Source organism: Salmo salar, chromosome 10 (assembly GCF_965601325.2).
Source record: "Salmo salar chromosome 10, fSalSal1, whole genome shotgun sequence".
In the NCBI taxonomy this organism is placed as follows: Eukaryota; Metazoa; Chordata; class Actinopteri; order Salmoniformes; family Salmonidae; genus Salmo; species Salmo salar.
The window spans coordinates 52,139,799-52,428,156 of record NC_138300.1 but is presented as its reverse complement, the minus strand read 5'-3'; the positions used below and the strand labels follow the sequence as shown (position 1 = coordinate 52,428,156).

Genomic DNA, 288,358 nt, shown 5'->3' with positions numbered 1-288,358 from the left:
GCACGGTGACACGGTTACCAGGTGTACGGTGTTTCCTCCGACACATTGGTGCGGCTTGCTTCCGGGTTGGATGGGCATTGTGTCAAGAAGCAGTGCGGCTTGGTTGGGTTGTGTTTCAGAGGACACATGGCTCTCGACCTTCACCTCTCCCGAGTCTGTACGGGAGTTGCAGCGATGAGACAAGACTGTAACTACCAATTGGAAACCACGGAATTGGGGTGAAAAAAAGGGTGTAAAAAAAATTGAATAAAAAAATGAATAACTAAAAGAAGTCAAACATTACTAGTGTGTTTCCAATCAACTAAATATTTTGTTCAACAAATAAGAAATGAAACTGATCTACATACAGTTATATATTTGTTAAAAATATTTTAACACATTAAATAGCGTCATAACAGAAGACTGCTCTCTGCAGATAAGAAAACACACGTCCCAACACGTTATTTAAAATAACATTGAATCATCATCTTCTAACAAGCTTTACGTTTTAAGACTAAGCATTACCATAACACCCTGAGGCAGACACAACAGTTTGGACATCGGTGTCCATCTCCATTTCCTCTCTCCTGTTAAATCTCCATTTCCAATCTGTTGTTCAGTAGTTACTGTGGACGGATGGAGCGGAAGGCAAGACAGTGGAGAGCGGGTTAGCTGAGGCCAGGCAGACAGAGGCCCTGGCTAACGGGTCTAAGACATCTCAGAGTTAAACTAACTGGATTATCAGCCAGCCCAGCAGACAGGAACCACTCCCCTCCATGGCCTTCACCTCTCCAGACCTTAGTCCCATAATCCACCTCTTTACAGAGAGGCTGAAGCGCTAAATGACCTTAATTAGGTTGGTTGCTCTCCGTGATGGCCTTATCTGGGACCCGACATGATCAGGGCTTAGGTTTCATCCCAAATGGCACCCTATTCCCTATATAGTGCACCACTTAGTGCCATAGGGATCTTGTCAAAAGTAGTGCACTATATAGGGAATAGAGTGCCATTAGGGACAAACATTTGGTTATAAAGCCCTTTAGGTCATTGAATGTAGGCTAAATCCTACTACACCCTACAAAAGCAACTTGTTGTTGTAGGCTGCCCTGGTTCCAGTCCTGTGTGTCTGATAAGGAAGTGGCGAGACCCATTTGTGACTATTATAATGGTCGGCCATTGTGTTTCTGAACAGACGCGTGTGTGTGATTGTGTTGTGGAGTTGCCTGGGTCACCCTATCTGTCTGGGCTCAGTAATGACGGGATCATTTGGCTGTTGGCGATGTGGATTGTCGGGCGTCATTACGCGCGTGGGCGAGAGCACAAAGCGGATGTGATAGGTCATTTTAAATCGACGTCAGAGAAAATCTCTGACCCCTCTATAGTGCTCTGCCCTGGCAGGCTGTGTCATCATATCACTAGTCAGGGTATTGTAACGTTACAGGGGGAGAACAGAGAGGGTGCAGGGAGAGAGAGAAAGAGGGATAGCCGCTGAAAGAAAGGAGCAGGGAACAGCCGGTGATCTCTTTATACGGCTTAGCAGGACAATTTATTTAAATGACATACGGATGCAGAGAGTAAATGAGGTGACCTTCAACCCTAGGGTTATTGCCCTCTGTGTGTGTGATTGACAGCCTCTGTCATTGTGTAATAATGTTCCCAGGCATCTACAGATCCCCTTTTTCCCTATCCTCAATCTGTTCACAGATCATTTTTGTACATGGCGGTGGTGTGGAACATTTTTGATATATCCCTTATGCAAAGCAAACACACTTCATATCCACATTTCCTGCATTACATCATTACATCAGGATTATATTAAACTTGTACTTTTTCAAATAGATTCAATATGTCTTTCAGTAGCATGATTTCATTCCAAACCAAGGAGATAAGATCATTCAATAATTCAACACAGTCATTGTGAAACACATTCCAGTTCATGAAAATACATGATCATCAGCTGGACCCTATCATACAGCAGCTGAATCCTGAGACTGTAGAGGAATCACACATTACTATAATGACATAAGCCCAAGGGTTCTTTCCACATGATGTTTAGTGTAACAACGCTATAGATATGGGTGAGTGCATCAATATCTCCTTCTCTTTTCCCTTCTCTTTTCCCCTTCTCTTTTCCCCTTCTCGTGACATCTTTTGCCAGGAAAGCGGAGTCAACCAGAGGTTAGAACCTGGATTGAGACCCTTTGATGAGCAGGAGGTAAACGAACAGCAGTGAGAACGAGAGAGAGAAAGAAACAGAGACAGAGCGAGAGAGAGACAGAGACAGAGAGGGGGGAGAGCGAGGGAGACAGAGAGAGAGAGACAGAGAGAGAGAGGGCGAGAGAGAGGGAGAGAGAGAGACAGGGTTGAGAGAGAGAGGGTGGAGAAAGAGAGAGAGAGAGAGAGAGAGAGAGAGAGAGAGAGAGAGAGAGAGAGAGGGGAGAGTGAGAGGGGGAGAGAGAGAGAGAGGGGGAGAGAGAGGGGGAGAGAGGGGGCGAGAGAGAGAGGGGAGACAGGGAGAGAAAGAGAGAGAGAGAGAGAGAGAGAGAGAGAGAGAGGGGGATAGAGACAGAGAGAGAGAGGGAGAGAGGGGGAGAGAGATAGAGAGAGGGGGGAGAGAGGGGGGAGAGAGAGGGAGAGAGAGGGGGAGAGAGAGAGGGAGAGAAAGGGGAGAGAGAGAGGGGGAGACAGGGAGAGAGAGATGGAGAGAGAGAGAGAGAGGGAGAGAGAGAGAGAGAGAGAGAGAGAGAGAGAGAGGGGGGAGAGAGAGGGAGAGAGAGGGGGAGAGAGAGAGGGAGAGAAAGGGGAGAGAGAGAGAGAGAGGGGGAGACAGGGAGAGAGAGATGGAGAGAGAGAGAACAAAATGGAATGATATTCGTATACTATGTTCTAATAGCAGCTATTATAACAATGGTCATTAAGACCCAGGGAGACCCAGGGAGACCCAGGGTGACCCAGGGTGATCCAGGGAGACCCAGGGAGATCCAGGGAGACCCAGGGAGATCCAGGGTGGCCCTGGGAGACCCAGGGAGACCCAAGGAGACCCAGGGAGACCCAGGGAGATCCAGGGAGACCCAAGGAGACCCAGGGAGAGGGGAACAGGGCAGCAGACCCACCCTGATGACCCCTGCTGCCATAGAGGGCAGGCTCAGGCAAGAGTCAGGGTAGCAGGGGCTCACCTCCTAGTCTGGCCCCCTGAACCCTCCATTCAGAGGTTGACACAACAGCCAGGCACCGCTGTGACCCGGTGGGTGTGACACTCAACCTTTGCCTTAACCTCCTGACCGCTGGTCACAGCTGCAGCTGGCCGGCCGCCTCAGACAGGGCAGAGGGGGAGAGAGGGAGATGAATGAAGAGAGGGCGGGAGAGAGAGATGGGGAGAGGAGAGAAGGAGAGTGAATGAGATGGAGGGGGGGGGGCAAGAAGATGGAGAAAGATGAAGAAAGGGAAAAGGCGAGGGAGAGAGGGAAATGATAGAGGGAGAGAGCCTGAGAGAAAGAAAGAAAGAAAGAAAGAAAGAAGAGGGAAGAGAGAGATAAAGATTGTGAAAAAGCACCAAAAACAAGACCAGCGGTGAGCGTGGACACATCAGATCTGATCACTTCTCCACTGTCAGATCAGAGGAGCAGGTCCAGGATTCATAGAGTCAGGCTGTGTGGGAAAATAACCCATGACCTCAGGGTCAAATCCTAACCAGGCTCAGAGCTGCTGCTTACAGCTCTCTGGATCTGAGCATGTGGATAATGCTGTCATTTTCTTGAATGAAGATAGCACACCATCGTCTCTCTATGGCCAGAATTGAGGCAGGGCTGGCAAGAGGAGTTGCCTCTAACCACAGATCAAGGATCAGATTATTTGATCATCAGTCCAATCCTTACTTGGCCTCGTACTACCATCCTGATTTCGCAAGCTTAGTAAAGTAGATTAGTAAAGTAGCTTAGTAAAGTAGCTGTATTTATTTCACCTTTATTTAACCAGGTAGGCTAGTTGAGAACAAGTTCTCATTTGCAACTGCAACCTGAAGTAAAGTAGCTGTAGTAAAGTAGCTGTAGTAAAGTAGATGTAGTAAATTAACTGTAGTAAAGTAGATGTAGTAAATTAGCTGTAGTAAAGTAGCTGTAGTAAAGTAGCTGTAGTAAAGTAGATGTAGTAAATTAACTGTAGTAAAGTAGCTGTAGTAAAGTAGCTGTAGTAAAGTAGATGTAGTAAATTAACTGTAGTAAAGTAGCTGTAGTAAAGTAAATGTCGTATAGTAGTTGTAGTAAAGTAGCTGTAGTAAAGTAGCTGTAGTAAAGTAGATGTAGTAAAGTAGCTGTAGTTAAGTAGCTGTAGTTAAGTAGCTGTAGTCAAGTAGCTGTAGTAAAGTAGCTGTTGTAAAGTAGCTGTAGTAAAGTATATGTAGTAAAGTAGTTGTAGTAAAGTAGATGTAGTAAAGTAGCTGTAGTAAAGTAGCTGTAGTAAAGTAGATGTAGTAAAGAAGCTGTAGTAAAGTAGTTGTAGTAAAGTAGCTGTAGTAATGTACAGTTGAAGTCAGAAGTTTATATACACTCAGGTTGGAGTCATTAAAACTCGTTTTTTAACCACTCCACAAATTTCTTGTAAACAAACTATAGTTTTGGCAAGTCGGTTAGGACATCTACTTCGTGCATGACACAAGTAATTTTTCCAACAATTGTTTACAGACAGATTATTTCACTTATTATTTCACTGGATCACAATTCCAGTGGGTCAGAAGTTTACATACACTAAGTTGACTGTGCTTTTAAACAGTTTGGAAAATTCCAGAGAATGATGTCATGGCTTTAGAAGCTTCTGATAGGCTAATTGACATAATTTCAGTCAATTGGAAGTAAACCTGTGGATGTATTTCAAGGCCTACCTTCAAACTCAGTGCCACTTTGCTTGACATCATGGGAAAATCAAAAGAAATCAGACAAGACCTCAGAAAAACAATTGTAGCCCTCCACAAGTCTGGTTCATCCTTGGGAGAAATTTCCAAATGCCTGAAGGTACCACATTCATCTGTACAAACAATAGTACGCAAGTATAAACACCATGGGACCACGCAGCCGTCATACCGCTCAGGAAGGAGACGTGTTCTGTCTCCTAGAGATGAACGTACTTTGGTGTGAAAAGTGCAAATCAATCCCAGAACAACAGCAAAGGACCTTGTGAAGATGCTAGAGGAAACGGGTACAAAAGTATCTATATCCACAGTAAAACGAGTCCTATATCGACATAACCTGAAAGGCCGCTCAGCAAGGAAGAAGCCACTGCTCCAAAACCGCCATAAAAAAGCCAGACTACGGTTTGCAACTGCACATGGGGACAAAGATCATACTTTTTGGAGAAATGTCCTCTGGTCTGATGAAACAAAAATAGAACTGTTTGGCCATTATGACCATCGTTATGTTTGGAGGAAAAAGGGGGAGGCTTGCAAGCCGAAGAACACCATCCCAACCGTGAAGCACGGGGGTGGCAGCATCATGTTGTGGGGGTGCTTTGCTGCAGGAGGGACTGGTGCACTTCACAAAATAGATGGCATCATGAGGAGAGAAAATTATGTGGATATATTGAAGCAACATCTCAAGACATCAGTCAGGAAGTTAAAAGTTGGTCGCAAATGGGTCTTCCAAATGGACAATGACCCCAAGCATACTTCCAAAGTTGTGGCAAAATGGCTTAAGGACAACAAAGTCAAGGTATTGGAGTGGCCATCACAAAGCCCTGACCACAATCCCATAGAAAATTTGTGGGCAGAACTGAAAAAGCGTGTGTGAGCAAGGAGGCCTACAAACCTGACTCAGTTACACCAGTTCTGTCAGGAGGAATGGGCCAAAATTCACCCAACTTATTGTAGAGAGCTTGTGGAAGGCTACCCGAAACGTTTGACCCAAGTTAAACAATTTAAAGGCAATGCTACAAAATACTAATTGAGTGTTTGTAAACGTCTGACCCACTGGGAATGTGATGAAAGATATAAAAGCTGAAATAAATCATTCTCTCTACTATTATTTTGACATTTCGCATTCTTAAAATAAAGTGGTGATCCTAACTGACCTAATACAGGGAACTTTTACTAGGATTACATGTCAGGAATTGTGAAAAACTGAGTTTAAATGTATTTGGCTAAGGTGTATGTAAACTTCCAACTTCAACTGTAGATGTAGTAAAGTAGCTGTAGTAATGTAGATGTAGTAAAGTAGCTGTACTAAAGTAGCTGTAGTAAAGTATATGTAGTAAAGTATATATAGTAAAGTAGCTGTAGTAATGTAGATGTAGTAAAGTAGATGTAGTAAAGTAGATGTGGAAAAGTAGATGTAGTAAAGTAGAGGTAGTAAAGTAGCTGTAGTAAAGTAGTTATAGTAAAGTAGCTGTAGTAAAGTAGATGTAGTAAAGTAGCGGTAGTAAAGTAGCGGTAGTAAAGTAGCTGTAGTAAAGTAGGTGTAGTAAAGTAGATGTAGTAAAGTAGATGTAGTAAAGTAGCTGTAGTAAAGTAGCTGTAGTAAAGTAGATGTAGTAAAGTAGCTGTAGTAAAGTAGGTGTAGTAAAGTAGCTGTAGTACAGTAGGTGTAGTAAAGTAGATGTAGTAAAGTAGCTGTAGTAAAGTAGCTGTAGTAAAACATATTTTATGTAAACTCGCGAGATCAGGATGGTAGTACGAGGCTAATCCTAACTCTCAAATCCCAATTTCATCCTAACCATTTTTGGAGGATAATATCTGACCCTGTACCAGAAGTTAGGACCAATGTCCCAGAAGCTGACCTCAGCTCAGTCAGAGTACAGTCTCCTCCCTCCTGCACTCCATGGCCTCCAGCGTGGCCTTCAGGGCCCCGATCTGGGTCATGTGACGATCTGACATTGCTGACACCTGACTCTCCAGCCTCCACAGCTTCTCCCTGTACTTCCTGCGAGCGTTCCGGTACGACCCTGTGGCCTTGCTGCAAAACAGAGACAGATGGCTGTCAGAGCCACTCACTAAGTTTATTGATTGATTGAATTGATTAGCTAATTAAAAGTTACAGGATGCTCTAGCCAGAGACAACATTATAAAACAGAGAAAGATGGCTGTCAGAGTCATGCGAAACCGGATTTAACTCCAGCTCTAATCTAGCTAACATCTGACTCCATTTATCAGCTGCACATCAATACCTTGAATAACTGAATCAGGTGTTTTAGTGTAGGGATACAGCAAGAAACCTGCACACCCACTCGCTCTCTGTATGTCAAAGAGATACTATAGAGAGCGAACTGGAAGTAGTCATAGAGGTAGGTAGTGGACAGGAAGTGGTCATATAAGAAGGAAGTGTGTTTCCTGGTTACCTGTGAGCTTGTGCGAGCCGAGCCATCTGCTCATCATTGTCTCTCTTGCGAGAGGAGCTGTCGGAGAGAACCAAGTCCAGAGACTCCCTCACCGCCGACACCCTCCTCTTCAGCACCTGCTCCCTGGGAGAGCCCAACACCAAAACCACAACACAGGGGTGACTTTACTGTTCCACAAAGCTTCGTAATGGATGTGGTCCTTCATTTCCCTCAACATGACGACCCAGCCCCATTACTGCAAGTAAAGCAGGGTGCATTTTTTAAGTATTTGAACAAGGCCTGAGGCACAACAAAACACTCTCTCATTCCACACACACCCAACTTCAAGGACCCTCAGTGCTGATCTGGAAGGTATAACCCCCCCAACAGTAAGCCCCAGTAGACAGCCAGTAACAATTTACATCCTCAGTCTGCATTTCTCCTGATACCGTTCCTAAGCAACAGTCTAACACCCGGCAACAGATGCCCTGAGAGATGGCCTGTATGGGCTGAAGTGATTCTGATCAGCTGAATACCTCTTTGTAAGTACACACACACACACACACACACACACACACACACACACACACACACACACACACACACACACACACACACACACACACACACACACACACACACACACACACACACACACACACACTACAGAAGACCTTTTAAGACCTTTTGTTTAAGATACATGCTCAATGCAAGTAAAGCTAGTACCCCATGATGATAAACATGCCTTTAGGGTACAGTCAGTTAAGGACTTCTTTTCTCGTTATACATTCTATATTCAATGTAAAGTACCAATACTATATGTCTACAAACAGATAGGCCTCCAGGGAAGGTTGTGATCTGGCGGAGAGACACAGCTAGTTTGGATCCCTGAACCCGTCACTGGGAATTGTGCTCCAGAGTTCTATTTGTCCTCAGTGTTCTGAGAATGTCCCTTAGAGAACATTCCAGAGCAGTAACATTTGGGTAATGTTACTTTGACCTTGATTCATGGAGCAATTTTTCTTTGACATTGTTTGGAACATTTCTGGAACTTCACACTTGACTACAAAGTAGTGTCATCTTAAAATGTTATCCCATAACCTGGAAACCATATGAAAATATTCCCTTATATATTTTTTTAAGTGTTTCTGACCGTTGCAGGACAGCCTGTAGCTCTCGAAGGATGGTGCGGTTTTGAGGCCCAGGGATGTCTCCATCGCTGCTTAGCTTATCCTCGTTCTCAGAAGTCCTCTGGAACACACAACAGGCAAATAGATGACAGGTAATTAGATCCTCATTAGCTTGTAGCGTGCTAAGCTGTATATCCCTCTGATGCAATATGGTGTCATAGGTCATCTACAATAACAGCAACAGAAACACATTGGGCCTGTGTCATTGAACACATGACTTCAGTTAAAGTTAAAGGATGCGATTAAGGGGGAATTCCCAGACCAGGGTTTGAACCTGCTACACAACAGACGCAAAGCATTGGTAAGATGTAGTGATTCTACAGACAGACAGACAGACAGACAGACAGACAGACAGACAGGGCAGGGAGGGAGGGAGGGAGGGAGGGAGGGAGGGAGGGAGGGAGGGAGGGAGGGAGGGAGGGAGGGAGGGAGGGAGGGGCTACCCGTCTATTATTTATAATTTTTTGGTACATTGTTTGTTGTTTAAACAATAGAAAACATACACATGTAAACAGCATACAGACAGACGCACACCAACATCAACAACATCACACCTGCCCAGACCCACCTGCTCACACCCTGCCCAGACCCACCTGCCCAGACCCACCTGCTCACACCCAGCCCAGACCCACCTGCCCAGACCCACCTGCTCACACCCTGCCCAGACCCACCTGCCCAGACCCACCTGCTCACACCCTGCCCAGACCCACCTGCCCAGACCCACCTGCTCACACCCTGCCCAGACCCACCTGCCCAGACCCACCTGCTCACACCCTGCCCAGACCCACCTGCCCAGACCCACCTGCTCACACCCTGCCCAGACCCACCTGCCCAGACCCACCTGCTCACACCCTGCCCAGACCCACCTGCCCAGACCCACCTGCTCACACCCCCATCTCCAGCTCCTGCATCACTCTCCACCACATGACCTCAAACTGCACCATTTTGTTTCTCTCCGTCGCCCACAAACTTTCAACATTTAGATAATAAAGCATGTGACCTTTCCGTTGTGTTAACGATGGAGGATTGGTTGATTTCCACTTAAGTACACGTTTTTCCAAGATTATTGACGAGAAATTCAGATTTTAAATCATCTCTGTAGGTCTAATAAATCACTGTGTTTATTTCATGAAAACCACCTTCAAATATATATTTTTTATAATGTATTTCCCTGAGCCTCCTTTTGAAATGCTCAGACTAATTCTGTGGGTGTTGGTACATTTTCACAACTCCTAGTACAAAACTCATAACAGATCATTAAAAAGGCAGTTATTTCAAAACTATACGCATATTTTCAATTGACTAAGTACAACACACACAATCATAAAGTTACTTTTCTACCAAACGTAATCAGTGTTTCATCTGGAAATACACAGTTCACATTACAAGACATATCAAGTAATTATATAAAGTAATTTCCTTTCGGCATGCTCACATTACTTTTTATAGAATTGTCTTGTCATTTGTTCAAATGCATTTTACTATTACTTAATCACACTGCTCTTAATAAATCATTTATGCCTATAGATTTTAAAGTAGTTTGTCTACTACAGATTGAGAACTACATAATGAAAATGTATGTTTGTAAAGTATAAAGAATTTAAGTATGATATATACTGTAAAGTATTATTATGATATTGACAAGAGATGAGATGCACTGTATGTTACAAATGGCCTGTACAGTAAACATGTATCCAACATGAAGTTGCTGGGGTCTTCTTGATAGAGGGTTTCACACCGCTTTACTAAAACTGCATTGGCCAATACTGTACTGTAACACCATAATATATGTAATTTACATAGCAGACGTCACACTTTATCCAAAGTGATAACAATACATTGTCCTATTTGACCCCAGTGGGAATCGAACCCACAACTCTGGTGTTTCTAGTGCTATGCTCTTACTAATTGAGCCAGACAGGTCCACAAGTACAATACAATACGGTAAAATATAAATATAGGATTACTATACATGTGAAAGGATCATGTTTTCCATCCCCAATGAGCCACCCTCCTTCTGGCCATTGATGAGGCACACGATGATGACATCAATTCAGACCAATGTCAAGCTTGGATTCGCCATGCCGAAAGGTTTTCCCCCCAGCTGCGTGAACAATGAGGACATTTACTGCGATATCGATGAGAACCTATGGCCAAAGGCTCAAGACAAGCTTGATGCAAATCAGTGCCTGCTAAATGTTATGTTTCTTTTCTTTCATTACATTTCATTTGATTACAGTACATCTATGCTGTAATGATATTGGAACAGTACATTTACTTTTCGCATCAATGATTGTGAAAGACGTCTTCAAGTATCCCACCTTGGATCACACACGGCATAGAGATGATGGAAATTGGATTTTCAGTCAATGTTGATGGGTAGTGCCTAAAGTGCTGTAATTTACAGCACTGTGGCATATTAAATTCAAAGGTCAATTTTGAGACACGTACTGTATCTTGCCTATTGGATTAACTGGTTGTTATATCAACTAAATTGAGATGTTAACGTTGTTGTGTTTTGGTGATTTACATCAATGTTCTCATGGTATTTTACAGTAAACTTATATTTTGGATCAATGGTTGTGTAGTGAAAGATGTCTCCAAACAAAAGGAACGCACAATAAAAGGCTTTGAATATAAGACTTGCTGCATTACAAGTATTACCAGCCTGGTCTCATAGACTAGATGTAATATAGTACATGTAAATCCAGGGGACTGGAATTAGTATGATATATTTTGTTTGGTATGGTCACATGAGACAGATGGTTACTTAAGTAGGGTGGTCAGGGTTGATGGGTGAGCTTATAACGCGAACCCAAAGGTTAAGAGTTCAAATCTCATCACGGACAACTTTAGCATATTTTGCTAATTAGCAACTTTTAAACTACTTTCTATTTTTTAGCTACTTTGCAACTCCTTAGGGTTACAGTTAGGGGAAGGGTTAGCTAGGGTTAGGAGGATACATATGCAAGTAAAAGATGACTGGTCATTGATCAGAAGAATCAGATCAGATTGTGATGTCCTGCTACCTGCTGTTCTGTCCTGCCCTCTATCTCCTCAGTGAGGCTCTCAGGTGGTTAGGTTAAGGTTAAATTAAAGTTAGGGATAGGTTAGGGTTGTTACCTGCTGTTCTGTCCTCCTGTCCGCTATCTCCTCAGCGAGGCTCTCAGAGATCAGGGCTCCAGCTGCATCCTGGGCCTTCTGGGCCATTAGACTCCAGTCCAGACACCTCCGCTCCTTCTCCGTCAGACGGATTAAACCTCGCAGCTCCGACATCTCCTCCTGTATAATAGATCATATAATAATGGATTCCCTTCAGCAGACGCTTTTATCCAAAGCGTCTTGTCTTACAGTCAGTCAGTCATACATGTTTTACCTATGGGTGGTCCCGGGAATAGACCCCACTATCGTGACAATGCAAGCGTCACACTCTACCAACTGAGATAAAGAGGTTCACAAAGATAAGACATGACCACCTAGTCAAGCTCAGACATTTCTCGAAGACACACTAGTTGTTAGTGAATGATTCCTTTTAGGTCGAGACAAAAAAAGTGGGTCGAGACTATAAATATTGGTTTTGTTTTTTTGTGCATCAGAGGAAGCTTCCAAAGGGCTCACAGCATAAAAAAAGGTGTTAAGACAAGCACTAATATAGACTCAATTGGTCCGTCCAGAAATATCTGTCTGGAAATAGCTGTCTGGAAATATCTGCCTCTATAAATAGTTTGGCCTCTCCTGGCTATATGCAAATGAAGATGAATTAAGCAGCCTTCTGAATTTAAACAACTCAATTATTCTTCTGAAATGATTATTCTGATTCCACACCATGGTTCTGGGCTATGCTCATTACACTGTGATTATTTTGTTCATATCTTCATCTCTGGATCTTACAGTCTACTACTGTGTAGTTGCTTGTAAAACAAAAAAGACAGTCATTGTATCTCTCTTTGATCAAAACTATACACACCATGTATATAGCAAAGTTATAGTTATACTGTTGGATAATCAAAGACAGAAATAGTCTGTGCAAAATTAGAGTATTCAGATTCATATTTCATGAATTGAATGTAAAGCCGACACAGTACAGTAAAGTGTATAGTACAATATATATCACCCACCCTGACAGTGACCAGGTCATAGAGCAGAACAGCCTTCTCTCTCTTGGTGCTCTGGGGGTTGGAGGTGTCCTGGCCCCCCTGTGCTCCGCGGCTCCCTCTAAGCCCAGCCAGGGTGCCTGTATCTGGGCTGAGATTCCCCTCTCCCCCAGGCCCTGGCTTAGGGACACACACTGCTGCCCTGTCGTGCTTCAACCGCTCAATACGCTCCCGAATGTCCGCCTCGCACCCCTCTACCTCGGACCCCCTGTGGTGAGAGTAGGTCGTGTTTTATCAGACAATGTTTTGATGTTGTTTCAGTTTTAAATGTTTGTCAATGTTATTGCATGAAGCCAAAGGGAGATGTCCACATGTTGTGGACAATAACAGTTTTTCTATTATAGTCAGAAAATGCTATTTGATCTGCCACAGACAGACCTGGCTGGATAATAAAGATGGAACCTGGTCTGGATGTGTGTTTCTGTCTCAACAGCACCCCCTGGTGTTGAGAAGGAGGTTGACAACTCCTCAGTTCTCAGACTCCTAAGGGACGGCCTGGGACTTTTGGCCTGCTGACTCTCCATGACCGGGCCTGGGAAGAGGAATTAACTGCTATGAGTGTGTGTGTGTGTGTGTGTGTGTGAGTGTGTGTGTGTGTGTGCGTGCGTGTGTGCGTGCGTGCGTGTGTGTGTGTGTGTGCGGTGCGTGTGTGTGTGTGTGTGTGTGTGTGTGTGTGTGTGTGTGTGTGTGTGTGTGTGTGTGTGTGTGAGTTAGCCACCTGCTGTGTGTCTCCAGTGTGGTATGACCTGCTGTCTCCTGCCCTCGTACACAGACAGTAACTCACTGTAGGCCTCCTCACACTCCTCGCTGTCGATCAAACAGGGAAAACGTTTCATCAGTATATATAGCAGCAGCATAACACTCTCAAAGCACATGGTCATAGAGGAACAGGTGTCACCACGGAATGTATGTAAATGTAACACAGATGTAGGTTACAGTGCTACATAACCTCCCCAGGCTCCATTGCTACCACATATGTTTGCTAGAGAAAGAGCCGGCTGGTGGACGTAGCGTACGACTCCAAACACCATCATCAAGTTCACTGACGACATGACCGGCGGTAGGACTGATCAACGATGACGAAGAAGGCAGCCAACAGGGAGGAGGTCCGAGACCTGGAACTGTGCTGCCAGGACAACAACCTCTCCCTCAACGTCAGAAAGACGAAGGAGCTGATGGTGGACTACAGGAAACGTAAGGGGCGAGCACGCCCCTCATCCACAGCGATGGTGCTGTGGTGGAGCAGGTCTTACACATTCGAGTTCCTCAATGTGTCCACATCACTGAGAAATGAACATGGTCCACACAGTTGTGAAGAAGGCACGACAATGCCTCTTCCCCCTCAGGAGGCTGAAAAGATTCACCATGGGCCCTGAGATCCTCAAAAACATTGACAGCTGCACCAATGAGAACATCTTGACGAGCTGCATACCCACTTGGTACGACAACTGCAAGGCGCTACAGAGGGTAGTGCGTATGGCCCAGTACATCACTGGGAATGAGCTCCCTGACATCCAGGACCTCTTTACCAGGCGGTGTCAGAAGAAGCCCCAACACTTGTCAAAGACTCCAGCCACCCTAGTCATAGACTGTTCTCTCTGCTACCACACGGCAAGCGGTACCAGGAACCAACAGGACCCTGAACAGCTTCTACAACAAAGCCTTAACTAAACAAGACTGCTAAATAGCTAATCAAAGGGCTACCCAGACTACCTGCATTGACCCTTTTTTGCACTAACTCTCTTTCACTCTATATACACACACTGGACTCTACCCACACACTGGACTCTACCCACACACTGACACATACTGGACTCTACCCACACACTGACACATACTGGACTCTACCCACACACTGACACATACTGGACTCTACCCACACACTGACACATACTGGACTCTACCCACACACTGGACTCTACCCACACACTGACACACACTGGACTCTACCCACACACTGACACATACTGGACTCTACCCACACACTGACACATACTGGACTCTACCCACACACTGACACACACTGGACTCTACCCACACACTGACACATACTGGACTCTACCCACACACTGACACATACTGGATTCTACCCACACACTGACACATACTGGACTCTACCCACACACTGGACTCTACCCACACACTGACACACACTGGACTCTACCCACACACTGACACTTACTGGACTCTACCCACACACTGACACACACTGGACTCTACCCACACACTGACACACACTGGACTCTACCCACATACTGACACACACTGGACTCTACCCACACACTGGACTCTACCCACACACTGACACACACCGGACTCTACCCACACACTGACACACACTGGACACTACCCACATACTGACACACACTAGACTCTACCCACACACTGACACATACTGGACTCTACCCACACACTGACACACACTAGACTCGACCCACATACTGGACTCTACCCACACACTGACACATACTGGACTCTACCCACATACTGACACACACTGGACTCTACCCACACACTGACACACACTAGACTCTACCCACACACTGACACACACTGGACTCTACCCACATACTGACACACACTAGAATCTACCCACACACTGACACACACTGGACTCTACCCACACACTGACACACACTAGACTCGACCCACATACTGGACTCTACCCACACACTGACACATACGGGACTGTACCCACACACTGACACACACTGGACTCTACCCACATGCTGATACACACTGGACTCTACCCACACACTGACACAAACTGGACTCTACCCACACACTGACACATACTGGACTCTACCCACACACTGACACATACTGGACTCTACCCACACACTGGACTCTACCCACACACTGACACACACTGGACTCTACCCACACACTGACACACACTGAACTCTACCCACACACTGACACATACTGGACTCTACCCACACACTGACACACACTGGACTCTACCCACACACTAACACACACTGGACTCTACCCACACACTGACACACACTGGACTCTACCCACACACTGACACATACTGGACTCTACCCACATACTGACACACACTGGACGCTACCCACACACTGACACACACTGGACTCTACCCACACACTGACACACACTAGACTCTACCCACACACTGACACTTACTGGACTCTACCCACACACTGACACACACTGGACTCTTCCCACACACTGACACTTACTGGACTCTACCCACACACTGACACACACTGGACTCTACCCACACACTGGACTCTACCCACACACTGACACACACTGGACTCTTCCCACACACTGACACTTACTGGACTCTACCCACACACTGACACACACTGGACGCTACCCACACACTGACACATACTGGACTCTACCCACACACTGACACATACTGGACTCTACCCACACACTGGACTCTACCCACACACTGACACACACTGGACTCTACCCACACACTGACACATACTGGACTCTACCCACACACTGACACATACTGGACTCTACCCACACACTGACACACACTGGACTCTACCCACACACTGACACATACTGGACTCTACCCACACACTGACACATACTGGATTCTACCCACACACTGACACATACTGGACTCTACCCACACACTGGACTCTACCCACACACTGACACACACTGGACTCTACCCACACACTGACACTTACTGGACTCTACCCACACACTGACACACACTGGACTCTACCCACACACTGACACACACTGGACTCTACCCACACACTGACACACACTGGACTCTACCCACACACTGACACATACTGGACTCTACCCACACACTGGACTCTACCCACACACTGACACACACCGGACTCTACCCACACACTGACACACACTGGACACTACCCACATACTGACACACACTAGACTCTACCCACACACTGACACATACTGGACTCTACCCACACACTGACACACACTAGACTCGACCCACATACTGGACTCTACCCACACACTGACACATACTGGACTCTACCCACATACTGACACACACTGGACTCTACCCACACACTGACACACACTGGACTCTACCCACACACTGACACACACTGGACTCTACCCACATACTGACACACACTGGAATCTACCCACACACTGACACACTCTGGACTCTACCCACACACTGACACACACTGGACTCGACCCCACACTGACCCCTGGACTCTACCCACACACTGACACATACGGGACTGTACCCACACACTGACACACACTGGACTCTACCCACATGCTGATACACACTGGACTCTACCCACACACTGACACAAACTGCCGACCCCTCTGGACTCCCCACACACTGACACATACTGGACTCTACCCACACACTGACACACACTGGACTCTACCCACATGCTGATACACACTGGACTCTACCCACACACTGACACACACTAGACTCGACCCACATACTGGACTCTACCCACACACTGACACACACTGAACTCTACCCACACACTGACACACACTGGACTCTACCCACACGCTGACACACACTGGACTCTACCCACACACTGACACACACTGGACTCTACCCACACACTGACACACACTGGACTCTACCCACACACTGACACATACTGGACTCTACCCACACACTGACACACACTGGACTCTACCCACACACTGACACACACTGGACTCTAACCACACACTGGACTCTACCCACACACTGGACTCTAACCACACACTGGACTCTACCCACACACTGGACTCTACCCACACACTGGACTCTAACCACACACTGGACTCTAACCACACACTGGACTCTACCCACACACTGACACTTACTGGACTCTACCCACACACTGACACACACTGGACTCTTCCCACACACTGACACTTACTGGACTCTACCCACACACTGACACACACTGGACTCTACCCACACACTGGACTCTACCCACACACTGACACACACTGGACTCTTCCCACACACTGACACTTACTGGACTCTACCCACACACTGACACACACTGGACGCTACCCACACACTGACACACACTGGACTCTACCCACACACTGACACACACTAGACTCTACCCACACACTGACACTTACTGGACTCTACCCACACACTGACACACACTGGACTCTTCCCACACACTGACACTTACTGGACTCTACCCACACACTGACACACACTGGACTCTACCCACACACTGGACTCTACCCACACACTGACACACACTGGACTCTACCCACACACTGACACACACTAGACTCTACCCACACACTGACACTTACTGGACTCTACCCACACACTGACACACACTGGACTCTTCCCACACACTGACACTTACTGGACTCTACCCACACACTGACACACACTGGACTCTACCCACACACTGGACTCTACCCACACACTGACACACACTGGACTCTACCCACATACTGACACATACTGGACTCTACCCACATACTGACACACACTGGACTCTACCCACACACTGACACACACTAGACTCTACCCACACACTGACACACACTGGACTCTACCCACACACTGACACATACTGGACTCTACCCACACACTGGACTCTACCCACACACTGACACACACTGGACTCTACCCACACACTGACACACACTGGACTCTACCCACACACTGACACACACTAGACTCTACCCACACACTGACACACACTGGACTCTTCCCACACACTGACACTTACTGGACTCTACCCACACACTGAAACACACTGGACTCTACCCACACACTGACACGCACTGGACTCTACCCACATACTGACACACACTGGACTCTACCCACACACTGACACACACTAGACTCGACCCACATACTGGACTCTACCCACACACTGACACACACTGGACTCTACCCACACACTGACACAAACTGGACTCTACCCACACACTGACACACACTGGACTCTACCCACACACTGACACAAACTGGACTCTACCCACACACTGACACTTACTGGACTCTACCCACACACTGACACACACTGGACTCTACCCACACACTGACACTTACTGGACTCTACCCACACACTGACACACACTGGACTCTACCCACACACTGACACTTACTGGACTCTACCCACATACTGACACACAATAGACTCTACCCACATACTGACACACACTAGACTCTACCCACACACTGACACACACTAGACTCGACCCACATACTGGACTCTACCCACACACTGACACATACTGGACTCTACCCACACACTGACACACACTGGACTCTACCCACATGCTGATACACACTGGACTCTACCCACACACTGACACACACTAGACTCGACCCACATACTGGACTCTACCCACACACTGACACACACTGGACTCTACCCACACACTGACACACACTGGACTCTACCCACATGCTCATACACACTGGACTCTACCCACACACTGACACACACTAGACTCTACCCACACACTGACACACACTGGACTCTACCCACACACCGACACATACTGGACTCTACCCACACACTGACACACACTGGACTCTACCCACACACTGACACACACTGGACTCTAACCACACACTGGACTCTACCCACACACTGGACTCTAACCACACACTGGACTCTACCCACACACTGGACTCTACCCACACACTGGACTCTAACCACACACTGGACTCTAACCACACACTGGACTCTACCCACACACTGACACACACTGGACTCTACCCACACACTGACACATACTGGACTCTACCCACACACTGGACTCTACCCACACACAGACACATACTTACACTGACACTTCAACACACACACACTGGACTCTACCCACACACTGGACTCTACCCACACACTGACACATACTGGACTCTACCCACACACTGACACATACTGGACTCTACCCACACACTGGACTCTACCCACACACTGACACACACTGGACTCTACCCACACACTGTCACACACTGGACTCTACCCACACACTGACACATACTGGACTCTACCCACACTGGACTCTACCCACACACTGGACTCTACCCACACACTGACACACACTGGACTCTACCCACACACTGACACACACTGGACTCTACCCACACACTGACACACACTGGACTCTACCCACACACTGACACAAACTGGACTCTACCCACACACTGACACTTACTGGACTCTACCCACACACTGACACACACTGGACTCTACCCACACACTGACACTTACTGGACTCTACCCACACACTGACACACACTGGACTCTACCCACACACTGACACTTACTGGACTCTACCCACATACTGACACACAATAGACTCTACCCACATACTGACACACACTAGACTCTACCCACACACTGACACACACTAGACTCGACCCACATACTGGACTCTACCCACACACTGACACATACTGGACTCTACCCACACACTGACACACACTGGACTCTACCCACATGCTGATACACACTGGACTCTACCCACACACTGACACACACTAGACTCGACCCACATACTGGACTCTACCCACACACTGACACACACTGGACTCTACCCACACACTGACACACACTGGACTCTACCCACATGCTCATACACACTGGACTCTACCCACACACTGACACACACTAGACTCTACCCACACACTGACACACACTGTACTCTACCCACACACCGACACATACTGGACTCTACCCACACACTGACACACACTGGACTCTACCCACACACTGACACACACTGGACTCTAACCACACACTGGACTCTACCCACACACTGGACTCTAACCACACACTGGACTCTACCCACACACTGGACTCTACCCACACACTGGACTCTAACCACACACTGGACTCTAACCACACACTGGACTCTACCCACACACTGACACACACTGGACTCTACCCACACACTGACACATACTGGACTCTACCCACACACTGGACTCTACCCACACACAGACACATACTTACACTGACACTTCAACACACACACACTGGACTCTACCCACACACTGGACTCTACCCACACACTGACACATACTGGACTCTACCCACACACTGACACATACTGGACTCTACCCACACACTGGACTCTACCCACACACTGACACACACTGGACTCTACCCACACACTGTCACACACTGGACTCTACCCACACACTGACACATACTGGACTCTACCCACACACTGGACTCTACCCACACACTGGACTCTACCCACACACTGACACACACTGGACTCTACCCACACACTGACACACACTGGACTCTACCCACACACTGACACACACTGGACTCTACCCACACACTGGACTCTACCCACACACTGGACTCTACCCACACACTGACACACTGGACTCTACCCACACACTGACACTCACTGGACTCTACCCACACACTGGACTCCACCCACACACTGACACACACTGGACTCTACCCACACACTGACACACACTAGACTCTACCCACACACTGACACTTACTGGACTCTACCCACATACTGACACACACTAGACTCTACCCACTTACTGACACACACTAGACTCTACCCACACACTGACACACACTGGACTCTACCCACATACTGACACACATTGGACTCTACCCACACTGACACACACTGGACTCTACCCACACACTGACACACACTGGATTCTACCCACACACTGACACTTACTGGACTCTACCCACACACTGACACACACTGGACTCTACCCACACACTGACACACACTGGACTCTACCCACATACTGACACACACTGGACTCTACCCACACACTGACACACACTGGACTCTACCCACACACTGACACACACTGGACTCTACCCACACACTGACACACACTAGACTCTACCCACATACTGGACTCTACCCACACACTGACACATACTGGACTCTACCCACACACTGACACACACTGGACTCTACCCACATGCTGATACACACTGGACTCTACCCACACACTGACACATACTGGACTCTACCCACACAGTGGACTCTACCCACACACTGACACACACTGGACTCTACCCACACACTGGACTCTACCCACACACTGGACTCTACCCACACACTGACACTCACTGGACTCTACCCACACACTGGACTCTACCCACACACTGACACACACTGGACTCTACCCACACACTGACACACACTAGACTCTACCCACACACTGACACTTACTGGACTCTACCCACATACTGACACACACTAGACTCTACCCACATACTGACACACACTAGACTCTACCCACACACTGACACTTACTGGACTCTACCCACATACTGACACACACTAGACTCTACCCACATACTGACACACACTAGACTCTACCCACACACTGACACACACTGGACTCTACCCACATACTGACACACACTGGACTCTACCCACACACTGACACACACTGGACTCTACCCACACACTGACACACACTGGACTCTACCCACACACTGACACTTACTGGACTCTACCCACACACTGACACACACTGGACTCTACCCACACACTGACACACACTGGACTCTACCCACATACTGACACACACTGGACTCTACCCACACACTGGACTCTACCCACACACTGGACTCTACCCACACACTGGACTCTAACCACACACTGGACTCTAACCACACACTGGACTCTAACCACACACTGGACTCTACCCACACAGTGACACACACTGGACTCTACCCACACACTGACACATACTGGACTCTACCCACACACTGGACTCTACCCACACACAGACACATACTTACACTGACACTTCAACACACACACACTGGACTCTACCCACACACTGGACTCTACCCACACACTGACACACACTGGACTCTACCCACACACTGTCACACACTGGACTCTACCCACACACTGACACATACTGGACTCTACCCACACACTGGACTCTACCCACACACTGACACACACTGGACTCTACCCACACACTGTCACACACTGGACTCTACCCGCACACTGGACTCTACCCACACACTGACACACACTGGACTCTACCCACACACTGACACACACTGGACTCTACCCACACACTGGACTCTACCCACACACTGGACTCTACCCACACACTGACACACACTGGACTCTACCCACACACTGACACTCACTGGACTCTACCCACACACTGGACTCTACCCACAACCTGACACACACTGGACTCTACCCACACACTGACACACACTGGACTCTACCCACACACTGAACTCTACCCACACACTGACACACACTGGACTCTACCCACACACTGACACACTGGACTCTACCCACACACTGACACATACTTACATTGACACCTCAACACACACATACAGACTTCAAACGCCTGCACACACTTAACACATACACACATGTGTACTGATGCCACACACACACACACACTCACACATACACACACTCACACATACACACACTCACACACACTTTCACCCTCACCACATACACTGCTGCTACTGTTTATTATCTATCTTGTTGCCTAGTCATGTACATAGCTACCTCAATTACCTCCCCTCCTCCTGCACATGGACTCGATTTTTATACTTCCTGTATATAGCCATGTTATTGTCTACTTCCTGTATATAGCCATGCTATTGTGTACTTCCTGTATATAGCCATGTTATTTTCTACTTCCTGTATATAGCCATTGTATTGTCTACTGCCTGTATATAGCCATGTTATTTTCTACTTCCTGTATATAGCCATTGTATTGTCTACTCCCTGTATATAGCCATGTTATTGTAACGGTCGTCGTAGGTAGTGGACCAAAATGCAGCGGTTTGAGTGCTCATTTTAACTTTATTAGAACACTTACTAAACAAAACAAGAAAAACTAACTGACGACAAACAGTAATGCAGGCTACACACAGCTATGCAATAACAACCTCCCACAATTCCCATAACAAACACACCCCTAATTATAGGACCTTCAATCAGAGGCAATGAGAAACAGCTGCCTCCAATTGAAGGCCCCAATCCCAATAAACTAAACATAGAACTAAACACCCTAGATCAGACATAGAAATACACAACATAGAACGTAACCAAAAACCCCGGACTAATCTAATCAAACACCCCTCTACATAAACACATACTCTAACACACCCCGAACCACATAAAACAAACAGCCCCTGCCACGTCCTGACCAAACAATAATAACAAAATAACCCCTTTACTGGTCAGGACGTGACAGTTATTTTCTACTCCCTGTATATAGCCATGTTATTGTCTACTTCCTGTATGTAGCTATGTGTGTGTCTGTACCAGTATTGGAGAGCCATCTGCAGGGCTGTGCTGTCAGCTTCGTGTCTGCTGAGCGTCATACTGATCTGCTCAGACTCTCCCTTTCTCCTGTCCAGAGCTGCAGTCAGACGCTCGTTCCGGGCCTTCAGCCTTTCTATACACCTGTGGGGGTTATCGAGGGAGGTCAGGGTCACGACACCCAACACACCACACACCACACACCACACAACACAACACACACAACACACCACACAACACACCACACACCACACACCACACCACACAACACACACCACACAACACAACACAACACACAACAACACAACACACACCACACAACACAACACACAACACACAACACACAACACACAACACACAACACAACACACGCAACACACCACACAACACACCATACATCACACAACACACACAACACACCACACAACACACCACACACCACACCACACACCACACAACACAACACAACACACACCACACAACACACAACAACACACACAACACACCACACACCACACACCACACAACACACCAGTTGGGAAACACTGACCCACACCACCATGTTGTAATTTAACCCTCTCAGTTGTACGTACCTCTGTAGTCTGTCTGTCTCACCCTCCAGGCTGACGCTGGGGCTGGGGCTAGGGCTACGACAGGGGCTGCCTTGTGGGACACTCCCAGGCCAGGGGGAGGGTGATGGAGAGGCCGAGGAGGATATGTCCCCCCCAGTTGAGAGGGCCGGGAAGATCCCCATGGCGATGGGTCTCCTGAGGAACAGAGGTGACCCGGGGAAGGGAGGAGAGCCAAGGAATGAAGGGGAACCAGGGGAACCAGGGGAGGCCCAGCCAGGACTCAGAACCACACCACTGGAGCTCCCTGAGGAGCTGTAGGGAGGAGAGAGGCTGCCTGTTCGCCACGCTTTATGGAGACCCAGTAACTGGCACCAGACCCATAGACAGAGAGAGTTTAGCCATTCGCCAGCAGACAGACATAGTTTGACCATTGTGGTTTCAACCAAAGCATTATGATGCTAGATCAGAAAGATACAGTAAACTATATGGTCATAGCTCTCCCTAGCTCCCTGATTGGCTAGTTTGTGGAGTTTTCACCAAATTGATTACACAAATCCTTTTAGATCTAGGATTATTGAGATGTAGCCTGTTGCACTTCCACCTACCCTCTCATGTAGACTGTTCCTCTCAACCTCTATGTCTCCCACCGTGACCTTTGCCCCCTCCAGTTCTTCCTGTCTGCTTTGCAGGCTGCTGCGCAGGTCACAGTTCCGCTGGTGAAGTGCCAGGATGTCCTTCTGGTATTGCTGACGCTCCTCAGGGGGCAGACCAGACGGGTACGAGATCCCAAACTCTCTCTCCATCTCCTCTAAGACCTGAGGAGAAGTTTGAGGTCACACATAACTTAATTAGTTAGGCATGATTCCAGGGTAATTAGGTTTTGAGGCCCACGTGGTAATTAGCCTACATAGGTCACTCAACTGGTAGTTACAGCACTGTAGCCCGTGTTTCGAAAATATCCTGTTAGTGTGTCAAAATAAAGTTACAAGTTTAAATATAGTTCACATTGATAAAGTGTTATTCCAACGAGCTTGTTACATGGTAATAAAAAATGATGTAACATCACTCCTTGTCACCTGAGATTGTGACCATGTCTCACCTGTGTGACTTGTACCCAGCTGTCCCTGGTGGCTGTGAGGTGTTCCGTCTGTCTGTCCTGCCCACAGGCAGTGTGAGAGGCAGCCCAGGCCCTCCTGGTGTTGATGGAACCCTCCAGAACAGACATGACTCCCTGGAGTTCTGACCATACTTCACCACTACCCTCTGCAGGACAACACAGAGCAGACACGCTATTACTGTCATCACTAAAGATCTGTACACCATTTAGAAAGTCTATATATTCTATTCATTATAAATGTTGTGAAAGGATGTGGATAACGTACTGATGGCTACTCTTTGTAGTCAACTGCTAACATTTGGATATTGGTAATCCCGTACCCAGGCAGCTCTGCAGTAGCAAACAATTAAGCCTGGGGATGAGGTTAGGATATGGGTAAACTGAGCCTGGGGATGAGGTTAGGATATGGGTAAACTGAGCCTGGGGATGAGGTTAGGATATGGGTAAACTGAGCCTGGGGATGAGGTTAGGATATGGGTAAACTGAGCCTGGGGATGAGGTTAGGATATGGGTAAACTGAGCCTGGGGATGAGGTTAGGATATGGGTAAACTGAGCCTGGGGATGAGGTTAGGATATGGGTAAACTGAGCCTGGGGATGAGGTTAGAATATGGGTAAACTGAGCCTGGGGATGAGGTTAGGATATGGGTAAACTGAGCCTGGGGATGAGGTTAGGATATGGGTAAACTGAGCCTGGGGATGAGGTTAGAATATGGGTAAACTGAGCCTGGGGATGAGGTTAGGATATGGGTAAACTGAGACAAGTATGAATGTTTTCTACTGTTTCTAAACGAGCATTCAGAAGATTATGACCAAGAAACAAAAACAGGCAGATTACCAAGAAAATGAAAACCTCCCAAATGATAGAGGCTGTTCTTTTCTTTGGACACACAAATAGATTATGTTTGGTCTGGCACAGTAGCCAGAACTACAACCATCATCCCTTTCTGCTCAATGCTACAAAGCACAGCACACACAGAGAGAGAGAGATGGATGTGTGGGTATTGTGAATTGTGAAGTCATGCCATGGAGCCTATGCCAACCTCTGTTGGTTACTGGTGTTTTAGATGCGGTGCCAGTGCGTTTCTCTGGGTTGCAGAGGGATGGAGGAGGGCTGGACAGGGAGGCTGGAGCCGGAGGGAGGATGACTGGCTCCTGTGGTTTAAGGTCATCTGGATCACTGAAGAGGAAAGAAGTACATCTTTCTATGAGCACGCAGCTCAGGGCAAGTCTAGTGATATTTTACAGCTCCATGAAGAATGTTCTCTCTCTCTAACACACACCTTGGTGCTTGTAATGCGCCCATTTTCCTGTTGAGTTCAGCAATGATGCTGAGTAGAGTTCCGACCTCCGCCTCACACTGAGCCAGCTCTGCCTGGGAGGGCTCAGAGTTCACCTCGGGGTCAGGGGTCATTGTGGCTACCAGGGTAACCGGGGTCATCTCCTCACCCTCTGACTGTATGTTCAAGGTATCAGATCTCCCTCGTTTGAACTCCTGTGTGGAAATAATGGACATTTTTTCTGACTACATTTTGTTTCATAAAATATATTGGACCTGAGTCAATTCAATGACCTTTGTTTTTTACTGTAAACAAACACTAAGGATTTGATATGGCCTTTGATTTTTACTGTAAACAAACACTAAGGATTTGATATGACCTTTGCTTTTTACTGTAAACAAACACTAAGGATTTGATATGACCTTTGTTTTTTTACTGTAAACAAACACTAAGGATTTGATATGACGTTTGTTTTTTACTGTAAACAAACACTAAGGATTTGATATGACCTTTGCTTTTTACTGTAAACAAACACTAAGGATTTGATATGACCTTTATTTTTTACTGTAAACAAACACTAAGGATTTGATATGACCTTTCCATAGAGCTCTCCATTAAATTACTGACAGCTGCTGTGCTCGTGACATGGAGGTTATTGTTGTTCTCTTTGGACAACCATTGTTTTGAGAAGCGGAAATGGAGGAAACAGAAGCATCCTGCAAAACCACTTCCCGCTCAGAAATATGTAGCCCAAAAAACACCTATAAGTCATGCCAAACTGAAAACAACATCACTCTTTTACAACTACTTGCTTTAATTCTGATAGTGTATAAAATGTACAAATCAACCTACTTGAACTGTTAAACACAGTTGTCTTTTAAGCAACGTATAAGGGACATTTGTGACTGTAGTACCTGTACAACACACACAGTAAGCAGTGGACAGAAGGATGTGGAAGGTTAGAGTTTGAACCACAGATGATATCAAGCTCTCAAAGACAATCATACAACCAGATAGATACACAGACAGACTTGAAAGTAATAAAAGAAGCTGGTCCCTGCATTATCTGACACACAAATGTGTCCAATGAAAGACATCAATGGTGTGAGTTCATTGCAAAATGTGGGTTACTGTACAGGTACACTTAGCCTTCACGGTAAAAAAAACACTCTAATATGACTGTTAAGAAGGCTACCCCTCAAATGTTTTCGTGCTAGCAGTCAGCACCTTTGAATGTGTGTCATGCTTGGTTTGGTACAAGATCAAATTGACAACCCCTCCCCCCAAAAAAAAAATCAGTTAGCAAAGAGGACATGATAGACTTACCTCCATGGCTTCTGTGTCAGAAGTTCACTGTGATTCTCCTGCTTCTATCTGTTGTCCACTAACTTCCATTAAACACTCGAGAACTGAGCTAACCTCTGTGGTGCTGCTGCAGCCAGACACTGCTATCCTGTTGCCTGTAGTTTTGTATAATTATACCTTCCAATGGTTCCTCCGTTTCTCTCTGTTGTAAAACTTCTGCCTGCCTGTGTGCTGCCTACCCGCTCGACTGCCCCCCCATCTCTCTCTCTCTCTCTCTCTCTCTCTCTCTCTCTCTCTCTCTCTCTCTCAGACACTCACCATTTCTCTCTCTCTTTCTGTTTCTCTATTTCTGTATCTCTCTATCTGTGTGAAGCCTCTGGTGTATTGGTATTTTAGTTTTAGGAGTTCAGTGACATCACTCTGTCTGTTCCAGCTCCATCTCAGCTCCAGGATATCACAATACATAGAATAGGGCGTTTTGGCATCTAGTAGCAAATGGAAAAAACATCAGATAGTGATCCCAACCCAACCCTTGTTCTCCCTCGCATTGGATCTCTTCCTGTCTGTCTCTGATTTTATACTGTGTTTTTATCTCCGTTGAGATGCCCACTTTCAGAAGCTAAGCATAAGTATTTGAGTGACGATATGGTTGGTAATCCTTCTTAATGCGCTTCCAAGTCCACTTCATGTTTATGAACACTCCAGTGTTTAATTGCTAAATTGTAATTATTTCGTCACTGTGGCCTATTTATTGCCTTACCTCCCTAATCTTACTACATTTGCACACACTGTATATAGATTTTTCTATTGTGTTATTGACTGTATGTTTGTTTATACCATGTGTAACTCTGTGTTGTTTGTGTCGCACTGCTTTGCTTTATCTTGGCCAGGTCGCAGTTGTAAATGAGAACTTGTTCTCAACTGGCTTACCTGGTTAAATAAAAAATATTAACTAATAAACTTCAAGTTGCTTTATTATTTACTTGAATTGTGTCATCATATAAAGGGGAAGTTACTTGTTTGCTGAAAATAAGTGGACCCATTGACATAATATTAGCAACAATGTATGTGATTACACACATACAGTATTATATGATTTTACAGGACAATTTCATATTCGGACTACAATAACCACAATTCCCCGCTGCCGGAATTCCTGAATGACATCCTTCCGATCAGGAAGATGGCCGTACACAAGAAATAGTTAGCGAAATATGAACTATATTTCATTCGTTTTCTTAGTTTTATAGACGTATAACCGAGGTATTTCCTGGAGAGAAAAAAATGTAAGTTAGCGTTTTAAATATAACTATGTTTACGCATATCTATGCTTTAGTTTCGATGCTGAGATTGCTAACGTTAGCTAGCCAGCCTGCTGCCTGAGCCGGTGTCTTGATTGTGTTCATTTACATTGCTAGTTCCAATATTTAGCTAGCTGGTTTGCTAGCTATGGATTTATCTTGATTCATCCCCTGTATGTATTCAATATGCAGCCTCACGCGCTGTTTTTGAGATTAGGCTCACATTTTGCCCTGTCCGGCAACGGTTGTACAGTGAAAAGGGAACTGCTATTTGATTCACTGTTGCTGTCGAGAGGCTGGCTGCTGCGTCACTGACTGCCTGCACCTGGCATCTTTTTTTTCTGTTGGGATTCATTTGGCCCCCTGACAGCCGAGAGGATTTCTGAGGAAGGGTTGTGAACGTCTAGACTAGAGGATGCGCCCTGGTTCCCGACACTCTCACTAGGGCTACAGGCCAAATATATCACCTCTCCCCCCGACACCAAATCCAGTAGCAGGCCAGCCAATGCATCACACGGATTGATGTCTGAACAGGTTCCTTGGGACGTCACCCCATTGAAGTTGACATTTAAAAGGATTAGAGTAGGGGTTAGACTTCAGTGATGTCTCAAGGAGCACTAACCCACACGGATGCATCACACGTGTCATTCATTGTGTCCATATTTTAAGCTCATCTGTTTCCATCAAATAACCTTTCAAATAAAGTAATAACTAAAATATGTGATGATATATCCCCGCAGAAACCAGTATCCATGGAGACCCCACAGCCCGGCCCAGCAGACGGAGAGGAGCGATCAGTGGAGCTGCGGCCCAGAACACGCTCCAACCCGGAGGGTGCAGAGGACCGGCGCAGCAGCACTGGTAGCCTAGGCAACAGCAACCCCAGCACCCCGCAGCCCGCAGTGGGCAGCCGAGTGGAGGGAGAGGGGGAGGCCTCGACCAGCGACAGTCCTCCTAGCTCCACCACCACCACAGTCTCTGCCACCACAGCCCAGACCGTAGCCCCTATAGTGGCAGCTACGGTCAATGCCATAGTAGGCCTGCCCACCCCTACGCCAGTGGCCAAGGACAGGCCCAAACCCACCCAGGCTCCTCCTCCTCTGACGCCCCCCATCCCTCCCACGGCAGAGTTCCAGCTACGAGCACCCCGCGTCAACTGTCCAGAGAAAGTGGTGCGTGGTCCTGTATTGTTGATGACTAGAAACGGAATGAGATCAAAGGGATGTCATTGTGAGAGATATTGGGCTAATGAAGTTCACTCCTGGGATTTAGGCTAGATGAAAGGACGTGCAAAGGGGTTGGCTCAGACCATGTTGTTATAAGATTGTAATCCTATATTTTTTATTATGACAGATCATCTGTTTGGATCTCTCTGAAGAGATGTCATCACAAAAGCTGGAGTCCTTCAATGGGTGTGTTCTACTTCTGGTCTTGTTGACATATTTTTATTTTTTAATTAACCTTTATTTAACTAGGCAAGTCAGTTAAGAACAAATTCTTATTTACAATGACAGCCTAGGAACAGTGGGTTAACTGCCTTGTTCAGGGGCAGAATGACAGATTTGTACCTTGTCAGCTCAGGGATACGATCAAGCAACCTGTCGGTTACTGGCCCAACGCTCTGACCACTAGGCTACCTGTCGCCCCATATCTTTATCTGCTTGACGACATGTGAAGTGGCCACTCTCTAACTATGTCCAAGTTCTGAATCCTTTCCCCTCTCCCTTCAGATCCAAGACCAACGCTCTCAATATTTCCCAGAAGATGATTGAGATGTTTGTGAGAACAAAGCACAAGATTGACAAGCGCCATGAGTTTGCCCTGGTGGTTGTTAATGATGATGCCTTGTGGGTGAGTGTTGTTGACCCATTCACTTTAAGTAAATGTATTTTTCCTGAAGGCCACAACCAAACCGTTATTATTATGCTCAGTTATCACATGGTACTGTATTTCCAATCTGAGTCTAATACTATTCCATCCTTTCCGTATGCGTGTGTGTGTGTGTGTGTGTGTGTCGCTCTCTCTTAGCTGTCAGGTTTCACCTCTGACCCCAGGGAGCTGTGCAGCTGTCTCTATGACCTGGACACCAACGTGTGTGAAACCTTCAGTATCCTTCCTCTGTCACAACAACAACAAGCCATTCAGCCTGTAGTGTAGTCTAGCGTGGTATTGTATTACTGTTGGGGCTAAACATCCTGGAAGTTGTCTCCTTAATATCATTCACCAGATCTAGAGGATCTTCTTAGTGTTATGTAAGTTACATCACTTCCTCCTTTAATCACCTCTACTTTTCCCTTCTGTTGTGGTTAACTGTTGTCCTGTATCCTCTGCTGTAGTTGTAACTGCTGTCCTGTACCCTCTGCTGTGGTTGTAACTGTTGTCCTGTATCCTCTGCTGTGGTTGTAACTGCTGTCCTGTATCCTCTGCTGGGGTTGTAACTGCTGTCCTGTATCCTCTGCTGGGGTTGTAACTGCTGTCCTGTATCCTCTGCTGTGGTTGTAACTGCTGTCCTGTACCCTCTGCTGTACTCTGCTGTCCATGTAACTGCTGTCCTGTATCCTCTGCTGTCCATGTAACTGCTGTCCTGTATCCTCAGCTGTCCGTGTAACTGCTGTCCTGTATCCTTTGCTGTGGTTGTAACTGCTGTCCTGTATCCTCTGCTGTGGTTGTAACTGCTGTCCTGTACCTCTGCTGTACTCTGCTGTCCATGTAACTGCTGTCCTGTATCCTCTGCTGTGGTTGTAACTGCTGTCCTGCACCCTCTGCTGTACTCTGCTGTCCATGTAACTGCTGTCCTGTATCCTCTGCTGTCCATGTAACTGCTGTCCTGTACCCTCTGCTGTCCATGTAACTGCTGTCCTGTACCCTCTGCTGTCCATGTAACTGCTGTCCTGTATCCTCTCCTGTGGTTGTAACTGCTGTCCTGTATCCTCTGCTGTGGTTGTAACTGCTGTCCTGTATCCTCTGGGGGCTGTGCCGGTGTGGAGACGTCAGAAGATAGATCTTCCTCTCATGGATAACATCCAGACCATCCCCCCTCCGTTTGTAGTCAGGACTCTCCTCATCTACAGTAGACACGCTGGACAGCTGCAGTTCAGCCCCTCAGACGCTGTCAATGTAAGGGACAATACTGGACCACCACTGTATCAACCTACTACTGTCTACTGTTAACTCTACTACTATACCACCACTATCAACCTACTACTGTTAACTCTACTACTATACCACCACTATCAACCTACTACTGCTAACTCTACTACTATACCACCACTATCAACCTACTACTGTCTACTGTTAACTCTACTACTATACCACCACTATCAACCTACTACTGCTAACTCTACTACTATACCACCACTATCAACCTACTACTGTCTACTGTTAACTCTACTACTATACCAACACTATCAACCTACTACTGCTAACTCTACTACTATACCAACACTATCAACCTACTACTGTCTACTGTTAACTCTACCACTATACCAACACTATCAACCTACTACTGCTAACTCTACTACTATACCACCACTATCAACCTACTACTGCTAACTCTACTACTATACCACCACTATCAACCTACTACTGTCTACTGTTAACTCTACCACTATACCAACACTATCAACCTACTACTGCTAACTCTACTACTATACCACCACTATCAACCTACTACTGTCTACTGTTAACTCTACCACTATACCAACACTATCAACCTACTACTGCTAACTCTACTACTATACCACCACTATCAACCTACTACTGCTAACTCTACTACTATACCACCACTATCAACCTACTACTGTTAACTCTACTACTATACCAACACTATCAACCTACTACTGTTAACTCTACTACTATACCACCACTATCAACCTACTACTGTCTACTGTTAACTCTACTACTATACCAACACTATCAACCTACTACTGCTAACTCTACTACTATACCACCACTATCAACCTACTACTGTTAACTCTACTACTATACCAACACTATCAACCTACTACTGTTAACTCTACTACTATACCAACACTATCAACCTACTACTGTTAACTCTACTACTATACCAACACTATCAACCTACTACTGCTAACTCTACTACTATACCACCACTATCAACCTACTACTGCTAACTCTACTACTATACCAACACTATCAACCTACTACTGCTAACTCTACTACTATACCAACACTATCAACCTACTACTGTTAACTCTACTACTATACCACCACTATCAACCTACTACTGCTAACTCTACTACTATACCACCACTATCAACCTACTACTGCTAACTCTACTACTATACCACCACTATCAACCTACTACTGTCTACTGTTAACTCTACTACTATACCACCACTATCAACCTACTACTGCTAACTCTACTACTATACCACCACTATCAACCTACTACTGTCTACTGTTAACTCTACTACTATACCACCACTATCAACCTACTACTGCTAACTCTACTACTATACCACCACTATCAACCTACTACTGTCTACTGTTAACTCTACTACTATACCAACACTATCAACCTACTACTGCTAACTCTACTACTATACCACCACTATCAACCTACTACTGTCTACTGTTAACTCTACTACTATACCAACACTATCAACCTACTACTGTCTACTGTTAACTCTACTACTATACCAACACTATCAACCTACTACTGTTAACTCTACTACTATACCACCACTATCAACCTACTACTGTTAACTCTACTACTATACCACCACTATCAACCTACTACTGCTAACTCTACTACTATACCAACACTATCAACCTACTACTGCTAACTCTACTACTATACCAACACTATCAACCTACTACTGCTAACTCTACTACTATACCAACACTATCAACCTACTACTGCTAACTCTACTACTATACCAACACTGAATCAATGACCTTATCAGATGTCTACTGCTCTGACTCGTCACTGAATACTATTATGTACAGCTGTGTATCACGTGTCTTATATCTGTCGTGAGACCTAGCTCTTTCAGTGTTTGTGTTATTATACGAACAGAGACACTAACTGTCCTTGTCTCATCCTGTAGAGCATGCTGCTGTCTCCCTACTTCTTCTTTGATGTGGTTTACCTTCACAACGGGGCTGAGGAGCAGGGGGATGAGGCCAGCTGGAGGGTGAGTGGTTGAGGAGAGGGAGGGGATGGAGGGATTCAATGAGAACAACGGCACAGACATTCATCCAAGCTCTGAAATGTTACTATGTAAGATTGTGATGCCTGCTGAAAAACACTTCCATCTTTTAGTGGCACCTTACAGCTCATGTACAGTACATGACCAAAAGTAAGTGGACACCTGCTCGTCTTACATCTCATTCCAAAATCATGGGCATTAATTTGGACTTGGTCCCCCCTTTGCTGCTTTAACAGCCTCCACTCTTCTGGGAAGTCTTTCCACTAGATGTTGGAACATTGCTGCGGGGACTAGCTTCACAAGAGCATTAGTGAGGTTGGGCACTGATGTTGGAGCGATTAGGCCTGGCTCGCAGTCGGCGTTCCAATTCATCCCAAAGGCTCTGTGCAGGCCAGTCAAGTTCTTACACACCGATCTCGACAAACCATTTCTGTATGGATCTCGCTTTGTGCACGGGGGCATTGTCATGCTGAAACAGGAAAGGGCCTTCCCCAAATTGCTGCCACAAAGTTGGAAACACAGAATTGTCTATAATGTCATTGTATGATGTAGCGTTAAGATTTCCCTTCACTGGAACTAAAGGGCCTAGCTCGAACCATGAAAAACAGCCCCAGACATTATTAATCCTCCACCAAACTTTACAGTTGGCAGTACTATGCATTGGGGCAGGAAGGGTTCTCCTGGCATCCACCAAACCCAGATTCGTCTGTTGGACTGCCAGATGTTGAAGCATGATTCATCAAATCAAATGTTATTAGTCGAATACAACAGGTGTAGACCTTACAGTGAAATGCTTACTTATGAGCTCCTAACCAACAATGCAGTTTAAAATAAAGAAAAAGGTAATTAAGGTAATATGTACATGTAGGTAGAGTTATTAAAGTGACTATGCATAGATGATAATAACAGAGAGTAGCAGCGGTGTAAAGGGGGGGGGGGGCAATGCAAATAGTCTGGGTAGCCATTTGATTAGATGTTCAGGAGTCTTATGGCTTGGGGGTAGAAGCTGTTTAGAAGCCTCTTGTACCTAGACTTGCCGTGCGGTAGCAGAGAGAACATTCTATGACTAGGGTGGCTGGAGTCTTTGAACATTTGTAGGGCCTTCCTCTGACACGGCCTGGTATAGAGGTCCTGGATGGCAGGAAGCTTTGCCCCAGTGATGTACTGGGCTGTACGCAGTACCCTCTGTAGTGCCTTGCGGTCGGAGGCCGAGCAGTTACCATACCAGGCAGTGATGCAACCAGTCAGGATGCTCTCTCTGGCGCAGCTGTAGAACCTTTTGAGGATCTGAGGACCCATGCCAAATCTTTTCAGTCTCCTGAGGGGGAATAGGTTTTGTCGTGCCCTCTTCACGACTGTCTTGGTGTGCTTGGACCATGTTAGTTTGTTGTTGATGTGGACACCAAGGAACTTGAAGCTCTCAACCTGCTCCACTACAGACCCGTCAATGAGAATGGGGGCGTGCTCGGTCCTCCTTTTCCTGTAGTCTACAATCATCTCCTTTGTCTTGATCACATTGAGGGATTCATCATTCCAGAGAACGTGTTTCCACTGTTCCAGAGTCAAATGGCGGCAAGCTTCACACCACTCTAGTTGACGCGTGGCATTGCGCATGGTGACCTTAGGGTTGTGTGCAGCTGCTCAGCCATGGAAACCCATTTCATTAAGCTCTCGACGAACAGTTCTTGTGCTGACATTGCTTCCAGAGGCAGTTTGGAACTTGGTAGTGAGTGTTGCAACCGAGGACAGACGATTTTTCAGCACTCGGCGGTCCCGTTCTGTGAGCTTGTGTGGCTTACCACTTTGCGGCTGAGACGTTGTTGTTCCTAGACGTTTCCACTTCACAATAACAGCACTTAGAGTTGACTGGGGCAGCTTGAGCAGGGCAGAAATTTGACAAACTGACTAGTTGGAAAGGTGGCATCCTATGACGGTACCATGTTGAAAGTCACTGAGCTTCTCAGTAAGGCCATTCTACTGCCAATGTTTGTCTATGGAGATCGCATGGCTGTGTGCTTGATTTTATACACCTGTCAACAACGGGTGTGGCTGAAGTAGCCAAATCCACAAATTTGAGGGGGGGTCCACATACTTTTGTACAGTGCATTCGGAAAGTGTTCAGACCCCTTGACTTTTTCCACATTTTGTTATGTTACAGCAGTTTTCTAAAATTGATTTAAATTGGGGTTTTTTCCTCATCAATCTACACACAATACCCCATAATGACAAAGCAAAAACAGATTTTTTAGACATTTTTGCAAATGTATAAATAAATAACATCGCTGCACAGCTATTTCCAGGTCTCTTCAGAGATGTTCGATCCAGTTCTAGTCCGGGCTCTTGCTGGGCTACTCATGGAAATTCAGAGAATTTTCCTGCTTTGTCTTGGCTGTGTGCTTAGGGTCATGAGCGCTCTGGAGCAGGTTTTCATCAAGGATCTCTCTGTACTTTCATCCGTTTATCTTTCCCTTGATCCTGACTAGTCTCCCAGTCCCTGCCGCTGCAAAACATCCCCACAGCATGATGCTGCCACCACCATGCTTCACCACTTGGCATTCAGGCCAAAAAGTCTGAGAGAATCTTGTTTCTCATGGTCTGAGAGTCCTTTAGGTGCCTTTTGGCAAACTCCAAGTGGGCTGTCGTGCCTTTTACCGAGGAGTGGCTTCCGTCTGGTGTAGTGCTACAGAAATAGGAGAACCTTCCAGAAGGACAGCCATCTCCACAGAGGAACTCTAGAGCTCTGTCAGAGTGACCATTGGGTTCTTGGTCACCTCCCTGACTAAGGCCTTTCTCCCCCTATTGCTCAGTTTGGCCGGGTGGCCAGCTCTAAGAAGAGTCTTGGTGGATCCAAACTTCCATTTAAGAATGACGGAGGACACTGTGTTTTTGGGGGCTTTCAATGCTGCAGAAATGTTTTGGTACCCTTCCCCCAGATTGTGCCTCAACACAATCACCTGAGCTCAATTTCGAGTCTCGTAGCAAAGGGTCTGAATACTTATGTAAATAAGGTATTTCTATTTTTTAGAACTTCGCAAACATTTTCATTTTTTCCCCCATACATTTTAGAATAAGGCTGTAATTCTGAATACTTTCCGAATTCACTTCCTGTTCTATCACTGAAACCTGAAAAACTTTTCCACTTAGAGGAGATATACTTTCACAATTACAAACTGTAATTTCTTCCGTGTATTTTCTCTCTGTAGGACATCTACACATCGTTCTGTAACCTGGACTCTAAAGGCACCTGTTACCACTTCGAGGTATCTCTGTGTGGGCCGGCCATCGAGCTCCACAACTGCATGGCCAAGCTGCTGTCCCACCCCCTCCAGAGACCCTTCCAGAGCCATGCCTCCTACAGCCTGCTAGAGGGAGATGACCCCCAGGATGTAGAGGCCACCGTCTAACTGGAGGTGCCTGGTAGAGCGACGGACCCCCAGGGGAGGCCAGTGTTTAACTGGGGGTCTTCAGAGTACCCTGGTCCTGGAGAGTTACAGGGTCTGCAGGCTTTTACTCATTTGACACTGAATCAAGAGGAATGTTAGTGCAGGGCTGGCGCAAAAGCCTGTTGAGTCAAGTGTGTTAGCGCTGGACTAAATGTCTGCATACGTTGTAGCTCTCAAGAACCAGGCTTGGAGAACAATGCTCTAACTGGACAAGGAGATGGGTTGCTAGGAGATGACAATGGGGGAAATTAGGAAGCATGTGTGTATGTATTCCATTTTGTTTTAAACCTGATCTGGGGACAGTGTTTTCCTTACAAGTCTTAAAGAGTGAAATCCATGGCAGCACTTCTAGGCCTACACAATAGATGTCACCCATTTCCATGGCAATAACTAAATATAGCTATATACACTGTCAGGAGCAAGGTTGTTGTAATGGGCTGTTTGGGAAGGGTTGTAAACTGATTCATTTTCTTGTTTTTACATCAGTACACCCTCTGATGGGTACATTTGCCTTGTCAGATCAACTGTTTATATTCCCACTTATGTTGCTTGTTTTGTTTTGTCAATTGTATTTTCGTTGATCTGTATCTGATGATTAAAAGATAAATGTTAGGTTTAATCTACATGTTGTTTTTGTGTCCCAGTCCCAGTATGTCTTTTCACCACTAGGTGGTAGTATGTATATGTGTCCTTTAGAAAGTTTACCCATGTACTCAAGGGGCTACAGTCTCTTTTTAATGTTTCACTGGTAATATACTGCTTTGTAGGGGTATATATTGAGATTAGAGACCCAGGTATAATTAAATATTTGATTTAAAAGGCAAGGATAAACATCCCTCAAGGACCACAATCTTATTTTAGTTACGGAGCCAAAGGCTCAGAGATGTCAGTCCCTCTGACCTGTATCTCATAACACTTCAACATTTATCATGTTTTTATAAGCATCTCCTATCTTGAGAGGTTATGGCTTCAACAAAAAACATCACAAATCACAGCCTCTCTAAAATGGATTTAAGAACAGAAATCAAATATGTCAGTAGCCAGCCACTGGGCACACCCTGGTTCAATCATTGTAATTTGTCAACGTATTGTGACGTGGAATCAGGGCCTAAAACTAACTTTTTTGTATACCAGGCACTGGCAGGTAGATATAATAATAATAATCTACCAGCCACTATAATCTACCAGCCTCAATATTTGTTTCCACCATAATTACACCAAAAAATAGATGAGCACGCTTAGCAATGTTTGTAAAACATGAAATGTATTACTAGTAAGAAGTAATGTGGTATATTGCTCGATTTCATTTAATATTCTGTGATCTGAGTCTTCTAACCAAAATATCACAGACAAAATGTTTCGGCTGCTGCTTTGAGCCAGCGGCATACCACCCTGCACCCCACTGCTGGCTGGCCTCTGAAGCTAAGCAGGGTTGGTCCTGGATGGGAGACCAGATGCTGCTGGAAGTGGTGTTGGGGGGGCCAACAGGAGGCACTTTTTCTTTCCTCTGGTCTAAAACAAATATCCCAATGCCCCAGGGCACTGATTTGGGATATTGCCCTGTGTAGGGTACTGTCTTTCGGATTAGACGTTAAACAGGTGTCCTGACTCTGTGGTCACTAAAGATCACGTTGCACTTATAGTAAGAGTAGGGTTGTTAACCCCGGTGTCCTGGATAAATTCCCAAATCTGGCCCTCCGACCACCACGGCCACCTAATCATGCCAAGGTTACAATTGGCTCATTCCTCCCCCTCCTCTCCCCTGTAACTATTCCCCAGGTCGTTGCTGTAAATGAGAATGTGTTCTCAGTCAACTTTACCTGGTTAAATAAAAAATGAAGGTTACCTTGGTAACAGGTCCAGTGAGTAACTTGTAGAGGTCTTTTTTTGCTAGCAGTGGAAGCAAACTGAAACATTGAAAAGCATCCTAGCTTGAGAACAAATCAATGTAAATAGCCAAGAAACACAAGAACAAAGTCTCACTTTAGTAGACTTTGCAGTATATTAGACCAAGTTTTATGCCTGTACGCATTGCTTCTAAAAAACAAATCTTTCAGCACTTCACTCACAGTGCTCACAGCAGCCCCCCAGACACAGGCATTCTCTTCAATCATCTTGAAATAACATGTACTTAAACACTGGAAATCAACCAAAGGTCAAATGCTTTATTATCTAAATGTTGAAAGTGTGTGGGCAACAGAGAGAAACAATATTGTGCAGTTTGAGGCCATTTGGCAGAGAGGAGATGGGGGGGTGAGCAGGTGGGTCTGGGCAGGGAGATGTGCATGTTGGTGTCTGTATGTTGTAGTTTTGTATGTGTATGTTTTATATTGTAAAATATTTGAACAATCGTACAAAATTATATTACAAAACAGAAATTCCAGTAACTTCTGATTAATTATAGACAATCACAATTCGGAGTAAAACGGCAGATATCACGCTAAACAACTCAAATGCCAAATTCCTGATCCCATTCCATCCACAAATGAATGAACAATGTGATCCACACATGCAGATGCTATTTCCTGTTCCCCAGGCAGCACACAGACACAGGGGCAGCTACGATAGAGGAGTTAACAGAACAACAATAAGGAACTGTCCTCCTCTCAGGGATCACAAAATAACAACTATTCCCCACAGTGCTGCACGGGCCACGTCCACATTTGGTGTCTAGGAGGGGCGAGAGAGGTCTGACTGTGAGAAGCCTGGGCTGGTGTCTTGGAGGGGTGAGAGAGGAAGAATACAGAGCCTGGGCTGGTGTCTGGGAGGGGCGAGAGAGGTCTGACTGTGAGAAGCCTGGGCTGGTGTCTTGGAGGGGCGAGAGAGGTCTGACTGTGAGAAGCCTGGGCCGGTGTCTTGGAGGGGCGAGAGAGGTCTGACTGTGAGAAGCCTGGGCTGGTGTCTTGGAGGGGCGAGAGAGGTCTGACTGTGAGAAGCCTGGGCTGGTGTCTTGGAGGGGCGAGAGAGGTCTGACTGTGAGAAGCCTGGGCTGGTGTCTGGGAGGGGTGAGAGAGGAAGAATACAGAGCCTGGGCTGGTGTCTGGGAGGGGTGAGAGAGGAAGAATACAGAGCCTGGGCTGGTGTCTAGGAGGGGTGAGAGAGGAAGAATACAGAGCCTGGGCTGGTGTCTGGGAGGGGTGAGAGAGGAAGAATACAGAGCCTGGGCTGGTGTCTAGGAGGGGTGAGAGAGGAAGAATACAGAGCCTGGGCTGGTGTCTGGGAGGGGTGAGAGAGGAAGAATACAGAGCCTGGGCTGGTGTCTAGGATGGGTGAGAGAGGAAGAATACAGAGCCTGGGCTGGTGTCTGGGAGGGGTGAGAGAGGAAGAATACAGAGCCTGGGCTGGTGTCTAGGAGGGGTGAGAGAGGAAGAATACAGAGCCTGGGCTGGTGTCTGGGAGGGGTGAGAGAGGAAGAATACAGAGCCTGGGCTGGTGTCTGGGAGGGGTGAGAGAGGAAGAATACAGAGCCTGGGCTGGTGTCTAGGAGGGGTGAGAGAGGAAGAATACAGAGCCTGGGCTGGTGTCTGGGAGGGGTGAGAGAGGAAGAATACAGAGCCTGGGCTGGTGTCTAGGAGGGGTGAGAGAGGAAGAATACAGAGCCTGGGCTGGTGTCTGGGAGGGGTGAGAGAGGAAGAATACAGAGCCTGGGCTGGTGTCTGGGAGGGGTGAGAGAGGAAGAATACAGAGCCTGGGCTGGTGTCTGGGAGGGGTGAGAGAGGAAGAATACAGAGCCTGGGCTGGTGTCTAGGAGGGGTGAGAGAGGAAGAATACAGAGCCTGGGCTGGTGTCTGGGAGGGGTGAGAGAGGAAGAATACAGAGCCTGGGCTGGTGTCTAGGAGGGGTGAGAGAGGAAGAATACAGAGCCTGGGCTGGTGTCTAGGAGGGGTGAGAGAGGAAGAATACAGAGCCTGGGCTGGTGTCTAGGAGGGGTGAGAGAGGAAGAATACAGAGCCTGGGCTGGTGTCTGGGAGGGGTGAGAGAGGAAGAATACAGAGCCTGGGCTGGTGTCTAGGAGGGGTGAGAGAGGAAGAATACAGAGCCTGGGCTGGTGTCTAGGAGGGGTGAGAGAGGAAGAATACAGAGCCTGGGCTGGTGTCTAGGAGGGGTGAGAGAGGAAGAATACAGAGCCTGGGCTGGTGTCTAGGACACAACATATCTCCCAACATGATATCTCAACCTCATTTCTAATAATTTTTTTGTAATGCTTTTTATTTTCAAATGAAATAACTGGTATCTCAGCTCCTATTGGGTTGACATGATAAAACAATAAGATAGATGTTCCCACTAACATACCAAGGTAGATGGATCAGTCCTTCAGCCATGCCCCATCTGCAAATAACTCATGACATTACTGTATGGATTTACCCTGTCTATGCACATTGTTGTTTTATTTCAATATATTCAATATGTTATTCTGTGATGTTAGTCTCTGACAGTTGTAGGAGGGCTGTGCAGTGCTAGCAATGTGAATGTGATGTGAGCCCAGACGTCCCTGCTGACTGCAGGGCAGGGTGAAGTTATGATAACCTCTGGAGCGGTGCGCTGGCTGGGCCGGGCTACCCAGGGGCCAGGGGAGGGCCAGGAAGGAGTCACAGCGTAGGAAGTGTGCCTCAGTGTTAATAAACCTGGTCCTCAGGGTCACCCTTTACATAGATACGGGACTACTGACAAAGAGAATTTGACTCTTGCTCGTTTTAGACTTTAGTAACCTAAGAGTTTACTCATTTTGAGGCTACAGCACCTTTTGAGAGAGCACCAAGAGAGCTTTTGAAGGAGGGAAATTCCCCTGAGAAACCAAAGAGACCTCCATTGACTTTTCAATACCCTCGTCTTGACCACACCGACATCCAGCAGAGATGTACAGCAGCAACAGCTACTCACAGGCCAAGTTTGGCCTGGAGGCCAAGGACATCCACAAGGCAAAGGGAAAGAGCTGCGGCTATTACATGAGGGTGGTCTTCTTCTTCTCCTCTCTGATCCAGTCCCTCATCATCGTGAGCCTAGTGCTGTTCCTGGTCTACGGCCAGCCAGAGAAGTCTGCTGAAGAGAGGAGAGTAGAGGAGCTGGAGCAGAGTTTGAACAAGATCAGCGAGAACAACATTAACCTGAGGAAGGATAAAGCTGACCTGGGAGCTGCGCTGGTGGCCAGGAAGGCTGAGAAGACAGCCCTGGAGGGAGAAGTGGCTGTGCTAAAGAAAGCAGCTAATGCCTCCGGGGTGCAGATCAAAGCCCTCATACTGAAAGCGGTGAGGAGATGGGACTGTAACATTATGATGCAATATAAATAGATACTAGCTAATTTTTTGTTCATTTTGTTATTGTGAGCTGACATACAGCACTAGACACATTTAGTGTGCAGGAATTACTTTGGCATTAGATCTGAGAAATAATTAATATACAGAGAAAATTCTACATTTATGAACAATTTGTTAAACTGGTTCTGCTGCAGAAATGGTATCAGTTCTCTCTTGTGAAATTGATTTATGTTTTATCTCAGAGCTTAGATAAAAAGGTTAGATAAAAACAAATGTTTTTGCACTTACATGACTATAATGCAAGGATATCTGCACACTAACTTTTCTCCCAAAAAGTGACAGTTCATTTCAATTAGTGGAGCATAGCTAACATTTATGAAGACAAAACCTGACACTTTCTTTCTTTCCTCCACAGAGCCAGTGTGAAGCAGACAAGAAGAAAATAGAGATGAGCCATGTCCGGGGTCCCAGCACCCCTCTTCAAAACACTTTCATCGTCACCACTCCTAACAGTACGTTACTATTTCCCCTTTGTCACTCAGGCTTAGGCAGAGCGTTCTATCCTAATACTGTGATAGAGACCTGACACAGTGAAACAGTACATTGACCCAAACATTTCAATCTAATAACAACAAGTAACAACAATTTCTGCTGTAATATCTTTTCTCCTCAGCTGAGGTAAAAACCCTCCAGTCTCTGAACTCCCAGCAGGCATCAATAATCAAACTGATCGAAGCCAACTTCACCAAGACCAGCCAGTACATCCGCATCGAGAGGGACAATGCCATCAAGGACCGTGACGCCCACAACCTTGAGACCATCTCTCTGCGGAGGGAGAACAACAACCTGAAGGAACATCTGACTCTCTACACCCAGAAGTGTAAAGAGGACTTTGCCAAGTCTCTGGAGGGGATCCAGATGGTGACCAGTAACTTCCTGGTGCGCATCGACAACCTGTTCCCCCATTCCATGACCTTTCACCTGACCTGTGAGAAGCAGACAGAGCAGATGGAGAACATCAGGGCCAGATGCTCCAACCTGTCTAAAGAGGTAGAGGACAAGTTCCAGAGATACCTGGACAACGTGGGGAACAAGGTATGTAGAGTACACCAGACCTGGGTCAAATATATATGTAACATACTTTGAAAGTATTGGTATGTTCAATTTAGCTTGGAGTTTACAGGTTAGCCAGTGTCCCAGTTTGTTTCTGCTTTACCCAACTGCCTACAATATCAATCAATTAATCAATAAAAGTATATTTGCATATCGCTTTCTACAAACAAACATACAGCAACCTGCCTCTGTAGAGCATCTTAATGAAACATAATATAGTGACCTTAAGCCAACACCTAGCGACCTTGTCAAGAGGTTCGGACCTCTTAGCGTAACAGTTAAGGTGTTGGCTTGACAGTCGCTGGACCCGGGTTCAAGTCCCGGTTGGGGATACCCCAAGAATTTGCTACAATATGTTAACATCTTCATCCAGGTGGCAAACATCCAGGCCCAGTCCAGTCGCCTGGAGGTCCAGAACAGCCACCTGACCCTTGACCTCCAGCAGTGTCATCAAAATCGCAGCGTGACAGCGGCGGAGGGCAGCAGGCTGCTGCTAGAGATCCGGGAGAACCACGATAGGCAGGTAGAGACCCTGCTGAAGGAACAGAACCGGCTGAGGGAGGAGAAGAGCCTGCAGGGAGAGAGACTGGTTTTGAGGGAGGCTGAGGTCAAAACACTCAATGGGAAGGTCGAGTCACTCACCACTGCTATAACCAGCTGTAACCCTAAGGTAAGAGAATAATAACTGTGCACACTATCAGAACTGTAAATAACTTTAGATAGCAAGCAGATCCAACCAAAGAAGCTTGTTATCAGTGAGGACCGTATGGTATGAGTCAACTACATTACCAGCACACTACAACCCTACATTAGCAGTTGAGCAATGTAACCCAAGGAAACACTGTGACCCTACCAGCCTCTGGAATGGGATTTGTGGCCTTCAATAATGATTGTCCCGGTGCATAGTTGAGGAGAAAGACTCAGTCAGCATAATAGTGGTGTCGGGGGGGAACACAGGAAGAGACAGACAGACTAGATAAATGAAGGGATGGACAGACAATAACAACCACACGTCAGGAGGAAGCACAGTTTGACCGATGGTTTGTCGGTAGCTACGGGCTATGGAGGTCTCATGCCGATTAAGAAATTCACTGTTTCAAGTGTGTGTGTCTGTGCATTTTTTATATATTTTTGGCTACTTCACAAGTATTATGACGAGTCCATAAAGCGTTGTGGATGAGGAGGATCTGCTGTAAAACTCAATCCGTTTGTGATGTTTTGTCTGTAATGCAGCTCACCGGCCAAAAGCCTGCTGGACTGATGTCAGCCTGGAAGGGGGGGCCATCCATTGCAGCACCAGTGATCAGTAAACCCCCCATGGTGCATACACACCACTGACTCTCATAGTCACTGGTGTTACACTCACTGTCAACTGCAGAAATAAAGGTTCAATAAATAACTCATTACATGTTCAAAAGATCAGTTTGAGCTGATCTCCTAATGCTAGACGTTAGTAATGATAAACCCAGTTTAGGTATTAAAATGGAATCAATCAGACACCACATCGTAATCATGTTACTGATGGCGGCTATGTTTGGTCCTTCAGGTGAGGTGAGGAGAGACGGGTGTGAGGAAGATGCCCCACTCACACAGCTCTACCTAGGCCATGACAGAGTGAGAAAATGAAGGCACTTACTGATATGGTCCCTGGAGAATTGGGTGTGGTGCCTTTCAGTGATCAACGTGTGCTGTTAGACCTTAAAATGTCCATGTGTAAATACTACAGACACTATAGGTTGTATCTACTGTCCTACATCATGTACACTGAACAAAAATATCATTGCAACATGTGAAGGTGTTAGTGCCATTTTTCATGAGCTGAAATAAAAGATCTCAGAAATGTTCAATACGCACAAAGAAAACGTATTTCTCTCAAATTGTGCACAAATTTGTTTACATCCCTGTTAGTGAGCATTTCTCATTTGCCAAGATAATCCATCCACCTGACAGGTGTGGCATATCAAGAAGCTGATTAAACAACATGATCATTACACAGGTGCACCTTGTGCTGCAGACAATAAAAGGCCACTCTAAAATGTGCAGTTTGGTCACACAACACAATCCTACGTTTTGAGGGAGTGTGCAATTTGCATGCTGACTGCAGGAATGTCCACTGGAGCTGTTGCCAGAGAATTGAATGGTAATTTGTCTACCATAAGCCACTTCCAACATCATTTTATCGAATTTGGCAGTACATCCAACCGGCCTCACAACCGCAGACCACGTGTAACCACGCCAGCCCAGGACCTTTACATCTAGCTTCTTCAAGGGATCGTCTGGGGGGGGGAGATGCTGAAGAGTATTTCTGTGGGGAAAAACTCATTCTGATTGGCTAGGCCTGGCTCCCCAGTGAGTGGACCTGTCTCCCAAATGGGTGGGCCTATGCCCTCCCAGGCCCACCTATGGCTGTGCCCTTTCCCAGTCGTGAAATCCATAGATTAGGGCCTAATGAATATTAATATTCCTTCTATGAAGTGTAACTCAGTAAAATCATAGAAATTGTTGCATGTTGCGGTTATATTTTTGTTCAGTCTAAAAACTGTATCTACAAATGTACGCTGAGTGGACAAAACATTATGAACACCTGCTCTTTCCATGACATAGACTGACCAGGTGAATCCAAGTGAAAGCTATGATCCCTTATTGATGTCACTTGTTAAATCCACTTCAATCAGTGTAGATGAAAGGGAGGAGACAGGTTACCTTCAACTCAATATCAGGATGGTGTCCTTAATATTTTGTACACTCAGTGTATACAGTACATATCGCTTTTAAATGTAATTCATTTAATAATGAATTTAATAGGGTTGACTTTATCCTTGTAATTCCACTTGTATTTGATTGCTGAGTTTAGGCTGGGAATTCACTGTCTACTGGCATTCACCGTTTACTGGGAAAAGCGTTGGTGTTCTCCTTTAACTCTATACTCAGGTTAAAGAACAATAAATGTGTACAAATAAAGTTAATGTGATTATATGTAAATAATTTTTCCTAAGACGCAATTCAATGTTTATTAAATGTTTCTGAAAGTGTGTTGGTTTTGAGAAAATACAATTTTGAATTTGCAGTTCTTTAAAGAATATTCTTCCTCTTTGAATGTGAGTGATCTTTGTTATACACGTGTAATCCTCACCACCAGTTGAAGAACCGCAGCAGTGGCCTTTGTGAAACACATATATTTTTATTTTTTTGGCAAATTTCAAAGAATAGTGGAAGAATTGGAGAGAAAATAATGTCTATAGCCTTGTTATGCAAAATGAAGTCTGTAAATAGCTCCACATGGGAAAACTGTTATCACAGCTAGTATAACAGAGGTGAAATCCCATGATGGCTATGTCTATACACACATCCGTAAATCCATACATAATGTATCTACATCCTGGTCTGGGATGTCTATATATCCATACATAATGTATCTACATCCTGGTCTGGGGTGTCTATATATCCATACATAATGTATCTACATCCTGATCTGGGATGTCTATATATATCCATACATAATGTATCTACATCCTGGTCTGGGGTGCCTATATATCCATGCATAATGTATCTACATCCTGGTCTGGGGTGTCTATATATCCATACATAATGTATCTACATCCTGGTCTGGGGTGTCTATATATCCATACATAATGTATCTACATCCTGGTCTGGGGTGTCTATATATCCATACATAATGTATCTACATCCTGGTCTAGGGTGTCTATATATCCATACATAATGTACCTGTTGTCCCAGTGTATCTAACCTGTTACTAGCTACTCCATGTTGTCCTACTTTAGCTACTCCATGTTGTTCTACTCTAGCTACTCCATGTTGTCCTACTCTAGCTACTCCATGTTGTCCTACTTTAGCTACTCCATGTTGTTCTACTCTAGCTACTCCATGTTGTCCTACTCTAGCTACTCCATGTTGTCCTACTCTAGCTACTCCATGTTGTCCTACTTTAGCTACTCCATGTTGTGCTACTCTAGCTACACTGTGCTGTCCTACTTTAGCTACTCCATGTTGTTCTACTCTAGCTACTCCATGTTGTCCTACTCTAGCTACTCCATGTTGTCCTACTCTAGCTACTCCATGTTGTCTTACTTTAGCTACTCCATGTTGTTCTACTCTAGCTACTCCATGTTGTTCTACTCTAGCTACACTGTGCTGTTCTACTCTAGCTACTCCATGTTGTTCTACTCTAGCTACTCCATGTTGTTCTACTCTAGCTACTCCATTTTGTCCTACTTTAGCTACTCCATGTTGTCCTACTCTAGCTACTCCATGTTGTGCTACTCTAGCTACTCCATGTTGTCCTACTTTAGCTACTCCATGTTGTTCTACTCTAGCTACTCCATGTTGTCCTACTTTAGCTACTCCATGTTGTTCTACTCTAGCTACTCCAAGTTGTTCTACTCTAGCTGCACTGTGCTGTCCTACTTTAGCTACTCCATGTTGTTCTACTCTAGCTACTCCATGTTGTGCTACTCTAGCTACTCCATGTTGTCCTACTTTAGCTACTCCATGTTGTTCTACTCTAGCTACTCCATGTTGTCCTACTTTAGCTACTCCATGTTGTTCTACTCTAGCTACTCCAAGTTGTTCTACTCTAGCTGCACTGTGCTGTCCTACTTTAGCTAGCTAGAGTTGGTATAGCGGAACAACAACAACAACAAAAAATACACAATTACAAAATTAAAACACAATATTGGCAACTTTTTCATGTATTTTGATGCACCAGTACATAGTATGTACATTTACATCAGAATTCGGCAAAGTGCATATTTATGGAAGTTTTATAACTTTAACATCAAAACAGGAAAAAAAACTTTGTGCTTGGGGGGGGTAGCTTCCTGTTTGAAGCTTGCTCTGCCGCACTCTTATGATGTTGCAAACATGAAGTGATGTGATTTTTATCATGTGGTTTGTCTGCAAGGGCTTAGTAACATACAGCCACTCTATACCCTAATAACATACAGCCACTCTATACCCTAATAACATACAGCCACCCTATACCCTAATAACGTACAGCCACTCTATACCCTAATAACGTACAGCCACTCCATACCCTAATAACATACAGCCAATCCATACCCTAATAACATACAGCCAATCCATACCCTAATAACGTACAGCCACTCCATACCCTAATAACATACAGCCAATCCATACCCTAATAACATACAGCCACTCTATACCCTAATAACATACAGCCACTCTATAGCCCAATAACATACAGCCATTCTATAGTCTAATAACATACAGCCACTCTATAGTCTAATAACATACAGCCAATCCATACCCTAATAACATACAGCCACTCTATACCCTAGTAACATACAGCCATTCTATAGTCTAATAACGTACAGCCACTCTATAGCCCAATAACGTACAGCCACTCTATAGTCCAATAACATACAGCCACTCTATACCCTAATAACGTACAGCCACCCTATAGCCTAATAACGTACAGCCACTCTATAGTCCAATAACGTACAGCCACTCTATAGTCCAATAACATACAGCCACTCTATAGTCCAATAACATACAGCCACTCTATAGCCCAATAACATACAGCCACTCTATACCCTAATTTTTACATTTACATTTACGTCATTTAGCAGACGCTCTTATCCAGAGCGACTTACAAATTGGTGCATTCACCTTATGATATCCAGTGGAACAACCACTTTACAATAGTACATCTATATATTCTTTTGGGGGGGTTAGAAGGATTACTTTATCCTATCCCAGGTATTCCTTAAAGAGGTGGGGTTTCAGGTGTCTCTGGAAGGTGGTGATTGACTCCGCTGTCCTGGCGTCGTGAGGGAGCTTGTTCCACCATTGGGGTGCCAGAGCAGCGAACAGTTTTGACTGGGCTGAGCGGGAACTGTGCTTCCGCAGAGGTAGGGGGGCCAGCAGGCCAGAGGTGGATGAACGCAGTGCACTTGTTTGGGTGTAGGGACTGATCAGAGCCTGAAGGTACGGAGGTGCCGTTCCACTCACAGCTCCGTAGGCAAGCACCATGGTCTTGTAGCAGATGCGAGCTTCAACTGGAAGCCAGTGGAGTGTGCGGAGGAGCGGGGTGACGTGAGAGAACTTGGGAAGGTTGAACACCAGACGGGCTGCGGCGTTCTGGATGAGTTGTAGGGGTTTAATGGCACAGGCAGGGAGCCCCGCCAACAGGGAGTTGCAGTAATCCAGACGGGAGATGACAAGTGCCTGGATTAGGACCTGCGCCGCTTCCTGTGTAAGGCAGGGTCGTACTCTGCGAATGTTGTATAGCATGAACCTACAGGATCGGGTCACCGCCTTGATGTTAGTGGAGAACGACAGGGTGTTGTCCAGGGTCATGCCGAGGCTCTTAGCACTCTGTAGGAGGACACAATGGAGTTGTCCACCGTGATGGCGAGATCATGGAAAGGGCAGTCCTTCCCCGGGAGGAAGAGCAGCTCCGTCTTGCCGAGGTTCAGCTTGAGGTGGTGAGCCGTCATCCACACTGATATGTCTGCCAGACATGCAGAGATGTGATTCGCCACCTGGTTATCAGAAGGGGGAAAGGAGAAGATCAATTGTGTGTCGTCTGCGTAGCAATGATAGGAGAGACCATGTGAGGATATGACAGAGCCAAGTGACTTGGTGTATAGCGAGAATAGGAGAGGGCCTAGAACTGAGCCCTGGGGGACACCAGTGGTGAGAGCACGTGGTGCGGAGACGGATTCTCGCCACGCCACCTGGTAGGAGCGACCTGTCAGGTAGGATGCAATCCAAGAGTGAGCCGCGCCGGAGATGCCCAACTCGGAGAGGGTGGAGAGGAGGATCTGATGGTTCACAGTATCAAAGGCAGCAGATAGGTCTAGAAGGATGAGAGCAGAGGAGAGAGAGTTAGCTTTAGCAGTGCGGAGAGCCTCCGTGACACAGAGAAGAGCAGTCTCAGTTGAATGACCAGCCTTGAAACCTGACTGATTTGGATCAAGAAGGTCATTCTGAAAGAGATAGCAGGAGAGCTGGCCAAGGACGGTACGTTCAAGAGTTCTAATAACATACAGCCACTCTATAGCCCAATAACATTCAGCCACTCTATACCCTAATAACATACAGCCACTATATAGCTCAATAACATTCAGCCACTCTATACCCTAATAACATACAGCCACTATATAGCCCAATAACATACAGCCACTCTATACCCTATTAACATACAGCCACTCTATAGCCCAATAACATACAGCCACTCTATACCCTAATAATGTAGAGTGACCACTCTTGGAGGAGAATAATAGTTAAACTAAAAAGTGATTGTTTATAAGATACATCTTGCTGGGACTGCGTCTGTTCATCATGCATGACAGAACTACAGGTGAAGGAGCATTTACTGTTCTCAGGAAATCCTTTGTTTAAGGACTGTTTTTTTCCCCCTGTGCGGTCAGTCAAAAACACACACACACACACACACACACACACACACACACACACACACACACACACACACACACACACACACACACACACACACACACACACACACACACACACACACACAGTCTGTCTTACCCTGGGTCAAACAGGGGGAGTGCGCACACAGAGCACATCTGTGAATGTGAACCCGAATGCCCCCAATTACACTCTATTGCCACCCTGTTCCTCACAACACAAGTACATGCTCACAGACGCACAAACACCTCCGTCAGAGGAAACACAATTACCACACAGGTTCAACTACACTCATCACTCAACCATGACACGTCCATTGGTGTCTTGTCATAAAGGTCATGTTGAAAACGTCCATATAATAGAGAAACAAGAATATTCAATTATGTTCTTGTTTTCATCACTTTGTTGTAAAAGCACACGTTTATCCTGGTAATCACTAAGCCGAATTCCAGGTGTTCTTCACCTAGGTAAAATATTTTTTTATATTAGATATTCGGTTCTCTCATCAATAGCTATTGAACCAAGCATGCCATGCCAATGAAGATGGTATATTCTGAATCAGGGGTGGATGGACAAAAATCCATGTGTTTTTTAAAACTTTTTTTTTTGCTTTCAATCTTCAATAGCTCTTACACAAAAGCCCCTGCCCCCAGAATAAAATCAAAATGTCTACAAAAAAGGTGTGGATTGTTGTCCATCCTCCCCCGATTCAGAATATATCCTTTTCATAGTCACAGAAGGCATTGTTTACAGGGGCGAAAATCTGATATCCACTTTGGAGGGGACAATTACATGACATTTTCTCAAGAGCAATTCCTGAGGGGGACACCAAAAGTAGTGCTGTAACACATAGCCTACATTGTAATATGGTAAATGTATATTGAGGAACCAAAGAAATAAAGTGTTTGCCGTACTCCTAACTACCGGTACCCAAAACTACACAACTAATCACAACAGCAATACCATTGCCTTTAACAAATCTTAGTTCAGTCACCAGTTTAAGTTGAGAGTGGGGGTATCCATGGCATTTTCCAATTATGTTCCTATTTTACAAGTCAAAAAAATTGAGAACCTTTCATAATGTTGCCAAACAAAGACTCAACAAACTTACCTGAGACTCCCTGTCTCTGCCAGTCTGTCCCTGCATATCTGTCCCCAACTCTGCTGTCTGTGTGCCATCTGTTGCCTGCTCTACCTAATGACATTATTGTGAAACATTTCCATTAGAATTTCATTTCTTTCTTATGAACATTTTATCAACTAGTCTGAGATATTAGGCTACTATGAGATATTAGGTACTTACTATGCGTTTTGGTGTATTGAAAAATACTCTGATGTCCGTCTTTTATTTTTCTGCCATTTTTCTACCTGGCTGGCTACACACACAGTGTGTAGGTTATTTACAGTAGGAGATGGGCTTCTATCATCTTCAATCATTTTATATGGGCTTCGATCTAAAAGGTAGCTAGCAAATGTGAAACGGATTAAAATGACAAGAGTTGACAGCTGTATGAGTTCACCATTTACACAACTTATGCTGCAACCTTTTGTAATTTTAATAGTTTGTTTCATATTGGCTGGCTTCCAACAATAGCTGAATTTGCAAAGCTAGCGAGCACCAATTCAGTTTCAGTGGTGTTTACTATAATCTTTGCTACCCGGGTTAAATAAAGGTGAAATAAAATAAATAAATAAAAGTTCCCTTGCGACAATTTAGCTTTTGCAACGAGACCATTAAATCTATTTAAGACAATGGTAGAAGAGAGTGTAGTTCTGTTCAGTTTGGACTTCAGTTTATCGCTAACCTTATCACAGGGACTTTGAAGCACTAACTTACATCATCTGCATGCTGATTCCATCTTTGACGACGCCACATAAATGGAATAGGTACTAGCTAGCTTAATAGTTAATATTTGCGCGCAAGCTCTGCATATTCAGCTAGTGTGTGTGTGCGCGATTGACTGGATGAACCTCACGGCAGTTACGTAGCAAGCTAAGGAACTGGCAGTGGATCAAACCATTGTGAGGCAAAGGGCGGGGGGGTCGCAATCTTTTGAAACTTAAAAACGCGCTATTAAGTGTCTGTAATCAGCACAATTGCTTTCATTGCGTATTATTAATATTATTTAAATTACATAGTTATGTTTCAGTGATATATTGGGGAGGACAAATCATATTTTTCCCAGGATGGGGGGTCGTGTCCCCCCCGGGATTTCCGCCCCTGATTGTTTAAGACCATCTTCATAGATGACGGTTTGCTTGGTTCAATGCTATTGATGAGAATATCCACCGAGTATCCAATATAAAACGAATTTTACCTTGGTGTGTTCTTCCAGTTCTAACAAATCAAATGTATTTATATAGCCCTTCTTACATCAGCTGATATAACAGACTTATTAAAAATAGATTACAATACTAAATGGTCTTTTTTTTTTTTTTTATCAAACACTTATCAGGAACATTGTTTCTCAGAAGATCAGAGAATTCCAGGTACCAACAATCCAGTTTCCAAGGAAAAACAAGCAGCCTTTTCCAGGATTTCCAAGGTTAATGATAATAACATATCAACTGGTTATCATTATCAAAATGTCGGCTCATTGCCACCCATACATGTAGACTTCCTTAATTCCAATAACTTGCCTTTTGTTTTGTTACTTACTGTTCTCCATTGTGCTCTATTGATTCAGCAGTATTATACAGCTGGGTTAAACACATCCCCTAACTGCTGGAGAAAACATCAAGGCCTGAGTAGATGCCAAACAGAAAGGCATTTCAATATAGAGGTCTGCGCGCCACTGATTTATTCATCCCTCTCCCACAGTTTTTCATATCGCACCAGGAATAACTGGACCTGAACTCAACCGTAGGCCCGCAACGTTCATTTAGGCGTATGTGAGGACACAACTCACTTGTCAGCTATGGTCCAGCAATTTTGCGCCCTATAGGCAATATCAAAATCCATCCAAAATAACCTAAGAAATAGTTTAAATTACCAGAGATTCTCACGAATCAGCCAAGAGGGTAGATGTAGTTTACTGAGTTGGAGACGTTTGCACTTTCTCTTAAGCAACATTTTATAGCCTACCTTTTAGGAGTGGGACGATTTTCAGACAGAGACAAATATGGGTGATCAATAATTATTTTTAGGCAATGTAGTAAACTATAGCCTAATCATATTTAGGAAGTACATTTCCTTGGAAAGATATCTGCCCCATTCTTCTCCCACCCCAGCATAGGCAGTCTACTCTATTGCATTGGGACCACACCTACACTGAGTGTACAAAACATTAAGGACACCTTCCTAATATTGAGTTGCATCCCAAAGTTGTCTGGTTTGACCGGCCGCTCCCGACCGCAGCATGAACAATACAGACTGCGCCACAATGATCTCTGTCGGGACCCACAGCCCTCTACTTCAACACCCGCAGTAAACAATGTGACAGAAAGACAATGTGACAGAGAGACAGTATGACAGAGAGACGGTGTGTGCCTGCACGGTAAAGCAGGGTCTATGTCGTCATAGAGACGGTGTGACAGAGAGACGGTGTGACAGAGAGACGGTGTGACAGAGAGACTGTGTGACAGAGAGACGGTGTGACAGAGAGACGGTGTGACAGAGAGACGGTGTGACAGAGAGACGGTGTGACAGAGAGACGGTGTGACAGAGAGACTGTGTGACAGAGAGACGGTGTGACAGAGAGACGGTGTGACAGAGAGACTGTGTGACAGAGAGACGGTGTGACAGAGAGACTGTGTGACAGAGAGACGGTGTGACAGAGAGACGGTGTGACAGAGAGACTGTGTGTACGTGCACAGCCGAGCAGGGCCTATGTGACAGAGGTGAGAAGGAGTAAACTGGGGAAGAGGGGTGAGGAGTTCAGCGAGGAAACATAAATATTTAATCAAGGCCAGATTGAGGGAAAGGGCACAGAGATGATCGCCTACCAAACCGTCTCTTTCCCACAGAACAGAGACGATTATTTATTTCCCACAGAACAGAGATTATCGCTTACCAAACAGTTTATTTCCCACAGAACACAGAGATGATCACCTACCAAACAGGTTATTTCCCACAGAACACAGAGATGATCACGTACCAAACAGGTTATTTCCCACAGAACACAGAGATGATCACCTACCAAACAGTTTATTTCCCACAGAACACAGAGATGATCACCTACCAAACAGTTTATTTCCCACAGATCACAGAGATGATCACCTACCAAACCGTCTCTTTCCCACAGATCACAGAGCGTGATCCATCTATATCTGGAGATTAGATTGCTGTTTAGAAAGGATTTTAGCAGCTAACAAATGCCATTTCTATATCGTAACACTAGATCCTTTAACATCAAAATGAAGAAACGTTTCTGCCTGGTGTAGTGGGCTATCAACAAAGCTGAAGAAAAGAATGTTATGCTGAATGTCCCTCCCACTACCCACAGAGGGGTACAGGAGTTCTGGGAGGTGGGCTTGTTGTCCAGAGTGGACCAACTTAAACATCTGTTTGACATAATAAATGATTGTGCCCCAGCCCCTGGTTATATGACAAACCACATTGACAGGGTCTATAACCAGCACAGTTAAACCACATTGACAGGGTCTATAACCAGCACAGTTAAACCACATTGATATGGTCTATAACCAGCACAGTTAAACCACATTGACATGGTCTATAACCAGCACAGTTAAACCACATTGACAGGGTCTATAACCAGCACAGTTAAACCACATTGATATGGTCTATAACCAGCACAGTTAAACCACATTGACATGGTCTATAACCAGGACAATTAGGGTCTATAACCAGCACAGTTAAACCACATTGACATGGTCTATAACCAGCACAGTTAAACCACATTGACAGGGTCTATAACCAGCACAGTTAAACCACATTGATATGGTCTATAACCAGCACAGTTAAACCACATTGATATGGTCTATAACCAGCACAGTTAAACCACATTGACATGGTCTATAACCAGCACAGTTAAACCACATTGATATGGTCTATAACCAGCACAGTTAAACCGCATTGATATGGTCTATAACCAGCACAGTTAAACCACATTGACATGGTCTATAACCAGCACAGTTAAACCACATTGACATGGTCTATAAACAGCACAGTTAAACCACATTGAGATGGTCTATAACCAGCACAGTTAAACAACATTGACATGGTCTATAACAAGCACAGTTAAACCACATTGATATGGTCTATAACCAGCACAGTTAAACCACATTGATATGTTCTATAACCAGCACAGTTAAACCACATTGATATGGTCTATAACCAGCACAGTTAAACCACATTGACAGGGTCTATAACCAGCACAGTTAAACCACATTGATATGGTCTATAACCAGCACAGTTAAACCACATTGACATGGTCTATAACCAGCACAGTTACAGTACCAGAGCTAGTGTTATGTCCCAAGACTAAACAGTAATGTGAAGAACACGTTTTTCTATACAGGCATTTGCCTATGGAATAGCCTTCCCTTAGAGATCAAGCCAACGGATAACAGAAATAGCTTTAAAAAGCAGGCAAAGGGTTTCATTTGGACCAGGTTGTCTAAGAGAAACCACTCCAGTACCCCCTTCATTACTTCTACTGCTGGTCAGGTTCTATTTTGTAACAGATAGGAATGATGTGCAATGAATTAGGTTGGATTTTTTAGTTTAGAGTTAAAGTACCACTTTTTAGGATGTCAATTTGATTTAATGTAACGTGTTTGTTTGTAATTTTGTCGTGTCTTTTAATTATTATATGTTCTATATGGTTTACAAGAGGACCACTTTGGAAACAAGTGTTTTCATTAATACTTTTAAGTGCTATCCTCTGGGTACACATTGTGTTGTATGTCTTTTGCCCAAATAAAATTCACTGATCACCCACCAAACCGTTTCTTTCCCACAGAACAAAGATGATCGCCTACCAAACCGTTTCTTTCCCACAGAACAAAGATGATCGCCTACCAAAACTGTTTCTTTCCGACAGAACAAAGATGATCGCCTACCAAAACTGTTTCTTTCCGACAGAACAAAGATGATCGCCTACCAAAACTGTTTCTTTCCGACAGAACAAAGATGATCGCCTACCAAAACCGTTTCTTTCCGACAGAACAAAGATGATCGCCTACCAAAACCGTTTCTTTCCCACAGAACAAAGATGATCGCCTACCAAAACTGTTTCTTTCCCACAGAACAAAGATGATCGCCTACCAAAACTGTTTCTTTCCCACAGAACAAAGATGATCGCCTACCAAAACTGTTTCTTTCCCACAGAACAAAGATGATCGCCTACCAAAACTGTTTCTTTCCCACAGAACAAAGATGATCGCCTACCAAAACCGTTTCTTTCCGACAGAACAAAGATGATCGCCTACCAAAACCGTTTCTTTCCACAGAACGAAGATGATCGCCTACCAAAACCGTTTCTTTCCCACAGAACAAAGATGATCGCCTACCAAAACTGTTTCTTTCCACAGAACAAAGATGATCGCCTACCAAAACCGTTTCTTTCCACAGAACAAAGATGATCGCCTACCAAAACCGTTTCTTTCCCACAGAACAAAGATGATCGCCTACCAAAACTGTTTCTTTCCCACAGAACAAAGATGATCGCCTACCAAAACCGTTTCTTTCCCACAGAACAAAGATGATCGCCTACCAAAACCGTTTCTTTCCGACAGAACAAAGATGATTGCCCACCAAACCGTTTCTTTCCCACAGAACACAGAGCGATGATGACTCAAACAGTGACTCAGTAGAGAGTCACAGATGATCTGCTAAGATGTTTACACTTCTTCAGTCTGGCTGTGGCTAGAGTTGAGATCTACCAGTTCAAATGATCAGGACGAACAATGAAATACACAAGTTACATTTTGGTATATTGCTAGAGTAACTACATTTAAAGTCTGTGTTAGTGTTCCACCCTGTCACATGATCTAGTGTGAGGGTGTCCTTTCTGCATGACATGTATCCATGTTCAACCATTTATTTCCCTATACAGAAGTCTCTGAATATGATGTCCAGGATCTCTTCGGCTCCGACCCGTCCTGTAATGCGTCCCAGGTGGGTGAGGGCGAGGCGGACCCCCTCTGCGGCCAGGGCCAGGTCCTGGTCTCTATACTGGTGGTACTGGTTCAGGGCCTGGACACTCTGCTGGAGGTGGGCTCTGTGACGAGCCTGGGTCAGACTGGGAGCTCCGCTCAGAGGGTCACCACACCTGGATGGAACAGATGTGTTATAACTGATGTACTGTATGTAGGTGAGCCGGCCGGCGCTGCCAAATGTTTCAAAAGAATGGGGTGTTTGATCTTCAGTCTGGGAGCTGCTATCAGCGTTACTTTCTTGAAAGACTCAGGATGTATACAATCTAATCAGAGTTTATTCCTCATATCCACAGGATACGGCGGGCTGTAAACGACACAATGAAACTCTTACCGTAGGGTAAGCACAGGGTGTATAACGTTATGACAAGTCATGCATGATATTATCAAATGCTTAGGACCAATCCTAACTTACTTGCAACATAAAAGTGTTACCTAAGTTTAATTTTGAATGAATTGCACAATCTATCAATCAGAGTTAGGATTCCGCCCATGGTGACTACCTGATATACAGGAAAACCATTTAAAAAACCTACGTAGAAGCATACAGTAACATTCACACAGAACTGTACTCTATACTCACAGAGTCTTGACCCGGCTCTGCAGCACAGTGAGGAAATCCTCCAGCCCTGTACTGGTATAGCAGGACAGAAAACATGCAGGAGGGAGACCCGGGCTCTCTCTCAGCTCTCCCTCTGTTCTCTCCCTCTGCTCCTCAGGTACCAGATCACTCTTGTTGAGCACCAGCAGGACCCTGTCTGAGGCAGCCTTCATGCCGGCCTTAGGGCTGAGGCTGGGCAGCACAGTGCTGAGGTGCTCCTGGAGGAAGGCTGGTACTAGCTGAGGGTCTGGGGGTAGCTGGGTGGAGTCCACCACTACTAGGGTCAGATCAGCCTGCTCCACCCTGAAGGGAAAATGCACAATCAAATAAAATGTTATTTCTCACATGCTTCGTAAACAACAGGTGTAGACTAACATGCTGACTAGACCGGGCGCGCGAAGGCGTGCCTCCACGTGCACCATCGCACGCATGTTGATTTTGTCCACACACACCAGACGTGATCTGGACATGCAAGTTGAAATATCAAAACGAACTCTGAACCAAATATATTAATTTGGGGACAGGTCGAAAAGCATTAAACATTTATGGCAATGTAGCTAGCTTGCTGTTGCTAGCTAATTTGTCCTGGGATATAAACATTGGGTTGTTATTTTACCTGTAATGCACAAGGTCCTCTACTCTGACAATTAATCCACAGATAAAAGGGTAAACCTCCTTCCTCTTCTTCTTCTTCTTTGGACTTTATATGGAAACCAACTTTAATGTGCATTACCACCACCAACTGGATTGGAGTGTGGACCTCAGTTCATCTTTCAATCACCCACGTGGGTATACAGTATGCTCCTAAAAACCAATGAGGAGAAGGGAGAGGCGGGACTTGCAGCGCGTCAAGCGTCACAAATAGAACCAAGTTCTATTGTAGCGCCTGGCTACGCAGACGCTCATTAACACGCACGAGCAGTTAAGAGCAATGATTGAATAACATGTCTAAATTTGTTTTGCAACGCTCGCGCAAGTATCGTGAGCGCTGTGGTCAGCATGTAACAGTGAAATGCTTACTTACCGGCCCTTCCCAACAACAGAAAATAATGTAAACAAATAACACGAATAATAAATATGTGATGAGTAACGATAACTTGACTATATACATGGGGTACCAGTACCGAGTCAATGTGTAAGGGTACTAGGTAATAACTTGGCTATATACACGGGGTACCAGTACCGAGTCAATGTGTAAGGGTACTAGGTAATAACTTGGCTATATACATGGGGTACCAGTACCGAGTCAATGTGTATGGGTACTAGGTAATAACTTGGCTATATACACGGGGTACCAGTACGAGGGTACAAGGTAATTGAGGTAGATATGTACATATACACTACATGACCAAAGGTATGTGGACACCTGCTCATCAAACATCTCATTCCAAAATCATGGGCATTAATATGCTGCTATAACACCCTCCACTCTTCTGGGAAGGCTTTCCACTAGATATTGGAACATTGCTGCGGGGACTTGCTTCCATTTAGATGTTGAAGTGTGATTCATTACTCCAGAGAACGCGTTTCCACTGCTCCAGAGTCCAATGGCGGCGAACTTTACACCACTCCAGCCGACGCTTGCCATTGTGCATGGTGATCTTAGGCTTGTATGCGGCTGCTCAGCCATGGAAACCCATTTCATGAAGCTCCCAGACAAACAGTTCTTGTGCTGACTTTACTTCGAGAGGCAATTTGGAACTCGGTAGTGAGTGTTGCAACCGAGGACAGATGATTTCAGTGGTCCCGTTCTGTGAGCTTGTGTGTCCTACCACTTCGCATTTGAGCTGTTGTTGCTCCTAGACCTTTTCACTTCACAATAACAGTACTTACAGTTGACCAGGGCTGCTCTAGCAGGTCAGAAATTTGATGAACTGACTTGTTGGAAAGGTGGCATCCTATGACGGTGCCACGTTGAAAGTCACTGAGCTCTTCGGTAAGGCTATTCTACTGCCAATGTTTGTCTATGGAGATTGCATGGCGGTGTGCTCGATTTTATACACCTGTCCGCAACGGGTGTGGCTGACATAGACGAATCCACTAATTTGAATGGGTGTCCACATACTTTTGTACATATAGTGTAGGTAGGGGTCCTGTTCAGGGTCCTGTTGATTCCAGACTTGGTGCATCGGTACTGCTTGACGTGCGGTAGCAGAGAGAGCAGTCTATGACTTGGGTGGCTGGAGTTTGAATTTTTAGGACCTTCCGCCTGGTATAGATGCCCTAGATGGCAGGGAGCTAGGCCCCAGTGATGTACTGAGCTGTACGCACTACCATCTGTAGCGCCTCGCAGTTGCCATACCAGGTGGTGATGCAGCCAGTGAAGATGCTCTTGATGGTGCAGCTGTAGAACTTTTTGAGGATCTGAGGGCCCATGGTGAATCTTTTCAGCCTCCTGAGGGGGAAGAGGCATTGTTGTGCCTTCTTCACGACTGTGTTGGTGTGTGTGGACCATGTTAATTCCTTAATGATGTAAACACTGAGGAATCTGAATCTCTCGACCCGCTCCACTACAGTCCTGTCTATGTGGATGGGGGCGTTAGAACATCCAGAGTAAGGAGAACGTCCAGAGGAAGCAGAACGTCCAGAGGAAGCAGAACGTCCAGAGCTACCGACTCGTTGAAGTACAAACTGCCATCCAAATGGAGGTTAGTGATCGCTGTTCTGATCTCCAGAAGGTCATAGGAAATGATGGTGGAGACATTATGTAAAAACATTTTTAAGATCAGCGTAAAAAAACACAAAATAGCAGAACTGGTCAGGAGTCTGTAAATTTGTTGCTATCCACTGCAGTCCCACTTTATAATCCCCCAGAAAAGAATAGAATTGCACAGCATTGTCAATTTTTTATGTCCATTTTTGTTGAAACAGAAAAGCATAGGTAGGGAATCTAGAGACAGTCACATAATTAACTGTATCTCTGTGGGGACCCCCCTCCCCAGAGACTGTTCCCCCTCCCCAGGGACTCTCCCCTGCCCCCAGGGACTAGCAGCAGCAGTAGCAGCAGGATGCTTATTCTGACTACTTCCTTCCTGCCCTCTCCCAGGTCATGAGCCCTGGATCCCCTGACAGACATACAGAAAGTCCCTTTAAGCACAAGAACTGCTTGCACTTCCTACTCTCCCCTCTATCCCTCCCCTCTCCCTCCCTCCCCTCTCTCTCTCCCCTCTCGTCAGCCTGGCCAAGTCTGTGGAGGGTGTGTGTGTGTGTGTGTGTGTGTGTGTGTGTATATATTCAGGGAGGGGTATATACATTGCTGCTGCTATTCTACACTGGTGTAAACAATGGAGGCAGCCGTCAGGATGGAGTGCTCCGGTATGTATGTATTTGACTCTGTCACTGTGTGTGTGTGTTTGCCTCACCCTCTGTATGGTAAATATTAATGTGCATAGTGCCACATCCTCCCACCTCCTGAGTGTGTTTACGTCTGGTATTTATATCCATACATTCTCTTTACACTGAGGAACAGGAACTGGAGCCAAAATACAACATATGGAAAAAGCCTTGAATTATTTATTTGTATTCGAGGATTTTCAAGTATCTTGTTCATTTTGTTCATATTGCCCATACAATGTAGACAACACTAGGCTTTGTTCTGTACAGAAGTCACAATTCACAGGAAGAGACTCCCAATAATTCGCCATAACGTATTGTTTAACGTCTTCCCATATCCTAGTCCTGATGATAAGAATTAGTGTATTCATTTTACATTTACATTTAAGTCATTTAGCAGACGCTCTTATCCAGAGCGACTTACAAATTGGTGCATTCACCTTATGATATCCAGTGGAACAACCACTTTACAATAGTGCATCTAAATCTTTTAGGAGGGGGGGGGGGGGGGGGGTAGAAGGATTACTTTTATTTTAGGTGAAATGCATAACAAAGATATTCAATTAGTTGAAATGGAACATGCATTTTGACCATAATGCTTTGTACCATATACAGTATGTGGTGTAGTGTATACACGTTGATATTGATTGATAAGCACCTACCTCTGGCGGGCTCTGCGGACCCCCTCTCTCTCCACGCTGTCTGAGGAGTCTCTGAGCCCTGCGGTGTCACTCAGGAGGACAGGGAAGCCCCCAATGTCCAGAGAGGTTTCCACAATGTCCCTGGTGGTGCCCGCGATGGGGGACACGATGGCTGCTGGACGCTGGCCTGGACAGAGAGGAATGAAGAGAAAGATGGAGATAGACAGAGAGATGGAGAGGGAGAGAGAGATAAAGAGGAATTGGGATATGGAGAGAGAGAGAGAAAGAGACAGACAGACAGACAGACAGACAGACAGACAGACAGACAGACAGACAGACAGACAGACAGACAGACAGACAGACAGACAGACAGGGAGAGAGGGAGAGAGGGAGAGGGAGAGAGGGAGAGAGAGGGAGAGAGAGAGGAATTGGGATAGAGAGATGGAGACAGACAGACAGACAGACAGACAGACAGACAGACAGACAGACAGACAGACAGACAGACAGACAGACAGACAGACAGACAGACAGACAGACAGACAGACAGAGGGAGGGAGAGACAGAGGGAGAGAGAGGAAGTGGGATAGACAGACAGACAGACAGACAGACAGACAGACAGACAGACAGACAGACAGACAGACAGACAGACAGACAGACAGACAGACAGACAGACAGACAGACAGACAGACAGACAGACAGATGGAGAGAGATAGAAAGGAATTGGGATAGAGAGATGGAGACAGACAGACAGACAGACAGACAGACAGACAGACAGATAGACAGACAGACAGACAGAGAGAGAGAGAGAGAGAGAGAGAGAGGGAGAGATAGAAAGATGGAGAGAGAGAGACAGACAGACTGAGATTTTTTTATTTATTTCCCATATATCTTCTCTTCTATTAAAACCTCTATAACTAAATATATTCATGGGAAATACTAACCATTGAAGTGTCCTATTCTTGGTTATTTGGAATCAAAATAAGATCCTCGACAAACTCATCAACCTTCTCCTGCCATGGGATATTTTCATCCAGAACCACACCTCTGTTCAGTGGACCTACGTATATAGAGTAAAGTGCTGTACGGTAGAATCCCTCCCTCCCCACTGTCCAGCCAAACAACTGACAGCCCAGTCCGGCCCATTAATCTGTGTTAAGAGCTGTGGCCGTGAGTCAGGCCCTGGGAAAGACCAAGCTCAATAGGAAACAATAACAGGATTTTATCTGGAAGCTGATAAATACGTGTATTATTCTGATAGGAAGCCCTGTGGTGTAGCAGCTAAACGACCATTCCACATGGTTTATACAAAGCTTAATGATGCAGGATGTCATATCTCAAACTCATGAGCACATGACTGATAAACCAAAAACTGTTTCATAAGAAACAGGTTCATTAGAAACAGGTTCATTAGAAACAGGTTCATTAGAAACAGGTTCATTAGAAACAGATTGGTTAGAAACAGGTTCATTAGAAACAGGTTAATTAGAAACAGGTTCACTAGAAACAGATTCATTAGAAACAGGTTCATTAGAAACAGGTTAATTAGAAACAGGTTCATTAGAAACAGATTAATTAGAAACAGGTTCATTAGAAACAGGTTCATTAGAAACAGATTCATTAGAAACAGATTCATTAGAAACATATTCATTAGAAACAGGTTCACTAGAAACAGATTCATTAGAAACAGGTTCATTAGAAACAGGTTCATTAGAAACAGATTGGTTAGAAACAGGTTCAATAGAAACAGGTTCATTAGAAACAGGTTCATTAGAAACAGATTGGTTAGAAACAGGTTCATTAGAAACAGGTTCATTAGAAACAGGTTCATTAGAAACACTTAGATACTCCACGGTGGCATAAGGTGTCCTTAGGAAGTTATTTTCTCTTTAAGGGACATGGGACTAAAGCAGTGTCGTGAATCGTCAGTGTGTGGTCATTGTGTCGTTCTAAAGTGTGTGTGTATTAGGTGTGTATTAGGTGTGTATCGGGTGTGCACCGGGTGTGTATTGGATGTGTATTTGGTGCGTATCGGGTGTGTATTGGGTGTGTATTGGGTGTGTATTAGGTGCCTATCGGGTGTGTATTGGGAGTGTAGCGGGTGTGTATTGGGTGTGTATTAGGTGTGTATTGGCGAGTGTATTGGGTTTGTATTGGTAGTGTATTAGGTGTGTATTAAGAGTGTATTGGGACTGTATTATGAGTGTATTAGGAGTGTATTAGGTATGTATTGGGAGTGTATTAGGTGTGTATTAGGAGTTTATTAGGTGTGTATTGGGTGTGTATCGGGTGTGTGTTAAGAGTGTAGCGGGTGTGTATTGGGTGTGTATTGGGTGTGTATTGTGAGTGTATTGGGTGTGTGTCAGGTGTGTATTATGTGTGTATTGGGAGTGTATTGGGACTGTATCGGGTGTGTATTGGGAGTGTATTAGGTGTGTATTAGAAGTGTATTAGGTATGTATTGGGTGTGTATTAGGTGTGTATTAGGTGTGTATTAGGAGTGTATTAGGAATGTATTAGGAGTGTATTGGGTGTGTATTAGGTATGTATTGGGTGTGTATTAGGTGTGTATTAGGAGTGTATTAGGAGTGTATTAGGAGTGTATTAGGAGTGTATTAGGTGTGTATTAGGAGTGTATTAGGAGTGTATTAGGTGTGTATTAGGAGTTTATTAGGTGTGTATTAGGAGTGTATTGGGTGTGTATTAGGTGTGTATTAGGAGTGTATTAGGAGTGTATTAGGAGTGTATTAGGTGTGTATTAGGAGTGTATTAGGAGTGTATTAGGAGTGTATTAGGTGTGTATTAGGAGTGTATTAGGAGTGTATTCGGTGTGTATTAGGAGTGTATTAGGAGTGTATTAGGTGTGTATTAGGAGTGTATTAGGAGTGTATTAGGTGTGTATTAGGAGTGTATTAGGTGTGTATTAGGTGTGTATTAGGAGTTTATTAGGTGTGTATTAGGAGTGTATTAGGAGTTTATTAGGTGTGAATTCTCTAGATTAAAAAAGGGAGAATCATGCTTTATTTTATTTTTTTACAAGCAAATCTCTATTTCACTTGTTTTTGAGAAACGTACACCAACCAACGATTCACTTCTTCATCCTCGTTGTGTCGTACAGGGGCTCTGAAAAAACATGAACAAATGATCCAAAAACCTTTTAGAAACACCCAGTATAGTGACGCGGGGCTTTAGACGTTCTGCACATGAAATTGTGTAATTCTGAACTTTATCCGTAATATTATATTCCATTTTGTTTGCGACTCAAATGCTATACAGAATGGAACAGCTGGACTGGAGAAACAGCTCAACGTCACACAACATGGAATACAATGCTGCGGATAGAGCCCCCATACTGCAAAACGAGGAGAAGGAATTGAATCGCTGGTTGGTGTACGTTTCTCAAAAACAAGTGAAATAGCAACAAACAAAAACAAACATGTCTGGAACCTTCTAGAACATGCCATTTACATCAGAAATTGAGATTTGGTCAATAAAAAAAAGCTCATTTTTCCTTTAAGTGTAGGTGTATGACTGAGTGCACTCATACATGGCTGTCGATAGAAATGAGGATTCGCCCTGCAATGTGTCATACTTTGTGTGTGTGTGTGCGTGTGTGTGTGTGTGTCTGTATTATGCTTACAGAGTGTGTTGAGCAGACTGCTCTTCCCAGCGTTGGTAGCTCCTGCTATGACCACCTGTACTCCAGTGCGCAGCCGCTCTCCTCTCCTCTCATCCTTTAGGTGTCTCTCTATCTCTGTCTCCAGCTGGCACACTGAACTGTCCACTGGGAAGGGAAGACGGGTAGGGACAGGACAACAGGGAGTCAAGTTCAATTTCATGGTCGCTTTCCAAATAACCAATGCCATGTAAACAGGAGAAACTCTCTCTGCTCTGTAACATGTGAAACTAATCACTTAATGTCAACAATATTGTGACATATTTATAATGTGTCTCATGTGAAACAACCTTTTTCAATGCCGATTACATGAGATGAAATAATTTCACCCATCGTGTAGACCCCTGTCCACTTAGCTATAAACCAGAGGTGGCTCTGACTTCTCCTCTGAGAGGAAAGGACCCAATGGCGTGCCACCAAAACAAATGCCACTCAGCAAAGCATCTGTCCATAAATCAAAAGATCAGAGACTTCTGTTCTCTCAGCTGCCCCACCAGACTGCAGCAGGCGACACTGAGGGCAATTTCCCTTCCCTCCCCTTCCTCTCACTCTCCCCTTCTCCCCCCACACAATGGGCAACACAGAGAGCCAGAGAGACAGAGAGAGACAGAAAGAGAGAGAGAGGGAAGGAACGAGACAGAGAGAAGGAGAGGGAGGGGAGAGGAGAGAGACAATGGAAGACAGATAGGTGTTAGAGAGAGAGAGAGAAAGAGAGGGAGGGAGAGAACCAGACAGAGAGAACCAGAGAGAGAGACAGACAGAGAGACACAAAGAGAGAGACAAATAGGTGGTAGAGAAAGACAGAGAGAGAGACAGAGAGATAGATAAATAGAGAGACAGAGAGATAGAGAGAGAGACAGAGAGAGACAGACAGAGAGACAGAGAGAGGCAGAGAGAAAGAGAGACAGAGAGAGACAGACAGACAGACAGAGAGCGAGAGAGAGGTGGTAGAGAGCGAGACAGAAAGGTGGTAAGGAGAGAGAGACAGAGCGAGAGAGAGAGAGAGAGAGAGAGAGAGAGAGAGAGAGAGAGAGAGAAGGGGGTAGGAGAGAGGTGAGAGACAAAGAGAGAGACAATGGAAGACAGAGAGGTGGTAGAGAGAGAGAGGAGAGAAGGAGAGAACCAGAGAGAGAGAGAGAGAGACAGAGAAAGAGAGACAAAGAGGTGGTAGAGAGAGAGAGAGAGAGAGAGATAGATAAATTGAGAGACAGAGAGACATAGCGAGAGACATAGAGAGAGACAGACGAGAGAGAGAGAGAGAGAGAGAGAGAGAGAGAGAGAGAGAGAGCGAGGTGGTAGAGAGAGAGAGACAGAGACACCACTGTCAGATCACAGCCAGATCAACATGTTTCTGAAGAAATGAACTGTCAATATTCATTTAAAAAAAACAGCCCAATAAACTCTATAACATAAACCATTCGTACAGATGGGCTCAAAACAGTGCAGAGAGATTCATTGAAACATTGAACTGAAATGAAATGATGAACTCTATACAGTTCTTCAATAACTCACAATACCAACACAATAAAGAAGGTGTCAATTCGGCTACTCAAAACATCAATTGCCTATTCCAAAAAGAAGCATCAAAAGCAAATTTGAGAAAACCAAAGAAATGCAACATCAGAAACAAAAAACTAAATGTTTCTGAAAAATGGTTTGATAAATAATGTAAAACAATTTGAAAACACCTAAGACAAATGTCAAATGAAAAACATAAGCAGCAAAACAACCCAAAGCTGCGATATGAATACTTAGAAACTGTGAAACAGTAGAAACATACACTGAAACGCAAGAAATCGAATTATACCAACAAGACACTTGATGAAATTGAAAACGCAATCGACCAAAATCAGTTCTGGGATATGTGGAACGATTTAAGCATGACAAAGCCGCAAGAATTAACCATAGAAAATGAAAGAATTTGGAAAACTTATTTTGATAATCTATTCAAAAACATCCCACAAAAAGACTTACAACAGAACCAATTAGAAATTCAAGAAAAATTGAACATCCTTGAATCAGTCATTAAAAACAATAAAAATTCATTAGATTACCTAATAACCCAACAAGAACTAAATGAAAAGCTCAAATCTATAAAATCAAAGAAGTCTTGTGGTCTAGATAACATCAGAAATTAAATGCTGAAAAACAGCACACCTGAGTTGCAAAATGCTGTGCTTAAATTGTTCAACATGGTATTAACTTCTGGCTGCTTCCCTGATGTCTGGAACCAGGGGCTCATCTCCCCTATCCACAAAAGTGGAGACAAATCAGACCCCAATAATTACAAGGGAATTTGCGTAAACAGCAACTTGTAGCAACCTGTAGCATTTTGAATGCAAGAATTCAAACCTTTCTTAAAGAAAAAAAATGTAATAAGTAAATGTCAAATTCACTTTCTCCCCAACCATCGTACTACTTACCAAACCTTACACTAATTAATAAACACATCCATCAAAAAAAGAGGGAAAAATCTTTGCTTCTTTATTGACTTTAAAAAAAGCATTTGATTCTATTTGGCACGAAGGGCTATTCTACAAAATTCTCCAAAGTGGGCATGGTGGTCAGGTGTATGACTTAATAAAATGTACAGTTGAAGTCGGAAGTTTATATACACAAGGCCCACCTTCAAAGTCAGTGCCTCTTTGCTTGACATCATGGGAAAATCCAAAGAAATCAGCCAAGATCTCAGAAAATAATTGTAGACCACCACATGTCTGGTTCATCCTTGGGAGCAATTTCCAAATGCCTGAAGGTACCACGTTCATCTGTACGAACAATAGTACGCAAGTATAAACACCATGGGACCACGCAGCTGTCATACCGCTCAGGAAGGAGAAGCGTTCTGTCTCTTGGAGATGAACGTACTTTGGTGCAAAAAGTGCAAATCAATCCCAGAACAACAGCAAAGGACCTTGTGAAGATGCTGGAGGAAACAGGTACAAAAGTATCTATATCCCCAGTAAAACAAGTCCTATATCGACATAACCTGAAAGGCCGCTCAGCAAGGAAGAAGCCACTGCTCCAAAACCGCCATAAAAAAGCCAGACTACGGTTTGCAACTGCACATGGGGACAAAGATCGTACTTTTTGGAGAAATGTCCTCTGGTCTGATGAAACAAAAATAGAACTGTTTGGCCATAATGACCATCGTTACGTTTGGAGGAAAAAGGGGGAGGTTTGCAAGCCGAAGAACACCATCCCAACTGTGAAGCACGGGGGTGGCAGCATCATGTTTCAAAGTTGTAATTATTTTTGCCTCTATGGCCTATTTATTGCCTTACCTCCCTACTCTTCTACATTTGCACACAGTGTACATTGATTCTTTCTATTTTTCTTTTCTTTTGTGTTATTGACTGTACATTTGTTTATCTGTAACTCTGTTGTTTTTGTCAGTGTGTTATGCTGTCAGTACTGTTGAGCTGTCAGTATTTTCTTGTTTTGTAGTGTTCCAGTGATCTTTTTTTTAAATTAAATGATGCTGAACACTAACTCTGCTGCATTTTGGTCCACTTCTTCTCTCCATGACGACAGTTGTGACAGAATTACCCACCAAACCAGGACCAAGCAGCAGAGGAACGAGGAGGAAGGATGGACGTGGGCAGAGCTAAGGAGGAGCGTTTCCAGGGCTATGGAAGAGTTTAGTAAACTCGAGAGGCAGCCCCAATAATTTTTTGGGGGGGGTCACAAGGGCAGTTTTGCGGGGCAAGAATGGAGCCCCAAGCCAGCTCCCCGCACTAGCATGGAGGTGCGTGTCTCCAGGCTGGCACGTCCAGTACCAGCCCCACGCATCAGGCATCTAGTGTGTCAGCCCAGCCTTGCCAGTCAGGAGTCGCCAGAGCTGCCTGCCGGTCGGGAGTCGCCAGAGCTGCCTGCCGGTCGGGAGTCGCCAGAGCTGCCTGCCGGTCGGGAGTCGCCAGAGCTGCCTGCCGGTCGGGAGTCGCCAGAGCTGCCTGCCGGTCGGGAGTCGCCAGAGCTGCCTGCCGGTCGGGAGTCGCCAGAGCTACCTGCCGGTCAGGAGTCGCCAGAGCTGCCTGCCGGTCAGGAGTCGCCAGAGCTGCCCGACTGCCCGGAGATGCCAAAGCTGCCCGACTGCCCGGAGATGCCAGAGCGGCCCGACTGCCCGGAGATGCCAGAGCGGCCCGACTGCCCGGAGATGCCAGAGCGGCCCGACTGCCCGGAGATGCCAGAGCGGCCCGACTGCCCGGGTCTGCCAGAGCGGCCCGACTCCCCGGGTCTGCCAGAGCGGCCCGACTGCCCAGGTCTGCCAGAGCGGCCCGACTGCCCGGGTCTGCCAGAGTGGCCCGACTGCCGCCCGGGTCTGCCAGAGTGGCCCGACTGCCGCCCGGGTCTGCCAGAGTGGCCCGACTGCCCTCCGGGTCTGCCAGAGAGGCCCGACTGCCCTCCGGCCCAGCCCGAGTGGCCCGCCTGTCCTCCGGCCCAGCCCGAGTGGCCCGCCTGTCCTCCGGCCCAGCCCGAGTGGCCCGCCTGTCCTCCGGCCCAGCCCGAGTGGCCCGCCTGTCCTCCGGCCCAGCCCGAGTGGACCGCCTGTCCTCCGGTCCAGCCCGAGTGGCCCGCCTGTCCTCCGGCCCAGCCCGAGTGGCCCGTCTGCCCGGCGCAGCTATCGGCGCCACCGAAGTGGGCGACGCCAAAGGTGGAGCGAGGTCCACGTCCTGCACCTGAGCCACCTCCAGGATAGGTGGGTTGGGGAGGGAGGGTGTAGCACAGTGCCGCCGTTGACGGCAGCCACCCTCCCTTCCCTCCCTTATTGTTTAGGGGTTATTGTTTATTGGTTTTGTTGGGGTATTGGGGATTTTTTGTTGTGTTTTCTTTTTGTAAGGTGCATTACGGGGTCTGCACCTTGAGGGGGGGGGGGTACTGTCACATCCTGACCAGCAGCGGGAGCAATTGGATTAGTTTTGGTCAGGATGTGGCAGGGTTTTTGTGTGTGTGAATGGTTGTGTTGGTGGTTAGGACTCCCAATTGAAGGCAGGTGTGTTGAGTTGCCTTTGATTGGGAGTCCTATATAGGAGTGTGTGTTTTTCTTTGGGGTTGTGGGTAATTGTTTCTGTTCAGTGTGTTATGCTGTCAGTACTGTTGAGCTGTCGGTATTTTCTTGTTTTGTAGTGTTCCAGTGATCTTTTTTTTTAATTAAATGATGCTGAACACTAACTCTGCTGCATTTTGGTCCACTTCTTCTCTCCATGACGACAGTTGTGACATTGTCGCACTGCTATGCTTTATCTTGGCAAGGTCGCAGTTGTAAATGAGAACTTGTTCTCAACTGGCCTACCTGGTTAAATAAAGGTGAAATGTTGTGGAATGCTTTGCTGCAGGACGGACTGGTGCACTTCACAAAATAAATGGCATCATGAGGCAGGAAAATTATGTGGCTATATTGAAGCAACATCTCAAGACATCAGTCAAGAAGTTAAAGCTTGTCGCTAATGGGTCTTCCAAATGGACAATGACCCCAAGCATACTTCCAAAGTTGTGGCAAAATGGCTTAAGGACTACAAAGTCAAGGTATTGGAGTGGCCATCACAAAGCCCTGGCCTCATCTATAGAAAATTTGTAGGCAGAACTGAAAAAGCGTGTGCGAGCAAGGAGGCCTACAAACCTGACTCAGTTACACCAGCTCTGTCAGGAGGAATGGGCCAAAATTCACCCAACTTACTGTGGGAAGCTTGTGGATGGCTACCCAAAATGTTTGACCCAAGTTAAACAATTTAAAGACAACGCTACCAAATACTAATTGAGTGTATGTAAACTTCTGACCCACTGGGAATGTGATGAAAGAAATAAAATCTGAAATAAATCCTTCTCTCTACTATTATTCTGACATTTCACATTCTCAAAATAAATTGGTGATCCTAACTGACCAAAGACAGGGAATCTTTACTAGGATTAAATGTCAGGAATTGTGAAAAACTGAGTTTAAATGTATTTGGCTAAGGTGTATGTAAACTTCCAACTTCATCTGTATGTACACAGAAAACAAGTGTGCAATAAAAATCAAAAACCAAAGAACAGAATTATTTTCACAACGTCGAGGTGTGAGACAAGGCTGCAGTTTGAGTCCAAATCTTTTCAACATTTATTTAAATGAATTAGCAGACATGTTGGACCATTCTCCAGCCCCAGGACTCACACTATTTGACACAGAGGTAAAATACCTGCTATATGCTGATGATTTGGTACTTCTATCACCAACCAAAGAAGGTCATCAACAGAACCTTAACATTCTAGAGCAATACTGCCATAATTGGATCCTGGCAGTAAATTTCCCAAAAACGAAAATCATGATTTTCCCCTAAAAAAAACTGATGTCAGAAACACAAATATAAATTCACCCTAAACAACACCATAATTGAACACACAAAAAATGACTCATACCTTGGTCTGACCATATCTGCATCGGCAAACTTTAATATGGCAGTGAATGCACTCAAAGAAAAATCCCACAGAGCATTGTATGCAATAATTATGAGACTATTCAAAATCAACATCCCAATTAGAATTTGGACTAAAATATTTGACAGTGTAATCCAACCAATAGCTCTTTACGGAAGTGAGGTTTGGGGGCCACTCAATAAACTGGACTTTAAAATGTGGGACAAACATCCAATTGAAGCCCTACATGCAGAATTCTGTCGGAGAATTCAACAAGTCCAGAGAAATACAGCAACTAATGCAGGAAGGGCAGAATTGGGCCTCTTTCCAGTGGTAATGTAAATACAGATTAGATCATCAACATTTTGGCTACATCTAAATTCAAGTCTGCAATTTAAAGGACTTCAAACCCAAGAGCTGAGCCCAGAAACGAGCCCTCTCAGTCAGCTGGTGTTGGACCTAACCAACCAAGCTGACACCAGCACTGCTTCAAAAGAAAGAATTCCAATAAACAAAATCATGAACCAATCAAAGGACTCATATTTACAACATTGGAAAAACTAAACAAAGAGAGAGAGAGGTGGTAGAGAGAAAGAGAGAGAGAGGGAGACAGTGAGAGACAGAGAGAGAGAGGGAGACAGTGAGAGAGACAGAGAGAGAGAGCAGAGAGAGACAAAGAGAGCGACAGAAGGAGACAGTGAGAGAGAGGGAGACAGTGAGAGACAGAGAGAGAGAGGGAGACAGTGAGAGAGACAGAGAGAGAGCAGAGAGAGAGAGACAGAGAGAGAGACAGAGGGAGACAGTGAGAGAGACAGAGAGAGACAGAGAGAGAGAGGAGACAGTGAGAGAGACAGAGGGAGACAGTGAGAGAGACAGAGAGAGAGAGGTGGTAGAGAGAGAGAGACAGACAGAAAGGTGGTAGAGAGAGAGACAGAGAGAGAGAGGTGGTAGAGAGAGCAGGTTTGTAGCTGCTGACAATGTATTCCTGTGTTGGACAGCCTGAGAGGCCAGGCTTTGAAGACAAGATGAATGCCTGCAGTGTCCCTGTGGCCCCTTCTCCCCACTTCCTCCAAGGAGACCGTCTTTTCAGCACTTTGATGCATATCTCCTCTCAATGACGCTAGCTCTCCCTCTCTGCAGATACAAACAGGAAGCCATGCCAACTCCCCCTGGAAAACTCACTTCCGTAATTGTTATTTTGTTCCAGAGAAGGGGGCGTACCCACCTTGATTTAACACCCCGTCCTCGATGAGCTCATCTTCACTGAAGTCTATGAAGGCTTCCACGTGAGCCAAACACTGAAACAACAAACAGACAGATGTTGAGCGAGAGAGACAACAATATATGCAGTCCTCATCACAATCCTCTCTATATTAATTCCTTTGGCAATGATTTAAATTTCTCGGTCGTGATTGTCTTCTAGGTCAGAGGGATAAATGGAAGGCCACATCTCAGTAGACTAAAACATCTCAGTAGACTAAAACATCTCAGTAGACTAAATCATCTCAGTAGACTAAAACATCTCAGTAGACTAAAACATCTCAGTAGACTAAATCATCTCAGTAGACTAAAACATCTCAGTAGACTAAAACATCTCAGTCGACTAAAACATCTCAGTCGACTAAATCATCTCAGTAGACTAAAACATCTCAGTAGACTAAATCATCTCAGTAGACTAAAACATCTCAGTAGACTAAATAATCTCAGTGGACTAAAACATCTCAGTAGACTAAAACATCTCAGTAGACTAAATAATCTCAGTGGACTAAAACATCTCAGTAGACTAAACATCTCAATAAACTAAATCATCTCAGTAGACTAAAACATCTCAGTAGACTAAAACATCTCAGTAGACTAAATAATCTCAGTGGACTAAAACATCTCAGTAGACTAAAACATCTCAGTAGACTAAAACATCTCAGTAAACTAAATCATCTCAGTAGACTAAAACATCTCAGTAGACTAAAACATCTCAGTAGACTAAAACATCTCAGTAAACTAAATCATCTCAGTAGACTAAAACATCTCAGTAGACTAAAACATCTCAGTGGACTAAAACATCTCAGTAGACTAAAACATCTCAGTAGACTAAAACATCTCAGTAAACTAAAACATCTCAGTGGACTAAAACATCTCAGTGGACTAAAACATCTCAGTAGACTAAAACATCTCAGTAAACTAAATCATCTCAGTAGACTAAATCATCTCAGTAGACTAAACAAAGCATCCTCTCCTTGTCTCCCTTCCTGTGCCATGACAGAGGTGAACAGGTGAAGGCATCATCGCTACTGAAATGCACCCTAAAGATCTGAATGTTGATTGACACATGGAATGATTCAATAGTTCAATAGTTCCAGTAGGACAGGAAACATCAGCCGACTGCATGTTCCCTCCATCCACACATTGTACCAGAGAAACAATAGCAGCATTGTCTGCATGCCGAACTAAGGAAAGGGTGAAACTACAGTAGGTAGATTCCAAACATACTATTTTGACTGTCAAAAATAGAGATTGGATTTTGTTAGGCTGCTGACGGTCTTCCTCAGGAAGACCAAAATTAGGCTCTTTTCTGTAGCACTCCTCTCAGGAGAGGTGGTGAAGTGTTGATACCCAGGTCTGGTGCCAAGGTAGAGATCACATGATACACTCTGGGTAGAAGCTGCCCATTGGCACAGATCTAGGATCAGCTGGTTCCTGATCCCTGATCTCTCATCCCTGCTGTCAGACAACTACAGTATAGACAAGACACTCTCTGGACATCACACTTAATCAGACCACTCTAACAATGGCCTGGGGACGACTCGCAGCCAAATGGCAACCACGCCAACTCAAACAGCTCACCCTAGACTTCTACAGTATACACAAAGGCCTGAATCCTAACTTTGTGACCTGTGTGTTTTTAATGCAACACCGCTGAACAACTGCCTGGCTAGCTTAGACAACAACAAGCTGGGTGAAGCCGATCCAGGCTAGGTAACCATCCATGTATTTTCTCTTTCTCTGGGGAACCTACTACCTACCCGTTTGAGCCTGTAACTCCAGTCCTGGTAGAGACGGCCCAGCTCCCCATCCATCTGCCTGAGGGCCTGCCTCCTCTGGGCCTCAGTCTCAGCGTGGATCAGGTCCCCCAGGCCCTCCACCTCCGTCAAGCCCAGTTTCCCCGCGTGGAAGGCCCTCCGCGTGAACTCCCCTGCCTCCGCAGGCCTCACACCCTCAAGGCTTCCTGCATAACACACAACGCACAGCAAGACAGAGAAAACAGGGTCAATGCCAGGGTTAATTAGTAACACACACACAGCAAGACAGAGAATTACTCAAACAGGGTCAAAGCCAGGGTTAATTAGTTACACATACACAGCAAGACAGAGAATTACTCAAACAGGGTCAAAGCCAGGGTTAATTAGTTACACATACACAGCAAGACAGAGAATTACTCAAACAGGGTCAAAGCCAGGGTTAATTAGTTACACATACACAGCAAGACAGAGAATTACTCAAACAGGGTCAAAGCCAGGGTTAATTAGTTACACATACACAGCAAGACAGAGAATTACTCAAACAGGGTCAAAGCCAGGGTTAATTAGTTACACATACACAGCAAGACAAAGACAACACTTGGGTCACTAATAAGGTTCCCTATCGTTCACAAGCCAAGGTTACTAAGGTTCACTAAGGCAATGTACACTACAGTTCAAAAGTTTGGGGTCACTTAGAAATGTCCTTGTTTTTAAAAGAAAAGCCCATTTTTTGTCCATTAAAATAACATCAAATTGATCAGAAATACAGTGTAGACATTGTTAATGTTGTAAATGACTATTGTAGCTGGAAACGGCAGATTTTTTTATGGAATATCTACATAGGCGTACAGAGGCCCATTATCAGCAACCATCACTCCTGTGTTCCAATGGCGCGTTGTGTTAGCTAATCTAAGTTTATCATTTTAAACGCTAATTGATCATTAGAAAACCCTTTTGCAATTATGTTAGCACAGCTGAAAACTGTTGTTCTGATTAAAGAAGGAATAAAACTGGCCTTCTTTAGACTAGTTGAGTATCTGGAGCATCAGCATTTGTGGGCTCGATTACAGGCTCAAAACAGCCAGAAACAAATACCTTTCTTCTGAAACTCGTCAGTCTATTCTGGTTCTGAGAAATGAAAGCTATTCCATGCGATAAATTGCCAAGAAACTGAAGATCTCGTACAACGCTGTGTCCTACTCCCTTCACAGAACAGCGCAAACTGGTGCTAACCAGAATAGAAAGAGTAGTGGGAGGCCCCGGGGCACAACTGAGCAAGAGGACAAGTACATTAGAGTTTCTAGTTTGAGAAACAGACACCTCACAAGTCCTCAACTGGCAGCTTCATTAAATAGTACCCGCAAAACCCCAGTCTCAATGTCAACAGTGAAGAGGCGACTCCGGGATGCTGGCCTTCTAGGCAGAGTTGCAAAGAAAAAGCCATATCTCAGACTGGCCAATAAAAAGAAAAGATTAAGATCGGCAAAAGAACACAGACACTGGACAGAGGAACTCTGCCTAGAAGGCCAGCATCCCGGAGTCGCCTCTTCACTGTTGACGTTGAGACTGGTGTTTTGCAGGTACTATTTAATGAAGCTTCCAGTTGAGGACTTGTGAGGAGTCTGTTTCTCAAACTAGACACTCTAATGCACTTGACTTCAGTCACCCAAGTCATAGACTGTTTTCTCTGCTACCGCACAGCAAGCGGTACTGGAGCGCCAAGACTAGGACCAAGGCTTCTTAACAGCTTCTACCCCTAAGCCATAAGACGGCTGAACAATTAATCAAATGGCCACCGGACTATTTACATTGACGACCCTGGCAATGAGGTAAGGTGTTTTTGTTAGAACCTTTACAGAACTTAATTTATTGTTTGTTAATATGGTGGCCTGATTCTTACATGCTCTGCAAAGGCATTACATCAACCAGAGACTGTTGCCAGTTGTACTACTACAGCATTAATAAAGAACAACAAAGCTGGTAACTACAGGAGACACCAGGATTATATAATCATCAGCTTTATGTATTGTGTTGTTGACTGGCTGTTCTGAGAAGATGCAAATCTGAGACACTGCACAGTTTACATTCATTTATATAACACTGCCCCCTAGCAGCCAAACATGAACATTGCAAGGACACTGACAACAGTTCTGCATTGCTCTCAAGTTCAAGGAAAGTGTTTGCAGGAAGGAAAGCAACGCAGACACCCAGATGAAACAGCTACAAGAACACTTATCTCCTCTAGGCTCTAGCCTAGTACTATATATATATATATATATATATATATATATATTCAAAAACAAGGACATTTCTAAGACATTTCTATATATACACACACACACACACTATCGTTCAAAAGTTTGGGGTCACTTAGAAATGTCCTTGTTTTTGAAAGAAAAGCACATTTTTTGCCCATTAAAATAACAACAAATTGATCAGAAATACAGTGTAGACATTGTTAATGTTGTAAATTACTATTGTAGCAATTACTATTGTGTTAGCTAATCCAAGTTTATCATTTTAAAAAGGCTAATTTATCATTAGAAAACCCTTTTGCAATTATCTTAGCACAGCTGAAAACTGTTGTTCTGATTAAAGAAGCAATAAAACTGTCCTTCTTAAGACTAGTTGAGTATCTGGAGCATCAGCAGATACTCTCTGGACATCACACTCAATCAGACCACTCATATCTCTCTACAAATGACTGTGCTCTAACCTACTTCCATATCTCTCATCATATGACTGTGTGTTTACCTAGGGCTTGTAAGACAGCTGTGATGACTGCAGGACCTCCGTGAATATGGAACTCTGCACTGTCTTCCCCTGTGAAGCTGTGGGGACCTGACAAGAAAGCACAACAACAGTCACGACAACAACATTGGATAAGACAAACAAGAACAGCTACTATGAGATGCTTATATATATTTTTTTTTAAATCAAAATGCATTGTGGGTTTATCCGATAATAACTGTGAGATGTCCTCTAAGACCAATCTGACCTTTGAACCAGAGGACCAGTCCTCGGTCCAGCAGCTCTTTGGACTGGGGGTCAGTGATCCTCCGTAGCAGGGCGGTACGAGGGGGTAGAGCCTGGGTCAGACCTGCCATGTTTCTCAGGACCATGGAGGAGGCAGGACCACTGACACGGACCACCGCCACACCACACCTGCCGTGGCCCGACGACAGGGCAAAGATGGTCTCAGCATCGCATACCGCTCTGGTCGGGATACACAGGCCCCTCGCTGATGGAGATGCTCTGTTGAAGACATTTATACAATTGTCAAGCGACTGGGTGCTTGAAAAGTGCGATATATATACACTGAACAAACATGTTAAATGCTACATGGAACAATTTCTAAGGTTTTCATGAGTTACAGTTCATGTAAGGAAATCAGTCATTAGGCCATAATCTATGGATTTCACATGATTGGGAATACGGATATGCTTCTGTTGGTCACAAATACCTTAAAAAAAAGTAGGGGCGTGGATCAGAAAACCAGTCAGTATCTGGTGTGACCACCATTTGCCTCATACAGCACAACACATCTCCTTCGCATAGAGTTGATCAGGCTGTCGATCGTGGACTCGGACACCACTATACCAATTTCTCAGAAACTTGGTGTACAGCACCTCAAGACCAAGATCTTCAAAAGCAGTTGATATCGTAAACATCATGGCCGCTGTGAGCCAATGAAGTTGAGTGATGTCGGGCTGACAATTCAAGTCAGTCTTGGAGGGAAGGCCATGAGGGAAGACCATGAGGGAAGGCCCTGAGGGAAGACCCTGAGGGAAGGCCATGAGGGAAGACCCTGAGGGAAGACCATGAGGGAAGACCATGAGGGAAGGCCCTGAGGGAAGGCCCTGAGGGAAGACCCTGAGGGAAGGCCATGAGGGAAGGCCATGAGGGAAGGCCATGAGGGAAGGCCATGAGGGAAGGCCCTGAGGGAAGACCCTGAGGGAAGGCCATGAGGGAAGGCCATGAGGGAAGGCCATGAGGGAAGGCCATGAGGGAAGACCCTGAGGGAAGACCCTGAGGGAAGACCCTGAGGGAAGGCCCTGAGGGAAGACCCTGAGGGAAGGCCCTGAGGGAAGGCCCTGAGGGAAGGCCCCTGAGGGAAGACCCTGAGGGAAGACCCCTGAGGGAAGGCCCTGAGGGAAGACCCTGCTGGCCATGCATCTCAATACTCTACAATGTTTCCTGAAGTCTGCACTGGTCCACTACCTACATGGATTCAAAAGTATACGATTGGTGAGAGTACCAGAGATGAAGTCAGAACCAGAACCCTTTAAATCCAGACCAAGAGTTTTTAAGACCCAGACCAAGGACCAGTGGATCGAGACCATGACCTGACCAAGACCAGTTTAAATGGGTAAAAATAGTATAGTACAGTATAGTTCAGTACAGTAGTCTAGTATAGCACAGTATAGTCCAGTACAGTAGTCTAGTATAGCACAGTATAGTTCAGTACAGTAGTCTAGTATAGCACAGTATAGTTCTGTACAGTATAGTCTAGTATAGTACAGTATAGTTTTGTACAGTATAGTCTAGTATAGTACATTACAGTAAAGTAAAGTACAATACAGTAGATTCAGTACAGTAAAGTACAGTATAATACACTACAATTATGTTCAGTACATTACAGCACAGTTCAGTACAGTACATTACAGTACAGTACATTACAGAACAGTTCATTACAGCACAGTACATTACAGTACAGTTCATTACAGCACAGTACATTACAGTACAGTTCAGTACATTACAACACAGTATAGTTCAGTACATTACAGTACAGTTCAGTACATTACAGCACCAGGCAAGAGGCCGGGAGTATGGGAGTGTGATCCATGGACCGCTCCTCTCTGTCATACATCCGGGACAGTGTGTCTGCCTTAGCGCTCTGGGAACCTGGCCGGTAGGACAGGGTGAACACAAAACGGGTAAAAAACATGGCCCACCTTGCCTGGCGAGGGTTCAGTCTCCTCGCCGACCGGATGTACTCCAGATTGCGGTGGTCAGTCCAGATGAGAAAAGAGTGTCTCTCCCCCTCAAGCCAATGTCTCCACGCCTTCAGAGCCTTGACGACAGCCAACAGCTCCCGGTCCCCCACATCATAGTTTTGCTCCTCCGGGCTGAGCTTCTTCGAAAAGAAGCCACAGGGGCGGAGCTTCGGTGGCGTACCCGAGCGCTGAGAGAGCACGGCTCCTATCCCAGCCTCGGACGTGTCCACCTCCACTATGAACGCCAAAGAGGGATCTGGATGAGCCAGCACGGGAGCCGAGGTAAACAGAGCCCTCAGGTGACCAAAAGCCCTGTCCGCCTCAGCTGACCACTGCAAGCGCAGCGGGCCCACCTTCAGCAGTGAGGTAATGGGAGCCGCTACCTGACCAAAACCCCGGATAAACCTCCGGTAGTAGTTGGAAAACCCTAGAAACCGCTGCGCTTCCTTTACCGTGGTGGGAGTCGGCCAATTACGCACGGCTGAAATGCGGTCACTCTCCATGTCCACCTCTGACGTGGAAATGCGGTACCCTAGGAAGGAGACGGACTGTTGGAAGAACAGACATTTCTCAGCCTTGACGTACAGGTCATGCTCCAACAGTCGACCAAGCACCCTGCGCACCAGGGACACATGCTCGGCGTGTGTAGCGGAGTATATCAAAATGGCGTCGATATACACCACTACACCCTGCTCGTGCAGGTCCCGGAAATTCTTGTCAACAAAGGCCTGGAAGACTGATGGAGCATTCATCAACCCGTACAGCATGACGAGGTACTCATAGTGCCCTGAGGTGGTACTAAATGCCGTCTTCCACTCGTCCCCCTCCCGGATACGCACCAGGTTGTAAGCGCTCTTGAGATCCAATTTTGTGAAGAAGCGCGCCCCGTGCATTGACTCGATCGCACTGGCGATGAGCTGTACCTCACCGTGATCTGATTGATACCCCGATAGTCAATACACAGGCGCAGACCTCCATCCTTCTTCTTCACAAAAAAGAAACTCGAAGAGGCAGGTGAAGTGGAGGGCTGAATGTATCGCTGCCCCAGGGATTCGGAGACATATGTTTCCATAGCCGCTGTCTCCTCCTGTGACAGAAGATACATGTGACTCCTGGGAAGTGCTGCATCTACCAGGAGATTTATCGCACAATCCCCCCGTCGACGGGGTGGTAATTTAGTCACCTTCTTCTTACAGAAGGCGAGAGCCAAATCGGCATATTCTGAGGGGATGCGCACGGTGGAGACCTGGTCTGGACTTTCCTTTCACACCTCCCTGAGCACTTGTGACCACCCCTTGAGAGCCCTCTGTTGCCACGAAATAGTGGGGTCATGACAGGCCAACCAGGGTAGGCCCAGCACCACGGGAAAAGCAGGAGAATCAATAAGGAAGAGACTGATTCTCTCCTTGTGACCCTCCTGCGTAACCATGTCTAGTGGAGCGGTGGCCTCCCTAATCAGCCCTGACCCTAATGGTCGACTATCTAGGGCGTGCACAGGGAACGGCATATCCACAGGAACAAGGGGAATTCCTAATCTATGGGCAAATGAACGGTCAATAAAATTCCCAGCTGCGCCTGAATCTACGAGCGCCTTATGCTGGGAATGCGGGAAAAACTCAGGAAATTTAATAAACACATACATGTGAGCAACAGGGGGCTCTGGGTGAGCCTGGTGCCGACTCACCTGGGGTGACACGATGGTGCCCTGCCTGCTGCCTCGACTCCCTGAGGAACCCCCCCAGCACTGACCAGCAGTGTGCCCTCTGCGGCCACAGATGGTGCAGGGAATGACCCTCCTCCGGTCGCCCTAAGCGCAGCACCTGCCAGCTCCATGGGCGTCGGAGCGGAGGTCCTGGGGGATGGAACTGACAGGCCCCGATCCGGACGTCCGCGGGTAGCCAGCAGGTTGTCCAGCCGGATGGACAGGTCCACCAGCTGGTCCAACGTAAGGGTGGTGTCTCGGCAGGCCAACTCCCGATGGACGTCCTCGCGCAAACTGCACTGGAAATGATCGATCAGGGCCCTGTCGTTCCATCCCGCGCTGGCGGCCAGGGTCCGGAAGTCCAAAGCGAATTCCTGCGCGCTCCTCGTCCCCTGCCTCAGGTGGAACAGATGTTTACCCGCCGCTCTACCCTCAGGCGGGTGGTCTAAAACTGCCCGAAAGCGGCGGGTGAACTCTGCGTAATGGTCCACTCCATACGGCGTTGGCCCACTCCAGGGCTTTGCCTGAGAGGCAGGAGACGAGGGCGGACACGCTCTCACGTCCCGAAGGAGCCGAGTGGACTGTCGCCAGGTAGAGTTCCAGCTGGAGTAGGAACCCCTGGCATCCAGCAGCCGTCCCATCATAATCCCTCGGGAGCGCGAGCCGAGTGAAGGAGGGGTGAAAACCGTAAAGTTGGCAGGTAGCAAAGTAAGGTTAGCAACAAACCGCACAGCAGCACGTAAACAAGTCTACAGGTTGTGACCGGTTCAGTACATTACATTACAGTACAATTCAGTACAGTACATTACAGCACAGTACAGCTCAGTTCAGTACATTACAGTACAGCACATTACATTACAGCTCAGTTCAGTACATTACAGCACATTGCAGTACATTACAGCACATTGTAGTACAGTTCAGTACATTACAGCACATTGCAGTACAGTTCAGTTCCTTACAGTTCAGTACATTACAGTACAGTTCAGTATATTACAGCACATTACAGTTCAGTACATTACAGCACATTACAGTTCAGTACTTGTCGGTACATTACCGTTCAGTTCATTACCGTTCAGTACATTACAGTTCAGTACATTGCAGTTCAGTAAATTACAGCATATTACAGTTCAGTACATGTCGGTACATTATCGTTCAGTTCATTACCGTTCAGTACATTACAGTTCAGTACAGTTCAGCACTTTACAGGTCAGTACATTACAGCATATTACAGTTCAGTACATTACATTACAGTTCAGTACATGTCGGCACATTACCGTTCAGTTCATTACAGTTCAGTACATTACAGCACATTGTAGTACAGTTCAGTACATTACAGCACATTGCAGTACAGTTCAGTTCATTACAGTTCAGTACATTACAGCAGATTACAGTTCAGTATATTACAGTTCAGTACATTACCGTTCAGTACATTACAGCACATTACAGTTCAGTACATGTCGGTACATTACCGTTCAGTACATTACAGTTCAGTACAGTTCAGTACATTACAGCACATTACCGTTCAGTAGAGTTCAGTACATTACAGCACATTACAGTTCAGAACATTACCGTTCAGTACATTACCGTTCAGTACATTACAGCACATTACAGTTCAGTACATGTTGGTACATTACCGTTCAGTACCTTACAGTTCAGTACATTACCGTTCAGTACATTACCGTTCAGTACATTACAGTTCAGTACAGTTCTGTACATTACAGCACATTACAGTTCAGTACATTACAGTTCAGCACATTACAGCTCATTACAGTTCAGTACATGTCAGTACATTACAGTTCAGTACATTACAGCACATTACAGTTCAGCACATTACACTTCAGCACATTACAGTTCAGTACATTACAGTTCAGTACATTACAGCACATTACAGTTCAGTACATTACAGTTCAGTACATTACAGGTCAGTACATTACAGTTCAGTACATTACAGCACATTACAGTTCAGCACATTACAGTTCAGTACATTACAGTTCAGTACATTACAGCACATTACAGTTCACTACATTACCGTTCAGTACATTACAGTTCAGTACATTACAGGTCAGTACATTACAGTTCAGTACATTACAGCACATTACAGTTCAGCACATTACAGTTCAGTACATTACAGTTCAGTACATTACAGCACATTACAGTTCACTACATTACCGTTCAGTACATTACAGTTCAGTACATTACAGCACATTACAGTTCAGCACATTACAGTTCAGTACATTACAGTTCAGTACATTACAGCACATTACAGTTCACTACATTACCGTTCAGTACATTACAGTTCAGTACATTACAGGTCAGTACATTACAGTTCAGTACATTACAGCACATTACAGTTCAGCACATTACAGTTCAGTACATTACAGTTCAGTACATTACAGCACATTACAGTTCACTACATTACCGTTCAGTACATTACAGTTCAGTACATTACAGCACATTACAGTTCAGTACATTACAGTTCAGTACATTACAGCACATTACAGTTCAGTACAGTACAGTACAATTCAGTTCAGTACATTACAGTTCAGTACATTACAGCACATTACAGTTCAGTACAGCACATTACAGTTCAGTACATTACAGCACAGTACATTACAGTTCAGTACATTACAGCACATTACAGTTCAGTACATTACAGTTCAGTACAGGTCAGTACATTACAGTACAGTTCAGTACATTACAGTACAGTACAGTTCAGTTCAGTTCAATACATTACATTATAGAAATCTAATGTTGGGCCAAATATACATCTACATTGAGTGCAGAAAACATTAAGAACACTAGTTCTTTCCATGACATAGACTGACCAGGTGAATCCAAGTGAAAGCAATGATCCCTTATTGATGTCACTTGTTAAATCCACATCAATCAGTGTATCTGAAGGGGAGGAGACAGGTTAAATAAGGATTTTTAAGCCTTGAGACAGAGACATGGATTGTACATGTGTGCCATTCAGAGGGTGAATGGGCAAGACAAAATAATGAAGTGCCTTTGAAATGGATATGGTAGTAGGTGCCAAGCGCACCGGTTTGTGTCAAGAACTACAATGCTGTTGTGTTTTTCACACTCAACGGTTTACCGTGTGTATCAAGAATGGTCCACCACCCAACGGACATCCAGTCAACTTGACACAACTGTGGGAAGCATGGGAGTCAACATGGCCCAGCATCCCTGTGGAACGCTTTCAACACCTTGTAGAGTCCATGACCTGACGAATTGAGGCTGTTCTGAGGGCAAAAGGATGGGTGCAACTCAATACTAAGAAGGTGTTCTTAATGTTTTGTCCACTCAGTGTATTTGTGCTATTGGAGGGTTGGAGCCCTTGCAGGCTATGCATGTCAATACTCTGCACTTTTTCTCTGAAGTGTGCAGTTGTCCACTATCCACATGGTGGTTCTCTGTAGCTCAGTTGGTAGAGCACGGCGCTGGCAAAATAGTGGGTTCAATTCTCACAACCCCCCAAGTGTAAAGAATGTATGCACGCATGACTAAGCTGCTTTGGATGAAAGCAACCTGCTAAATGGAATGTTATATGATTTGTGCAACACTGGAACCTGCAATTCATACACATACAGTGCATTCTGAAAGTATTCAAACCCCTTGACTTTTTCCACATTTTGTTATGTTACAGCCTTATTATGAAATTGATTAAATTGTCCCCCCCCCCCCCCCCTAAAAACATATCACATTTTATAAGTATTCAGACCCTTTCCTAAGTACTTTGTCGAAGCACCTTTGGCAGGGATTACAGCCTTGAGTCTTCTTGGGTAAGACGCTACAAGCTTGGCACACCTGTATTTGGGGAGATTTTACCATTCTTCTCTCAAGCTCTGTCAGGTTGGATGGGGAGCGTTGCTGCACAGCTATTTTCAGGTCTCTCCAGAGATGGTCAATCGGGTTCAAGTCCGGGCTCTGTCTGGGCCACTCATGGACATTCAGAGACTTGTCCCGAAGCCACTCCTGCGATGCCTTGTCTGTGTGCTTAGGGCCGTTGTCCTGTTGGAAGGTGAACCTTCACCCCAGTCTGAGGTCCTGATGGTTCACCCATCTCCACAGAGGAAGTCTAGAGCTCTGTCAGAGTGACCATTAGGTTCTTGGTCACCTCCCTGACCATGGCCCTTCTCCCCCAATTGCTCAGTTTGGCCGGGAAGCCAGCTCTAGGAAGAGTCTTGGTGGTTCCAAACTTCTTCCATTTAAGAATTATGGAGGCCACTGTGTTCTTGGGGACCTTCAATGCTGCAGACATTGTTTGGTACCCTTCCCTAATTCTGTGCCCCGACACAATCCTGTCTCGGCGCTCTACTGACAATTCCTTCAACATCATGGCTTGGTTTTTGCTCTGACATGCACTGCCAACTGTGGGACCTTATATAGACGGGTCTGTGCCTTTCCAAATCATGTCTAATCAATTGAATTTACCACAGGTGGACTCCAATCAAGTTGTAGAAATAGCTCAAGGATGACCAATGGAAACAGGATGCACCTGAGCTCAATTTCAAGTCTCATAGCAAAGGGTCTGAATACTTATGTAAATAACGTATTTCTGTATTTAATACATTTGCTAAAATTTCAAAAAGAATGTTTTCACTTTGTCATTATGGGGTACTGTGTGTAGATTCCTGAGGAAAATGTTTTATTTAATCCATTTTAGAATAAGGCTGTAACGTAACAAAATGTAGAAAAAGTAAAGGGGTCTGAATACTTTCAGAAGGCACTGTATGCTCTTCCATAGTGTTCAACCATGACGTGAGCACGGCTCAGAGGGCTAGTGCCTTAGTCTTGTAATACATGCCAACCCAAGGCAGCCTAGTGTCAAACCTCACCCCTGCAGCTTTGACAGACATCCCTGGACAGTGAGGGGTGTTGTACCAGAAATACATTTTATGACTTGTAAAATAAGGCATAATATTTGAGCAAACGAAAACGGGACAAAAAAGGCTTGGACCCCGGGTCATCGCTGCTTGCAACTATATTTATTATTATTACACATTTGAAGACAGGGAAGATAAGTCAGATCATGGGACTGTTATATGGCTGGGTAACAAAATGTGGGTTATCGATTTGTTAAGGGATATTATTAAGGGATATATTGGTTATAAAACGGTAGAAGTATGGTTATGATCAGGATACATTGAATTGAAATAAAAGCAACTAGCCCAGAGAGTTTTGACTAACCTGAATGTCTTGAGGGTGTGTATAGCGCTTCTCCACAATCCCCAAGTGCATGGCAACATTATGACTCAAAGCAAATCACAACAAATGTTGCATAGCTGATAGGCTCTGCCCATTGTATGTAGATAGCTAGGTTATGTGTAGACCCTATTCTCGGTAGAAGCTATAACAACTACAGCTGTCCATGTGAAATGTTACCATCGTTTAGTAAAAAGGCGAATCTCACATGAGATTCACTCGAGGCATTCTGTCAATCGTTCTGGTGGTGACTGAAATACTTGAATATGGCAGTTAGACAACGCAGAGTTGTATTTACTATATATCGGTAACATTCAGCACACAAACTCCCATCGCCTGTCTCCACGCTTCTTTCTTTCCGTTTCCAAAAATATGAAAACGTGTTAATACTACGGATGGTTTGTATTGGTCTGGGGTCCTCAATCTCGGAAGAGATGCATGAATGTAACTGGTCCAACCACCGTCAATCAAGAATATGCCCTCCTTTTTTGTGCTATCAAAATGGGTCCGTGGTGCTACTGCAGCGACATCATGTGCGCAAATTTGCATTCTGTTGAGTTTGCATAAATATGACATCATTCGCTGACCTTGTTACTTAATATCGTTTGTTCAACGTTGTAGCAGAGATCTTAATATAATGAGGAGATGCTCATGTCTCCGCCCTCACAATGGGAGTCGTTGTCCTAAACACGGGAAGGCAGGCGACAAGCTTACTGTAGGTCCAAAATAAGCCTTTAGAAACGCATTGGACTTATTTTGGACATACTTTGGCGAGGGTGAAACCTCTCGCTTCGCCTCTTCCTCTCTGGTTGAATTTATGTTATTGAGACTGTAGTAGCTGACCTAGTGTTATAGGTACTAGGCACATTATGAACAGTGAAACCTTAATGGTGCACTATGCAGAAATCACTCCACCATTTCCTGGTTGCTAAAATTCGAATAGCTCGCCTAATTTCAGTTTATGGGGCAAGCAAGCAAGTGCAGTGTATAGAATCATTGTATCATCTAAACCGCTGTGAAATATATTTTACATAACCAAAAATATTGTATTTTCAGCTGTTTGAAGCTGGTGTACAAAACTGAAAGTAAAAGACGCAATAACAAAACTTAAGAACTAGAAGCATAGAAATATTGCACATAGAACAAATCTATAGCTTCTTGGACTTGCTTTAAATTAGAATGACAGATCTATAACTCGCATTTCTATGGTAATTTGGTGGTGTCATCCCAAAAGTTACATATTGCAGCTTTAATATCATACTCTTTGATAACGTGCATGCCTATAGATTTTTCAATGTAGTTTTCTATTATATTTAAGGATGTTTTAGAAAGTATTTTTTATTTTATTTTTTACAAAACATATATATTTTTGGGTGAATAATCATCATGATAGAAACCTGCCATATTTTCTTTGAGCACTTGCCGCAAATACATTATGTAACAGGCCTATCTACAGTAGAGTAATTTGTTTTCTCTCTGTGAAACACACGATAAGCTGTCAGTCACTGTGGTGACGTCACCATCTGGCCATATCCTTACTTGCCTTGAAGTGAAGCTGTTTCTGTCAGCTCAGTTTCAGTCTAGTCCTAGTACTTTGATCACTGAAATAAATCCCATATAAACTGTAATTTACCTTATGATTGAAATTCGGTTTTACTTCTCATTCTTAATTTCATTTAGTTAAAAAAATAATCCAGTCTCTTTTGGATGATTCGAGGATTACCTGTCAAAGCTTCACAACGGAGCTCACGGCTCTCCTGCCCTAACCCCGTGGGGGTCATACATAGACAAGTCCCATAAATTCAATTTGTTTTGACGCCTAGTTTGAATACTCGTCATCCTCTCTGTCATCTGACAGCTGCAAAGATCTGCAGTGGGGCTCCCCAGTGAACATATACACTGAGTTTACAAAACATTAGGAACACCTTCCTAATATTGAGTTGTACCCCCCTTTGCCCCCCTTTGCCCTCCTTTGCCCAGCCTCAATTTGTTTGGGCATGTACTCTACAATGTGTCGAAAGCGTTCCACAAGGATGCTGGCCCATGTTGAATGCAATGCTTCCCACAGTTCTGTCAACTTGGCTGGATGTCCTTTGGGTGGTGGACCATTCTTGATACACACAGGAAACTGTTAAGCGTGAAAAACCCAGCAGCGTTGCAGTTCTTGACACAAACCAGTGCGCCTGGCAGCTACTACCATACCCTGTTCAAAGGCACTTAAGTCTTTTGTTTTACCCATTCACCCTCTGAATGGCACACATACACAATTGATACACAATATTCAGAAGGTGTTCCTAATGTTTTGTACACTCAGTGTATATGTTCACTGGGGAGCCCCACTGCAGATCTTTGTGGCTGTCAGATGAGAGAGAGGATGGTGAGTAAGCAGAATGTATGCTGGTGATACTAGCTACCTCTGAGCTTCACCGAGGAGAGTGCTGGGAGGGGTTGGAAGGCTGGGCTCAGAGCGGTGGGAGGGTTGGGTAGGAGGGCTGAGCTGAGCTGGGCTGTGAGGGGTTGGAGGGCTGGGCTGTGAGGGGTTAGAGGGCTGTGAGGGGTTGGAGGGCTGGGCTGTGAGGGGTTGGAGTGCTGAGCTGTGAGGAATTGGAGGGCTGGGCTGTGAGGGGTTAGAGGGCTGGGCTGTGAGGGGATAGAGGGCTGGGCTGTGAGGAGTTGGAGGGCTGGGCTGTGAGGGGATAGAGGGCTGGGCTGTGAGGGGTTAGAGGGCTGGGCTGTGAGGGGATAGAGGGCTGGGCTGTGAGGAGTTGGAGGGCTGGGCTGTGAGGGGATAGAGGGCTGGGCTGTGAGGAGTTGGAGGGCTGGGCTCAGAGCGGTGGGAGGGCTGGGTAGGAGGGCTGGGCTGGGCTGTGAGGGGATAGAGGGCTGGGTTCAGAGCGGTGGGAGGGCTGGGTAGGAGGGCTGGGCTGGGCTGTGAGGGGATAGAGGGCTGGGCTGTGAGGGGTGGGAGGGCTGGGCTGTGATGGGTGGGAGGGCTGGGCTCAGAGCGGTGGGAGGGCTGGGTAGGAGGGCTGGGCTGTGAGGGGTGGGAGGGCTGGGCTGTGAGGGGTGGGAGGGCAGGGCTGTGAGGGGATAGAGGGCTGGGCTGTGAGGGGTGGGAGGGCTGGGCTGTGATGGGTGGGAGGGAGGGCTGGGCTCAGAGCGGTGGGAGGGCTGGGTAGGAGGGCTAGGCTGGGCTGTGAGGGGTGGGAGGGCTGGGCTGTGAGGGGATAGAGGGCTGGGCTGTGAGGGGTGGGAGGGCTGGGCTGTGAGGGGTTGGAGGGCTGGGCTGTGAGGGGTGGGAGGGCTGGGCTGTGAGGGGTGGGAGGGCTGGGCTGTGAGGGGTGGGAGGGCTGGGCTGTGAGGGGATAGAGGGCTGGGCTGTGAGGGGTTGGAGGGCTGGGCTGTGAGGGGTTGGAGTGCTGGGCTGTGAGGAATTGGAGGGCTGGGCTGTGAGGGGTTAGAGGGCTGGGCTGTGAGGGGATAGAGGGCTGGGCTGTGAGGAGTTGGAGGGCTGGGCTGTGAGGGGATAGAGGGCTGGGCTGTGAGGAGTTGGAGGGCTGGGCTGTGAGGGGATAGAGGGCTGGGCTGTGAGGAGTTGGAGGGCTGGGCTCAGAGCGGTGGGAGGGCTGGGTAGGAGGGCTGGGCTGGGCTGTGAGGGGATAGAGGGCTGGGTTCAGAGCGGTGGGAGGGCTGGGTAGGAGGGCTGGGCTGGGCTGTGAGGGGATAGAGGGCTGGGCTGTGAGGGGTGGGAGGTCTGGTCTGTGATGGGTGGGAGGGCTGGGCTCAGAGCGGTGGGAGGGCTGGGTAGGAGGGCTGGGCTGTGAGGGGTGGGAGGGCTGGGCTGTGAGGGGTGGGAGGGCTGGGCTGTGAGGGGATAGAGGGCTGGGCTGTGAGGGGTGGGAGGGCTGGGCTGTGAGGGGTTGGAGGGCTGGGCTGTGAGGGGTTGGAGGGCTGGGCTCAGAGTGGTGGGAGGGTTGGGTAGGAGGGCTGGGCTGGGCTGTGAGGGGTGGGAGGGCTGGGCTGTGAGGGGTGGGAGGGATGGGCTGTGAGGGGTTGGAGGGCTGGGCTCAGAGCGGTGGGAGGGCTGGGTAGGAGGGCTGTGAGGGGTGGGAGGGCTGGGCTGTGAGGGGATAGAGGGCTGGGCTGTGAGGAGTTGGAGGGATGGGCTCAGAGCGGTGGGAGGGCTGGGTAGGAGGGCTGGGCTGGGCTGTGAGGGGATAGAGGGCTGGGTTCAGAGCGGTGGGAGGGCTGGGTAGGAGGGCTGGGCTGGGCTGTGAGGGGATAGAGGGCTGGGCTGTGAGGGGTGGGAGGGCTGGGCTGTGATGGGTGGGAGGGCTGGGCTCAGAGCGGTGGGAGGGCTGGGTAGGAGGGCTAGGCTGGGCTGTGAGGGGTGGGAGGGCTGGGCTGTGAGGGGTGGGAGGGCTGGGCTGTGAGGGGATAGAGGGCTGGGCTGTGAGGGGTGGGAGGGCTGGGCTGTGAGGGGTTGGAGGGCTGGGCTGTGAGGGGTGGGAGGGCTGGGCTGTGAGGGGATAGAGGGCTGGGCTCAGAGCGGTGGGAGGGTTGGGTAGGAGGGCTGGGCTGGGCTGTGAGGGGTGGGAGGGCTGGGCTGTGAGGGGTGGGAGGGATGGGCTGTGAGGGGTTGGAGGGCTGGGCTCAGAGCGGTGGGAGGGCTGGGTAGGAGGGCTGTGAGGGGTGGGAGGTCTGGGCTGGGCTGTGAGGGGTTGGAGGGCTGGGTTCAGAGCGGTGGGAGGGCTGGGTAGGAGGGCTGTGAGGGGTGGGAGGGATGGGCTGTGAGGGGTGGGAGGGCTGGGTTCAGAGCGGTGGGAGGGCTGGGTAGGAGGGCTGTGAGGGGTGGGAGGGATGGGCTCCACGGCAGATGGTGGCCAGGGGGGTGAAGAACAGGAAAAGACTCTGAGGGTGTGTCTCAATAGTCTCAATCATTTCAATTTAAGGGCTGTATTGGCTGTATTGGGCTGTATTGCCAAAGCAATTGAAATAGATTAAAAAAACAATAACAAATTAACTGTAAACATTACACTTCCAAAAGTTCCAAAAGAATAAAGACTTTTCAAATGTCATATTATGTCTATATACAGTGTTGTAATGATGTGCAAATAGTTAAAGTACAAAAGGGAAAATAAATAAACATAAATATAGGTTGTATTTACAATGGTGTTCGTTCTTCACTGGTTGTCCTTTTCTTGTGGCAACAGGTCACAAATATTGCTGCTGTGATTCCACACTGTGGAATTTCACCCTATAGATATGGGAGTTTATCAATGTTGGATTTGTTTTTTGAAATTCTTGGTGGGTCTGTGTAATCTGAGGGAAATATGTGTCTCTAATATGGTCATACATTTGGCAGGGGGTTAGGAAGAGCAGCTCAGTTTCCACCTCATTTTGTGTGCACATAGCCTGTCTTCTCTTGAGAGCCAGGTCTGCCTTCCGCGGCCTTCCTCAATAGCAAGGCTATGCTCATTGAGTCTGTACATAGTCAAAGATTTCCTTAATTTTGGTTCAGTCACAGTGGTCAGGTATTCTGACACTGTGTACTCTCTGTTTAGGGCCAAATAGCATTCTAGTTTGCTCTGTTTTTTGGTAAATTCTTTCCAATGTGTCAAGTAATTATCTTTTTGTTGTCTCATGATTTGGTTGAGTCTAATTGTGTTGCTGTAATGGGGCTCTGTGGGGTCTGTTTGTGTTTGTGAACAGAGCCCCTGGACCAATTTGCTTAGGGGGCTCTTCTCCAGGATTATTTCTCTGTAGGTGATGGCTTTGTTATGGAAAGTTTGGGAATTGCTTCCTTTTGGGTGGTTGTAGAATTTAACTGCTCATTTCTGAATTGTGATAATTAGCGGGTATCGGCCTATTTCTGCTCTGCATGCATTATTTGGTGTTTTACGTTGTGTTTTTCCCATTTTGTGAATTCCTGGTTGGTGAGCAGACCCCAGACCTCACAACCATAAAGGGCAATGAGTTCTATAACTGATTCAAGTATTTTTTGCCAGATCCTAATTGGTATGTCGATTTGTTTATGTTCCTTTTGATGGCATAGAAGACCCTTCTTGCCATGTCTCTCAGATTGTTCACAGCTTTGTGGAACTTACCCGTGGTGCCGATGTTTAGCCTGAGGTATATGCTGTATAGGTTTTTGTGTGCTCTAGGGCAACGGTGTCTAGATGGAACTTGTATCCGTGGTCCTGGGAACTGGACCTTTTTTGGAACACCATTATTTTTGTCTTACTGAGATTTACTGTCAGGGCCCAGGTCTGACAGAATCTGTGCAGAAGATCTAGGTGCTGCTGTAGGCCCTCCTTGGTTGGGGATAGAAGCACCAGATCATCAGCAAACAGTAGACATTTGCCTTCAGATTCTAGTAGGGTGAGGCCGGGTGCTGCAGACTGTTCTAGTGCCCTCGCCAATTCGTTGATATATATGTTGAAGAGGGTGGGGCTTAAACTGCATCCCTGTCTCACCCCCCGGCCCTGTGGAAAGAAATGTGTATGTTTTTTGCCAATTTTAACCGCACACTTGTTGTTTGTGTACATGGATTTTAGAATGTTGTATGTTTTTCCCCCAACACCACTTTCCATCAATTTGTATAGCAGGCGCTCGTGCCAAATTGAGTCGAAAGCTTATTTTGAAATGATCAAAGCATGAGAAGACTTTGACTTTGTTTTGGTTTGTTTGTTTGTCAATTAAGACCTGCAGGATGAATACGTGGTCTGTTGTACAGTAATAATCCCTCCTCTCTTGTCTCTTCTCCTTCATCAGGACTGATCTAATCTTGGTTAACCAAGAACTAAAATCTTGCGTGATTTGGTCAGATGCTCAGTTATGTTTACGAGAGATTTGCACTAATTTAACAGGAATGGACAAGTGACAGCATATCCTCTGGCTACATCCTGTCATTATTGCTGTCAGCTTCTGTTTCTTTTTAGATCAGTGCAGATGAAGGAGGCAAAGAGAGGAATCTACTTTAGACTATTGAGACGCAGCCTGTTTATAGGCAGGGTACCTATGCAGTCAGAGCCAAGTGCCTGAGGGACACTCTTTAACTCTTTTGATCTGAATTATTCAATGGGCTCCATCGAGGACAGCTGGCACCGTCCTTGAACCATCAGCACCAAGACTTTGTCTTCATCCCTCCCTCTGGCTTTTGGTGTCAATGCCACTCCGAAATTGCTCGATCGAATATTGATATATTTCTTAATTCCATTCTTTTACTTTTAGATTTCAAATCAAATCAAATCAAATTGTATTTGTGACATGCGCCGAATACAACAGGTGTAGACCTTACAGTGAAATGCTTACTTACAAGCCCTTAACCAACAATGCAGTTTTAAGAAAAATACCTAAAAAAAAATTCGAATTCAAAAAATAAAGATTTAAAGAGCAGCAGTAAAACATTTACATTTACATTTAAGTCATTTAGCAGATGCTCTTATCCAGAGCGACTTACAAAAACAACAATAGCAAGGCTATATACAGGGGGTACCGGTACAGAGTCAATCAATGTTCAGGAGTCTTATGGCTTGGGGGTAGAAGTTGTTTAGAAGCCTCTTGGACCTAGACTTGACGCTCCGGTACCGCTTGCCGTGCGGTAGCAGAGTGAACAGTCTATAACTAGGGTGGCTGGTATCTTTGACAATTTTTAGGGCCTTCCTCTGACACCGCCTGGTATAGAGGTCCTGGATGGCAGGAAGCTTGGCCCCAGTGATGTACTGGGCTGTACACACTACCCTCTGTAGTGCCTTGCGGTCAGAGGCCGAGCATTTGCCATACAAGGCAGTGATGCAACCAGTCAGGATGCTCTCGATGGTGCAGCTGTAGAACCTTTTGACGATCTGAGGACCCATGCCAAATCTTTTCAGTCTCCTGAGGGAGAGTAGGTTTTGTTGTGCCCTCTTCATGACTGCCTTGGTGTGCTTCGACCATGTTAGTTTGTTGGTGATGTTGACACCAAAGAACTTGAAGCTCTCAACCTGCTCCACTACAGCCCCGTCGATGAGAATGGGGGCGTGCTCGGTCCTCCTTTTCCTGTTGTCCACAATCATCTCCTTTGTCTTGATCACGTTGAGGAAGAGGTTGTTGTCCTGGCGGCCCCACACAGCCAGGTCTATTTGTGTGTATTGTGTGTACTTGTGTGTATTGTTGTGAATTGATACTACTGCACTGTTGGAGCTAGAGAACACATGCATTTCGCTACACCCGCAATAACATCTGCTATATATGTGTATGTGACCAATATAATTGGATTTGATTTTTGTATGGTAAAAGCAATCATCATGTTATTCTCTTGGTGCACCTTACACGCACACACACACACACACACACACACACACACACACACACACACACACACACACACACACACACACACACACACCCCCCCCCCCCCCCCCCCCCCCCTAAACTAATAAGAAGTTGGGGGGTTTGTCATGTGTGGAGACTGTTACGTTGGCTACCATCAATATTAGCTTTGAAGAAGACTTCAAATCTAACATTCTCTGTCTACAGTAGGAGTATACTCTAACTGAATCTTTGTGGATAGTGTGCCCCTTTTGTGTTCCTGTGTTTTGACGGTTTGACAAATTAAATACAATTTATGAGGTCTCTGGGTTCACCTTCTCGAAGGCTATTTACAAAGTATAGAAATAGTGGTTTTGAAAAAGAGAATACTGTTTACGACAGTGTTCTAAACATGGAAAAGTATAAAAACAGAACAAACACGCATCATAGGCCACTGTAAGTAGACCTGTCGTCCAGGAAATATTGTAAAGCATATGTTAGGCTATGGTATATCTATTAAATGGTGATGACTCCAATGTGGGCTAGAGAGGAAGCAGATGATCTATCTCACAAAAAAAATTATCTGTGAAGAAATTTCTTGCATTGATAAATAAATAATGATGTACTTAATCCTTCACAGACAGGCTGGGTTCTTTGTTATGTATTACACATCTGAGGAGAGGAGCTTCACCTACCTGCCTGTCTGTCTGCTGGACTGCTCAAGCACCTGCCTGTCTGTCTGTCTGCTGGACTGCTCAAGCACCTGCCTGTCTGTCTGTCTGCTGGACTGCTCAAGCACCTGCCTGCCTGTCTGTCTGCTGGACTGCTCAAGCACCTGCCTGTCTGTCTGCTGGACTGCTCAAGCACCTGCCTGTCTGTCTGTCTGCTGGACTGCTCAAGCACCTGCCTGTCTGTCTGCTGGACTGCTCAAGCACCTGCCTGTCTGTCTCTCTGCTGGACTGCTCAAGCACCTGCCTGTCTGTCTGTCTGCTGGACTGCTCAAGCACCTGCCTGTCTGTCTGTCTGTTGGACTGCTCAAGCACCTACCTGCCTGTCTGTCTGCTGGACTGCTCAAGCACCTGCCTGCCTGTCTGTCTGCTGGACTGCTCAAGCACCTGCCTGTCTGTCTGTCTGTCTGTCTGTCTGCTGGACTGCTCAAGCACCTACCACAACATAGGCTATTTTGCTGCTAAACTGTCTAGAGAGTGATCTGGTAAAAAGTAAGTACATAAACCTTGCTTTATAGGAACATAAATGTATGTTATGGGGTGGCATCATGGGTGACTGACATGACTAGGGGTGGCGTACTTTTTCCTATGGCATGGAATTGAAAATGAAATATAAAACGTTTTATATGTTCAGCGATATCATAGTTGGTGGTGGCGCGTTTGCATCGGCTCGTGGTTCTATAAAAATAAACAATTTGTTCTCTAGCGGCTGCAGAGGTCAGGGGAAAGTGAAGGGTGTATTTAATGCAATTCTCTCTTTGAGGGCGAGAAGGAGAACCATGATATTTTATTTCCAGCATGCCTGTGCGTGTATGTGTTTTCGTGCGTGCGCGTGTCTGTGTGTGAGGCTGGCTGTAGCCCTACGTGTGTCGTCCCCCCCTTCTCTCTTTGTCCCTCCTCCATAGTAAGAATCAACCCGACCGCTATCAATCTGCTCGCATCCTGCTGCAAACTAGGATCAGCCATCACCACAACAACCTTCACTTCACTTCCACGTTCATTTAACCCCTATCTCTCTCTGACACACCGACCATCAGCGGCCCATGATTTGCCTGCCTGAGATGCGATTTCGCTCTCCCCTTTCCCGGAGAATATCGTCCGTTACTCCCCACTGAAAGACCATGCCCGAGACGGGGGCGGCGGGAGCAGCAGCCCCTGCAGCAGCCGGTAGCAGCTCCTCCGATAGCAGTGGTGGCACCGAGAGCTCGCGGCACAGACACCGATCGCAAGGCGAAGGGGAAAAGACAGATCAAAGTGCTGCCTCCTCGCAGCAAACGTCATCCGGTGTACTGGGTGAGTCCGTATTTTCAAAGGGTCGGTTTGGATTGGGCCGGGGACGGAAATTGAATGTAGAATTGTAGCGACAGGACAGGTGGATGTGGCAGGAAAACGAGATGAGCAGGGCATCACAATATAGCCAATAGCCTACTGCCACCGCAGCGTCTTTTTTGTCTTTATGCACCGGGCCCTTAGAAAAACATCCCACATCTTATGTTGTTTGTAAAATGATGTATTTGTCCTCGAAGGTCACTGTATATTCGTCGCTGTTTACTAGGCTACAAACATCCTATTCCATATTTTCAGAGACATTGTGTTGTCTATGTAGGCTATCTCCAGCGGCCTGACATGTGGGAGGTTAGCCTGTAAATGCAGCAACGTCCCAGTTGCCAGCTTCTTGACAAATTAACCTTTTAATGTCACCGAAAGATTAGGCTACTGTATTCTGAGCTTTCGAAAGGTGCGGGTTTTGATCGTTGGCCACGAAAACATCACATTATACTCAACACTACACAGCCTGTTCAAACCGAAACGGATTTCGCACAATAGGCAGATGAATGTTTTGTTATTTAAATGATGTATTGTGGGGAGAATGTTGGTGACATTGTGGCCCTTCTATCACTGGGTTTATGAATTCGTTCGGCTGGACCCGTTTATTTGAATAAGCAACATCGGTCATATTCTGCGCGGGGCCTGTGTTATTTTTGGGATACGGTCCCGGGGCCTGTGTTATTTTTGGGATACGGTCCATGCTTCATGTGGGAACCGGAGCCGGGATTCTGGGAACTGCATCAGCTGCGTGTGGCTGTTTTCGTGTCTTGGCTGAAGGGAGGCAGAGAGAGCACAGGCAGCATGCTTCCCCCAAAACAATTTTATCCGCCCTCACTTGAAGGCAGAGATAACAATTTAAGTTTTAAAGGTAATTTCCTGCAATTCAATACATTTCGCCATGGTGAGTTGGGTGATCACACGTCCCGGATTGTGCGGCGGGACAGTCCCGCATTTTGGCCCTTTGTCCCGTGTCCCGCAACCAAACAAGCATGTCCCGCATTTTATCAACAAATTCAAACGCCACAAATTTTTATTTTTATTTATTTGTACCCGTATTTCAGTCAGACATTCCAACCTGTCTCTTGCAGTCACGTTGCGCTTATGAAAAAAAATCTATATCATAAGGATGTGATAGCCATGGTGATGTTAAACACTTCTCCAATCGTTGTAGAGATCTGATATCCTGTGAAGCGCAAGACGAGACGTTGGCCAATGTTTCGTTTCTAGGTGCGCTTCAATTAGCTCGTTCGGTGCAGCAGGAGCAGGGATGTAGTGCTGCTGGAGCAGGCATGTAGTGCTGCTGGAGCAGGGATGTAGTGCTGCTGGAGCAGGGATGTAGTGCTGTGGCGACCACTCTGCCACTTCTCACAATGGGGCTTTTTTAGTAAAGTTAGATCAAAGCTGAATCAATGTCTTTGAATATCACATAGTGATTCATTCGTATTCTACATAACACAACCAAATATAATAGCACAGTATAATGTTACTGTTACACCAAAAACACCACCTCATTTCTGATGATATTTTAGGATGGTTAGCTGAATAAAAAAATTAAAAAACTCACCAGCGCACCCCACTAAACATAATATGCTTTGATTGAAACTAAATACAGGAAGGCTGTTGTTTTAATCAGCGTATGCTTACTTTGATTTTGACATGCTAATTAAGATAAGCAGAGTAAGGTGTTTATATGACTAATACCATACTTGCCCTACTGCCATAATGAGTTTAATATTGATTTATTACTGTCTATGTAAAATTACCCACTGAGTGTACAAAACATTAAGAACACCTGCTCTTTCCATGACGTGTAGACTGACCATGTTAATCCAGAAGAAAGCTATGATCCCTTACTGATGTCACTTGTTAAATATTTACATTTTAGTCATTTAGCAGACGCTCTTATCCAGAGCGACTTACAGTAGTGAATGCATACATTTCATACCATGCATTTTTTTGTACTGGCCCCTCGTGGGAATCAAACCCACAACCCTGTCATTGCACACACCATGCTGACGTTGCAAATACCATGCTCTACCAACTGAGCCACAGTTGGTAGAGCATACATCAATCAGTGTATCTGAAGGGGAGGAGACATGTTAAGTAATGATTTTTGAGCCTTGAGACAATTGAGACATGGATTGTGTATGTGTGCCATTCAAGAAGGTGAATGGACAAGAAAAAATATTTATTAAGTGCCTTTGAACGGGGTGTGGTAGTAGGTGCCAGGCGCGCCAGTTTGTGTCAAGAACGGCAACGCTGCTGGATTTTTCACACTCAACCGTTTTCTGTGTGTATTAGGAAGGTGTTTTTAATGTTTTGTACACTCAGTGTGTAGTTAGTTAACCCCATCTGCTCTAATTCACTCACCAGACAGTCATTCAATAAGATCTGAATACGTATTCCCATGAAACTAATGGAGATCAAATGATTGGTATGTAGATACAGTTTGGACGTTTCACCGGTATCTAATTATCATTCACGATTGACAGGGATGATGGCCTATTTTGAAATTGGGTATGCCTAACTTGGTGATTCAGGATATAAAAAATATTATTATATATATTTTTTTTGACAATATGTGTTGGCCTAGGCAGACATTGCGATTGGAGGATGTATTTTATGCATTTTCTATATTGTATAGGATGATATATTCAACAGGCTACATCTGTCGGTACAAACTTTGAGGAAATTACGACGCATTTCTATTTTAATTGCGCTCCAGCACCTAAAAAATATCACTAAACCATGAGTGGGAGGGTGGCGAGAGAGTTGTTTAAAATAATCTACCAACAGAGAGTTGTTTAAGATAATCTACCAACAGAGAGTTGTTTAAGATAATCTACCAACAGAGAGTTGTTTAAAATAATCTACCAACAGAGAGTTGTTTAAAATAATCTACCAACAGAGAGTTGTTTAAGATAATCTACCAACAGAGAGTTGTTTAAGATAATCTACCAACAGAGAGTTGTTTAAGATAATCTACCAACAGAGAGTTGTTTAAGATAATCTACCAACAGAGAGTTGTTTAAGATAATCTACCAACAGAGAGTTGTTTAAAATAATCTACCAACAGAGAGTTGTTTAAAATAATCTACCAACAGAGAGTTGTTTAAGATAATCTACCAACAGAGAGTTGTTTAAGATAATCTACCAACAGAGAGTTGTTTAAGATAATCTACCAACAGAGAGTTGTTTAAGATAATCTACCAACAGAGAGTTGTTTAAAATAATCTACCAACAGAGAGTTGTTTAAAATAATCTACCAACAGAGAGTTGTTTAAGATAATCTACCAACAGAGAGTTGTTTAAGATAATCTACCAACAGAGAGTTGTTTAAAATAATCTACCAACAGAGAGTTGTTTAAAATAATCTACCAACAGAGAGTTGTTTAAAATAATCTACCAACAGAGAGTTGTTTAAGATAATCTACCAACAGAGAGTTGTTTAAGATAATCTACCAACAGAGAGTTGTTTAAGATAATCTACCAACAGAGAGTTGTTTAAGATAATCTACCAACAGAGAGTTGTTTAAGATAATCTACCAACAGAGAGTTGTTTAAGATAATCTACCAACAGAGAGTTGTTTAAGATAATCTACCAACAGAGAGTTGTTTAAGATAATCTACCAACAGAGAGTTGTTTAAAATAATCTACCAACAGAGAGTTGTTTAAGATAATCTACCAACAGAGAGTTGTTTAAAATAATCTACCAACAGAGAGTTGTTTAAAATAATCTACCAACAGAGAGTTGTTTAAAATAATCTACCAACAGAGAGTTGTTTAAGATAATCTACCAACAGAGAGTTGTTTAAGATAATCTACCAACAGAGAGTTGTTTAAAATAATCTACCAACAGAGAGTTGTTTAAGATAATCTACCAACAGAGAGTTGTTTAAAATAATCTACCAACAGAGAGTTGTTTAAAATAATCTACCAACAGAGAGTTGTTTAAAATAATCTACCAACAGAGAGTTGTTTAAGATAATCTACCAACAGAGAGTTGTTTAAAATAATCTACCAACAGAGAGTTGTTTAAAATAATCTACCAACAGAGAGTTGTTTAAGATAATCTACCAACAGAGAGTTGTTTAAAATAATCTACCAACAGAGAGTTGTTTAAGATAATCTACCAACAGAGAGTTGTTTAAAATAATCTACCAACAGAGAGTTGTTTAAGATAATCTACCAACAGAGAGTTGTTTAAAATAATCTACCAACAGAGAGTTGTTTAAAATAATCTACCAACAGAGAGTTGTTTAAGATAATCTACCAACAGAGAGTTGTTTAAAATAATCTACCAACAGAGAGTTGTTTAAGATAATCTACCAACAGAGAGTTGTTTAAAATAATCTACCAACAGAGAGTTGTTTAAGATAATCTACCAACAGAGAGTTGTTTAAGATAATCTACCAACAGAGAGTTGTTTAAAATAATCTACCAACAGAGAGTTGTTTAAAATAATCTACCAACAGAGAGTTGTTTAAGATAATCTACCAACAGAGAGTTGTTTAAGATAATCTACCAACAGAGAGTTCTTTAAGATACTCCACCAACAGAGAGTTGTTTAAGATAATCTACCAACAGAGAGTTGTTTAAAATAATCTACCAACAGAGAGTTGTTTAAGATAATCTACCAACAGAGAGTTGTTTAAGATAATCTACCAACAGAGAGTTGTTGAAGATACTCCACCAACAGAGAGTTGTTTAAGATACTCTTTAAGATACTCTACCAACAGAGAGTTGTTTAAGATACTCTACCAACAGAGAGTTGTTTAAAATACTCTTTAAGATACTCCACCAACAGTGAGTTGTTTAAGATACTCTACCAACAGAGAGTTGTTTAAGATACTCTACCAACAGAGAGTTGTTTAAAATACTATTTAAGATAATCTACCAACAGAGAGTTCTTTAAGATACTCCACCAACAGAGAGTTGTTTAAAATAATCTACCAACAGAGAGTTGTTTAAAATAATCTACCAACAGAGAGTTGGTTAAGATACTCTACCAACAGAGAGTTGTTTAAGATAATCTACCAACAGAGAGTTGGTTAAGATACTCTACCAACAGAGAGTTGTTTAAGATACTCTACCAACAGAGAGTTGTTTAAGATACTCTTTAAGAAGACTCTACCAACAGAGAGTTGCAGTGGTATGGACGGGAGATGGCAAGTGCCTGGAATTAGGACCTGCGCCACTTCCTGTGTGAGGAAAGGTTGTACTCTACGGATGTTGTAGAGCATGAACCTGCAGGAGCGAGTCACTGCTTTGATGTATGCAGAGAACGACAGGGTGTTGTCCAGGGTCAAGGTTCTCTGCACTCTGGGAGGAGGACACCACAGAGTTGTCAACCGTGATGGAAAGGTCTTGGAGCTGGCAGGCTTTCTCCGGGAGGAAGAGCATCTCCGTTTTGTTGAGGTTGTGGGCCGTCATCCTAAATTGAGATGTCTGCCTAGCATACAGAGATACGTCCCGCCACCTCTCCACGCCACATCCTCTCCACGCCACATGGTAGGAGCGACCTGCCAGGCAGGATGCAATCTAGGAGTGTTTAGAGTCTGAGACGCCCAGCCCTGAGAGGGTGGAGAGGAGGATCTGATAGAGTCTGAGACGCCCAGCCCTGAGGGGGTGGAGAGGAGGCAGAGCCTGAGTCGCCCAGCCCTGAGAGAGTGGAGTGGAGGCAGAGCCTGAGTCGCCCAGCCCTGAGGGGGTGGAGAGGAGGCAGAGCCTGAGTCGCCCAGCAATGAGAGAGTGGAGAGGAGGCAGAGCCTGAGTCGCCCAGCCCTGAGAGAGTGGAGTGGAGGCAGAGCCTGAGTCGCCCAGCCCTGAGAGGGTGGGGAGGAGGCAGAGCCTGAGACGCCCAGCCCTGAGGGGGTGGTGAGGAGGCAGAGCCTGAGTCGCCCCCCTCCTTGAGTGGAGTGGAGGCAGAGCCTGAGTCGCCCAGCCCTGAGAGGGTGGAGAGGAGGATTTGATTGAGCCTGAGACGCCCAGCCCTGAGAGGGTGGAGAGGAGGCAGAGCCTGAGTCGCCCAGCCCTGAGAGGGTGGAGAGGAGGATCTGATAGAGCCTGAGTCGCCCAGCCCTGAGAGGGTGGAGAGGAGGATCTGATAGAGTCTGAGACGCCCAGCCCTGAGAGGGTAGAGAGGAGGATCTGATAGAGCCTGAGACGCCCAGCCCTGAGAGGGTGGAGAGGAGGATCTGATAGAGCCTGAGACGCCCAGCCCTGAGAGGGTGGAGAGGAGGCAGAGCCTGAGTCGCCCAGCCCTGAGATGGTGGAGAGGAGGATCTGATAGAGCCTGAGACGCCCAGCCCTGAGTGGGTGGAGAGGAGGATCTGATGGTTCATGGTGTCGAAGGCAGCGGATAGATCTAGGAGGATTAGAACAGAGGAGAGAGAGTCAGCTTTGGCAGCGCGGAGAGCCGCCTTGAAGCCTGCGCGAGATGGGGTGGCAGGGTAGCCTAGTGGTTAGATCGTTGGGCTAGTAACCGAAAGGTTGCAAGTTTGAATCCCCGAGCTGACAAGGTACAAATCTGTCGTTCTGCCCCTGAACAAGGCAGTTAACCCGCTGTTCCTAGGCAGTCATTGAAAATAAGAATTTATTCTTAACTGACTTGCCAAGTTAAATAAAGATAAAATGGACTAGTAGGCTGAGTGAATGAGGAGGAAATGTCATCAACCTTTTTTATGGTTGACAAAGTCATCTGCGGGAGTGGAGAGGGAGGAGGTGGAGAGTGGAGAGGGAAAGTGGAGAGGGAGGAGGTGGAGGACTAAGGATGGAGGAGGAAGTGGAGAAGAGTTTCTCAGGGTTTACATTTTGAGTGATAGAAAGCGGCTCTAGCAGAGAATACAGAGACAGGAAGGAATGGAAGGATGATAGGTCCTCCGGAAGTTGAGCTTTTCCACATTTCCGCTCAGCTGCCCGCAGCCCTGTTCTCTAAGCTCGCAGTGAGTTGCTCAACCATGGTGCGGGAGTCGAAGGTTGAGCCGGCGGGGAGGAAATGGGACAATGAGAGTCAAAGGATGCGGACAGAGAGGAGAGAAGGGTAGAAGAGGTAGAGTCAGGTGACAGGAGGGAGAAGGATTTAGCAGAAGAGATAGAGGATTGAATAGAGTAGTGGGAGAGAGAGAGAGAGCGAAGATTGCGGCGGCGCATGACCATCTGGGTAGGAGCTGAGTGGGTTGGAGGAGAGATGGGTAGCAGCTGGGTGGGTAGGAGGAGAGATGGGTAGGAGCTGAGTGGGTAGGGTTGGAGGAGAGATGGGTAGGGGGTGAGTGGGTAAGGTTGGAAGAGAGATGGGTAGGGTTGGAGGAGAGATGGGTAGGAGGTGAGTGGGTAAGGTTGGAGGAGAGATGGGTAGGAGTTGAGTGGGTAGGGTTGGAGGAGAGATGGGTAGGGGATGAGTGGGTAAGGTTGGAGGAGAGATGGGTAGGGTTGGAGGAGAGATGGGTGGGGGGAGTGGGTAAGGTTGGAGGAGAGATGGGTAGGGGGGGAGTGGGTAAGGTTGTAGGAGAGATGGGTAGGAGCTGGGTGGGTAGGGTTGGAGGAGAGATGGGTAGGGGTTGAGTGGGTAAGGTTGGAGGAGAGATGGGTAGGGGGTGAGTGGGTAAGGTTGGAGGAGAGATGGGTAGGGGTGAGTGGGTAAGGTTGGAGGAGAGATGGGTAGGAGCTGGGTGGGTAAGGTTGGAGGAGAGATGGGTAGGGGCTTAGTGGGTAGGGTTGGAGGAGAGATGGGTAGGGTCTGAGTGGGTAGGGTTGGAGGAGAGATGGGTAGGAGCTGAGTGGGTAGAAGGAGAGATGGATAGGGCCTGCGTGGGAAGGAGGAGAGATGGGTAGGGGCTGCGTGGGTAGGAGGAGAGATGGATAGGGGCTGCGTGGGTAGGAGGAGAGATGGGTAGGGGCTGCGTGGGTAGGAGGAGAGATGGATAGGGGCTGCGTGGGTAGGAGGAGAGATGGGTAGGAGCTGAGTGGGTAGGGTTGGAGGAGAGATGGGTAGGGGGTGAGTGGGTAAGGTTGGAAGAGAGATGGGTAGGGTTGGAGGAGAGATGGGTAGGGGGTGAGTGGGTAAGGTTGGAGGAGAGATGGGTAGGAGTTGAGTGGGTAGGGTTGGAGGAGAGATGGGTAGGGGATGAGTGGGTAAGGTTGGAGGAGAGATGGGTAGGGTTGGAGGAGAGATGGGTGGGGGGAGTGGGTAAGGTTGGAGGAGAGATGGGTAGGGGGGGAGTGGGTAAGGTTGTAGGAGAGATGGGTAGGAGCTGGGTGGGTAGGGTTGGAGGAGAGATGGGTAGGGGTTGAGTGGGTAAGGTTGGAGGAGAGATGGGTAGGGGGTGAGTGGGTAAGGTTGGAGGAGAGATGGGTAGGGGTGAGTGGGTAAGGTTGGAGGAGAGATGGGTAGGAGCTGGGTGGGTAAGGTTGGAGGAGAGATGGGTAGGGGCTTAGTGGGTAGGGTTGGAGGAGAGATGGGTAGGGTCTGAGTGGGTAGGGTTGGAGGAGAGATGGGTAGGAGCTGAGTGGGTAGAAGGAGAGATGGATAGGGCCTGCGTGGGAAGGAGGAGAGATGGGTAGGGGCTGCGTGGGTAGGAGGAGAGATGGATAGGGGCTGCGTGGGTAGGAGGAGAGATGGGTAGGGGCTGCGTGGGTAGGAGGAGAGATGGATAGGGGCTGCGTGGGTAGGAGGAGAGATGGGTAGGAGCTGAGTGGGTAGGGTTGGAGGAGAGATGGGTAGGGGGTGAGTGGGTAAGGTTGGAAGAGAGATGGGTAGGGTTGGAGGAGAGATGGGTAGGGGGTGAGTGGGTAAGGTTGGAGGAGAGATGGGTAGGAGTTGAGTGGGTAGGGTTGGAGGAGAGATGGGTAGGGGGTGAGTGGGTAAGGTTGGAGGAGAGATGGGTAGGGTTGGAGGAGAGATGGGTGGGGGGAGTGGGTAAGGTTGGAGGAGAGATGGGTAGGAGTTGAGTGGGTAGGGTTGGAGGAGAGATGGGTAGGGGGTGAGTGGGTAAGGTTGGAGGAGAGATGGGTAGGGTTGGAGGAGAGATGGGTGGGGGGAGTGGGTAAGGTTGGAGGAGAGATGGGTAGGGGGGGAGTGGGTAAGGTTGTAGGAGAGATGGGTAGGAGCTGGGTGGGTAGGGTTGGAGGAGAGATGGGTAGGGATTGAGTGGGTAAGGTTGGAGGAGAGATGGGTAGGGGGTGAGTGGGTAAGGTTGGAGGAGAGATGGGTAGGGGTGAGTGGGTAAGGTTGGAGGAGAGATGGGTAGGAGCTGGGTGGGTAAGGTTGGAGGAGAGATGGGTAGGGGCTTAGTGGGTAGGGTTGGAGGAGAGATGGGTAGGGTCTGAGTGGGTAGGGTTGGAGGAGAGATGGGTAGGAGCTGAGTGGGTAGAAGGAGAGATGGATAGGGCCTGCGTGGGAAGGAGGAGAGATGGGTAGGGGCTGCGTGGGTAGGAGGAGAGATGGATAGGGGCTGCGTGGGTAGGAGGAGAGATGGGTAGGGGCTGCGTGGGTAGGAGGAGAGATGGATAGGGGCTGCGTGGGTAGGAGGAGAGATGGGTAGGAGCTGAGTGGGTAGGGTTGGAGGAGAGATGGGTAGGGGGTGAGTGGGTAAGGTTGGAAGAGAGATGGGTAGGGTTGGAGGAGAGATGGGTAGGGGGTGAGTGGGTAAGGTTGGAGGAGAGATGGGTAGGAGTTGAGTGGGTAGGGTTGGAGGAGAGATGGGTAGGGGGTGAGTGGGTAAGGTTGGAGGAGACATGGGTAGGGTTGGAGGAGAGATGGGTGGGGGGAGTGGGTAAGGTTGGAGGAGAGATGGGTAGGAGTTGAGTGGGTAAGGTTGGAGGAGAGATGGGTAGGGGTGAGTGGGTAAGGTTGGAGGAGAGATGGGTAGGAGCTGGGTGGGTAAGGTTGGAGGAGAGATGGGTAGGGTTGGAGGAGAGATGGGTAGGGGCTGAGTGGGTAGGGTTGGAGGAGAGATTGGTAGGGTCTGAGTGGGTAGGGTTGGAGGAGAGATGGGTAGGAGCTGAGTGGGTAGAAGGAGAGATGGATAGGGGCTGCGTGGGAAGGAGGAGAGATGGGTAGGGGCTGCGTGGGTAGGAGGAGAGATGGATAGGGGCTGCGTGGGTAGGAGGAGAGATGGGTAGGGGATGCGTGGGTAGGAGGAGAGATGGATAGGGGCTGCGTGGGTAGGAGGAGAGATGGGTAGGGGCTGCGTGGGTAGGAGGAGAGATGGGTAGGGGTGCGTGGGTTGGAGGAGAGATGGATAGGGGCTGCGTGAGTAGGGTATGAGGAGAGATGGGTAGAGGCTGCGTGGGTAGGAGGAGAGATGGATAGGGGCTCTGTGGGTAGGAGGGGAGATGGGTAGGGGATGTGTGGGTAGGAGGAGAGATGGGTAGGGGATGCGTGGGTAGGAGGAGAGATGGATAGGGGCTGCGTGGGTAGGAGGGGAGATGGGTAGGGGCTGCGTGGGTAGGAGGAGAGATGGGTAGGGCTGTGTGGGTAGGAGGAGAGATGGGTAGGGGCTGCGTGGGTTGGAGGAGAGATGGGTAGGGGAGCGTGGGTAGGAGGAGAGATGGGTAGGGGCTGCGTGGGTAGGAGGAGAGATGGGTAGGGCCTGCGTTGGTAGGAGGAGAGATGGGTAGGGGGTGCGTGGGTAGGAGAAGAGATGGGTAGGGGATGCGTGGGTAGCAGGAGAGATGGGAGAGAAAAGGAAACAAAATAGTGATCAGAGACCTGGAGGGTGGCTGCAGTGAGATTAGTAGGAGAACAGAGACCTGGAGGGCGGCTGCAGTGAGATTAGTAGGAGAACAGAGACCTGGAGGGTGGCTGCAGTGAGATTAGTAGGAGAACAGAGACCTGGAGGGGGGTTACAGTGAGATTATTAGGAGAACAGAGACCTGGAGGGTGGCTGCAGTGAGATTAGTAGGAGAACAGAGACCTGGAGGGTGGCTGCAGTGAGCTTAGTAGGAGAACAGAGACCTGGAGGGGGGTTACAATGAGATTAGTAGGAGAACAGAGACCTGGAGTGTGGCTGCAGTGAGATTAGTAGGAGAACAGAGACCTGGAGGGTGGCTGCAGTGAGATTAGTAGGAGAACAGAGACCTGGAGGGTGGCTGCAGTGAGATTAGTAGGAGAACAGAGACCTGGAGGGTGGCTGCAGTGAGATTAGTAGGAGAACAGAGACCTGGAGGGTGGCTGCAGTGAGATTAGTAGGAGAACAGAGACCTGGAGGGTGGCTGCAGTGAGATTAGTAGGAGAACAGAGACCTGGAGGGTGGCTGCAGGGAGATTAGTAGGAGAACAGAGACCTGGAGGGTGGCTGCAGTGAGATTAGTAGGAGAACAGAGACCTGGAGGGTGGCTGCAATGAGATTAGTAGGAGAACAGCCTCTAGTAAAGATGAGATCAAGCATATTGCCTGCCTTGTGAGAGGGAGGGGACTGGGAAAGGGTGAGGACAAACGAGGCAAGGAGGGGAAAGTATGAAGGGGAAAGAAATAAATTGACAAGTGACACGGGGGTCCTGTGTAGCTCAGTTGGTAGAGCATGGTGTTTGCAATGCCAGGGTTGTGGGTTTGATTCCCACAACCCAGTAGTGTATGCATTCACTACTGTAAGTCGCTCTGGATAAGAGTGTCTGCTAAATGACTAAAATGTAAATGACAGTGACCACATGTAATTGAAATGAGGATATTTACAGGTGACAGAAGGGGAAGAGAAAATCTCCATTTATGAGTAATTGTCTGCCCTGTGCCACCACTGTAATGACCAGATGCTCTCGGACTATGAGAGAACATGTAGTCAGATGAAGAGAGAGCAGCTGGAGTAGCAGTGTTCTCTGGGGTAATCCGTGTCTCCGTCAGGGCCAAATATTGTAGGGACTAAAGGGCAATATACTGTAGGCTGAGATGAAGTCAGCCTTGCAGACCGCAGTTCCAAACACTGCCAGAGACTAGGAATTCCACATGGGCTGTGTGCGCAGGGTAAACTAAATTAGAAGGGTTACAGCCACGGGGTGGGGAGCGTCTGTAAAACCTACAGGCAGAGCAGAGAACTAGGATACTTGACAATATGAGATCACCAGTAGATAACAGAGGAAGATTACCATAACAGGGTTATGCCATGTTAATGATATCTAAGTGAGAGTGACTAACACAATCAATGGAAGTCAGGGCCCCTGAGATCGTGCCTGTTTGCTATTCCCCCATGATTACTACAAGTTTAGATAGCTGGCTAGACTAATTTACCATTAGCTGACATGGCTAGTTGAGTGACTGTCAGTGGTTAACATAACAAGAGAGAAACTGCTGATGCACAACAAAATAAAAAAATTGCAACTTGCGTATTTCAATATTCTAACTCTCAATTTAGGAAAAACCCTGACTGAGCCCCCCAGGGTAACTATCCTGGAAACATAGCTTACAGGTAATGAAAGAGAGTGGCTCTTCACTTGGCCAGGGCTGGTCTTTGACTAGTCCACGATAAAGTAACTCAAGATATTATAAACTGTGAGTGTAGCTATATTTGGGTTAATATGGAGGGACTGACTTCACTGTAGTCTAATAGTAATACTATTAATCCTGCAGCGATTTTCTCTGTAAGCATTAGTATATAAGTCTGTATATTACTATGGACTGTATTTACCAGTTGGTTCATGGGGGAGAAGAAGATTGGAGCTGGGGAGTCAGTGGGTCTTAGTTTCCTCAGGATTAACATGATATCACATAACTGTCTTCTCACGTGTCAGTGTCTGTCAGCGCTGCCCCCCCCACAGAGTCCTGATGCTTGATTCTCCCTCAGCCCTGCTCCTCGTTTCAGCCGGGCGGGGCGGCGTGGATTGGATAATTGGATGTTTCTTCTCCATGCCTTCACCACGTCTTCCTAATCTGTTTCTGTTTAGTCTGAAGTAGCTTTGATCCGTTCAGCCACTGTCCTTTGTGACTTCACCCCTCACATTCCCTGCCCTTGTCCTCCACATGAATTATACGTCCATCATAGGACATAGTCATCTTCGCCCTATGGGCCCTCGCTGAACGAGTACACTACATAGAGAACAGGGTTTAATTTGGGACGCATACTGCGTTGCAGCAATTACTGACTGTGTCTGTCTGCAGACTGCTTTAGAGCAGCTGCTAATAAGGAACACTTCCATTAGGGAAATTAGGGCATGGATTTCACACTGGATACTCATTCAACCACAACATCAAAGGGGTTTGTTTAGGTTGGTTGGGAGGGAGTTTCCCTAATCTGATAGAAGAGGTATTGGTTGTTAAGAGTCTTACTCTTATAAACGTGGACTTGGTCTGCGCTTATTTATTATTAAAATGTAACCTTTATTTAACTAGGCAAGTCAGTTAAGAACAAATTCTTATTTACAATGACAGCCTGCAGAACAACAGATTTGTACCTTGTCAGCTCGGGATTCGATCTAGCAACCTTTCGGTTACTGGCCCAACACTCTAACCACCTGCCGCCTAGTAACATGTATATTTCCCAATTATCATAGGTTTAACTCTATCTCTCTCTGTAGATCAAGTGAATAACTGATCTTAGCGTTACCCAGGTAACATCTCAACCCAAAGAGAATGCTCTTGGAGAATAAACTCTGAGCATGAGACTGTGGAGCGCATTGAGAAACATCCGTCCTTGTCTAAAACAATCAGATCATGAGAACTGTTTTCACTCTGCCGACTCAAACATCCTCAGAAAGTGGCACCAGATCTATTCTGGGATCTTGGTGAGATAGGAGGTTCGAGGGGTCCATTTTGGGAAAACTTAGTTTCATTCTTTAGAGCTCAGCGTTAATAAAGGCACTTCACCTTGTGCAATAATGCATGAGTGAAATGTTTTAAGCAGAGATGTGCACTCTGACTCAGCACACATCATCCACACAGCCTTGGCACTGGCAGGGATTCCACTTTCTCTATGTATCTCTCTTTACCCCTCAGCGAGAAGTCCCCCGCTCTGCTTTAAGCAGATCTAGACAGGTACAATGTCACACAGCTTGGTTTAAATTCATATATCCTCTGTGACAGCACCAAAAAGCAAAGCAAATTATTCAAAAGCATCAAACAGTGCCACACTTGTAGTAGCAATAAGCTACAATTTTTACAGCAGACATTATATTCTATTCTATCTGATCCTATTATATTCTATCTGACCCTATTATATTCTATTTGATCCTATTATATTCTATCTGATCCAATTCTATTCTATCTGATCCTATTCTATTCTATCTGATCCTACTCTGTTCTATTCTATCTGATCCTATTATATTCTATCTGATCCTACTCTGTTCTATTCTATCTGATCCTATTATATTCTCTCTGATCCTATTCTATTCTATCTGATCCTATTATATTCTATCTGATCCTATTATATTCTATCTGATCCTACTCTGTTCTATTCTATCTGATCCTATTATATTCTATCTGATCCTACTCTGTTCTATTCTATCTGATCCTATTATATTCTCTCTGATCCTATTCTATTCTATCTGATCGTATTATATTCTATCTGATCCTATTATATTCTATCTGATCCTATTATATTCTATCTGATCCTACTCTGTTCTATTCTATCTGATCCTATTATATTCTATCTGATCCTACTCTGTTCTATTCTATCTGATCCTATTATATTCTATCTGATCCTACTCTGTTCTATTCTATCTGATCCTATTATATTATATCTGATCCTACTCTGTTCTATTCTATCTGATCCTATTATATTCTATCTGATCCTAATCTGTTCTATTCTATCTGATCCTATTCTATTCTATCTGATCCTATTCTATTCTATCTGATCCTATTATATTCTATCTGATCTTATTGTATTATATTCTATCTGATCCTACTCTGTTCTATTCTATCTGATCGTATTATATTCTATCTGATCCTACTCTGTTCTATTCTATCTGATCCTATTATATTCTATCTGATCCTATTATATTCTATCTGATCCTATTGTATTCTATTCTATCTGATCCTATTATATTCTATCTGATCCTACTCTGTTCTATTCTATCTGATCCTATTATATTCCATCTGATCCTACTCTGTTCTATTCTATCTGATCCTACTCGATTCTATCTGATCCTATTCTATTCTATGTGATCCTATTATATTCTATCTGATCCTATTATATTCTATCTGATCCTACTCTGTTCTATTCTATCTGATCCTATTATATTCTATCTGAACCTATTATATTCTATCTGATCCTACTCTTTTCTATTCTATCTGATCCTATTATATTCTATCTGATCCTAATATAATATATTCTATTCTATCTGATCCTATCTGATCCTATCATATTCTATTTTATTGGGGCGGCAGGTAGCCTAGTGGTTAGAGCGTTGGACTAGTAACGGAAATGTTGCAAGATCGAATCCCCGAGCTGATCATACTCTGTTTGATCCTATTATATTCTATCTGATCCAATTATATTCCATTTTATTCCATCTGATCCTATTGTATTCTATCTGATCCTATTATGTTTTATCTGATCCTACTCTGTTCTATTCTATCTGATCCTACTCTATTCTATCTGATTCTATTATATTCTATCTGATCCTACTCTGTTCTATTCTATCTTATCCTATTCTATTCTATCGGATCCTATTCTATTCTATCTGATCCTATTATATTCTATCTGATCCTATTGTATTCTATTCTATCTGATCCTACTCTGTTCTATTCTATTTGATCCTATTATATTCTGTCTGATCCTACTCTGTTCTATTCTATCTGATCCTATTCTATTCTATCTGATCCTACTCTGTTCTATTCTATCTGATCCTATTATATTCTATCTGATCCTATTATATTCTATCTGATCCTATTATATTCTATCTGATCCTACTCTTGTTCTATTCTATCTGTTCCTATTATATTCTATCTCATCCTACTCTGTTCTATTCTATCTGATCTATTATATTCTATCTGATCCTATTGTATTCTATTCTATCTGATTCTACTCTGTTTTATTCCATCTGATCCTATTATATTCCATCTGATCCTACTCTGTTCTATTCTACCTGATCCTATTATATTCTATCTGATCCTATTGTATTCTATTCTATCTGATCCTACTCTGTTCTATTCTATCTGATCCTATTATATTCTATCTGATCCTATTATATTCTATCTGATCCTATTATATTCTATCAGGTCCTATTGTATTCTATTCTATCTGATCCCACTCTGTTCTATTCTGTCTGATCCTATTATATTCTGTCTGATCCTACTCTGTTCTATTCTATCTGATCCTATTCTATTCCATCTGATCCTACTCTGTTCTATTCTATCTGATCCTATTATATTCTATCGGATCTTATTGTGTTCTATCTGATCCTACTCTGTTCTATTCTATCTGATCCTATTATATTCTTTCTGATCCTACTCTGTTCTATTCTATCTGATCCTACTCTGTTCTATTCTATCTGATCCTATTCTATTCTATCTGATCCTACTCTGTTCTATTCTATCTGATCCTATTATATTCTATCTGATCCTATTATATTCTATTCTATCTGATCCTATTATGTTCTATTCTATCTGATCCTGTTCTATTCTATCTGATCCTACTCTGTTCTATTCTATCTGATCCTATTATATTCTATCTGATCCTATTGTATTCTATTCTATCTGATTCTATTATGTTCTCTTCTTGCATAATTTTTCTCTCATAGCACCATAGAGATATAATCTACTTTACTCTCTACTCTACTCTCCACTCTACCTTCTACTATACTTTCTACCCTCTACTCTACCCTCCACTCTCTACTCTACTCTACTTTACTCTACTCTACTCTACTCTACTCTACTCTACTCTACTCTACTCTCTACTCTCTACTCTACCCTCTACTCTACTCTCTACTCTCTACTCTACCCTCTACTCTACCCTCTACTCTACCCTCTACTAGAGGTCGACCGATTAATCGGAATGGCCGATTAATTAGGGCCGATTTCAAGTTTTCATAACAACTGGAAATCTGTATTTTTGGACGCCGATTTGGCCGTTTAAAAAAAAACCTTTATTTAACTAGGCAAGTCAGTTAAGAACACATTCTTATTTTCAATGACGGCCTAGGAACGGTGGGTTAACTGCCTTGTTCAGGGGCAGAACGACAGATTTTTACCTTGTCAGCTCTGGGATTCAATCTTGCAACCTTATGGTTAACTAGTCCAACGCTCTAACCACCTGCTTTACATTGCACTCCTCGAGGAGCCTGCCTGTTATGCGAATGCAATAAGAAGCCAAGGTAAGTTGCTAGCTAGCATTAAACTTATCTTATAAAAAACAATCCATCAATCATAATCACTAGTTAACTACACATGGTTGATGATATTACTAGTTTATCTAGCCTGTCCTGCGTTGCATATAATCGCTTAGGTACACGTTGCTCCAACCATAAACATCAATGCCTTTCTTAAAATCAATACACAAGTATATATTTTTAAACCTGCACATTTAGTTAATATTGAGTCAGGGTATATGCAGCAGTTTGGGCCGCCTGGCTCGTTGCGAACTGTGAAGACTATTTCTTTCTAACAAAGACAGCTGACTTCGCCAAACGGGGGATCATTTAACAAAAGCGCATTTGTGAAAAAAGCACAATCGTTGCACGACTGTACCTAACCATAAACATCAATGCCTTTCTTAAAATCAATACACAGAAGTATATATTTTTAAACCTGCATATTTAGCTAAAAGAAATCCAGGTTAGCATGCAATATTAACCAGGTGAAATTGTGTCATTTTGCATTCATTGCACCCAGTCAGGGTATATGCAACAGTTTGGGCCGCCTGGCTCGTTGCGAACTAATTTGCCAGAATTTTACGTACTTATGACATAACATTGAAGGTTGTGCAATGTAACAGGAATAACATTTTGTTTTCAAGACGATAGTTTCCGGATTTGACCATATTAATGACCTAAGGCTCGTATTTCTGTGTTATTATGTTATAATTAAGTCTATGATTTGATAGAGCAGTTTCACTGAGCGATGGTAGGCAGCAGCAGGCTTGTAAGCATTCATTCAAACAGCCCTTCGTAATGCTTTGCGCTGTTTAGGACTTGTGAAATGGCGAGCTAGTTAACCGGGTGAGCGCTAATAGCGTTTCAAACGTCACTCGCTCTGAGACTTGGAGTAGTTGTTTCCCCTTGCTCTACATGGGTAACGCTGCTTCGAGGGTGGCTGTTGTCGATGTGTTCCTGGTTCGAGCCCAGGTAGGAGCGAGGAGAGGGACGGAAGCTATACTGTTACACTGGCAATACTAAAGTGCCTATAAGAACATCCAATAGTAAAAGGTATTTGAAATACAAATGGTATAGAGAGAAATAGTCCTATAATTCCTATAATAACTACAACCTAAAACATCTTACCTGGGAATATTGAAGACTCATGTTAAAAGGAACCACCAGCTTTCATATGTTCTCATGTTCTGAGCAAGGAACTTAAACGTTAGCTTTTTTACATGGCACATATTTCACTTTTACTTTCTTCTCCAACACTTTGTTTTTGCATTATTTAAACCAAATTGAACATGTTTCATTATTTATTTGAGGCTAAATTGATTTTATTGATGTATTATATTAAGTTAAAATAAGTGTTCATTCAGTATTGTTGTAATTGTCATTATTCCAAATAAATAAATAAAAAAATCTTCCGATTAAATAAAAAAAGTCAACCTCTACCCTCTACTCTACCCTCTACTCTACTCTACCCTCTACCCTACTCTCTACTCTACCCTCTACTCTCTACTCTACTCTACTCTACCCTCTACTCGAATCTCTACTCTACACTCTACTCTCTACTCTACTCTACTCTACTCTACTCTATACTCTACACTCTACTCTACACTCTACTCTACTCTACCCTCTACTCTCTACTCTACTCTCTACTCTACCCTCTACTCTACCCTCTACTCTACTCTCTACTCTACTCTCTACCATCTACCCTCTACTCTACTCTCTACTATACCCTCTACTCTACTCTACCCTCTAAATCAAATCATCAAATCAAATATATTTATATAGCCCTTCTTACATCAGCTGATATCTCAAAGTGCTGTACAGAAACCCAGCCTAAAACCCCAAACAGCAAGCAATGCAGGTGTAGAAGCACGGTGGCTAGGAAAAACTCCCTAGAAAGGCCAACACCTAGGAATAAACCTAGAGAGGAACCAGGCTATGAGGGGTGGCCAGTCCTCTTCTGGCTGTGCCGGGTGGAGATTATAACAGCACATGGCCTAGATGTTCAAATGTTCATAAATGACCAGCATTGTCAAATAATAATAATCATAGTAGTTGTCGAGGGTGCAACAAGTCAGTAACACAAGAGTAAGTGTCAGTTGGCTTTTTCATAGCCGATCTTTGAGAGTATCTCTACCGCTCCTGCTGTCTCTAGAGAGTTGAAAACAGCAGGTCTGGGACAGGTAGCACGTCCGGTGAACAGGTCAGGGTTCCATAGCTGCAGGCAGAACAGTTGGAACTGGAGCAGCAGCACGGCCAGGTGAACTGGGGACAGCAAGGAGTCATCAAGCCAGGTAGTCCTGAGGCATGGTCCTAGGGCTCAGGTCCTCCGAGAGAGAGAAAGAAAGAAAGAGAAAGAGAGAATTAGAGAGAGCATATTTAAATTCACACAGGACACCGGAAAAGACAAGAGAAATACTCCAGATGTGACAGACTGACCCTAGCCCCCCGACACATAAACTACTGCAGCATAAATACTGGAGGCTGAGACAGGAGGGGTCAGGAGACACTGTGGCCCTATCCGATGAAACCCCCGGACAGGGCCAAACAGGTAGGATTTAACCCCACCCACTTTGCCAAAGCACAGCCTCCACACCACTGGAGGGATATCTCCAACCACCAACATACCATCCCGGGACAAGGCCGAGTATAGCCCACAAAGATCTCCGCCACGGCACAGCCCAAGGGGGGGCACCAACCCAGACAGGAAGACCACGTCAGTGACTCAACCCACTCAAGTGACGCACCCCTCCCAGGGACGGCATGGAAGAACACCAGTAAGCCAGTGACTCAGCCCCCGTAATAGGGGTAGAGGCAGAGAATCCCAGTGGAAAGAGGGGAAACCGGCCAGGCAGAGACAGCAAGGGCGGTTCGTTGCTCCAGCCTTTCCGTTCACCTTCACACCCCTGGGCCAGACTACACTTAATCATAGGACCTACTGAAGAGATGTGTCTTCAGTAAAGACTTAAAGGTTGAGACTGAGTCTGCGTCTCTCACATGGGTAGGCAGACTATTCCATAAAAATGGAGCTCTATAGGAGAAAGCCCTGCCTCCAGCTGTTTGCTTAGAAATTCTAGGAACAATTAGGAGGCCCGCGTCTTGTGACCGTAGCATACGTGTAGGTATGTACGGCAGGACCAAATCGGAAAGATAGGTAGGAGCAAGCCCATGTAATGCTTTGTAGGTTAGCAGTAAAACCTTGAAATCAGCCCTTGCACTGGAGTAATATGATAAATTTTTTTGGTTCTAGTCAGGATTCTAGCAGCCATATTTAGCACTAACTGAAGTTTATTTAGTGCTTTATCCGGGTAGCCGGAAAGTAGAGCATTGCAGTAGTCCAACCTAGAAGTAACAAAGGCATGGATAAATTTTTCTGCGTCATTTTTGGACAGAAAGTTTCTGATTTTTGCAATGTTACGTAGATGGAAAAAAGCTGTCCTTGAAACAGTCTTGATATGTTCTTCAAAAGAGAGATCAGGGTCCAGAGTAACGCCGAGGTCCTTCACAGTTTTATTTGAGACAACTGTACAACCATCCAGATTAATTGTCAGATTCAACAGAAGATCTCTTTGTTTCTTGGGACCTAGAACAAGCATCTCTGTTTTGTCCGAGTTTAAGAGTAGAAAGTTTGCAGCCATCCACTTCCTTATGTCTGAGACACAGGCTTCTAGCGAGGGCAATTTTGGGGCTTCACCATGTTTCATTGAAATGTACAGCTGTGTGTCATCCGCATAGCAGTGAAATTTAACATTATGTTTTCGAATGACATCCCCAAGAGGTAAAATATATAGTGAAAACAATAGTGGTCCTAAAACGGAACCTTGAGGAACACCGAAACTCTACTCTACCCTCTACTCTACTCTCTACTCTACTCTCTACTCTACCCTCTACACTACTCTCTACTCTACCCTCTACTCTACTCTACCCTCTACTCTCTACTCTACCCTCTACTCTACTCTCTACTCTACTCTACCCTCTACTCTACTCTACTCTCTACTCTATCCTCTACTCTAATCTCTACTCTACCCTCTACTCAACTCTCAACTCTCTACTCTACCCTCTACTCTACTCTCTACTCTACACTCTACTCTACCCTCTACTCTAATCTCTACTCTACCCTCTACTCTACTCTCCACTCTCTACTCTACCCTCCACTCTACCCTCTACTCTACACTCTACTCTACACTCTACTCTACTCTACCCTCTACTCTAATTTCTACTCTACCCTCTACTCTCTACTCTACTCTACTCTACTCTCTACTCTGTACTCTACCCTCTACTCTACACTCTACTCTACACTCTATTCTACCTTCTACTCTACCCTCTACTCTACTCTCTACTCTACTCTACCCTCTACTCTACTCTACTTTCTTTTCTACCCTCTACTCTCTACTCTACTCTACCCTTTACTTTAATCTCTATTCTACACTCTGCTCTCTACTCTACTCTACTCTCTACTCTACACTCTACTCTACCCTACTCTCTACTCTAATCTCTACTCTACTCTACTCTCTACTCTACCCTCTACTCTACTCTCTACTCTACTCTCTACTGTACTCTCAAACCTCTACTCTACCCTCTACTCTACTCTCTACCCTCTACTCTACCCTCTACTCTACCCTCTACTCTACCCTCTACTCTCTACTCTAATCTCTACCCTCTACTCTACCCTCTACTCTACCCTCTACTCTACACTCTACTCTACACTCTACCCTACTCTACTCTCTACTCTACTCTACTCTACTCTACTCTACTCTCTACTCTACCCTCTACTCTCTACTCTACCCTCTACTCTACCCTCTACTCTAATCTCTACTCTACTCTCTACCCTCTACTCTACCATCTACTCTACTCTACTCACCCTCAACTCTACTCTACCCTCTACTCTACCCTCTACTCTACCCTCTACTCTACCCTCTACTCTACCCTCTACTCTATCCTCTACTCTACTCTCTACTCTACCCTCCACTCTACTCCCTACTCTCTACTCTACCCTCTACTCTACTCTACTCTACTCTCTACTCTACCCTCCACTCTACTCTCTATTCTACCCTCTACTCTACTCTCTACTCTACCCTCTACTCTACCCTCTACTCTACCCTCTACTCTACTCTCTACTCTACCCTCTACACTACTCTCTACTCTACCCTCTACTCTACTCTACCCTCTACTCTCTACTCTACCCTCTACTCTACTCTCTACTCTACTCTACCCTCTACTCTACTCTACTCTCTACTCTATCCTCTACTCTAATCTCTACTCTACCCTCTACTCAACTCTCAACTCTCTACTCTACCCTCTACTCTACTCTCTAATCTCTACTCTTCCCTCTACTCTAATCGCTACTCTTCTCTGCTCTACTCTACTCTACCCTCTACTCTACTCTACTCTACTCTACTCTACTCTACTCTAATCTCTACTCTACCCCCTACTCTCTACTCTACTCTCTACTCTACACTCTACACTCTACTCTACTCTACTCTCTACTCTAATCTCTACTCTACCCTCTACTCTACTCTCTACTCTACTCTACCCTCTACTCTAATCTCTACTCTACCCTTTACTCTACTCTCTACTCTACTCTACTCTCTACTCTACACTCTACTCTCTACTCTACACTCTACTCTACTCTCTACTCTAATCTCTACTCTACCCTCTACTCTACCCTCGACTCTACTCTCGACTCTACTCTCTACTCTACCCTCTACTCTACTCTCTACTCTACTCTCTACTCTACTCTACCCTCTACTCTCTACTCTACTCTCTACTCTACTCTCGACCCTCTACTCTACCCTCTACTCTACCCTCCACTCTACTCTACTCTACTCTCTACTCTACCCTCTACTCTACCCTCTACTCTACTCTACTCTCTACTCTACCCTCTACTCTACTCTCTACTCTACTCTCTACTTTTCACTCTACTCTACTCTCTACTCTGCTCTCTACTCTACTCTACCCTCTACTCTCTACTCTACTCTACTCTCTGCTCTACTCTCTACTCTACACTCTACTCTACTCTACTCTCTACTCTCTACTCTACTCTCTGCTCTACTCTCTACTCTACCCTCTACTCTACACTCTACTCTACTCTCTACGCTACACTCTACTCTCTACTCTACTCTACTCTCTACTCTCTGCTCTACTCTCTACTCTACTCTCTACTCTACTCTACTCTACTCTAATCTCTACTCTACTCTACTCTCTACCTCTGCAGAAGGGTTCTCAGGTAATCTACAGGGGAGAGGAACAGTTTTTGGTCCATTTCAGACATTAGTATTTGAGCACCAGTGCATCACTGGCTCTCTTCTTTACCTAATTCGTTATTTCACAAATAGATAAGTTCTGAATATGACCTAATTGGTTATTACAAAAATAGAGAAGTTCTGTCTGAATATTACCTAATTGGTTATTTCACAAATACATAAGTTCTGAATATTACCTAATTGGTTATTACAAAAACAGATAGGTTCTGAATATGACCTAATTGGTTATTACAAAAACAGATAAGTTCTGTCTGAATATTACCTAATTGGTTATTATAAAAATAGATAAGTTCTGAATATGACCTAATTGGTTATTACAAAAATAGATAAGTTCTGTCTGAATATTACCTAATTGGTTATTACAAAAATAGAGAAGTTCTGAAAATTACCTAATTGGTTATTACAAAAATACAGAAGTTCTGAATATGACCTCATTTGTTATTACAAAAATAGCTAAGTTCTGAATATTTGTGGAGATACAAACCAAATAGTAGGTCAAAGAGCCTCCATTGTCATCTCTTTTCATTGGGACACGTCAACATTTCTGGCCTCAAGTTAAGGGCTGTAATAACATAAACACACTTTCCTATTAGTTGACCTTTCGGTGCATGTGCAACGTGATTAAAATACTGTTGTTACCCAAACTGCTCTCGCTGTTTCCCTTTCTGGTTCTTGTGGCACTTTTGTCCCCTCTGCAGAACTATCACAAGAGGGTTGCCTGCCACTGTGCAGCGTTGCATGAGAGCCTCTCACAAATAGGCTGACAGGAAAATGTATTGTAACACCATCTCTATACCCACCCTGATCCTGCACCCAACATTTCCCCTTTAGAAATGTATCTCTGTTAGTTTGTGTTTCGTCTTTGATGTCCTCAGAAGAATTGCTCTTGCACACACAATTACCTTTGCACCGCTTATTTGGTTGATGTCTCAAAAAACGTCAATCCTCCTTTGCACTTCGCCTGGGGAACAATCTAGAAACACTGGAGGTGCTACTCTAACAGGCCCTTGAGTCCGACTGCTGTGACTCAACCGCTGAGGCTTCTCTAAGTGGCTGCGATGTCTTGAATTAACTTCAATCGGTCCAGTTTAATTGAATGTAGTTATTGTAAACCTAAGACTCGGGGCAGTTACTCTCTCATACAGTGTAGTAAAAGTGATGCTTGCTACCAACATAACTGCTGCTGTACCTTTCAGTAGCTGGAAGACTGTAAATTGTAAATTGCTACTGTACATGTCTGATATGTGGCAATATAGATACTTTATATTTAATTAATGCTGTTAATACTTTTGGATACTGCAAATATAATAAGTACCCTACAGTTTAATAACAAGTTTTAAAACATACTGTATTGCATTATTCTAGATCACAGGAGGTTGGTGGCACCTTAATTGAGGAGGACGGGCTCGTGGTAATAACTGGAGCGGAATAAGTGGAACGGTATTAAATACAACAAACACATGGTTTCCATGGTTTCCATGTGTTTGATGCCATTCCATTTGCCCCACTCCGGCTGTTATTATGAGCCGTTGATGACTTGGTCTCATTGAGTTGTTGAGTGAGACAGGAAGTGAATCTATATTAAAGTCTCTGGTCTTTACATCCATTTGCCGGTTTGTCGGCTCATAATAATGACCGGAACGGAACGAATGGAATGGCATCAAACACCTGGAAACCATGTATTTGATACCGTTCCACCCATTCCGCTCCAGTCATTACCACGAGCCCGTCCTCCCCGATTAAGGCGCCAACCAACCACCTGTGGAAGGAACCCTCCATGTTCATGTACTGCATCGCCCTCTAGACTAGGACCCTCCTACAGTATGGACCCAGGGCCATTATAATGGACTTCCCTTTCCTCACAGACGCCATACATATCAATACTACAGTATAGGGCATCAGTCTCAGGGCTGATAGGAGGGTTAGCGGGTCCTACAGACATATAGTAGATGACTATGTGCCACTATTGTATGTGTCATACAGTGTGTGCGAGTTAAAGGGGAAATCAGACCTAGAATGACTTCTCTATAAATAGCTAGTCTATTATCATCGGTGTGGTTGTACAGTATGGAGAGGAGCGTTACTCAGAGCACTGCAGCAGTTTGGTCATCTCTACCCCATTCATCAGGACAGGGAAAGTGACACGTTCTCTCTTCTCACCAGACGTAGAAAGAGAATCTATTCCTAATCTGGATGAAGTCACTACTAGACAGTCTGTCATCTCACCCCCGCTCATCACTGGTCTACCATAGTATTACATCCTAGTGAGGAAAAAAAGCTCCCATGAGATCTGACTTGGAGAACCACGGGCTACACATACATAAGAATATGCAGTACATGCACAGGAACGTCTATAAATATGCCATGGTGCAGTAATACGAGTTATGTGATTCCTTATTGACCTCATGAAAAGGAAACATGAGATGTGAAATGAGAGGTATAATAAGGGACAATGGGGACAATGCATTATCATTGTGTTTTCTACTCGCTCTCTGTGACCTAAAAATAGAGCTATCAATATAAATGGACTTTAGTTGAGTTTTTCACACCTTTATACAGATCATACAGTGTTAGCCCTTTCATCCTTTATACAGATCATACAGTGTTAGCCCTTCCATCCTTTATACAGATCATACAGTGTTAGCCCTTCCATCCTTTATACAGATCATACAGTGTTAGCCCTTTCATCCTTTATACAGATCATACAGTGTTAGCCCTTCCATCCTTTATACAGATCATACAGTGTTAGCCCTTTCATCCTTTATACAGATCATACAGTGTTAGCCCTTCCATCCTTTATACAGATCATACAGTGTTAGCCCTGTTTCACACCTTTATACAGATCATACAGTGTTAGCCCTTCCATCCTTTATACAGATCATACAGTGTTAGCCCTGTTTCACACCTTTATACAGATCATACAGTGTTAGCCCTTCCATCCTTTATACAGATCATACAGTGTTAGCCCTTTCATCCTTTATACAGATCATACAGTGTTAGCCCTGTTTCACACCTTTATACAGATCATACAGTGTTAGCCCTTCCATCCTTTATACAGATCATACAGTGTTAGCCCTGTTTCACACCTTTATACAGATCATACAGTGTTAGCCCTTCCATCCTTTATACAGATCATACAGTGTTAGCCCTTCCATCCTTTATACAGATCATACAGTGTTAGCCCTGTTTCACACCTTTATACAGATCATACAGTGTTAGCCCTTCCATCCTTTATACAGATCATACAGTGTTAGCCCTTCCATCCTTTATACAGATCATACAGTGTTAGCCCTTCCATCCTTTATACAGATCATACAGTGTTAGCCCTTCCATCCTTTATACAGATCATACAGTGTTAGCCCTTCCATCCTTTATACAGATCATACAGTGTTAGCCCTTCCATCCTTTATACAGATCATACAGTGTTAGCCCTTCCATCCTTTATACAGATCATACAGTGTTAGCCCTTCCATCCTTTATACAGATCATACAGTGTTAGCCCTTCCATCCTTTATACAGATCATACAGTGTTAGCCCTGTTTCATACCTTTATACAGATCATACAGTGTTAGCCCTTCCATCCTTTATACAGATCATACAGTGTTAGCCCCCCCTTAAAAGGAAATGGCTTTAAATCCCATATTTCCTGAAATGGCTGGTCATGGTAAATAGTATCAGCCTGAAGTGGGTCAGTGCCTCCAACGCTAATGCCGTCTACTCTACCCTCTACTCTAATGCCGTCTACTCTACCCTCTACTCTAATGCCGTCTACTCTACCCTCTACTCTAATGCCGTCTACTCTACCCTCTACTCTAATGCCGTCTCTCCTCTCTCTTTAAGCACCTTAAACATTCATGAGACTATGAGCAGGAAGTCCTGCTCAGCTCCTTCGGTACCCCTGGTCGGGTTTCCTTACAAGTTTGTGTTTTAGAAAAACAAAGCAAAAACCTCAACCTTCTTTTTATGGATTTTTTTTTCAACTGTACACCTTCAACGCAGACCAGACTGAGTAGGTTAGGGTCAATGCAGATCAGACTGGGTAGGTTAGGGTCCATGCAGATCAGACTGGGTAGGTTAGGGTCAATGCAGATCAGACTGGGTAGGTTAGGGTCAACGCAGACCAGACTGAGTAGGTTAGGGTCCATGCAGATCAGACTGGGTAGGTTAGGGTCAATGCAGATCAGACTGGGTAGGTTAGGGTCCATGCAGATCAGACTGGGTAGGTTAGGGTCAATGCAGATCAGACTGGGTAGGTTAGGGTCAACGCAGACCAGACTGAGTAGGTTAGGGTCAATGCAGATCAGACTGGGTAGGTTAGGGTCAATGCAGATCAGACTGGGTAGGTTAGGGTCAACGCAGACCAGACTGAGTAGGTTAGGGTCAATGCAGACCAGACTGAGTAGGTTAGGGTCAATGCAGATCAGACTGGGTAGGTTAGGGTCAACGCAGACCAGACTGAGTCGGTTAGGGTCAATGCAGATCAGACTGGGTAGGTTAGGGTCAATGCAGATCAGACTGGGTAGGTTAGGGTCAATGCAGATCAGACTGGGTAGGTTAGGGTCAACGCAGACCAGACTGAGTAGGTTAGGGTCAATGCAGATCAGACTGGGTAGGTTAGGGTCAATGCAGATCAGACTGGGTAGGTTAGGGTCAACGCAGACCAGACTGAGTAGGTTAGGGTCAATGCAGATCAGACTGGGTAGGTTAGGGTCAATGCAGATCAGACTGGGTAGGTTAGGGTCAACGCAGACCAGACTGAGTAGGTTAGGGTCAATGCAGACCAGACTGGGTAGGTTAGGGTCAACGCAGACCAGACTGAGTAGGTTAGGGTCAATGCAGATCAGACTGGGTAGGTTAGGGTCAACGCAGACCAGACTGAGTAGGTTAGGGTCAATGCAGATCAGACTGGGTAGGTTAGGGTCAATGCAGATCAGACTGGGTAGGTTAGGGTCAACGCAGACCAGACTGAGTAGGTTAGGGTCAATGCAGATCAGACTGGGTAGGTTAGGGTCAATGCAGATCAGACTGGGTAGGTTAGGGTCAATGCAGATCAGACTGGGTAGGTTAGGGTCAATGCAGACCAGACTGGGTAGGTTAGGGTCAATGCAGATCAGACTGGGTAGGTTAGGGTCAATGCAGATCAGACTGGGTAGGTTAGGGTCAGTGTTGTATACAGTACAGTGTTGTATACAGTACAGTGTTATCTACAGTACAGTGTTGTATACAGTACAGTGTTATATACAGTACATATACAGTACAGTGTTATATACAGTACAGTGTTGTATACAGTACAGTGTTATCTACAGTACAGTGTTATCTACAGTACAGTGTTGTATACAGTACAGTGTTATCTACAGTACAGTGTTATATACAGTACAGTGTTATCTACAGTACAGTGTTGTATACAGTACAGTTTTGTATACAGTACAGTGTTATATACAGTACAGTGTTATATACAGTACAGTGTTGTATATAGTACAGTGTTATATACAGTACAGTGTTATATACAGTACAGTGTTATCTACAGTACAGTGTTATCTACAGTACAGTGTAATATACAGTACAGTGTTGTATAAAGTACAGTGTTATCTACTGTACGTATACAGTAAAGTGTTATATACAGTACAGTGTTATATACAGTACAGTGTTATCTACAGTACGTATACCGTACAGTGTTATATACAGTACAGTGTTTTCTACAGTACAGTGTTATATACAGTACAGTGTTTTCTACAGTACAGTGTTTTCTACAGTACAGTGTTATATACAGTACAGTGTTTTCTACAGTACAGTGTTATATACAGTACAGTGTTATATACAGTACATATACAGTACAGTGTTATCTACAGTACAGTGTTATATACAGTACAGTGTTGTATACAGTACAGTGTTGTATAGAGTACAGTGTTATCTACAGTACAGTGTTGTATACAGTACAGTGTTATTTACAGTACAGTGTTATATACAGTACAGTGTTGTATACAGTACAGTGTTGTATACAGTACAGTGTTATCTACAGTACGTATACAGTACAGTGTTGTGTACAGTGTTATCTACAGTACAGTGTTATCTACAGTACAGTGTAATATACAGTACAGTGTTGTATAAAGTACAGTGTTATCTACAGTACGTATACAGTACAGTGTTGTGTACAGTGTTATCTACAGTATGTATACAGTACAGTGTTATCTACAGTACAGTGTTATATACAGTACAGTGTTATATACAGTACAGTGTTATCTACAGTACGTATACCGTACAGTGTTATATACAGTACAGTGTTTTCTACAGTACAGTGTTATATACAGTACAGTGTTATATACAGTACAGTGTTTTCTACAGTACAGTATTATATACAGTACAGTGTTTTCTACAGTACAGTGTTATATACAGTACAGTGTTATATACAGTACATATACAGTACAGTGTTATCTACAGTACAGTGTTGTATACAGTACAGTGTTATCTACAGTACAGTGTTGTATACAGTACAGTTTTGTATACAGTACAGTGTTATATACAGTACAGTGTTATCTACAGTGCAGTGTTGTATAAAGTACAGTGTTATCTACAGTACAGTGTTATATACAGTACATATACAGTACAGTGTTATCTACAGTACAGTGTTATATACAGTACCGTGTTATATACAGTACATATACGGTACAGTGTTATCTACAGTACAGTGTTGTATACAGTACAGTGTTATCTACAGTACAGTGTTGTATACAGTACAGTTTTGTATACAGTACAGTGTTATATACAGTACAGTGTTATCTACAGTGCAGTGTTTTATACAGTACAGTGTTATCTACAGTACAGTGTTATATACAGTACAGTGTTGTATACAGTACAGTGTTATATAGAGTACATATACAGTACAGTGTTATCTACAGTACAGTGTTATATACAGTACAGTGTTGTATACAGTACAGTGTTGTATAGAGTACAGTGTTATCTACAGTACAGTGTTGTATACAGTACAGTGTTGTATACAGTACAGTGTTATTTACAGTACAGTGTTGTATACAGTACAGTGTTGTATACAGTACGTATATACAGTACAGTGTTATCTACAGTACAGTGTTGTATACAGTACAGTGTTATCTACAGTACAGTGTTGTATACAGTACAGTGTTGTATACAGTACAGTGTTATCTACAGTACAGTGTTGTATACAGTACAGTGTTATATACAGTACAGTGTTATCTACAGTACAGTGTTGTATACAGTACAGTGTTATATACAGTACAGTGTTGTATACAGTACAGTGTTGTATACAGTACAGTGTTATATACAGTACAGTGTTATCTACAGTACAGTTTTGTATACAGTACAGTGTTATATACAGTACAGTGTTATATACAGTACAGTATTGTATACAGTACAGTGTTATATACAGTACAGTGTTATATACAGTACAGTGTTGTATACAGTACAGTGTTATCTACAGTACAGTGTTGTATACAGTACAGTTTTGTATACAGTACAATGTTGTATACAGTACAGTGTTATATACAGTACAGTGTTGTATACAGTACATTGTTGTATACAGTACAGTGTTATATACAGTACAGTGTTGTATACAGTACAGTGTTATATACAGTACAGTGTTATATACAGTACGTATACAGTACAGTGTTGTATACAGTACAGTGTTATATACAGTACAGTGTTGTATACAGTACGTATACAGTACAGTGTTGTATACAGTACAGTGTTGTATACAGTACAGTGTTATATACAGTACAGTGTTATATACAGTACGTATACAGTACAGTGTTGTATACAGTACAGTGTTATATACAGTACAGTGTTGTATACAAGCCTGAGGATATCTCACCTGCTTAGTTCTTGAACCTGCATTTAGTTGGACAGAATATGCTGTTGTTAAACTAGCTCAGATGAGTGAAAGGCTTTAATAGCTTTAATATAAAAAAAAACACATCTCACACACAAAATAGCCTATGTTACTGTTCAATCTCCTCTCCTCTCGCTATCTCTATCATTTGGCCTTGTCTCCTGGCTATTGGTTTTGTTGTCACATAAAGTCATTGTCAAAACGTAACAGACCAGTCCTCATTGCATGTCTCTGCGGCTGATAATGAGTAGTGATCCATCTACCACATAGCCATTCATCAGGATAGGCAAAGTGACACGTTCTCTCTTTCTCTGAGACGTAACATTTTTAAATAATAATAATAATAATTCTGATAAATACCACTAAAAATCCATGAAAAATTATAAACCAAATCAATATGTATATCAGCCTAGAGGTAAATGGTGGTTTCTTCCCTGTCTTCTCTCTGAGGGGGGGGGGGGGCTGTCTTATCTCTGGCGGGGGGCCCTTTCTTCTCTCGGGGGGGGGCCTGTCTTCTCTCTGGGGTGGCTCTGTCTTCTCTCTGGGGGTGGCTCTGTCTTCTCTCTGGGGGTGGCTCTGTCTTCTCTCTGCGGGGGGCTCTGTCTTCTCTCTGGGGGTGGCTCTGTCTTCTCTCTGCGGGGGGCTCTGTCTTCTCTCTGGGGGTGGCTCTGTCTTCTCTCTGGGGGTGGCTCTGTCTTCTCTCTGCGGGGGGGCTCTGTCTTCTCTCTTGGGGGGGCTCTGTCTTTTCTCTGGGGGGGCTCTGTCTTCTCTCTGGGGGTGGCTCTGTCTTCTCTCTGGGGGTGGCTCTGTCTTCTCTCTGCGTGGGGCTCTGTCTTCTCTCTTGGGGGGGCTCTGTCTTTTCTCTGGGGGGGGGGCTCTGTCTTCTCTCTGGGGCTTCTCTCTGGGCGTGTTCCATTTATTAAAGTGGCCAATGATATCAAGTCTGTATGTAGGCAGCAGCCTCTCTGTGTTAGTGATGGCTGTTTAACAGTCTGATGGCCTTGAGATAGAAGCTGTTTTTCAGTCTCTCGGTCCCAGCTTTGAGGCACCTGTACTGACCTCGCCTTCTGGATGGTAGCGGGGTGAACAGGCAGTGGCTCGGGTGGTTATTGATCTTTTTGGCCTTCCTGTGACATCGGGTGGTGTAGGTGTCCTGGAGGGCAGGTAGTTTGTCCCCGGTGATGCGTTGTGCAGACCGCACCACCCTTTGGAGTGCCCTGTGGTTGTGGTCGGTGCAGTTACCGTACCAGGCGGTGATACAGCCTGACAGGATGCTCTCGATTGTGCATCTGTAAAAGTTAGTGAGGGTTTTCGGTGACAAGCCAAATTTTTTCAGCCTCCTGAGGTTGAAGAGGCGTTGTTGCACCTTCACCACGCTGTCTGTGTGGGTGGATCCTTTCAGTTTGTCCGTGATGTATACACCAAGGAACTTAAAACTTTCCACCTTCTCCACTGTGGGCCCATCGATGTGGATGGGGGGGTGCTCCCTCTGCTGTTTCCTGAAGTCCACGATCATCATTTTCCTCCACTCTGCGGTCCAACTAATCCTAAACTATCTCAATTGGGTTGAGGTCGGGTGATTGTGGAGGCCAGGTCATCTGATGCAGCACTCCTTCACTCTCCTTCTTGGTCAAATAGCCCTTACACAGCCTGGAGGTGTTTTGGGTCATTGTCCTGTTGAAAAACAAACGAGAGTCCCACTAAGCGCAAACCAGATGGGATGGCCTATCACTGCAGAATGCTGGTTAAGTGTGCTTTGAATTCTAAATCAATCACTGACAGTGTCACCAGCAAGCACACCCACACCCACACCATCACAACTCCTCCTCCATGCTTCACGGTGGGAACCACACATGCAGAGATCATCTGTTCACCTACTCTGCGTCTCACAAAGACACTGCGGTTGGAGCCGAAAATGTCAAATTTGGACTCCACCTGAAAAAGAGAAGGGGTCTGAGTACTTTGCGAATGCACTGTGTACCACGTAGTCACAGGCCTATTAGACTATACTTCAAATGATTGTTGTTTGTTCCTGAACTGGTCGAATGACAGAGCTTTCCTTCAGCACCACCAGTTGGGGTCGTGAGAACACTGGGTGGCATCCTTACCTTTTTTTAATTAACGCGAAATTAGTGTCCACATCTCTTCCAAATGAACCTATTCTGTGAACGGCTGTATTAATCATTTAGAGCAATAGTGGACCTAATTGATTCCAAAATGTTAAATAGGCCTCAGGAGGAGTAACCACCCATCCAGGTCATTTGCCTTTATTCATGTTGTCCAATGCAGGTTTGAGTTCATTCAGAGAGATTTGGGGTCTATGCTTTTTTAACATCAGTGCACGATCCTGGCTGTCCTTTCAGCACCACGAATGGCGTTCCAATCGCTTAAAATAACCCTCATCCAGATCTGTTGCCTAATAGTCCTACTCATCATTGACTATCATTATAACAAATACAAGATGATCAATTCTCACATCGGGGCTCGTTTAGTAAAGTTAGATCAAAGCTGCATAAATATCTCGCAAGATCACATAATGATTCATTAGCATTTTACATAACTGTCACGTCCTGGCCAGTATAAGGGTTAATTAGTATTGTAGTTTGGTCAGGACGTGGCAGAGGGTATTCGTTTTATGTGGTTCGGGGTGGTGTGTTTGTTAAAAGGGTGTTTGATTTAGTGTTTCCGGTTTTGGTTTATGTTTAGGTATTTCTATGTTTAGTCTAGTGTGTCTGGTTCTATGTTGAGTTAATTGGGGTTGGACTTCCAATTGAAGGCAGCTGTTTGGTGTTGCCTTTGATTGGAAGTCCTATATTAGTTGGGTGTGTTTGTCTTGTATTTTGTGGGTGATTGTTCTGTGTTTCGCCTTGTGCCTTACCAGACTGTTTTTGTTGATCGTTCGTGTTTTGTTATTTTTGTACGTTCATTTTGAAAGCAAATAAACATCAAGATGAGCCTGCACATACCTGCTGCGTTTTGGTCCTCCATTTCTATCGACGACAACCGTGACAACAACAGAACCCGAATATAATAGCATAGCATAGTAGGCCTATAGCGATACTGTTACACCAAAACACTTCCTAATTTCTAATGACATTTTTTGATGGTTAGCTGAAGTTCAATAGTAAAATTTTTTTTTATTATAATATCATTGTTATATGCTTTGATTGAAACGAAATACTAGGAAGGCTATATAGTGTGTTAACCCAATCTGCTCTAATTCACTCACCAGACAGTCATTCAATAAGATCTGAATACGTATTCCCATGAAACTAATGGAGATCAAATGATTGGTATGTAGATACAGTTTGGACGTTTCACCGGTATCTAATTATCATTCACAATTGACAGGGATGATGGCCTATTTTGAAATGTGATACGCCTATTGAGAGTATTAACAACAGAACATGTTCTTGAGACAGTATGTGTTGGCCTAGGCAGACGTTGCAATTGGAGGATCTATTTTATGCATATTCTATAATGATATGGAATTATATTGTATAGGATGATATATTCAACAGGCTACATCTGTCGGTACAGACTTTGATTAAGGTAATGATGACATCGTTTACATTTTTATTTTGTGCTCACTCACCTAAAAAAAATAACAGCACTGGACATTATTTAATTGAACCTGTATTTAACTAGGCAAGTCAGTTAAAACAAATTCTTATTTACAATGACCGCCTACACTGCCAAACCCAGATGACGCTGGGCCATTTGTGCACCACCCTATGAGACTCCCAATCATGGCTGGATGTTATTCAGCCTGGATCTGAACCAGGGACTATAGTCACATCTCTTGTACTGAGATGCGGTGCCTTAGACCTCTGCGCCACTCAGGAGGCCGAGATCTCACCAATCAGGACTGGTCTACACTAGTATCACATCCTAGTGAAGAATATGCCCCATGTGACCATCAGACTGTTATAATGACTATTGTGGACTGGTGAATATGGTGTCTTAGTTACTTTGATCATGTTTTACTTATTTAAAGAATACTATTTATTATTGTACGGGGCACCCTTCTTCAATCCAGCCCGTCTTCTCTCTGCTCAGCATAGCACTGGCAGTACCCACAGGAGCCGCACAGATACAAGGTGACGGGGAGTGAAAAGAGGACAGAGAGGGTGAGAGAGAGAGAGAGAGAGAGATAAAGAGAGGGAAAGAAGGCTACCTGCTAAGCCAGTGAGAGAAGCTTTTATATCCGCTCACAGGTCTGTGTATTCAGCTGCCCGAGGAGAAGACTGGGAGTGTCTGGGTACTCAGCTGCCTGAGGAGATGACTGGGAGTGTCTGGGTATTCAGCTGCCTGAGCAGAAGACTGGGAGTGTCTGGGTATTCAGCTGCCTGAGGAGAAGACTGGGAGTGTCTGGGTATTCAGCTGCCTGAGCAGAAGACTGGGAGTGTCTGGGTATTCAGCTGCCTGAGGAGAAGACTGGGAGTGTCTGGGTATTCAGCTGACTGAGCAGAAGACTGGGAGTGTCTGGGTATTCAGCTGCCTGAGGAGAAGACTGGGAGTGTCTGTGTATTCAGCTGCCTGAGGAGAAGACTGGGAGTGTCTGTGTATTCAGCTGCCTGAGCAGAAGACTGGGAGTGTCTGGGTATTCAGCTGCCTGAGGAGAAGACTGGGAGTGTCGGGGTATTCCGCTGCTTGAGGAGAAGAATGGGAGTGTGTGTGTGTGTGTGTGTGTGTGTATGTGTGTGTGTGTGTGTGTGTGTGTGTGTGTGTGAGTGTGTGAGTGTGTGTGTGTGTGTGTGTGTGTGTGTGTGTGTGTGTGTGTGTGTGTGTGTGTGTGTGTGTGTGTGTGTGTGTGTGTGTGTGTGTGTGTAAGTGTGTGAGTGTGTGTGCTTTGGGAGGGTTCTCTGAGGTGGCCATTGCGACCAGAAATCAAGCAGATCAGTGTTTGGGTGACGGAGAAAGGAGAGAGGGAGAGAAAGGAGAGAGGGAGAGAAAGGAGAAAGAGAGAGACAAGGGGAGAGGGTGGGCCACCGCTTGGAATTTTTTCATCTCCGCAAGGCATGTGTGCTGCGCTTGCATCATGCAGATATCTGGCTTCATTTTTCCTCACTAGATGGGATTGTTTGGAATGGGATTCAGAAAAACACTGATGCCCTTTTTGACATGTTATACGACAACTAGGGTGTATGGCAGGTTTGTCTAATGTCCGTCGGTGGATATGCATGCATGTATTTTTGCTTGTGTGTGTGTGTGTGTGTGTGTGTGTGTGTGTGTGTGTGTGTGTGTGTGTGTGTGTGTGGTGTGTGTGTGTGTGTGTGTGTGTGTGTGTGTGTGTGTGTGTGTGTGTGTACATGTTTGCATATGTATGTGTCTGATATGTGTGTGTGTGTGTGTAATCATAATAATTATGCTGAATCCCAAACCAATGGGCAGCTGTCCAGACAGTCCGCTCAGATCTTCGGCATAGTGCCTAAAGGGATGGTTTGAGGATTTAATATTTAGTGTGGGGTTTGGGATACGTGTGTTTCCTCTAGGACCGCCCCATGTGATACACGTACTGCTCCAAAGCAATTCCACACACTCCCTTCCCCCTGGTCTGTCTGTGAGGTAATGCAGTCTCTGTTGCTAGGGGGAACAGAGATGTTTCTGTTAGGTTTATCTATCCTATATTAAGACTCCATTGATGGGTTTACAAATATTCCATGGACTGAGTGAGAATGCCTTCCGTGGGTCACTGCATCAGTTATACTGGAGAAAGTGGCTCCTGGACCTATTTGTAGTTTATGAATGCTGTTATGAATGTGTAATAATTATGTTATGAACAGTTCCAGGTTTATGAACACACTGGTAGTGTTGAAGTCAGAATGTTGTTATACGTGTGTTGCGTTTAGTTCCGGGTCCCAACATCCCAGCTGTTTTGTCCTGTGATTTAATGTGACATATTGGCACAGCACCTCACCCTTTGAGGGTGGCCTGGACACCCTAAAGCTTGTTCACGTGTACAGACCCGCCCCCTGTGTCGACCCATCACTCATCCATATATTTATATTTATATATTCTTATTCCATCTCTTTACTTAGATTTGTGTGTATTATGTATTTGTTGTGGAATTGTTAGATTACTTGTCAGATACTGCTGCACTGTCGGAATTAGAAGCACAAGCATTTTGCTACACCTGCAATAACATCTGCCAACCGTTTGTATGTAACCAATAACATTTGATTTGATTTTGATTTGACCCCCGGGATTCTGGTTACTGTATATACAGTTGAAGTCGGAAGTTTACATACACCTTAGCCAAATACATTTAAACTCAGTTTTTCACAATTCCTGACATTTAATCCTCTGAAAAATTCCCTGTCTTAGGTCAGTTAGCATCACCACTTTATTTTAAGAATGTGAAATGTCAGAATAATAGTAGAGAGAATGATTTATTTCAGCTTTTATTTCTTTCATCACTTTCCCAGTGGGTCAGAAGTTTACATACACTCGATTAGTATTTGGTAGCATTGCCTTTACATTTTTTTACTTGGGTCAAACGTTTCGGGTAGCCTTCCACAAGCTTCCCACAATAAGTTGGGTGAATTTTGGCCCATTCCTCCTGACAGAGCTGGTGTAACTCAGGTTTGTAGGCCTCCTTGCTCCCACACAGTTTTTCAGTTCTGCTCACAAATGTTCTATAGGTTTGAGGTCGGGGCTTTGTGATGGCCACTTCAATACCTTGATTTTGTTGTCCTTAAGCCATTTCGCCACAACTTTGGAAGTAAGCTTGGGGTCATTGTCCATTTGGAAGACCCATTTGCGACCAAGCTTTTAACTTCCTGACTGATGTCTTGAGATGTTGCTTCAATATATCCACATAATTTTCTCTCCTCATGATGCCATTTATTTTGTGAAGTACACCAGTCCCTCCTGCAACAAAGCACCCCCACAACATGATGCTGCCAGCCCTGTGCTTCACGTTTGGGATGGTGTTCTTCGGCTTGCAAGCCTCCCCCTTTTTCCTCCAAACATAACGATGGTCATTATGGCCAAACAGTTATATTTTTGTTTCATCAGACCAGAGTACAATCTTTGTCCCCATGTGCAGTTGCAAACCGTGTCTGTATTTTTTATGGCGGTTTTGGAGCAGTGGCTTCTTCCTTGCTGAGCGGCCTTTCAGGTTATGTCGATATAGGACTCGTTTTACTGTGGATATAGATACTTTTGTACCTGTTTTCTCCAGCATCTTCACAAGGTCATTTGCTGTTGTTCTGGGATTGATTTGCACTTTTCGCACCAAAGTACGTTCATCTCTAGGAGACAGAAAGTGTCTCCTTCCTGAGCGGTATGACGGCTGTGTGGTCCCATGGTGTTTATACTTGCGTACTATTGTCCAGATTTGTCCAGATGAACGTGGTACCTGCAGGCGTTTGGAAATTGCTCCCAAGGATGAACCAGACTTGTGGAGGTCTACAATTTTTTATGGGGTCTTTGCTGATTTCTATGGATTTTCCCATGATGTCAAGCAAAGAGGCACTGAGTTTGAAGGTAGACCTTGAAATACATCCACAGGTACACCCCCAATTGACTCAAATTATATCAATTAGTCAATTTAAAGGCACAGTCAACTTAGTGTATGTAACTTCTGACCCACTGGAATTGTGATACAGTGAATTATAAGTGAAATAATCTGTCTGTAAACAAATGTTGGAAAAATTACTTGCGTCATGCATGAAGTAGATGTCCTAACCGACTTGCCAATACTATAGTTTGTTAGCAAGAAATTTGTGGAGTGGTTGAAAAACGAGTTTTAATGACTCCAACCTATGTGTATGTAAACTTCCGACTTCAACTGTATAAACTCCATAAACTGTATAAATGATATCATAACCGCCATCGATAAAAGACAGTACTGCGCAGCCGTCTTCATCGACCTGGCCAAGGCTTTCACTCTGTCAATCACCGTATTGTTATTGGCAGACTCCATAGCCTTGGTTTCTCAAATGACTGCCTCGCCTGGTTCACCAACTACTTCGCAGACAGAGTTCAGTGTGTCAAATCGGAGGGCCTGTTGTCCGGACCTCTGGCAGTCTCTATGGGGGTACCACAGGGTTCAATTCTCGGGCCGACTCTTTTCTCTGTATATATCAACGATGTCGCTCTTGCTGTGGGTGATTCCCTGATCCACCTCTACGCAGACGACACCATTTTGTATACATCTGGCCCTTCTTCGGACACTGTTAACTAACCTCAAAACGAGCTTCAATACCATACAACACTCCTTCCGTGGCCTCCAACTGCTCTTAAACGCTAGCAAAACCAAATGCATGCTTTTCAACCATTCGCTGCCCGCACCCGCCCGCTCGACTAGCATCACTACTCTGGACGGTTCTGACCTAGAATATGTGGACAACTACAAATACCTAGGTGTCTGGCTAGACTGTAAACTCTCTTTCCATACTCATATCAAACATCTCCAATCCAAAATCAAATCTAGAATTGGCTTTCTATTTCGCAAAAAAGCCTCCTTCACTCACGCCGCCAAACTTACCCTAGTAAAACTGACTATTCTACCGATCCTCGACTTCGGCGATGTCATCTACAAAATAGCTTCCAATACTCTACTCAGCAAATTGGATGCAGTCTATCACAGTGCCATCCGTTTTGTTACCAAAGCGCCTTATACCACCCACCACTGTGACCTGTATGCTCTAGTCGGCTGGCCCTCGCTACATATTCGTCGCCAGACCCACTGGCTCCAGGTCATCTAAGTCTATGCTAGGTAATGCTCCGCCTTATCTCAGCTCACTGGTCACGATAACAACACCCACCCGTAGCACGCGCTCCAGCAGGTATATCTCACTGGTCATCCCCAAAGCCAACACCAGCTTTGGCCGCCTTTCCTTCCAGTTCTCTGCTGCCAGTGACTGGAACGAATTGCAAAAATCGCTGAAGCTAGAGACCTACATTTCCCTCACTAACTTTAAACATCAGCTATCTGAGCAGCTAACCGATCGCTGCAGCAGTACATAGCCCATCTGGAAATAGCCCGTCCAATCTACCTACCTCATCCCCATATTGTTTTTATTTACTTTGCTGCTCTTTTGCACACCAGTATCACTACTTACACACCATCATCTGCTCATCATCATCTGCTCATCTATCACTCCAGTGTTAATCTGCTAAATTGTAATTACTTTGCCACTATGGCCTATTTATTGCCTTACCTCATCACGCCATTTGCACACACTGTATATAGACTTTATTTTTTTCCCTATTGTGTTATTGACTGTACGCTTGTTTATTCCATGTAACTCTGTGTTGTTGTTTCTGTCGCACTGCTTTGCTTTATCCTGGCCAGGTCGCAGTTGTAAATGAGAACTTGTTTTCAGCTAGCTTACCTGGTTAAATAAAGGTGAAATAAAAAATAACTAAAATAAAAAGTCGTACTTTATCAAAAGCCTTTTCAAAGTCAGCTATAAATACCAGGCCTGGTGTCCCCGATATTTCATAGCATTCTATTGTTTCCAGTACTTGTCCTATATTATCTCCAATGTATCGTCCATGTAAAAAACCTGTCTGATTAGGATGAATAATATCTGACAAAACCTTTTTAATTCTATGCGCCAAGCCTTTAGCTAGAATTTTTGCATCACAACACTAAAGTGTAAGAGACCTCCAATTTTTAAATGGACTGGATCTTTATATTTAGCCCTTGGATCCTGATTCATTAATAATGAAATCAGACCTTCTTGTTGCGTGTCCAATAATCTACCATTTATATAGGAGTGGTTAAAACATGCTAATAATGGTCCTCTGAGTATATAAAAAAAGGTTTGGTATACTTCCACTGGTATACCATCCAGCCCTGGAGTTCCACTGGTATGCCATCCAGCCCTGGAGTTCCACTGGTATACCACCCAGCATTGTAGTTCTACTGGTATACCACCCAGCTTTGGAGTTCCACTGGTATGCCACCCAGCCCTGGACTTCCACTAGTATGCCATCCAGCCCTGGACTTCCACTGGTATACTACCCAGCCCTGTAGTTCCACTGGTATACCACCCAGCCCTGGAGTTCCACTGGTATACCACGCAGCCCTGTAGTTCCACTGGTATACCACCCAGCCCTGGAGTTCCACTGGTATGCCATTCAACCCTGTAGTTCCACTGGTATGCCCTCCAGCCCTGTAGTTCCACTGGTATACCACCCAGCCCTGTAGTTCCACTGGTATACCATCCAGCCCTGTAGTTCCACTGGTATGCCACCCAGCCCTGTAGTTCCACTGGTATGCCACCCAGCCCTGTAGTTCCACTGGTATACCACCCCGCCCTGGAGTTCCACTGGTATGCCATCCAACCCTGTAGTTCCACTGGTATGCCATCCAGCCCTGGAGTTCCACTGGTATACCATCCAGCCCTGTATTTCCACTGGTATACCATCCAGCCCTGGAGTTCCACTGGTATGCCATCCAGCCCTGGAGTTCCACTGGGATACCATCCAGCCCTGTAGTTCCACTGGTATGCCATCCAGCCCTGGAGTTCCACTGGTATACCATCCAGCCCTGGAGTTCCACTGGTATACCATCCAGCCCTGTAGTTCCACTGGTATACCATCCAGCCCTGTAGTTCCACTGGTATACCATCCAGCCCTGTAGTTCCACTGGTATACCATCCAGCCCTGTAGTTCCACTGGTATACCATCCAGCCCTGTAGTTCCACTGGTATACCATCCAGCCCTGTAGTTCCACTGGTATGCCATCCAGCCCTGGAGTTCCACTGGTATACCATCCAGCCCTGTAGTTCCACTGGTATGCCATCCAGCCCTGTAGTTCCACTGGTATACCATCCAGCCCTGTAGTTCCACTGGTATACCATCCAGCCCTGTAGTTCCACTGGTATACCATCCAGCCCTGTAGTTCCACTGGTATACCATCCAGCCCTGTAGTTCCACTGGTACGCCATCACACTCCGGACTTAAAGGCTTTAATTGCATCAAGAAGTTCCTCCACTGTTATTTGGCCTTCACATTAGTCTTTCTGTACAGATGTTAATTTTACATTATTAATAGGAAAAAAATCCATACAATTAGCTTCGGTTAGTGGAGATGGAGGAGACTGAAATGAAAACATATGCTTAAAGTAATTTACTTCCTCTTTCAAAATATTGTTCGGTGAATCATGAGTGACTTCATTATTTTTAACAAGGATCAATAAAACAAATTTGGTAGCATTTCTATGTTGAAGATTGAAAAATAGTTTGGTGCATTTTTGTCCATATTCCATCCAGTTTGCTTTATTTTTGATAATAAATTACACTGGATCTTTCTTGAATAAGTTCCTCCATTTATTTTAGTTTTTCCTCTAATTTACTCTGAGCCTCTATGGTACAGTTTTTATTGCTGTCTGTCTGTACTGTTAGTCCTTCAATTTCCTTTGTTAATATGGACTCTTTTCACCTAAATTGCTTCTGTTTTATAGATGAGTACTGCGTTGCATGGCCTCTAAAGGCACACTTAAAAGTGTCCCATACAATAAGGGGATCTGCTGTACCTATGTTATGTCTGAAAAAGTCTGTTAGAAATTCTTCTGTCCTAGTTAAAAGCAAGTTATCATCTGGTAGGCTTTGATTAAATTTCCAATATCCTCGCCCACGTGGAAATTCTGTAAGAGTAATATATATGCCAATTATGTGATTGTCTGACCGCATTCTGTCCCCTATCAACACTTTTTAACTTTTGGTGCCAGAGAGAATGACATAAGAAAGTAATCAAGACGACTAGCTTGATTAAGCCTCCGCCATGTATATCTCACTAGATCAGGGTATTTAAGCCTCCATATATCCACTAATTCCAATATATCCATGACATTCATGATTTCCTTAAGTGCCTGAGGGTGATAGTTTGTAGTGTGAGTGGGGAAGGTTTAGGTTAGTCAATTTACATTTGTTTGTTTGCATTTTCTTCAGCAATACCACACAAACAAAGTACTATATCAATCTCTTTCCTCGAGAGGACTAACAGTTACATATTACAGTATATTTCATATAGTCTGACGCATTGCTTTGCTATTATCATACATATCAACTATATATACCCTACCAGTCAACAGTTTGGACACACCTACTCATTCAATGGTTTTTCTTTATTTTTACAATTTTCTACATTGTAGAATAATAGTGAAGACATCAAAACTATGAAATAACACTTATGGAATCATGTAGTAACTAAAAAAGTGTTAAACAAATATTTGAGATAGTACCTCTGTTCCTCTGTTCCTTCATAGTAGCCACCTTTTGCCTTGATGACAGCTTTGCACACTCATGGCATTCTCTCAACTAACTTCACCTGGAATGCTTTTCCAACAGTCTTGAAGGAGTTCCCACAAATGCTGCGCACTTGTTGGCTGCTTTTCCTTCACTCTAAGGTCCAAATCATCCAAAACCATCTGAATTGGGTTGAGGTCAGGTGATTGTGGAGGCCAGGTCATCTGATGCAGCACCTCATCATTCTCCTTTTTGGTCAAATAGCTCTTACACAGTCTGGAGGTATGTTGGGTCATTGTCCTGTTGAAAAACAAATGATAGTCCCACTAAGCGCAAACCAGATGGGATGGCGTATCGCTGCAGAATGCTGTGGTAGCCATGCTGGTTAAGTGTGCCTTGAATTCTAAATAAATCACTGACAGTGTCACCAGAAAAGCACCATCACACCTCCTCCTCCATGCTTCACGGTGGGAACCACACATGCGGAGATCATCTGTTCACCTACTCTGCATCTCACAAAAACATCGAGGTTGGAACCAAAAATCTCAAATTTAGACTCATCAGACCAAAGGACAGACTTGGTTTTTTACCATATAGGGCTATCTTCTGTATACCACCCCTACCTTGTCACTGATTGTCTCAAACGCATTAGGAAGGAAAGACATTTCACAAATTAACTTTAATAAGGCACACCTGTTAATTGAAATGCATTCCAGGTGACTACCTCATGAAGCTGGTTGAGAGAATGCCAAGAGCGTGCAAAGCTGTCATCAAGGCAAAGGGTGGCTACTTTGAAGAATCTCAAATATAAAATATATTTTGATTTGTTTAACACTTTTTTGCTTACTACATGATTCCATGTGTATTATTTCATAGTTTTGATGTCTTCACTATTATTCTACAATTAAAACATTAATAAAAACCCTAGAATGAGTTGGTGTGTCCAAACTTTTGACTGGTTCTGTATGTATCTATAATTATTACATGTATTATTATTATTATTTTACAGAGTGGTGATAGATGGCGGCAGGCAGCCTTGTGGTTAGAGCAGGTAGCCTAGTGGTTAGAGCAGGTAGCCTAGTGGTTAGAAGCAGGTAGCCTAGTGGTTAGAGCAGGTAGCCTAGTGGTTAGAGCAGGTAGCCTAGTGGTTAGAGCAGGTAGTCTAGTGGTTAGAGGCAGGTAGCCTAGTGGTTAGAGCAGGTAGCCTAGTGGTTAGAGGCAGGTATCCTAGTGGTTAGAGCATTGGGCCAGTAACCAAAAGATCGAATCCCCGAGCTGTCAAGGTAAAAATCTGTCGTTCTGCCCCTGAACAAGGTAGTTAACCCACTGTTCCCCGGGCGCTGAAGACATGGATGTTGATTAAGGCAGCCCTCCTCACCTCTCTGATTCAGAGGGGTTGGGTTAAATGTGGAATACACATTTCAGTTGAATGCATTCAGTTGTACAACTGACTAGGTATCCCCCCTTTTTCCCCAGATCAGTGGAGCCTGAGAACACATAACAGAGCGGCTGCTGCTAAATGAGCCCTTTTCCTAGAACAGTGATTTTCCAATAAAATGCTTGAGTTACTGGACACCTGTCTGTGACTGCTGACCCTGGGTCTGTTGATAGGGGCCGTATTGTCCTCTGTCCCTTCAGCAGCATGGCATCAGGTGCACTTGAGCAGAGTGCACACACAGACGCACTAATACACACACACCTGCCACTCTGTCGATAAGCCCCAATGGGCAATGTGTGGCCAAATGGAGACACCACCAGTGTCCCAGTGTCAATGGGCTTCCCACTGAGTATTACAGTGACACACACACGCAAAGACCCCCCCTCCTCCACACACACACGCAAAGACCCACACATAAAGACCCCCCCCCTCCCTCCTCCACACACACACACACACACGCACGCACACACACACACACACACACACACACACACACACACACACACACACACACACACACACACACACACACACACACACACACACACACACACACACACACAAAGACCCACACACAAAGAACCATACACACACACACGTAAGCTGCACACCAATCTGCCTGTAAGTGAGGCTCATAAATCAAGGTATTTAGGCGGTGTGTGTGTGTGGAGCAGTGAATGCAGGCCTCATTAGAATGCTGTTCAGGGGCAGGCTACAGGACTTTGTCTGGCCTTTCAAACTACAGCTGCATGGGGAACAGGAGGAATTTGGGGGGCAGTGAATGACTCTTAAGATTAAAATGAAATCTAATGTTTTACCATTTATAATAGAAGAACATCCTGAAACGAGATGGAATTCCTTAATAAGTACTCCAAATGTAACTGTCCATAAATAGGCCGTCTGTAGTGGCAAAGTGAGTCATCTGAAGATTATCTGGGACTATAACAGATAAACAATCCAAACCTTATTTAACCTCATGACACACAATAGTAGACAGTATGGGGCTATTTTTCTCTGGAAAACCCCCTCATTGTTCTTTCTAGGAAGTAGCTGGGTCTACTCTCCAGTTTCATCATCAGTCTGTTCCAGGAAGTAGCTGGTTCTACTCTCCTCTTTCATTGTCAGTCTGTTCCAGGAAGTAGCTGGTTCTACTCTCCTCTTTCATCATCAGTCTGTTCCAGGAAGTAGCTGGTTCTACTCTCCTCTTTCATCATCAGTCTGTTCCAGGAAGTAGCTGGTTCTACTCTCCACTTTCATCATCAGTCTGTTCCAGGAAGTAGCTGGTTCTACTCTCCTCTTTCATCATCAGTCTGTTCCAGGAAGTAGCTGGTTCTACTCTCCTCTTTCATCATCAGTCTGTTCCAGGAAGTAGCCGGTTCTACTCTCCTCTTTCATTGTCCGTCTGTTCCAGGAAGTAGCTAGTTATCCTATCCAATGTCATCATCAGTCTGTTCCAGGAAGTAGCTGGTTCTACTCTCCTCTTTCATCGTCAGTCTGTTCCAGGAAGTAGCTGGTTCTACTCTCCTCTTTCATTGTCCGTCTGTTGCAGGAAGTAGCTAGTTATCCTATCCAATGTCATCATCAGTCTGTTCCAGGAAGTAGCTGGTTCTACTCTCCTCTTTCATCATCAGTCTGTTCCAGGAAGTAGCTGGTTCTACTCTCCTCTTTCATCGTCAGTCTGTTCCAGGAAGTAGCTGGTTCTACTCTCCTCTTTCATCATCAGTCTGTTCCAGGAAGTAGCTGGTTCTACTCTCCTCTTTCATCATCAGTCTGTTCCAGGAAGTAGCTGGTTTTACTCTCCTCTTTCATCATCAGTCTGTTCCAGGAAGTAGCTGGTTCTACTCTCCTCTTTCATCGTCAGTCTGTTCCAAGAAGTAGCTGGTTCTACTCTCCTTTTTCATCGTCAGTCTGTTCCAGGAAGTAGCTGGTTCTACTCTCCTCTTTCATCGTCAGTCTGTTCCAGGAAGTAGCTGGTTCTACTCTCCACTTTCATCATCAGTCTGTTCCAGGAAGTAGCTGGTTCTACTCTCCTCTTTCATTGTCCGTCTGTTCCAGGAAGTAGCTAGTTATCCTATCCAATGTCATCATCAGTCTGTTCCAGGAAGTAGCTGGTTCTACTCTCCTCTTTCATCATCAGTCTGTTCCAGGAAATAGCTAGTTATCCTATCCAATGTCATCATCAGTCTGTTCAAGGAAGCAGAACCACACCGAGCAGAACAGTGTATGTCTCAAATCAGTCCTCGCAGACCCCTAGCTATTCAACATATTGGATTTATTCCAACATTGCCCACTTAATCCACCTGATTCAACTGGTTCACCTGATTGAACTGGTCAAGGACTTGGTGATTTGCTTTGTTGACTGGTTGACTATGGTGTGCTTCAGTAGGTATACATCAGATATGTGGAATGACTGAAGGTCACCAAGGACTGGTCAGAGAAGAAGGGTTTTAAATGTGACAGCTGTTTATAGGGCTGTGGTATCTAGTTAAACTCATGATCTATGATTTATAGAAGAGACTATCTGGTCTGGTGACCATCTGGTTGTTGATGCCATAACGCTGACTATGACCTTGTGTGTGTGACCACCGTGATGTGTGTGTGTGTGTGTGTGTGTGTGTGTGTGTGTGTGTGTGTGTGTGTGTGTGTGTGTGTGTGTGTGTGTGTGTGTGTGTGTGTGTGTGTGTGTGTGTGTGTGTGTGTGTGTGTGTGTGTGTGTGTGTGTGTGTGTAACCGATATGAGGTGAGATTTGGCTCAGGACTTGTCTTCTCTGGCTAACCAGCCATGGTGGAAATGTCAAAGTAGTAATAGAGCCTTTACAGAGAGGAGATGGGTCTGTAGTACATACACAGTGTGTAGGGGCACCGTGTTGCCATCTCCTAGTCTGTGACTTGTTTGTTACCTAATGATTCTTACCTTATCTGTTTATATTGTCCTGCTTGCTGTGTTGTCATTATATCTTGTCTTTCATGTTCAAATCAATAACAATGAGATTTTTTCAAGTGTATATTATTATTTACTTCCTGTGTCATGATCTTATGAAAAATAAACATAATTTTGTTCATGCAGCAAGTGATTTGTCATGCCATTATAGGCTGCAGTGTTAAACTGTGCCCAGTTGAGATCTCTGGAACGTGGCCCACTTTCTACCCATCTCTGAGGACCTACGGCTCACTGAGCACAGAACTGTTTTGGGACAGGCATTTTGTCTGGCCACCCCCACTAGTATTGTTCAGGAGTCAGCCAGCAGTGTACAGCACAAACTGTCCTCAGACAACTCTGCCAAGGGACAGACTAAAGGGACTTTTCTGACGTGCAAACAATATTTCATTTCAGAATTGGTTACAGTTAAGATTATGGTTAAGGTCAGGGTTAAGGGTTTGATTAAGGTTAGGGTTAAGGGTTTGATTAAGGTAAGGGTTAAGGTTAGGGATAAGGTTAGGGTTAACGTTAGGGTTAAGGGTTTGATTAAGGTTAGGGTTAAGGTTAGGGTTAAGGTTAGGTTTAAGGGTTTGATTAAGGTTAGGGTTAAGGTTAGGTTTAAGGGTTTGATTAAGGTTAGGGTTAAGGTTAGGGTTAAGGGTTTGATTAAGGTTAGGGTTAAGGTTAGGGTTAAGGGTTTGATTAAGGTTAGGGTTAAGGTTAGGGTTAAGGGTTTGATTAAGGTTAGGGTTAAGGTTAGGTTTAAGGGTTTGATTAAGGTTAGGGTTAAGGTAAGGGTCAGTTTTAGATTTTGGCTAGTTGGTTTGCAAGTCAGAAAAGTCCCTTTAATGGCACCCCATTTCCCAAGGCCTTTAGGGTTAGAGCACTGCACTTCCTGTTGAACTATTGACCCCTGCTGCAATCTTGGACCAGCTGTCTGTTGAAAAGGAGATCAACGAGATGAACCTTTATTTTCTTTATTCAAAGACGTGTGTGGTTGTGTTTCTTTCCCTTAGAGGGCTGACATTATGCAATTCTGTAGCGTACCGCAGCCACCTTAACATTACCTTTGTAGCCTGTAGGCTGGAGGCTGTACTTCTCTTCTCTATTGATGCTTGGCTGGACACTGATGTCTTTCATTCACTACTTACCTGTGTGTAGAAATCATGTCTCTACTGTCTGTGTGCCTCGGTTTCGGTAGTGTACTCACAGTCGGGTTCAAATCAGTGGTTTATAAATACAATCGTCTCAATTTCACTGTCTGAGCAATTTTCCCTCACTTGAAGTGAAATCCTTGAAGGTACAGATCAGGTACGTCTCTTGAGTCACATGATGCCAGTGTCCGTGACCCTGCACTCACTGCACTCTACCTAAATATAAACACTGTTGACGTGTGTGTGTGTGTGTGTGTGTGTGTGTGTGTGTGTGTGTGTGTGTGTGTGTGTGTGTGTGTGTGTGTGTGTGTGTGTGTGTGTGTGTGTGTGTGTGTGTGTGTACTGGCCTGAACTGTGTGGTCACACTTATAGGAATACATACAGTGAGAGAGAGAGAGAGAGAGAGAGAGAGAGAGAGAGAGATGACAATGAAAGCCCTCTGTCCCTGACAGGTAGGGGTTAAGTCCGACTTGATAGCTCTCATGTTGCAGAGTGAAGGATGGTGACATTTTATTCTGGCAGAGGGAGAGAGAGGGAGAGAGAGGGGACGGGAGTGTTTGTGGGAGAGGGGAAGCACTGACTGACAGTTCTACAACAAATGTCTTCGTCTGTCAATCTGTTTCACTATGGAAAGGTACCTGACCATGTGCCCCCCCACCCCTCTCTCTCTCTCTCTCTCTCTGTCTCTCTCTCTCTCTCTGTCTCTCTCTCTCTCTCTCTCTCTCTCTTTCTCTCTCTATATATCTCTCTTTATATATATATATATATCTTTCTCTCTCTCCTTTCTCTCTCTCTATATATCTCTCTTTATATATATATATATATATCTTTCTCTCTCTCTCTTTCTCTCTCTCTTTCTCTCTATATCTCTCTTTATATATATATATCTTTCTCTCTCTCTCTCTTTCTGTCTTTCTCTCTCTCTATATATCTCTCTTTATATATATATATATCTATCTCTCTTTTTCTCTCTCTCTCTCTCTCTTTCTCTCTCTATATATCTCTCCCTATATATATATATATATATATCTCTCTTTCTCTATATATCTCTCTTTATATATATATATATATATATCTTTCTCTCTCTCTCTTTCTTTCTCTCTCTTTCTCTCTATATCTCTCTTTCTATCTCTCTCTCTCTTTCTTTCTTTCTTTCTTTCTTTCTTTCTTCCTCTCTCTATATATCTCTCTCTCTCTTCTCTCTCTCTCTCTCTCTCTCTCTCTCTCTCTCTCTCTCTCTCTCCCCCCTCTCTAGATAAGTTATTTGGGAAGCGGCTGCTGCAGGCTGGGAGGTACATAATGTCTCATAAGTCCTGGATGAAGACCGTGCCCACTGAGAACTGTGACGTCCTCATGACTTTCTCAGGTGATGCACAAAAACACACACACACACACACACACACACACACACACACACACACACACACACACACACACACACACACACATTACTCTGTGTTATTGTTTACATACATATTTGTTCAGCCATCCATGCACTATGAAAAGCAGAAGTAAGCAGAAGTCATTTTTCATTTTAGTCTCCCTGACTTCATGAATGGTGATAATGTCATTGCAACATTAGCCATCCCAGTCCATGACTAGTCTGTGTTACTGTGCTCAGTCATCACTGGAATGTAATGCTCATTAGACAACAGTCATCTCTCCAGGCTCGTGGAAAACTCGTGATTATAATATGGGTTATTTATATCGTTTGCTTTTGAGATAATGAGGCTACATATGATTCTAATTGAAAACAGTGTTTCAGTGTTTGGTTTATGTGGAACAATTTCACTGTAAACTGTTGCTAACGTCTTGAAGGTTGGTATTTTCATTAAAACTTTGATGTACTGATATAAGATAAACCACTTTTATTTTAATTTTTTTAATATGTCTGTTTCTTCTCCTGTGACAGACCGGACAGATGACCACACGTTGCTATGGCTACTAAACCACATGCGCCTGGGAATTCCAGAACTCATTGTCCAGATCCGACATCACAAACACACGCATGTACACGCCTTCTTCGTCACGGCAACATATGAGAAGTAAGAACCCCGCCTCCGAGGGGTGTGGGACGACAATAGAGATGCTAGCATGGCCATCTATTGGCTAATGTATAGACAATGACATCATGGGTAGCTGTTTGCTGCAGTGTAACTATAGCTTGATGAATGAATCATTGGTTCTTATTGTTACCAGCAAAATAGAACCTGGAGGGTAGATTGAGTTACAGACAAGGCATCTGTCTCACCCTAAGGCACGTAATGGAGTCAGGCTTTTGATTGTAACAGTTCCGATATCAACAACAGAGCCGACTAGGTGAAAAATCTATGGAAGTGCCCTTGAACAAGGCACTACGTGTAAGTAGCTCTGGATAAGAGCGTCTGCTAAATGTTTCTTTATTTTTACCTTTATTTAACTAGGCAAGTCAGTTAAGAACAAATTGTTATTTTCAATGACGGCCTTACTGCCTTGTTCAGGGGCAAAACTGAAGATTTTTACCTTGTCAGCTCAGGGGATTTGATCTTGCAACCTTCTGGTTACTAGTCCGACACTCTAACCACTAGGCCACCTGCCACCCAAATAACTAAAAGGTAAATGTCTGTATGTGAGTGTACTACAACCACTGTTAAGAAATCTGGACCTTTATGGTGCAAGTTACTAGTGTGGGTTTTCTAACTAGCTGTTTAAAGCAGTGCTTGACTTGGATGGAAATAGGTGTCGGTACTGTTTATATTTAGGTGCAGGAACTCATAAGGTAATCTACAGTGCCTTCAGGAACTCATAAAGTAATCTACAGCGCCTTCAGGAACTCATAAGGTAATCTACAGCGCCTTCAGGAACTCATAAGGTAATCTACAGTGCCTTCAGGAACTCATAAAGTAATCTACAGCGCCTTCAGGAACTCATAAGGTAATCTACAGCGCCTTCAGGAACTCATAAGGTAATCTACAGCGCCTTCAGGAACTCATAAGGTAATCTACAGCGCCTTCAGGAACTCATAAGGTAATCTTCAGCGTCTTCAGGAACTCATAAGGTAATCTACAGGGCCTTCAGGAACTCATAAGGTAATCTACAGCGCCTTCAGGAACTCATAAGGTAATCTACAGCGCCTTCAGGAACTCATAAGGTAATCTACAGCGCCTTCAGGAACTCATAAGGTAATCTACAGCGCCTTCAGGAACTCATAAGGTAATCTACAGCGCCTTCAGGAACTCGTAAGGTAATCTACAGCGCCTTCAGGAACTCATAAGGTAATCTACAGCGCCTTCAGGAACTCGTAAGGTAATCTACAGCGCCTTCAGGAACTCGTAAGGTAATCTACAGCGCCTTCAGGAACTCATAAGGTAATCTACAGTGCCTTCAGGAACTCATAAGGTAATCTACAGCGCCTTCAGGAACTCATAAGGTAATCTACAGTGCCTTCAGGAACTCATAAGGTAATCTAGAGCACCTTCAGGAACTCATAAAGTAATCTACAGCGCCTTCAGGAACTCATAAGGTAATCTACGGCGCCTTCAGGAACTCATAAGGTAATCTACAGCGCCTTCAGGAAGTTTTAATAACCCTTGACTTTTTCCACAGTTTGTTGTGTTACAGCCTGAATTTAAAGTTAATTAAATCGAGATATTGCATCACTGATCTACACACAATAGACTATAATGTCAAAGTGGAATTATGATTTTGAAAATGTTTACAAAAAAAAAACATCTAATGAAAAGGTGAAATGTCTTGAGTGAATAAGTATTCAACCGCTTTGTTATGGTAAACCTAAATATGTTCAGGAGTAAAAATATCCTTAATGTAACCGATGTGAAATGGCTAGTTAGTTAGCTAGCGGTGGTGCGCGCTAATAGCGTTTCAATCAGTGACGTCACTCGCTCTGAGACTTGAAGTAGGGTTTCCCCTTGCATTGCAAGGGCCGCGGCTCTTGTGGCGCGATGGGTAACGATGCTTCGTGGGTGTCAGTTGTTGATGTGTGTAAGGGTCCCTGGTTTGAGCCCAGGTTGGGGCGACGAGAGGGACTGAACCTCGACTGTTACATTAACAAATCACATAGTAAGTTGCATGGACTCACTCTGTGTGCAATAATAGTGGTTAACATGATTTCTAAATGACTACCTCATCTCTGTACTCCACATACACAACTATCTGTAAGGTCCCTCAGTCAAGCAGTGAATTTCAACCACAGATTCAATCACAAAGACCAGGGAGGTTTTCCAATGCCTCACAAAGCGCACTTATTGGTAGATGGGTAAAAAAAAAAGCAGACATTGAATATCCCTTTGAGCATTGTAAAGTTATGCTTTACACTTTGGACTGCATAATGGTGGCTGCATCATGTTATGGGTATGCTTGTAAGGACTGGAGAGTTTCAGGATAAAAAGGAAACGGAATGGAGATAAGCACAGCTAAACTCCTAGAGGAAAACCTGGTTCAGTCTGCTTTCCACCAGACACTGGGAGATTAATTTACCTCTTAGCAGGACAATAACCTAAAAGGCCAAATCTACACTGGAGTTGCTTACCAAGACAACAGTGAATGTTCCTGAGTATCCTAGTTACAGTTTTGACTTAAATCAGCTGGAAAATCTATGGCAAGACCTGAAAATGGTTGTCTAGCAATGATCAACAACCAATTGACAGAGCTTGAAGTATTTTGAAAGAATAATGGGAAAATGTTGAGACTTACCCAGAAAGACTCACAGCTGTAATCGCTGCCAAAGGTGCTTCTACAAAGTATTGACTCAGAGGTGTGAATACTTATGTAAATTAGATATTTCAGTATTTCATTTTCAATACATTTGTAAAAATTTATAAGAACATGTTTTCACTTTGTCATTATGGGGTATTGTATTGTGTGTAGATGGGTGAGGACAAAACATATATTTTGAATTCAGGCTGTAACACAACAAAATGTGGAATAAGTCAAGGGGTATGAACGCTTTGCACTGTATAAGAGATGCAGGAAGTAGCTACACACACACAGGCATTCACATTTAAATGTTAGTCATTTAGCAGACGCTCTTATCCAGAGCCACTTACTCAAGGGCACATCGACAGATTGTTCCCATAGTCGGCTCTACTGTTGATGTAGGAACTGTTGGTTCAAGTCCTGCTCCTGCGACCCCCCCCTCAAACGCTACTTTTAACAGTGCGGTATAGTGTAAGCTTATGCAGCTCAGGGCTAAAAGCTCTGATATCCTGTGGCTGTTCTAAATAAAGCAGTCCATTATCATACTACAGTAATCGGCAAAATAAATTGTGATTAGCAACGCTGCTGCCACTGTGAAATGTATACTGCTCAAAAAAATAAAGGGAACACTTAAACAACACATTCTAGATCTGAATGAAAGAAATAATCTTATTAAATACTTTTTTCTTTACATAGTTGAATGTGCTGACAACAAAATCACACAAAAATAATCAATGGAAATCCAATTTATCAACCCATGGAGGTCTGGATTTGGAGTCACACTCAAAATTAAAGTGGAAAACCACACTACAGGCTGATCCAACTTTGATGTAATGTCCTTAAAACAAGTCAAAATGAGGCTCAGTAGTGTGTGTGGCCTCCACGTGCCTGTATGACCTCCCTACAATGCCTGGGCATGCTCCTGATGAGGTGGCGGATGGTCTCCTGAGGGATCTCCTCCCAGACCTGGACTAAAGCATCCACCAACTCCTGGACAGTCTGTGGTGCAACGTGGCATTGGTGGATGGAGCGAGACATGATGTCCCAGATGTGCTCAATTGGATTCAGGTCTGGGGAACGGGCGGGCCAGTCCATAGCATCAATGCCTTCCTCTTGCAGGAACTGCTGACACACTCCAGCCACATGAGGTCTAGCATTGTCTTGCATTAGGAGGAACCCAGGGCCAACCGCACCAGCATATGGTCTCACAAGGGGTCTGAGGATCTCATCTCGGTGCCTAATGGCAGTCAGGCTACCTCTGGCGAGCACATGGAGGGCTGTGCGGCCCCCCAAAGAAATGCCACCCCACACCATGACTGACCCACCACCAAACCGGTCATGCTGGAGGATGTTGCCGGCAGCAGAACGTTCTCCACGGCGTCTCCAGACTCTGACACGTCTGTCACGTGCTCAGTGTGAACCTGCTTTCATCTGTGAAGAGCACAGGGCGCCAGTGGTGAATTTTCCAATCTTGGTGTTCTCTGGCAAATGCCAAACGTCCTGCACGGTGTTGGGCTGTAAGCACAACCCCCACCTGTGGACGTCGGGCCATCATACCACCCTCATGGAGTCTGTTTCTGACCGTTTGAGCAGACACATGCACATTTGTGGCCTGCTGGAGGTCATTTTGCAGGGCTCTGGCAGTGCTTCTCCTGCTCCTCCTTGCACAAAGGCGGAGGTAGCAGTCCTGCTGCTGGGTTGTTGCCCTCCTACGGCCTCCTCCACGTCTCCTGATGTACTGGCCTATCTCCTGGTAGCGCCTCCATGCTCTGGACACTACGCTGACAGACACAGCAAACCTTCTTGCCACAGCTCACATTGATGTGCCATCCTGGAAAAGCTGCACTACCTGAGCCACTTGTGTGGGTTGTAGACTCCGTCTCATGCTACCACTAGAGTGAAAGCACCGCCAGCATTCAAAAGTGACCAAAACATCAGCCAGGAAGCATAGGAACTGAGAAGTGGTCTGTGGTCCCCACCTGCAGAACCACTCCTTTATTGGGGGTGTCCTGCTAATTGCCTATAATTTCCACCTGTTGTCTATTCCATTTGCACAACAGCATGTGAAATTTATTGTCAATCAGTGTTGCTTCCTAAGTGGACAGTTTGATTTCACAGAAGTGTGATTGACTTGGAGTTACATTGTGTTGTTTAAGTGTTCCCTTTATTTTTTTGAGCAGTGTATATTGGCCATCGGTTCCCTGCCTATAGCCCTGTGAGTGTTCTGTCTGTTGTAGAATGTTGGGGCTGTTTGTAAACGCAGTACTGGACATGAGATAATGATTATGTTGTGGTACCTATCTTCTCTCTCTCTGAATATATCCCAGGGGATTTACAGATGACTCAGGGTCAGTTTAATCATAAATACTCAACAACACAAAGCAAGAACGCAGAGGGCACTAGCCGCACTACCCACAATGCATTTCACTGGGGCTCTTGATTATCCTCACCTTAGAGTAAAGGTGGCTTTCACCTCTCAACAAGTCACCATGCAGTTGAAATACACAACTGGCTGAGAGAGAGAGACAGAGACAGAGAGAGAGAGACAGAGAGAGAAAGACAGAGAGAGAGACAGAGAGAGAGACGGAGAGAGAGAGACAGACAGAGAGAGAGAGAGTTTGCATCTGTGAATGAGTGAGTGACAGTCACACACACAACCACACACTCAGTCACACACACACAACCACACACTCAGTCACACACACACACACAACCACACACTCAGTCACACGTACAGTCACACACTCAACCACACACAACCACACACACACAGTCACACACAGTCGCACACACAACTACACACAACCACACACACACACACACACACAACCACACACTCAGTCACACACACACACAACCACACACACAACCACACACTCACTCACACACACAGTCACACACACAGTCACACACACAGTCACAACCACACACTCAGTCACACACACAGTCACACACACAACCACACACTCAGTCACACACACAGTCACACACACTTGCACGCTCGCTTTCAGGTATATTGGATGACTTAAATTTGCATATGATGGGAAAAGATAAATGCTAATTCTGCTGGAACGAATGTGTGTTGAACCATTAAAATGATACCAAACCAATTTTGACTGAATAGATTTTAGCGTGGAATGTCGTGAGATGAAAGGTAAACTAAAATGATTCACTCATCGTCTACTGGAGATGGTATTAACCCTTCACTCATCGTCTACTGGAGATGGTATTAACCCTTCACTCATCGTCTACTGGAGATGGTATTAACCCTTCACTCATCGTCTACTGGAGATGGCATTAACCCTTCACTCATCGTCTACTGGAGATGGTATTAACCCTTCACTCATCGTCTACTGGAGATGGCATTAACCCTTCACTCATCATCTACTGGAGATGGTATTAACCCTTCACTCATCGTCTACTGGAGATGGTATTAACCCTTCACTCATCGTCTACTGGAGATGGTATTAACCCTTCACTCATCGTCTACTGGAGATGGTATTAACCCTTCACTCATCGTCTACTGGAGATGGTATTAACCCTTCACTCATCGTCTACTGGAGATGGTATTAACCCTTCACTCATCGTCTACTGGAGATGGTATTAACCCTTCTAGAGTGAGGTGGCTGTGTATTCCCGCCAGCAGGACCACATTTGTCATTACTGGAGATATATAATGGTTTACATTAGCATAGAGGCATTCAGGGTACAGCTGACTAGGCCTGTCAGCAGTTTAGGACTGGGTTCTTTCTCCCTGAAGCAGCCAATGACAACAGGACACTACATACAAAAAAAAAATACCTCTTGAATTTAAATACCTCTTGAATTCCACGCATCTAATAGACGCTTGGACGTGTTTGGACGTGTTCGTAAAGAGTCTTGGCAATTGCAGGATACGTCTCTTAACACACTGTTGGCTTGGTCTTGAGAATAAATAGCGGGTTTATAATGCAGCCTGTGTTTCCCTAAAGATACATATAATCCTTCTCAGATGGACAGTGTGTTGATCTACTATGGACTGTATTGTAAAGCAGTATCATTCATGCTCCCAGAGGTCCACAACATTATGATAGATGGTAAATGACAGCTAAGACAGGCGTGGACGTAGTCAGATCTGTGTGTGTGTGTGTGTGTTTGTGTGTGTGTATGAGGTGGATCTAGCATTCTGCAGAGATCAGAACACAGAGAACAGAACAGAGAGAGCAGAACACAGAGAGCAGAACACAGAGAACAGAACACAGAGAATAGAACACAGAGATCAGAACACAGAGCGACCGGTCAGAACACAGAGTAACAGAACAGAGAGAGCAGAACATAGAGAGCAGAACACAGAGAACATAGCACAGAGATCAGAACACTGAGAACTGAACAGAGAGAACAGAACAGAGAGAACAGAACACAGAGAACAGAACACGGAGAACAGAACAGGGAGAACAGAACACAGAGAACAGAACACAGAGAACAGAACACAGAGAACAGAACACAGAGAACAGAACAGGGAGAACAGAACAGAGAGAACAGAACAGGGAGAACAGAACACAGAGAACAGAACACAGAGAACAGAACAGGGAGAACAGAACACAGAGAACAGAACACAGAGAACAGAACACGGAGAACAGAACACAGAGAACAGAACACAGAGAACAGAACACAGAGAACAGAACACAGAGAACAGAACACAGAGAACAGAACAGAGAGAACAGAACAGAGAGAACAGAACAGAAATAACCTTCTATTGGTTTGAGAGTGTGTTTCTCCAACCCAACTCTGCTCCTGCCGTCTCTCTCTCTCTCTCTCTCTCTCTCTCTCTCTCTCAGTTTGTTGCGCGGGGCAGAGGAGATGGGTCTGAGGAAGTCGTTGAAACCAGAGTTTGGGGGAGGAACACGCAGCTTCTCCTGTGAAGAAGACTACATCTATGAGAACATTGAGAGAGAACTATGCTTCTTCACATCACAGGTAAGCACACACACACTCACACACACACACACACACACACACACACACACACACACACACACACACACACACACACACACACCCCCCCCCCCCCCCGAGATGTTGATTTGTTCTGACCAGCCTGCCCCTCTCTCCTCAGGAGAGGCAGAGCATTATCAAGTACTGGCTCGACAATCTACGAGCCAAGCAGGGGGAGGTGCTTCATAACATACACTTCCTGGAGGGACAGCCAATCAGTGAGCAGCATTTGTTGTTTATTTCTAGCACTTTGTTAAAATCTCAATAAAAGATATGGGTGTGCTTGTGTACATGCTTCTGAGTGGGCGGGGTTAATGTTTACCTGTGTGTTCCTCCAATCCCCGAGCTGAGTGGGCAGGGTTAATGTTTACCTGTGTGTTCCTCCAGTCCCCGAGCTGAGTGGGCGGGGTGTGATCCAGCAGGTGTTTCCTCTCCATGAGCAGAGGATCCTCAGTCAGCTGATGAAGTCCTGGGTGCAGGCCGTGTGTGAGAAACAACCACTAGGTCAGTACACACACACACACACACACACACACACACACACACACACACACACACACACACACACACACAAACACACACATGTTATGTCTCCCTTAACTGAGATCGTTAGTTACTGTAAGTCAGGCTGTGAGGTTCCTGTTGTTCATGTGACTTTAAACCAAAGGTCAACAAAGGCTTAAACCTGTCTGTCTAACAGTCTGAATCTAACGGTCTGTCTCCCTCTGTGGTGAATCTAACGGTCCGTCTCCCTCTGTGGTGAATCTAACGGTCTGTCTCCCTCTGTGGTGAATCTAACGGTCTGTCTCCCTCTGTGGTGAATCTAACGGTCTGTCTCCCTCTGTGGTGAATCTAACGGTCTGTCTCCCTCTGTGGTGAATCTAACGGTCTGTCTCCCTCTGTGGTGAATCTAACGGTCTGTCTCCCTCTGTGGTGAATCTAACGGTCTGTCTCCCTCTGTGGTCTATCTAGATGATATTCGTGACTATTTTGGGGTGAAGATAGCCATGTACTTCGCCTGGCTGGGGTTCTACACCACGTCTATGCTGTATCCTGCTGTCATCGGCTTCGTGCTCTGGGTTCTCACCGAGTCTGACCAGGTGACTTTTACACAAGACCTTTTCAAGTGTCCTGTCCAGGAATGGGGTGTACATGTACATCAAGCTGCCTCACGCTACAGAAACAGGAGATAGACTCCTGCCCTGTGGGTCAAGACAAGGCTTACTTACTTACAGCTTACTTTACAAATGCACTGTTTGTATCTCATTTAGTACAGATACACAGCGACATACTCACTGTGATACACTCCAATCTGCTCTGTAGTACAGTGTATTCCCTTCTTTAACAACATTAGCCTTTTCTACTAACTCGCAGTGAGATATTGAACTGTGTTGACATTTGAAAATGTAGCAACAGTGTTTCTAAGGGTCCTCAGATATGATGATCTCATGTTTTTTCATAGAATAGAAGGACCACCTGTGTATTCTCCTCTCTCCGCAGACGAGTCGTGATATCTGCTGTGTATCCTCTCTCCTCAGACGAGTCGTGATATCTGCTGTGTATTCTCTCTCCTCAGACGAGTCGTGATATCTGCTGTGTATCCTCTCTCCTCAGACGAGTCGTGATATCTGCTGTGTATTCTCTCTCCTCAGACGAGTCGTGATATCTGCTGTGTATTCTCTCTCCTCAGACGAGTCGTGATATCTGCTGTGTATTCTCTCTCCGCAGACGAGTCGTGATATCTGCTGTGTATTCTCTCTCCGCAGACAAGTCGTGATATCTGCTGTGTATTCTCTCTCCTCAGACAAGTCGTGATATCTGCTGTGTATTCTCTCTCCTCAGACGAGTCGTGATATCTGCTGTTTATCCTCTCTCCTCAGACCAGTCATGATATCTGCTGTGTATCCTCTCTCCTCAGACGAGTCGTGATATCTGCTGTGTATCCTGTCTCCTCAGACAAGTCGTGATATCTGCTGTGTATTCTCTCTCCTCAGACGAGTCGTGATATCTGCTGTGTATTCTCTCTCCTCAGACGAGTCGTGATATCTGCTGTGTATTCTCTCTCCTCAGACGAGTCGTGATATCTGCTGTGTATTCTCTCTCCTCAGACGAGTCGTGATATCTGCTGTGTATTCTCTCTCCTCAGACGAGTCGTGATATCTGCTGTGTATTCTCTCTCCTCAGACGAGTCGTGATATCTGCTGTGTATTCTCTCTCCTCAGACGAGTCGTGATATCTGCTGTGTATTCTCTCTCAGACGAGTCGTGATATCTGCTGTGTATTCTCTCTCCTCAGACAAGTCGTGATATCTGCTGTGTATTCTCTCTCCTCAGACGAGTCGTGATATCTGCTGTGTATTCTCTCTCCTCAGACGAGTCGTGATATCTGCTGTGTATTCTCTCTCCTCAGACGAGTCGTGATATCTGCTGTGTATTCTCTCTCCTCAGACGAGTTGTGATATCTGCTGTGTATTCTCTCTCCTCAGACGAGTCGTGATATCTGCTGGGTATCCTCTCTCCTCAGACGAGTCGTGATATCTGCTGTGTATTCTCTCTCCTCAGACGAGTCGTGATATCTGCTGTGTATCCTCTCTCCTCAGACAAGTCGTGATATCTGCTGTGTGGTGTTTGCCCTGTTTAACGTGGTGTGGGCCACTCTCTTCTTGGAGAGGTGGAAGAGAAGGGGGGCGGAGTTGGCCTATAAGTGGGGTACGCTGGACACCCCTAACGAGTCCCTAGAGGAACCACGGACGCAGTTTAGGGTGAGGAGGACATGAGAATATTTCAAGTCAATGTCTCAATATACTTTACAGAAGAAGAATGAATAACGGAAAACACAAAGCTACTGTCACGTCCTGACCAAAATAAGTTGTTATTTTCTATGGTAGAGTGGTCAGGGCGTGACAGAGGGTGTTTTTGTGTTTGTTCTATGTTCTCTATTTCTATGTTGGATTTCTAGTTTGTCTATATCTAGGTTGGGGTTTATTGGGTTGACCTTCAATTGGAGGCAGCTGTTCCTCGTTGCCTCTAATTGGAGGTCATATTTATTAGGGGTGTTTTTTTCCTGTTGTTTGTGTATGTTCACCTGACAGAACTGTTGGCAGTCGTTTTTGTTATAGTGTTTCATTAAAGTTAAATATGAGCACTTCACACGCCGCGCCTTGGTCCCCTTTGTACGACCCGCGTTACAGAACTACCCACCATGACTGGATCAAGCGGCGTGCCCAGGCAGAGATGGACACCTGATCATACATGGAATGGATGGAGAGGAGAAACTGGACTTGGGGGCAAGTTATTGAAAGATATCGGAGCCTACCGGGGAAGAACGAGAGGCAGCCCCAAAACATTTTTTTGGGGGGGCACACGGGTAGTTTGGCTGGGCCAGGGGTGAGCCCTGAGCCAACTTCCCGTGCTTATTGTGGTGAGCATGTGCCTGCCTCTCGCACTCTCTCTCCGGTACGCCTCCATAATCCAGTACGTCCTGTTCCTGCTCCCCGCACTAGCCCTGAGGTGCGTGTTACTAGTCTGGCGCATCCAAAGCCAGCCCCACGCATCAGGCCTCTAGTGCGCCTCCATAGTCCAGTAAGTCCTGTACCTGCTCCTCGCACTCTCCTTTCAGTGCGCAGCCATAACCCGGTACAGCCAGTGCCTGCTGTGAGCACTTTGCCATTAGTACGTCCTGGTCCTGCTCCCCGCACTAGCCCTGAGGTGCGTGTTACTAGTCTGGCGCCTCCAAAGCCAGCCCCACGCACCAGGCCTCCAGTGCGCCTGCCCAGCCCAGTACGTCCTGTTCCTGCTCCCCGCACTCGCCCTCCAGTGCGCCTCCATAACCCGGTACAGCCAGTGCCTGCTGTGAGCACACGGCCCTTAGTGTGTCTTCCCAGTCCGGTGAGACCGATTCCTGCTCCTCGCACTCTCCCTCCAGTGCGCATCCATAACCCGGTACAGCCAGTGCCTGCTGTGAGCACTCGGCCTTCGGCGGTGGTCTGCAACCCAGAGCCTTCGGCGGTGGTCTGCAACCCAGAGTCTTCGGCGGCAGCTTTTAGCCCAGTCTTCGGCGGCGGTTGGCGGTCCGAAGCCTCGGAAGATGATCCATGGTCTGGTTCCTCCGGACAAACAGAAGCGAGGGTATCAGCGGGTGGTGGGGGTACTACGCCCGGAACCAGAGCCGCCGCCATAGACATTTTTCCACCCTCCCTTCCCTCCCTTTAGGTTTTTATTTGTATTTTTTATATATTGTGTGCATTCGGAGTCTGCACCTTTGGGGGGGGGGTACTGTCACGTCCTGACCAAAATAAATTCTTATTTTCTATGGTAGAGTGGTCAGGGCGTGTCAGGGGGTGGTTTTGTGTTTGTTCTATGTTCTCTATTTCTATGTTGGATTTCTAGTTTGTCTATATCTAGGTTGGTGTTTATTGGGTTGACCTTCAATTGGATGCAGCTGTTTCTCGTTGCCTCTAATTGGAGGTCATATTTAGTAGGGGTGTTTTTTCCTGTTTGTGGGTAGTTTCCTGTTTAGTGTATGTTCACCTGACAGAACTGTTGACGGTCGTTTACATTTTTACTTCCCTCCCGCTCTCCTCCCTCCCTCCACCTCTCTCCATCTCCCGCCACCTCTCTCCTCCCTCCACCTCTCGCCTCTTTCCATCTCTCGCCTCCCTCCCTCCACCTTTCTCCTCCCTCCCTCCACCTTTCTCTTTCCTCCCTCCACCTTTCTATTCCCTCCCTCCACCTCTCTCTTCTCTCTCCTCTCTCCACCTCTCTCCTCCCTCCAACTCTCTCCTCCCCTCCAACTCTCTCCATCTCCCTCCACCTCTCTTCTCCCTACCTCCACCCTTTCTCTCAACCTCCCCCCCCCCACCCACTTTCCCTCTGTAGGGTGTGAAGCGGTGCAGCCCCATAACAGGCTGTGAGGAGTTTTACTACCCACCATGGAGGAGAAGGGTGTTCAGGTGGCTGGTCAGCCTGCCCATCTGCATCCTGTGTCTCTGCTTTGTGTTCCTGGCCATGCTCCTCTGCTTCGAACTGCAGGTCACTGAATGATCAACAGCTTCTAGTAACACTGTCAAACTTCCTTACTGGAGATGTACAGTTGAAGTCGGAAGTTTACATACACTTTAGGTTGGAGTCATTAAAACTAGTTTTTCAACCACTCCACAAATTTCTTGTTAACAAACTATAGTTTTGGCAAGTTGGTTAGGACATCTACTTTGTGCATGACACAAGTCATCTTTCCAACAATTGTTTACAGACAGATTATTTCACTTATAATTCACTGTCTCTCAATTCCAGTGGGTCAGAAGTTTACATACACTAAGTTGACTGTGCCTTTATACAGCTTGGAAAATTCCAGAAAATGATGTCATGGCTTTAGAAGCTTCTCCTAAGCTAATTGACATCATTTGAGTCAATTGGAGGTGTAGCTGTGGATGTATTTCAAGGCCCACCTTCAAACTCAGTGCCTCTTCGCTTGACATCATGGGAAAATCAAAAGAAATCAGCCAAGACCTCCGAAAATAAATTGAAGACCTCCACAAGTCTGGTTCATCCTTGGGAGCAATTTCCAAACACCTGAAGGTACCACGTTCATCTGTACAAACAATAGTACGCAAGTATAAACACCATGGGACCACGCAGCCATCATACCGCTCAGGAAGGAGACGCGTTCTGTCTCCTAAGAGATGAACGTACTTTGGTGCGAAAAGTGCAAATCAATCCCAGAACAACAGCAAAGGACCTAGTGAAGATGCTGGAGGAAACAGTTACAAAAGTATCTATATCCACAGTAAAACGAGTCCTATATTGACATAACCTGAAAGGCCGCTCAGCAAGGAGGAAGCCACTGCTCCAAAACCGCCATAAAAAAGCCATACTACCGTTTGCAACTGGGGACAATGATCGTACTTTTTGGAGAAATGTCCTCTGGTCTGATGAAACAAAAATAGAACTGCTTGGCCATAATGTCCATCGTTATGTTTGGAGGAAAAAGGGGGAGGCTTGCAAGCCGAAGAACGCCATCCCAACCGTGAAGCACGGGGGTGGCCGCATCATGTTGTGGGGGTGTTTTGCTGCAGGAGTGTAACGGCTGTCTATGGAAGAAGTGGACCAAAATGCGGCGGAGTTAGGGTTCGTCATATTTAATTTACGAACACTATGCATTTCACAAAAACAACAAAAACTGACAGCCAACACAGTCCTGTCAGGTACTACCACAATGACAAGCACAATTACCCACACCACACAAAGGAAACGTAGGCAACTTATGTGTGACTCCCAATCAACCACAACCCTCTACAGCTGTGCCTGATTGGAAGTCATACGGCCAAAATCAAATGAAACAATAAAACACTCACTCCCTTCTGCCACGTCCTGACCCAACTACACCCTCTACTGGTCAGGACGTGACAGTACCCCCCCCTCAAGGTGCAGACCCCGGGATGCACCTAAAAAAGGAAAACACAAGAAAATCCCCAACAAAAAGGAACACCTAAACAATAAGGGAGGGAAGGGAGGGTGACTACCGTCACCGACGGCACTGTGCTACACCCTCCCTCCCCAACCCACCTATCCTGGAGGTGGCTCAGGTGCAGGCCGTTCCGGGAAGTCGGGCCACTCTGGCCGCTCGGGGCAGTCGGGCCATTCTGGCAGCTCGGGGCAGTCTGGCAGCTCGGGGCAGTCTGGCAGCTCGGGGCAGTCTGGCAGCTCTGGCAGCTCGGGGCAGTCCGGCGGTTCAGGGCAGTCTGGCCACTCCGGCGGTTCAGGGCAGTCTGGCCACTCCGGCGGTTCAGGGCAGTCTGGCCACTCCGGCGGTTCAGGGCAGTCTGGCCACTCCGGCAGTTCAGGGCAGTCTGGCCACTCCGGCAGTTCAGGGCAGTCTGGCCACTCCGGCAGTTCAGGGCAGTCTGGCCACTCCGGCAGTTCAGGGCAGTCTGGCCACTCCGGCAGTTCAGGGAAGTCTGGCCACTCCGGCAGTTCAGGGCAGTCTGGCCACTCTGGCGACTGTTGACTGGCGGGCAGCTCTGACGACTGTTGACTGGCGGGCAGCTCTGACGACTGTTGACTGGCGGTCAGCTCTGACGACTGTTGACTGGCGGGCAGCTCTGACGACTGTTGACTGGCGGGCAGTTCTGACGACTGTTGACTGGCGGGCAGCTCTGGTGACTGTTGACTGGCGGGCAGCTCTGGTGGTTCCGGCTCAGGATTCACCAGGCTGGGGAGACATAACGGAGACCTGGCTCTGGGCGCAGGCCCTGGATTCACCAGTCTGGGAAGACCCGCTGGATGCCTGGTTTGAGGAGGTGGCACAGGAGAGACCAGGGTGGAGAGACCCACTGGAGGACTGGTCCGTGGAGGAGACACGGCTTGACCAGGATAGGGAGACCCACTGGAGTACTGATCCGTGGAGGAGACACGGGCTTGACCAGGATAGGGAGACCCACTGGAGGACTGGTCCGTGGAGGAGACACGGGCTTGACCAGGATAGGAAGACATGCAGGAGGCCTGTTTCTGGGCGCAGGCACAGTCTTTACCAGACAACCAGCACGCACCTCAGGACGAGTATGGAGAGCTGCCTCAGGTGACATCATTTCCACGACACGCTCATTAGGGCGAATGCCGTGCTTTATGCACCACACTAGCAGCTCTCTCATCTCTCTCTCTCCTAATTTCCCCATTAACCCCGTCACAGTCTCTGTCTCATATCCCTCGCTCACCTCCAATGTCATCCCGACTGGCTCTGGTTCCGACCTCAGCTCCACCGACTGTCCCGTGTGCCCCCCCCCCAAAAAATTATTGGGGCTGCCTCTCGCGCTCGTTGCGCTCTCTCTCCTCGTAATAGCGCCTCTCCGCTCTCGCCGCTTCAATCTCCCACTGCGGGAGGCGATAATCCCCAGCCTGAGTCCATGGTCCCTCTCCGTCCAGGATCTGTTCCCAAGTCCATTGGTCCATAACGCTGTACTCCTGCTGCTCCTTCCTCTTCCGCCGCTTGGTCCTGGTTTGGTGGGTAATTCTGTAACGGCTGTCTATGGAAGAAGTGGACCAAAATGCGGCGGAGTTAGGGTTCGTCATATTTAATTTACGAACACTATGCATTTCACAAAAACAACAAAAACTGACAGCCAACACAGTCCTGTCAGGTACTACCACAATGACAAGCACAATTACCCACACCACACAAAGGAAACGTAGGCAACTTATGTGTGACTCCCAATCAACCACAACCCTCTACAGCTGTGCCTGATTGGAAGTCATACGGCCAAAATCAAATGAAACAATAAAACACTTACTCCCTTCTGCCACGTCCTGACCCAACTACACCCTCTACTGGTCAGGACGTGACAAGGAGGGACAGGTGCACTTCACAAAATAGATAGCATCATGAGGAGGGAAAATGATGTGGATATATTGAAGCAACATCTCAAGACATCAGTCAGGAAGTTAAAGCTTGGTCGCAAATGGACAATGACCCCAAGCATACTTCCAAAGTTGTGACAAAATGGCTTAAGGAAAACAAAGTCAAGGTATTGGAGTGGCCATCACAAAGCCCCGACCTCAATCCTATAGAAAATTTGTGGGCAGAACTGAAAAAGTGTATGGGAGCAAGGAGGCCTACAAACTTGACTCAGTTACACCAGCTCTGTCAGGAGGAATGGGACAAAATTCACCCAACTTATTGTGGGAAGCTTGTGGAAGGCTACCTGAAACGTTTGACCCAACTTAAACAATTTAAAGGCAATGCTACCAAGTACTAATTGAGTGTATGTAAGTAAACGTCTGACCTACTGGGAATGTGATGAAAGAAATAAAAGCTGAAATAAATCATTCTCTCTACTATTATTCTGACATTTCACATTCTTAAAGTGGTTACTAGGATTAAATGTCAGGAATTGTGAAAAACGGAGTTTAAATGTATTTGTCTAAGGCATGGGTGTCAAACTCTGTAATTATATTTGGCCCGCGAGACAATACCAAATTACTACTAGAGCTGGCCCGCCGGTATTATACAGCGCATTCACCGCTAATACTACGAATCCCATAATGCTCTGCTGTTGTTTTCGCGCGCCAATCAGGACAGGACCCAGAAACACCCTCTCCTCTGTGACAGTAGTCATAGCAACATAGACGCTACAACTGTCAGCGCGCTATCCCTTCCCAAAAATGGCGAAAAGAAAGGCAGAAAACAGGAGCTTTCTGGACAAGTGGGAGGCAGAATATCTGTTTACATATGTAAAAGACAAACCTGTTTGTCTTGTTTGTGGAGTCAACGTGGCTGTAAGTAAGGAGTACAACATTAGACGACACTATGAAACGAAACACCATGACAAATACAAGGACCTGGACATGACTCAAAGGAGCCAGAAAGTAGAGGAGATGAAAAGAAGTTTGGTTTCACAACAGAATATGTTCAAAAAAGCCACATCACAAAGTGAGGCTGCTGTAAAGGCTAGTTATATAGTGGCAGCAGAGATCGCAAAATCAGCCCGGCCCTTTAATGAGGGAGACTTCGTGAAAAAGTGCATGATGAAAGTTTGTGACCTCGTATGCCCAGAGAAAAAGCAAGCATTTTCAAACGTGAGCCTGAGCAGGAACACAGTAGCTGATCGCACATGTGATCTTGCCACCAATCTGTATGACCAGCTGATGGAAAAGGGAAAAGATTTCGTTGCGTTCTCCCTCGCTGTGGATGAGAGCTGCGACGCATCTGATACTGCTCAGCTGCCAGTCTTCATCCGTGGAGTATTATCATTTTATTTGTAAAATTATTAGCCAGTGGAAAAAGTTTATTTTGGTATTTAAATCAGAAGGCTGCAAATAGAAAAGAGGCATACGATTTTTATAAATTTTTTATTTATTTAATAAATGAATGCCATTGATGTGTTTTTTCATTTGAAATTCGATTTTGCATGTCTCCACTATTAAATTATATATTGTATGGTACTAAGCGATGCTTGTTCCATATTCAATGTTAAAGCAAAACTTGTTTGGGTCCATATTAAAAGGTTCATTTGTTCAATGTTGGCCCGCGACTTTGTTCAGGTTTTACATTTTGGCCCACTGGGTATTTGAGTTTGACACCCCTGGTCTAAGGTGAATGTAAACTTCAGACTGTACTTAGCGTTTGATTATGAATCAGTCATAAACATCTACTCCTTAGGATGGATGTGGTTCTTGTCAGTGCGTTCTATAGCTGTATGTGGCCACGTAATACAGAATAGTTAGATATATATAATTGAAGCCATATACAGTACCAGTCAAAATTGTAGAATAATAGTGAAGACATCAAAACCATGAAATAACACATACGAACCAAAACCATGTTAAACAAATCAAAATATATTTTAGAGTTTAGATTCTTTAAAGTAGCCACCCTTTGCCTTGTGACAGCTTTGCACACTCTTGGAATTCTCTCAACCAGCTTCATGAGGAATGCTTTTCCAACAGTCTTGAAGGAGTTCCCACATATGCTAAGCGCTTGTTGACTGCTTTTCCTTCACTCTAGAGTCCAACTCTTCCCAAACCATCTGAATTGGGTTGAGATTGGGGATTGGGGAGGCCAGGTCATCTGATGCAGCACTCCATCACTCTCCTTCTTGGTCAAATAGCCCTTACACAGCCTGGAGGTGTTTTGAGTCATTGTCCTGTGGAAAACAAATTATAGTCCTTCTAAGTGTAAACCAGATGGGATGGCGTATCGCTGCAGAATGCTGTGGAAGCCATGCTGGTTAACCTGTTGAGGACAGACGTTCCGCTAGCGGAACCCTGTTCCGCCTGCGGAACCCCTAGCCAACAGCCAATGGCATCGCACGGCGCGAAATACAAAACCAACTAAAATACCACAATTCAATTTTCTCAAACAATCAACTATTTTACACCATTTTAAAGATAGGTCTCTCATTAATCTAAGCACATTGTCTGATTTCAAAAAGGCTTTACAGCGAAAGCAAAACATTAGATTATGTTAGGAGAGTACATAGACACAAATAATCACACAGCCATTTTCCAAGCAAGCATATATGTCACATAAACCCAAACCACAGCTAAATGCAGCACTAACCTTTGATGATCTTCATCAGATGACACTCCTAGGACATTATGTTATACAATACATGCATGTTTTGTTCAATCAAGTTCATATTTATATCAAAAACCAGCTTTTTACATTAGCATGTGATGTTCAGAACTAGCATACCCACCGAAAACTTCCGGTAAATTTACTAAATTACTCACGATAAACGTTGACAAAATACATAACAATTATTTTAAGAATTATAGATACAGAACTCCTTTATGCAATCGCTATGTCCGATTTTAAAATAGCTTTTTGGCGAAAGCACATTTTGCAATATTCTGAGTACATAGCTCGGCCATCACAGGCTAGCTAATTTGACACCCACCATGTTTGGGGCTCACTAAACTCAGAATTACTATTAGAAAAATTGGATTACGTTTGCTGTTCTTCGTCAGAATGTACTCCCAGGACTTCTACTTCAACAACAAATGTTGTTTTGGTTCCAAATAATCCATAGTTATATCCAAATACCTCCGTTTTGTTCGTGCAAACAGGTCACTATCCGAAGGGTAACGCGCGAGTGCATTTCGTGACAAAAAAATTCAAAATATTCCAATACCGTACTTAGAAGCATGTCAAACGCTGTTTAAAATACATTTTTATGCTATTTTTCTCGTAAAATAGCGATAATATTCCAACCGGGCAACGTTGTATTCATTCAAAGGCTGAGAAGTCTTGTGAATGCGTATCTCAGTCTCACTGTCCCCAGGCTGACCACTTACAAACTCTGTTGTTGTACTTTGCCCAGAGACAGCAGACACCCCATTCCACTTTCTGGCGGCTTTAGAGAGCCAATGGAAGCCTTAGAAAGTGTCACGTTACAGCACAGATGCTGTAATGTTGATAGAGATGCAACAGAAGGACAACAAATTGTCAGACAGGGCACTTCCTGTATGGAATCTTCTCAGGTTTTGGCCTGCCATATGAGTTCTGTTATACTCACAGACACCATTCAAACAGTTTTAGAAACTTTAGAGTGTTTTCTATCCAAATCTACTAAGTATATGCATATTCTAGTCTCTGGGCAGGAGTAGTAACCAGATTAAATCGGGTACGTTTTTTATCCGGCTGTGAAAATACTGCCCCCTATCCCAAAGAAGTTAAGTATGCCTTGAATTCCAAATACATCACAGACAGTGTCTCCAGCAAAGTACCCCCACACCATCACACCTCCTCCTCCATGCTTCACGGTGGGAACCACACATGCGGAGATCATCCATTCACCTACTCTGCGTCTCACAAAGACAGGGCGGTTGGAACCAAAAATCTCAAATTTGCACTCCTTAGACCAAAGGACTAATTTCCACCAGTCTAATGTCCATTGCTCGTGTTTCTTGGCCCAAGCAAGTCTCTTATTCTTATCGGTGTCCTTTAGTAGTGGTTTCTTTGCAGCAATTCGACCATGAAGGCCTGATTCACGCAGTCTCCTCTGAACAGTTGATGTTGAGATGTGTCTGTTACTTGAACTCTGTGAAGCATTTATTTCAGCTGCAATTTCTGAGGTGCAGTTAATTCTAAAGAACTTATCCTCTGCAGCAGAGGTAACTCTGGATCTTCCTTTCCTGTGGCGGTCCTCATGAGAGTCAGTTTCATCATAGTGCTTGATGGTTTTTGCGACTGCACTTGAAGAAACTTTCAAAGTTCTTGACATTTTCTGTATTGACTGACCTTCATGTCTTAAAGTAATGATGGACTGTCGTTTCTCTTTGCTTATTTGAGCTGTTCATGCCATAATATGGACTTGGTATTTTACCAAATAGGGCTATCTTCTGTATACTGTATCACCCCTACCTTGTCACAACACAACTGATTGGTTAAAACGCATTAAGAAGTTAAGAAATTCCACAAATTAACTTTAAACAAGGCACACCGGTTAATTGAAATGCATTCCAGATGACTACCTCATGAAGCTGGTTGAGAGAATGCCAAGAGTGTGCAAAGCTGTCATCAAGGCAAAGGGTGGCTACTTTGAAGAATCTCAAATATAAAATATATTTTGATTTGTTTAACACTTTTTTGGTTACTACATGATACCATATGTGTTATTTCATAGTTGTGATGTCTTCACTATTATTCTACAATGTAGAAAATAGTAAAAATAAAGAAAAACCCTTGAATGAGTAGGTGTGTCCAAACTGTTGACTGGTGTTGTATGTAGATTGACATTGTATGGACTGTACAGGCTTGTAATGTGTGTAGTAAGTAAGAAAGTTGTTGTTGTTGTTGTTATGGTGTTTGCAGGAGTTTGTTATGGGGATTAAAGAAGTGCCTCGTCTGGCCCGGTTCATCCCTAAGATCATGCTGGCCATCACTGTGACCGCCTGTGACGAGGTGTACAGGAAGATAGCCTACTGGCTCAACGACATGGGTGAGAACAGGCACTCTTATCCCTTTCATACACAGGCCAACATCCCACTATTTTAACATGCCTGCTTCTGTATACCAGGTGCTGGTGTATCTGAAAAGGGTAGGGGGTACAAAAGAAAACACTTATAGACCTACCGTGAATCCCAAACCAACCTCTCGCCCCTATCAACTCAGTTGGAGGGCCCTCCATTGTCGCGTGTTGCTGAATAAACTCAGAGGGTGACTTCAAGAGTGGCGAGTGAGGAACAAATAAACCCCTCAACTTCGGGACACACTTGTGACTTGAATGATGCAATTCATGTTTCACATTTAAATAATAAAACAAGCATGAAATTAAAATGAGAAAATTCCCTGTGTTGTTTTACAAGATATAAACCTCTGTAACATTTAAACATTTAATTTGGGAGGTATTTAATCTGTTACATGTGTCAAGCCTCGAAATCAGACACAAACAATTACAGGTAGCTCATAGACACCTCTCCATTCTTTTGTGTGAAATTGTGCAAACTCAAAAATAACGTAGTGCGTTATGGGATACCACTTCGCTCTGAAGCAAGCAGCGTAGCTGGCTCTGTGGAAGTGTCTATCGGAGGGTCTCATTAGCTCCTACACCCTTCATCATTTTCACCCCCTTAGCTTTGGGACACTTGTGCATGTGGCAGAGGGGAAGGGGAATGGGCTAATGGAGGGCAGAGAGTCGAGGAGCAGTGGAATTAAAAAAACTAATTCAGGTGATGATGATTATTGCTGTGAATTCTGACATTATGTTTCGTCCCCCACAGAAAACTATAGACTCCAGAGTGCCTATGAGAAACACCTCATCATTAAATTGGTTCTTGTGAGTGCTGTCATCTTCCTTATTACATGGAAATTGGACTCACTTTTCACAAGACAAAGGATTGAAATACAGAATTGACACTTTCCCTCTGAGGTTTTTACCACTCACATGTTTTCTTTCTGTACTCTCAGTTTCAGTTTGTAAACTCTTATCTCAGCCTTTTCTACATTGGATTCTACCTCAAAGACATGGAGCGTCTGAAAGAGGTAAGAGACACTGAAATCACAATACGTTTCCACTCCTTCCAAATAGTTACCCAAACCATGTTCATCTTCCTGGTCTTCCTTGCTTCATCCCTCCCTCCCCTTCACATGTTGCTCTCTCTTCGTTCTGTCTATTTTTCCATCCTGTCTGTTGTGTGGTTCCGTGGTGCTGGTTCCGTGGTGCTGGTTCCGTGGTGCTGGTTCTGTGGTGCTGGTCTTAGCTGTTACTGGTGTTCTCTCTGGGACAGAGTCTTCTCAGACAGCTGAAGGACAATGTGCTGCCTTTTGTCTTCCTCAAGATCAAGCTGTTGGTCGTCACCATCCCCTGGGTCATCAAGGCCTCCTTCAGGTCCAAAGTACGACCTTGCCTGTGTGTCAAGGGTCAGGGGGTTAGAGGTCAAAGTCATCTCGACATTACCTGCCCAGCGCCCCATGCATGACCTTAGACCTTTAAACATCATGTGCCTTATTTGTGTAGAGTTGTAGTCTGTTATTTTGTTGTGCTTGTAGTATTAGCATCATTATTGTATGTATCTTTGGCATTGCATAGAAAGCATTTCCATGTTCAGGTAGATGCAGGATGGCTAAATGTGTGTCTGTTGTAGGCTGTCTGCTAGCATAAACCTGTTAGTCCTATAGCACATATAGCACATGTAGTCCTGTTTTTGTAAGGATTCTGTTGCTAACTTGTCACCCACCCAGTTACCTACTATAGGAAGACGTGTAGTACATGTGAATACTATGTTGATTTAAAAACACATATAGAATGTTCCACAGTTGGTTTTCCACTCTGCCTGTTTCGTTGTTGGTTGTGTTCATGATGGGAATATGGAAGCGGTTGATATGTCTGATAAGCAGTGTTCTGCTTTGGGTTTGTAGCGTCTGGCTACCTGTGGATTTGAGCAGCTGTTCTATAAGGTTTGTGTCGGGAAAGTCATATGCCTGGCACGTCAATCTGTCACTCTGTCCTTTTGTCCTTCTTTCTGTCACTCAGTCCATCTCTAATAACTGTGCCCTTGTGTGTTTATAGATTATTCATTTCTGTGTGTTTATAGATTATTCATTTCTGTGTGTTTATAGATTATTAATTTCTGTGTGTTTAAAGATTATTCATTTCTGTGTGTTTATAGATTATTCATTTCTGTGTGTTTATAGATTATTCATTTCTGTGGGTTTATAGATTATTCATTTCTGTGTGTTTATAGATTATTCATTTCTGTGTGTTTATAGATTTCTGAAAAGCAAAAATGTTCCAGGATATGTTTGTTTGTGTTGATACTTTCTGTTTGTGTTAAGGAACATATTAATCATTTGTTGTCATTGGTGGAAACTGATGATTGATGACTGATGACTGAGGACTGTCTGTCAATGTGCTATGTGTGGTTTGTGCTTTGACTTGGTCATGGTTTGCAGTGAAATGACAACATGCGTGTGTCTCTGTGTCCTAGGTCTCAACTCAGTGGTAGTCATGGTATTGGTAGTCATGGTAGTGGTAGTCATGGTAGTGGTAGTTTTGCATGTCATGGTTTTGATGTTGCACATTGGACCAGGCAGTAGATCCAGAGCAGCGTGTGTATTTGAATGGGAGTGAACTGCTTGCGGTTTAGATATACAATTGTTTTCAGTCCATTGTGTTTAGTACTGAGTGAATATTTTATTTTTGCAAAGGAATTATATTTCTTGATTTTGTACAACTTTATTTGTTTACTGTGGTGCCCTAATGATTACTTATTGAAATCGCTATGCATGGTATGAAACCCTGTGACAGACCCTGACATCCCTGACCTTTAACCCTTCATCCTGTCCTCTATTTCCTGTTTGTGTCAGATGCTGGCCACCCTGCTGATCATCCGCCATTTTGTCCAGAACGTGAAGGAGGTGATGCAGCCTTACCTATACGAGCGCCACAAGCTGGGCGAGCTCACCCTGCGCAGCGTCTGGGATCTGCTCCTCTCAGCCCTGCTCAAGTACTGCAGGCTGGCCGCAGGAAAGCCCCAGGCTTCACCCACCGACCAGGCCATGCCAGGCCTTGGCCTGAGGGGAACCAGACCCGGGGTGGGACAGCCTGACCGCAGGTAATGCTGACACAACGGCTTGTATTCGTCCATGAATACGTAACACGAGAGCTTCCTTTTTCAGACAGGTTTCCTTGAGTGTAGTCAAGCCTATGTTTTGATTTGTTTGAGGATGTGTGACACATTCACATTATTACATGGCTAACCCAATACAATAGTGTTATAGATAGTATCTGATAAGACTACAGTCGAACCTTTCTTCTGTTCTGCAGGGAGAAGAAGTGTCTGAACGGGGGATGTGGGGTGCCTGAAGAGGAGGAGGGAGAGAGGGAGGAGGGGGACAGTGGGAGGTTCAGTGAGGGAGAGAATGAGGAATCGTCTGAGAGTCTGATAGACTGTGGCCTCAAGCTGAGGAAGGTCAGCTTCATAGAGAGGGGGGACAGGAAGTCGTCTGGAGGGGGCTGCGTCCCCACAATGGAGGACAGTTTCCTGGAGGACGGCAGCCCCACTATGGTGGAGAAGGGGATGGATCCGGCGTCGGTGTTCGAGACATATGATGATGACGATGACAATGGCGTCACTGAGACAAAGGACACGGGAGGTTCGGCCAATGAAAGTATGGCGGCTGCCCCGCTGCCTTCTGGGCCAGAGAGCACGGTGACGGTGCGTCATCGCAGAAGGCAGAGGAGTTTGGAGAGGGCAGACTCTAAAACCAAGCGGGAGTCATGGATCGACCCGCCAGAGGAGCAGGAGAGTACGAGTCTGGCACAGGCTGAGATAGAGAGCTGCATGCAGACATATGAGGTAGGAAGACAGCATACACACACACACACACACACACACACACACACACACACACACACACACACACACACACACACACACACACACACACACACACACACACACACACACACACACACACACACACACACACACACACACACACACAGACACACACACACACAAACTAACTAATGAGCAGGCTCACTCACTATGTGAACTATGTCAACAATGCCAACTCTAAATAAACAATTCCATCGTCCCAAATGAGACCAACTAGAGGGGTAACCGTCTTGCTGTAGATCTATTTCCATTTCCATACTGAATCATGTAGCTGGGCATGTGTTCCTGTTACCATGGACCTAGATTTACCCCATGCTCTCTCAGCCAAACTCAGGTCATGCCTCTGTCCATTCATATGATACTCCAATATATCCTGCCTAGGGTCCTTCACAAACTCTCATTGGATCCCTGAAGTGACATGAGCTCTAAGCTGTTGATTGGTATCTGGGATGGCATGGATTGGTTTTGAGGTTACCTCGGGCAAAATACTTCTAGTTATTCTATTGACTACTGTGCTAACTTGAATGTAATTACTGTGTAAATCAAATTGTATTGGTCACATACACATGTTTAGCAGATGTTATTGAAGGTGTAGCAAAATGCTTGTGTTTCTTGCTCCAACAGTGCAGTACTATCTAACAAGTAATATCTAACAATTTCACAACAATACACACAAATCTAAAGTAAAGGAATGGAATTAAGAATATATAAATATTTGGACGAGCAATGTCAGAGTGGCATAGACTAAAATACAGTAGAATAGGATAGAATACGGGATATACATATGAAATGAGTAATGCAACATATGTAAATATTATTAAAGTGACTAGTATTCCATTATTAAAGTGGCCAGTGATTTCAAATATGTGTATGTAGGCAGCAGCCTGTCTGTGATAGTGATGGCTGTTTAACAGCCTGATGGCCTTGAGATAGAAGCTGTTTTTCAGTCTCTCGGTCCCAGCTTTGACGCACCTGTACTGACCTCGCCTTGTGGATGGTAGCGGGGTGAACAGGCAGTGGCTCGGGTGGTTGTTGTCCTTGATGATCTTTTTGGCCTTCCTGTGACATCGGGTGGTGTAGGTGTCCTTGAGGGCAGGTAGTTTGCCCCCGGTGATGCGTTGGGCAGACCGCACCAACCTCTGGAGAGCCCTACGGTTGCGGGCGGTGCGGTTGCCGTACCAGGCAGTGATACAGCCCGACAGGATGCTCTCATTGTGCGTCTGTAAATGTTTGTGAGGGTCTTAGGTGCCAAGACACATTTTTTCAGCCTAATGAGGCTTATCTTGGCCAGGTCGCAGTTGTAAATGAGAACTTGTTCTCAACTAGCCTACCTGGTTAAATAAAGGTGAAATAAATAAATAAATAAAAAGAGGCACTGTTGCTGCTTCTTCACCACACTGTCTGTGTGGGTGGACCATTTCAGTTTGTCAGTGATGTGTACACAGAGGAACTTTAAGCTTTCCACCTTCTCCACTGTGGTCCTGTCGATGTGGATGGGGGGGGTGCTCCCTCTGCTGTTTCCTGAAGTCCACGATCAGCTCTTTTGTTTTGTTGATGTTGAATGAGAGGTTATTTTCCTGGCACCACACACCCAGGGCCCTCACCTCCTCCCTGTAAGCTGTCTCATCATTGTTGGTAATCAGGCCTACTACTGTTGTGTCGTCTGCAAACTTGATGATTGAGTTGGAGGCGTGTGTGGCCACGCAGTCTTGGGTGAACAGGGAGTACAGGAGGGGGCTCAGCACGCACCCTTGTGAACACACACCCCTGTGTTGAGGATCAGCGAAGGGGAGGTGTTGTTTCCTACCTTCACCACCTGGGGGCGGCCCATCAGGAAGTCCAGGACCCAGTTGCACAGGGCGGGGTTCAAACCCAGATCCTTGACTAGTTTCTCAAAGCACTTCATGATGACAGAAGTGAGTGCTATGGGGCGATAGTCATTTAGTTCAGTTACCTTCACTTTCTTGGGTACAGGAACAATGGTGTATATCTTGAAGCATGTGGGGACAGCAGACTGAGATAGGGATTGATTAAATATGTCCATAACCACACCAGCCAGCTGGTCTGCGCATGCTCTGAGGACGCGGCTAGGGATGCCGTCTGGGCCGGCAGCCTTGCGAGGGTTAACACGGTTAAATGTCTTACTCACGTCGGCCACGGAGAAGGAGAGCCCACATTCCTTGGTAGCTGGCTGCGTCGGTGGCACTGTGTTATCCTCAAAGAGGGCAAAAAAGGTGTTTAGCTCATCCAGAAGCAAGACATCGGTGTCCGCGACGTGGCTGGTTTTCCCTTTGTAGTCCGTGATTGTCTGTAGACCCTGCCACATACGTCTCATAGAAAATAGTATTTATGTAATACCACCAAGAACTGTAAATACATTGTATCTGTGTCTGGTGCTATGCACTCAGAGTCAACTGGCAGTACCACTGAGCCATAAAAAAAGGGACATTTACGTTAGGGGTTCTCTTGACGTCACTGTGCGTAGCTAAGTTATCCATGAGTAGCTAACTTCCCATACATGTACAGTTACAGTGCCAGTCAGAAGTTTGTACACACAGCTACTCATTCAAGGGTTGTGCTTTCTTTTTTTACTTTTTTCTACATTGTAGAATATTAGTGAAGACATCAGAACTATGAAATAACAGATGTTGAATCATGTAGTAACCAAAAAAGTGTTAAACAAAACAAATCATATTTTGAACGGGATTATCATCTATCCATGTCACAGACAGTGCTGACTATCCCTTGTGTTTTTTGTCCCTTCCAGGACACCTTCCAGGACTACCAGGAGATGTTTGTCCAGTTCGGCTACGTGGTTCTCTTCTCCTCAGCCTTCCCCCTGGCGGCCATGTGTGCCCTCATCAACAACATCATCGAGATCCGCAGCGACGCCTTTAAGCTCTGTACCGGCCTGCAGAGACCCTTCGGCAAGAGAGTGGAGAGCATCGGACAGTGGCAGGTATGACTGAGGGACAGGTAGGACTGAGGGACAGGCAGGAATGAGGGACAGGTAGGACTGAGGGACAGGCAGGAATGAGGGACATGTAGGACTGAGGGACAGGCAGGAATGAGGGACAGGTAGGACTGAGTTACAGGTAGGACTGAAGGACAGGCAGGACTAAGGGACAGGTAGGACTGAGGGATAGGCAGGAATGAGGGACAGGCAGGACCTAGGGACAGGTGGGACTGAGGGCCAGATAGGACTGAGAGACAGGTAGGACTGAGGGACAGGCAGGAATGAGGGACATGTAGGACTGAGGGACAGGCAGGAATGAGGGACAGGTAGGACTGAGTTACAGGTAGGACTGAAGGACAGGCAGGACTAAGGGACAGGTGGGACTGAGGGACAGGCAGGACTGAGGGACAGGCAGCAATGAGGGACAGGAAGGACTGAGGGACAGGTAGGACTGAAGGACAGGTAGGACTGAGGGCCAGATAGGACTGAGGGACAGGCAGGACTGAGGGACAGGTAGGACTGAGGGATAGGCAGGAATGAGGGACAGGCAGGACCTAGGGACAGGTAGGACTGAGGGCCAGATAGGACTGAGAGACAGGTAGGACTGAGGGACAGGCAGGACTGAGGGACAGGCAGCAATGAGGGACAGGAAGGACTGAGGGACAGGTAGGACTGAGGGACAGGTAGGACTGAGGGCCAGATAAGACTGAGGGACAGGCAGGACTGAGGGACATGTAGGACCTAGGGACAGGTAGAACTGAGGGACAGATAGGACTGAGAGACAGGTAGGACTGAGGAACAGGTAGGACCTAGGGACAGGCAGGACTGAGGGACAGGCAGCTCTGAGGGACAGGTAGGAGCTAGGTACAGGCAGGACTGAGGGACAGGCTGGACTGAGGGACAGGCAGGCCTGAGGGACAGGTAGGACTGAGGGACAGGCAGGATTGAGGGACAGGCAGAACTGAGGGACAGGCAGGACTGAGGGACAGGCAGTACTGAGGGACAGGTAGGACTGAGGGACAGGCAGGACTGAGGGACAGATAGGACTGAGGGACAGGTTGGACTGAGGGACAGGTATGACTGAGGGACAGGCAGCACTGAGGGACAGGCAGGACCGAGGGACAGGTAGGACCTATGGACAGGCAGCACTGAGGGACAGGTTGAACCTAGGGACAGGCAGGACTGAGGGACAGATAGGTCAGTCAGAGGGGTGGGAATGGGAAACTGTGGTTATGCAAGGCCACAGAATGCACAGGCTTTTATTGCAGCCCAGCACTAATATTTAATAAACAGAGACCTGTCCTTTCATAAAAGCCTATTCATGGATTTAACTTGTGTAAGCTTTATAGGCATGATGTTCTGTGTACATACAGTAAACCTGTCTGTGGTGTGTGTGTCTCTTTGCAGACAGCGATGGAGGCCATGGGTCTGATCGCCATCATAGTCAACTGTTACCTGATTGGTCAGTGTGGTCAGCTGCAGCGCCTCTTCCCCTGGCTCAGCCCTGAGATGGCCATCATCTCTATTGTCATCCTTGAGGTACATCCTCTATTAAAGTCACTCACCTGACATCAGATACAGTGCCTTCAGAAAGTTTTCACACCACTTGACTTGTTCCACATTTTGTTGTCTTACAGCCTGAATTTAACATTTATTGAATTTAGAATTTTTTTTGGTCACAAGCCAACATAATACCCCATAATGTCAAAGTAGAATACATTTTGTTTGACATTTTTACAAATGAATTAAACATGAAAAGTTGTAATGTCTTGAGTCAGTAAGTATTTAACCCCTTTCTTATGGCAAACCTAAATAAGTTCAGATGTTTGCTTAACAAGTCACATAAGTTGCATTGACTGTTTGCAAAAACAGTGTTTAACAGTATTTTTGAACCTCACACATACAATTATCTGGAAGGTCCCTCAGTCGAGCAGTGAATTTTAAACACAGATTCAACCACAAAGACCAGGGAGGTTTTCCAATACCTTGAAAAGATGGGCACCTGTTGGTAGATGGGTAAACATAATTACACTTTGGATGGTGTATCAATACACCCAGTCACTACAAAGATACAAGCGTTCTTCCTACAGTATATCAAATAAAATCAAATTGTATTAGTCACATGCGCCAAATACATCTGACGAGCGTCAGAGCCGGTGTAGTACGATTCGATCTTAGTCCTCTATTGATGCTTTGCCTGTTTGATGGTTCGTCGTGAGTAGCGTGATAGCGTGATTTCTTATAAGCTTCCGGTTTGGTGTCCTGCTCCTTGAAAGCGGCAGCTTTCATCAACTGTTCAGAGGAGACTGCTTGAATCAGGCGTTCATGGTCGAATTGCTGCAAAGAAACCACTACTAAAGAACACCAATAAGAAGAAGAAACTTGATTGGACCAAGAAACACGAGCAATGGACATTAGACCGGTGGAAATTTGTCCTTTTGTTTGATGAGTCCAAATTTGCGATTTTTGGTTCCAACCGCCGTGTCTTTGTGAGACACAGAGTAGGTGAACGGATAATCTCCACATGTGTGGTTCCCACCGTGAAGCATGGAGGAGGTGTGATGGTGTGGGGCTGCTTTGCTTGTGACACTGTCTGATATATTTAGAATTCAAGGCACACTTAACCAGCATGGCTTCCACAGCATTCTGCAGCAATACACCATCCCATCTGGTTTGCGCCTAGTGGGGCTATCATTTGTTTTTCCGCAGGATAATGACCCAACACAAGAAGGAGAGTGATTGACTGCTGCATCAGATGACCTGGCCTCCACAATCACCCAACCTCAACCCAATTGAGATGGTTTGGGATGAGTTGGACCGCAGAGTGAAGGAAAAGCAGCCAACAAGTGCTCAGCATATGTGGGAACTCCTTCAAGGCTGTTAGAAAAGGATTTCAGGTGAAACTGGTTGAGAGAATGAAAAATGTGCAAAGCTGTCATCAAGGCAAAGGGTGGCTACTTTGAAGAATCTCAAATATAAAAAATATATTTTGATTTGTTTAACACTTTTGCTTTCTACAAGGCGAGACCCAGATGCAGACACAGGAGGCAGATGGTTGGAGTCTTACAATGTTTAATAATCCAAAGGGGTAGGCAAGAGAATGGTTGTGGACAGGCAAAAAGGTCAAAACCAGATCATAGTGGCAGACAGGCTCGTGGTCAAGGCAGGTAGAATGGTCATCATTTCTTTTTCCACAGGACAATGACCCAACACAAGAAGGAGAGTGATTGTGTTGGACGTTGAGTCCAGAAACAGGCAAGGGTCAAAACCGGGAAGACCAGAAAAAGTAGAATAGCAACAGGAGTACGGGAAAAACACGCTGGTTGTCTTGACTAAACATACAAGACGAACTGGCACAGAGAGACAGGAAACACTGGGATAAATACACTGGGGAAAATAAGCAACACCTGGAGGGGGTGGAGACAATCACAGGAACAGGTGAAACAGATCAGGGAGTGACAATTAGTGTATTTTATTTATTATTTTCTTCCACTTTGACATTATAGAGTATTTTGTGTAGATCGTTGACAAAAAATTACAATGAAATAAATTTTAATCCCACCTTGTGACACAACAAAATGTGGAAAAAGTCAAGGGGTGTGAATACTTTCTGACGGGTCTGTAATACCTAGGCTTTAACTCAGTAGGCTGATGGGGTTTTGAGTTGCATAGACCCATGTTTTTATGAGTTAGTCTCTCAGTCTCACACTGTTTCAGTGTTGGCAGGGTTAAATAGGGATTTTGTGGTAGTCTAACACTCAGTACTGGTCCAGAATTAGATTTGATTGACATCCTCTAATAGTTCAGGTGAAGATATATGGCTAGAAAACTGATCTCAGAGCAGCTCAACCTCTCAAACTGACAGCAACCCAGCAGGCCTTATAGATGTGTTTCTTTAGAAGTCACCTCAGTGAGCTATGGTCCTCATACTGTCTTCCAAAAGACATATTTCAAACGTTTATTGTGACCTGCACCGATGTGTTTTGGCATCAAGACGTCCTCAGTCTACTAGCATGATTTCAGGTGAGATTAAGTCATCATAATATGACATATATCTGCTGTCTTATTTCATATGAACTTCCTCCTTTCTTTAAATCTTTCTTTGGTAATGTCAAAATAATAAAGGGAACACTTAAACAACGCAATGTAACTCCAAGTCAATCACACTTCTGTGAAATCAAACTGTCCACTTAGGAAGGAACACTGATTGACAATAAATTTCACATGCTGTTGTGCAAATGGAATAGACAACAGGTGGAAATGATAGGCAATAAGCAAGACACCCCCAATAAAGGAGTGGTTCTGCAGGTGGGGACCACAGACCACTTCTCAGTTCCTATGCTTCCTGGCTGATGTTTTGGTCACTTTTGAATGCTGGCGGTGTTTTCACTCTAGCGGTAGCATGAGACGGAGTCTACAACCCACACAAGTGGCTCAGGTAGTGCAGCTCATCCAGGATGGCACATCAATGCGAGCTGTGGCAAGAAGGTTTGCTGTGTCTGTCAGCGTAGTGTCCAGAGCATGGAGGCGCTACCAGGAGACAGGCCAGTACATCAGGAGACGTGGAGGAGGCCGTAGGAGGGCAACAACCCAGTAGCAGGACCGCTACCTCCGCCTTTGTGCAAGGAGGAGCAGGAGAAGCACTGCCAGAGCCCTGCAAAATGACCTCCAGCAGGTCACAAATGTGCATGTGTCTGCTCAAACGGACAGAAACAGACTCCATGAGGGTGGTATGAGGGCCCGACGTACACAGGTGGGGGTTGTGCTTACAGCCCAACACCGTGCAGGACGTTTGGCATTTGCCAGAGAACACCAAGATTGGTAAATTCGCCACTGGTGCCCTGTGCTCTTCACAGATGAAAGCAGGTTCACACTGAGCACGTGACAGACGTGACAGAGTCTGGAGACGCCGTGGAGAACGTTCTGCTGCCTGCAACATCCTCCAGCATGACCAGCTTGGCGGTGGGTCAGTCATGGTGTGGGGTGGCATTTCTTTGGGGGGCGGCACAGCCCTCCATGTGCTCGCCAGAGGTAGCCTGACTGCCATTAGGTACCGAGATGAGATCCTCAGACCCCTTGTGAGACCATATGCTGGTGCGGTTGGCCCTGGGTTCCTCCTAATGCAAGACAATGCTAGACCTCATGTGGCTGGAGTGTGTCAGCAGTTCCTGCAAGAGGAAGGCATTGATGCTATGGACTGGCCCGCCCGTTCCCCAGACCTGAATCCAATTGAGCACATCTGGGGCATCATGTCTCGCTCCATCCACCAACGCCACGTTGCACCACAGACTGTCCAGGAGTTGGCGGATGCTTTAGTCCAGGTCTGGGAGGAGATCCCTCAGGAGACCATCCGCCACCTCATCAGGAGCATGCCCAGGCGTTGTAGGGAGGTTATACAGGCACGTGGAGGCCACACACACTACTGAGCCTCATTTTGACTTGTTTTAAGGACATTACATCAAAGTTGGATCAGCCTGTAGTGTGGTTTTCCACTTTAATTTTGAGTGTGACTCCAAATCCAGACCTCCATGGGTTGATAAATTGGATTTCCAATGATTATTTTTGTGTGATTTTGTTGTCAGCACATTCAACTATGTAAAGAAAAAAGTATTTAATAAGATTATTTATTTCATTCAGATCTAGGATGTGTTGTTTAAGTGTTCCCTTTATTTTTTTGAGCAGTATATATAATTTTTTTATCCCAGAGAAGGGATAGTCTTGCTTACCAGCCAGCAGCAGGTGTGTCTATGAAAGACTATATTGAAGCCAACTACAGCTACCTCAATGAAATGTATTGTTGTGTCTTTGGCTATGCCGGATTAAGTGATATGACATGCTAACCTATAAAATCCTTTCTCTGTAATTAATATTACCTGATTAAGCTAATCATGTAAATGTAATTAACTAGAAAGTCGGGGCACCACGGAAGAACGTTTATAGAGCCGTTATCTTCCGAATAAACTCTTAAAATACTTAGTCTTATTTTACATCGATAGCAGTCAATATTAACCCTTATCTTATTTTCAGTCTCATAATGAAAGTTGTAAATTCTTGGCTATCTTCACGAACCCTGGCTAACAAGTTGAATCAGCAATACAAAATTGGGTTTAATTATTTATTTACTAAATACCTAAACTAATCACACAGAATTACAAATACACCGAATACAAATGATGTCATACATGATGGCTGGTTACACAAAGGAAAGGGGGTTGGGCTTGAATGAAAGAGCGGGAAGACTTAGGAACAAAGAAACAGCAGCTATGCTATCGTAAATACATTATCTTATGCATTCTAAATTACCGCCCATTTGGAAAAGGAAAATGCAATAAATATTTACTCTGAGCTGCGCTTCGGTAGATTGGTCGTAGATGCTGGCCGGGTTGGCCAACAGATCTTCCTGTCCTCGGAAGAATGTCTCTGGTGGTAAATTGGATACGTGGTGGTATCTTCGTCTGTCTGTTAGACTGGATCCGTCGTCCGTCCTTTCCTAGCCCCCGTCTACAGCGGCCGCTGCTAACTCAACGGCTAGGAAGTATCACTTCTGTAGTGAATAAGCTCAAAGTTCATACCATTCGCCACCAAAGCTCACGCCGAGGTTGGCTTAGTTCTGTACTTGACGTGTGTCCTTCTAACGTAGAGGCTGCAGACCTCACGTACTGGAACATGTGGTTATCTTTTCGTCAAAGGCTTATATAGTAGAGAGGGGGAAGGATGTGTTTCATCGTTTATAACCCCTGTCTCTTCACAGGGGTGGGCCACTGATCAAGCAGGGCACTTTCCTTATGAAAACCCAATTCTCTCATTTGGAAGCTAAAACTACATTTAATCTCCTAACAAACAATTTCAATATCAAACATTTCAATTGCATAACAATTCCATGTGACTCTGATAACTAGAGGGTGTATACTTTCCCAGGTACAGTTTATGTCGTCCTGTCATCAGTCATAATGTCTCAGATGACAACCGAACTGACATCCATACTCATTACGTTCCAAAGCATATTTCCAACTGGTTTTATTACCAAAATATGGTTCCTTTCCCCATTTGTTTGATGTTCCCAGACTCTCTATATTTAACAGGACAGCAGTCCTTCAGGACAGCAGTCCTTCAGTAGGGTCAGAAAGAGAGGGGAAGGGAAAAAGGTATTCATGGGGCGGTCATAAACCTTACCCACAGGCCAACGTCATGACAGTATCCTTTTCTGAGGTGGCTTTCAGCTCTACAACTAAGTGCCCATAGCAGTAAAGACGATGACGTTTTCTATGTGGTGCTTCACTCCTGGGTATATCTGTGGGTGTTGATAAGATGGGTGGTGAGTGACGTGAACCCTAGTCTCAGCCAGTCACTGTACATACCTGTAGGAAAGGTCAAGTGTTACACAATCTCTGGACACTCCGTCACACTACCGGTGGGTGGGGTGTAAGGGGGGGGGGGGGCTCAACATACTAAATCAACACAGCACAGCAATGCAGCCAGTAAACAGGTCACAGCTGTTGTTGTGTCCTCTTGCTTCATGGACAGCATAGGTCAGAGTGCAGTAGGCCTATCACTGATTCAAAGAAAACTGATTCAAAGTCACTGATTCAAAGAAAACTGATTCAAAGTCACTGATTCAAAGTCACTGATTCAAAGAAGACCACGCACTAGAGAGAGCAGACATTTATTTTCGATGCTTTAACGTTTTACACAGTATATAACCTCAGCAAAAAAAGAAACGTCCCTTTTTCAGTACCTTGTCTTTCAAAGATAATTCGTAAAAATCCAAATAACTTCACAGATCTTCATTGTAAAGGGTTTAAACACTATTTCCCATGCTTGTTCAATGAACCATAAACAATTAATGAACATGCACCTGTGAAACAGTCGTTAAGACACTAACAGCTTACAGACGGTAGGCAATTAAGGTCACAGTTATGAAAACTTAGGACACTAAGAGGCCTTTCTACTGACTTTGAAAAACACCAAAAGAAAGATGCCCAGGGTCCCTGCTCATCTGCGGGAACGTGCCTTAGGCATGCTGCAAGGATGTTGTGCGTTACAAGGAAGACATCCTCCTCCCTCATGTGGTACCCTTCCTGCAGGGTCATCCTGACATGACCCTCCAGCATGACAATGCCACCAGCCATACTGCTCGTTCTGTGCGTGATTTCATGCAAGACAGGAATGTCAATGTTCTGCCATGGCCAGCGATGAGTCCGGATCTCAATCCCATTGAGCACGTCTGTGACGTGTTGGATCAGAGGGTGAGGGCTAGGGCCATTCCCCCCAGAAATGTCCAGGAACTTGCAGGTGACTTGGTGGAAGAGTGGGGTAACATCTCACAGCAAGAACTGGCAAATCTGGTGCAGTCCATAAGGAGGAGATGCACTGCAGTACTTCATGCAGCTGGTGGCCACACCAGATACTGACTGTTACTTTTGATTTTGACCCCCCCTTTGTTCAGGGACACATTATTCAATTTCTGTTAGTCACATGTCTGTGGAACTTGTTCAGTTTATGTCTCAGTTGTTGAATCTTATGTTCATACAAATATTTACACGTTAAGTTTGCTGAAAATAAACGCAGTTGACAGTGTGAGGACATTTGTTTTTTTGTTGAGTTTATATATGTAACAGTGTAGCTTCCGTCCCTCTCCCCGCTCCATCCTGGGCTTGAACCAGGAACCTTCTGCACACATCGATAACAGTCACCCTCGAAGCATCGTTACCTAAAGGTCTCAGAGCGAGTGACGTCACCGATTGAAACGCTACTAGCGGGTACCGCTAACTAGCTAGCCATTTCACACCGGTTACATATGCACTGAGTATACCAAACATTAAGAACACCTAATATTGAGTTGCACCCCCCGCTTTTCCCAACAGAACAGCCTCAGTTCGTCGGTGCATGGACTCGACAAGATGTCAAAAGCGTTCCACAGGGATGCTGGCTCATGTTAACTCCAATGCTTCCCACAGTTGTGTCAAGTTGGTTGGATGTCCTTTGTGTGGTGGACCATTCTTGATACACATGGGAAACTGTTGAGCGTGAAAAACCCAGCAGCATTGCAGTTCTTGATACAAACCGGTGAGCCTGGCACCTACTACCATACCCCGTTCAAAGGCACTTAAATATTTTGTCTTGCCCATGTTTTAATGGCACACATACACAATCCATGTCTCAATTGTCTCAAGACTTAAACATCCTTCTTTAACCTGTCTCGTCACCTTCATCTACACTGATTGAAGTGGATTTAACAAGTGACATAAATAAGGGATCATAGCTTTCACCTGGATTCACCTGCTCAGTCTATATCATGGAAAGATCCATGTTTTGTATACTCAGTATGTGCTATATATACTGTATATCTCCTCTCTCCTCCCCCCCTCTCTCTCTCTTTCCCCCTTTTTCTCTCTCTCTCTCCCTCCCATCTCTCTTTCTGTCTCTCTCTCACAGCACTTTGCCATCCTGCTGAAGTACATCATTCACGTAGCAATCCCAGACATCCCCAGCTGGGTGGGGGAGGAGATGGCCAAACTGGAGTACCAACGCAGGGAGGCTTTTAAGGTAAATTGTTATAATGGCTTATTTGGTCAATGCCTGAATCACATTGGTGTTGTGAGCAATTCATTCTATCAATCAAGCAATAATCAATCAAATTGATTTATAAAAACCTTTTTACATCACCAGTTGTTACAAAGTGACCCAGTAACCCAAAGTGAAACAGTAAGCTGGCCTAGACCTCAAAGAGCAAGCAGAAGCAGAAGCAGATTGGGTAGGAAAACTCTCCAGGAGGAAGAAACCTAGAGAGGAAACCGGCTCAGAGGGCTATCCTCTTCTGGCTGTACCTGGTAGAGGTTAAGATTGAATATGACCATCATGGCCAGATAGTTTCACAGTTCAGAGTGTGCACATGTTTGTCAGACTGTGATTGCGTGAGTTGTTGTAGCGGTTGTTAATCTCCCAACAGAAGCACGAGCGGCAGGCGCAGCAGCACTATCAACAGCTACAGAGGAGGAAGAGAGAGGAGGAGGAGAGGCAGAGGCAGACGGAGCACCAGGCTCGCAGGGAGAGGGAGAGAGATGAGGGAAAGGACTCCTCCGGGGGAGACCACCACCACGACAAGAGCCACGGGGGGAAGTCCCGCTCTGGAGGGGGTGGAGGTGGGGACAAGCCCAAGAGGCCTAGCTCCCTCCTGGCCAACAACAACGTGATGAAGCTCAAACTGATCACCCCCTTACAGAGCAAGTTCTCCTCCGGCAGCGCGCGCTCCCCTCAGTCTCCCACCGGAAATGAACCCAAGCTCCCCGGGTTCCTCAGCTTCAAGTTCCTCAAGTCGCCTGAGAATAAGAAGGAAGCGGCTGCTGCCGCTGCAGCCACGGCAACGAATACCACGACGACCGTGACCGCCCCCGGCGGTAACCAGGAGCGGTCTCAGTCGCCGAGCAAATCGTTCAACCCTGGGAAACTGTTTAACTTTGGGAAGTCAGAGGGGGGCTCCTGTGTGAATGGGTCCCAGTTACCCCGACCAGGGGAGGGTTCCCAGGGATCTGACAAACAGCTCACCAAGTCTGACCTGAATGGGGTGCCGGATGAGATCCCCTCGCCTGGAGGGGATGAGGGGGAGAACGGACACCACACAGACTCCTCAGACCCTAAAGTCTAGGCTCTCTTTGGATAGGGAGATGACAAACTGCTGTGAGAACTTAGCTTAATATATCTACTAGAAGGAGAAACGTATGGGGAGAAAAGGTCAAGCCTCTCTCCGTGCTGTCTGGATCTGAGGTTTTGTATGTAGATGCTGCCTGGGGGCTGGGAGGGGGACTAATGGTAATGATGATGGGATGTGTGGGTCTGCATTGTTGCTGTTGCTGAGAGACTTTCAGGCTTAATGGTGAAGACATAACCCACCCTTTTACCCGTGGCCACACACACACACACACACACACACACACACACACACACACACACACACACACACACACACACACACACACACACACACACACACACACACACACACACACACAAACATAATCCCCTTTTTTCTGCAATACATATAGAAATGCATGAGCTGCATTTCTGATGCTTTCCGAGCATTTTCAAAAAAAGGGAGAGCAGTGTTTCTTGATTTATTCTATTCTGAAAATTGTAAGCATCCTGGCGGCCATCTTGCCACTGAAACATAACATCCTGGTTTCGAGGTCAGAAGAAAAAAATGGATTGGTGTGTGTGAATCAAAAGCATAATGAGACCTTTCACAGTCACCACACAATGGTGGCCTGATATCAGACTCATTTTTAACTGTGACGGCCGATCGGCTTTTCTACTTATACGAACCGGCGGTGCTAGCCGAGCAATATCAAATCTGTGTTTCAAATCTGAGCAGTACTGCAAAATACGTCCAGTTCTTTGTTTTTCACCCACACTCCCATCTGAAGGCATACGTGAGCAGTCATGAGTTTTGTATATACAGTACATCCCATGAAAACAACGGCAATATCTGAAGTGTATGTCTGACACAGTGTGTGGGAAACAGGATGTTGTGTTTGACGTTGTGAAAGGCAGAGATGAAAATCATTTGATAAAAGACAGGCTCTGTCTTGCAGCAGTATGAGAGAGAGAGAGAGAGAGAGAGAGAATGAAAGAGAATGAAAGAGTTGTTTTGACTGATACCACAGGATGTTGATGTGGATTATACAGTACACGGTATGTATCATGGAAAGTCTGGGTTCCTGTAGTTTACTGTGTGCCATTCTAATCTCTCTCCATTCAAGCCTGCAGAGAGACATTCTACACAGTATACTAATGGCTTTCCATTTCAGCACACAGATCTGACTAGATTAGTGAGTAGACTAGACATAGAAAGAGAGAAGATTTGCACTAAACCCTGACGTTCTGCACTGAGACAGCAGAGCCTGTTCTGACTGCAGGTGGAAGGAAGAACTATACCGGTCTGCCTCATAACATAACATAACATAACATACTACAAACCTTGGATTTTATTATTGCTAGTATCTTGTACTGTAGATGCTGTTGTCATTTCATCCGACATCCCTAGTTCCTAAATCCCAGGTGGCTGCTGGTCCCCATCATTCATTTGAGAGCTGATATGTATTTTATATTGTTTATTCTATTTATTTCCAATGGGATTCGTTGCCAAAGCATCACCTTTCTGACTACACTGGCAGTGATAGCATAGAGATGACAGATTTCTAAATTCCTTTTGTAAGCAAATCCAAAGGGATTATTCAACCATTTTATTTTCTATAATGTGGCCAGAGGATGGTGCCAGAGTACAAGAGAGCGTTTTATACATCTAACTTAGAGTAGGATGAAGTTGCCCCTGGATACTAATCCAAGGTCAGTTTTGCGTTTCCCACCCCTATTGCTAACGTTAGGATTTGGGGACGTTAATCTGATGTTACATCTATGCTTATGAACTCATATTAAATCCCAGTCTTCATTGAAAAGAAGAACCATGGTGCTCCACAGCAAGTGAGATTCAGCACAGCGTTAGAGACAGAAAGATGAACTATGCACCACCACTCCATCCTTTCTGGCTAAGATCTTTGCAATAATACAGTGTTAGAGGGACAGTGGCACAGACACAACACTAGTCTTTTACTGGTCCATGCCTTTAGTACTCCACCGTTCAGACTGCGTTCCACCAATAGGATCTCTTAGTACTCCACCGTTCAGACTGCGTTCCACCAATAGGATCTCTTAGTACTCCACCGTTCAGACTGCGTTCCACCAATAGGATCTCTTAGTACTCCACCGTTCAGACTGCGTTCCACCAATAGGATTTCTTAGTACTCCACCGTTCAGACTGCGTTCCACCAATAGGATCTGTTAGTACTCCACCGTTCAGACTGCGTTCTACCAATAGGATCTGTTAGTACTCCACCGTTCAGACTGCGTTCCACCAATAGGATCTGTTAGTACTCCACCTCTTCAGACTGCGTTCCACCAATAGGATCTCTTAGTACTCCACCTCTTCAGACTGCGTTCCACCAATAGGATCTGTTAGTACTCCACCTCTTCAGGCTGCGTTCCACCAATAGGATCTGTTAGTACTCCACCTCTTCAGGCTGCGTTCCACCAATAGGATCTCTTAGTACTCCACCTCTTCAGACTGCGTTCTACCAATAGGATCTCTTAGTACTCCACCTCTTCAGACTGCGTTCCACCAATAGGATCTGTTAGTACTCCACCGTTCAGACTGCGTTCCACCAATAGGATCTCTTAGTACTCCACCTCTTCAGGCTGCGTTCCACCAATAGGATCTCTTAGTACTCCACCGTTCAGACTGCGTTCCACCAATAGGATCTCTTAGTACTCCACCGTTCAGACTGCGTTCCACCAATAGGATCTGTTAGTACTCCACCTCTTCAGGCTGCGTTCCACCAATAGCATCTCTTAGTACTCCACCTCTTCAGACTGCGTTCCACCAATAGCATCTCTTAGTACTCCACCTCTTCAGACTGCGTTCCACCAATAGGATCTCTTAGTACTCCACCTCTTCAGACTGCGTTCCACCAATAGGATCTCTTAGTACTCCACCTCTTCAGACTGCGTTCCACCACCCAATAGGATCTGTTAGTACTCCACCGTTCAGACTGCGTTCCACCAATAGGATCTCTTAGTACTCCACCGTTCAGACTGCGTTCCACCACCCAATAGGATCTCTTAGTACGCCACCTCTTCAGGCTGCGTTCCACCAATAGGATCTCTTAGTACTCCACCTCTTCAGGCTGCGTTCCACCAATAGGATCTCTTAGTACTCCACCTCTTCAGGCTGCGTTCCACCAATAGGATCTCTTAGTACTCCACCTCTTCAGAATGCGTTCCACCACCCAATAGGGTCTCCAGCTGACCTGGATTCTTAGTGTGGGTATCAATAGGGAACATCCCATCACTCCATCTGGGCTGAAACACACACACCTCCTGTCTGAAATAGGAAGCTTAATCTTAGGAATCTCCCCTGGTACTATATTCTCTTCATCTCTGATCATTTCTCTCTGTGCTTTAAATATGAGATGAAGTTAACTAAAATGCCTGTCAAATATGCATTTTGGCCTAAAACATACATAACCTTCTTTCATTTTGCATGGATTGCCTATCTTTAATGTACTTCAAGCTACAACATAATGGCATGGTTCATGCTTCTGCATTGAGACTGAATATAGCATTTTCATGAACATAGTGGCAACAATAAGTATTGAGCTCTGGCTGACTGAACTAGTTGTGGTAGTTACAGCTCTGACTGACTGAACTAGTTGTGGTAGTTACAGCTCTGACTGACTGAACTAGTTGTGGTAGTTACAGCTCTGACTGACTGAACTAGTTGTGGTAGTTACAGCTCTGACTGACTGAACTAGTTGTGGTAGTTACAGCTCTGACTGACTGAACTAGTTGTGGTAGTTACAGCTCTGACTGACTGAACTAGTTGTGGTAGTTACAGCTCTGACTGACTGAACTAGTTGTGGTAGTTACATCTCTGACTGACTGAACTAGTTGTGGTAATTACATCTCTGACTGGCTGAACTAGTTGTGGTAGTTACAGCTCTGACTGACTGAACTAGTTGTGGTAGTTACAGCTCTGACTGACGGAACTAGTTGTGGTAGTTACATCTCTGACTGACTTAACTATTTGTGGTAGTTACAGCTCTGACTGACTGAACTAGTTGTGGTAGTTACAGCTCTGGCTGACTTAACTAGTTGTGGTAGTTACATCTCTGACTGGCTTAACTAGTTGTGGTAGTTACATCTCTGACTTAACTAGTTGTGGTAGTTACATCTCTGACTGACTTAACTAGTTGTGGTAGTTAAAGCTCTGACAGACTTAACTAGTTGTGGTAGTTACATCTCTGACTGACTGAACTAGTTGTGGTAGTTACATCTCTGACTGACTTAACTAGTTGTGGTAGTTACATCTCTGGCTTAACTAGTTGTGGTAGTTACATCTCTGACTGACTGAACTAGTTGTGGTAGTTACATCTCTGACTGACTTAACTAGTTGTGGTAGTTACATCTCTGGCTTAACTAGTTGTGGTAGTTACATCTCTGACTGACTGAACTAGTTGTGGTAGTTACAGCTCTGACTGACTGAACTAGTTGTGGTAGTTACAGCTCTGACTGACTGAACTAGTTGTGGTAGTTACATCTCTGACTGAACTAGTTGTGGTAGTTACAGCTCTGACTAAACTAGTTATGGTAGTTACAGCTCTGACTGATTGAACTAGTTGTGGTAGTTACAGCTCTGACTGAACTAGTTGTGGTAGTTACAGCTCTGACTGACTGAACTAGTTGTGGTAGTTACAGCTCTGACTGACTGGACTAGTTGTGGTAGTTACATATCTGACTGACTTAACTAGTTGTGGTAGTTACATCTCTGGCTTAACTAGTTGTGGTAGTTACAGCTCTGACTGACTGAACTAGTTGTGGTAGTTACATCTCTAACTGACTGAACTAGTTGTGGTAGTTACAGCTCTGACTGACTGAACTAGTTATGGTAGTTACATCTCTGACTGAACTAGTTGTGGTAGTTACAGCTCTGACTGAACTAGTTGTGGTAGTTACAGCTCTGACTGACTGAACTAGTTGTGGTAGTTACAGCTCTGACTGACTGAACTAGTTGTGGTAGTTACAGCTCTGACTGACTGAACTAGTTGTGGTAGTTACAGCTCTGACTGACTGAACTAGTTGTGGTAGTTACAGCTCTGACTGACTGAACTAGTTGTGGTAGTTACAGCTCTGGCTGACTTAACTAGTTGTGGTAGTTACATCTCTGGCTGACTGAACTAGTTGTGGTAGTTACAGCTCTGAATGACTGAACTAGTTGTGGTAGTTACAGCTCTGACTGACTGAACTAGTTGTGGTAGAAGAAGTAGTTACATGGGATTTGAGCTGAAAAGGCACTTCAAGGCAATAAGGAAAGAGAAATAGCAGTTTGTGTGGGAGTGAGTAACGTTTGATCTCATCATCACATTTCCTCCTCCCTCTACAGCCAATTAAGTAATTATAAGGAAACCATTTGGTTAATATCGTCATCATCATCATTAATTTGTGAATAATGCCAAATAACTAGGCCACGGATGAGAGACACGATTGAGACATTTCTCATTTACTGTAGTGAAGCAGATGCTGTCAGACAAGTGTTTGATTAGATGATCTGTCGTAGGCCATTGTCAGTAACAATCATCCACGGTACACCTGCCTGCTGTGCCTCTGGAACACACTGGCTTGGTTTCTGGGTTTGTTTCACCTTTGATACAGGTTAACAACTTAATAGTTCTGTTCGGCTTCCTATTTCCCCATCTCTGATCAAAAAGAACTGAGCATGTGAAAGCAAATTCCCAGCAGGCAACTAACATCTTGCTCTGACCTGTCCTTCCTTTTTCAGATCAGTGCAGATGAAGGAAAGGAGACAAAGAGCTAAGACCGCGTTAGTAAGACTATTGAGATGCAGCCTTTGTTGGGTCAGCGGCCATCATGGTGCATGACCTTTGGTCTCACTCGACACGTTATCCCTTATGGTTAGGTTTTATCAGACAGAGCTACTTTGAAGTAGAGAAACGGCTCATGTCAGTATCAATGGAACTATGTAATTTCAAACTGTAAGGAAGTGCTCTGAACGACTTTACCTTTTGATGTTCTATCACTGCACTGCTTAGTTACAAATGCTTAGAATGGTTGTGAGACGAGAGCAGAGGGAATTTTGTTAATGAAACATTGTTTGGGACAGTTGTCTAAATTCAGTCTCTAAAGCAGTGTTACTTTACAGTATTGGTTTGATGGGATAGCCTGATGGGGGAGGGGTAACTGTAGCCTCATCGTTGAACTGGACAGTAAAAAGTGGATGAGGTGAGATGTACTGTACACCTACTACCAGTATGTAGAACCCTTCCCTTTATACCGTCCTAACTAAATAAAAAATCTTCATAACAGCCTCACTAACTGACCAGACATCATGTGCTCTTCCAATGTACCACTGTACAAAAAAAAGTTTTCTTTTCAAGAAAAATATGATACTGGGAAATGGGATTATTTATTTCTTTTAATTTATTTTGTCATATTTTTGTAAGATCTGAAATATAGATAATAAAACAATTTTAAATTGAAATGTGTTATTATTGTTTACACACACAAAATATAAAAGTGTGAAACAAATTTACAATTTACATTGTTTCAATAACATGACAACGGACATTACTTTTTGATCACTGCTTTTATTGGAGCCAAGCTGAAAATAAAGTTTGACCTAATATACAATAAAACAGGGTGAGGCAAAGAGTGGATATTCAGAACAGTCTAGTCTAGCAGAAGAGTAGAGCAGGTCTTTACACTTCAATGGCAGATACAGTAGGAAACTCACATCGATTGCAGCATCTGGAGCTGAGGGGAAAATAGACTTGCCGTGACTTTGTTGGGCAGCGTAAACATTAACAAAGGTCTGGGGCCTGTTCAGAAGGGTCCAACATAAAAGTGCATACAAATGTATAATATAGAGCAGATACTACTCGTCAGCTCTTTTCATTACATTTCTATCTGCAGCATTCTGAATAAACTCCAGAATTCAGTGTAGTATTGTACAGTAGTACAACACCAGTACAAGCTGAATCTCTGGAACAAGGCAGGATGGTGACTGCACCTTTCTGTTCATGCATTCCATGGCAGTGGTCTGTTACTTATATACCACAGGAGACTGCTGAAGGGAGGACGGCTTATAACGCCCGGAATGGAGCAGATGGAATGGCATCAAACACATGGAAATCATGTGTTTTATGTACTTAATACCATTCCACTGATTCCGCTCCAGCTATTACCAAGAGCCCATCCTCCTCAATTAAGGTGCCACCAACCTCCTGTGGTATATATCCCTGTATCCTCTTCTCCACACAACCCCCCCCCCCCATAATAAGTATTTACACAAAATACTTATTATAGCCATGTAGCTACATATATTTATTTGACAAAAGTCAGATGCAATGTCATGTTCTTTAGAGAAATATAAAGCCTAGATCTTAATATCTAACAGCTGCCACTGGCTATAGTATTTACACAGGTCTTCATACTGAATACAACATTCTCTCACCACCCCTCATATTGACATAGGCTTCTATTTTTTGCTCTACCTCTGCTATCACTTGGTTGTGCTGGTAAGGTGAGATCTTCAAACATACATTATGGGTACATCGATTACAGTGTAAACAAATTCCAAACAATTCTGGTAAAGTGAGTAGTCAACACCTGGTGACTAAAACAATTTGGCTTGCCATTCTATAATACCCTTTTTAACAGCATACATTGCCAGAAAGCTGCAAACATTCAAACTAAGCTAGTTAGCTGTTGAGTCACTTGTCATGTTATCCCTATTGACCAGTAGGGGGCCAATAGATGAAAGAATTCAGTCCTAAAATGTACAGTAAAACAAGCCAGCACAAACTTCAAAACACACACAAATTCAGAACAGAATCATGGAAGATAATGCATATTGAACATTAACACAAGTCTGGGAGATGGGGGGGTAGTTTCTTCCCCTGTTGTGGTGGCCGGGTTGTGGCAGGCAGCAATTCACAATCACAATGTATACTTGGGTCTGCAGAAGCAAACTGTGGAAAGGTGTTGCAGTGCCCCCATGAGGCCAAGGCTGGGCAGTGAAGCTGAAGACAACACTGGACCTGACAGGAAGCTTTTTGCAAAAGGTAACAAAAAAAAGAAAAAAAAATGTTTTGTCTTTCCCAAACCTGGGCGGACTCTTTCTCAGATTGTTTGTCTTCATGTCTGTCATGGTGGGCCTGTCCGTGTGCTTCCTCCACAGATGCACGCATCCGTACACACACACACACACTCCTAAGAGTCCTCGTTCATCTCTTGGCTATCTGTCCTGGCGATTTTGCATGGAGGTGCTGGACCCCCTCCCTCTCCTTGCTCCTGTTCCCTCTTCTTCGCTGCGTTCTGTTCAACAGAGAGGGAAAATATAGTACTGTCACTCACTAAACTAAAAGCATGGACACACACCTGATTCACAACCTGCTCCACAAAGTTGATGTTCCGTTTAAGAGTGAGCATGACTGACCATGCTTCCCAGTGCCCTGGTCTGTGACACCTTACATTCACACCTGGATAGCATCTATCTATTCAGTAACGCAAACTCTCCATCAACCTCACCTTTTTGTCCCAGTGATGATGAAGGTAACGCAGGAGGATATTGGTTTTCTCTGTGACAATAACTGGTAAGTAAAAGAATTTCAAAACTCAGATTTCATTCCCATAGTTCTATTTCTAGCAGTATATTTTTCCCAAGAAAAGCTAAATTAAAAAAATGTCCATGAAGTCTGTCCTCTTGACTAAAGAATGGAGGTACTTACTCTGTTCTGAGGGGTACTCACGTGTCGGGAGGTACACGGACGGTCTTCGGTTCTGTAAAAAGTAATTTAGAGATTCAGATGGAGCAAGACTTATCTCTTTCACTTTTACATGGAAAATGTTCTAATAGTCGGTGCTCACCGATGCTTTACACACAGAGTCTGCATGGAACCGGCTGAAGTTGCTCTTGTTGTAAACGGGGAGACCCTTTAAGAAATCCGCCTTTAGAAAAAGAAAAGTATTCGGTTTGTGTTGTATGGTGAAAGGTGTAGGCTGAACCCAAACAGACAATTTTGCAGAGCATCTTCCATCCTGTAGCTCAGGGGTGACCAAGCCTCCTGCCCTGCAGGATGTCTAGGTTGACCTCTAGCTAAATATGAAGGATGCTCTATAGCCCATTTGACAGCGTTTGGTTTAAACTAGACAAAGTGAGAAGCAAAGAACACTAATGTTCTGGAATACGTGTCCTCCAAGTCACCATGACATGGGTGGGGTACACCCCTGCCCTGCTCGAAAAGGGGGGCTGATGCCATGAGTGGCTGACACTGGGCGTTCCCTGTCTGTCTGTTTGGTGGATTCTTTCTGGCTATTCTTTTTGGCTAGCTAAGATACAAGCTAGCCAAGTATTCAATGGAAACATGAAATGTTACCAAGAAGACAGATAGCAAGCTAGATAACTAATTGAGATCATACGATTAAACAACTCAGATAAACAGCCACATGATAAGATCATGACATTAGCTAGCATTACGCTAGCTAGCTAGCCAAGCTGCCATAACTAATTTGTCAAGCTAGCTGCCTTCTGTAAACAAAATGTTTTGCCGTTAAGTTAGCTACCTTATCCATGGTTTTCCCTTTTTAGTGTCCCACGACGAGACGCCGACTGATAGCTTGCAGATGGATAGATAATATGGCAGGTAGCTAGCCAAAGCTAACTGTTTTGGCGAGCTAACAGTCGTTAGCTAGCTAGTTGCTCTATGAAATCCTCCACATTCACTTGTAATTGGAATCACGCTGTTGTTAACAGTCTTGCGTCCAATTACACCACATGTAATCATTAAACACACCGCATAAAGTAAAGTGAGGCTCATGGCCATAAATACATGTAACTGCTTTGCTTCGTGGCTAACTCTTTAGCATGATGGTAGCTAAATGCTGCATTTACAGCTTCAACCCAAGCATAACCATTGGCTATTAACCTATCCCACGTGATCTAAGACCACAATATATCGTATCGTAATTGGACAGAAAGCTGTCTATCTTTTATTTTTTGCTCCACCCAAAAACTTGGGATAGGTTGACAGATAATGGCAGGGAAGAATGGAAGTGATGCATCCAGTCGATTCCTTTTTCTCATTGATCTAACATATATATGGAATGTGCTTTAACCCTAATGAGAAATGGGTTTGCTTTGTAAGTAAGCGCTCTCTATTGGCACTCTGCTTCACTGCTATTGTGTAAAGGCCATGGGATATCCTACTTTTAATTACACATGTAGGTTAATAAACATGGTATACAGCTATCCCATAATACTGTTTAAATAAATTGATGTAGGGCCTTTAACATGCAATTGCAGCAAATGTATACCCTTTATTTGAGACTTATGTAGCTGCTCAGTCTGTGATCATTTCTGTGGTAGGCCTATGTGTGAAACATGGCTGTGAATAGGCCGTTACCAGGGCATCATACTTCTGTCTCTGAGTGACGGCTGGTTTATGGGAGTCTGCCTGGTCTTGCCTCTCTGGCATCTGGATCCCCTGGTAACTGTTCCTTAGCAACAAACCCAATAGCAACTGCATCAGCCACCGTTGTCAGCTAGAGGAGGATGAGGAGAGAGGAAGAAGGGTGGTATTATGATTATGGAAACATGTAGCATTTTCCCTATACACTTGTTTGAAACCAATGGGATTGATTGGCTTTATCATTTAGAATTTCACGTGTTCCAGTGTAAATGGAAACAACTAAGCAGTTTTGACTGAAATTGTACTTTTCAGGGACTGTTTATCAGGGACTGTTTATCAGGGACTGTTTACCCCTGTATCAGCTGTGTGTCAGCTAGGAGGTGAACAAAGTGGCACACACTGTTCCCAATGTATCGTGTATAGGGTGCCATCTCCATGGAGACAGCTGGGCTGGTTCATTCACAGTGCAGCGCTGTAGGGAGAATATGACCTAGAAATTGATGTTAGACCTACACTTAATTATATGCGTTTTGCAGGGGTATATTTTGGAAGAGTTCTGCTCGCAAAGTATGCTGCATATTCCAATATGTATTAAAGATTTTCTCTCGTTAGTAGCAACGGGGGCTACGTGTTATTGGTCCGCTGGTGGTGGCACTGTTGTGTCTAGAGCTGGTTCTCTCGCACGTCAATCAAGCGGTAGGGGGCAGCTCCATAATGCGGATACAGGACGAGGGTATGGAACAGTTGGACAAACGTGAACTGTGCGCTTTATAGATAAAAACTTGCACATGTAGACACCTGGCGTGCGCGTCTACTATGCGTCCACGTTCAAGATGCAATGGAATTGATAAACGCGCTTTTCTTTTAAATTGTAGTAGCCATGTAAACTAGCGGGTGAGAATGTTGAGAACAGTGCTGCAGACTCAAATTAGATTAGTTTATTGGATTGGCTGCAACAGATTATAGAGCTCCTGTTTCGAAGACGCAGTATACGAGAAAGAAGCGTATTGTCTAATAATTGTACCCCTGTGGACGTCGACAAAAATAAGGTAAGAGTCTTCGTTATTGAGAAATAAGAATGTATGGGTCTGAAGCTTGCTGTATGATTATGATGGCATGTTGTGTCAACAGAAGATTAAGAAGGAACACGCTCCGTGGAAATTGGCAGATCTGCTAAACCAGTTGTGTAACACATTCTCAGAATTTAATTAGCATAAATCAAATACCAAAATGGGATGTGATATGACGTGTGTAAAGTGCCATGGCTGATCTAATGTCTCTGGTGAACAAAAGCTGATAAACATGCTGGCATTCGCTGTGTATTTGTCGCATCAGACGCTCGTTCAGTTCCCCATTCAGACCGGCAGTGCGCAGTCTGCGCACGCTCGGTTGTTTTCCATTTTATGGAATGGAGTCCTAGAACATTGAATAGTAGTAAAGACATTCATTGTTCTTTGCACACCCCTATTGCATGGTATTTACTGAGATGATATTGTACATTCCTGGTTGAGGTTTTCAAAATAAGCTTGGATGCTAAATATTTAATGTAATTTTTTATAATAATTATATAACTAGATAATGAATACATAGTCATGAAAATAATGTTCCAGGCTACCTTTAGGGTGTCTTTTGTGTTTAATGTCACACCAACTGTGTTTGATTGGTTTTATGACCTACATTTTTTGATGATTTGTTTTCAAGACAAAGCTCCTATCCTATAGATTATTTTGAAGATGTCAACCAGCGATAGGTCAAGTGAAGTGTTGCTTTGTTTTGATTGGACCCTCCAGCTGACACCAGTCCATTGGAGGACAAGGAACAAATTCTCAGCAGCATTTATAAATTAGTGTGTTTTTAGTACCAAATAGACTTCTCTCTTGGTTGGTCAACTTGGCCTCGCCTCTGGTTTAGTACAGAACCTATTGCTTACGATATACATGAATTTACAGCCTGAACACCAGATTTTAGCATCTTATTTAATACTAGTCTATTGTACCAAACTACAAGGTGTGGTTAAGAAAGTGGTCAGAAAATGGGACAATGATACCAGTGAGACCTTACAGGGCTGCTTTGACTCTGCCGGCGGGCTGCTTTGACTCTGCAGGCAGGAGTGTGTTCACAGAGGGAGCGAGCCTTGAGGAGGCCACTGAAGCTATCACTGACTGTATTCATTTCTGTGAGGAGATGATTGTTCCTTCCAAAACTGTACATTTATTTTCTAACAACAAACCCTGGATCACAAAGGACCTGAAAACAACTTTAAATGAAAAGAATATAGCATTTACCACTGGCAACAAGGTTGAGGGTAAACTAATTCAATCCAAATTAAAAATGCAGATGAAACAGGCTATAAGAGTGTACAAGGAGAAGAAGGAAAGGCTCTTTCAGGATTGTAAAGATGCTTCGAGGGGTGTGAAAACACTGGCAGCCCTTAATAACACCCAAACTGTCCCCTTCTCCCCCCCCCCCAGAAAAGACTGTGTTGACCTGCAGAGAATCTTAAGTTTTTATTGTAGATTTGACCAACATGACTTTGCAATTGAAAGGGAAAAGCTGATCTCTGACCTATCTAACATGTCTCACACTGTTACACAATTGTCCAGCTGCAACCAAAAGATGGTGAAGCTATGTTTAAAAGGACAAAACAAAGAAAAGCACCTGGGCCAGACAACATCAGCGTTCACCTACTTAATGTGTAACTCTGTGTTGTTGTTTTTGTCGCGCTGCTTTGCGTTATCTTGGCCAGGTGGCAGTTGTAAATGAGAACTTGTTCTCAACTGGCCTACCTGGTTAATTAAAGGTGAAATAAAATAAAGAATGTGTGCCATAAGCAACTGGCAGGTGTTTTCTGTGAGCTCTTTAACCGGTCTCTGGCAGAACATTCCATCCCAATAATATGGAAATTGTCCACCATAAGCCCAGTACCTAAAAAGAGCAACCCTTCCTGCAACAATGACTACTGCCCTGTAGCTTTAACCTTTTAGTGGTGAAGAGCGTTGAAAGGCTGGTTCTTCCCTGGCTACTAAAGGAAGTATGCTCCTACACAGGCATGCTTCTGTTCTAGATGCATGGTATTTCTGTACAATAAAAGTGGCATCCTTGATAACAAGATGTTGATAGATCCAACTTCTGAGTATACGTTCACGTGCCAGTCAGAACTAGGAAACTCTGAAATTTGCCACTTGCTAACTGGTTGAACGCGGCCTGTCTATAACTACAACCATTTAGCAAGTCGGAAATTTCTAAGTTCCAAATAGCACGTGAACGCGACAGCATCCTCAGAAGTTGGATCTATCAACACCTTGATATCAAGAATGCCAACGTTGCTGTACAGAAATACAATGCATCTTACAGAACAGAAGGAAAGCCTGAAGTCACACCTCTTAGAAGAAGAGGGATTGTTGTTCATGTTTGTTGACCCTTAGCAGGCCTGAGACTGTCAACACTCTGAGGCCATAGTGACATCTAATCCATCTGATGATGTATGGGCTTTCGTGGGCACCAATCCCTACACAGGGATGACTACCCTTTGGTCTGTGCTTATGTAACACTGTCTTAACAACGCCATTGGCAGGAATGCTGTGTGTCGCTACTGCTAACCTTGCAGATATTACTGGCCAATTTGTAGGGGTGACAACATTAGCATATCACTCATAGACCAAACTGCGATTTTGACCCAATTCCTGACTCGGAAGGAAATTGCCTGGAGTTACCAAAAAGTGTTCGCTCTTGTTCCTCAGTGGGTAGACAGTGGGATGATTTGAATGTGTACGATAAGAATGTGTGATTTTTGCTATTTGTGGGCAGTTTCATGCATGTTATGCTGGGTACATCATCAATAACAGCATTATTGGCCAAGACAGTGGGTGGCAATTTCTCTGAACACTCATTGCTGTAAGTGTATAATTCAGATAAGACCACATGAATGATGTCAACATCAGCAAAATGAATTAAATCGGGAACAGATCCACAGCGTAGGAGTAGGAGTGATTTCAAAACAAAATCTGTGCCAAGCCACAAAACAGCCCACGGTTGCAGTTTGTGGGATTAATGTAAGAGGTCCCACTCAGTGATTTTTGTCATTCAGAGTTTTGTGACGAGACATATCTGAGGGGGTTTCAGGCGCCACTGGAATTCTGAATAATATTAAAGCCATAGTTTCTCTATCCCCACTTATTATGAACTCTGAGGGAGACTGAGGGAGACTGCTAGGAAAAGGAGGTGGTCTTTTAGGCAGGAGGACGCTATGTTAATCTACAGTGCCTTCAGAAAGTATTCACACCCCTTTGACTTATTGGGGGAAAAATGTGTTACAGTCTTTTTTGATGATGATTTGAAAATGGATTAAATTGAAACAAAAAACTAATCACTGGCCTATACACAATACTTCAGGATGTCAAAGTGGAAGGATGTTTTTTGAAATTTTAACAAATTAATTCAAAGTAAAAGCTGAAATGTCTTGAGTCAATATGTATTCAACCCCTTTGTTATGGCAAGAATAAATGCGTTCAGGAGTAAAAATGTGCTTAACAAGTCACATAAAAATTATTTATTTCACCTTTATTTAACCAGGTAGGCAAGTTGAGAACAAGTTCTCATTTGCAATTGCGACCTGGCCAAGATAAAGCAAAGCAGTTAGACACATACAACAACACAGAGTTACACATGGAGTAAACAAACATATAATACAATAATAAGTTGCATGGATTCACTTTGTGTGCAATAATAGTGTTTAACATGATTTTTGAATGACTACCTCCTCTCTGTACCCCACACATAAAATTATCTGTAAGGTCCCTCAGTCGACCAGTGAATTTCAAATACAGTTTCAACCACAAAGACCAGGGAGGTTTTCCAATGCCTCGCAAAGAAGGGCACCTATTGGTAGATGGGTAAAATAAAAAAAGCAGACATTGAATATCTCTTTGAGCATGGTGAAGTTATTATTTACACTTTGGACGGTGTATCAATACACCCAGTCACTACAAAAATACAGGCATCCTTCCTAACTCAGTTGCCGGAGAGGGAGAAAACCGCGCAGTGATTTCACCATGAGGCCAATGGTGACTTTAAAACAGTTTAATGGTTGTGGTTATCAGGATAAGGTAAGACCCAGATGCAGACCGTGTCGAAGTAACAATGTTTATTACAGCAACAGAGGCAAAGGTACAGGACGGCAGTCAGGGTCAGGCAGAGTGGTCGGCGGGTGGGTTCAGCATCAGGACAGGCAGGGGTCAAAAACCAGGAGGGAGAGAAAAAGAGAGGCTGGGAAAAGACAGGAGCTGACAGGACAAACGCTGATAATCTTGACAAACAAGATGAACTGGCAACAGACAAACAGAAAACACAGGTATAAGTACACAGGTGATAAAGGGGAAGATGGGCGACACCAGTAGGGGAGTGGAGACGAGCACAAAGACAGGTGAAATAGATCAGGGCGTGACAGTGGTAGGATAAAAAAAATTGGCAAAGCAATTAGCCTTTTGTCCTGAATACAAAGTGTTATGTTTGGGGCAAATCCAATACAACACATTACTGAGTACCACTCTCCATATTTTCAAGCATTGTGGTGGCTGCATCATGTTATGGGTGTGCTTGTAATTGGTAAGGACTGAGTAGTTTTTATAATCCATTTTGAATTCAGGCTGTAACACAACAAAATGTGGAATAAGTCAAGGGGTATGAATACTTTCTGAAGGCACTGTATATTCTACCTCAAATGAGACCTGACATGACTACTTATTAACAGTAAGGTGTATGGTCTGTGTTAGATATATAATAAGCTATTATATATGTACTCGTATATAATAACTTATTACGTCTTAAACACAGTACAGGTGTTTACGTTCTGGCCTTTCCGAAAATACACTGAGAGAAAACAGAGGGCAACACCACAGTAGTCAAGGCCAGGGACCCGTTTGCTAGCAAAGCAAACCTTGTCCCGGATTTAGGATGTTCAAACCTGATGTGTCAGACATCAAGGCCTACAGATATCACAAAACACACAGCACTGTGTGGGAAGAGGAAGTAAGCCAAAGGGGAGAGGAGAGGAATGATATGCGAAATGTTTTACTATAATCCTCCTTATCCAACCACAGTAGGGCTGAGGTCGAACAGTCTGTATTTGCACAAAGAGCATACCCACTGGGCATAGACATCTAGTTTTGATTCATATTTGGTTGAGTTGTCAACTAACGTGAATTCAACTTGAAATCAACAAATCATTTCACCATGTCATTGGATTTAGGTTAGAAGTTGGGTGAAAATAAACGATACGTACGTGACGTGCATGTGTGAATGCATGTCATTTTCACTTCATTCAGAGTAGTCCCACTCCCCCAAAAACTTTTTCCATAATCCGATTCTAACAGCCCGAAAATGATTCTGGAAGACACCGAGTGTACCCATTGTCACACTGTAGCCGGCTTTAACTCAGCCATGGGCTATTCCTGTCCTTTTCTATGAATACCCATAAGGCCCTGCTAGAGGAAGAAGCTTCATATAAGAGCCTATAATAAGCCACGTCTGAAGGAAGATTGACAAGCTTTAAGGCACCTTTGTTACTACAACTCCACAGCCAGGGGGCGCTACAGCTACATCCCTGTTGATAGCCCCTTGTGTAGTGATAGGCAACAGAAGGCTACCACACTAACTTGTTTTGCTAGCTTTAAGGCACATAAATGCATATAAATCAGACACAGATATTTGTTTTTTAACGTTTAACGTTTAACGTTGTTTTTAACGTACGTAGTCACTCTTCCATCGCTGAGAGATTGTGTGTTCATTATTCTGTGGTACTTAAACTAACCTTGCCTCTGAAGGCTTTAGAATAGGGATTATCCTACTAGCGTGTGTTTGTGTGTGCATGCTGTGAGTGGGTTTGTGAGCGTGTGTGTGTGTGTGTGTGTGTGTGTGTGTGTGTGTGTGTGTGTGTGTGTGTGTGTGTGTGTGTGTGTGTGTGTGTGTGTGTGTGTGTGTGTGTGTAGTAAAACAGCAGACATTATTACTACCCTCATGAGTCATATGCAATAGATGTTTATGTGTGTTTTGTCTGTGTGTGTGTCTGTGCATGCGTGTGTCGGTGTGTGTTTCCCTCCAAGGGCAGCCATGTTGACCACGTTAATGGACGGCCTCCTCTGCTGCCTGACAGGGAAGTCGGCCAACGTCGTGGTTCCCATAGAAACCTCGGAACCCGCCGACGGCTACGAGTTCGTGGAGGTCAAACCGGGTCGTGTCTTGAGGGTCCGACACATCATCCCGGAGCGGGAGGTGGTGGACGAGCCCAGGGGGCCGGGGGGAAGGGTCCACCGTAAGAGGAAGATCACAGTGTACCGTAATGGGCAGCTACTGATAGAGGACCTGGGCGACGCGGCGAGACAGGAGCTGTTACATGCTCAGAACGGAGACGCACAACCCAACTGTACCGTGGAGGTGGAGCTCGCAGACCCATCGTCCAATCCAACTCCCACCGCTGACCCTAAAGCGGACAAGACAGGGTCAGTGGTTGGAACAGGGGGAGCGGCGACATCTCCAGCCCCGACCCTCGGATCAGCCCCAGATCTGACCCAGCAGCCCCGGAAGCGCCGGCGGAAGCCCAAACGCACAGTGGTGATTGACAGCGAGAGGACGATCACGTCATGTAAGGGGACACACGCAGACGTGGCAGTGTTCTTCGTGCACGGCGTGGGCGGTTCCCTCGACATCTGGGGCAGCCAGCTGGACTTCTTCTCCCGTCTGGGCTATGAGGTCATCGCGCCTGACCTGGCGGGTCACGGGGCGAGCTCGGCACCTCAGATCGCGGCAGCGTACACGTTCTACGCCCTGGCTGAGGACATGAGGGCCATCTTTAAGAGATACGCACGGAAGAGGAACATCCTCATTGGACACTCCTATGGGTGAGAAGACTGAAGTGTGTTAGCTACAGACACTACATAAGGAACACTACATAATGAATGCCAGATAATGAACACTACATAATGAACACTACATAATGAATGCCAGATAATGAACACTACAAAATGAACACTACATAATGAATGCCACATAATGAACGCCACATAATGAACACGACATAATGTACGCCAGATAATGAACACTACATAATGAGCACTACATAATGAATGCCACATAATGAACGCCACATAATGAACACGACATAATGAATGCCAGATAATGAACACTACATAATGAACACTACATAATGAATGCCAGATAATGAACACTACAAAATGAACACTACATAATGAATGCCACATAATGAACGCCACATAATGAACACGACATAATGTACGCCAGATAATGAACACTACATAATGAGCACTACATAATGAATGCCAGATAATGAACACTACATAAGGAACGCTACATAATGAACGCCAGATAAGGAACACTACATAATGAGCACTACATAATGAATGCCAGATAATGAACACTACATAATGAACGCTACATAATGAACGCCAGATAATGAACGCCAGATAATGAACGCCAGATAATGAATGCCAGATAAGGAACACTACATAATGAGCACTACATAATGAATGCCAGATAATGAACACTACATAAGGAACGCTACATAATGAACGCCAGATAATGAACGCCAGATAATGAACGCCAGATAATGAACGCCACATAAGGAACGCCACATAAGGAACGCCAGATAAGGAACGCCAGATAAGGAACGCCACATAATGAACGCCACATAAGGAACACGACATAATGAATGCCAGATAATGAACGCCAGATAATGAACGCCAGATAATGAATGCCAGATAAGGAACACTACATAATGAGCACTACATAATGAACGCCACATAAGGAACGCCGGATAATGAACGCCAGATAATGAACGCCAGATAATGAACGCCACATAATGAACGCCACGTAAGGAACGCCACATAAGGAACGCCACATAAGGAACGCCACATAAGGAACGCCAGATAATGAACGCCACATAATGAACGCCACATAATGAACGCCACATAATGAACGCCAGATAAGGAACGCCAGATAAGGAACGCCACATAATGAACGCCACATAATGAACGCCACATAAGGAACGCCACATAAGGAACGCCACATAAGGAACACGACATAATGAATGCCAGATAATGAACACTACATAAGGAACGCTACATAATGAACGCCAGATAAGGAACGCCAGATAATGAATGCCAGATAAGGAACACTACATAATGAGCACTACATAATGAACGCCACATAAGGAACGCCGGATAATGAACGCCAGATAATGAACGCCAGATAATGAACGCCACATAATGAACGCCACGTAATGAACGCCACGTAATGAACGCCACGTAAGGAACGCCACATAAGGAACGCCAGATAATGAACACTACATAAGGAACGCCAGATAATGAACGCCAGATAAGGAACGCTACATAAGGAACACTACATAATGAACACTACATAATGAATGCCAGATAATGAATTCCAGATAATGAACACTACATAAGGAATGCTACATAATGAACGCCACATAATGAACGCCACATAATGAACGCCACATAAGGAACACTACATAATGAATGCCAGATAATGAACACTACATAAGGAACGCCACATAAGGAACACTACATAATGGACCTCTGTCTTTTGATCTCCCAGGCTGATATCTGATTACTCTTTCTCGCTCTCTCTCTCTCTTTCTCTCTGTCTCTGTCTCTGTCTCTGTCTGTAGTGTGTCGTTCTGTACGTTCCTGGCCCATGAGTACCCAGACCAGGTCCACAAGGTTGTGATGATAAACGGAGGAGGTCCCACAGCGCTGGAGCCCAGCCTCTGTTCCATCTTCAACTTGCCCACCTGTGTGCTGCACTGCCTGTCCCCCTGCCTGGCCTGGAGCTTCCTCAAGTAACAAACAGTGTGTTTGTGTGTGTGTGTGCGTGTGCGTGTGTGTGCCCCTTCCCTCCCAGCCATTCATATTCCATTCACCCAGCTCAATGATACTTTTTGCCATATACACATCATGAGGTTGCTTTAACCTAGCCTACAAATGAAAGTTTATAACGTAGGTGCACAGGTCGAGAGACAAATTGTAGCAATTAAAGGTGACAGACAGTGACGCATTCAATACCACCTTGCACACTTTTGCCTTCATCTAGCTGATCTGGGGTGTAATCTTTAGTCCAAACAGTTGCAAAACGATTTGCAAATAAAATGATTCAGTTAGGTCCCTCCCCATTTCATTCCTTTGAAGATTTTTTTTGCTACAGAATCTGCGGAATGGCCTCCCCAGTGGCGCAGTGGTCTAAGGCACTGCATCACAGTGCTAGCTGTGCCACTAGAGATCCTGGTTCGAGTCCAGGCTCTGTCGCACCGGGATACCCATGGGGCAGCGCACAATTGGCCCAGCGTCGTCTGGGTTAGGGGAGGGTTTGGCCGGCAGGGATGGTCTTGTCCCATCGCGCACTAGCGACTTCTGTGGCAGGCCGGGCGCAGTGCCGTATGGGAGTTGCAGTGATGGGACAAGACTGTAATTACCAATTGGATACCATGAAAAAGGGGTAAAAAAAAATAAATAATGAATCTGCGGAATGAATACACCCCTGATCACACACAGTCCACGTTCATAGCAACCACATACAGCATAATCACATCCACACGCTCACCTTTTCCCTTCGCTTGTGGACTTCAGTACACAATATAACAATTGTCTGTGATCAGGCGCAAAAACCTCTCCATCCAAACCGTCATACCATATCCACTACTAGTTGGAGATCAATATTCAGGTGGTTTCTACCTACTAGTTGTAGATCAATATTCAGGTGGTTTATGTCTACTAGTTGGAGATCAATATTCAGGTGGTTTATGACTACTAGTTGGAGATCAATATTCAGGTGGTTTATGACTACTAGTTGGAGATCAATATTCAGGTGGTTTATGTCTACTAGTTGGAGATCAATATTCAGGTGGTTTATGTCTACTAGTTGGAGATCAATATTCAGGTGGTTTATGTCTACTAGTTGTAGATCAATATTCAGGTGGTTTATGACTACTAGTTGGAGATCAATATTCAGGTGGTTTATGTCTACTAGTTGGAGATCAATATTCAGGTGGTTTATGTCTACTAGTTGGAGATCAATATTCAGGTGGTTTATGTCTACTAGTTGGAGATCAATATTCAGGTGGTTTATGTCTACTAGTTGGAGATCAATATTCAGGTGGTTTATGTCTACTAGTTGGAGATCAATATTCAGGTGGTTTATGTCTACTAGTTGGAGATCAATATTCAGGTGGTTTATGTCTACTAGTTGGAGATCAATATTCAGGTGGTTTATGACTACTAGTTGTAGATCAATATTCAGGTGGTTTATGACTACTAGTTGGAGATCGTTTGCCATCATCTTGTGATCAAAATGTGATGTGTTTATGAGTTGTGAGCCCCCCCTACCATCTCTTCCTAGCATTTGCACAATACTAAAATGTCAAAAATGCTTATTTGTATGACTGATTCAAAACTGTTCATGAACAGCTGCAAAAATACATAGCCTCATATAATTCATTTTCAACGACACAAGTAGGCATATCATATTTCAATATGTGATTATACTGGCAAAATTGGGAAGAAGTGGATTACCAGTAGTGTTCTTGTAGGCCATTATTAAGGATGGCGATTCCACTGATCAGACTAAATCAAGTAAATTATTAAGGATGGCGATTCCCCTGATCAGACTAAATAAAGTAAATTATTAAGGATGGGAATTACACTGATCAGACTAAATAAAGTAAATAGATAATAAAATCTTCTTTAGACAAGATGACATAAATCTGCCCCTAAACCAAATGTTTTAAATATTTATTGCCCCCCCCCCCCCCCCTAGAATTAAACACTTTTGGGTTCACAACCTGTTTGGAAAAATCATTTTCATAGTTACACATCAGGTAACCCGACCAAACCTCCATGCTAAAACATACTGTAGGTCTGTCTGCTGCCTTTTCGTTGTCACAGTCTAAATGCCAATCACCAAACGAGGAGACCAATGCAAGAGATGATGAAATCCACTTTAGTACATGCTGTCAAAGGGCTGCATTCTGCAATAGGGACGGGACTAGCAGCAACCTCATTTTGTTGATAACATTGTACATAAAACAGCTCTACCATGCTGCTCTTTTTACAGTTGTATAAACTCAGCGGAGAACATTCTCTCTCCTTTCAGCATTTTAAAGGAGTGTTTTTTTTATTTATTTAAATGAGCATCCAATCCACTTGATTCCTTACATAACTAGACCTATCATATGCTTCAATGTGCTGCGGTTCACAGTGCTGTGACAAGACAGGACAATGAAAGCAGTTCCACTCGTGATGTTACATTGCAGGCTCAGGCGCTCCGATTTCAAAACAACTTGGAGTCAGCACAGTTAAAAAGTTAACGCACTGACTTATAAGAAAAATGAAAGCAGCACTTTTCTATGCAGGAGATAAACTATATATACAAAAGTATTTGGACACATCTTCAAATTAGTGGATTCAGCTATTTCAGCCACACCCGTTGCTGACAGGTGTATAAAAATCGAGCACACAGCCATGCATTCTCCATAGACAAACGTTGGCAGTAGAATGGCCTTACTGAAGTGCTCACATTTCTGCCCTGCTAGAGCTGCCGCAATCTACTGTAAGTGCTGTTATTGTGTAGTGGAAACCTCTAGGATCAACAACGGCTCAGCTGCGAAGTGGTAGGCCACACAAAATCACAGAACGGGGCCGTGTAAAAAAATGATCTGTCCTTGGTTGCAACACTCACTACCGAGTTCTAAACTGCCTCTGGAAGCAATGTCAGCACAAGAACTGTTTCCATGGCGCCGAACAGCCGCACTCAACCCTAAGATCACCATGCGCAATCTAGCGTTGGCTGGAATTGTGTAAAGATCGCAGCCATTGGACTCTGAAACAGTGGAAACGCGTTCTCTGGATTGATAAATCACGCTTCACCATCTGGTAGTCCGACAGATGATTCTGGGTTTGGCGGATGCCATGAGAACACTACCTGCCCGAATGCATAGTGGCAACTGTAAAATTTAGTGGAGGAGGAATAATGATTTGGGGCTATTTTTCATGGTTCGGGCTAGGCCCCCTTAGTTCGCTACAGCATACAATGACATTCTAGACAATTCTGTGCTTCCAACTTTGTGGCACCAGTTTGGGGAAGGCCCTTTCCAGTTTCAGCTTGACAATGCCTCCGTGCACAAGGCGAGGTCTGTACAGAAATAGTTTGTTGAGATTGTCGTGGAAGAACTTGACTGGCCTGCACAGAGCCCTGACCTCAACCCCATCGAACACCTTTGGGATCAATTGGAACGTCGACTTCGAGTCAGGCCTAATCGCCCAAAATCGGTGCCTGACCTCACTAATGCTCTTATGGCTGAATGGAAGCAAGTCTCATCAGCAATATTCCAACAGCTAGTGGAGGCTGTTGAAGCAGCAAAGGGGGGACCAACTCCATATTAATGCCCATGATTATGTAATGACATGTTTGACAAGCAGGTGTCCATATACTTTTGGTCATGTAGTGTATATAAGAGGTGTAGCATGTGAAGAGGGTCAAATGCGTGAGAGTTGGCAGCTCTGGCTAACCGCTACATTGTTGTCACCATGTTAACGTTATAGTTAATTCGGGATCGGTGTCCCTTCCACGGGATGGTTGAGCTAACATTGGCTAATGCGATTAGCATGAGGTTGTAAGTAACAAGAACATTTCCCAGGACATAGACATATCAGATATTGGCAGAAAGCTTAAATTCTTGTTAATCTAACTGCTCTGTCCAATTTACAGTAGCTATTACAGTGAAATAATACCATGCTATTGTTTGAGGAGAGTGCACAGTTTTGAATATGAAAAGTTATTAATAAACAAATTAGGCACATTTGGGCAGTCTTGATACAACATTTTGAACAGAAATGAAATGGTTCATTGGATCAGTCTAAAATTTGCACATGCACTGCTGCCATCTAGTGGCCAAAATTGCAGCTGGGCTGGAATAATACATTATGGCCTTTCCCTTGCATTTCAAAAATGATGGTACAAAAAAAAAGTTGTATATTATCTTTTACCTGATCTATTGTGTTATATTCTCCTACATTCCTTTCACATTTCCACAAACTTCAAAGTGTTTCCTTTCAAATGGTACCAATAATATGCATATCCTTGCTTCAGGGCCTGAGTTACAGGCAGTTAGATTTGGGTATGTCATTTTAGGCGAAAACTAGACCTGATGCATTAGTAAACCCACAATCCAATCCATGTGTACAATCACGCAGTACAGTGTACAGCAAGCACTTACCCCGGTGGCAATACTTTTCTAAAACGGAAAGCTTACCTTGACTTGCAGTGTTGGATAGCCTTAGCCAGCTAGCTAACATAAATAGCATTCCACTCTGTTTGAGTCAGGTTGTTGAGTAGGCTAAATTAGCTGCATTAGCTAGCTTGTATTTGTATTTTTTCTTCTTCTGAGTTTACCTTTCACTTCCCTTTTGCCCTTTTGGTGGATCCCCTGTAAACAGTTCCCCTCTCCACTTGTTTTTACCCCCTTTTGAGTTTTTCCAGAAGTCAACTATAGATTTGAATTTTTGCATTTTCTGAACTGTTTACAGGGGATCCACCAAAAGGGCAAAAGGGAAGTGAAAGGTAAACTCAGAAGAAGAAAAAATACAAAAACATCTCTCTCTCTCTCTCTCTCAAAATGTATTTGTTCAAAACTGTTCAACTATTGTCTTTCGAAGTGCTAGCTAGCTGTAGCTTATACTTTCAGTACCAAATCATTCTCTGATCCTTTGATTGGATGGACAACATGTCAGTTCATACTGCACAAGCTCTGATAGGTTGGAGGATGAACGTTGTCATAATTACTGTGTAAGTCTATGGATAGGGGTGAGAACCATGGTTTTGTATTGAAGTCAATGTAGAGGAGAAACTAGCTGTCCTCCAGCTACACCATGGTGCTACCCTACAGAGTGCTGTTGAGGCTACTGTAGACCATTGCAAAACAGTGTGTTTTAATCAGTTATTTGTTGACATATATTTTGTAAAGTTTTATCTGAAAAGGATAACTTTTTTAAATGACATTTACCAAGTAGGATGGTCCTCCCCATCCTCCTCTGAGGAGCCTCCTCTGCTCCCAGGCCTACTTCAATACAGTCAAACTTCTGTACAAAAAGCTTTCAGTCTACTGTATGTTGTTCAAGTATGATTTCTTATGCTCCTCTCCTCTGCGTCAGGGCTGGGTTTGCCCGTCAGGGTGCGAAGGAGAAGCAGCTGTTGAAAGACAACAATGCTTTCAACGTGTCCTCCTTCGTGCTGCGTGCCATGATGAGTGGTCAGTACTGGCCAGAGGGCGACGAGGTTTATCATGCAGAGATCCCAGTGCCCATCCTGCTGGTGCACGGCATGTACGACAAGTTTGTTCCCATAGAGGAAGATCAACGCATGGCGGAGGTGAGTGGGAAACCTTAACGCCAACTCTAACCCTACCTTTAAACCTAACTCTGAGCCTAGCTTTAAACCTAACTTTAAACCTAACTCTAAGCCTAGCTTTAAAACATAAAACCTGAACCTAATCTAACCTCCCTGCCTCCGCTCAGATCCTGTTACTGGCCTTCCTGAAGATAATCAACGAAGGCAGTCACATGGTGATGATGGAGTGTCCCGAGAGTGTCAACACCCTCCTGCACGAGTTCTTCCTCTGGGAGCCTGACTCCCCGCCCAAATCTAAACCCCGCCCCGAAAACGCCACCAAGAGACCTGAAACTGCCAAGATCCCCACTGCATCCAACGGAGGAGCAACACCAGAAAGCAAAGCCAAGACCAAGTAACCCAGAGGGGGATGGATGTGTGGTATTGACTCCAGTCAAAGCGGACACAGACAGTGGTGTGTACTGCCGACCATTGCTGGTTGTGCTAGGCTATGTCTCCTAAGGTGCAGGGAGCTGGTTTGAACTGATCTGGGCTGGTTTAAACTGGTCTGAGCAGGTTTGAGGTGGGATTTGAGGAGGTAGAACACCGCACACAGGGTCAGACAGGCCCATTTTTGGTCTAGGTCTGAGCCACAACAGACAGGAAGGACAGGAGGGCTGGCAGGTATGGACGGACAGAGTGACGTATATGAGGACAACAGGGGGAGGTCTATTGTATTGTTCCTGGTCCTGTTCTGATTAACTGGTCCCTGGCTGGGACTGGAGACAGGTGGGAGAGAACATTTTTTTGAAGCTCTGAAGAGGTGCTGAGTTGGAGAGGATGGTCATGGTGAATCTGGTAATGGTATTGGTTTTGTGTGTTGCTGCTTTGTGGTACCAGGACACAGGTCTAGACTCAGTCCCCTGTGATGGCTTGTCAGTTGCCCAACCACGTGGAAATGTCAGAGCATGGGTAGATCAGAGAGGGAAAAATACTTTATTCGATGGGATCAACTGACACAGGAAAAGAACTAGCCAAGAAGACTGCTTGTTAGGCCCAGATTCAGTCAGTTCCAGCCTTAACCGGCGATAACTGACAATTGCTCCATAGCTGTTTCATTGTTTTTGTTTAGGCGATATCAGAGGTGTCTGCGTTGGAACTGTCAAATCTGTGAGCAGCTGCTCTTGTCGTCATTGTCACAAAACCAAACCCGTTCTTAAATCCCCCTGCATTAGGAGGTTCAGAAGTAATAAAAACAATGAGGATTTCTATCAGCCTTAGAGGTGTAGATTACAGCACATTCCAGTGTTCCAACTTGTAACAAGGCTGCATGGGGTTATTACTAATCCAACTCGGCACATCCAATGGCAATGTCCGCGATAGGTATAACGCCAGGAGCCGCTTGCTGATTCGACAGCTCCAACGCAGTTACACCTCCGACAGGCAGAACTGATCTGAATCTAGCCCTTATACTACTCACGCCAACGGGTATCCAATGGTTGTGACGAGCAAGACAGAAACCCCAGAACTAACTTCTGTTTCCTTACAGTACTTTTGCACATGGGGGTTAAATATTATGTATGACGATCAATGCTGCTTTTTGAGAACTAGCCTACTACATTATATTTATGCAGCATTCATACAGTATTTAAAAGCACTTCCCTGTCAGAATGATTACAGCAGACAAGCTAACTATGTTATGCTTTATCTAAAGATGCAGAGTAACAACTTTGAGGGACCGGAGAAAGACCAATGTTTGACTGTCCTACAAAGTCTCCTTGTGTATTTTATGGGGAAACAAATATGTTTCCTATTGGCTGCAGGTTACCTAGGAAACACACAGAGGACAGATGTGTGTTTTGGACCCCTTTTAAGAAGGAGAATTGTACTGAATCCTAGCGTTATATTTCTCACCAAAACTATGCTAAATAATTATGATCGTTTGCCTGTTTTCCAGGTAGAAGTGATATAATCTCTGAAAATGATATTGCTACACCAAAAATTGCTTACGGTCTGAGAATTCTTCAGTGCCACATAGCAAGTTCTCTCTGTCGTGTAACTAGCATCCCGTTGTGTCTGATAAGTGTCACAAAGACTGTGTTGAATAACAGTGTATTAAATACTGTATAGAATCAATCCCTAGCACTGATGATCCGCACTACAGCGCTCTAGAAGTTTAAAGGCAATGTTCCCGCATTCATGGTATATGCTGCATATGTCGGTTCAATTGGAAATGACCTTTCAATTTAAGTTGAGCCACAGCACGGATCTTCAGCGCTACGGATTGAATTAACCCCTTACTCTTTAGCTAGGTGTACACCAGTGGAGGCTGCTGAGGGGATGACGGCAAATGGAATGGCATAAAACAAATGGAAGCCATGTGTTTAATACCATTCCACCAATTCCGCTCTATCCATTACCAAGAGCCCGTCCTCCCCAATTAAGGTGCCACCAACCTCCTCTGAATGATGCCCTTCACCTGTATTCCACAGGACAGGCGGTGTCAGGTTGATCTCCCGTCCAATAAGACTGTTACTGAAACTATTTGGTTTAACTCTGGTCTTATCACTACAACAGTCCAGTCACTTCAAAACGATCACTATCCCGTTTCCGTTTGTCGATTCCTGTGATGTAGCCGTGTAAAGCCCTCTGTTACTGTTGGTTATGGAAACGTCAGTAGCAGTGGAGGCTGCTGAGGGGAGGACGGCTTATAATAATGGCTGGAACAGAGCAAATGGAATGGCATCAAACACCTGGAAACCATGGAAACCATGTGTTTGTTGTATTTAATACCGTTCCACTGATTCCGCTCCAGGTATTACCACGAGCCCGTCCTCCCCAATTAAGGTGCCACCAACCTCCTGTGGTCAGTAGGTCACCCACAAACAACAATATGCATTTTGAAAACATAACACTTAACAGGGCCGTGAGTATACTTTTGACACAATATGCAACTTTTACAAGCAAATAATGATGCTTATATAGGTATTGATGCTGAAAAAATGAGTGAATAGGAGTGAATTAATCAAATTGAGAATTGAGTTCTCGCTAGTCAAATGGGTTTAGCTCATGTTCTCAATGGAATATCACTTAGAATTTTAAATATGAATGGTTCTGAATCTGTGTCAACTATCAGTATCACATTTGTGCCCTTCAGCGTCTTAAATGTGTTCGCCTTTGATATTGATTTCAGAAATGAAGTGCTGGAAGAATGTTCAGTTCACCAAAAATAAAACATGAGGAATATTATACCATGCAATAATTTTAAATGTTTTTAAAGCCAGGTGTGTTACAAATATATTTTCTCTGTTAGAATCACATGCAGTTTCAAGCTACAATCGGTACATACCGTGGAAAGCTGACAAGTGGATGCTGTCTACTCATCCAAGGAAGTGTCCTGTACTTGGGCGGCACCTTGTGTCTAGCCGGAGTATTGCAGTTTGAAGAAACACTGGGTTTATCCACCACCCTAATACAGTTACATCACATAGATGTCCACGTTAGGAATCAAAGCTTATACCATTAAATTCACTAGCAAATCTATAGAACGAAGTGGTTTAAATGGCTTAGGCTACCAGGTTTGCGCCAGTTTACATATTTGCTCTGTCAGTTAGCAGATACTGTTGTCCAGCGTGACTTACAACCAACGCTCAGCACGCCGCAGTAAATCTTTTCTTCTGATCAAAGCGTTAGGCCAACAGCTCACTGTCTTTTCACAGCAAGAGGAAGGAGGTGGACATGGTGTACAAACTGCCGAGAGGCAGCAGCCTAAATATCTTTAGAAGATTTTGAATTCACTGTGAAATGTTTTGACACTCCTTTATTTCAGAACAAAAGTACTGCTTATTCTAAATTAATATACAGGTTTGATTTACGCTTATGGTAGTACAGAAAATAGCTAATCTAATATTAAAATGACAGCCTCCACTTAACTATTTATCAATATATACTAAAAAGCAAAAAAAAAGAAAAGAAAACTGTAGTTTGAAAACAGCAATGTAGTGCAAAGTTTGCCATTTACTTTGCTTGTCAAAATAGCACACATTTTTGCAATTTCTAACACAGTTTACCCTACCATGGCCCCAATACGTATTTAGGGCTCTATTCAAACCATATCGCTGAAGCGTTACAGATTTCGTGATCGAAATGTTAAGGTCATTTCCAATTGAGCCGACATATTACCGTGAATGCCGTCTCTGCCAAAGCAGGAATAAGTCCTTTAAAGAAAAATAATTTGGCTTTTGTGCTGAATTTCCGTGATATGGATTGAAAAAAAAGCCCTTAGTTTGAATCTGAAAATAGGCCAAGTCATAATTTTACAGATATAAAGCTATAAAAACATTTTTAAAAATGGCATAAAAATCCATTTCAAAACACATGTTAACTTCAAATGAAAGCTTTACATGTATAATACATTCAAGGAGTAATTAAACCAAGTATACCAACTCTTATATCCCTCTACTGACCACTGAACACTAACACTGTAAAAGGCACTGAAGTACTAATATCCCATTCAAGCGTCTTTATATAGGTTCTGTCACACCTCCAGGGTGACGGCGGGGCCGTTACTAGCCCCCTCCAGAGGGGTTTTCTCTGTAGGGCTACCTGGCTCTTTAGCCTCATCCTCATTGCCCTCTGCTGCAGCACCTGCTTCTTTCCCTGCCACTAGGGGAGTGCTCTCTACTGCCTCCTTCACCACCTCTGCCCCCTGCTGGGTGGCTGTGGTAGCGCTGGCAGGCTGCTCTGCCTTGGTCTCGTTGACGACCTGGATGGAGTCAGCTGCTGCAGCTGGGGTGGTGGCTGGCTGCTTCACTTCCCCGTTCTGAATAGGAAACGATCCCTCCACGGCGTCATACAGAAACTGGTACTGCTCCTGACAGGGTGACACACAGAGACAGACATACGGACATACGGACAGACGGACAGACAGACAGCGGTGAGAGAGAGAACCATACCAACACACACCCTTCTAGGGACAATCCTCACTGAGACAGTGGCTAGATGATAAGCTACCTTGGAACAGAAACCAACAGATAGTCCTAATGCATGTTGCATTTGACACATTTACGACCTTGTACATCATACCCACAATACAATGTGGAAATGTGCAACAGTATTTCTTCAGACCAGGGTACAGTAGGCCAACGTGTGTCCTACTTACCAGGCTGTGGATCATGCCTTGCCTCTCCTTGCGTAGAGCCTTGGCCACCTGGAACACGTCAACCAGTTTCTCTGTCTCAGCACTGTCCATGATGTTCCACAACGCACAGAAGATCCCGGAGCGAGACGAGCCATCACTGAGAGAAGAAGGAGGGATGGAGGGATGGAGGGCATTCACTCAGTAAAGAGTAGGGCATTGACTCAGTAAAGAGTAGGGCATTGACTCAGAAAAGAGTAGGGTTTTGACTCATCTTACAAATCCAGATGCCTCCAAGAGTAGGCAGACATGTAAACAATGGCTGGAATGGCTCTGAGACTGTGACTCACTTGCAGTGGACCACCACAGGCAGGATCCTCTCTGCCTTGCTGTTGCCATAGCCACAGGTCTGCTTGATGTTCTTGATCATGTCTGTCAAATCCTGCGGCTTCTCTGGGAGTTCTCGTCCCGCCCACTTCAGGAACTGGTACTGTTTCACCTGCCGACTGTCTTTCCTCTGTAGGGACAGGATGGTTTTTTTTCTTTCTTTTTCAAATCCCATTTTATTGGTCACATGCGTCGAATACAACAGGTGTAGACATTACAGTGAAAAGCTTACTTGAGAGCCCATTCCCAACAGTGCAGAGTTAAAAAAGTAAGACAAATATTTGCTAAATAAAAAAGGAAATAGTAACGCAACACGAACAATAACGAGGCTACATACAAGGAGTACCAGTACTGAGTCAATGTCCAGGAGTACCAGTACTGAGTCAATGTCCAGGAGTACCAGTACTGAGTCAATGTCCAGGGGTACGAGGTAATAGCATGGCTACATACCAATGTCCAGGGGTACGAGGTAATAGCATGGCTACATACAAGGAGTACCAGTACTGAGTCCATGTCCAGGAGTACCAGTACTGAGTCAATGTCCAGGAGTACCAGTACTGAGTCAATGTCCAGGGGTACGAGGTAATAGCATGGCTACATACAAGGAGTACCAGTACTGAGTCAATGTCCAGGAGTACCAGTACTGAGTCAATGTCCAGGAGTACCAGTACTGAGTCAATGTCCAGGGGTACGAGGTAATAGCATGGCTACATACAAGGAGTACCAGTACTGAGTCAATGTCCAGGGGTACGAGGTAATAGCATGGCTACATACAAGGAGTACCAGTACTGAGTCAATGTCCAGGGGTACGAGGTAATTGAGGTAGATGAGGTAAGTGAGGTAATGCAGTATATGGGTTACACCAAGTCGAGTTCAGGTTCACTTTATTTACCTTTCATAATATTTTCCATGGTCTTTCTTGGATTCAAAGACCAATATTAAAACAGTGACAAAGTTGACACGAACACATTTCATTTCCTTAAGTTCTTAATGAAGAGACTTTAAAAGAAAATGTTGGAGGAGAGTTACCACATTGTCTGACGTACATAAGTGGGAACAGCCCTAGACATTCCCTGCAGTTAGTTACCGGTTACCTTAGGGTGACGGATTTGGATACTGCGAGTGGTGTACGCTGGGAGGGTTTCTGTGGCCTTCAACTCCACCTCGATGTCCCTGAAGGTTTTCTTCTCATCTCCCCAGTACGCTGAGCAGAACTCCTACGCATGCAGAGAGAAACACCGACTCACTCAAACAATACATCCACACAATGCATTAGAATAGCACTGCTGTAAAACAGAGGTTCTTAGAACCCCCCCCCCCCCTTTGTTGTGGGACCCACCTGGTCTCCCTCTGTGAGGTCTGACAGCATGACGATAGTTTTGACCCTCTTCTGGAAGATCATCTGCCAGAAGTCTCCTATGGTCTCGGCTAGAGGGCCCTGGGCTGCTATCAGACTCCTCTGACACCAGTAACCCTGAGCGAGATGAACATAATTTAGATGGTTCACAGGATTCAATCCCATTTTGCTTTGTCGGCTATGCGCCATTTGAAGGTAATTACCTATATAGCCATCATATGCAGCTTTTACCGTGAATGCGGTCTGACAAAGCGTGATCTGATTGAATCCTGCCCCTAGTTTCAGTTAGATTTAACACATATTTATTGTAATGCAACTCATAATAATGCTAACAAGTGAAAATCCTTTTGAGTGAGATCACTTTGTCTCACATCCATAATCTTGTGTTTGTTAAATTACTTAACATTTCTAAAATGTAAAATGTGGTATGTACATCTATCTGTGTGGCGTTGATGTATTTGGTGGACTCCTCATCCTCTTCGTCAGAAGAGTCATCATCATCGTCATCATCTTCCTGGTCATGGCTGCTCTCATCCTCTAGCTTCACCAGAACCCTGTTGTAGTCGTCTGATTGGAATTGATTCAAATACCAGTCAGTTTTAGGAAGTGAAACTTATCTGAGGAACTCTTCAAGGAAGAATTCTTAAAGTGAAACTGAAAGCGTTTTAGCAACATGAAATCGTATTAAATTCCAGAAGAATGACATCTTTAAAAAACATGGTCATTTTCACGTTTTCATAAATCCATAGAATGTTTGGGAATGACATGTAGTAAGACATTTTGTGAAGATTTTATGGAAATATAGAGTGAGAAAGCGGGCCGTACTTTTGGACAATTAATAGAACTAAACTTAATAATAATAATAATTATTATTATATTATGATTATTAACAACAAATGATACTGTGCTGGATCTGCCTGAATGCTGTACTCACATGGAATAACAGAAGAGGAGCGATTTTTCTTCTTGTTCTCCTCGTTGATCCCCGTGTTGAATGTTCGCCAGTTCTTGTACCGTGGAAGTCTCTACATTACAGAACGGTCAGAGAAAACTAGTTGAGTAAGAAGTACTCTGATAACACTTTTATTACATAGGAAAGACGGGAATGGAACAGTGGATGGGAAGAAGGGAAGAAATGACAGAGGAAAGAAATGACAGAGGGAAGCAAGAATGGATGAAGGGACAGAAAGTAATAGATGAAGGGACAGGATGTAATAACAGAAGGAATAAGTGAATAAGTTAGACTGACCTGGAACTCTGCCTCCAGCAGAGTAGGCTCGTTACTGGGGTCTCTCTGTTTGAGCGTGCCCAGTGTTGGGTGCAGCTCTGTCAGGGAGATCTCTGTCTCTCCAAACTGGTTGTGTTCTATCAAAGCCTGATGGATCAGGATGTACTGAGCCTGACCGGATACACAGGTTAATACACACATTAATACTTAATAATACACACATTAATACACACCTTAATACTTAATAATACACCCAGGGTAATGCACACATTAATACTTACTAATACACACATTAATACACACCTTAATACTTAATAATAAACCCAGGGTAATACACACATTAATACTTAATAATACACACATTAATACACACCTTAATACTTAATAATACACCCAGGGTAATACACACATTAATACTTACTAATACACACATTAATACTTAATAATACACACAGGTTAAAACACACATTAATACTTAATAATATACACAGGTTAAAACACACATTAATACTTAATAATACACACAGGTTAATATACACATTAATACTCAATAATACACACAGGTTAATATACACGTTAATACTTAATAATACATACAGGTTAATACTTAATAATACACACAGGTTAATACACACATTAATACCTATAATACACTCATTAATGCACACCTTAATACTTAATAATACACCCAGGGTAATACACACATTAATACTTAATAATACACACATTAATAGTTAATGATACACACAGGTTAATATACACGTTAATACTTAATAATACACACAGGTTAATACACACGTTAATACTTAATAATACACACAGGTTAAAACACACCTTAATACTTAATAATACACCCAGGGTAATACACACATTAATACTTTATAATACACACAGGTTAATATACACGTTAATACTCAATAATACACACAGGTTAATACACACATTATTACTTAATAATACACACAGGTTAATATACACGTTAATACTTAGTAATACACACAGGTTATTAATATACACGTTAATACACACACATCTCATAGTATAATGGATAGAAACTCATAGTCTAATGTGATGACAACTTACCTCCACCTGAACCATGAGGCATCTCTGGCGCCGGAGCTTGACCACGTATCCGTAGATGTCCACTCTGCCCTCAGCCTCCAGCCCCTCCATCATGGCATCGATGCCCATGTAGGTGCCTGTTCTCCCCACTCCAGCACTGCACAAAGTAGTATGGTCAAATTATGAACAATCACTTCAACACAAATATCTAATTCTGGACACAAAAACTCCCAACAGTATAGAAAAATGTTTAAAAAAAATACACATTTTAAATAAAGAGAGTACAACATTTTTAAAGTACAATCCTGTGTGTGTGTGTGTGTGTGTGTGTGTGTGTGTGTGTGTGTGTGTGTGTGTGTGTGTGTGTGTGTGTGTGTGTGTGTGTGTGTGTGTGTGTGTGTGTGGTTTTCTACCTGCAGTGGATGACTATGGGTCCACTGAAGAGGTTCTTGAAGGCGTTGACGCGTCGCCTTAGCTTCAGCAGGAGGTGTGGCTCTCCCGGCACGCCGTGGTCTGGCCAGCTGGTGAACTGGATATGGGTCACCTCCCTCTCTGCACTCTTCTCCCTCTTCTACACACACACATACACACATTCACACACACACACACACACACACACACACACACACACACACACACACACACACACACACACACACACACACACACACATTCACACACACACACACACACACACACACACACACACACACACACACACACACACACACACACACACACACACACACACACACACACACTCACACACACACACACACACACACACACACACACACACACTTCACACACACACACACACACATTCACACACACACACACACACACACACACACACACACACACACACACACACACATACATTTTTGTAGGGGTTGGTGTATTTTTTGTTAGGGCAAATTAAGTCTGACATTTTAAAGGGGAAATTACAAACTTTAAAAGCCTTTTTAAACCTCAAATACAAGTTTGCATTTCCTGCAACAACAGGGTGATCAAATTAAGATCCTACATCTGTATAGAGGTGCATGGGGTGACCAGCCAACTTCATACCATTTGTATCTTAATCCTAATCAGACATTCCGTGACTTTGATATATAATTTTAGTTTCGTTTTGGCAGTTGTGACAGAGTATCTTTATCAAGAGAGTAACTACCGTTTTTGTGTATTTAAAAATAACAGATATCTCTGTATTAACCCTGTGAATATTGACTCACGTTGGTCAAGCTGAGGTGACGGATAATGTAATCGGGACAGTGTTCTTCTCTGTTCAGCTTCACAACAAACTCCTCAAAGATCTCCACCTCTCTTTCAGGAGACGGCCAGTACTGGGCGCACTTGTTCTACAGGGGAAAAACAACACAGAAACAGTCAAATGCCAGTTAAATGTCATAGGAAAATATCTTCAGAGGACGAGCTGTCTTTTCCTGTTGTTCTGGTTTGAGCTAGCCGTGGGTGTAATCGAAAGGAAGCTCTGCTTTGCAAACCCAAGCAACATGCACACAAACGTGTTAAGCGTATAAACAGAACAGTTTTACTGTTATTTGCTTACCCTGTTACTCTCCTCACAACGTGTTACCATGACGATGATAGAGGACTGTTGCTCCCAAACCATCCTCCAGAAATCCCCTACTGTCTCTTCCTTGGGACCTACCACACACACACACACACACACACACACACACACACACACACACACACACACACACACACACACACACACACACACACACACACACACACACACACACACACACACACCCACACACACACACACCACACACACACAGCAGAATAAAGACGCAAGGCCAACACAACACTACACGATTCAGTGTGTAAAGATAATCGTCCTCAACAGTAAAAACAGCACTTTACCTTGAGCTGCGATGTACTTCTTAGACTCCTTGAAACCCTGTAATGAAAGACAATTTGGCACAGCACACAATATGTACAAAATAAGTTGGTATCATTACTAATTACTATGTATAGTAATCACTATATATTTAGTATTTTACCATGTAGGGAAATTATGAGATAACTTGAGGACTGTTAAAAGACAATAACCAAACAAGTGTTCCTTACATCGATGAAGCTGGCATTGATGTAGTCACAGCCAGTCTCTCCATTCCCAGTGGTCAGCTGGACACGGTTGTAATCATCTGATTGGACCGAGACATAAGGAAATAACATCACTGATCTGAGAGGAGCAGGGTTCATATAGGATCAGGTGTTCTGCCTTGGGACAGCAGGGTTCATATAGGATCAGGTGTTCTGCCTTGGGACAGCAGTATTCATATAGGATCAGGTGTTCTGCCTTCAGACAGCAGGGTTCATATAGGATCAGGTGTTCTGCCTTCAGACAGCAGGGTTCATATAGGATCAGGTGTTCTGCCTTGGGACAGCAGTATTCATATAGGATCAGGTGTTCTGCCTTGGGACAGCAGTATTCATATAGGATCAGGTGTTCTGCCTTGGGACAGCAGTATTCATATAGGATCAGGTGTTCTGCCTTGGGACAGCAGTATTCATATAGGATCAGGTGTTCTGCCTTGGGACAGCAGTGTTCATATAGGATCAGGTGTTCTGCCTTCAGACAGCAGTGTTCATATAGGATCAGGTGTTCTGCCTTGGGACAGCAGTGTTCATATAGGATCAGGTGTTCTGCCTTGGGACAGCAGTATTCATATAGGATCAGGTGTTCTGCCTTCAGACAGCAGGGTTCATATAGGATCAGGTGTTCTGCCTTCAGACAGCAGGGTTCATATAGGATCAGGTGTTCTGCCTTCAGACAGCAGTGTTCATATAGGATCAGGTGTTCTGCCTTGGGACAGCAGTGTTCATATAGGATCAGGTGTTCTGCCTTGGGACAGCAGTATTCATATAGGATCAGGAGGTGTTCTGCCTTCAGACAGCAGGGTTCATATAGGATCAGGTGTTCTGCCTTGGTACAGCAGGGTTCATATAGGATCAGGTGTTCTGCCTTCAGACAGCAGTATTCATATAGGATCAGGTGTTTTACCTTGGGACAGCAGTATTCATATAGGATCAGGTGTTTTACCTTGGGACAGCAGTATTCATTTAGGATCAGGTGTTTTACCTTGGGACAGCAGTGTTCACATAGGATCAGGTGTTTTACCTTGGGACAGCAGTATTCATATAGGATCAGGTGTTTTACCTTGGGACAGCAGTATTCATATAGGATCATATAGGATCAGGTGTTTTACCTTGGGACAGCAGTATTCATATAGGATCAGGTGTTTTACCTTGGGACAGCAGTGTTCACATAGGACCACTTACATGGGAGGATGTCCACGTAGCGGTTCTTGGGCTGGTTGCAGGACTTCTTGGCCTCTCTGACTGTGTTGCGGCTGAAGATCCTGGGGATGCTCTGTAGGGAGAGATGGGATCTGTGAGCTGAATGGTGGAATCACTGGAGCTGAGGTTAGGTGTCTGGGAAACATACAGTAAGTATCTGCCCTAGAAAAAGACTCAACACATCATGGAAGAAACAGTAAATCCAGAGTCATTTCCATTTGATTTCAAACCTTCCTTTGTTTGTGTGTTTTCCCTAAGTGGCTAAGACTGCTGATTGGCCAAGGGGTAGTGGGATTCTAACATTCACCTGAAACTCCTGAAGGAAAAGACGTCCCTCATCGGCGATTTTCCTCTTGTATGCGTCCAGAAGCACCTCAGATCCGATTGGCTCCACGTTCAGCAGGTTCTCCTCATCACCTAGGAAACACCAATCAGTGACAACCCCCACATACAGGAACAGGAAGAGGTTGTATATTTTTGAAAGGTTTTAATGGAGAGAGTTCAAAGGGTAGAAGAGTCTATAATCTTGCAACAGTCATAGGACATCTACTCATTCAGTTGATGGAGTTCAGCAAGCTTAAGTCTCTATGCAGTTAAAGTAGATGGTTAAGAGCGTCTCAATCTGATCAAATTGAAAAATATATTCACTTACTTGGCTGAATCAGCTCAATCTGTTCATCATTGTTGCTGTGGAAGAAACAGTAATATCAGAGGCTCTCTTTCTTACCAAAAAGGAGAGGATAGCAGATCTACAGTACTGTTGAATACCATCCTCTACAGCACTAAATAGCCAAACTAGAACGGATCTAACGAAGCTACAACATATACAGCTACCTCTTCAAATACAATCTGAAGGTAATCTGAAGCCTACTGTAGCATTTAGAGACTTCCTGTCAGACAGGAACTGACTAAATACTTACTTGGACTTCTTGCGCTGCAGGATGTAGATCTTGTAGAGAACGAAGAGGAGAGCCAGAGACGTCAGGATGATGAGGAACACAAGGAACCCAATCACAGCTTTGTCATTGTCTGAAAACAGACGAGAAAGGTTTCTCATTACAACATGGTAAAGGGACATTTACTCAACAATTTAATGTCAACACTGAATGCTGTTTAGCCTACCATTAATGTAGGGAGGAGGAGTGATAAACGGCTACTTGGTCATGCAGTTGATCAAAGTCATATTATTTTGTTAATAGGAGTCAGAGAAAGGTAATATTCATACAAAGCGTATCATTTTAATCAGTCTGACTTGAGTATATTTGTTGCAGGCTTCTGCATAAGATTCTGGAAATGTAAAGTTACTCACAGAGAGTAGTAATGTGTTCGGTTATTGCTTCACTCTTGTACTTCCCATTGTATGTAAAGATCTGAAAGAAGAAGACATTCATATATGATCCATCCACCACAATAGTTCCTGGTCCCCACAAACCCACTGGGTTAACAGGAACGCACAATAATCAAGCCAGTACTCTCTTTAATGATCATCCTGTTAATGTGAACACATTACCTGAGAGACATAGAGGTGAAACACCATTTCTACATATTCTGTTTAACTCATCTACGTACAGTACATAGAGCATTTCATTCAGCAGTATCTAACGCCACGATATATTACAGCATAGTCAATACATTAGGTTTTACTGTATGAATGTTGAATAACGTACCTGAACTGTATAGTCTGTTAAATAACTGAGGTCCTCAAATGTAAAACTGCAATTTGGATGTTTTTTTGGTTTTGACCCAGTGATCGTTGACCCAGTGATCGTTGCCATGTACCACTGCTCTTTTCCCATCCACTGACTTGGCTCTAATGTCTTACATTTAATGGTAAAAGCATTTTGAGTATAGTTCACTTGCAGTATTTTTTTCACCTTTTCAGGTACTGTCAAACACAAACATAGGCAACAGATTACATTACGGTCATCCTGTTCACAGATCCCAACAGATTACATTACGGTCATCCTGTTCACAGATCCCAACAGATTACATTACGGTCATCCTGTTCACAGATCCCAACAGATGTGAAGCAGTTATTTCATATAGGCCTGTTGTAAACTGCATTCTTCCACTTCATATTCTATGATAATTTACTACGGTTCAGAAATATTTTTACTCAGCACCCTTCACTTCAACATCGGCATTGTGTAAAGATTGCTGCAGTGTGTTCAAAATCATCATATTGCTATATATTGTGAATGAATATGTTACACTTACTTCCAGGCTCAGTTTGGATTGTCTTAGACACTTTTTGCAATGTATCGTAGCTCATGTCTTTGTACCTTGGCTCAATTGAACAGGTATAATTTGTGAATGGCTGCAATTTATCAAAATCATAATGTAATTCATCCGTGGTGTCACAATCTGAAAAATGGATTAAAAAGGAGTCAAAGCTTGATCTGAAATTCTTATCAATTAGTTGTTTGTTTTAAATATATATATAAATGATCTCATCTCCCACCTGAGGCAACTGCTTGTTCTACAAGCTGCCAGGGACATACAATTGTAAAGGCAACCACATCTTTAGGAAAACATACATACCTGTATATGCTACCTGTGTATTCCATAGGGACTTATAATTAAAATAAGGTTAATTTGTTTGGTGGGTAAAATAATTACTTAAAATGTCTCTGAAAATTGTAGCTTACCTTTTTTAACTTCAGTCTCAATTCTACAGGAAACGCAGGAGTGAAATAGCGTATTTTGGCAGTGAAAGCTTTGATTGGTCCATTTAAGGTTTATGGAGGTGTTTGTGTTTGTAGACGTTTCCTTAATGTGCACTTCTACCGAGTGAAAATAAGAATAATATGATCATAGTGATACTGAAATAAATGCATGTTATGTCTTGTTATAGGCTATTATGAGTATTCAAATGTTTAAGTAGAGGGAGAGTTTATCTTAAAAAATGTTTTTATAATAACTTACCACACTTGATTTCAACATCAATGGACTTGGTATTGATGACTTTACTATTGTGAGTAATCTTTCCACTACAGTTGTATTTCTGAAAGGGTTCCAAATCAGTCAAGTTGATAGACCCGTTGTTTCCTGGGACAAAAACAAGAATATTAGTGATTTCTTCCTTTGAAAAGATTAATTGTTATCATATGTAAATTCATATGAAATGTGGATCTACGATATCATTATTTTTACCTTCACAGGTGTAATGAATGTCCAGATCTTTAGGGCTACAGTTTTTTGGCTTGTTTTCCCATACTATTTCAACAGGGAGATCGTTTTTGTATTCCAGATTGGGAGAGTGTTCGACTGTAGAATACTCTGTTTCAAAATGGGAAAGATTTAATTATAGCCATGCACAAAAGAGACAAAATAGTGATACTGGTTAACAAATGATGGTTTATCAGCAGCCGTATACAATGTGGCCACAGCCTTTGATATTTTATTTTATTAGGATCTCTTTCAGTCCTCATTTGGACTAATCTTATAAAAGTATACAGTGCATTTGGAAAGTGTTCAGACACCTTCCCCTTTTCCACAAGTTGTTACGTTACAGCATTATTCTAAAATGTATTAAATAAATACAAATCCTGACCAATCTACAAAACAATACCCCATAATGACAAAGCCAAAACAGGTTTTTATAAATGTTTGCACATTTATTATAAGTATTCAGACCCTTTGCTATGAGACTCGAAATTGAGCTCAGGTGCATCCTGTTTCCATTGATCATCCTTGAGATGTTTCTACAACTTGATTGGTGTCCACCTGTGGTAAATTCAATTGATTGGACATGATTTGGAAAGGCACACACCTGTCTATATAAGGTCCCACAGTTGACAGTGCATGTCAGAGCAAAAACCAAGCCATGAGGTGGAAGGAATTGTCCGTAGAGCTCCGAGACAGGATTGTGTCAAGGCACTGGGGAAGGGTACTAAAACATTTCTGCAGCATTGAAGGTCCCCAAGAACACAGTGGCCTCCATCATTCTTAAATGGAAGAAGTTTGGAACCACCAAGACTCTTCCTAGAGCTGGTCGCCCAGGGGAGAAGGACCTTGGTCAGGGAGGTGACCAAGAACCCGATGGTCACTCTGACAGAGCTCTAGAGTTCCTCTGTGGAGATGGGAGAACCTTCCAGAAGGACAACCATCTCTGCAGCACTCCACCAATCAGGCCTTTATGGTAGAGTGGCCAGACGTAAGCCACTCCTCAGTAAAAGGCACATGACAGCTCACTTGGAGTTTGCCAAAAGGCACCTAAAAGGACTCTCAGACCATGAGAAACAAGATTCTCTGAACTGATGAAACCAAGATTGAACTCTTTGTCCTGAATGCCAAGCGTCACGTCTGGAGGAAACCTGGCACCATCCCTTTGGTGATGCATGGTGGTGACAGCATCATGCTCTGGGGATGTTTTTCAGCAGCAGGGACTGGGAGACTAGTCGAGATCGAGGGAAAGATTAATGGAGCAAAGTACAGAGAGATCCTTGATGAAAACCTGCTCCAGAGCGCTCAGGACCTCAGACTGGGGCGAAGGTTCACCTTCCAACAGGACAACGACCCTAAGCACACAGCCAAGACAAAGCAGGAGTGGCTTCGGGACAATGTCCTTGAGTTGCCCAGCCAGAGCCCGGACTTGAACACAATTGACCATCTCTGGAAAGACCTGAAAATAGCTGTGCAGCGACGCTCCCCATCCAACCTGACAAAGCTTGAGAGGATCTTCAGAGTAGAATGTGAGAAACTCCCCAAATAAAGGTGTGCCAAGCTTGTAGCGTCATATACTTTCCTAATGCACTGTACACTGTTGGTCAGGATTGTTTAAATAAAGGATAGTAGGTCATAGTGATTGAGAAATGTCCTTTGCTGTTGACTAATTCCCGTTTAACATTTTAAATATTTTTCTTTCTGAGTGTTTATAGTAATCTCACCTGCTGTTATGGGTATAGTTTTGCTGATGTTGACACTGCATTCTCCAGGCACAGCTACATTGGTTGTGAAGTTTGTGCAGAAATGTTCATCTAAAAGCTTAAAACAGTTGTCTTGGTCCCAGGTGATAACAGGACTGTTCCATTTAGCATCACTGATATTCCATTTCGTCACATAACACAAATATCCCGGCTTCGTGTTGGTGGAAAACTCTAGGTCATCTAAATCGTGCAAACATTTGTTAAAGATTTTTAACCATTTTTCCAACATGTATTATTTTAGATAAGTATCAATAGTCTACAGCTAGTTAACTACAAGTGATTTTACATAATAGTTATTACAAGTAAGTAATTTGTCATTGTATTGAGATTCAACCTAAAAAGATCCCTATATGTTATTACTAAACACAGTGACTGTTACATCCCACAATTTGTTTTCCTCCAAAGCATTATTTAGCCACAGGATTTAATAAGGTATTATTAGTTCATATGTAATTAACAAATAATACCTTATTAAACAGTGTATGCTCAGTGTATGCTCAGTGCCTTTGACATACCCATTTTCTCAGTCCTCAGAGTGCTATTTCCTTGGAGTTCACATTCAGGCTGAATCGTTGTCAAACTGTATTTCCTGCAAGGCTTCAATGACACCACAATAGTGGAGTTCACCGGTTGATGCTCAACAGTCATGTTTTGTCCTGATTCATCCTGGTACGATATGTTGTATGTGTCGTAGGTTGAGGCGTTTAAATTAATCTGAAAGCCGTATTTAACAGGCTTGACCGTGTATGTACCTATAAGATTAAATGAAAAGATTGATAATTATTAATTTATTTATCACTTCAGGTGAACTATCCCTATCATGCATAGTCTTAGATTGCATCTCAAACCGAATAATTGGAACTCACACTTTGGTGGTGTTGGTTTAGTCTGGCTGCCTGAAAGATGGAACAGACAGGTGAGAATCCATGAGAACAACGTTACATTAAAACATCACATTCCATTACAACATCACAACAATCCATTACAACATCACAACAATCCATTACAACATCACAACAATCCATTACAACATCACAACAATCCATTACAACATCACAACAGTAGGAGAAACATGATCTACTATCAATGGACACAACACAGCATCCCATGGAGGTGAGGCCAACCTGTGGGGATAGCTGGAGTGGAAGTCAGGGTGCTTGCAGGTGAGGTTTGGTTGTGGATGGGTGGAGTGCTTGTAGGCAAAGATGGAGATGGAGAGGTGGAGTTGTTTGTAGGCAAAGCCTGGGTTTGAGAGGTGGAGGTGTTTGTAGCAAAGGCCTGGGTTTGAGAGGTGGAGTTGTTTGTAGGAAAGGCCTGGGTTTGGTTGAGGGTGCTTGCAGGGTCAGATGTCTGGGTTTGGGCGACTGCAGTGCTTGCAGGGTCAGAAGTGCTTGTGCTCGAGCCGCCAGTTGCTATAAAATAGAGAACGACATACTTTTGATGTGAGACAGAGATAATACATTTTACAGCATTAACAGACGTTAATGCAGGAGGTATACATTACCGTCGGAGAGGGTTGCTTGGCTTGATGCCTGAGTGATGTTTGAGGTGGGGGTAAGCGAACTGAGTGGAGGTGAGAGGGTGGTAGTGGTCGTCGTGGTGATGGTGGAGGTGTTTGGAAGTAAGGGGCCTGATACAAATCATCTCAGTTAGAGAGAGAAATCACAATAAATAACAAAATGTAAAGAAAATTATGTGATCAGCTCCTGGTAATGCTTATTTTCCAACAGACCCAGCATGCCTCTACGAGAGATTCTGCTTTGCAGGTTTACCTGTGGAGTCGTTTACATTCTTGGTGGGTTGTGTGGGTGAAGGAGTGGAGATGCTGCTTTTGTCTGTGGATGAAAGTGACAGAGTGAGTGCTGCAAAGTTTCTTCTGAGGAGAGTGGAGGCAGGAGAGAAGTGAGTGGATAGTTGGTTGGTTGGTTGTTTGGTTGGTTGACTGATGGAGGCTCAAAACTACAATGTTCTTGTTCTTATTCTGAACTTACCAAACCATGTTTCCTCCGTGACCTAGACAGTGTGTTCAAAATCACCACAACTGACATTTCACAACTAACACTCTGACTTCACCTTAGAGAGAGAGAAATCAAACGTATCACTGATGTCAACAGATGTAGCCTACACCTGGACACTCCAGTGGAGTATTTACCTTGGTCATTTATGGGTGGAGGAGTGGCTGAGTTGGATGCTGTCTGAGAGTTTAAAGGTGTGGTGGGAGTGCTTGGGGGTTTGTTGGTGATGGCTACTTTTGCTGGTGGGGGTATTGCTGCTGTGGAGCCTTGGATGAGAGAGTGAGAGTGAGAGTGAGAGGCTGAGATGATGATTTTACCCCATAGAGCTAAATGTAGAAGCATAGGATTTCTATGGGGTTGACCAACTTGTTTCTGCATCTGAGCATTAACGTGAATAGCACCCACAATCATGCAACGGTCACCTTCAGATGTGGACAAATCATGACTGATTCTGGGGGTTAAAGACATGAATTAGAGAATAACTTTAAGACCAACTGACCTGTCGAATTTCTATCCCCATCACCTAAAAAAATGAGAGAATTATAGTTTTGTCATTGTCACTTTTACATTCACACATTTAAGTCATCATCAAGGACTTATGGCCAACATTACTATCTAACATTACATCAATCTGAGTAATTATTTATCTTTAATGAACTGCTATAAACATTGACCAACAATGTATTTGGTCAGATTCATCAAACACGTAACTTCCTCCAAGGCTTTACCCTGTATATCACAGGAGGCTGCTGAGTGTAGAACGGCTCATAACAATGGCTGGAATGTAGAAAATGGAATGGTATCAAATGCATGGAAGCTCTGTGTTTGATGAATTCGATACCATTCCATTCATTCCGTTCCAGCCGTTACTATGAACCCGTCCTCCCCAGTTAAGGTGGCACCAGCCTCCTGTGGTGTATATATTGACTTCCTTACTGCTCGTAGCTAGCCGGGGAGGAAAGGGCGTTGTTAGCAGTAGTGGTTTGTGTGTGAGTGTGAGTGTGGCATAACCTGGTAGCCATGGTAACTCGGAGCAGAGCGAACACTCTATTTCAGCATCCGACCACAGTTTCCTGCTTCGCATCAAGCCCAGAGATGAGAACACAATCCCCTTTCTGTTCGAAGAACAGCAATCGTTCATCTTCAGTTTTGTCACAACTGCAGATGTACAGTATGATATTTGACTATAATGCACACAGGTGTGAACGCACCAACTCTCTTGACCATTTTAAATATATATATTTATTTTTTTAAATCACATGAAATAGGTATGGAATGTGCCAGACCCAATTACACCTTTAAGGTCTGGCCTACTTTGAGATGATTTGAGCTGTTAACCTTGTAGTGTATTTCCTGTAACCCAAACCCTGAGCTTCTAAGGCAAAAAGCAAAAAGCAGCGACTTAAAATGTTTACTTCCTTATTTCAATACAATTAGGTTGTCACAATGTTTCAGCATACACTTGCTTTTGTTTGACTTGACCTGCAAGTATTTTCCTACATAGGCCTCATACAAAACGACACAAAATGAAACAGAAAGAAAGCACTTAGAGCTATAGAAGTATTCAACCCAAAATAAACTGCGGTGTTTCTCTTCCATTTTAACAGAGACCTACAACAGAAATGAGAATGTGACAGAGGCTGCTTGAACAATAATTAGACTTCAGGAAGTGTTTTTTTTTTCTCAACTCTGGTTTCTGTGTTTCAGTGTTTCCAAGGGAGACGCACCCTGCACTGACATTTTACTGGTCTGCCCACCCAATGAAAACCTGGTCAGATGCTGCTGTTGTGACTGGCTGGGGATTCTTTTTGTTACTTTTTCACACTACTACACCTCTTCAGTATTGAAGGTGTTACTCTCAGTTTGTGAATATGTAACTGAGGTAGTGGATGAACTACCTCAGAACCATGGTTCATTACCACCAGTGAGTCTGCTATCACATTTTGATTGCAGAAGTGAAATGTCTTCACACATCCAGTGTAGTTTGTTTGCAGTTGCGTTTGAGACAACAAAAAAATTGACCATCAAAAGAAAGCTATGCCTTTACTTATTAATGGAGAGCTGGTTGCTATGTACTTTGCAGAGAGGCTTGTGGGGGTTCTGGTGGCTCGTTCTCATCAATGGCAAGATGGCCAAGGTGGGGTGTGATGAAGTGATACAGATGCCCAAGGTGAGGTGTGATAAAGTGATAAAGATAGCCAAGGTGAGGTGTGATAAAGTGATAAAGATAGCCACGGTGGGGTGTGATAAAGGGATAAAGATGGCCGAGGTGGGGTGTGATGAAGTGATAAAGATGGCCAAGGTGAGGTGTGATGAAGTGATACAGATGGCCAAGGTGGGGTGTGATGAAGTGATACAGATGGCCAAGGTGAGGTGTGATGAAGTGATACAGATGGCCAAGGTGGGGTGTGATAAAGTGATAAAGATGGCCAAGGCGAGATGTGACGAAGGCTATTTCCCCCAATCTCTCTCTCAAAATCTACATTTAATCCATTTTAAATTCAGGCTGAAACACCACTAAATGTTGAAAAAAATCTAATGATGTGAAAACTTTCTTCATAAAATATTCTCACCCCTGTATATATAAATATATATACAGTGACTTCAGAAAGTTTTCACACCACTTGATTTGTTCCACATTTTATTGTGTTACAGTCTCAATTTAAAAAGAATTAAATTGAGATTTTGAGTCACTTGTCTACCCACAATACCCCATAATGTCAAAGTGGAATGTATAATTTTTGTTTGACAAATTAATAAAAAATGAAACGTTTAAAATGTCTTTACTCAATGAGTATTCAACCGCTTTGTTATGGCAAGCCTAAATAAATTCAGGAGTAAACGTGCTAAACAAATCACATAATAAGTTGCATGAACTGTACAATAATAGTGTTTAACATGACTTTTAAATTACTACCTCATCTCTGTACCCCACACATACAATGTCTCGCAAAGAAGGGCACCTATTGGTAAATGCATTTAAAAAAGCAGACATTGAATATCCCTTTGAGCATGGTGAAGTTATGAACTACACATTGGATGGTGTATCAATACACCCAGTTACTACAAATATAGTTGCCAGAGAGGAAGGAAACCGCTCAGGGATTTCACCAGGAGACCAATGGTGTCTTTAAAAAAGTTTGTTTAATGATGTGATGGGAGAAAACTGAGGATGGATCAACAACGTAGTAGTCCACAATACTAACCTAAATGACAGAGTGAAAAGAAGAAAGACTATACAGAATACAAATATTCCAAAATATGCATCCTCTTTGCAATAAGGCACTAAAATAAAACTGCAAAAAATGTGACAAAGAAATGTACTTTATGTCCTGAATAAAAAGTGTTATGTTTGGGGCAAATCTAATACAACACACCACTGAGTATGATCATGTTCAATTCTGAGTGATTCCATGCAACTTATTAAGCAAATGTTCACTCCTGAACTTATTTAGGCTTGCCATAACAAAGGGGTTGAATACTTATTGACTGAGGACATTTCTGCTTTTCATTTGTTATTAATTTGTAAAAATTTCAAAAAACATAATTCCACATTATGGGGTATTGTGTGTGAATACTTTCTGAAGGCACACTATATATATATATATATATATATATATATATATATATATATATATATATATATATATATATATATATATATATATATATATATATATATATAGTCATATACTAGTCATATATATATATATATATATATATATATATATATATATATATATATATATATATATATATATATATATATATATATATATACGATGCATTCGGAAAGTATTCAGACCCCTTGACTTTTTCCACATTTTGTTACATTGCCTTTTTCCTCATCAATCTACACAAAATACCCCATAATGACAAAGCAAAAACAGGTTTTTGGAAATGTTTGCAAATGTGTATAAAAAATTAAATAAACAGACATACTTTATTTACATAAGTATTCAGACCCTTTGATATGAGACTCCAAATTGATCTCAGGTGCATCCTGTTTCCATTGATCATGCTTTAGATGTTTCTACAACTTGATTGGAGTCCACCTGTGGTACATTCAATTGATTGGACATGATTTGGAAAGGCACACACCTGTCTATATGAGGTCCCACAGTTGACAGTGCATGTCAGAGTAAAAACCAAGCCATGAGGTTGAAGGAATTGTCCGTAGAGCTCCGAGAGATGATTGTGTCAAGGCACAGATCTGGGGAAGGGTACCAAAAAAAGTCTGCAGCATTGAAGGTCCCCAAGAACACAGTGTCCTCCATCATTCTTAAATGGAAGATGTTTGGAACCACCAAGACTCTTCCTAGAGCTGGCTGTCCGGCTAAACTGAGCAATAGGGGGAGAAGGGCCTTGGTCAGGAAGGTGACCAAGATCCCGATGGTCACTCTGACAGAGCTCCAGAGTTCCTCTGTGGAGATGGGAGAACATTCCAGAAGGACAACCGTCCCTGCAGCACTCCACCAATCAGGCCTTTATGGTAGAGTGGCCAGACGGAAGCCACTCCTCAGTAAAAGGCACATGGCAGCCCAATGGTGTTTGCCAAAAGGCACCTAAAGCACTCTCAGACCATGAGAAACAAGATTCTCTGAACTGATGAAACCAATATTGAACTGAATGCCAAACGTCACATCTGGAGGAAACCTGGCACCATCCCAATGGTGAAGTATGGTGGTGGCAGCATTGTGCTGTGGGGATGTTTTTCAGCGGCAGGGTCTGGAAGACTAGTCAGGATCGAGGGAAAGATGAACAGAGCGAAGAACATAGATCCTTGAAAACCTGCTCCAGAGTGCTCAGAGCCTCAGACTGGGGCGAAGGTTCACCTTCCAACAGGACAACAACCCTAAGCACACAGCCAATACAATGCAGGAGTGGCTTCGGGACAAGTCTTTGAATGTCCTTGAGTAGCTCAGCCCGAGCCCAGACTTGAACCCGATCGAACATCTCTAGAGAGACCTGACAATAGCTGAGCAGCAACGCTCCCCATCCAACCTGACAGAGCTTGAGAGGATCTGCAGAGAAGAATGGGAGAAATTCCCCAAATACAGGTGTGCCAAGCTTGTAGCATCATATCCAAGAAGACTTGAGGTTGTAATTGCTGCCAAAGGTGCTTCAACAAAGTACTGAGTAAAGGGTCTGAATACTTATGTAAATTTGACATTTTATTTTTAATACATTTGCAAACATGAAAAAAAACTGTTTTTGCCTGTCATTACTGGGTATTAATGTAGATTAATGAGAATAAAAAAATAAATAAAAATGTAGAATAAGGCTGTAACAAAATGTGGAGAAAGTCAAGGGATCTGAATACTTTCCAAATGCACTGTATGCTTCTGAACCAAAAAGTTGCGTGTCTTGATTGTTGACCAATGACTAGTCACCGGCATTGGCGCGCAAAGGTGAACGCGCATATCCTGATTAGTGACTAGAAATAACTTATTTCATTTCCTCCAGTTTTTCCTGGCAAACAGAGTTGGCCTATGTTTATCATCCATATAAAATACAGTTTATCAATCTACTAGACTCCTCTCTGCCAGAACATGGAAAGTACTGTACAGATAGAAAGCCTGATATATTGATTTTAACTTTTAGTTTTTTGATTAATATTCACTTTCATTTGCAATCTTTTGCTTTTAAAGAGCAACTATTTCAGTTTATCATTGAAGTCAAAGACCATTTTTTCCTTGATGTTAAAACAAGACTATGGCTTTAAATGTGATATTGTACCTTGACTTTAAATGTGATATTGTACCTTGACTTTTTTTTATTAAAACAGTATTTGATTGTATATTTTATTTGGCTAATTGATTGATAATTTTCATATTTCAGATGAGCCTAGTTTGGCTGCCTAGTAACTCACAAGTTTTGTACCACTCCTTTTTGGGGCGTTGCGGGTCAAAATGTCAGCAAGACCACTGGGATACATGATAATGGCAACAAATGGAGTTGGTTTGGATATAGTAATGGATATAGTAATGGATATAGTAATGGATATAATAATTGATATAGTAATGGATATAGGAATGGATATAGTAATGGATATAATAATTGATATAGTATTAGATATGATAATGGATATAGTAATGGATATAGTAATGGATATAGTAATGGATATAGTAATGGATATAATAATTGATATAGTATTGGATATGATAATGGATATAGTAATGGATATAGTAATGGATATAATAATTGATATAGTAATGGATATAGGAATGGATATAGTAATGGATATAGTAATGGATATAATAATGGATATAATAATTGATATAGTAATGGTAGGCCACAGTATTTCTTAAAATGTTCTATTTTGACTGGAATTGTATTGGTCATTGTCAATAAGTGCAGCATTTATTCCAGTTCAAAATAGTCTTGCAAAACACTTTACTCCTCAGATGGTGCTGCTTTCCCATCTTTTTCTAAAATTTGCTCAAATGTTATTTTTTGGGGGGGTGCCATTTTTCTTGTTTGAGCAAGTAATATGGTTATTGTGGCAGATGTTTGTGTAAATGGTACATTTTATGTTTAGGTTTAAATATATCCCAAACTGTTTCTGTATATTGGTTATTTTTTGGGGGGGGGTGCCAAAAAAAAGCTCTATGCACAGCCATGCTCTCTCTCTGTCTCTCTCTATAATTTACATTTACAGATAAGATGTTGTTCTGCTAAGCCTCATCCCCATCTTCACCACATCCCCCTCTCCTTCCTGAAATGCTGTTTTAATCATACAGCTCTATGAACATTTCAACACCGCTTCTTCATTTCAAAAGCTTCTGCTTTTCTCTGGTAATTTTCTTAAATTTTCTCAGCCACGGCCGGCACGCTTATTAGGCAGGATTAGGCCATCGCCTATGGCGGCAGATTGACGAGGGTGGAATTTCCTGAGCTGAACTGACCAAGATGTACCTCCAACAACAATACATAAAACCTCACGTAATTCTGCCCTAAAACAATGACAGCTTTTTAGGTGGGCGTTGATGCAGTCCTGTGATAAGCAGTATCCACTTGGTCAAAGGTAGGGGCACAAAATATTTTGCTTGTCCACTCCCAGCGAGCCTCTCCAGGATGCTGTTGGGGAGACGCATCGCTGCGGAACTCTACCAATGTTCCGTCCAAAAAAATGATCTAACATAAATCATGTAGCAGACATAGTATACGGTAGAAAGAGTATGTGGCCTTTTCTGTAGCCTACAGGCTGGAGATACAATGGATGACAATGTAGTGAAACAGACACTTTTTACATCATGCAGGTTTCTCCAGATCAAATAGCCTAAACTAAAGTACGCCCAATCAAATAAAAAATGTGCTGTCATGTTAACAAACAACATATCCTAAAACCAAGACAGGTCAAAGTAAAATGGACAATATGGAATGGACAATCACAACTGTTGTCCAGGAGTTTCACCTCATTGTCAGGATCAGTGGTTTCAAGTTTGTATCCTAACATTTTTTACAATCTGAAAATAGCGAAAAAGAAAATACTTCTGCATTTCCCGCTGTGTAAACACATTGCAATTAGGCTCACGATAACTCCAGATAAAGTTGGGTAGCTGATATTCATAGCTTAAATACCCAAATTGATTAGTTGCAGGAATCAGGATTAATAAAGCCAACGCCACGGCCTGTTTTACAAAATGATGGGCCTACGCATGGATGGGCATTCATAAATTCCATCGTGGCCGACACGGTAGGTTACACTCCACTAAGCACGAGCCGTCTTTTTTTATTTTTTTTGTGTTTTAAAAACGATAGGCTTACCACATAGATCAGGCAATACTGTAGGCTACACCTCAGTAAGCATGGGCCGACGCATTTTTGGACTTCTTTTTTTGGACCGGCCTGACTTCCATGTCCACGGACATTGATTTTTGATCCGGTCCAGACCAAATCTAAATCAATAATGTTTGGTTCAGATTTTGTCCAGTCTGGAGTAGGCTTGATTTGTCCCAAATAAATCAAGGCTATAAATTATATATTTTCAACTTTCATTCAGAATCAAAGATGAGCCTGATTTCAACATCTGGGAAATACATATTTTCAACTGTCATTCAGAACTGAAATTAACCTGATTTCAGCATCTGGAAAATATGTTTTTTTCAACGTCCTGGAAAATATGTATTTTAAACGTATGGAAAACACATCTTTTCACATTTCATTCAGAACCTAAATTGAACCTAGCTTCAGCGTCTGGAAAATATATATTTTAGACCTCTTTTCAACTTAATTTTGCTTACTGGGACTATTCTAGTTTTTCCGGTGCATTTTTTGGTCTCGCCTAGTGTGGCAGGATGGCAAGGACCGGCCCTGATCTCAGCTATAGCTATACCAGGAAGTGCAGACAGGCCGCTCAAAATGGAACACGGAAGTGGTTGAGCTGTGATCTGTCTAAAAAGAACCCCACATCTAAACTCTATGTGTCTTACTGCAGTTGGTAGAAGGACATTCTACATTCAGAACTTTCACATGTGTTGGAGATTCATGCTAAATATACACAAACGATGGTGCACTTTTGCACACAGAGCAAGAGGTTTTGAATGTAGCATTGTTGCACAGTGAAAGGCAGGTATTAGCTTCAGATTATTACTTAGATGTTAAGTCCCTGATCTAGATAGATATCTAATCACTGAACGCATTTTAGTGGACCAAGTTAAGAGTAAAAACTTGACTAATCACTAATCAGGTGTGTCCTTTCTCTGAGGGGAACATGAGGGACCAACTCAGCAGACTCCTCTTTAAAAGCTAGTCCTCCCGCTGATGCCCACCCAGACAGTTTAGAAGGACTTGACAATCTCAGAGTTACTCTATTCCAACTCACTTTTAATAGTTAAACCTAACAAAGTTATTTGCATTTTGAATGGTCTGAAAATAAGTATACCATATCCTGCTTTAACCACAGCCCTTTATCACTCTCTCAAACATGATTGATCTATTGTCAACATTAGAAATGCCTGTAGAAAAATGACTCAAGTAAATCTGATTTTATCAACCTTATTATATGCACATCTTGCACTCTTTGAGTGACCGCATCAGGATACATTTTCTAAAACAATTCCATGTACTTTATTGCTGATTTTAGGCCCCACAGCCCTGTTACCATTAAAGGGATAACAGCACTCCCATCAGTCCCATCCCCTGGGTATCATACTGTACTTACATATGGCCAGCTCTATGAGCCCAGTACACAGCAGCAGGATCTTCAGTCCATAGAGACCTGCCATGTCCAGGAGCGACGATCACTCTACCCAGAGACCATACGTCCTAAAGGTAACGCCAAAAGAAACTCTTACAATTTATCCGTCTTATTCTCCAAAAAAAAAAAAAAAAAAACGTTGAAATTGTGTGTATTCGTCTTTACGTATGTCTTCCCTCCGGTCTTATCAGCGGACACAGCTTCCTGAATGTGGTCCCCTAACCCTAAAACTCGCCTCTGGTCCCTCAGCGCTACGCGACATGTGATGTCACAGCTAGCTGAGACTCTGTACTTTACCTTATTTTACAGGAAGTCCCATTTCATCTACGCCACACATCTCCTTCCCTCCACTTCTGCACTTTCCTCTAAGATGCACAGCATCAGATACATACAAAATACACATGTTTGTGTAGTGCAGCCTGGCTTTAAGTGTGTTTAGACATTTAACTGATCTTCAGAGAAGGAGAGGGCATGGTCTCACAGTGAGACATGGCTGATTTCTCCGTAAAAGTATTAATCAAAAGGCTATCTGAACTCACAAACAAGGATTACTTCCATATAACAGAGTTATAAGTGTTGAATAGTATAGTTGGTCCTGTGTGGTTCAGTTGGTCTAGCATGGTGCTTACGATGCCGAGAGTCGTGGGTTCGATTCCCACTGGGGCCACCCATACAACATGTATGCACACATGACTGTAAGATGCTTTGGATAAAATTGTCTGCCAAATGGTATATTAGTTTGCTCTGTGTGTTTTCACACAAAATAAATTATTACTGCTACATAATGTTTTTTACATTTCAACTGTGTTGGCCTGTTGTGCTTCTTTTGACAAGTGCTCTACTCTTTTGAAGTGACAGTCATCTTTGCTGATAGTGTGGGTAGTTATACACTGGGGATTTTGGGGTCTGTGACACATCATGAAACCTGTTGTGGTTTCAGCATTTTTTCACTTAATCTGACTCCTCCCCACTAGTTGAAAAGAAGAAGAGTATGCTCACATACTTGGCCTACATCGCTACTTCCTGTACTGGTCTCTATCTCTCTCTCTCTCTCTCTCTCTCTCTCTCTCTCTCTCTCTCTCTCTCTCTCTCTCTCTCTCTCTCTCTCTCTCTCTCTCTCTCTCTCTCTCTCTCTCTCTCTCTCTCTCTCTCTCTCTCTCTCTCTCTCTCTCTCTCTCTCTCTCTCTCTCTCTCTCTCTCTCTCTCTCTCTCTCTCTCTCTCTCTCTCTCTCTCTCTCTCTCTCTCTCTCTCTCTCTCTCTCTCTCTCTCTCTCTCTCTCTCTCTCTCTCTCTCTCTCTCTCTCTCTCTCTCTCTCTCTCTCTCATATCACCGGGGGCAAACTACCTGCCCTCCAGGACACCTACAGCACGCGATGTCACAGGAAGGCCAAAAAGATAATCAAGGACAACAACCACCCGAGCCACTGCCTGTTCACCCCCGCTACCATCCAGAACGCGAGGTCAGTACAGGTGTATCAAAGCTGGGACCGAGAGACTGAAAAACAGCTTCTATCTCAAGGCCATCAGACTGTTAAACAGCCATCACTAACACAGAGAGGCTGCTGCCGACATACAGACTCAAATCATTGGCCACTTTAATAAATGAATCACTAGTCACTTTAAATAATGGCACTTTAATAATGTTTACATATCTTACATTACTCATCTCATATGTATACATTGTATTTTATACCATCTATTGTATCTTGCCAGTATATATTCTTATTCCATCCCTTTATATTTAAAATCAAATCAAATCAAATTGTATTAGTCACATGCGCCGAATACAACAGGTGTAGACCGTACAGTGAAATGCTTACTTACTTAACCAACAATGCAGTTAAAAAAATTCCGGATAAGAATAAGAAATAAAGTAACAAGTAATTAAAGAGCAGCAGTAAAATAACAATAGCGAGACTATATAAAGGGGTGTACCGGTACAGAGTCAATGTGGAGGCTATATACAGGGGGTACCGGTACAGAGTCAATGTGGAGGCTATATACAGGGGGTACCGGTACAGAGTCAATGTGGGGCTATATACAGGGGGTACCGGTACAGAGTCAATGTGGAGGCTATATACAGGGGGTACTGGTACAGAGTCAATGTGGAGGCTATATACAGGGGGTACCGGTACAGAGTGAATGTGGAGGCTATATACAGGGGGTACCTGTACAGAGTCAATGTGCGGGGGCACCGGTTAGTTGAGGTAATATGTACATGTAGGTAGAGTTATTAAAGTGACTATGCATAGATGATAACAACAGAGAGTAGCAGCGGTGTAAAGGGGGGGCAATGCATATAGTCTGGGTAGCCATTTGATTAGATGTTCAGGAGTCTTATGGCTTGGGGGTAGAAGCTGTTTAGAAGCCACTTGGACCTAGACTTGGTGCTCCGGTTACCGCTTGCCGTGTGGAGGCAGAGAGAAAAGTCTATGACTAGGGTGGCTGGAGTCGTTGACAATTTTTAGGGCCGTCCTCTGACATTGCCTGGTATAGAGGTCCTGGATGGCAGGAAGCTTTGCCCCAGTGATGTACTGGGCCGTTCGCACGACCCTCTGTAGCGCCTTACGGTCGGAGGCCGAGCAGTTGCCATACCAGGCAGTGATGCAACCAGTCAGGATGCTCTCGACGGTGCAGCTGTAGAACATTTTGAGGATCTGAGGACCCATGCCAAATCTTTTCACTCTCCTGAGGGGGAATAGATTTTAGACTTCATGACTGTCTTGGTGTGCTTGGACTATGTTAGTTTATTGGTGATGTGGACACCAAGGAACTTGAAGCTCTCAACCTGCTCCACTGCAGCCCCGTCGATGAGAATGGGGGCATGCTCGGTCCTCTTTTTCCTGTAGTCCACAATCATCTCCTTTGTCTTGATCACGTTGAGGGAGACGTTGTTGTCCTGGCACCACACGGCCAGGTCTCTGACCTCCTCCCTATAGGCTGTCTCGTCGTTGTCGGTGATCAGGCCTACCACTGTTGCGTCATCGGCAAACTTAATGATGGTGTTGGAGTCGTGCTTGGCCGTGCAGTCATGAGTGAACAGGGAGTACAGGAGGGGGCTGAGCACGCACCCCTGAGGGGCCCCTGTGTTGAGGATCAACGTAGCAGGTGTGTTGTTACCTACCCTTACCACCTGGGGGCGGCCCGTCAGGAAGTCCAGGATCCAGTTGCAGAGGGAGGTGTTTAGCCCCAGTGTCCTTAGCTTATTGATGAGCTTTGAGGGCACTATAGTGTTGAACGCTGAGCCTGTTGTCAATGAATAGCATTCCCACATAGGTGTTCCTTTTGTCCAGGTGGGAAAGGGCAGTGTGGAGTGCAATAGAGATTGCGTCATCTGTGGATCTGGAGGGGTGGTATGCAAATTGGAGTGGGTCTAGGGTTTCTGGGATAATGGTGTTGATGTGAGCCATGACCAGCCTTTCAAAGCACTTCATGGCTACAGACGTGAGTGCTACGGGTTGGTAGTCATTTAGGCAGGTTACCTCAGTGTTCTTGGGCACAGGCACTATGGTGGTCTGCTTAAAACATGTTGGTATTATAGACTCGGACAGGGAGAGGTTGAAAATGTCAGTGAAGACACTTACCTGTTGGTCAGCGAATGCTCGCAGTATACGTCCTGGTAATCTGTCGGCCCTGCGGTCTTGTGAATGTTGACCTATTTAAAGGTCTTACTCACATCGGCTGCGGATAGCGTGATCACACAGTCTTCTGGAACAGCTGGTGCTCTCACGCATGTTTCAGTGTTATTTTCCTCGAAGCGAGCATTGAAGTTTAGCTGGTCTGGTAGGCTCGTGTCACTGGGCAGCTCTCGGCTGTGCTTCCCTTTGTAGTCTGTAATGGCTTGCAAGCCCTGCCACATCCAACAAGCGTCAGAGCTGGTGTAGTATGATTCGATCTTAGTCCTGTATTGATGCTTTGCCTGTTTGATGGTTCACCGGAGGGCATAGCGGGATTTCTTATAAGCTTCGGGGTTGGAGTCCTGCTCCTTGAAAGCGGCAGCGCTAGCCTTTAGCTCAGTGCGGATGTTGCCATGGCTTCTGGTTGGGGTATGTACGTACGGTCACTGTGGGGACGTCGTCATTGATGCACTTATTGATGAAGCCAATGACTGAAGTGGTGTACTCCTCAATACCATTGGAGGAATGCCAAAACATATTCCAGTCTGTGCTAGCAAAACAGTCCTGTAGCATAGCATCTGCTTTATCTGACCACTTTTTTTATTGATCTAGTCACTGGTGCTTCCTGCTTTCATTTTTGCCTGTAAGCAGGACCCAGGAGGATAGCATTATGGTCAGATTTGCCAAATGGAGGGCGAGGGAGAGCTTTGTATGCGTCTCTGTGTGTGGAGAAAAGGTGGTCCAGTTTTTTTCCCTCTGGTTGCACATTTAACATGCTGATAGAAATTTGATATAATGGATTTAAGTTTCCCTGCATTAATGTCCCTGGCTACTAGGAGCGCCGCCTCTGGGTGAGCATTTTATTGTTTGCTTATGGCGGAATACAGCTCATTCAATGCTGTCTTAGTGCAAGCCTCTGACTGTGGTGGTATGTAAACATCTATGATAAATACAGATGAAAACTCTCTAGGTAGATAGTGTGGTCTACAGCTTATCATGAGATGCTCTACCTCAGGCGAGCAAAACCTCGAGACTTCGTTAGATATCGTGCACCAGTTGTTATTTGCAAAAATACATAGTCCGCCGCCCCTTGTCTTACCAGACGCCACTGTTCTGTGCTTTGGATACAGCGTATAACCAGCCAGCTGTATGTTGATAGTGTCGTCATTCAGCCACAACTCCGTGAAGCATAAGATATTACAGTTTTGAATATCCCGTTGGTAGTTTAATCTTCTGCGTAGGTCATCTATTTTATTTTCCAAAGATTGCACGTTTGCTAGCAGAATGGAAGGAAGTGGGGGTTTATTCGATCGCCTAAGAATTCTCAGAAGGCAGCCCGGCCTCCGGCCCCTTTTTCTCAGCCCTTTCTTCACGCAAATCACGGGGATCTGGGCCTGTTCCCGAGAAAGTAGTATATCGTTCGCGTCGGGCTCGTCAGACTCGTTAAAGGAAGAAAAGGATTCTGCCAGTCCGTGGTGAGTAATCGCAGTCCTGATGTCCAGAAGTTATTTTCGGTCGTAAGAGACGGTAGCGGCAACATTATGTACAAAATAAGTATAAAAGATAAGTTACAAACAACGCAAAAAAACCTAAAAAAACTATCGGTTGGGGACACGTAAAACATCTTCCTTCTTCTCTGGAGCCATTTTGTGTGTATTAGGTAGTTGTGGAATTGTTAGATTACTTGTTAGATTTTACTGCACGGTCGGAACTAGAAGCACAAGCATTTCACTACACTCGCATTAATATCTGCTAACCATGAGTATGTGACCAATAAAAATGTATTTGATTTGTTATACTGTATCTATGAGCTGAGGGAGTGGCTATAGGGGGAGGGGACAACAATTTTGGACCCCCTTGTGGCCCCCCTAAATGTGGAGTATGAAATCATTTTTACATAGCTCATTTTTCTATCGTTCTTTCTTTACATCCGTTATTAGACAGTGGCAACGATGATGATTATGAACATGGTCTTTTGCCTGCTAATGCCTGCAATGCAGTGAAGAAAACGATATGACAACAATAACGTCTAATGTAACTGGCCCCTCTAACAATACAACTGGCCCCAGCTTGGCCCCCCCAGCTGAAATGGTCTAGAACCGCCACTGAGAGTGATATGTCCCAGAGAAATAAAAGCTTGAGAAAATGTGTCACCCATCACTCTCTACACTTCCCTGATCTCTTAACATCTCTTCTCTATCTTGTTCAGTCTTCATTCATCCTCACAGGAGATGTATCTCAATAGTCCAAAATGGCTTCCTCAACAACTTCTCATCTCCAGTTCATCTGTACTCTTTTGAAATATCAGGATAGATAAGAGCAATGTGGTGGGACGTAATATGGTGAATGTCTACCAGTAATTCAACTATCCATTTATTTTTACATCAGTGCAGATGAAGGAAAGGAGACAAGGGGAAGAAGACAATTTAGACTATCGAGACGCAGCCCGGGCCTCAGTTCCTCTGTTCTGGGGCAGCTGTGGCCACAGGGAGGTGAGAATATAAAATGGAACGTTGGTGATGCGCCTCTACAGCACGCAAGGCTCTTGCTGCTGTTTGCATGGCGCACCCGCACTTTGTATGTGGGTTACCCACGTAGGGCTTCAGACTTTAGTCAGCGACATACTGTAGGCTGCTAGCACCAGACATGTTCATCTCTTTACTGTTACAACTACGGTGTTACATTGGAGGTCTAGAGATCAGTCTAAATCCTGTGTAAATGTCTAAAGATCATGTCACAAACAAGTGTTTTCTTAATGTTAATATATAATGAATATATTATTTATATATTATTTCCCTTTCAATTAAGCCCTAGACAACCAGGTCAGGGGAGGTCTTTACTAATTATGTATTCTATCAACAGTATCAGTGAAATGTCAATAACCATTTAAAGGACTGTTAGTATGTTGGTGGGCACTGTGCAGTGAGTCTGTGGGTGGTAGTTACACGGGGCTGCCTGAGTCTGTGGGTGGGCTGCCTGAGTCTGTGGGTGGTAGTTTCACAGGGCTGCCTGAGTCTGTAGGAGTGTTGAAACCAAATTACCTCTCTGAAGGCTATAGCGTCATTACTCAATCAGAAAGTTTCAATGACACTGACATTATTAATAACTCACAGGGGTTTGTATTGTCTTCTATACATATCTGCATGATCTCTGACAGGCTTAGCTGGCAATACATTCAGACAAACAGTATATTTCAGAGAAAATAGAAAAGTGTGGGGAAGGAGGGACATCACACCCACACCCTCACTCTCACTTCCCTATTCTCTCTTCCTGCTCAGAACTCTGGTAAGAGCTTGTCAGCCTCTGATAGGCTACAGACGTTTCAGAAACATTTCAACTACTATATTCTTCCTAAAAAATGTTTTAAAACCTCTTCGGGATTGGTGTCCCCCCCGTGGGATGCTTGAGCTAACGTAGGCTAATGTGATTAGCATGAGGTTGTAAGTAACAAAAAGATGTCTCAGGACATAAACATATCTGATATGGACAGAAAGTGTAAATTATTGTTAATCTAACTGCACTGTCCAATTTACAGTAGCTATTTCAGTGAAATAATACCATGGTATTGTTTAAGGAGAGTGCACAATTATGAACTTGAAAATGTATTAATAAACCAATTAGACACATTTGGGCAGTCTTGATACAACATTTTGAACAGATATGCAATGTTTCATTGGATCAGTCTAAAACTTTCCACAGACACTGCTGCCATCTAGTGTCCAAAATCTAAATTGGGCCTGGGCTAGAATAATACATTATGGCCTTTCTCTTGCATTTCAAATATGATGGTACAAAAAAAACAAAAAAAATGCATGTTTTTTTCTTTGTATTGTCTTTTACCAGATCTAATGTGTTATATTATCCTGCATTAATTTTACATTTCAACAAACTTCAAAGTGTTTCCTTTCTAATTGTCACGTCCTGACCAGTGAAAAGGGGTCATTTGTCATAGTAGTATGGTCAGGGCGTGGCAGGGGTTTGTTTGGTGTGTTTTGGGGTTTTTTGGTTCTAGGGGATTTTGTGCTAGTTTTCTATTTCTATGTTTCGGTTTTGTTTGGCCGAGTATGGTTTCCAATCAGAGGCAGGTGTCTTTCGTTGTCTCTGATTGGAAGCCATACTTAGGCAGCCTGTTTTCCTTTGGGTTTTGTGGGTGGTTGTTTTCCATTTAGTCCAGTTTGTACCTGACGGAACTGTTGGTTGTCTTTTGTTATTTTGTCTAGTGTTCGTTTCTATTAAAATAATTAACGATGAGCACTCTACACGCTGCGCCTTGGTCTAATCCTTCTGACACCTATGACACTAATGGTATCAAGAATATGCATATCCTTGCTTCAGGTCCCGACCAATAGGCAGTTAGATTTGGGTATGTCATTGAAAAAAAAAATGTAAAAAAGGGTCCGATCCTTAAGAGGTTTTTAACGTGAAATATTTTCACTGTTTGTTAACGTCATTGTGTGAAGCCGGCCGGATTAATTTGGTGTTATTTGGACTTACGGTTCATGAGAAGTCCTTCAAAGGTTTTCCAGAACTGTTCAGCATGAAGAAAGACACCTACATACAAAGTTGCAGTGGTGGAAAAAGTACCCAATTTTCATACTTGGGTAAAAGTAAAGATAGCTTAAAAGAAAATGTAAAAGTGAAAGTCACCCAGTAAAATACTACTTGAGTAAAAGTCTAAAAGTATTTGGTTTTAAAGTATAAATCATTTAAAATGTCTTATATTAAGCAAACCAGATGACACGATTTACTTGTTTTTAAAATTTACGGATAGCCAGGGGCACAGTTCAACAGTCGGACACAATTTACAAACAAAGCATTTGTGTTTAGTGAGTCCGCCAGATCAGAGGCAGTAGGGATGACCAGGGATGTTCTCTTGATAAGTGCATGAATTAGACCATTTTCCTGTCCTGCTAAGCATTCAAAACATAACGAGTACTTTTGGGTGTCAGGGAAATGTAAGGAGTAAAAAGTACATTATTTTCTTTAGGAATGTAGTAAAGTAAAAGTAAAAGTTGTCAAAGATATAAATAGTAAAGTAAATTACAGATACCCCAAAAAACTACTTAAGTATTACTTAAAAGTATTTTTACTTAAGTACTTTACACCACTGCAAAGTTGTAGGTCTCCAGGTCAAAACATGGCGGCGGATATGAGGGTTTAAGTGAGACTGATTATAACAGCGCCACCCATAGGCCAATCGGTGGCATTATATTGACCAAGTTACTCATGGCCTCTAATTTTTGTGTGCCAAATTAGAAAAAAAAGTGACCAATCTATGTGTTACATGTATAGAGACATTTGGATGGGTGGGACCTACACTACTATGCTATGTATGTTTTAAGTTCAAATATATTCTGTGAACCCTGTAGTCTGTCTGTCCTTAATGATAACAAGTCATCTATGGCTGAGGAGGTGATCCTGGCTTGGGGATCTGTCCTTTGACTACTGGTGAGAAGCAGGGCCTACTGTGACTCCACAGACATTGTATGATACTAGTCTGGTTCTATTTAAAGTGTAAACCCTTTACATAGTGTATCTATGAGCTGAGGGAGTGGCTATAGCTAGCAGAGTGATACGCCCAAGAGAAGAAAAAAAACTTGAGAAAATGTGTCACCCATCACTCTCTACACTTCCCTGATCTCTTAACATCTCTTCTCTATCTTGTTCAGTCTTCATTCATCCTCACAGGAGATGTATTTCAATAGTCCAAAGTGGCTTCCTCAACAACTTCTCATCTCCAGTTCATCTGCACTCTTTTGAAATATCAGGATGGATAAGAGCAATGTGGTGGGACGTAATATGGTGAATGTCTACCAGTAATTCACCTATCCATTTATTTTTTACATCAGTGCAGATGAAGGAAAGGAGACAAGGGGAAGAAGACAATTTAAACTATCGAGACGCAGCCCGGGCCTCAGTTCCTCTGTTCTGGGGCAGCTGTGGCCACAGGGAGGTGAGAATATAAAATGGAACGTTGGTGATGCGCCTCTACAGCACGCAAGGCTCTTGCTGCTGTTTGCATGGCGCACCCGCACTTTGTATGTGGGTTACCCACGTAGGGCTTCAGACTTTAGTCAGCGACATACTGTAGGCTGCTAGCACCAGACATGTTCATCTCTTTACTGTTACAACTACGGTGTTACATTGGAGGTCTAGAGATCAGTCTAAATCCTGTGTAAATGTCTAAAGATCATGTCACAAACAAGTGTCTTTCTTAATGTTAATATATAATGAATATATTATTTATATATTATTTCCCTTTCAATTAAGCCCTAGACAACCAGGTGAGGGGAGTTCTTTACTAATTATGTATTTTATCAACAGTATCAGTGAAATGTCAATAACCATTTAAAGAACTGTTAGTATGTTGGTGGGCACTGTGCAGTGAGTCTGTGGGTGGAAAATTCCACGGGGCTGCCTGAGTCTGTGGGTGGTAGTTACACAGGGCTGCCTGAGTCTGTGGGTGGTAGTTTCACAGGGCTGCCTGAATCTGTGGGTGGTAGTTTCACAGGGCTGCCTGAGTCTGTGGGTGGTAGTTTCACAGGGCTGCCTGAGTCTGTAGGAGGTAGTTACACAGGGCTGCCTGAGTCTGTGGGTGGTAGTTACACAGGGCTGCCTGAGTCTGTGGGTGGTAGTTACACAGGGCTGCCTGAATATGTGGGTGGTAGTTACACAGGGCTGCCTGAGTCTGTGGGTGGTAGTTACACAGGGCTGCCTGAGTCTGTGGGTGGTAGTTACACAGGGCTGCCTGAGTCTGTGGGTGGTAGTTACACAGGGCTGCCTGAGTCTGTGGGTGCTAGTTTCACAGGGCTGCCTGAGTCTGTGGGTGGTAGTTTCACAGGGCTGCCTGAGTCTGTGGGTGGTAGTTTCACAGGGCTGCCTGAGTCTGTGGGTGGTAGTTACACAGGGCTGCCTGAGTCTGTGGGTGGTAGTTTCACAGGGCTGCCTGAGTCTGTGGGTGGTAGTTACACAGGGCTGCCTGAGTGTGGGTGGTAGTTACACAGGGCTGCCTGAGTCTGTGGGTGGTAGTTACACAGGGCTGCCTGAGTCTGTGGGTGGTAGTTTCACAGGGCTGCCTGAGTCTGTGGGTGGTAGTTTCACAGGGCTGCCTGAGTCTGTGGGTGGTAGTTTCACAGGGCTGCCTGAGTCTGTGGGTGGTAGTTTCACAGGGCTGCCTGAGTCTGTGGGTGGTAGTTTCACAGGGCTGCCTGAGTCTGTGGGTGGTAGTTTCACAGGGCTGCTTGAGTCTGTGGGTGGTAGTTACACAGGGCTGCCTGAGTCTGTGGGTGGTAGTTACACAGGGCTGCCTGAGTCTGTGGGTGGTAGTTACACCGGGCTGCCTGAGTCTGTAGGAGTGTTGAAACCAAATTACCTCTCTGAAGGCTATAGCGTCATTACTCAAACAGAAAGTTTTAATGACACTGACATTATTAATAACTCACAGGGGTTTGTATTGTCTTCTATACATATCTGCATGATCTCTGACAGGCATAGCTGGTAATACATTCAGACACACTGTACATTTCCGAGAAAAGAAGAAAAGTGTGGGGAAGGAGGGACATCACACCCTCACCATCATTCTCACTTCCCTATTCTCTCTTCCTGCTCGGAACTCTGGGTAAGAGCTTGTCAGCCTCTGATAGGCTACAGACTGACGTACAGCATGTTTCAGAAACATTTTAACTACTGTGCTCTTTAAATTAATAACATGGAATATTTTCACTGTTTGTTAATGTTGTGAGAAGCCAGAGGCAACATTCACACATACATATGTGGATAATATTTACCTTAAACAATTAACTAGGAACCTTGCTGTGTTGAGGTTAGGTTTCCCAGTGTCATGTTAGAATGTCCCTCCTGGCCAATCCCAGTTCTTCTGGGGTGGCCAGAAGTTCACTCTTCACTCTTCACTCTTTAACGGTCTTAAACTGGTGGAGGGTTCTCCCTCTGAATTATTTTGGGCACCTAAAGCTAATGTCCTGTATTTCTATTAGGGCTGTCCCCAACTAAAACAAATCTAGGTCGACCAAGAGTAGTCTTTTCTTTCGACCAATCGATTGGTTGAATTTTTTTAACATGTATTTCTCCATATGTGTTTTAATAAAATCAACTAATATGTAGGCTACTGAACTTTGTCTGATGCTTTAACCTTAAACCTTGTTTAATGAAATAATTAATAAGAGGAAAAAAAACCTGTTCCCGACCCTCCATCTCCTGCCGGCCTTCGCAGATTCTGCCGTTACGCTCCTGAAGTTGACGGTAATAGGCTACACCAGCGGTCGGCAACCTTTTCCATTTGGTGTGCCAATTATCTTCCCATTACCACCAATCTGCATGCCAGTTATGATTTTCATATGCACAGATTCATGAAACAGTTTAATTTAATTTATAATAGTCTTTGTATCTCAAAATCATTGTCTGTTGTCTGTAGTACATTCTATCTAAATCTAAATGAAAATTGTACCAATCTAAAAATAACTTTTATTGCCAATTTTGTCAAAAATGGCCTACATAAAGCCAACACATAAAAACATTACAGCCTGCAGGTAGAAAATATCCTGATAAAAATAAATATTATAAATCACATTGGCTACAAATGGCCTGTCTGCAAAGAACTTGAAACTATCAACTGGGTTGCCCAGAGACTTGAGCTAGCAAACTTGTAACATTGTATAAAAATATTCTTGGCCCTCAGAGTTTCCCGTGCCAAAGAGCTCGGGACAGACACAGCAGTAGGCTATTTGTGCAAGGAATAAGAATGAATCATGAATTTTATGATGTTTCCACTGGATCAGACCATTACATTTGTCCCTTTCAATCCGAATGGTTATCGAAAGGGAGAAAGCTAGAAATATTGTTCAAATACTTTGAGGAACTATTGTCATTCCCAAATGATTATAAAAATAGACTTTGTTCACTTGTTGTTTGAGGTGAAGAAAAATGACATTTTTTTTCTCCACAGCTCATTAGTGGTGGTGAGTTAAGACAATCAGAAAAACGAATCAGACATCCCCAAATGGGCACATTTTTGGGCCTACTGTACATTTGTGCCGAGGCCAGGTAGACTAGTCCTACTTCTATATGCGTAATCAGGTACATTGGCTTGCGAAAGTATTCACCCCCCTTGGGGGTTTGTATCATTTGATTTACACAACATGCCTACCACTTTGAAGATGCTAAATATTTTTTATTTTGAAACAAACAAGAAATAAGACAAAAAAACTGAAAACTTGAGCGTGCATAACTATTCACCTCCCCCAAAGTCAATACTTTGTAGAGCCACCTTTTACAGCAATTACAGCTGCAAGTCTCTTGGGTATGTCTCTATAAGCTTGGCACATCTAGCCACTGGGATTTTTGGCCATTCTTCAAGGCAAAACTGCTCCAGCTCTTTCAAGTTGGATGGGTTCCGCTGGTGTACAGCAATCTTTAAGTCATAACACAGATTCTCAATTGGATTGAGGTCTGGGCTTTGACTAGGCCATTCCAAGACATTTAAATGTTTCCCCTTAAACACTTGAGTGTTGCTTTAGCAGTATACTTAGGGTCATTGTCCTGCTGGAAGGTAAACCTTCATCCCAGTCTCAATTCTCTGGAAGACTGAAACAGGTTTCCATCAAAAATGTTCTTGTATTTAGTGCCGTCCATCATTCCTTCAATTCTGACCAGTTTCCCAGTCCCTGCCGATGAACAATATGTTCTCGGGGTGATGAGAGGTGTTGGGTTAGCGCCAGACATAGAGTTTTCCTTGATGGTCAAAAAGCTACATTTTAGTCTCATCTGACAAGAGTACCTTCTTCCAAATGTTTGGGGAGTCTCCCACAAGCCTTTTGGCGAACACCAAACGTGTTTGCTCATTTTTTTCTTTAAGCAATGGCATTTTTTTGGCCACTCTTCCATAAAGCCCAGCTCTGTGGAGTGTACAGGCTTAAAGTGGTCCTATGGACAGATACTCCAATCTCCACTGTGGAGGTTTGCAGCTCCTTCAGGGTTATCTTTGGTCTCTTTGTTGCCTCTCTGATTAATGCCCTCCTTGCCTGGTCCATGAGTTTTAATGGGCAGCCCTCTCTTGGCAGGTTTGTTGTGGTGCCATATTCTTTCCATTTTTTAATAATGGATTTAATGGTGCTCTGTGGGATGTTCAAAGTTTTCGGATATATTTTTTATAACCGAACACTGATCTGTACTTCTCCACAACTTTATCCCTGACCTGTTTGGAGAGCTCCTTGGTCTTCATGGTGCTGCTTGCTTGGTGGTGCCCCTTGCTTAGTGGTGTTGCAGACTCTGGGTCCTTTCAGAACAGGTGCATATATACTGAGATCATGTGACAGATCATGTGACACTTAGATTGCACACAGGTGGACTTTATTTAACTAATCATGTGACTTCTGAAGGTAATTGTTGCACCAGATCTTATTTAAGGGCTTCATAGCAAAGGGGGTGAATACATATGTACGCACCACTTTTACATTTTTTTGAAACATGCTATTTTGTGTATGTCCATTACATGAAGTCCAAATAAAAATAAATTTAAATTGCAGGTTGTAATGCAACAAAATAGGAAAAACACCAAGGGGGATGAATACTTTTGCAAGGCACTGTATGCGTCCTTACTCCACATTGACAGGAGCGTTTCAAACAAAAGACAATGATTAAACTGACAAAACTCGTAAATGGAATGAAATAAACTTTAACTTGTTTCTGACAAGTGTAGCATAGGTTGTGAGTTCTGCAAAACACATATCCACTCTGACAATGAGAACTGAAAATTACTACTACTAATAATATATTGAATGTATTAACCGAAATGACTGTAACCAAACAAATACTGCAGATTAGAAATGATGGGAAGTAACAGTAAATCTTAGTACTGGTGATACATGTCACGGGATCCCATGCTTTTTTACTCAGGGATCCCTTGCAGCATTGGGGAACATCCTGCACCTGCATGCACCACGTCTATTTCTATGGGGCGGCAGCGTAGCCTAGTGGTTAGACTGTTGGACTAGTAAACGAAAGGTTGCAAGATTGAATCCCTGAGCTGACAAGGTACAAATCTGTCGTTCTTCCCCTGAACAAGGCAGTTAACCCACTGTTCCTAGGCTGTCATTGAAAATAAGAATTTGTTCTTAACTGACTTGCCTAGTTAAATAAAGGTAAAAAATGGGCACAAGCACTGTTCATGACACTAATTGTTCACACCCTTCTTGTTTGTGGAGAGAATTTTGCAGGTTTAAAGCTTAGTTCCTGCAATTCTACACATTTTGTCATGTGGTGCTAAGAAAATGTTGCCGTTTTAAAGCAAATTTTCTTGCAAGTCTGTACATTTTGCCATGTCTAATGTGCATTCATGTGATATTTGAGTGACAAAAAACCTGAACTAAAAACATCAGCTGACATGGGCTAGCTGATCTGGACATTTCTGACAAGTTATAAATAACTCTCTAAGGTCGGTAATGACTAACATGACAAGAGGAAATTGATGATGCAATACCAATTTCGAAATTGCACATCGTGCATTCTACTATTACAACGTCCAAAAGTAAGTTTAAAGCCGGATTGAGTTCCTTAATTTTTGGGGGGGTGTGTAGGGGAGCCCCGCGCCCACCGCCGACCCCTAAAGCCCCCCACAGTTTGAGAATCACTGATATATGTAATGGGGAATTGATAGACACAGCAAACAATGCACACAATGAAGTTATGAAACAATGAATAGCCACGAATTTGCGAGAGAGAGAGAGAGAGAGAGAGCGCATTCGGGAGAGAGATGTGCCTTGTTCATCTGAGGCACAATCCCCATATTCTTGGACCGAGGCATCCACGTGGCCTCCTAAGGACTAGTCCACTGAGACAGGCACAAATCAGACAGGTGTCTCGTGTGCCATGAAAAAAGTATCTATTCGCAACTGATAGACAAAAAAATTGAATGTTTTCAATACAGACCCCTTTTGTCATACAGTATTCCATATAAGGACCTCAGTCCTTATGAAAGTTGCACAGCATACCCTTAGTCTAGTGATGCATAATTTTACATTTCTGCCATCCATTGTGACATTGTGGGAGGATAACCAACCTTCCAATGATTAGCAATGCATTTCTTAGCCTCTATAACTTTTAGGCTACACAGTTTCTTCTGATAGGTCTCCAGTATCAACATTTCCAAGCAACAGAAACAGGGAGAAGGGAGAATCTGTAGACATGCTAAGATAAAATAACATACTCTTTACCAGAATTCAACCATCCTTCACACAACCATAACATATACAAATATGTCCCCTTTTTGTGTTTTACACCTCCAGCAGAGGAATTACATTTCTGAGTGCATGATATTCAGTTTCACTGGCATATAGTAAATACTATGGATGGTGTTAAACTGCAATCATTTACAGCTGAAGTCTGAAGTTTACATAGACTTAGGTTGGAGTCATTAAAACTAGCTTTTCAACCACTCCACAAAAGTCTTGTTAACAAACTATAGTTTTGGCAAGTCAGTTAGGACATCTACTTTGTGCATGACACAAGTAATTTTTCCAACAATTGTTTACAGACAGATTATTTCACTTATAATTCACTGTATCACAATTCCAGTGGGTCAGAAGTTTACATACACTAAGTTGACTGTGCCTTTAAACAGCTCGGAAAATTCCAGAAAATGATGTCATGGCTTTAGAAGCTTCTGATAGGCTAATTGACATAATTTGATTCAATTGGAGGTGTACCTGTGGATGTATTTCAAGGCCTACCTTCAAACTCAGTGCCTCTTTGCTTGACATCATGGGAAAATCAAAATAAATCAGCCAAGACCTCAGAAAAACAATTGTAGACATCCACAAGTCTGGTTCATCCTTGGGAGCAATTTCCAAACACCTGAAGGTACCACGTTTTGTACAAACAATAGTACGCAAGTATAAACACCTTGGGACCACGCAGCTGTCATACTGCTCAGGAAGGAGACGCGTTCTGTCTCCTAGAGATGAACGTACTTAGGTGCGAAAAGTGCAAATCAATCCCAGAACAACAGCAAAGGACCTTGTGAAGATGCTGGAGGAAACAGGTACAAAAGTATCTATAACCACAGTAAAACGAGTCCTATATCGACATAACCTGAAAGGCTGCTCAGCAAGGAAGAAGCCACTGCTCCAAAACCGCCATAAAAAAGCCAGACTACGGTTTGCAACTGCACATGGGGACAAAGATCGTACTTTTTGGAGAAATGTCCTCAGGTCTGATGAAACAAAAATAGAACTGTTTGGCCATAATGACCATCCTTATGTTTGGAGGAAAAAAGGGGGAAGCTTGCAAGCCGAAGAACACCATCCCAACTGTGAAGCACGGGGGTGGCAGCATCATGTTGTGGGGGTGCTTTACTACAGGAAGGACTGGTGCCCTTCACAAAATAGATAGCATCATGAAAGAGGAAAATTATGTGTATATATTGAAGCAACATCTCAAGACATCAGTCAGGAAGTTAAAGCTTGGTCGCAAATGGGTCTTCCAAATGGACAATGACCCCAAGCATACTTCCAAAGTTGTGGCAAAATGGCTTAAGGACAACAAAGTCAAGGTATTGGAGTGGCCATCACAAAGCCCTGACCTCAATCCTATAGAAAATGTGTGGGCAGAACTGAAAAGTGTGTGCAAGCAAGGAGGCCTACAAACCTGACTCAGTTACACCAGCTCTGTCAGGAGGAATGGGCCAAAATTCACCCAACTTATTGTGGGAAGCTTGTGGAAGGCTACCCAAAACGTTTGACCCAAGTTAAACAATTTTAACGGCAATGCTACCAAATACTAATTGAGTGTATGTAAACTTCTGAGCCACTGGGAACGTGATGCAAGAAGTAAAATATGAAATAAATCATTCTCTCTACTATTATTCTGACATTTCACATTCTTAAAATAAAGTGGTGATCCTGACCTAAGACAGGGAATTTTTACTCGGATTAAATGTCAGGAATTGTGAACAACTGAGTTTAAATGTATTTGGCTAAGGTGTATGTAAACTTCCGACTTCAACTGTATGTCTGAGATTATATCTGTATCCATTCATCAACATCAGTAGTGGCTCCCAGGTCTTCTTCACATTTTTGTTTGACATGTTTTGTGTCGTCTAGAAAAGCCTCTATCAACCATTGATACAGTTTGGCAATCAACTTTAGAGGTATGTCAAACGGCCTTAAAATAGATTCACAGAGAGAATAAAGTGTTGTATCTGCCATAGCCATAGCACCGTCAGACTGGTCTTCCCTGGTTGCCTGGACCTGCTGAGAACTCTGTCACCATCTGATCCTGCTCACATGACGCATTCAAAATAATTACCTTGGTGTACATTTATACATTATGTTATCCAAGAATAGAATCAATGGTTCAATAATTGAAATTACCATTATTCCCAGATCCCAGACTGTAGCCTACCCATCAACTCAAAATGAAACTTTGCGTCCATTCACGGGTTGTTATAATATACTGCAAAATTCACCTGAGCTCTGTAGACTGGCCTTCACTGGCTGTCTGACCCTGCTGGGACACCTGTCACCATCTGATCCTGCTAAGACATGATGAGCATAGTGTTGTGTACTGACTGTGCACCATGATAGTGTAGCCTGTAGAGTTGTTAATGCCATGTCAGAGTGCAAAGTAAGGAATTAACAAGGGAAACTCACAGATCAATAACGTTACATTGCTATAATAAAAACTCACATTGCGCTGTCAAAAAATGTCAGAATATCAGAATATCATTTGGCTGCTGGTTTCATCATTTGATTCAGGTCTAGTGTGATGGAGGCAAAAATATTAGCTAAAGTTAGTGAGCTAGCTAACATAACCCAACATTTGGCTAGCTGTAATGGTACATCAACTGGCGAAAACTAGCCAAGTTAATTTACTTCTGTTGAAACGGGACAAAAAGGCTACAAAACATTTCCATACACACAACAGCTGTTAGATGCTGCTACCTGACAGATAGCTAGAGGCTGTGTTGAACTGTGGTAGCTACTAGCTAGTTCATTCTCTTCATACAGAACTTCAGTTGACAGGGGATGAAACATGTCATGTTATGTGTCAGTTACACTACTAGCTCAGCACTGGGAATGTATATTTTTTTATTCTGTGAAGTTAAACAGCAGTTACCTCGCCAGCCACATAAATCAAATAAAGAGTAGCCAGTTCCTGCTCTGCTTGCTTTTACAACTCATAGAAAAAGTGCAATACACATAGACAGCAGCTACAGACAGCAGCACCATGCTGGTCCTATAATAAAAGCTTTGTGTTCCCAACGGGCACAGTTCGTCATAATGATGTCTTTTCCAGACGACGGTCAGATTTTGGTTGATTTTGAAAATGATGTGGACACTTGCTTGTCGAACAGCTTATTCCAAAATCATGGGCATTAACATGGCATTGGTCCCCACTTTGCTGCTATAACAGCTTCAACTCTTCTGGGAAGGCTTTCCACTAGATGTTGGAACATTGCTGCGGGGACTTTTACATTCTAGCAGACGCTCTTATCCAGAGCAACTTACAGTAGTGAGTGCATACATTTTCGTACTGGTGTCCCATGGGAATCAAACCCACAACCCAGGCGTTGCAAGCGCCATGCTCTACCAACTGAGCCATACAAGATTGCTTCCATTCAGCCCAAGAACATTAGTGAGGTTGGACATTGATGTTGGGCGATTAGGCCTGTTAACATTTCCCTTCACTGGAACTAAAGGGCCTAGCCCGAACCATGAAAAACAGCCCCAGACCATTATTCCTCCTCCACCAAACTTTACAGTTGGCACTATGAATTGGGGCAGGTAACATTTTCCTGGCATCCGCAAAAGCCAGATTTGTCCTTCACCCAGATGGTGAAGCGTGATTCATCACTCCAGAGAACGTTTCCACTGCTCCAGTTTGGAACTCGGTAGTGAGTGTTGCAACCGAGGACAGACGATTTTTATACGCTACGCGCTTTAGCACTCGGCGGTCACATTCTGTGAGCTTGTGTGGCCTACCACTTCGTGGCTGAGCCGTTGTTGCTCCTAGATGTTTCCACTTCCCAATAACAGCAATTACAGTTGATCAGGGCAGCTCTAGCAGGGCATAAATTTGACAAACTGACTTGTTGGAAAGGTGGCATCCTATGACGGTGCCACGTTGAAAGTTACTGAGCTCTTCAGTAAGGCCATTCTACTGCCATTGTTAGTCTACGGAGATTGCATGGCTGTGTGCTCAATTTTATACACCTGTCAGAAACGGGTGTCACTGAAATAGCCGAATCCACTAATTTGAAGGTGTGTCCACACACATCCTCAATATGACGTCTTCTAGGAAACGTCTAAAAAACATTCATATGCAACCAGAATCCAACCTGATTAAGACAGCTTATTTCTGACGTCCTTATAACTCAAATCCAACCAAAATATGACCTGTTTAGGACCTCCCAATATTTCTCATGTCATGCATCTCACAGCAGCAATGCTACCAGTTTAAGACATTAAGACACTTAATATTTCACATCTATACTCAGAGGCTAAAATAAATGTTGAGGATGCATGCCAGCAAAGCTACAACACAACACAACACTAAACAATACATTCATTGCACTATAATGGTGACAAACTGTGCCCACAATCTGTTAGGGCCTACATAAAGCTGTCCCAACAGCAGAGTCCCAACAGCAGTCCCAACACCTTACCACTGCTACACCTGGCTATCAGCGGAGCCTTGTCTGGCAGCGAAACAGTTAATTTAGCCTCATTTACTACCTTTTAAAAAAACAATGCTGATATGGCTGACTTGCTTAAATAAATGTGGTTTCTACTGTCAATTGAGATGTACAAACTATGGCATAAGGGTGTGACAAGCGGATAAAAGGCAATCCGTAATTTCGATTAAGACATTACTGAGCGAGCTAGGACGGACGTAGTCAATATAACTATTTGTTCAGCACTTTTGAAAAGTACAGCAACAGAATTCAGAACATGGGCTGTTCTTACAGTGTTCTCCCTGTACACCAAGTCAGAACCGTAGGATAAATAAAGGGTGCATATAAGCAGACAATGAAAGCTCTTACAATATTCGATGACTACATTTCTCTAAAACAAGTTATAGGCTACATGTGCACCACCAAGTCAGAACAGTAGGCGAAATTAAGACAGGGAAAATAGACTAAATTATTACGGTGAGGTACATGGGCTACGAACAGCTTATTACACAATATACAATTAGTATTACTTTCTTAGCTACAGTATACGTATCTCCCTGGCATATTACATATTTTATATAGCAGCGTACAAGACATTTTTGGACTCACCTTGTTGTGCTGTGCTCACTTAAACAGAAAGGGGGTGCTGCAGTCCTTTGTGGGCAAATTTTTCATCAAACTTTGTCATCAAAGTCTGGCATTCTCTGGATTTATGGTGCATTCAAGACAACTGGGAACTCGAAAAAAAAACAAGGGTGAATCATGATGACGTCAGTGATCTTCAGGTCATAGCTCTAGAAAGAGGCCCAAGTTCCAGACTTACAATTCCGAGATGGATGACTGTTCAAAACATATTTCCCAGTCTGAGCTCGTTTTTCCCCGAGATTCCCAGTTGTCTTGAACTCATTGAAGATAGATTTCCCAGTTCCGAGTTAACAGTAGTTTTGAACGTGGCAGAAATCATGCTGAATTGACAGCATGGCCAATGCTGAATGTTTATAATTTTAAGCTTGGAAAAGAGACCCTTAAACCCAGAATTGGGACCATGCTCTCACTCCACTGAATAGCGGGCTAGTGATTGCTTTGCAATGCTTGCAGTTAGCCACTGATTCTTTCCAAACCAGTCATTGTTGAATTAGCGATTTCCAACTTGTTGTGTAATGTTTATGTCCAAAGGCCGATGAGCACCGATACATTTTATCTATAATTTCTCTTCATATGACAAGGATTGAAAAGGATTTGCCAGTAGGTTGTCGACTTGATTCATGATGATGACTGCTAGCCAAGATTTTGAAAGTATGATGTTGACATGATCAGTCCAATCAAAGGTACTGTACATATAATGTTATTTGACATCATTGTACCTGTAGCCAATGACCCTGAACCTTCTTGGACGGGCACTTCTAATGTAACTCTATGGCAGCATCCAAGGGGCTTGAATTTTCCAGCGCTACCCTTAGATTTTACAGTGACTTAGTGTCCCCATGAGTGACAGAACACTGAGCCAATCAAGGTGCAACTAGAGAATATTGCCAACCCCTACGCTCCGTATTTTCCGCCTGCTGCCCCACCACCACAGAAAGCACTGATCTAGGCTGAAACACCTGCATTTTGGAGCTGCCTTACTCAAGAAAACAAAAAAGAGACCATGTTTGTATGCAGCTTTATTAATTAAATGATTTACATTGTTTGTGAACTGAAATGTGACACATATTAATGCCAAAATAACATGCAAAACTAATATGTATGTTATGTTTTTCAGATAAAAATGTGGGACTCAAAAAGGTGGGGCTCTGCTCCACCTGCCCTGAATGACGGGGCGCCACTGTAAAAAAGTATGTCATATCAAGTAACATTTCACCTGGGAAATCCCTCTTTCCCTAAATATAGTGAGCTGTGTATATCAACAAAGTTGCAGCTCATGTGTGAAATACAGTAGACCATCTAGGAAACCATCAAACTAAAATGTGGCCTAATATCATTGGCAAGACAGGATTCCTGCTTTGTCTGTTGTTCAGCGGCTGCAGCTGTAGAGTTGAGCCGTCCTGGTCTCCAACGCCGCTTTCTCAGGTTCCTGAGGCATTCCTCAAGGAAACCAGTAGAAGTGGCATCATGTAAGGGTGTACCAAGCATCCTTGAACATAAAAGTCTGTGTTATTTTTTTTTAAAGACCCCTTTGTGTTCAATATGGCTAGGATTTGGTCAAACCAATCAAAAGCTAATACACCTTCAAGGGCACCATTTCGGTGGAAATAGCAGAGCTCATACATGATAGATAATACAGTGAGTTTCAAAATGAAAAATCTAACTTACAGTTTTTACCAATCTGAATCCTCGAGGCAAGGGAACTGTTCCACTAATGAACATGACAGTTGTCTGTCTCAGATGTTGTGCTGAAAGAAAAGAGGGTTAAACAGAAAAGAGAGCATTAATCAAAGATGCAATGTTTACAAAACAATCACAGTCACAATTCCCGTCATTAGTACAACAATATTTTGGAGATAAATACACAATGCAGAGACAGAGGACAATACAGTACTAATGATCAAGGGAAATAGTGTTTTTGCTGTAATGGGGGATTTATGCAGAGACATGGGAGGAATCTGTCTCTATATTGAGTCTGAAATAGGATACTTGTTGTTTGGCCATTGGCCCAGTTTTATTGCAAGTTATTCTAATTGGTCAACCACAGGCTAGGGCTGGGTTATAAACTACATCCTGTCCCTTTATTCACTGGAGAGAATCACAGGAGAGCTTCACAGGAGAGCACCACTGGAGAGAATCACAGGAGAGCACCACTGGAGAGAATCACAGGAGAGCATCACTGGAGAGAATCACAGGAGAGCATCACTGGAGAGAATCACAGGAGAGCATCACTGGAGAGAATCACAGGAGAGCACCACTGTAGAGAATCACAGGAGAGCATCACTGGAGAGAATCACAGGAGAGCATCACTGAGGACAGGGGAGAATGACCATCTACTTCCAAACATGATTTGTCCTATTTGAATAAACCTATTTTCCTCCCCCTGATTTGCTTTGGGGTCTGTATTATTAAAGAATAACATCAACTGCTAACATTTGGTGCCGTGATCCGGATGAATTGATCTCAACAACAACAAGAAAAACGTATCAACTGTGTGTTGATCCAGAAGAAAGAGAGAAGGCTGAGCGCAACCCACTTTGGGGAGTCAACTCTTAATCTCCTGATTGATGGCATAAGTGCCCGGGTGAGTCTATTTTAAAAGAACCAAATCAGGTTAAAATTAGTGCGTGCAATGAGTGATATGTATCTGTGATGTACAAGGGGTCGATTCCTTTGTTCTACTACAGACTTCCTTTGTTCTCTATGAAAAGGTTTCAGGCCTTTGTCTTTGTTCTCTATTACAGGGGTTCAAGTCCTCTATTAAAAGGTTAGAATCTTTTCTTTTTGGTGAAACCTTCTTGTTGCATAGAAGTGAATTGCTAGTTGAGTAGCAATTTTTACACGTGTGGTTAATGTAGGCCTTCAAGAAGCTTTTTGAAGTGGACACAAGTTTTTATGGGTAGTCAGGCCCTACAGAAACCTATTGGGTTCTAGAAGAGGTTTGAGTCCTTAAAAGGGGTTACATTTTGGGGTTAACTAAATATATAAACATACCGATATATATATTATACAGCTTTTTAAGTTAATATAATGTCATTGTTAAGTGAGAAAACCACTCACTGTCTAGTGATATGAAGAACCATTTCAAAGTAGAGAAGTGTAGGCAAGAGATAAAATAAATATTCCATCATTGTTGACAAAGATGGAATATGGAATCTGTCTGATATACATTTACATTTAAGTCATTTAGCAGACGCTCTTATCCAGAGCGACTTACAAATTGGTGCATTCACTTTATGATATCCAGTGGAACAACCACTTTAGAATAGTACATCTATATCTTTTCCCCAAAGCTTGGGGAAAAATTCAGAGGATGTCTAACTCGCTGACAAGAACAAGATGGTCTTTAACTGTTTTAGCCAAAGTAAGAAAATGGGATGAGAAATTATTTCTGGAGAATTATGACAGGACATTGAAGAGAGATACAGATAGTTTGAAAGCTCTTGGTGAACAGATCAAAACCTTCAAAGAAGATATTCAACAATTACAGACAAGGGTCGTAAAAACAAACTTGACCCCATCTGTGGACCATTTGTTCCTTCAATCTATTCTCAGGCAGAGTTGTGCAAGGCAGATCAGGTTTCAAGTATCTGGTCAGCACTGCCTGGCTTTGAATCAACAGATACTGACAGCGGTGACGAACGGATGGTAATAGAGGGGAGGTACGTGAGGCAACGTTGGCTCCCTCTGCTGGGAATACGGGAGCTGGGCACCCCGACACGGACAGCTCTAAGTGGAGGTAATTAGAGGAAAGTGCCAACCAGCCGTGGAGGCTAAATAAAAGGAGCACGATGGCACACCGCGAGAGAGAAGGGGGAGAGACTGACACCAAGCAAAAGAGAGAAGAAGGCCCGAGCTAAACCTAAGTGATTTCGTTGATATATCTATTTTCTGTCTTAGTAAAGTTGTTTTGGTGGACTAAAGCCTCCTGTCTCTGTGTCAATTTCTGCACGCTCAACCCAACGCCCCACGGTTTACCACAATGTTTTCCTTAAGGGTCTGACCAATGCAACCACCAATTGGGGAGAGATAACGAAATGTGTTCAAAAACCCGAAAGAACCGTTTGTTGAATTTGAAGAAAGGTTTAGAGCAGAGGTGGTTAGACAGTGGGTTACCTGACTTTGTTTGGAATCTATTTCTTATTGTAACAGCAAGTACAATATGCCCTTTGTGTTTTATAGAAATGGAAGGTGTTTAATGTGAATGCTTACCATGCTTACTGCTAGTATTTTTTATGTCTATTTCTGTTTTCTACGAAGACAATTTAAGTATATTTCTTTTAAAAAAATGGTCTAGGGGAGTATAAGAATATTTTGGAGATTAATACACAATGCAGAGACAGAGGACGAGAGGTCAATACAGTACTAATGATCAAGGGAAATAGTGTTTTTGCTGTAATGGGGGATTTATGCAGAGACATGGGAGGAATCTGTCTCTATATTGAGTCTGAAATAGGATACTTGTTGTTTGGCCATTGGCCCAGTTTTATTGCAAGATATTCTAATTGGTCAACCACAGGCTAGGGCTGGGTTATAAACTACATCCTGTCCCTTTGTTCACTGGAGAGAATCACAGGAGAGCACCACAGGAGAGAATCACAGGAGAGCATCACAGGAGAGAATCACTGGAGAAAATCACAGGAGAGCACCACTGGAGAGAATCACAGGAGAGCACCACTGGAGAGAATCACAGGAGAGCATCACTGGAGAGAATCACAGGAGAGCACCACTGGAGAGAATCACAGGAGAGCATCACTGGAGAGAATCACAGGAGAGCATCACTGGAGAGAATCACAGGAGAGCACCACTGGAGAGAATCACAGGAGAGCACCACTGGAGAGAATCACAGGAGAGCACCACTGGAGAGAATCACAGGAGAGCACCACTGGAGAGAATCACAGGAGAGCACCACTGGAGAGAATCACAGGAGAGCACCACTGGAGAGAATCACAGGAGAGCACCACTGGAGAGAATCACAGGAGAGCATCACTGGAGAGAATCACAGGAGAGCACCACTGGAGAGAATCAAAGGAGAGCACCACTGGAGAGAATCAAAGGAGAGCACCACTGGAGAGAATCACAGGAGAACATCACTGGAGAGAATCACAGGAGAGAATCACAGGAGAGCATCACTGGAGAGAATCAAAGGAGAGCATCACTGGAGAGAATCACAGGAGAGAATCACAGGAGATCACCACTGGAGAGAATCATAGGAGAGCATCACTGGAGAGAATCACAGGAGAGCACCACTGGAGAGAATCACAGGAGAGCATCACTGAGGACAGGGGAGAATGACCATCTACTTCCAAACATGATTTGTCCTATTTGAATAAACCTATTTTCCTCCCCCTGATTTGCTTTGGGGTCTGTGTTACTAAAGAATAACTGCTAACAATAGGACCATTGATTATGTGACTACTGCAGAACACACGTTTCTCCAAACCTCTGGATGTGGTGTGAAATCAACACCCTGACCATGGATTATGTCTGCTTGATTGAGATGCATGGGTGGCAGGTAGCCTAGCAGTTAAGACCGTTGGGCCAGTAACCGAAATGTCTCTGGTTTGAATACCCAAGCCGACTAGGTGAAAAATCTGTTGATGTGCCCTTGAGCAAGACACTTAACCCTAATTGCTACTGTAAGTCACTATGGATAACAATGTTTGGGCACTGCATCTCAGTGCTAGAGACGTCACTGCAGACCCTGGTTCGATTCCATGCTGTATCACAACCGGCCGTGATTGGGAGTCCCATAGGGTGGTGCACAATTAGCCCAGCGTTGTCAGGGTTAGGGTTTGGCTGGGGTAGGCCATCATTGTAAATAAGAATTTGTTCTTAACTGACTTATCTAGTTAAATAAAGGTTAAATAGTCTGCTAAAATGTAATGCAAAGCCCTGCATTGAGGCTGGCCACAATGACCTTTGCCCTCCGGTGTTTGTCTATGTTCAAAACAGTTCCGTTTGAGTCTTACACTTGATCTGCAGCCAATAAGAGAACTGACGAATGATGCCACCACAGGTTCTGCTGGTATATGATGCAGAGCCTTAAAGAAGAATCTAAAAAAGTAATCAGTCACTGTTTTCATATAGTTAATCTACGTGATAGATAATACATACAACCTACAACAGCCCTCCTGACAGCATAAGGAAGTAACTGGAAGCCATGTTGAGATGGTGTACTGCACTTAGATGTGTGAAGAGATCTTTACAGTTATCGGCAACTTTTTCTTCTAAAATAAACCCCATCCTTATCTACCATGCATTTACTGTTAACCAATCATTGTGATGCAGGGCTCTACAGTGTGACCATTTTACTCCCATACTGTATGTGTGAAAAACTGAAAAAAGTCAAGTATTAGCAGGTGTGAGTTGTGCTTTACATCAAAAAATTGCTGCCATAGTTATTTTCAAAGTATTTTGTTTTCTGCCGTTTTGTTTCATAGAGGTAGCTAATCACACAAACTTCTATGAGTCCCATAAAGCTCACCTCAAGCAGCAACAGTACTTGGGGGGGCTGTGCGGACTGAGTGAAGTGCTGAAAGAAACATTTTTAGAAGCACACAGGCACAAAAGTTGGTCTAACTTAACCACAAGTCTACTAAAGTGTGACTGTCCTTGTGTTCCTTGGCTATTTACATAATTTTGTTCACACGCTAGTTTGTTTCTCAATGTTAGTTTGAGCTTGCTCAACTCCTAGCGAATAGACACGTCAGAGAATCTCATCTCTCACAGACAGACGTGTGAGTGCAAGTCCCACCACAGTATTTGAGAAAGTTTTTATTCGACAAGTGTTTTTAAGATAAGAAATTACTAACAGTTGACGAATAAAACGTTTTATTCAACAAGTGTTTGTCATTTATTATGATAAAATCACTCTTCCTCAAATATTTTCATTGTGCTCCTAAATGTATTTAGGACAACATGTGCTCCTTGTAAAAAATGTCAGCTTAGAGCCCTGTGATGAGGCCACTTTTTGGGAAACAGCGAGGCATTAGTGGATCGATCTAGCATAATGAAAACTAGTGGAAACCCTTCTCTCAGGCCAAACGTGCTGGTTATCAAGTTATCGTGTGAGATAGTGGCCGTTGTTGCCATGAGAAAAGGGTAACCAGTGGAACACAAACAACATTGTAAATACAACCTATATTTATCTGTTTATTTATTCTCGCTTTCATATTTCAACTATTTGCACATTGTTACAACACTGTACATAGCCATTAACATAACATTTCAAATGTCTATATTCTTTTAAAACGTTTTTGAGTGTAATGTTTAGTGATTGTTTATTTCCCCTGTTTATTTCCTTTTAAACATTGTCTATTCAATTTGCTTTGGCAATGTAAACATATGTTTCCCACACCAATAAAGTCCTTTGAATTTCATGTAATTGAATAGTTGGGCAGCTAAGAAAAACGTTTTTTTTGTTGTTGCATTTAGTGATAAAAGCACCAACTTTGGCACAAATGTAGATTCATAGACCCTGAAAATATTTGGATATGGAGCCAACACAGCTTCAGCCCCTGGGGAGCATGGCAGACATTTTTCAAAATGGCCACTGATGGTACCATTATGTTACAATTCAAAAGGAGTATTTTAAGATAAAGGCTCCAAATTCAGCACAGAGCTAGATTTATGGACCCTGAAAATACTATATGTATAGACACCACAGATTAGGCCCATGGGGGCCATGGCATCTTACACTTTGGCCACTGTTGGTAATATACATTACAGTTGTCTTTTTTTAGATAAACGCACCAAATGTGGCACAGAGGTAGATTCAATTACCCTGAAAAGACCCCAATTAGTCAAGATGATATACTGTATGTTATGTACATCTCCTAACATAGCTACGCGCAACGCCTACTGGGGTACGCCAAATAAAAATGTGATTCACATTTTCAAACAGTCCATTTATATTTTCCAACGGGGCTATACATTTGGGTGAGGTTTTTATAAAGTTCTATATGTAAGATGGCTAAATAAAGAGCAAAATTATAGATTATTATTATATTATTATTTGTGCCCTGGTCCTATAAGAGCTCTTTGTCTCTTCCCACTCTTTGTCTCCTTCTTTTGTTTAATAAATGTATCGTATAGTGTGGCAGGCTTACAATGAAGGCAAAAAACAACATTTGATAGTGCGCTGACCCTGGTGCTAGAGGGGGTACGCAGCTGGAGGTTGAATGTTTGAAGGGGTACGGGACTATAAGACGTTTGGAAACACTGATCTACACCATACATTTGAATAAAGGTTGTCAGGTCAGGTCCAAGCTGCTAGTAAATTAGCTGGTTAGTTCCAGGGCTTTTAATGCTGTACCTTCTCCTTATGATAAAAACACTCTTCTTTAAAGGGTGTATATTGTCTGTTGCTGTGTTTGGAAGCACTGACCCAATAATTATTATTTTGAATGATGAGGTTGGAGGTCCCTTAGAGTGCAGGAAGTGATGGAACACCTCATAGGAGCTTAACTGCCGTAGTGGACAGTTTGATTCTACAAGTGGACAGAACACTAGTCTGTCACAGGGCCTTGCCCCCACTCTAGTTGCTTAATGCTGTGGTGGCTCCAAGCAGAGACGGTCTCATTTTTACTGTCTTAGGTACGGCTTGGCTGGGAATCGATATGAGAACCTTCCAATCTCAGGGCAAACGCTCTAACCAAAAAGCCACTGAGTTGGATATATACTACATGGCCTTTAATTTGTTACATTTGCAGAACATCTGTCACTCCCCTTGGTTCTTTCATTGGGTGTACGACTCTGTTTCATGTCGGTGCGTTGTTTGTGTTTCGTGTTTATTTATTAAAACACTCACTCCCTGTACTTGCTTCCCGACTCTTATCACACTCGTTACATCATGAAACAGGTTGAAAGTAAAATATTTTGTACCAGGCACAGTTCTGACAAACACAGCTTGAGAGAATTGTCCACAGCAATTGTGAACTATTCCAACTTAATGGCTGTGATATTTTCCCAGTTACAGCTGTATTTAGTTTGAATATGCTCCTGCTATGGGCATTGCAAAGTAGCTTTCGCAGCCATTTGTTTACAAGCTCATGTTACTGGTAGGCTGTGAACCCCAGTCATTAGACCAAAACAAATATTTTGTATTTGGCCAAGGGTGGTTGTAAGTTGCAGGCAGGGCTACTTCATCACTAGAACATTTTAACTCACCTCTGCTACACTTATCCTAAAAAATAAAAATAAAAATAAAAAATAAATAAAACAAAAAAAATGTTTGGCCTAAATGACTGCGTTTCCCTCTATAGTTGTGATATCCTGTGTTACTGTCAAACCTTTTGGTTTTCAGGAGATCCAGGGCCAGAAATATGGGCAAGAAGTGTATTCATTTTAAAAGGCAATTACTTTTTGTAGATTAAAGATTTGTAAAATAGTGGTACAGTCTGCAGCCTTTTAGTAAAATGACTGACACAGCCCCCAGGGGCCAAATCTGTGGGGGTTCCATATCTAAATCTTTTCAGGGTACCTACATTTACCTCTGTGTCAAATTTGGTGTGTTCAGCTCAAAACAGGACAACAGGACAACTGTAAATTGTATTACTGTCTGTGGCCATTCCATAAGATGACCACCACGTCCCTGGGGGGTCCATAAGATGACCACCACGCCCCTGGGGGTCCATAAGATGACCACCACGCCCCTGGGGGGTCTATAAGATGACCACCACGTCCCTGGGGGGTCCATAAGATGACCACCACGCCCCTGGGGGTCCATAAGATGACCACCATGCCCCTGGGGGTCCATAAGATGACCACCACGCCCCTGGGGGTCCATAAGATGACCACCACGCCCCTGGGGGGTCTATAAGATGACCACGCCCCTGGGGGTCCATAAGATGACCACAACGCCCCTGGGGGTCCATAAGATGACCACCACGCCCCTGGGGGTCCATAAGATGACCACCACGCCCCTGGGGGTCCATAAGATGACCACCACGCCCCTGGGGGGTCTATAAGATGACCACCACGCCCCTGGGGGGTCTATAAGATGACCACGCCCCTGGAAGGGTCCATAAGATGACTACCACGCCCCTGGGGGTCTATAAGATGACCACGCCCCTGGAAGGGTCCATAAGATGACTACCACGCCCCTGGGGGTCTATAAGATGACCACCACGCCCCTGGGGGGTCTATAAGATGACCACCACGCCCCTGGGGGGTCTATAAGATGACCACCACGTCCCTGGGGGGTCCATAAGATGACCACCACGTCCCTGGGGGGTCTATAAGATGACCACCACGCCCCTGGGGGGTCCATAAGATGACCACCACGCCCTGGGGGGTCCATAAGATGACCACCACGCCCCTGGGGGGTCCATAAGATGACCACCACGCCCTGGGGGGTCTATAAGATGACCACAACGCCCCTGGGGGGTCTATAAGATGACCACCACGTCCCTGGGGGGTCTATAAGATGACCACCACGCCCCTGGGGGGTCTATAAGATGACCACCACGTCCCTGGGGGGTCCATAAGATGACCACCACGCCCCTGGGGGGTCTATAAGATGACCACCACGCCCCTGGGGGGTCTATAAGATGACCACCACGTCCCTGGGGGGTCCATAAGATGACCACCACGCCCCTGGGGGGTCTATAAGATGACCACCACGTCCCTGGGGGGTCCATAAGATGACCACCACGCCCCTGGAAGGGTCCATAAGCCTACCTCTGTTCCAAATTGTACCTCTCTTCTGAATTGTAAGATGATGGCTGGCCAACCATTGTTGGCCATTTTGAAAAATGGCTGCCACACCCCCCAGGGTCCAAATCTGGAGTGGCTTTATATCTGAATCTTTTCAGGTGGGTAGGTAGCCTAGCGGTTAATAGCGTTGGGCCAGTAACCAAAAGGTTGCTGGTTTGAATCCCAGAACAGACTATGTGAAAAATCTGATGTGCCCTTGAGCAAAACATTCTACCCTAACTGCTCTGGATAAGAGTTTCTACTAAAATGTCAAGATTTGACAGGAATCTATCTCTGTGCAAAATGTTTATCACAAAATGCATGATTGTTCCAGATTTTTCAGCTTGATGAGAAGGCCATGCACAGGGCCATGCACAGAGCTTTTTGGGTGCATGTGCTCAAACCAAAAAATGGCACCTCAAAAATAACATTTCCTGTGGTCACAGACTTGTTGAGAAAGTATTAGAAACAAAAGGGGAAAGCAGCACAATGTTAACAATTTGAGGAGTAAAGTATTTTGCGAAAGTATTTTGAAACGGACTTGTTGAGAAAGTATTAGAAACAAAAGGGGAAAGCAGCACAATCTTAATTTGAGGAGTAAAGTATTTTGCGAAAGTATTTTGAAACGGAATAAATTCTGCACTCATTAACGATAACCAACACTATATCGAACCTAACTCCAAATGTTGCCTGTCATTACAGCCATAAAGGGGATGTATTTTCAAAAACGCAAGATAGGCTACAGAAATAAACTGCATTTTACACCTGCATTTGGAGCTGAAAGTCATTCATGTTAGCAGCCAATAACAAGTAGGTATACATTATGTCACATCTTTGGAGTCCAGAGCAAGCTAAATCATACAACCATACAGCCTGCTTGTAGCAGAGGTTGCAGGATCGGATGGAAAGCATGTTCTGTCTGCACCATCACATTGGAGGGTGTTTTCTATGGTGTTTATTCTATACAAGAGCAAGGTAATGTTGATTATAAAGTCTTCACTTCAGCATCACTCTGTAGCATGCATACAGTTCCATTCAGTGCATAGTAAGTCATGCCTAACTTGGCTCACTAGTACCCTATAGTATCACACTCAGAAACACATAACAGCAGCGCCATCTATTGGCTTGGTAACATCTTGTAACATCTTCCTGTGTTCGTCTGGACATGAGTCGCTGTACCGGAGAACTGTTAAGTCCCTCTGTTGGAGTATTCCTCCATGCCAATACTGCTTTCCATGGGTCTTCACCATCCATCGCAGCCTTTTTTTTAAGAGCGTTTTGGCAATTTTCACTGCTGATTTTGCTTTGCCATTGCCTTGGCTGTGATACAGTGATGACGTTCACATGTTTAAAGTCCCACTCATCAGCACATTTTTGAAAGTCCATTCCGAAGAAGGGGGGGGGGGGGAATTATCAGAAACAACAGTGTGGGTAACGCCATGTCTGCTGCACTGCTTTTATCAGCATTCAGTGATGGTGTCTGATGTGGTGTCAGTAGGTTCGTCGAGCTCCCAGTAGTCAGAGTAATAATCTACCATTATGAGGTAGCTACTTTTATTGACTGTGAGTGAGTCCATCCCGATCTTTTTTAATACATTTTTTATTTCACCTTTATCTTGATCTTGGACCATGGGAGGGGAGGGATTTGGTGGGGGATGAGTGTCTCCTTGTCTCTTCTGGATGGAGTTGCAGGTTGCACATTTGTTGATAAAGATCTTTATGCCCTCTGTAATCCTTGGCCAGAAAACAGCATCACATGCCTTTCTGAGACTGGCCTCTATACATGAGTGGCCAAAGTGTATTTTGTGTAGAAAGTCAGTGTGTAACATGTCAGGGATGAAGACCCTGTTTCCTTTAAATATCAGTCCATTTTCTGTGGTGAGCTCCTCTTTGTACGTCCAGAAATCTTTCAGTGTGTGACTCACAGCCTGTTTGGTTCCAGGCCAGCCGTTTTTGATTTGTGCGTACAGAGCCTTAAACAGTGGGTCCTGGGAACAGTGTACTTTGATTGACTCCATTGTCTTAGTTGAAACGTTGACATGATACGTGCCTTCCACCATCGTTACGCGCACCTGCGCCTCATGACAATCATCTGGACTACATCACCTTCCTGATTACCTCCCCTATATCTGTCACTCCCCTTGGTTCTTTCCTCAGGCATTATTGACTCTGTTTCATGTCTGTACGCTTTTTGTGTTTCTTGTTAAGTACTATGTTCTATTTATTATTACATTATCACTCCTGGTATTGCTTCCTGACTCCCAGCGTACACGTTACAAAGATCGTTTCAAGCAGTTTGTGGTCGCTGTGTATTGTGATGAACTCTCTGTCATGCAGATACTGGTCAAACCTGTCACACGCAAAACAATGGAGAGAAATTCTTTCTCAATTTGTGAATATCTTTTTTTGTTCTGTCTGAGTCAATGTTCTGGAGGCAAAGGCAACAGGTTGTCCTTTCTGTAGAAGGGCTGCACCCAACACTGCGTGTGACTTCATCATTCAGGTCGTAGTATTTGAGCATTGGGTGTTGTGTGACTAACTGTTTGTTAGTCTCAACTGACGTCGGTCAATGTACTCATGTTCTGAATGGCTGTTATTTTCTCTGGGTCAGGGCGAAGGCCCTCTGTGGTTTCTTTCTGTTCAGCTTCAGGTTGACATCTCTTGCCCTCTGCAGGAGAGTTGTAAGGTTTCTGTCATGATCTACCATTGCCTCTTTGTGTGTGTCACCACATCCATTGAGTAGAATGTCATCTGCGATCACACTCACTCCTTTAAGTCCCAGTAGTACTTCACACTGTCTGCGCTGGTAATCCAAATGGCATTCTCAGCCATCTATACCTGCCTACAGGTGTCCAGAAAGTTTTTAGATAGCTGCTCACTTCATCACATTTGACTTGCCAATATCTGTCTTTGGCATCGAGTGCTGAGAATACCATTGCATTGGATAGCTCTGGTAGAATCTCTTCTATTGTGGGCATCTGGACGTGCGATCTCAGTAAGGCATTGTTGAATGCACTGGGGTCCATGCATATTCGTAGTTTATCAGGTTTTTCAATGACAACCATGTTGCTGATCCACGGTATTGGCTCTGTGACTTTCTTGATGTCTGCATTGTCCATTGAATATATGGCCTTTGTGATTATTTCCTTCAATGGAATAGATATCCGTCTTGGTAGCTGCTGCAAAGGCCGGGCTGCATTGTCTACTTCTAGGTGTAGCTCTCCAGGAAGGCAGCCAAGCCCACCCAACATGTCCTTGTGTCATGATGACCTCAGTGGATGTGGTGTTTGGGGTGTTGACGTGATGTAACACATGGCTGTGGTTCACACGTGTCAGCTGATAGCAGAGGAAGCTGGGATGTCTCCATAACCTGAAATTTGTTCTAAATGTTTTTCCATCATGATCTGCTTTGAGATTGCATTCTCCTGTTGGCTTTGTCAGTGTGTCGTCATATAGCTTGCTGGGTAGGATAACTAAATTGGCATCTTGCATAACTCGCTTTAGGTCCCCATTGCTTATGACATTCACTGTTGATCCTGTGTCTAGTTGACATTTAATTGTAATTGTCACCAAACGGGCAGGGTTCACACAGCCTCTATAACCCAATGCGGCAGGCCTGTAGCCTATAACCCAATGCGGCAGGCCTGTAGCCTATAACCCAATGCGGCAGGCCTGTAGCCTATAACCCAATGCGGCAGGCCTGTAGTCTATAACCCAATGCGGCAGGCCTGTAGCCTATAACCCAATGAGGCTGGCCTGTAGGCCTATAACCCAATGCGGCAGGCCTGTAGTCTATAACCCAATGCGGCAGGCCTGTAGTCTATAACCCGATGCGGCAGGCCTGTAGCCTATAACCCAATGCGGCAGGCCTGTAGCCTATAACCCAATGCGGCAGGCCTGTAGCCTATAACCCAATGCGGCAGGCCTGTAGCCTATAACCCAATGCAGCAGGCCTGTAGCCTATAACCCAATGCGGCAGGCCTGTAGGCCTATAACCCGATGCGGCAGGCCTGTAGCCTATAACCCAATGCGGCAGGCCTGTCGCCTATAACCCAATGCGGCAGGCCTGTAGTCTATAACCCAATGCGGCAGGCCTGTAGGCCTATAACCCGATGCGGCAGGCCTGTAGGGCTATAACCCAATGCGGCAGGCCTGTAGCCTATAACCCAATGCGGCAGGCCTGTAGCCTATGTCCTTGTAACTGGTGGGGAAAGTGGAGGTGGGAGGGAGGATACCGCTTATAATGTCACGTTTTGCTGATGATGTGTCACGACTTCCGCCGAAGTCGGTCCCTCTCCTTGTTCGGGCGTTCGGTATTACGACATGTTATTGGAATATTTGAGTACTTGTGTTACTCATCTCTGCTGTCCTGCACCTGACTCCTCTGCACCAGCTACACCCAGACCACTACATGATGGCCAGAATTAGGAGTTACGGCAGGGTCTTACTATCACCCAAAACAACCCAAATGTTCCCCAAATACCCAAAAGAACCCCAAACAGGTCCCCAACAGGTCCCCAATAGAACCCCAAACAGGTCCCCAATAGAACCCCAAACAGGTCCCCAAAAGAACCCAAAACAGGTCCCCAATAGAACCACAAACAGGTACCCAATAGAACCACAAACAGGTACCCAATAGAACCCCACACATGATGCATGGATCCAAAACTCTAGTCTTGACACTGGATCACAGGAGGCGGCTGAGGGGAGGACATCTCATGATAAATTCCAGAACTGCGCAAATGGAATGGCATAAAACACCTGGAAAAACACCTGTGTTTGATGTATTTGTTACCATTCCACTCCAGTCATTAGAACAAGCCCGTTCTCAGTAATGAATATGCCACCAATCTCCTGTGCTGTTTTGCTGAAATCTGTGCAAAGGGCACATGAATTGCTTTTCGTAAGATGACCCTTTACTTATCTGTAAGACATAGCAGCCACATGTAGAGGATGGAGCTCGGTTGTAAAAGAGCTTTGGTGGAATCAGCAAACATAAATTGCATTACCAGGTTTTGTTGGCACCCCCTAATCGACAACCTTTCTATTTTTCATAAGTGAGGGCTGCAACAGTTCAGCCATGATGGATGGACCTGTCAATGGACCCAATATAGTTTTATAATAGAGCCGCTTTAGACATATCAATGCAAAGCTGACAACTTCAACCTTTCAAATCTAGATCCCAATGCAGACGGTTAGAATTATGATTTCTATAGGAAAGGACTAAAACAACACACTAAGAGGACATATTAGGACATGCTGGTAAAGTTCTTTCAAAATGTAGAAAATGTCAGCTAATTGAACGCTGCAGATTGTCTTTAGACAACACAAAACAATACTAGGCAAACAGAAAACCTTAGAAGTTGAAACGGTGTAATCACCAAATCCTACCAGAGTCTATTTTTATATATTTTTTACTCAGGAACCATGTGTGGATCCTGAGTTAGAATGGCTAGAAGAAGAGATCTCACTCAGAGACTTTGAAAGAGGATCCTCCCGTGTAGTTCTGGGCTGATTCCTCACCGTTCTCATGATCATTGCAACTCCACGAGGTGAGATCTTGCATGGAGCACCAGGCCGAGGGAGATTGACAGGTCTTTTGTGGTTCTTCCATTTGCGAATAATCGCACTAACTGTTGTCACCTTCTCACCAAGCTGCTTGGCGATGGTCTTGTAGCCCATTCCAGCCTTGTGTAGGTCTACAATCTTGTCCCTGACATCCTTGGAGAGCTCTTTGGTCTTGGCCATGGTGGAGAGTTTGGAATCTGATTGATTGATTGCTTCTGTGGACAGGTGTCTTTTATGCAGGTAACAAACTCCCTTTAAGAGTGTGCTCCTAATCTCAGCTCGTTACCTGTATAAAAAGACACGTGGGAGCCAGAAATCTTTCTGATTGAGAGGCGGTCAAATACTTAATTCCCTCATTAAAATGCAAATCAATTTATAACATTTTTGACATGCGTTTTTCTGGATTTTTTTGTTGTTATTCTGTCTCTCACTGTTCAAATAAACCTACCATTTAAAATTATAGACTGATCATTTCTTTGACAGTGGGCAAACGTACAAAATCAGCAGGGGATCAAATACTTTTTTCCCCTCACTGTCAAGCTTTTTTGAGATCCTGCTCACACTTCATTCTGTGGCAGCACAATGACCAAACGATATACTGTATGTGAGGCTCTTGATCATATCTTTGATCATGACACTGGTGAGGAGGAGAGAGTCCTTGTTAAACTTTGACAGAAAGTAGTCTGACAAATAGCACAATATTTTTCATCTGAGTATTTGTTATAGTCAAAATAATCCATACATTATGCTTTTTTTACTCAAAAATGAGTTGTCTGAGCTCAGGTCAATGAGGCCTAAAGGCCATAAATAGCAAATAGAAGTTCAAAAATTGCTGATAAAAAGATCTAACACAACATTAAGTGATAATATATGGATTATTATGGATTTATAATTCAGCTATAATGGGGCGGTCATTTTGGACCAGGAACACAGAATTAATTAACATGAAACGAACACAACAGGAGGGTTAATGTAGTAATATTAGCAATCCTTGCCTAAATACATCTGTTTAAGATGATGTACAGGCTGCATAAACTCCACCCTGTTACACACTGGTGGCTGGACAGCTTATGGAGAGGACTTTGAATCCTAATCCTCAATTTCTGAGGACATCAAGGACCAGCCTACCTCTTCTCCCTCCTCCATACATGCCTCCTCATTCCACAGCGCCAAAACTGAGGACAAGCAAGCAGAGGTAAGCGACAAGTCCTTTCTAACTCAATTTGATATCCTGGATTTATGGTAGTGGGTAAAGATGCTGCTCAATGAGGGATCAATACTAACATTATACACCTCTGCTTCATGCGATGTTGATGCTTCAGGACGTTTATGAACAGGACTTCCTCCATCGGTAAGGACATCGAGGAGCAGGCTGCATCTGCTGCATTCTCAGCCAGCCACAGAGCTGCTGCCCAGTGCTACTGCCTCCTCTTCTCACAGGACTCCTACAAAGGAGGTGCAGGAGGAGTCAGCCAAGGAGGTGCAGGAGGAGTCAGCCAAGGAGGTGCAGGAGAAGTCAGCCAAGGAGGTGCAGGAGGAGTCTGCCAAGGAGGTGCAGGAGGGGTCTGACAAGGAGGTGCAGGAGGGGTCTGACAAGGAGGTGCAGGAGGAGTCAGCCAAGGAGGTGCAGGAGGAGTCAGCCAAGGAGGTGCAGGAGGAGTCAGCCAAGGAGGTGCAGGAGGAGTCAGCCAAGGAGGTGCAGGAGGAGTCAGCCAAGGAGGTGCAGGAGGAGTCTGCCAAGGATGTGAATGAGGGGTCTGACAAGGAGGTGCAGGAGGAGTCAGACAAGGAGGTGCATGAGAGGTCAGCCAAGGAGGTGCAGGAGGAGTCAGCCTCCTCCATCCTTGAGGAACAGCAGAAGAGTCCTCATTCTTTGTCAGCTGCCCAGCAAAGGGTTACCTGTCATCTGGCTCCAAGGAGCATTCCTCTGAGACGAGGTGTCATACCCTAAAGTATCTAATACAATTCCATTTTGCATTCTGTCTCTGCTGTTCATTCAATTAATCCTGTACTCGATTGAACTACTATTGAGTGAACTGGTCACAATAATTCTGCTGTTCTTTGGGTGAGTTAAAATGTTGCGGGATGAGGATGGCTACACTTAAAATAATGTATTGTGTTACGGTGCCTGTGTGCCCTGAGGTCCTCAGCGATGATAGGTGGGATTCAGAGCTGGCCTCACAGAGAGGCTATGGTAAGGACGAGGGCAGCCAAAGCTTCTCTTCAGCCTTCGCTAGCGGAGGAGCAGTGGAAGAAATGTCAAGCTCCAGCTGGAAGCCAATAAAATGGCCTCAGCTTTCGAGGCAGAGAAGGCTCACAGTGCCAACATGCACAGCATCCTACTGGCCTTGAAGGCCTTGCAGGAGCAGAACACAGTGAAGGAAGCTTCCCTGGATTCCCTGCACCTTAAAGCCGACCAACAATACTCTGAGCTGTTGGAAGATAAGAGCCAGCACCTCCAGGCTGCCCTTCAGGCTTCCCTCTCTCAGCGGCAAACAGCACTAGAGGAGTGTGCTATTCTGGCTGCGGAGAGGCACTCCAGCATTAAAGAGCTGCAGAAGCTGAAGCTGTGGATGCACAGAAAGCACTAAGTGCCCGGATGGAAGCGAGCCTCCAGAGAGATTTCCTCCAGAGAGAGAGAGACTCCAGAAAGAGCCTCCAGAGAAAATCAACAGCCCCATGAGCACACTCTGGCCTTGGAGAAGAGCAAGATCTCAGTTCCTCCCTCCAGGCTGAGCGCAGCAGCTATGATAGTCTGGCTATGGAGAGCCAGACCACAGTCACAGAGCTACAGGAGTTAAAGGCCAAACACCGGGCACTGGAGACCGAACACCAATAACTCTTCTCTGTGCCACACCTTGTCAGCCGAACACCAGGAGCTGATCTCAGAGATCCAAGACCTCCAGATCAAGCTCCAGGATACAGCTGGTGAGCATTTGGACCTCCAGTCTGAGCTCAAGACCATTGATAGGGAGCATAACAGCCTCCTATCTCAGCTTCAGGCCTCACTGAAGGATAAATGCTCCAGCTTGGAGTTTCAGCTTCAATCGAACCAACTCAAATCCCAGATCACAGAGGAGCAGACCAGGAACACAAAGCTCCAGAATGACCTTGATTCTGCCCTCACTGAACAGCAGAAGGAGACCAGAGCTGTCTGCTCAGAGCTGGAGCAGGCTGTGGCCAAGGAACTGGCTGAGTCAGAAAACCTCCCAGACCGGTTGAGGGACTTTTACCAGTAGCTTCATGAGCAAACTCTGGCCTGAAGATGAGCAAGATTGCTCAGGAGATCAGTTTCTCACAAGATGCTGAACGCACACGCTCACACGCTCAGAGAGTCTGGCTACGGAGGGCCAGACTACTAATCACAGAGCAACAGGAGTTTAAAGCCAAGCACCAAGTGCTGGAGGGTGACCACCAATACCTCCTCTGTAAGCACCACAGTCTTCAGGTTTCCCTCACTGAGCAGCAGAAGCTGCTAGAGGAACACCACCAGCTATCTGCATAGGTACAGGGGTTGAGGGACAGGTTGCTGTCTCTGACCTGCTCCCTGTAGGCCGTCTCATCGTCGTCGGTAAACAGGCCTAACACCGTAGTGTCATCTGCAAACGTAATGATGGTGTTGGAGTCGTGCGCAGCCATGCAGTCTTGGTTGAACAGGGAGTACAGTAGGGGCTCCCCGTGTTGAGGGTCAGCCTGGTGGATGTGCTGTTGCCTACCTTCACCTGAGGGCGGCCCGTCAGGAAGTCCAGGATCCAGTTGCAGAGGGAGGTGTTTAATCCCAGGGTCCTGAGCTTAGTGATAGGCTTGGAGAGCACTATGGTGTTGAACGCTTAGCTGTAATCAATGAACAGCATGCTCACATAGGTGTTCCTTTTGTTCAGGTGGGTTAGGGCAGTGTGGAGTGCAATAGAGATTGCGTAATCTGTGGACCTGTTGGGGCGGTATGCGAATTGGAGTGGGAAAAGAGGGTCTGGGATGATGGTATTGTGAGCCATGACCAGGCTTTCAAAGCATTTCATGGCTGAAGATGTGAGTGCTATGGGGCGATAGTCATATAGACCGGTTACCTTGGCGTTCCTAGGCACAGGGACTATGTTGGTCTGCTTGAAACATGTAGGTATTACAGACTGGGTCAGGGAGAGGAACATGTCAGTGAAGACACTTGCCAGCTGGTGAGCGCATGCTCTCAGTACGCATCCTGGTAATCCGTCTGGCCCTGCGGCCTTGTGAATACTAACCTGTTTGAAGGACTTACCCACATCGGCTACAGAGAGCATGATCACACAGTTGTCCGGAACAGCTGGTATTCAGTGTTGCTAGCCTTGAAGTGAGCATAGAAGGTATTTCACTCATCTGGTAGGCTCGCATCACTAGACTGCTCACGGCAGGGTTTCCCTTTGTAATCCATGACAGTTTGCAAACACCTGCCACATCCGACGATCGTACGAGCTGGTGTAGTAGAATTCAATCTCAGTCCTGTATTGACGTCTTTCCTGTTTGATGGTGGTCGGATGGTGTAGCGAGATTTCATATAAGCGTCCGGATTAGTGTCTTAAAAGCGTAGCTCAAGCCTTTAGCTCAGTGAGGATGTTGCCTGTAGTCCATGGCTTCTGGTTGGGATATGTACAGTACACAGCTACCTCTTCAAATACAATCAGAAGGTAATCTGAAGCCTACTGTAGCATTTGGAGACTTCCTGTCAGACAGGAACTGACTAAATACTCACTTGGACTTCTTGTACAGTATAATCTACAGCACTAAATAGCCAAACTAGAATGTATCGAACGAAGCTACAACATACACAGCTACCTCTTCAAATACAATGAGAAGGTAATCTGAAGCCTACTGTAGCATTTAGAGACTTCCTGCCAGACAGGAACTGACTAAATACTTACTTGGACTTCTTGCGCTGCAGGATGTAGATCTTGTAGAGAACGAAGAGGAGAGCCAGAGACGTCAGGATGATGAGGAACACAAGGAACCCAATCACAGCTTTGTCATTGTCTGAAAACAGACAAGAAAGGTTTCTCATTACAACATGGTAAAGGGACATTTACTCAACAATTTAATGTCAACACTGAATGCTGTTTAGCCTACCATTAATGTAGGGAGGAGGAGTGATAAATGGCTACTTGGTCATGCAGTTGATCAAAGTCATATTATTTTGTTAATAGGAGTCAGAGAAAGGTAATATTCATCCAAATCGTATCATTTTAATCAGTCTGACTTGAGCATATTTATTGCAGGCTTCTGCATAAGATTCTGGAAATGTTAAACTACTTACAGCTAGTAACAATGTATTTTTCTCTTGGTTTACTCTGATGTTCCCCATTGTCTGCAAAGATCTGAAAGAAGAAGACATTCATATATGATCCATCCACCACAATAGTTCCTGGTCCACACAAACCCACTGGGTTAACAGGAACGCACAATAATCAAGCCAATACTCTCTTTAATGATCATCCTGTTAATGTGAACACATTACCTGAGAGACATAGAGGTGAAACACCATTTCTACATATTCTGTTTAACTCATCTACGTACAGTACATAGAGCATTTCATTCAGCAGTATCTAACGCCACGATATATTACAGCATAGTCAATACATTAGGTTTTCTGTATGAATGTTGAATAACGTACCTGAACTGTATAGTCTGTTAAATAACTGAGGTCCTCAAATGTAAAAAGGCAAATGCTACTTTTTTTTGTATTATCAAGACCAGACCCAGTGATCATTGCAATGTACAACCTTTCCTTTCCCCTCCACTCATTTGACTTTGATTTCGTACAGTTAATGATAAAAGCATTTTTCTGAGTCCAAGTTACATTCAGGTTGTCCACCATATCAGGCACTGTCGAACACAAACATAGGCCACAGATTACATTATGGTCATCCTGTTCACCAACAGATTGCATGTAGTTATCTCATGTACATATCATACTCCATGACTTTGTCCCAGATCACCGCAACATGTTTAGAGACATAGCTGCCATTTAATACAGTGACTTCTTCAATAACTGCATAACAACATTTAATACAGTGACTTCTTCAATAACTGCATAACAACATTTAATACAGTGACTTCTTCAATAACTGCATAGCTGCCATTTAATGCAGTGACTTCTTCAATAACTGCATAGCTGCCATTTAATGCAGTGATTTCTTCAATAACTGCATAGCTGCCATTTAATGCAGTGATTTATTCAATAACTGCATAGCTGCCATTTAATGCAGTGACTTCTTCAATAACTGCATAGCTGCCATTTAATGCAGTGACTTCTTCAATAACTGCATAGCTGCCATTTAATGCAGTGACTTCTTCAATAACTGCATAGCTGCCATTTAATGCAGTGACTTATTCAATAACTGCATAACAACATTTGTTGCAGTGTCTTTGAAGTTGATGTAGTTCTTAACGTCTATGAATGACATGAAATACAGTATGATGCACCTACCTCCAGTAGCAGTCTGGATTGATTGTCGTACTTCTTTAGATATGTTGATGGTTGTCTCCTTGTGCTTTACTGGCTGTATAAAGCAGACATAATTTGTGTACGCATCCAGACCATCGATGACACAGTTCTTTGTTTTATTTTCGCTGCAAACTGAAACGGAAAGAAGAGATGAACAAAGCGTAGAATTAACTATCTCTATTTACTATCTCTACTAATGTTTCATATACACGTGTATATATAATTAGCGGAAAATTAAGAAAAAGAGAAATGAAGAATTATCAATTTAATGTTGTGGTAGAATATTTGTTTAGATTGTGTATCTTACCATGTTTATTACTTGTACTATGTTTACAGCAGCAGTTGTATGTGAGGTGCTAAAGGTTAGAGGTATTGCACTTAGAGGATATCTCCCATTCCAGACTGATGGAGATATTTCTGGATTCCCGCTTTGTAACATTTACGACCACATCTGTAGGATACAACAGTAGGAATTACACCAATAAGCAAACTGAAGTGATATTCAACAGCACCAAATTGTTGTGTGTGGCTGCTATTTTATTTTTTAAAGATTTAACATGCCATTTGAGAACATACTAGCAGTAGTAGGACTGTAAAATAAAGGACTACCAAATCAATGTTGAACTTACCACACTCAATCCTAAATGAAGTGGTATTTTCAATTGTTCTATTGGCGTGGTTAATACGTCCGGTACAAGTGTAGTTTGTGAAGGGTTCCAACTCAGATGTATTCAAAGTGTTGTTGTTTTGTTCTGATGGAGGGAAATGAGAAACGGATACATTTTAATCATCCATTTTGTAGAACTGTCCAGTACAGTATAAATCTATTCTATATAAAATATGAAATATATAGTATCTTATCACATATATTAATGAGGATGAGTTATTTATTCCCGTGCCCCCTCAGCACAGCAGGACATTCATAACCTTCAGTGTGGTTTTGATTCAGTCCCTTACTGATCTTAAATTAGTGGTAAATGTTAACAAAACCAAGTTTATGTTGTTCTCTAGGTGTTATAAAATGTATCCTAAAGATCTGCGTAGCCCAAATTGAGCAAGTACCCCCATTATAAGTATTTAGATTGATGACAGCTGACCTTTAAAACACATATTGAAAAATAAAATAATAAAAAAACGGAGAATGAATATTAGCTTCCTGTATAGAAATAAATCCTGCCTCACTTTTGAAAATGGGAGGAAGATTGTTCAAGCCTCTCTTCTCCCAGTATTTACAGGGATATAATCTTCATATAGTGCATTCGGAAAGTATTCAGACCCCTTGACTTTTTCCACATTTTCTAAAATGGATTAAATCATTTTTTCCCCTCATCAATCTACACACAATACCCCATAATGACAAAGCAAAAACAGGTTTTTAGAATATTTTGCTAATTTATTAAAAATAAGAAACTGAAATATCACATTTATATAAGTATTCAGACCCTTTACTAAGTACTTTGTTGAAGCACCTGGGTAGCAATTACAGCATTGAGTCTTCTTGGGTATGACGCTACAAGCTTGGAACACCTGTATTTGGGGAGTTTCTCCTATTCCTCTTTGCAGATCCTCTCAAACTCTGTCAGGATGGATGGGGAGCGTCACTGCATAGCTATTTTCAGGTCTCTCTAGAGATGTTCGATCGGGTTCAAGTCCGG

General features: G+C 44.2%; 8 protein-coding genes and 1 long non-coding RNA gene across 23 annotated transcripts; 5 read left to right on the top strand and 4 right to left on the bottom strand.

Moving 5' to 3' along the window:
• Positions 1 to 1,498: 1,498 nt before the first annotated feature.
• Positions 1,499 to 28,641, bottom strand: ushbp1 (Usher syndrome 1C binding protein 1). Of its 6 annotated transcripts, none has more exons than XR_014379042.1 (15): positions 28,170 to 28,640; positions 26,847 to 27,058; positions 26,607 to 26,743; positions 25,547 to 25,710; positions 25,053 to 25,262; positions 24,469 to 24,812; positions 23,879 to 24,019; positions 13,341 to 13,429; positions 13,001 to 13,154; positions 12,587 to 12,830; positions 11,592 to 11,750; positions 8,432 to 8,529; positions 7,300 to 7,422; positions 3,156 to 6,917; positions 1,499 to 2,178 (listed from the first exon to the last, which is right to left on the bottom strand). XR_014379042.1 is itself a non-coding variant. In XM_082957067.1 (15 exons), the coding sequence occupies exons 1-14, from the start codon at positions 28,173 to 28,175 to the stop codon at positions 6,752 to 6,754; spliced, it is 2,247 nt and encodes a 748-aa protein (XP_082813193.1). In that variant the 5' UTR covers positions 28,176 to 28,641; the 3' UTR covers positions 1,499 to 3,464; positions 6,710 to 6,751. The 6 variants fall into 6 exon arrangements, 5 of the variants coding, with proteins under 5 accessions (XP_082813193.1, XP_013979059.1, XP_013979060.1 ...); XM_082957067.1 differs by having other exon boundaries at positions 1,499 to 3,464; positions 6,710 to 6,917; positions 28,170 to 28,641; XM_014123584.3 differs by having other exon boundaries at positions 1,499 to 3,464; positions 6,742 to 6,917; positions 28,170 to 28,641.
• Positions 28,642 to 29,294: 653 nt separating this feature from the next.
• On the top strand, positions 29,295 to 38,685 carry babam1 (BRISC and BRCA1 A complex member 1). Its single transcript, XM_014123582.3, has 9 exons — positions 29,295 to 29,434; positions 30,190 to 30,621; positions 30,803 to 30,861; positions 31,180 to 31,300; positions 31,478 to 31,556; positions 31,677 to 31,701; positions 32,437 to 32,566; positions 34,522 to 34,608; positions 37,827 to 38,685. The coding sequence occupies exons 2-9, from the start codon at positions 30,202 to 30,204 to the stop codon at positions 38,025 to 38,027; spliced, it is 1,122 nt and encodes a 373-aa protein (XP_013979057.1). The 5' UTR covers positions 29,295 to 29,434; positions 30,190 to 30,201; the 3' UTR covers positions 38,028 to 38,685.
• A 4,021-nt stretch (positions 38,686 to 42,706) lies between these two features.
• plvapb (plasmalemma vesicle associated protein b) lies at positions 42,707 to 47,466 on the top strand. The gene is made up of 6 exons (XM_014123581.3): positions 42,707 to 43,312; positions 43,737 to 43,833; positions 43,995 to 44,416; positions 44,808 to 45,104; positions 45,668 to 45,820; positions 45,981 to 47,466. The coding sequence occupies exons 1-5, from the start codon at positions 42,923 to 42,925 to the stop codon at positions 45,770 to 45,772; spliced, it is 1,311 nt and encodes a 436-aa protein (XP_013979056.1). The 5' UTR covers positions 42,707 to 42,922; the 3' UTR covers positions 45,773 to 45,820; positions 45,981 to 47,466.
• Positions 47,467 to 57,043: 9,577 nt separating this feature from the next.
• On the bottom strand, positions 57,044 to 88,919 carry gtpbp3 (GTP binding protein 3, mitochondrial). Its single transcript, XM_014123579.3, has 9 exons — positions 88,523 to 88,919; positions 79,629 to 79,885; positions 79,385 to 79,471; positions 76,634 to 76,836; positions 74,839 to 74,911; positions 67,185 to 67,328; positions 63,569 to 63,734; positions 59,556 to 59,876; positions 57,044 to 59,088 (listed from the first exon to the last, which is right to left on the bottom strand). The coding sequence occupies exons 1-9, from the start codon at positions 88,579 to 88,581 to the stop codon at positions 58,857 to 58,859; spliced, it is 1,542 nt and encodes a 513-aa protein (XP_013979054.1). The 5' UTR covers positions 88,582 to 88,919; the 3' UTR covers positions 57,044 to 58,856.
• A 9,378-nt stretch (positions 88,920 to 98,297) lies between these two features.
• Positions 98,298 to 195,031, top strand: ano8b (anoctamin 8b). 2 transcript variants are annotated; one of them, XM_014123576.3, is made up of 18 exons: positions 98,298 to 98,850; positions 149,219 to 149,329; positions 149,876 to 150,008; positions 157,476 to 157,614; positions 157,754 to 157,850; positions 158,020 to 158,136; positions 158,605 to 158,732; positions 160,232 to 160,393; positions 162,510 to 162,662; positions 170,941 to 171,067; positions 171,849 to 171,904; positions 172,036 to 172,110; positions 173,935 to 174,182; positions 174,395 to 174,926; positions 177,736 to 177,927; positions 179,332 to 179,463; positions 187,360 to 187,470; positions 187,874 to 195,031. In XM_014123576.3, exons 1-18 carry the CDS (start codon positions 98,679 to 98,681, stop codon positions 188,567 to 188,569), a joined length of 3,381 nt encoding a protein of 1,126 aa, XP_013979051.1. In that variant the 5' UTR covers positions 98,298 to 98,678; the 3' UTR covers positions 188,570 to 195,031. The 2 variants fall into 2 exon arrangements, 1 of the variants encoding a protein (XP_013979051.1); XR_014379041.1 differs by having other exon boundaries at positions 98,302 to 98,850; positions 187,360 to 187,678; positions 187,874 to 187,961.
• Positions 195,032 to 195,117: 86 nt separating this feature from the next.
• On the bottom strand, positions 195,118 to 198,456 carry dda1 (DET1 and DDB1 associated 1). Its single transcript, XM_014123578.3, has 5 exons — positions 198,115 to 198,456; positions 197,419 to 197,499; positions 197,280 to 197,331; positions 197,080 to 197,141; positions 195,118 to 196,866 (listed from the first exon to the last, which is right to left on the bottom strand). Exons 1-5 carry the CDS (start codon positions 198,121 to 198,123, stop codon positions 196,762 to 196,764), a joined length of 309 nt encoding a protein of 102 aa, XP_013979053.1. The 5' UTR covers positions 198,124 to 198,456; the 3' UTR covers positions 195,118 to 196,761.
• Positions 198,457 to 199,096: 640 nt separating this feature from the next.
• On the top strand, positions 199,097 to 217,618 carry abhd8b (abhydrolase domain containing 8b). Its single transcript, XM_014123573.3, has 5 exons — positions 199,097 to 200,008; positions 206,060 to 206,854; positions 208,660 to 208,830; positions 214,193 to 214,409; positions 214,556 to 217,618. Exons 2-5 carry the CDS (start codon positions 206,067 to 206,069, stop codon positions 214,784 to 214,786), a joined length of 1,407 nt encoding a protein of 468 aa, XP_013979048.1. The 5' UTR covers positions 199,097 to 200,008; positions 206,060 to 206,066; the 3' UTR covers positions 214,787 to 217,618.
• Positions 217,619 to 218,172: 554 nt separating this feature from the next.
• ptprc (protein tyrosine phosphatase receptor type C) lies at positions 218,173 to 243,281 on the bottom strand. Of its 9 annotated transcripts, XM_014123567.3 has the most exons (34): positions 243,179 to 243,281; positions 242,978 to 243,081; positions 234,311 to 234,334; positions 233,949 to 234,077; positions 233,569 to 233,631; positions 233,301 to 233,426; positions 232,921 to 233,208; positions 232,663 to 232,692; positions 232,312 to 232,548; positions 231,758 to 231,976; positions 230,022 to 230,147; positions 229,794 to 229,916; positions 229,517 to 229,651; positions 229,086 to 229,232; positions 228,536 to 228,753; positions 228,178 to 228,238; positions 227,789 to 227,897; positions 227,521 to 227,555; positions 227,176 to 227,285; positions 226,851 to 226,941; positions 225,636 to 225,712; positions 225,429 to 225,465; positions 225,106 to 225,203; positions 224,771 to 224,896; positions 223,952 to 224,109; positions 223,560 to 223,695; positions 222,498 to 222,647; positions 222,183 to 222,273; positions 221,682 to 221,815; positions 221,231 to 221,365; positions 220,986 to 221,108; positions 219,855 to 220,021; positions 219,529 to 219,664; positions 218,173 to 219,240 (listed from the first exon to the last, which is right to left on the bottom strand). In XM_014123567.3, exons 2-34 carry the CDS (start codon positions 243,039 to 243,041, stop codon positions 218,905 to 218,907), a joined length of 4,239 nt encoding a protein of 1,412 aa, XP_013979042.3. In that variant the 5' UTR covers positions 243,042 to 243,081; positions 243,179 to 243,281; the 3' UTR covers positions 218,173 to 218,904. The 9 variants fall into 9 exon arrangements, with proteins under 9 accessions (XP_013979042.3, XP_013979041.3, XP_082813188.1 ...); XM_014123566.3 differs by having other exon boundaries at positions 242,978 to 243,281; XM_082957062.1 differs by lacking the exon at positions 233,949 to 234,077.
• Positions 243,282 to 264,634: 21,353 nt separating this feature from the next.
• Positions 264,635 to 266,349, top strand: LOC123724422 (uncharacterized). Its single transcript, XR_006756963.2, has 2 exons — positions 264,635 to 265,152; positions 266,057 to 266,349. It is a non-coding gene; the product is annotated as an uncharacterized LOC123724422 (long non-coding RNA).
• Positions 266,350 to 288,358: the final 22,009 nt, after the last annotated feature.

Bases quoted from the DNA above. Each gene is read 5' to 3' on its own strand.
- ushbp1 (XM_082957067.1), bottom strand. The intron at 25,263-25,546 runs GTGAGACATGGT...ACTTCTCCTCAG, and splicing joins GCTGGGTACAAGTCACACAG to GTCTTAGAGGAGATGGAGAG. The intron at 11,751-12,586 runs GTGGGTGATATA...TCTATTATACAG, and splicing joins ATGACCTGGTCACTGTCAGG to GAGGAGATGTCGGAGCTGCG.
- babam1 (XM_014123582.3), top strand. From the start codon at position 30,202: ATGGAGACCCCACAGCCCGGCCCAGCAGACGGAGAGGAGCGATCAGTG. The intron at 31,301-31,477 runs GTGAGTGTTGTT...GCTCTCTCTTAG, and splicing joins TTAATGATGATGCCTTGTGG to CTGTCAGGTTTCACCTCTGA. The intron at 32,567-34,521 runs GTAAGGGACAAT...CTCATCCTGTAG, and splicing joins GCCCCTCAGACGCTGTCAAT to AGCATGCTGCTGTCTCCCTA.
- plvapb (XM_014123581.3), top strand. From the start codon at position 42,923: ATGTACAGCAGCAACAGCTACTCACAGGCCAAGTTTGGCCTGGAGGCC. The intron at 43,313-43,736 runs GTGAGGAGATGG...TTTCCTCCACAG, and splicing joins AAGCCCTCATACTGAAAGCG to AGCCAGTGTGAAGCAGACAA. The intron at 45,105-45,667 runs GTAAGAGAATAA...TCTGTAATGCAG, and splicing joins TAACCAGCTGTAACCCTAAG to CTCACCGGCCAAAAGCCTGC.
- gtpbp3 (XM_014123579.3), bottom strand. From the start codon at position 88,581: ATGTTGCCATGCACTTGGGGATTGTGGAGAAGCGCTATACACACCCTC. The intron at 76,837-79,384 runs GTAAACACACAG...TGTGTTATGCAG, and splicing joins AGCTGTCTTACAAGCCCTAG to GAAGCCTTGAGGGTGTGAGG. The intron at 59,089-59,555 runs GTGAGTATAGAG...TGTTCCATCCAG, and splicing joins CAGAGCCGGGTCAAGACTCT to GTGTGGTGACCCTCTGAGCG.
- ano8b (XM_014123576.3), top strand. From the start codon at position 98,679: ATGCCCGAGACGGGGGCGGCGGGAGCAGCAGCCCCTGCAGCAGCCGGT. The intron at 149,330-149,875 runs GTGATGCACAAA...CTCCTGTGACAG, and splicing joins CGTCCTCATGACTTTCTCAG to ACCGGACAGATGACCACACG. The intron at 187,471-187,873 runs GTAAATTGTTAT...ATCTCCCAACAG, and splicing joins AACGCAGGGAGGCTTTTAAG to AAGCACGAGCGGCAGGCGCA.
- dda1 (XM_014123578.3), bottom strand. The intron at 197,332-197,418 runs GTGAGCACCGAC...TACTTTTTACAG, and splicing joins ACTCTGTGTGTAAAGCATCG to AACCGAAGACCGTCCGTGTA. The intron at 196,867-197,079 runs GTGAGGTTGATG...TCTGTTGAACAG, and splicing joins ATCATCACTGGGACAAAAAG to AACGCAGCGAAGAAGAGGGA.
- abhd8b (XM_014123573.3), top strand. From the start codon at position 206,067: ATGTTGACCACGTTAATGGACGGCCTCCTCTGCTGCCTGACAGGGAAG. The intron at 206,855-208,659 runs GTGAGAAGACTG...CTCTGTCTGTAG, and splicing joins CTCATTGGACACTCCTATGG to TGTGTCGTTCTGTACGTTCC. The intron at 208,831-214,192 runs GTAACAAACAGT...CCTCTGCGTCAG, and splicing joins CTGGCCTGGAGCTTCCTCAA to GGCTGGGTTTGCCCGTCAGG.
- ptprc (XM_014123566.3), bottom strand. From the start codon at position 243,041: ATGGCAGGTCTCTATGGACTGAAGATCCTGCTGCTGTGTACTGGGCTC. The intron at 233,209-233,300 runs GTAATGTATACC...TCTATTTTATAG, and splicing joins CCAAGCAACCCTCTCCGACG to CAACTGGCGGCTCGAGCACA. The intron at 224,897-225,105 runs GTAAGCAAATAA...TTTCCCCTGTAG, and splicing joins GTTGTGAGGAGAGTAACAGG to AACAAGTGCGCCCAGTACTG.